Genomic DNA, 288,358 nt, shown 5'->3' with positions numbered 1-288,358 from the left:
GACTAAAAGACCTTCCAAAGGCATTTGATGGGAGTTGAGCATCCAAAAAGACTGTGGCTCCTGTGAGGAGCAGGGTCCTGCTGCCACTTAAATACAGAAGCCCCTGGTAACAGGCCATGCATGGCTCCTGGCCCTTTTCTCCAAACATAAGCTTTTGCTTTCTTTGTTAACAGTCCTTTATCCCTGACAAAACAAAAACTATGTACTAATTAGTGTGGCTTATGGAAAACTTATCTCTTAATGCATAAAAAAAGAATTGCCCCATTCTGAAGAGTGAATCTTCTCAAAAAGCCCCAAGCCATGGATGGGTTTTACAGCAGGTCAGTTTTGGAAAACCTCTTTCAAAACAAACTACAGCAAGGACCATGACAGTAACGCAACAGCAACCTTAATACACTCTCCACTCTTCTCTTCCTTACCCAAAGAACACCTGGTACAGGTCCATCTGGCAAACACATAGACCCTAGGAATTGCTCTGACTATGTAACTGCATTCCTACTTAAATGTCTTCAAATTGTCATGGCTAAACATAAGTATAGGAGCTTTGCACAACAGGTGATCATTTTGACCAATGTAATAACATAAACCTAAAATCTTTACACCTAACCATAACAATTATCATGTTTTATTTAAGCCAGTTCAAAGGTTAGGAAAGAAGTCAGTGAGGAAAATTTCCTTTCTTTTTAAAAACATCCTGTTATGGTATTCTATTTGATATCAAAAGTCCCCAAACAGTGTCCTCACATATCTGTAAATTAAAAGAAAATGTAAATTACAGTGCCCATAAAATGAGGAGAAACAGTGAAAGCTGTTGAAATATCTTAGCACTGAGAATGAATCTCTTCCCAGAAATCAATTCTGGGATGCATAAGGGGCATCAGGCTATCGTAGCTCGTATGTCTGTTGTATCTCTAACTGAAGCAGGGCTTTACAGCCTCTTATCAAGGTTTTCAGTTTAACTCATCATCATCCAGAGACCTTGAATCATATGACTAGCTACCTGCTCTCCACAGTTCCTTCCCTTAAATATGAAAACTAGGATGGTAGGTATAATTAGTCATTCCAGGTTGGTAGGATATGCCAGGCAGATGTTTGCAAACATTATTCAAACAGCCCAGAATCAAACCATCCACAAAAATTAATGGAAGAAAGGTCCATTTCTATTAACCTTAAAAATATGCATAAAAATGTTCATGGCACATGCTAAGTTTTAGGGGCTCTTAAGGCTTCCTCTCTTCAATTCCAAAAGTCAGGGGAAAATGGACTCTTTCAAGGACATGAAGTTAAGGATGGAGCTTTTAGGCAGAGGAGTAAAGTGATAATAAATAGAACTGATCTGGGAGAAAATGTGTCTCCTCTTTGAACTCTTACCTCTTTTCTAAAGTTCTCTCTTGGCTCACTTTATCACAGGCAGCTGGTATTGTGAAAGGAGCCAAGGAAGACTCCCACTTAGAGAGAGGCCCTTGCATGGCTAACCAGAACAGAACAGGGCCTGGGGCAAAAAGAATCTAACAGCCTAATCACTGCTACCCTAGTCCAGGCTTTACACTAGTAAGTCAGAAGACATCCTGAGACTCTCTCACAGCCCAGCCCAGTTCACAAAAGACATTTGGCAGTGATTTGGGCCCATATCCCTCTTTTGTAACAAAATAATTATTGTTCTAGAATGTCCTTTAACAGATACAGCTGTAATTACAGATGCAGTTGGAGATATAGCTATATCTTTAAAAGCTCCCTTTTTGTTTGTTTGTTTGATTTAGAGACACTCTCTTTCACCTCTACAAAACATTCTGATTAGTGTTCACCACTACTATACCCTCTCCAGAAAGTCGGAAAACTTCTGTTCTCACCTATTAAGTCATATACATACCAAAGCCTACTCTGTTTATTCTCTAACCCATTTATACCTTATACAATGAATTTCATTAAATATAGTCTAAGCTGAGTAAAAATTAGTGCAAAAAGAGAGGAAGTTGTTTCAGTAAAAATTAGGTCAGATGACTTGAAAAGTCTAAACTAAATCATTTTAAAACACTATTGAATTAAACTGGTACAAAAACAACCGTGAAATATTGATGGAAAAATCATAAAAATCTTGGAAATCCTGTACTCAGATTGCTTCACAGTATATAAACTGGTGCTCTGCATTAAGAAAACAAAACTGCAAATTCTAGGTCACGTTTTATTGGTATTCCCTATGCATGAAAGATAAAATGGAATTCTAACCAGAAGATTCATACTCAAAGAAAAGGCTTTGTCCCTACATAAAAGACTGGCAGATAAAATAACATTAAGTTTAAATAGATGTGCATTATTTTTAAGATTTTATCATTTTCTACTTGGAATTTCATTTTTATTAACAAATTATTTCATAGATAAGGTTTTACTGTATCTCTAAATCTATGCATCTATATACATATTATAGCTATATCTCTGAGACCTAACTGACGTAAGGATAGCACAGTAAACATCCATAACAAGATTTGCCTTTAACCACGTGTAGCAGACATGAAGATGTGTTGCTCAGATCCCTCTTCAAAAAAGTGCTCTAAGTTCAGGGGGAAAAGAAAAGTTGTTAGCTGACAGCCTTCAGCAGATAGCTCTTCAGGGTCTGTCTCAGCTTTAGAACCAAGGTCAATACTTCTCAAGGTGACCCTCAACTAATGACTGATAAAGAGTGTGGTACAAGAGCCTAAGCATTTTGGTCTAATGCAGAATTACTCCAAATGATGACTTTTGTAATAGAACTCCCCAATGGGCTGGCAGAAACTTAACAGGTCCATAATACATTCCAATGACTCATCCTGCCCAATCCTGCTTCCTTCCTTTTCCTTTCACAGATGTTAAATCCAAATAAGCCTTTTGCACTCCTAAATATATCATGAAGTATGCTTCCTGGAAAACCAAACCAGCACACTATACAATGACACAACTAACACAGAATATTTCACACATACACACAGTGGCTTAATCTGTGCCAGGTGTTTTCAACATTTATGAACCCATCACTGGAAAAAGTCACTTAAGTGACAATGAGTTCATGACAATAAAGAAACAATGTGAGAAGGAATGACTTCCCACAAAAGCAGAGTTAAGGTCTAGCAAATATGCCTTGGATGCCTACTTCAATGGACTGCCAGGCATCCAGAGCTAATATTCAAATTGTATTGAATACTGTGTACCATGACCCACCAGAAGATTTATAGGAAACAAGCCAGATTTTCTACCCAAGTGCAAAGTATCAGTTTCACATATTCCATGAGAGTGACCTTCAACAATTTCTCCCAAGTTGAGGTAGGACAGTTATAGCAGGACTGACTGAGATCCTGATCAATACTTAACAACATAAGTTTGGCCAAACTGTGCCAGCCAATCTGATATACCTTTAAGCTCCTGTGTGATATAAATGGTGTCTGGTAGCTGCTCAATAGTACTTTTCTCTTTTCCCTGTCAATTCTGGATATTAATGATTCAATATAAGTTTAAATCTGTGCATCACGACCCCAGAACAGAAAGAAATGAGACTCAACCATGGGAAAGAGGGTGCTTCAGCTTTGCCAAGGATTAACTCAGACGTGGTTATTGAGAGGAAAAGACAGTATACACATTCTGATTTACTTTCCTCTTTCTCCTGGGCCTCTTCACACCTTGGCCAGGAAAAAGCCAAAAAGCAGAACTCAGCAATTTATGTAGCACTATGGAATTGACTGAAGGCAGGCATGATATATTAGTATAGCATAGGGCCTCCAGATTGAAGGAGAATCTGGCTTCTCCTATACAAAGAATAGCTTGGATTGCCAAAGAAATTAAATTTGAGGCTTAAAGAATGTACATGTAAAATATCCATCAATGATACTAAACTCCTTAAGTGGTAAATCTCCTAGTCTGTGAGGCTTGGGTGCATGCATTATACCCAAGAGATATCTTTTGGAACTAGATAATCAGTTATTTCCAACCAAACTTCTTTACCTCAAAACCTCATACTGAGATTAAAATTTAAAACAAAAATTGAGACAAGGACTTCCTACCGTTACAGTAATCACCAAAAAAGGAGATATTCAAGAAACTGGATAAGGGTGTTTCACGATTTATGATTTCACTTGTTAACTGTATGACATTTTTAAAGTCCTAAAACAAATGGTCCTCTGTACATAATTTGAGTCCATCATTGTAAAATCTATTTAAAAGAAACTAAAATCAGGTAGAACCTATATTTATATCAAAGCAAGAACAATAATTTGGGGGAGTATCTGAGACTCTGTCAGAATAATTAATAACAAAGTCCCTCCAACTTCTGGTCACTGTATGATTCTAAAGTCATATCCAGATTCTTAGATGTTTGTTATAATAGTACCCCAAATCCAGTACCAAAACCTATATTCGTCATCTATGGCTGTGTAACAAACTACCCCTTACTTAGTAGCTTAAACAACCAACATTTATGATCTCATCATCTTTATGAATCAGTTATTCAGGAGCAGCTTAGCTGGGGGGATCTGCCCCAGTGCCTCTCATGAGGTTGTACTTCAGATGTTGGCTGAGGATGTAGTAATCTGAAGCTCAGACTGGGCTGGGGGATCCACTTCCAAAATAGCTCATTCACATGAGTCTTAGCAAGAGACTTCAGTTCTTCACTAGTTCTCAGAAAGAGGTCCCAGTTCCTCCCTACAAGGGCTGCCCCATACAGTTTCTTGAGTGTCTTCACAATGTGGCAGCCCACTGGCTTTCCCCCGAGGGAGTAATCCAGAAAAAGAGAACCAAGGAGGGAGTCTTTTAGTCTTGAAAGTTACACACCATCAATTCTATTTTAGCTACTCATTAAAAGTGAATCACTAAGGACAGCCTATTCTTTCTTTGAGGGGTGGTGAGGAATTAAGCTTTATCTCTTGAAGGCAGGCATATCAAGTACCTTGTGAACATACTTTAAAACCACTCCAGGGGTGTATTAGGCTTAGAACAGCAACTTACTAATCATTCTTTAGTGGTTTCATCCCTTTCTTGACCAAGAAGTCAGTATCAGATATCAAGATAACCAGAAAATAAAGACAGGGCTCTCCCAGACCATCTCCAAGTTCAACATATCCTTACTCAAAAACATAATTAAGATATTACTACACCCCAATTTAGAATGGCTAAATTTTTTAATGAAATATTGAAAATACCAAGTGTTTGAAAGGATGCAGAGCAATGGTAATTCCCATGTATTGCTGGTATGAATGCAAAATAGCATAGCCACTAATGAAAATAGTCTGGCAGTTTCTTATAAAGTTAAACATGCCTTTACCATATGACCCAGCAATGCTACTTCTAGATAGTGAAATGAAAATTTATGTCCACATGAAAACTTGTATGTAGGTTATATTAGTCAGGGTTCTCCAGAGAAACAGAACCAACAGAATGTGTATACATATATAGGAAGAGATTTATTACAAAGAATTGGTGCACAAGATTATAGAAGCTAGCAAGGTCCAAAACCTGCAGTGTGGGCCAGCAGGTTAGAGACCCAGGAGAGTTGACAGTCTAGTTGGAGTCCAAAGGTCATTCGATTTAGAACCAGGAAAAAGCCAATGCTGCAGATGAACTCCAAAGGCAATCTGCTGGAGAATTCTTTCTTGTGGGGAACAAGAATGAAGGCCAGTCTTTTTGTTCTAATCAAATCTTCAAGTGTTTGGATGAGGCCCATGCATATTAAGGAGAGTAATCTGCTTTACTCAAAGTCCACCGATTATAAATGTTAATTTCATCCAAAATAACCCTCACAGAAATACTCAGAATAATGGTTGACCAAATATGTGGGTACTCTGTTGCCCAGTCAAGTTGACACCTAAAATTAATCACCATGTGGGTATTTACAGCAGCTTTATTTATAATCTCCAAAATCTAGAAACAATCCAAATATCCTTCAACTGGTGAATAAATAAACTGTGATATATCTATACAATGGGATACCATTCACCAATATGAATGAATTACTGATACACACAACAACATGAATGAGTCTCAAACACATTATGCTAAGTGAACGAAGCTAACTCAAAAATCTGTATACTATGTGATTGAATTTATATGACTTTCTGGAAAAAACAAACATTAAAATCAGGGGAAGAGTTAACTACAAAGGGGAATAGAAAAATTTTAGGAGGTACTGGAACAGTTCTGTATCTTGATGACAGTGGTGTTACATGATTATATGTGTTTGTCAAAACTCACAGAGCTATGTACTAACTAAAATTTACATTCATAATTTACTGAATGTAAATTGTACCTAAAATATATGAGGAAGTTGAATCAGCCACTTTACTACTCATATATAAGGAACTGTGTCATGTACACTTTAAAACTCCCATCCAGAGCTATAGTAAGTAACAACTATGGACAAATACTAAACATCAACCAATTATTATTCTTTCTTATCTCTACATCTCACCCAAACGGCCTCTTCCCAACTACTTATGTGGGAATCCTCATTGGTTACATGAAGCATCATCGAACATCCTCTAGGCCTCTGCTTAGTTTACAAAAAATCCAAGGCAATCACTTCTAATCAGTCCTCAATTAAGGAAATTAAAAAAAGCACACACGACAGCAACCAAAGAGTCAAAAACTTCATTCACCATTCAAAGACAGGGGAAGATTTGCCTCAAAAATGGCTACTCCTAGCTCCTGAAAATTAATCACAGCTGTTGATGAAAACTAGTCCAACTCCACAGGAAAGCCACAAAATTGGAAACCTAAAAACAGCAGTATGTCTCCCTGAACAACTTTTAATCATGATCCCTGAAGAACTCAAGGCCAAAGCTAACATACCATTCACCTCAGCTAAAACCTCATCATGGTGTACATACACCACACCACTCTGGCATCTTCCAGAGGCAGTGGTCACACTTGTCCCTAATAAACCACTAAGTAGTTCACATTGAGGGATAGAATCTAATAATACAAACTCAAAAATGCCAATGGAAAGGGAAAAATATATCCACACAAATAAACTGTAAGTGATTATACATCAGCAAAGAAAAAAGGAGTTGCCAGCAATTGTTTTAGCCCAAGACAGTGTGGCTGGAAACTTGGATATAGCAGTGGTGTGAAATAAAGAAAGATGACAGTTCTCTTTCTTGTGACAGCCTTCTCTCCAGCTTCCTCACCAAGATTTTTAAACTAAAACTTCATGTCAGATTTCCTTATCAATCCATCTCTAGAATTCCCTCTCAAGACTAGATGACCAACCCATATGGGAGCTTCATATCTTGTAGAGGCTCAGTGACCTTCATCATGCTTGTCTCTCCTAATATTTCTTTAAAGTTTAGTGCAGATATTTCAATAATGTGTTTCTGATTTTTGATACAAGAATTTCTTTTCTAGTCATATCTAAATAGTGACCCACTGCCTCATTTGAGCTGATTCATAAAATGTCTCCATTTTTGTCACTATCTTCTTCAAGCTTTCTCTGGCCTGGGACCTTGTGCTGCCTAAATAGAAGAATCTAGTTAATTAGAGTGTTATATACTCATATAGTCTTTATAGAAACTGTATCACTGCAATAAGATAATCAAATATAATTACTGGATCAGGAGAGTAAGATTCCAACCTTTATACAAATGAGCATTTTAACACTCTTTGACATGTTTTCAAAACCAGTGTCTCAAAGAAACACACTATGGAAATAGCGTCTACTCAGTATTTTTAATGAATTTTATTGAAGAATAATTTCCATACAATAAAATTCGCTAACTTTAAGGGTATAAATCAATGTTTTTACAAATGTATACAGTCATATAATAGCCACCAAAATCAAGATACAGAACGTTTCCATGACCTCAAAAACATTTCCTCATGCCTCTTTGCAGTCAGATCCCCTTCCCACTGGCTCATCACCGCACAATCCCTAATCTTCTCTATGTCACTATAGTTTTTCCTTTGTAAAATGTCATATAAATAAAATCACACATTGCCTAGTCTTTTGTACCTGTTTCCTATCATACAGCAGAATATTTCTGAAATTTATGTTGTTGTGTGTATCACTGATTTTTTAAATTTTATTGTTGAGTAGTATTCAATTGTATAGATATATCAGAATTTATATATCCATTCACCAGTTGATTGATATTTGGATTATTTCCCGTTTGGGGATGTTATAAATAAAGTAGCTAGAGATGTTCACAAAAGAGCTTTGTCACTCATACTTCTTTTTATTTCTCTTGGGTAAGTATCTAGGAAAGGAATTAGCAGATCATATGATAACTATTTAGCTTTTCTAAATTTAGTCACTCTAGTGGGTGGGTAATGGCATTTAACTGCAGTCTCACATTTCTCATAACTAATAATGTTCACAATATTTCCATTGCATAACTGCCCCGATACAGCTTTTTGGTAAAGTGTCTGTCTAAATATTTGCCCATTTATTAGTAAGAGTTTTTTGTCTTCTTGAATGGAAAAAATTTGAACATATTATGTTTCACATCCTCTCTTAGATATATATATATATATATATTGACTATTTTCTCAAGTCTATGCCTTGCATCTTCACTTTCTTAAGTCTCTTTTCAATAAGCAAATTTTTTCTTATTTTGATGAAGTCCAATTTACCAAAGTTTTATTTTATGGTTCCTCCATTTTGTGACCTCTCAAAAAAATCTTTGCCTAACATTATTTCACAAAGACTTTCTCCAATATTTTTTCTAGAACATTTACAGTTTAAGTTCTTATATTGAAATTTCTGATCCACTCTGAATAAAAAAAATTTTAATGGGTTAAAGTAAAAATCATATAAAGGTTTGGTTTTTGTAAACACATACCAAATTATTTTCTTTAACATTTTTTATTGATTTATAATCATTTTACAATGTTGTGTCAAATTCCAGTGTTCAGCACAATTTTTCAGTCATTCATGGACATATACACACTCATTGTCACATTTTTTTCTCTGTGAGTTATCATAACATTTTGTGTATATTTCCCTGTGCTATACAGTGTAATCTTCTTTATCTATACCAAATTATTTTAACACCTTTTTTTTAGATAGAATATTCATTCATTAAGTTACCTTGGCATATATATATATATATGGGTCTATTTCTGGACTATTTATTCTGTTTGACTCATCCACAGATCTGTCCTTAAACAAATACTGTACTGTTTTAATTATTACAGTTTCATAGTTAAGTCTTTAAATTAGGTAGTATAAGTCCTCTAACTTTGATTTTCTTTTCCATTATATTTTGGTCACGTAAGATCCTCGTATTTCCATATTTATATCAGAATCAGATTGTCAGATTCTATATAAAAAATAACCTTTTATAATTTTTATTGGGATTACACGGAATAATAAATCAACTTGAGAAGAAATAACACTTTTTATTATAGTCTTCTGATTACATGAGGAGAGTATCTCTTTCTTTATTTAGATGGTCTTCAATTGGTCTCAGTAGTATTTTGCAATTTTTGGTACACAGACATTGTACATATTTTTATACATTTATTTTTAATTACTTTAGGTTTTTATGCTATTGTAAATGGCACTTTGATGTTTATTCCCTATTTCTAATTATTCACTGCTAATCTAGAAACACAAAAGATTTTCATAAATTGGCATCTTGACTTGTGATCTTTTTGGACACAAATATTAGTCCTGCAAGTTTTTTTTAAATAAATTCTGTATGTTTTCTCCATAGACAGCTAAACTGTCTCCAAAGAAAGACAGCTAAACTGTCTCCAAAGAAAGACAGCTGTATTTCTTTCTTTCCAGTCCATATGCTATTTATTTCTAATAACAATGTGGATCTCCAGTAACAACGGGGAATAGTAACAGTAGGAGACGACATACTTGCCTTATTTCTCATTTAAGACAAAAGCATTTGATCTCTCAAAATCACATATAAAACTAGTTATAATTTTTAGTATATGCCCTTTATCAAGTTGATGAAGTTTCCTTCTATTTTTATTTTGTTTAGAGTTTGTAAAATGAATGGGTGTTGAATTTTGCAAATATTTTTTCAGCAGCTATTAAGATCATATATACAAAATATAAATATTTATTTACTCACCATGATAAACCACAATTACTTCCTTGGGATAAAGACCTCTTAGTCATGATGTACTGATTTTTTTATATTTTGTTGGATCCAATTTGCTAAAAATTTTTAATGGATTTTTACATCTATCTTCATATAGCATATTGGTCTATCATTTCCTTTTCTAGTGATATCTTCATCTGGTACTATTATCAGAGTAATGTAAGCCTCATAAAATAAATTGAGAAATCCTTTCACTTCTACTTTCTAGAGGAGTTTGTATACGTTAAATATTATTTGTATCTTAAGGGCTTGGTAAAATTCACCAAAGAAGTTACCTGGGTATGGTATTTTCCTTAAAGAAAGTCTTTTAAATATAAATTCAAGTTATTTTTTTATTTTTGAGAAAATTTGGGAGTTTAATCTTTCAAGAAATATGCCTATTTCATCTCTATATTGCAGAATGCATGGCATAAAGTTTCTGGTTCATCACGTCACCTTCTTATCCATTTAATACCTATAATGTTGGTAAGGATGCCTCATCTTACACTCCTGATATTCTTTTTTTTTTTAATCTGTGTCTTTTTTTAAACTGATCAGCCTGACTAAAGAATTACCAATTTTATTAACATTCACATTTTAATAACAACATTTGGTTTTCTTAATGTTCTCTAGTGTTTGTTTTATATTTGAGTTTTGCTATTTTCACAATTATTTTGCTTTTTATTTTATGTTTAATTTGTTCTTGTTTTTCCAGCTTTTTTTAAAGAGAGCAGTTTAAATAACTGACTTTAAAAAATGACTCTATTTTTTAATACAAGTATTTAAAAATAAAAATTTCTCTCTAAGGAATATTATGACTTCTTCCCACAAACGTTGGAAGACTGTAATTTTAATTCATTTCAAAATATTTTCTAATACAACATGTCCATTCTTTCTGGGCTCATGAGTTATGTAGCTCTGTATTATTCGACTGATAAATATTTGAAGATATTCTAGATATCTTTCTGGCATTCATTTCTAGTTTAATTCTGCTATGGTTAGAGAACATATTTAAAATTTATTGAGACTTTCTTTATAGCCCAGAACATGATCTATCTTCATAAATGTTCTGTGTATATTGAAAAAATACATATTCTGTTGTCATTGGTAGGATGTTTTATAATGTCAATTAAGTCAAGTTGGTTTTTAACATTTCTAAAGTTTTCTTTAATCTTACTGATTTTGTCTACTTGTTCTTCACATTACTATGCGACAGTCATCAATATATCTGACTGTAATTGTGAATTTGTCTATTTTCTTTTTTAATCATTTATCATTTTTTCTTCATGTGTTCTGAAGCTCTATTACTAGGTATAAAGACATTTACTTTGAATTGTAATTTGATGATCCTTTGTCATTATGAAATGAAAATCTACATTATACTTGGTAATATTCCTTGCTCTGAGTCAATATTAATAATAATATGGTCATGAAATTTTAGGCCATTTTTCTTAAAATGTTGTTTGTTCCCATCTCTCCTCTCTTTCTGGGATTCCAATGACACATATGTGAAACCGTCTGGTATTACCCACAGCTCACTGAATCTCTGTATATTATATTTCTCTAGTCTCCCTTTTGGGACATTTTTATTGCTCTATGTGCAAACTCATTGATCTTTATTCCCAAGATCAGATATTGAATGCGTTTTGTAAAGAAATTACTGAGTAGGAAAGTAACACAGCAAAAGCATTTCTGCAAATGACTATAACATAACCAGAATATACAGAATTTTTAGGAAGGAATAACTCCAGAAAGATCCAAGAGATCAATACAGGAATCTGGATACAAAGAGATCAAAGGATAGACTTGGATTGTGGAACAGAGAATTGAAATAAAAAAGAAGTGTAAAGTAAATATTTCAAAGGGGAATTTATAAAATTTAGTAGAGTATATAAAAGTACCAAAAAGAGTAATAAATAAAAATTAATTGTTTCAAGGCTTAGTGACCAGAAAAATGATGGTATCACTTGGGAGACATACACACAGCTTAGGTGAAGAGAGCAATGAAATTGATTTTAGACTAATTATAGGAGACGATACAAGTATAAGCATCCTGGAAGAAACTGAGTTTAAATAAGCAAAGCTCGAAGGACATTTTATAATGATTAAAGGAGTGATACAAGATGAGGATATTATACTCATTAATATATATGCACCCAATATAGGAGTACCTAAGTACATAAAACAATTACTAACAGAGATGAAGAGGGATATTGATGGGAATACAATCACAGTTGGAGATTTTAACACCGCATTAACATCACTAGACAGATCTTCCAGACAGAAAATAAATAAGGCAACAGAAAAATTAAATAATACAATAGAAAAATTGATTTGGTGGTATTTTCAGGGCATTACACCTCCCAAAAATAGGATATACATTCTTTTCAAGTGCATATGGAACATTTTCCAGGATTGATCATGTACTTGGGCACAAAAGAAACCTCAGCATTTTTAAGAAGACAGAAATTATCTCAAGCATCTTTACTGACCACAATGCCATGAAACTAGAAATCAACAACAAAGAAACAAAGGAGAACAAAAGGCAGGCATGGAGATAAAACAATATCTTATTAAAAAACCACTGGGTCAATGAGGAAATCAAAGCTGAAATTTAAAAAATGCCTTGAGACAAATGAAAATGAAAGCACAACCACACAAAATTTATGGGACACAGCAAAGGCAGTGCTAAGAGGGAAGTTTATAGCGATACATGCCTTCCTCAAAAAAGAAGAACAATCTCAAGTAAACAATTTAACCCACCAGCTGAATGAACTAGAAAAAGAAGAACAAAAATCCCCAGAAGGCAGCAGAAGGAAGGAAATTATAAAGATTAGGGAGGAAATAAATAAAATACAGGGTAAAAAGACCATAGAAAATAATCAATCTGGTTTTTTGAAAAAGTAAATAAAATCAACAAACCTCTGGCCAAACTCATAAAGAAGAAAAAAGAGACAGCACAAATTAGCAAAATAAGAAAGGATAATGGAGAAATTACAACAAATAAAACAAAAATACAGAATATCATACGAGAATATTATGAAAAACTATACGGAACCAAACTGGATAACCTAGAGGAGATGGACAAGTTTCTGGAAACATACTGTCCACCAAGATTGAATCAAGAAGAAACTGACCACTTGAACAAACCGATCACTAGAAGTGAAATCAAAATAGCAATAAAAAACCTCCCTACAAATAAAAGTCCGGGACCGGACAGCTTCACTGGGGAATTCTACCAAACACACAAAGAAGAACTCATACCAGTCCTTCTCAAACTCTTCCAGAAGATTGAAAAGGAGGGAATACCCCCAAACTCATTCTATGAAGCCACCATCACCCTGATACCAAAACCAGGCAAAGACACTACCAAAAAAGAGAATTATAGGCCAATGTCATTGATGAACATAGACACCAAAATCCTCACCAAAATATTAGCAAATAGAATCCAACAACACATAAAAAAGATTATACATCATGACCAACTGGGGTTCATCCTAGGGACACAAGGGTGGTTCAACATAGACGAATCAATCAATGTACTACATCACATCAACTAGAGAAAGGACAAAAACCACATGATCATCTCAATAGATGCAGAAAAAGCATTTCATAAAATTCAACACCCATTTATAATAAAAACTCTCACCAAAGTGGGTATAGAGGGAACATATCTCAACACAATAAAAGCTATATATGACAAGCCTACAGCCAGCATAGTACTCAACGGTGAAAAACTCAAAAGCTTCCCACTAAAATCTGGGAAAGACAAGGATGCTATCACCACTCCTATTCAACATAGTCTTGGAAGTCCTAGCCACAGCAATCAGACAAGAGAGAGAAATAAAAGGGATCCAAATTGGAAAAGAAGAGGTAAAAGTGTCACTATATGCTGACAACATGTTACTATAGAAAACGCTAAACAGTCCACACAAAAAATACTAGAGCTGATTGAATAATTCAGCAAGGTAGCAGGTTGCAAGATTAATGTTCAAAAATAAGTGGCATTTCTTTACACTACTGATGAATCAATAGAAAAAGAAAATAAACAATCCCCTTTAAAATAGCACCCAAAGTAATAAAATACCTAGAATACATCTAACCAAGGAGGTGAAAGAATTATACACAGAAAACTATAAACCACTGGTGAAGGAAATTGAAGAAGACTTTAAAAAATGGAAAGATATCCCATGCTCTTGCATTGGAAGAATCAATATTGTTAAAATGGTCACACTGCCCAAGGCAATCTACAGATTTCATGCAATCCCTATCAAATTACTCAGGACATATTTCACAGAACTAGAACAAAGTATAATAAAATTTATATGGAACCATCAAAGACCTAGAATTGCCAAAGCATTACTGAAGAGAAACAAAGAGGCTGGAGGAATAACTCTCCCAGACTTAAGGCAATGCTATAGAGCTACAGTCATCAAGACAGCATGGTATTGGTACAAAAAGACATATAGACCAATGGGACAGAATAGAGAGCCCAGAAATGAACCCACAAACTTTTGGTCAACTAATCTTCGACAAAGGAGGCAAGAATATACAATGGAATAAAGACAGTCTCTTCAGCAAATGGTGTTGGGAAAATTGGACAGCAGCAAGTAAAACAGTGAAGCTAGAACACTCCCTTACACCATACACAAAAATAAACTCAAGATGGATCAAATACTTAAACATAAGACAAGATACAATAAACCTCCTAGAGGAAAATATAGGCAGAACATTATCTGACATACATCTCAAAAATGTTCTCCTAGAATAAATAAAAGCAAGAATAAACAAATAGGACCTAATGAAACTTACAAGCTTCTGCACAGCAAAGGAAACCATGAGTAAAACAAAAAGACAACCTACGGAATGGGAGAAAATTTTTGCAAATGAAACCGACAAAGGCTTGATCTCCAGAATATATAAGCAGCTCATATGACTTAATAAGAAAAAAATAAACAACCCAATCCAAAAATGGGCAGAAGACCTAAACAAGCAATTCTCCAACGAAGAAATACAAATGATCAACAGGCACATGAAAAAAAGTTCAATATCCCTAATTATCAGAGAAACGAAAATCAAAACTATAATGAGGTATCACCTCACACCAATTAGAATGGCCATCATTCAAAAATCCACAAATGACACATGCTGGAGAGGCTGTGGAGAAAAGGGAACCCTCCTACACTGCTGGTGGGGATGCAGTTTGGTGCAGCCACTGTGAAAAACAGTATGGAGATTCCTCAAAAGACTAGGAATAGACTTACCATATGACCCACTCATCTCAGTCCTGGGCATATATCCAGAAGGAACCCTACTTCAAAATGACACCTGCATCCCAATGTTCACAGCAGCACTATTTACAATAGTCAAGACATGCAGACAGCCTAAATGTCCATCAACAGATGACTGGATAAAGAAGAGGTGGTATATTTATACAATGAAATACTATTCAGCCATAAAAACTCACAACATAACGCCATTTGCAGCAACATGGATGCTCCTGGAGAATGTCATTCTAAGTGAAGTAAGCCAGAAAGAGAAAGAAAAATACCATATGAGATCGCCCATATGTGGAATCAAAAAAAAAAAAAAAGAACATAAATACAAAACAGAAACAGACTCACAGACATAGAATACAGACTTGTGGTTGCCAGGAGGGCAGAGGGTGGGAAGGGATAGACTGGGATTTCAAAATTTTAGAATAGATAAACAAGATTATACTGTATAGCACAGGGAAATATACACAAGATCTTATGGTAGCTCATAGAGAAAAAAATGTGACAGTGAATATATATATGTTCATGGATAACTAAAAACTTGTGCTCTACACTGGAATTTGACACAACATTGTAAAATGATTATAAATCAATAAAAAATGATTAAAAAAAGAAAAATACCATATGAGATCGCTCACATGTGGAATCTAAAACAAACAAACAAACAAACAAAGCATAAATACAAAACAGAAATAGACTCACAGACGTAGAATATAAACTTGTGGCTGCCAAGGGGGCGGGGGGTGGAAAGAGATAGTCTGGGATTTCAAAATTGTATAATAGATAATCAAGATTATACTGTATAGCACAGGGAAATATATACAAGATCTTATGGTAGCTCACAGAGAAAAAAATGTGATAATGAATATATATATGTTCATGTATAACTGAAAAATTGTGCTCTACACTGGAATTTGACACAACGTCATAAAATGATTATAAATCAATAAAAAATGTTAAATAAATAAATAAAATGTTTAAAAGGTCAAAATAAATAAATAAGTAAATAAATCTCATGTGAAAAGTCAACCCTAAAGATACTTACATTTAGTCATAATTAGCATAGTTAAACAAAAAAAAAGGATCAATTATCTATGCAAGAAATTATAGTAATGAGAAAAGCAAAGCAGGCCAAGGGACTCTAATCATAGTTAGAAAATGAGAGAATAAAATGTAAAAAGCAACAGAAATAAAGGAACAGTTCAAGAGATAAAGGGAAGATAGCATAGCTTAAAGTCATAAAAGCCAGCAGAAAAGTGATTAAAGGACAGGACCGGGAGTTTCAATATCACAAACTTCTGCAGAAATTTAAAGAAAAAATAAGAACTGAGAAAATGACATCTTCATGATACTCAAGGTGGACAAAGTCAAAGTAATAGTAAAAATTCTTTAATCAGTTATTAAGAAAGGAAGCAGTAGCAATAGTGTCAGGCTGGGAGAAATTTACTTACAGGTCTCTGAAGTGCTCCACCATTCTATGACAAGCAATTGAGAAGCAACAATTTCTAACCAGACACAAGTATGCAGACCTGTAACTACCTGTAAAATATTTAGATTACAAAAAGGGGTTACACTGAAGTGCCATAAAAGATATGCTTTAAATCAGAGTGCTTTAACATTCACATTTTCACAAAAAAGTCTACCTTTAAAACATCATCACTAAGTATAATAAACAAAACTTCTGACTCTTAACTTAGCTTGAGTTTACACAAAGTTTACAAACATTAAAGTAAAGTTACAATTAGAACAGGACTACAGGTAGTCTCCAAAATTTAAGATCAAAGTAACAGGGTATCCAAAAAATAAAATTCACATTTTTCCTTTAACCATTTGTAAATGTATTTCAAATCTAACTGTATAACTCTGTTCAGTCCTCTCTGTGGTCTATTAAATGCAGCATGTTAAGCAACAGGAAGTAAGATGAATTCCTTGGTAACTAGTATCCACAACTCCACACCTCATATAGTTTTCTTCAACCATCCTTCTTTTACTTTTATGGCAAACCAATACTCCCAGCATATCTGGATTTGAAGAATCTGAAAAAATATGTCCCAAATCAATTGTTCAAGAGTTTGGAGAAAGTTCCTTTTAAAACTCATGCGCAAGCACTATTTACAATAGCCAAGACATGGAAACAATCTAAATATTCATGATGGATGACTGGATAAAACAGCTGTAGTATATTTATACAATAGAATACTATTTAGCCATAAAAAATAATAAAATAATGCCATTTGCAGCAACTTGGATGGACCTGGGGATTGTCATACTAAGTGAAGTAAGCCAGAAAGAGAAGGAAAAATAAAATATGGTATCACTTATATGAGGAATCTCAAAAAAGGACACAAATGAACTTATTTACAAACCAGAAACAGACTCACAGACATACACAACAAACTTATATGGTTTCCAGTGGGGAAAGGGAAGGGTGGAGGGATAAAATGGGAGTCTGGGATTTGCAGATACTACTATACATAAAATAGATAAACAACAAGGTCCTACTGAATAGCACAGGAAACTATATTCAATACCTTGTAAAAGTGTATAATGAAAAAGAAAATAAAAAGGAAGGGGGGGGGGTATAGCTCAAGTGGTAAAGCTAATGCTTAGTGTGCAAAATGTCCTGGGTTCAAATCCCAGTACCTCCTCTAAAAAAAAAAAAATAAGTTAATTAACCTTGTTACCTCCCCCAAAATAAATAAATAAATATAAACTGTACAAAAGAAAATAAAAAGGAATATATTATCTGTATATATATAGAGAGAGAACTGAACCACTGTTGTACACCAGAAATTAACACATTGTAATTCGATTATACTTTAATTTTTAAATTTTTCAAAAAATAAAATAAAACTCATGCACAATAACTAAGTTAACTAGTGTCCTGATTTTTTATTTAAAGTCAGATACTTTTAGTGGTAAACTATTAAGTGATGTCACAAACTTTTGAAATTACACAATTGTTTTCTCCACCACTGGAGTCTGTTGCAAGTTTATATGGAAATAATAAAAAACTAAAAAAACTTATCATCTGGCATGAAATTGATTATAGTTAGACAAAAGTTGGACAGCCTTAATATAACCAATCCAAAGGGGAAAAAAAAAAACAACATTTTCAGTTCCTACTTCATGGTTTCCTATCCTGCCTATTCCTATAAACAACACCATGCTTCATAATGTATGGTTGGGTACATTAAAAATTCAAATTCTATTCAAAGTAGAAGCCTATTAGAAATAATAAAGTTTAAGAAGATACAAGGCCAGAAAAAAATAACCAATTTTATTCCAAACAGCAACAAATAATTAAAATATTTATTACCAAAATAGCTACTATATCAGAAGTAGCTTTGTCTGAAAGTACAGAAAATAAAATTATAGTTACTTAAACAAAATGAAGGTTTATTTTTCCCATATGGCAAGAAACCTGGAGATAAGCAGTCACTTGATTCAGCTGCTCTACAATGTCAGTGAGTACCTAAGGGCTTTTTCCATCCATCTAACTGCTATGTTCTTTATATTTATGTTCTACCATTTCTTTTTCACAAAATACTTGAAATAGCTCTAAGCACCGAGACTTCATACCTGCATCACAAGCAGAAAGAACAGGGAAAAGATATCATCAGTAACACACCCGTCTTTTGCCAGAAAAAAAGAAAGTACCCTTCATAAGACTTCCTAAGTGTCACTAGCCAGAACTATGGTCACCTCAAGCTGCAGAGGAGGTTAAAAATTGCTACTATATTAGCCAATACACAATGTATGCACAGACTCTTCTTAAAAACTCATCAAAATATATATGGTACCTAGGAATAAAATTTAATAAAAGATATGCAAGAACCTAAAAGAGAAAATGATGACAATTTATTCAAAGACATAAACAGAGACTTAAATACATGGAAAGATATATTCAGGAGCGGAAAGAATCAACACTGTAAAAGTAGCAATTATCCCCTAGTTAACCTATGAATCAATTCCTTGATGGAATTCCAATCAAGATCTCAATTTTTTATAGAAATGCAAAGCTTATCGTAAGTTTTACCAACTTTAATTATATCTGGTCATATCTAGAGATGGATAAAGGCGGAAAGGGTAGAAAAATGTGTGTTTACCTGTACCCATACTATTTCATTTCTCTAAAAAGATAACTACTTTGAACATGTATCAGAAGTAAGAAGTAGATTTGTGTTAAGCCATGTGATTTAGGAGTTCTTTGTTAATTCAGCATAACTAGTTCATTTGACTTACATAGAGAGAAAGATAAACAATACAGGTAAGTAAATTATGAACTGAAATTAAAATGGAAAAGAAAGTACAGCCCAACTTCTGTATGAAACAAATATGAATGCACCTATAAAATGGAAAACAAAGTACACAGGTAAGCACATCATACATTAAACTTTACCCAAATATTCCCATTTTTACGATACTCTAATCTTCACTACAATGAAATTTCTGCTATTAAATGTTTAACCCTGATAAAAGGCAACATGCAATCACCAAATGAGGTTAGAAATACTCATGACTAATAAGTCAGAAATATAAGATCTTATTGGAAGCAAGATGGACACAGTAAGCAGGACCCAGTGCAGCGCAGAAGAATCCGAAGTTCATCTTCCCTTGGGGATGGGCTGAGTAATAGCAGCAACAGATACAGTATGTGCACTGATTCTGAGAAACTGAGTGCTTGCTAAGACATCACTTTCACCACCCCAAGAAAACCTACACTAACCATTCCTTTACTCCTATTTGTCCTCCCCTACAAATAAATGAGTAAGTAAGTAAGTAAGTAAGTAAGTAAGTAAATAAATAAATAAGCAATCAAGCAAGCTAGCTAGCTCTTTTGATTCTTGTATTAAACACCATCAGCAAGACCACTTCCACATCTAGGGAAGAAAGCAGAATCAGTTCCCAGGAGGTTCTTGAACAACATCTCTGCCTCTTGCTTTCCAATAACACCCATTTATCCACATTCTATCTACTAACTCAGAACCTTAAATGAGTGGCTTTGATGTAAATTTAGTCTAAGGACAAAAATAAATCCATTTTTCTCACATTATCTTTGAGATGATCTTTTAAGTTTTAGGTGATGTAGTCGACTAGTGAAACTGAAAAGAGAAATGAACTAAGTATGAAAAAGCCCTATGACACAAAGTAAGTAAATCAAGAGCAAAGACTGGGATAGAATCAGATCACAAGTCACCTGAAAGAGTACAGAGAAGCAAAGAGGCAAGCACAGGGAGAAAAGGTCCCAGCAGTGGATGAGCCCTGGCAAAGGAGCAAAGAAACACATGGGACAGTTCTGTATGACTGCACTGCTTGACAAATCCTATAATACATTTGCACTTGGTAGTAATCAAATCACTGAACATGTAAGCAACAATTAGTTCATTCCTCTCTGTCTAACATAATGATGAAAAAAGAAATATACATATTGTGGATGAGGGTGCAGAAGATGGACACTCCCATATACTATAAATAAGAGCATTCATTGGTATAATCACTTTTGGGTTATGGACCAAATTTAAAATCTTATACATTCTCACCTTAAAATTCTACTTACATGAGTTTATTTTTGGAAATAACAGCACAGATTACAAAATAATTTACAAAGAAAAAAATTATATACAGCCTTAACCAGCCAACAAGATGACATATTAAATCATGAAACATCCATACAGTACAATTTCTGAAATGACTGAAAATACATAATAGAAGACTATTGAAGAATGAAAATATATCCATGATATTTTTATTAAGAACGGCAGGTTATAAAATAGCATATATAGTATAATCCCAATTTTGTAAAATGTACACACATACATGTTCATACCCAAACATGTGAGCACACATCCATAATAACTGAATAATACACCCTTTTGCAAAAGTCACCTACCTCTGGATCACAGGCATCTTGGCAATTTCATTTGGCCTTTTCTTCAGAGTAGAACACAGCAAGGTTCCTAAGGAACATGCTAAATAAAAAAGTTCTATGTCACTGGTTTGTGTTTGCTGAGTGAACTAGTCTAGCTGAAAGGAAGAGTCGCAATGCTTAGGGCAACAGAGGACATCCCACTGGAACGGTTTGGGCTGTAGCTTGTGAAGGAAGAAAGAGAGATAGGGCAGATAGCAAGAGAAACAAGGGAAAGAGAACAAAGATGATAGAGTATTTTAAGAAGTTCCGCATTGTGGTCTGTGACTAAATTGCTCTTCTGTCATATCATGAGAATTTCAGTAAATGCTGCAGCACTTGACAATACTTCTAGAGTGGGCTTTGTGGTAGGGTTTGAGGAAAATTTTGTTTATTGGATTTATTGACTTGTTTTGATCGAGGTTTTTAGAGATGTGACAAAACGCTAAACAGGAAAGTCCAGTGGTATTGGTGATGCCCAACAACAGATACCAGGAACTAAATCACTAGGAGAGTCAGGTTCAAGGTAAGAAATTCAACTCAGTTCGGCATAAGGACAGAACTTCCACACTACAGAACTGCAGTACTAATCAGGAGCCCACTCTCTGGGGTGTACAGAAAACACAACAGGCCAAATATTTTAGGATGGGCTTTTACAAAGAAAACCAAATCATTTGGGCACAGAAGTACCTAAAACAGAGAACAACATTTTATAAGAACATTAGCCAATTAGTTATTTGAACAGCTCTCATTAAACTCCTCTGAGTAATACAAAGACTATATCTAGAATGTAAATTAGCACTAAGCCTAAAATTGAAGGAGGGTGTTGTAGTAGCAGATGTAGAAAAACATGAATTTTGGAAGCCAGGCAAACAATTACACTTCTCATTTACCATGAATTTCTAAAGCCAAAAAACTTTGTTCAAAGGTCAAAGTCCTTTCAAAAATAAACTTTGGTATTAAAAATAAGTAAACTGCCAATTATTTCAACATTCTGAAGTGCTCCTGCATTTTAATACTAACCAGAAGAGCATTTCTATCTGTAAAAGTAATAAGACTTTACTTTGTGCCCCACCCCCATCAATACAGACATCTGAAATAAAGGACTTGGGGAGGTAACCTGAGCTTCATAAAGACTCGAGATATGACTGCAGACATTACAAGAACTTTCCTACAGAAAAAGAGAAAAAGTAAAGATTGGTTTTGCTATTAAAGATAACACTTCACCAATAATCTTATCCTTGTTTTATCTAAAGAGTTCACCAAAGAAAACATGGAAAAAAGAAAAATACTCAGTGTCTTGTTGACATTAATTCAAAAGACACTTATGTCCCACATTCTGCAACTTCCAGTTTGAGCCTTGATTTCCTGGGTAATCTACAACTGAGAAAATGCATGTAAACCTACTACAATGACATTTCAGTTGGATGTCATTATGCCTGAGCATTAAAAGAGAATAAAGAAGCTCATAAGTCTTAAATTTTCCCATATTTAAATGACAGTATGGCCCTTTGCATGTGATAGTGTAATAAAATACATGCTCTATATTCTGCAACAGCGTCTATAAGACATACTACTTGCAAGTGTAAACTGCAAGATTAGGAGTTAAACCCTAAATTCATCGAGATCTTAGCCTGACAATGAAAAATTGACAGTGATCAAGAGGCATGAAAGAGAAATTAAGATGACAGTGAAGACTCTAGAATAATGCTTAAGAAAGTGCTTAACACTGGCACTGGCCAAAAAGGTCACCATGTTGCTATACAGATGCATCTACGATGTAATTCACTTTGTGAAGTCATAGATAAGCTCCATATTACCCAAAGGGGGAGTTGTACAGCTGAAGAGAGAAGGAACTCGGTATTACTCATCACTGTAAACCCAATCCTGACACCAAGTAAGTGTTCAATAAATGTACTGAGGAAATTAATTAATGCAAAAATGAACAGGTCAGGCTCTGAGCAGATATTGAGTAAAATGTAAAAGGGAACAATATGAATAGGAAGCCTATCCTGCAACGTAATTGAAGGGTACTTGTTTAGACATCAAAACCCTCTCTAACAGAAAAGTACATCCCTCTGCCCAGAAGCCCCAGCAGCACACACCTTGAGTACTTCGGTCCTGGTTTAGATTCCAGAAGAGCAATGGCTCTTATGCGGCCTAAGCTGGACACTGGCAAGAGAATGGGTGAAGCTAGAATCCACTCAAGAGAACATGACAACAGTAAGAGTAGCTACCACTTACTAAATGTTTACCATGTGACAGGTACCATACTAACCACTTTCCAGGCTTTACTTACTCCTCACAAAATACTTTGAGATGTGTATCATTATTCTCATTTTACAGATGAGGAAACTAAAAGCCACAGAGTTAAAGCTGCTTATCCAATGTCACATAGCTAATAAAAAAAATGAATCTAGGATTTGAAAAAGGTCTGTCTAATCACAAAGATATTTCTATCACAACACCTTCTGGAATGATAGAGTAGCTCCTAGTTTTTGGAGGTTCCAAGAGTCTAATTACATTCAATCCCTTCAAGTTTATCCTAACCCTCAAAACCAGTTTGGTATAGCAGAGTCACGATGACCACCCTGGAACAGAATTCCCTGTGACACTTCCAGACTTTTTTAACAAACACATTTCACTATGCATGAGATGTCCTTTATAGCTAATTGACATCTTTGTAATCTGGAGAGAAACTGAATAGGAGAAAAGAAAAAAAAGTGTGAGGAAAAGGAGGAGTAGGTAGGGAGAGGAATTAAGAAAAATAACAAAAAGGCAAGGGTACAAAGGGAAAGGGAAAAACAGAGGCTGAGACAGACACCAGATTATTATTTGAAAGCTGTTACAATGCTAAATGAAACCTGGGACTCCAGGGTCTTTGAGAAGTAAGTGTGAAGAAATGAGAGACTTCTGCCAATAGACCCAATAAAAATAAGCAGTTACAACAGTGCAGCCCATTGTTTAAATCTTCTTTAGCCTACTTACTAAATTTAAACACGACATCCAGTTTCAAAAATTCTTTCCACTGTTTTATTTGTTTTTTTTTTAATGCAGGTTGAAGTTGGAACTTTCTCTGTTCCTTTTCTCCATCTTTCAAATAAGTTCTAATAACAGATTTTCTCAGATCCCTGCATCACCAAGACTCGCAATGCATACACATGTCCAACTATGTTTCTAAGGATCTTTGGACTATTTTTCTGGTGATCTCTTTACGGTTTTATTTTGCCCTGTCATTACTACTTTTACCTGAAGAAAGCTGGATTTAAGTAGTTCATCTAGTGGTACTCATGTTTTTTCCAGTGAAATTAAACAACTATGCTTTAACTCCAAAACCAAGGCTTCGGCATCACATTAGTTTGATGCAGTTTTACTTTTTACCTTCAAATTACTTTAATCAACCGTTTCCCTCTCCAGCTCGTAACAAGCGGTTAGTCATGTCAACAACACTACCCTGGTGCCATACTGGATTTCCTCACCACTCATCCTCTGCCACAACCACTGTCACATTGCGCAGCATTAAAGTTGTATGTACCATTCACTAGGTGCCAGGCACCAGGCAAGGCCATTCCACAATCATGGACAAACTCCATAATTTTCTCCTCTGATGTATCCAGGCTAAAGAGTATTTTCTGAAAGAGTTCAGAAACTAGGTCAATTTTTTCTACCATATAGTCATACTACTCAATCTGAGCTGGACTCTTAAGTTTGTTCAGAAATTCATCCTCTCATCAGTATGTATAAATATCTGTTCAGCCTCTCCACATGCCAAGCCCAATTCTAGGCACTGGAACTATGATGAATAAATCAATCAGATGCAACCCCCAACATCATGAGGTTTACAATTTCTAAGAAAGACAAAAGTATAATATCAACTAATGGTAAATGTCATAAAGAAGCAGAGATCCATCTAAATTTGGTTCCCCAACACATTTCCTTTAGCGGATCTTCCAATTCCTTTTCACTTTTCTCATATCTGCAATCCTAGGTATACACTCCCTTAAATCTCTGTAGATTACCTTTTCTCCAATTGTATAGATAAGATACAGGCTAGACATCATTTATACTCTTGGCTCCTCTACAGCTCAAAATATCTCGGTACCTTCACTGCTATATCAGGGAAAATGCTGTTAGTTGCAAGTTAAAATAAATCCAACTCAAGCTGGTTTATACAATAAAAGGAATTCATTGATTTATGTAACTGAAAATTCTAGAAGTAACCAGGCTTTGGGCACACGGTAAAAGATTCAGTTCTTGTGATCTCTATTCTGCCCTTTTCCATATTTAAACTTCATGTCAAACTGCCTTCCTCTAAATGAAAGACAGCTGCCAGCAGAGGGCTTCCTCATTCACATCCTGGGAGTTAAAGTGAGTCACTTTTAAAGCATCATAAAAATCCTAAACTCTGGCTAAACTATCACTGAAACAATTACCAGGAAATGCCTTGGGGACGATTGGATTGAGTCCGAGTTTATCAGAGGAGCAAAGCAGGGAGGATTACACTGATTTGCTTAGGCCAGTCAGGAACAACCTCAAAGCTGGGGTCAAGTCCACTAACCTACATGGCTAGGGCATGGTGGCATGAATAACGAGACCACCACATGTTCCTTTATTTATTCTTTCCTCCACTGTATGTTCCTGAAGCAGTAGCATACTTCCTCCTTAAGATAATTTGAATTTTGGTATGACCACTGTTCTAAAAAATTACACAAAATAAATCTGAAATTAAGATATACATAAGAGTAATTCAAATAAATGTTTAAATTGCTGCTATATTTAATTGTGTAGCCAAATTACTTTTCTACTGCCTACTTTGATTAGCTGATGAGTCCTATACACTTTTTTCAGGTGTATTTATTCTGTATATGCTGCATCTCTTACCGTATCTGTATCCAATGACTGTTAAAATAACACTAACTCAAGAAAGGCAAAGTAACCAAGGCATTAGAGATCAATATCTAGGTCACCCTACCAGGAAAAAAACACAGACTAGCTAATGTTTTGGACAAAAGAAAGGGAAATTTAAACTGGATAGTGGAGGAGAGACATTCTGAGTATCAATTATGTCCTTGAGACCAGCCTCAGTAGCAAGAACTACAGAGCTTGTTTCACTAATCATATTGACTCAAGACTTTTAGATGATAACAAGTGGCCTTTGCTTTGACGAAGACACTAAAGTGACTGAAACTGTACCTTTCCTTATAAAGGATAAATAAAAACACCATGTTCTCCCAAAAATGGAGGCCCTATATTACACTGTGGGAGCTAACTATCATGGGAGAATACATGTAGATCTATATCAGATAAAATTTATAGACAATCTCAGGTAAGCCAAGCTCCCAGGATTTGAGATGCTTGCTCAATTAGGTTTTCTTATACTTCCAACAAGCTCTGTTATTAAAAAAATTAGTAAGGAATATGAAATTTTTTAAAGTTGCCCCATTTAACATTTAGCATCTATCTTTCACATGACATAACAGTAATAAAGGAATCAGAACAAAATAACCAGTTAATTAGACTTAACTCTAATATTATCATGCACACATTAAATCATTCTTCATTATTATGAGAAATTTTGGGATATTATACTGACTCTGATCATCATCTATGAACATCTACAAATAATAAACATCACCTATCAAGGTCTTAGCAAAGCATATGAGTGACAATTAAACTAACAGTGACTTACAGGGATTGAATACTGGATGTCAGAAATTTTCATGAATAAGCTTTTTCTTTTTTACTTCAAGAGAACACAGTGAGAGATTGTACACATACATTCCCTCAAAATGAAGCTGATTTCTTTCCCAGGAACAAAAAATATCTCAAGCATAATGGCCCACTGGGGTCCAATGCAGTAGAAGAAATGCACTGATAGACACAGAACATAACATATTTGTTCCCATTCCAGCTATTTGCTACTAGGCAGTTACAAATTCAGTACACTTTTACAGTTTCCCATCACTACTAAAAGAACATTTATCTTTTCTGTCTTTACCAGGTCTAGCTATAAGCTTCCTATGTGGCTACTCTACAGTTTCTTAAACTCAAGTAGTAGAACTGTATGTTTACCTGTAAAATGTTACTGTGGAATCAGAAAATGTATAATGATTACTTTCGGTGATTTATTCATCAGGGTAAAATTTTCATTATTACACTAAATCTAATTTTCAAAACTAGTTGCATAAAACTAAAGTTATTTTTACCTTCAATCTATTTGAAGCACTGTGCTATCCTCTATGCATAGTTTTTACTTTTATCTTAAAGAGAGCAGCACTTTTTGAGAGGGGAATCAAGATGGCAGAGCAGGAAGATATGGAGTTCACCTCTCCCCATGAACACATCAAAAAAACATTTACACGTAGAACAACTCTCATGGAAAACTAACTGGAAATCAACAGAACTCCTACACAACCAAAGCTGCAAGAAAGATCTCTACAAAACTAAACAGGATGGGAACAAAGGGCATCAGGTAGAGACAGATTCCCTTAAGAGGGATCTGTAAGGAAGAAAAGGTCAAAATGAATGGATTCTTGTCCTGGGAAGTGCGCAAGTATACCCACAATCTGAGCATCCCAGTCCTGGGGACCTGCATGCAGGAGACAAGCCCCCTTACCTGCCAGGAAATCCACTGAGACAAATAGAAGGGCTGGGTAAGTCTAGCCTTTATTCACAAGGAGTGCACATGTCCTGGTTTGCTAACAATTAGGAAGCAGAACCTTGCCTTGGTGACTATCGCCCTGCTACACTTCCCAACCCAAAGAGGCAAATGCCCCATCTCTGCACTCCACTCCACAGCCTGGCACACGATCAGGGCAAAGATCTGGTCTAGCCATTTATAACAAACCCATAGCCAACATAATACTCAATGATGAAAAGCTGAAAGCCTTCCCACTAAATTCAGGAACAAGACAAGGATGCCCGTTTCACTGCTTCTATTCAACAGAGTATTGGAAGTCCTAGTCAAAGCAATCAGATAAGAAAAAGAAATAAAAGGTATCCATATTGGAAGGAAAGAGGTATAACTGTCACCATTTGCAGATGGCATGATTCTCTTTATAGAGAACCCTAAAGTCTCCACATAAAAACTATTAGAACTAGTAATAGAATTCAGCAAGGCAGCAGGAAACAAGATTAATATACTGAAATCTGTTGCATTTCTTTACACTACTAATGAAATACCAGAATGAGAAAGTTAAAAAAAAAATTTAAATCACCATAAAAGAAAAAAAAATAAAACTAAGAATAAACTTAACCAAGGAAGTGAAAGTCTTATATGCTGAAAACTATAAATCACTGATAAAGGAAATCAAACGTCGTTCAAAGAAATGGAAAGATATCCCATGTTCTTGAATTGGAAGAATTAATACTGTTAAAATGGCCATACTACCCAAAGCAATCTACAGATATAATGCAATCCCTATCAAAATACCCACATTATTTTTCACCGAACTAGAACAAATAACCCTGAAATTTACATGGAACCACAAAAAATCTAAAATTGTCAAAGCAATCCTGAAAGAAAAGAACAAAGCTGCACAGGGAACTATATTCATTGTCTTATAGTAACTTATGGTGGAAAAGAATATGAAAATGAATATATGTATGCTCATGTATGACTGAAGTATTACACCGTACAGCAGAAATCGACACAACATTGTAAACTGAGTATACTTTAATAAAAATATATAAAAACATTTTTAAAAAAGCTGATGTATAACTCTTCCAGACTTCACAGTATACTACATAGCTACAATAATCAAAACAGCATGGCACTGGCACAAAGACAAATAGATCAATGGAACAGAATAGAGAGCTCAAAAATAAAATCACACACCTACAATCAATTAATCTATAGCAAAGGAGGCAAGAATATACAATGGAGAAAAGACAGTCTCTTCAACAAGTGGTGCTGGGAAAGCTGGACAACTGCATGTAAATCAATGAAATTATAACACTCCCTCACAGCATACACAAAAATAAACTCAAAATGGTTTAAAAATCTAAATTTAAGACATGGTTGTCCCATTCTTAAGGGAATCTGTCTCTACCTGATGCCCTTTGTTCCCATCCTAAAGAGAACACAGGCAAACCATTCTTTGACATAAGTTGCAGCAGTATTTTCTTAGATCAGTTTCCCAAGGCAAAAGAAATAAGAGCAAAAATAAATAAATGGGACCTAATCAAACTTAAAACTTCTGCATAGCAAAGGAAACCATAACCAAAACAAAAAGACAAACTACAGAATGGGAGAAAATACTTTCAAATGATGCGACCTACAAGGGTAACGTTAATATCCAAAATATACAAACAGCTCATACAACTCAATATTGAAAAAACCCAATCAAAAAATGGGCAGAAGACTTGAATAGGCATTTTTCCAAAGGAGAAATACAGATGGCCAATAGTCACGTGAAAACATGCTCAACATCACTAGTTATTAGAGAAATGCAAATCAAAACCATAATGAGGTATCAATTTACACCAGACGGAATATCTATCACCAAAAAGTCTACAAGTAATAAATGCTGGAGAGAGTGTGGAGAAAAGGGAACCCTCCTACACTGCTGATGGGAATGTAAACTGGTGCAGTCACTATGGAAAACAGCATGGAAGTTCCTTAAAAAACTAAAAACAGAACTACCATATGATCCAGCATTCCCACTCCTGGTTATACAACTGGAAAAAATGAAAATTCTAATTGGAAAAGATACATGCACCCCAATGTTCACAGCAGCACCATTTACAATAGCCGAGACACGGAAACAACCCAAATGCCCATCAACAGGTGACTGGACTGAGAAGATATTGGAGACAGATAGAATAGATAGACAAATGTACATATATATACACACATACAAATGCACACACACATATATATACATATGCATATACATATACATATTCAGCCATAAAAAAGAATGAAATACTGTCATTTGCAGCAACACAGATAGACCTAGAGAATATTATACTTAATGAATTAAGTCAGATAAAAAATACTATATAGGACATATGTGGAATCAAAAAATAATACAATCAAATCTATATACAAAACACAAACAAACTCAGAGACATGGAAAACAAACATATTAACAAAGAGGAGAGGGAGGGAAAGAAGGACAAATTAGGAGTATGGGACTAACAGATACAAACTACTACACAAAAATAGATAAGCAACAAGGATTTACTGTATAGCACAGGGAATTATAATTCTATAACCTATTATATTGTAATAGGTTACCCAATAACCTATTATATTGTAATAACCTATAATGGAATATAATCTGAATAAGTATATATAAATGAATCACTTCGCAGTACACCTGAAACTAATACAACATTGCATACCAACTATACTTCAATTAAAAAAAGAATAAAGGAGAGCGTAGACCTTTTCAAACTAGAATAAATTCAAATCTTTCTGCCTGCCAGCTTCTGTAACTATGATCCTCAATATCTGATAATTATTTTAATCAGGCAATATTCTCCCAGATCATTCTTATGATCTATTCAGTCTCTTTGATCTACTTCCTATGGCTATTCCCCAGCAAGAAGTCCAAGGCCCATCATGTGGCCCATAATCTCCTCTCTGCTCCAAATCAATCACAATCCTGACTGCAGGGTAAAGTGAACCCAGACTCTTCAGGAAGACAGATTTTCCAGGCAAAAGTAGAATTTAGGGCTGCCATCAAGACAGCAGCACTAATAAATCCCTCAGAGGTAGCTTTAAATGTCTACCCTTTAAATTTATACAAATATCATAGTGAAAACTTGCTTTGGGAGGGGCTGATGAAGGCAAAAGTTAAGAATAATTGGGTTTTTTTTTTCCAGAGCACTGAACCCTCCTCTGTGGAACCGTACCAGAAAGGCCACAGCAACTCATACAAAGCACCTTATGTTTCCCTTTCCATCTTACAAATAAAATTCCTAAGAGAGGATCTCTTGACTCTCATTTAAAACTTAAGACTAGATGTGTCATTATTACCTTTCTTATGTGAGCTTTCTTTTCAAATACAATACGACGTGTAAAGTTAAAAGCTTTGCTCCTATTAGATGTACCAAAAGTATGCAGAAGTAAAGTAAGGGAGAACGGTGGTCGTAAGTTACTTTTCCCACACAACACTTAGATTTTGCCATGGGATGTTACCTTTACCCTTGAACAAAGGTACAGTGATTGTCAACGACAATCACTCTGGCTCCCCTAGATCTGAAGCCTTGAATAAAGTGTCTCAAAGATGGACAATTTTTGGTTTCCATCCCAACACTGAGAGGAGCACCCTAACGTGGGTGTGCTTTCTTCCTTGCCCTAGATCTCCAGGGTTACTCTGTTTCCTGTACTTTAACATCCTTCAATTCTAAATCCATAGTTGTCTAATAAATTTCTTTTATTTTTTACTGTTTGCCAGAGATTCTTCCTATTGCAACTAAAAAGTTAAACTTACAGAAGCAGAAAATATGGACGCAAAATAGTCCTTACTAGTTGCCTAAAATCACTCTATGTGGGCAATGACCTGTGCCATCTTCGCAGCAGGCTGCCTCTAATTTAGATTTTGGAAAAACAATAAGCATGAACTTGTGTTTCATTTCCAGTTAAAGTTCTCCCTTACACATGGCCTGAATTCTCCTTGGTGTTATTTTCTGCCTCTGACCTTAGCAGGATAGATACTGAGCTATATGACATTAATTAGATTTTTTTTTTCATTTTAATTGAAATGAGAATTAGTTTGTTAGGAAAATCACTGACTCTTTATGATAATATCCCAAATGTCCAACAGCAATATTAATAAAATAATTTAAGAGTAACAGTGACCCAAGGAGGTAAAACAGAAATCAGAAGTGTCAAGAAAAAGGCTAAAGGAAATTTGTTTGTTTTAAGCAAAAGAAAATTTAAGAATGCATGATGGTTATCTTTAAATATGTGTAGAGCTACCATGTAGAAAGGTCAAAACTCAGAGTTAAAGGTGAATGCTATGGGGTGCATATTTAGTTCAGTGTGAGAATTGCCTTTCAACTACAATTTCTCAAAAAAGGAACTAGCCATAGGGTTAAACAGAAAGTTTTCCACCTCTGGAAATGTTTAGGAAGAGGCATAAACAACATCTGTATGGAAAGCTAGATGATTCAACTCTCAGATCCTATAGTTCTATGCACTTCAAACTGAAATTTCAGTTACTCCACTTCATACTCACAGAATACTACTATCTATTATCTATTACAACTGAAATATTTTTCATGCAGAGGGCAATTTTATGTATAAAAGGAAGCAAAGGAACTCCTGAAAGTTACCCCTAAAATATTGTACAGTTTGCCTTTTTTTAATTTCCTTTTTAGAATTGTCCTCCTTGTATTCATACCTTATATGTTAGACATAAATAATTTTTTCTATATGTTTTATAAAACAAGTCACCATTTTCAAAGAGAAAAAAGCCACTTAAGACAAACCAGTAGCAGATGTACTTATATTTTGAGTTGGTTAATCTAAGACAGCCTCATCTCAGAGAAACAAGAGCAGTTTATTGGCTAAAGTTTTCATATTAACCTGAAGCAAATTTCTCACCCATCTTTCCAACTGTGGAAGATCTTAGCTTATGCACCTATAGTATTTAAGAAGGCTGGCAGGCACATGCAAGTTTTCTAAGAAGGGGCTTCCAGATCAGTGGCTGATGAAATAATATATGTAAGTCTCTGCATTCCATGGACAGTACAGGCACAGTAAAAAATTGTTTTATAACAACAGTTTAACTTGTTACAATGTCACAATATTTCTCTATTCATATCACAAAAGGCCTCCTGCTGTAATTTGCCTATAGAATCAATGCTAACTCTATAGAACTCATTACAATAGCAAAGGAGACAAATATTGGCAAGTCCAGGCAGCCACACTTAACATGTCAGTCCTAAACTAATCGTTCTGTTCCCTTGCCTCTTCCTACCAATTTTTAACATTTTAATAACTAAAAATATCCCTCAAAACCGAGTAACCATTAAGAAAACTTTAGCATTGTACCTACATATATATATCAAATATATCCCTGTATCACATAAACAGATTATGAAACTTTGCAAAGAAGCAGACTGAAATAAACTCATCACAAATATGAAAGAAACTTTTGCCTCCATGTTACCTCAAAAAGGGTCATATTCACAACTGACTTAGGGAATTTAACTCATTAGCTTTAACAATTAGAAATTAATTGCCCTGGGGAGTTGAAGGTAGCCTGAATGCACGAATGTTATGAATCCTTTCTTTCATCAATGAAATTCAGATTTAATATTCAATATTCCAGCATGAGACCAGTCATTTAAAGATTATTTATATACTTAAACAGAAACCAACATACAGATATCACTCCTTTGTCTTTATGCAGAGTTTCAACTGTTACCTGGTAACTTGAAAATATATAAAACATATGCTCACTAGGAAATTCTTCAAAATTAATCTTTAAGCTTTTTGAAATGTCTGTTGTTATGTTGCCTATATACCATAAAACTATTTTCAAAGAACTTGACAAAGAAAAGAATGACAAAGTTGGAAAATCACTTAGCCTACTAAATGCTTCACTACATTTCAAGATCGCTAAATTCTGGACAGACTAGAAGAAAAAAGGAACTAGGTGTCTACTGCACTAAAAATAAATGGCATAGACTTCTTTTCCTCTTATAGATTTAAAATCCACAGCCTAGTCACAACACAGTCTCGAAGGAGACAGAATGCGAGGAAGCAATTCAGCAGACCTTGGAACTCCAAGCAGGCACCTTATAATCTGCTCTAAATTGAAAATAAACAGCTAAGAACATCATGGGAGGGTCCCTGTCAGACTGCTTCTGGAGTACTATGTTTAGTTCTCAATACTGTTTAGTATTTAACAGTAGTATTATGTTCTTCTTAAATAGTAAGCAATATTTAAGAATATCAACAAACCAGAATATATTCAGAGGTAAGTGATTAGGTGGAAAGTCATTTGAAACTATGTCAAGAGGAACAGCTGAAGGAAATAAGACTGTTTAGTTTGAAGTACGAATAAATAGCCATGATAAATATTTTCAATTCTGAAGGCTTTTCATGGGTAAGAGGGTTTAGAATTTTATGTATGTTAAGAAGTTACAGAAATACAAGTTAAGCTAAGTAAGAGGAAAAAATTTTAAAAAGCAGAAATGTTTGAAGACAAAACTGGCTACCACACAAAGCTAGTAGACCTTCTACTGCAGGAACTATTCTGGTGTAGGCTGGATAATTATTTGGCAGAAATGTAAGAGAGGGAATTCAAGCAACTGGTTGGTTAATACCTGAACTATATGAGTTTCAAAGCACTTTTCCAGTATTAAAATTCTAAATTCTAAAATAGAAATACCACAGTCTCAGTGCTTTCACCATCTTCCTTTAAAAGAAATCTCCAAGAAATCCCCACTGTTCGTTTGGAGTACCTACTACTGTATGCCTGGTAGAAAAGAAGACTTGACTTAAACCTGGTGAAAGATCACAGAAATTTGAAAAATGACAGAGTGAAAGTGTTCCATAAAGATCAGCATGCATGTGTGCATGCACAAACACACACACACACACACACACAAATTCACTTCCAAGCCTAAATTAGAATTAAGAAAAGTCTTGAACAGAAGCATAGAGAATTAGCATACTAAATCTCAAATGTAAATATTTTGTTTATAAACTACAAATGTGTGGTTAGCTAACTCGAGGCAGCATTAAGGTAAACATGACTAGACAAATGACTAGAAACAGGATAATGTTACTAAAGCAGAACTACTTGAGTTTTTCCAAATTTCATATCAAATGAACCCTGGAAATGTTCTGTATTGTTTGACATTTTTACAAATAAATATCATAATAAAAACATTACTATATTCACTGAAGAAATATGTGGGGGTTTTAAAATATTCCTTCAAATTACTTGATACTCTTCCATATAGAGGTGGGGTCAATGTCTCCTTTCCTTGATTCTAGGCTCTGTGATTGACAGACCAACAGAATACATCAGAAGTAATGCAGTGCCAGTTTCCACACCAGGCTTTAAAAAAATTGGCAGCTTCCACTTCCCAACTCTTGGGACACTGTCTCTTGGAACTTGGCCACCATTCTGTGAAGAAGTTCAAGTACCCAACAGAGAGGCCCACATGGAAAGGAACCAAGGTGCCTGGTCCTCAGCTCCAACTGAGCTCTCTGCCAGCTTGAGTCCAAGCCATGTAAATGAGTCATCTTGGAAACAATCCTTCAGCCCCCCAATCAAGCCACCCCAGCTAATACTTTGTGGAGCAAACATGAACCTTCCCCACTGACCCCTGCAAATTTGAAGGCTAAATAAATATCACTGTTCTTTTTTAAGCACCTGAGTTTGAGGGTGAGTTGTTATACAACAATAGATAACCAGCATCAAAACCAAAACTAGCACTGGCCACGTGCAACTTACTTTGAAATTTTCTTTTTTAAGCTTCTACTGCTCTCTAATACGTAGAATGCTGATTTCCCAAATCTTCTTGTAACTCTATCTACTGGATCTCTTTTACTGAATATTACATATACAGAGTGTAATATGGGGTATACTTTTCAAAAGATCTAAATGAATTAATTATAATTTTTATCTGAGAACTTAACAGCACTCTTTGAGGTCATTACAGATATTGTAAAATCAATTACAAAAGTAAATACAATAATCATCACACCTGGGGGACATGGGAGTTCGGGGACAGAGAACATAAATACTTACTCATATCAGAATCATCCAGAAGAGTATTTTGAACTAGAAGGGATTCTATATATCACTCAGTCCATGCCATGACATTTAATTCTATATTCATAAAATAAATGAGCAACAGAAACAGGTCTCAAACACACTTCCCTTCGTGTGTTTTCACAAAACACAGATGCCCTTGAAAATAAAACTAAATACAAATTAATATAGAGGATATAGAGGTAAAACATATAAAAATTTCTTAGAGCTACAGCAGCAATCCTCATAATTTATACATTTCCTATGGGTAGCTGCTCTTTGCTGAGTACTATACATTACAGAATAGAAGGTACATCATTTCTGCTCCACAAATGTTCATATTATAAAGTCACATATCTTAAACAACTCGAGAACTACAGTGGCAGCTGGTGGCAGGGAGGGGTTGTCCAAAGTAAGGGAAGAGTTAGAATAGTACTAGATTTGTCAAGAGGGTCTTCATGGCACATGTGTAATACATTAATGAGACCAAGTCACTAAAGCAAAAGGACTACAGTAGAAAGAAGGCAGAACCTATAATGGATATCCATTTACTGGAGCTAGAAAACAGAATATTCTTAAATGTCTGTTGAATTATTTAGATTTGCTCCAAACAACAAGGCATCACCATAGCAATTTAAAATTCTGCAGCCTCTTCCACCACAGTCTCTTTTGTTTCCTCTCCATGAAATAATCTTCCTTTTTTTGCCCTGATGACTCCTATTCATCCTGCAAGATCCAGCTTAAAGGCCTGTAAATCTTCCTTAATCCCAGGTCATATCCACCTATCTAGAAGCTCTTTTTTTTTACAATACTTTTACAGCATTTCCCACTTTACGCTATTAATTTGCTTAATACTGTCTTCTTACTCTCTGCTGTATGAAGTTCATGTTCTCTTTCTTATTCCTATAACAATGTCAGACATGACAGAGACATAGTAAAATTTAAGATTAATGATGTCAAATTAAGGATCAAGTTTGTCTTATGTTCTTCTATGCTCAGAGATGACAGCCAAATTTAATACAACATGCAAAATAAAATCAATCCAATAAAACTACCCTCAAAACACTCAAAATGCTAAATAATTATGCCCTCCCTTAAGGGAACTTCATTACTCATTATGAGTCTGGCATTCGCCAAAAATTTCACAGGCATAAATCGCCCTGAACCCAAACAATAGATAAAGTTTAACTACAGGTAGACAAAGTTTGGAAATTAACATCTTAGAATAATTTCTAAGTACATTTAATGTAAATATAACTACTTTTCATCATATCTTACCATAAAGAGGTAAGTTACAGTTATCACTGTCAGTACCATGCTCCATCTTTATAATCTACTTCCATTTCAATGCCAAATGTGAGGAAGATGACTTAAGATTTCCCTGAAAACACAAGCTCCATTCAGCTTCAGACAAACTAGACCATGGGGGACTCATTCAGAAATCACAGTCAGTGCTAAATCAAGAAATAAAAGTAAAGAATCACTTTATATGACACTTTGAAACATTGTAAAAGGGAGAGTCATGAAACTACCCATTTATAATATTTGAGGTAGAATTTCAGCTCCTGGTAGGCTTCAGAAAACTTAAATAAATTTATATACAGATTTAAAATAATTTTTTTTGTTCAGCTTGTATTCTATTTTAAACTCTGTAGAATTTATCACAATGAAAAAAAGAAAGAAAAAGTCCAAACCCCACATTGTTAAGGGGAAGAACACTGTTTCTTTGGGTAGAAATCTATTATCATTCTTTAAAATTTGTATTTTCAGTAAGTTTCCATAAAATACATAAGATACAAATAATAGTTCTTTCATAAAGTAAATAGGAAAATCTGACAAAGAATTTATTATTCATTCAATAATTAAATGAATCATTGCTGATCACATACTTTAAGCAACAGATACTGAGTCAAAACTGATTTATGCTCTCCTCTAGGAACGATCAAACAATTATTATTCAGTAGGGTAAGTGCTATAACATCAGTGTGTACTCAGGGCAAATGCACAAAAAAAGTTAACTACCTGGGAAAGTTGGGAAAAGCATTAAAGGAAATGTTCATCTTAAAGGATTCAGAGCAGTTTAGATAGCAGGAATAGCATGTGCAAAATAAAAACAAAAAACAGGAAGCACAAAAGAGAAAAGTGTGTTCAATAAATAGTTACAGCTTAACATGGCTAATGACTATAGATTAGGGAGGGAAGTGGCAGGAAGTGGGCTACTAAGGTAAGAGGCCTGACTGCCTAAGGCTTTGCACACTTTGCAAAGAACTTTACCTTCCAGTCAGTAAAAACCCATGAAGGTTTGGAGTGCTTGTGGGGAGGAATAACATCATAAAATTTACATTAAGAAAAATAATTCTAGACTCAGCATGAAAAACAGGCTGGAAAGAGTAAAACTAGCGGCAGGAAAATTAAGTAGGCCAATGAAAAATGAAGATGAAAATGATCAAGATATAATCAAGGCAGAAGATGGACAGTAAGGAACAGATATTAGAGTCCCAAGGTAGAATCAGTAGAACTCGATGACTAGGAGGGTGAGGCAGAGAGGAGTCTACAGTAACTCTAGGATTTCCACCTTAAGGACTAAATGAATAGTGATGACATTAATTAAAATAGAGAAATCAAGAAATGAATCCTGTCTGAAGGAGAAGAGATTTAAAAAATTCAATTTTATTTGTACTGGTTTTGATTTCAATCTTGGGCATTCAGGAAATATAGGTCTGGAGCTCAGAATAAATGTCTGGAATGAAATTACAGATTTGGGAGCCAATACAGAAATCAGAAAGCTAAATGAAATTATGTGCATAGTGAGAAAGAAGCCAAGGTAAACTAAGAAGACTAGACAACCAGGAGAAAAAAAATGATAAGTGTTTTGGGGGCAAGGAACAACAACGTTTTTAATCAGGAAGTGTCTAGTGCAAGGTAATATGGAAACCTGAGTATCCGGAGAACTTACAGGGTAGATTGATCAGAACTCTGTTTAGAGGAGGAGCTGAGAAGTCTCCTTGGGGGACAGGGAGAGGGTATAATATCATTATCCTTAAGAAAGAGACTAGAGGCATGAAGTTTGGTTTAAGAATAATGGATTGATAATTTTCAACAAGAATGCCAAGACATTCCAATGGGGAAAGAACAGTCTTTCAATAAATGATTCTAGAACAAACTGGATTTTTACATGTCAGAGAATGAGGGTGAACTCCTTCCTCACACCATACATAAAAATTAACTCAGAAGGTATTATAGACCTAAATGTAAGAACTAAAACTACAAATCTGTTAGAAGAAAACATAGATGAAAATCTTTGTGACCTTGGGTTAGGCAAAGTCTTCTGGGATATGACATCAAAAGCAAAAGCAACAACAATACACATACACACACACATACATACATACATACATATACATATATATATACATACATACATACTGGACTTCATAAAAAATTAAAAGCCTTTTTACTTCAAAGGATACCGTAAAGAAAGTGGAAATGCAATTCACAGACAGGAGAAAATATTTGCAAGCCATATATCTGATAAGAGACTTGTATTTAGCATTTATAAAGAATTTGTACAACTCAATAATTAAAAAACAAATAACCCAACTAAGAATTGGACAAAGGTCCTGAATAGGTATTTCTCTAAAAAACGTATAGAAGTGTCCAGCAAATACATGAAAAGATTCCCAACATCATTAGCCATCAGTGAAAGGCAAATTAAAACCACAATGAGACATCACTTCATATCCACTCAGATGCCTATAAAAAAAAGGCACACAATAACAAGTACTGATGAAAATGTGAAGAAAATGAAACCTTTATGTGATGCTAGTGGGAATGTAAAATCAAGCAACCACTTTGTAAAACTGTCTGGCAGTTTCTCAGAATGTTAAACACAAAGTTGCCATGTGACTCAGCAATTTCATTCCTAGGTATATTATCAAGGGAATTTCAAACGTATGTCCACACAAAAACTTATAACTTATGTACAAATGTTTATAGCAACATTATTCATAATAACTGAAAAATGAAAACAACCAAAATGTTATCAATTTATGAATGGATAAGTAACAATGGAATGTTATTCAGCAATAAAAAAGAATGAAATATTGACACATACAACAACACAGATGAACCTTGAGAATATCATCCTAAGTGAAAAAAAAAGTCACTAAAGAACATATTTTGTATAATTCCATTTATATGAAATGTCCAAAACAGGCAAATCTTGCTTAAGGTTGGGAGTTAGGGAGAAATGGACAATGATGACTAATAGGTTTAAGATTTCATTTTGGGATGCTGAAATGATCTAAAATCAATTACTGTAATAGTTGTAAAACTCCGTGAGTATACAAAACACTACTGAAAGATACATTTTAAATAGCTGACGTGTGGTATGTGACTTACATCTCAATGAAGCTGTTGTTTTTTTTTTAATGAATAATGATTCAGGATTGTTCCCAGGTTCAGTCTCTAAGTATTCATGTGCAGTTTCATAAAAATTTACATAAATATTGAAGGTCTAAACAATTAAATAACACTGATATCAGCACTTACATAGGGACCATAAAAAACAACAAGCTGCTTTGGCAAGTTACAGCATCGAATTACCACAGTGACAATGACATTGGACACTGGGAAATAGCAGGCTGAAGTACAGGCCTCTTTGGCAGGCAGCAAGGGTGGTTATATCCTCCTCCAGCACCTGTAACATAACTGCTTGGTTCTTAGCTGTAGCATAAAAGGAGAAAAATTGCAGATACCACAAGGCAGCCAAGAATTGTTCAACAGTACACACAGGAAGCACTTCTCCCAGAATGATTTTGATGGAATTTTAGATGTACCTGGGTTTCATAAGATTGGGCAGAAATACTAATTTGTGACTGTCACTTTAACAGTGTTCTAACCCCTGCATCTAAAAGCTCTCAGGCCAAACTGGACTGGATCAACACCGGTTATAGAGAAGACAAGTCGGATGAGATGAGAAGAAACTCTTTAGGTTGAGAAATTAAGAGTTCATTATTAACCATAGCAAAAGCACTTTTAAAGGACTGGTGAAAACAGAGCCACCTTGTTCTGTAAAATGAATACAGGGTACGCAAGTAGAAACAACAATTACAAACAGGTTTTCTCAACAAGTTTGGCAGTACCCCACTCTCCACTGTTCAGTCCTTCTATTTAATCTTCGTTTTCTTACTTGCCTTTCTGCATAGGAGATTGCAAATGGATTTATTCAGATTAAGTTCAGAGTATGACTGAAATTTCCAACTATCATTCTAATCCCTTTAAAAAACTTACCCACAGTTATAGGCCTCAAAATTCTTATGCTAAATAATTAACAGGAGTAAAGATAAATATACATAATTCTTAACTATTAAATACTACATATTTATAAATTCTGCTTCTCTTTTTAGTGTATTTTCAGTCCTATACTTAAGTATAAGTATGTAATACTCATTCCTTTCTCCATCTGTTTCTAAGAGATTTCCACTTTTCTTAACTTTTAATTTTCCTTTTCAGCACTCCTTTCTCCTATTTTCTATCCCAGTTTCAAGTTTGGAATATAGCTGCCTCGATCAGTCAACTTTTATAGATTATCAGGATAGACTATTGATTTACTTGGCTTTATCCAAGCTGTTATCTAAATTATATCTAAAAGATGGCACATTCTAAGATAAAAGTTTTAGTCTCAGGAGAGAATCCAAGAACAAACCCAATATTTCTCTTTATAAAAAAGGACATCAAAATTCAAGATATAATCAAGTAGGAGCATTTGAAATAAAATAGAACACATCATGCTCTCCTGTACAAAAACCCAGGTAATTCTTACTGTGCCCCTCTGTTGACACCATACTTCAAGAAATGGCAGAGGGGAGAAAGTCCAACTAAAGGTAACTGAAATGACTAAAAAGATTAAGAGGCTGATAAAACACTGAGAAACTGAATTCCAATCCAAAAAGGTGAAGTATGAAGAGACACTTGTGTTAAATGTGTTTTCAGGATAAAGGAAGTTACATGGGCAAGAGGAATGGGTATAACTTAACTGCATCTTGAGAGAAGAGTTGCCATACTGTGGTGAGATGAAAGAATTTATTCCTGACACAGTCAGGAGCATATTTTAGGCAAATTCAGGGCTGATTTTCCCATGACTCCTTAATTTTATACCTAATCCACCATGATCTCCCTTCCTGAATTTATTACAGTAATTCTCAGGACCACTCATTTGTTCTCATTATGCAATGCCATGCTAGCATTTTTTTCCTAGATGTTGTCTCCCTAATTGTAACAGTAGACTCTTAAATCGGGGGATTCCACGTTTTCTTTGTTTTCCACATGTCAGTAAGTATAATACTTTACCAACTTGTTAATATTACAAACAAACAGCAAGATTGAATGTAGATTCATTATGTTCAACACTACAACTAATAAGTGTTCCTCTGGCACAGAAACAAGTAATTTGGGGATAAGTGAGAGAAAAATTCACTTGGTAAGTAGTAAACATTACAGGAATTGGTAAAGATCAAAAATATAGTTAATTTCAAGAAAGGTTTAAGTCAATTAAGTGAATGATAACTTAAAAATGAAAAATTTATAGATGTTTGCAATATATCTCCATTCTTTAAAAACTGTCAGAAAAACTCACTGCTACATTGTCTGACAGACTTATTGACTAACTGTATTTGAGATACATAAAAGAGTAAAAATTAATGAATAAATGGCTTGAGACAAAATCATGAGTTTGTCATTGTTCCCTTCCTATCTCCCTCATCTTTAGGGACTCCAGTAGTTGCCAGTGCCTTGGCCAATCCCCAGCTACAGACGTATCACTTGCATGAGCCAACCCTCTGGGTCAATCCTCCTTTTTTCATCAAACTTTTCGTCCTTGAATCATTCCAATGAATAATTCCAAGTAAATGCAGCAAAATCCATTCTCCTGGATACTGTGGATAATTCAAATTAAAGGTAGCAAATATCCATTCTCATAAAGAATTATCTATTTCAAAGTGGTTGGAGGCCAAAATCATTGTTTCTAGGCTTTCCCAAGAGTATAGTCTTTCTAAGATTAGACAGAGTCATGCTAATAGTTCTGCAGTGGAAGCAGACCAGCATTTCTTGTTTTGAGTGGACAAATAACACATTTTTATATATACCTATGTCCACATTCATAATAAACCCCAGTAGTGAAACAAAATGTCAAAACTTTAATTCTAACAAAAAAAAAAAGTTTAACTTTCTTTCACAGTCCCTCCATTCTTTAATTTTTTCTCACCTCAGTCCCCAAGTCACAAAAATTCACACATCTCTTCCTTATAACCACCATTCTGCTTCCACAGGTTCTGTGAGTTTTGGCTACTTTAACTTACAACTATGTTCATAATAAGCTGGAGAAAATTATATTTAAATTAGGATTCAGAACATTAAAAACAAAGAAGGACTAATGGGCATCAGTATCGCAAATCAATGTATTACACATGCATGACCAAAAATCCACTGAAGAAAACAGAAATATGCCATCTCCATAAACACTGACTCATGACCCTAAGAAAATACAAACAGTGGTAAGAAAGAAGACTTTAAATAGAAATCCTTATTTGTGTCCTTTTCCTTGCCTCAAAATAATTTGCATAGAAAATAAACAAAAGACGATGAGTCAAAACAAAATAGACTAAAAAGATGAGGAGCTTTCAAATGGATAGTTCTATAGTATTCAATGAGGAAGCAATAAAATTAATAATGAATTTGGATGCTTTCATAGATTTAAGAGTCAGTCTGGGCAAGAGAATGTGAGTTATTATAAAAGCATTTTTGCTAAGGGTTCAACATTTTGGAGCAAGCTTGGTGGCCAAGTTTGGCGACACAGCATCAGTATCATAAAACTGTAGAGTACTTGGAAAGCAGTATGTTACACTGGAGATCACTACATTGGTTTGGCAGACTTGAATATTTTTATTAGGAAATATTTCCATTGCAACAGCAAATGGGATATTAAAAAGATCAGATCCAATTTTTAGGATGTTTATGATTAATATGTTGCATGACATTTCCTGTGACAGGGAATTGTGAACCATGGGAATTGTGAACCATGTGTGCAATGTGTATACACGGATATGTGAAGTAAAGCACACCAAGTACATTTCTGCTAGCCAAGTGCCCGTCTGTATGCACAGCACCAGTTCTGTAAAAATGCAGAACAGCAGTATGGAAGGACAAAGCGAAAAGCTCATTAAGCCTAAAGGTGGTGATGATCACACCAACTCATCATATTTACCTACTAAATTTCTTCCAGAAGGATTCATGGATGTGGGGGAGGGGAAGAGAGAGGGGGAGAGAGAGAGAGAGGGAGAAGGAGGAGGAGGAGAACAAAGGAGAGAGAAGAGGAGAAGGGAGAAGGGAGGAAGGAAGGAAGAGAGGAGGCAATAAAATACTGAGGATGTTATGCAATCAGTGTATTTTTCAGGTACATTTAAACATACATACATACATACGCAAAAAATATATATGTTTGTGTGTGCGGAGACAGAGTGACCAAGAGAAAATGCACAAAAGAGATCTAACTGTATATGAAACATTAATTTTCATATATACATGTCTAAGATCATGACAAATTATGGACAATAAGAGTCATATGGCCTATATTTGGAGGTCACCACTAAGTATTCTTCTAGTCGACGTGTTACATGGAATAAAAATGACTTTATAAATCTAATTCATAACAAGTAAAAGTCCTAATATTGCTTAATTGATTTATTTGATGTTAGTAAGAGAAATCGTGTATGGTACAACGGTTTACCATGGAGTAAACTATATATTTAAAACATCTACTTCAGGACTCTATATGTAACATTAATTAGCCCTCCTAGTTTTAGAGATTACCATGTGGATTCATGCTTAAACAGAGGTTTAGCTTGTCAGCACATACAGCTTTCCTGATAAAGAAATGGAATCAGTATGACAAATCTGTGACTTTGAATTCATTTTCATGTTAAGAGAACATGCTGCCTTAATTAAAGTGAGGAAACATTATGATGAGACAAAAACAGCGTAACAAGGAAGAAGGTTCAATTTAGATACAAATCTTTCAATAAGACAACTAGAATAAATGAAAAAAAAAAGGGAATGAACCAGAAAACTGTTTACCATTCTTCTCGTTTTCCTGAAACTATCTTTTTTTAACATTTTTATTGATTTATAATCATTTTACAATGTTGTGTCAAATTCCAGAGTTCAGCACAATTTTTCAGTCATACATGGACATATACACACTCATTGTCACATTTTTTTCTCTGTGAGCTACCATAACATTTTGTGTATATTTCCCTGTGCTATACAGTATAATCTTGTTTATCTATTCTACAATTTTGAAATCCCAGTCTATCCCTTCCCACCCTCCGCCCCTCTGGCAACCACAAGTCTGTGTTCTCTGTCTATGAGAATGTCATTCTAAGTGAAGTAAGACAGAAAGAGAAAGAAAAATACCAGATGAGATCGCTCATATGTGGAATCTAAACAAACAAAAAACAAAAAACAAACAAACAAAAACAAAGCATAAATACAGGATTGAAACTATCTTAATGGTATCTTGACAGAAGAAAATTTCTGCTAATGAAATAACTAAGAATGAGAGCCAAGCTACTCTATGAAATGCAAAGAAAATTAAACATCTTTTATCAAAAAACACAAATAAGCTGAACTTTTCACAATAAAAATATATAGTTTCATCTCTTTAGAAAGGTCAAGTCATTATACTTAACCACTTGTCACTTCTGAGTGTACAGGAAGATGTTATGAACCAAAGACTCCTCTCTCCAGAAAAAATTCAGTAAATCTGGACAGTATGTAGGCCTTTTGGAGGTCCGTGAGCCTGTGCATCTTTACAGGGGAGAGAATCAGAACCAGTCAAGATTCTTTGCCTCATTACTTCAGTCTTAAACTAATCTATGAAATCAACGCATACATTTGAAGATATTTTGAGTTGTGGAAATTATGTTTTGAGTACTTAAAGAGGCAAATGAATTTTTCCCATTTTGCCTAGTTTAGATTAAAGCTACTGGCATCATAATTAAATATCAGTAAATGTAATTATATTTTAGTGCATTTTTACCAGAATTTCCTCAAATAATTGTGTTTATGGAATTTGGCAGGTTGGCATATTCTCCTTTCCAACCCTCTTTCTACCCCCAGCATGCTGAGCAGATCTGATATACAAAAACCAAGTTCCAAGAACTTCAAGCACACAGTTCCATTAATTCAGTGTCTGTACTGTACATAAAGCTGGCAAATATTTTTCCCTTCATGCAACTAAGTATGTGACATTGTAGTGTCAGTCTCAACTTAGGACTAACATATGGAGTTGCCTTTCCTTCATCCATCTTCAGTTCTAGGACATACTGATGATCAGCCTTCTAAACTACAAAATCTATGCCTTAGTCAAAAGCACCCTCAAATGGAGCAGATCCATCTTGCTTAATACAGAACACTTTGAAACTCCTATGGGAGGTAGGGGAGAATATGCAGGAGAGAGGGTAACATCAGCTTTCTACCACAACCGCTATCTCTCTCATAATGACATTTTCTTTTTTGAAGTGAGTATTACATACACTGATACACCCAGATCTTAAGTACATAATTCAATAAATTTTGAAAAAAGTATAGGCCCATGTAACCAACACCCCAATCAAAATTTAGAACATGCACATCAAGCCCAGAAAGTTTGCATGGAACCATTCTAGTCTCTCCCGTGCCCCCACAGGCAACCACTGTTCTGATTTCTAACACCATATATTAATCTGACCATTCATGAACTGCATGTGAATGCATACAGAATTTAGTTCTCTGTATGTTTGGCTTTTTCTCTTCAAAACAATTGTTCTGAGATTCATGCATACAGTTTTATGTAATCATAGTTTGCTCTATCTTTTTGTCTCTCAGTGGATTTCCCACATGTATTTGGTATTCTGCAGTTGTTGGGTAGGAAGAAAATGCCCACGGAGAAGCGAATTAAAGAGAAAGAGGAGAGAGCAAGAGTGAGAGGGAAAAGAGAGGAAAGAAGAGGTGAGGAGCCTGTCATACTAATGCTAAAGTGGCAGACAGAAAAATAAAGTTTATAAGGAGAATATGGCAGCACTCGGAGAGGTAGAGAAGAATCTGAAATAGGAAACAATTTTAGAGAATGGGTAAGTGTTGTAATATGCTATAAACAGAGCAAGGAAAGTAAGGACTGAAAAGTACCCACTGTAGTTAGCGATTCCACAGGTACGAGAAACTTTGGTGTGAGCAATTTCAATAGTCAGGTGAAGGTGAAAGACAAACAATCATTGATCCATGCAGTAGTAAATGGGACATAATAGTTTAGACAATCTTTTGCAAGGAAATAAAGAAGGGAAACTGACACAATAGCTAAATGGAAAACCAAAGTAGAAAGAGAAATTTCTAACATAGGTGAGTATATATAGTTGAAGGGTGGGACCCTATAATCTAGGATTGATGGAGCAAGACCCCAGAAAGGGTAGCAATCTCAGCTGGGAAGAGGTAAGGAGCAAGGAATGAAGCTGACAATTGTTGATAGTATGCTGGATTCCACGCACTTGCTCATTCATATAAATGCATTATCTTATTTAATCAACCCCATCAAATGGTTACTATCCTCAACTTGCACATGAGGACACTTTTTAGACTATAAATAATTCAACCATTGTTCCTCAGCTAGGAAGTTGCAGGACCATGTTTCAAACTTTGTCTGTACAGTGCCAAAACACATGGTTTACACTGCACTGTCCCTTCCTCCAAAACGGGAGAAAAACATCCAGATAGACAAATGTGAAAGTGGTGAATATGGGAGTGTGAACCTCTGATCACCACAATTTTCTCTGATGAAATTACTGACAGTGTTTGGACTGTTGATGGAAAGGGATCTTCAGGGGACTCATGAAATCTGGAACAGTGCTTCTAATTTTCTGAGTTCAGACCAGAGGCAGGGCTCATTTAAAACGGAGCTAAGGAGAGAAACAGAAGAATTTGTAGAGATTCCAAACCTTATCATTTCAAGATATCTCCCCCTTGCATTAAGAAACTAAGATGAAAAAGGGAGACTACCCTGTACTAGATACCTCAATAATATTTGAAAATAGGACGGCTGTCATAGAGAAATGATGCTTGAAGGAAGACTGCCGTGGGAGAAGAAAGGGCTAGTGATCCCATCACGAAATACTATTTAAGCAACATTCAATAGGTAAATTAGGGACTTGGTTAGGTAATTTAGGTGCATCTTAAAGAGCTCCAGAGCTACCTGAGAGTGAACAGCCCAGTGAGAAGTAGAGTTAAATTTGTGTGAGATACTCCCAGTGGTTGCCCTCTCTCTTACTAGCAGAGGAAGGAACTTGGATGTGACCAGGGGAGTTGAGTAACTGATCTATTAAAGTTTAGCTTCCCTACTTATATTGCTAGGCTAGTAAGTGATGGGGTGCCTACAGAGATTAGGGGAAGAAAAGATAAGGAGAAGATAAAATATATATACTCAGCAATCTCTGCATCTTGGACATTTGTGTGCGAAAATAGCTCTGCTTTCAACAAATAACAAACTATGGAAAATACTATAATAAGTGCATTCGACTCTAACAGCTTAGTACTAAAATTGTCGGCTCTCTCAGCACGTCAGAGTGATTGGTAAAGCAGGAAATCTGCTTTAATTGGGAAAGCTAATATCCACTTTGTGCTACAAGTAAGACATAGGCAGAAAATGCTCTATGATCACAATCAATTCAGAGCTCTTCTATAATGACAAATTGGGAGAAAGAGGCCAGATTCTATGTGGATAAATGCAGATGCCAAAATCTAACAAGCTGCAAAGTTTGAGCTATGTTAATGTGGAACTATGTTAATACAGACAGGCAAGTGATTGTCTGGAACAGTGGCAGCCCTAATTTTGATATGCAAGGGACTTAAAAGACTGAATCTGGAATCCTGAAATGGAATTTATATTAGAAACACACTGTAGTTAGATGATATGTTTACGTAGGGTGGCTTTTTGGTCACTGGAATTAAGAAGAGTGAAGCCCCTTTCCAAACCACCTTTGAATACCACCATAAAACTGGAAATGATATTAGCAAAATACTACTATCTAGTAAAAATAATGGGCATCAACTTTTAATCATCAACATACACTTCCCCTACTCAACAAAAGAAAGGTTTCAGGCCTCAAGACCCAAATACTGACTTCATCACTTTTCTGAGACAGAATCTAGGAGATACTTACATTATTGAGTATTAAGTGGTCTACTACATGATATGCTTGAAACTCACATTAGAGCTACACACAATATGGGCCAATATATGCAAATGGCTAATTGTCAAGCCTCCAGGGAAAGAGATTCCCACTTTGAACCCCATGGTGATATTTCAGCAACCCTATTAGAAAGAACAATTATTTCATAATTCCCATGTTTAAGAACAAGTATGATTTTTCCCTGTGATGTTGTCTAAAACCTATTAACTTGTCAGTGTCCCCACTAGGATTAATTCATCAGTAGCATTGAATTAAGAAGCATTTGTATCCATTGTTTTGCTAACATCTTGTTGTTATTCCACGTGATTCAAAGAGTAGTAGTAATAGAAACCTGTATAACATACGAAATATCAGAGACTCACAATATCAATGGTGGTTGCCAAGGCCCAAGTGAGTTAATGCTCCAGGGACCAGAATCAAATCTCAGCTATTAAGCATCCCTGAAAATTGGTGTGGAGCCAGTTCAAAATGGCCCCAACGATCCAACCTCCCTGTATTCACACTGTGTGTAGTCCCCTCCCACACTTCACCAGGCTGGCCTGTGACACCAGTGGAATACTACAGAAGTGCAAGTGGGATACTTCCAAGGCTAGATCATAAAAGACAGCAGGGTGTCTGCCCTGGTCTTTCTTGGATCACTCACTCTAAAGGAAATAGGTATCAATGTCTTGAAAACACTCAAGCAGTCCTATGGTAAGGTCTCCATAGAAAGGAATTGAGGTCTCCCACCAACAAACAACTCAGACTTAAAAGCCATGTGAATGAATCACCTTGAAAGCAGATCCTCCACCTCTAGTCAAGTTTTTAAATGACAGTAGCCTGGGCTAATATCTCAATACCTCCTCATTGGAGACATCTGAGCTAGAACTGCTCCATTAAGTGCTCCCAAATTCCTGACCCAGAGAAACTGTGAGAGTGAAAAAAAAAATCTTTATTATTGTCTTAAGCCATTTTATTTTATGGCAACTTGTTACACAGTAATAATAACTAATACAAGTGAGTTTTATCCTTTCCACCCTTACCACCCTAGTCTGAGTTAAGTGATTCATCTCTGTGTTTCCCCAATGTCCCATGTTCATATCTACTGTGTCATTTATCATCTGCTATTGAAAATGTTTGCTTATCTGCTTCCTCTTTGATACATTGTACCAAGTCAGCAACTGAATGCCAGGGAAGACAAATGTTGATGAACCAGCAGAGACAAGTAAAACCGGATACTTCAGGCTGGTCACAGTTTCAGGAGCAGTCTCACTCAGCAATAACCTTTTCAGATAAGAGTCACAGATGCTAATCCAAAAACAAATTCAATTTGAACTCAGTGGAAAAGTACCTAGCACTTAAAAATGGGCTCAAAATAAGGTTAACTGAACACTTATTGGACAAATGAAATAAGTTGATCTCAGAAGGTTTTTTACATTCACTTCAGACAGCAATATTTGTAGAAGGGCATCATTCTAAAATGAAGCATAATATACAGAATGTTTACATTTCACCAAAATACACGTTTATTAAAAACAACCATTATTCAGAAGGGCAGCTACCCACCATAGCAGTAGTATCATTAAGCATCTGTCTACTGCACTATCATGTCCCCAAAATCACGCATGGATTCCTGATGCAGAATAGGGGCAGAGTAAAGATTTGTGGAAAGACTCAAAAAACCTGGAAATATTTTCAGTTTCCCTCACTAAGCTTCTTCCACATGACTGAAATGCAACTATAACCAGGCTTCCAGAACAACCACCAGGCTAATTCCATGAGCAGTATAGCATCAGGTCTGGGCCTGAGGATTTTCATTTATACATTCCTGATCACAGCTCTATCTGAATGTCCAATCTAGCATCAACCAAATATCATCCTGTCTATTATCACACCTTGGTTTGAGAATCTAGGAGATATATGATTTGCAATAGGCAAAAGCAGGTTTTACATTTCTCAAAATTGATCCTCTTTCCAAGGGGCCATGTGAAACCCTCAGGCACCTCTGAGTCTGACTCCAGCCATCCAGACAAGATGTATCTGACATAGGGAAGCCCAGTGCCACCTCAGTGCCATCCCCTGGCACTTCTCCAAGAATCAGACACACCCAAAGCAAGATGTGAAAGGAAACATTTCAAATGACAGTTTCATTCAACTACCTCTGAATCCCTCGTTGGTGACTGATAAATCACAACATAAGTGATTCTTTTTAATTTCCAGACTGCTAAGGAGTCCTGTTCATTTCTCTCTATGGTAACTAGTCTAGTCTCACCAGCAATCGAAAAAATCTGCACAAAATAATGTTTTTCCATCATCCAGAGCTGTTGCAATGTTGAGAACCATAAATACTGAATATGTGCACTTAGTTCCCAAATCCGTAATAATACTATTGTGCCAAATTCTCATTCTATGCACTGCTCTCAAAATTCCCCCTGAGTATGGAATAAAATGAGAATCTAGTCTGATACTCTGTTTCAGACATGAAGACTTTTACCTAAGGATTTCAAAGCATGCTATAAATGAGGTTAAATGATTTGTTGAAGGCTACTCAACAAATCAGCAGATTACATCCAAATAACTTAGCTCTAAATTCCACTTTTTTTCCAAAGTACAGTTATCTGGGATTTGTTGTAGTGGCACTAGAATTGCATGATGTACTCACAGATCAATAATTCGTTCTTATCCACTCTTATTAAAAGAATGACCACACGATATTACCCCTCCCCCAAAAACAAATTCAAAAGTTCCTTTTCAGCAAAAAGGCAACAGAATTAGTCTAAACCTACTACTGAGCAAATATAATCTTGCTTCATATAAAATTGACAAGAATATGTTACAAGAGAAAAGTTAAGTCTTCAACATGAAATTGGATCTAAATGGACCTCCTTCCTTCCATCCTGAGTATGTGAGTCCATTATACTCATAAATATGGCTGTTTGGTCCTCTCAGTTGCCTTGAAACACAACTGACAGATGTAATTTGAAATCACTATCAATAAAACCTGGAGCCATATTTTAGACACATGAAACTTTATGTATTATTTCTCATATCTAAGAAAGAATTCTCTATTTTACTCATTCCATATAATTTTCCCCAAAATAATGACTTTAAGCATGAGTTATACTTAGTCTTTGAAAACACAAAGTTGTTACCAATCTGAAGCGGTAACTCTTCCAGATTTTAGATTATAATTTCAAAAGTTATTCTCTAACAAAGAGAATTATAGAGCCAGCTGATTACAAAGATTTGGATCATCTGGTAAGACTTGTGTCCAAAAGAACAGATTGCAACTCTGAACATCTAAGCTCAAAATAAAAAGTCATTCTGGTCGTCCCTGAAATTTAAGCCTTCAAATCAACCTATTCAAAAAGAACCTAGTCAATGTGCTTGATCAAAATGCCCAGATTAATTTGGTAACAATAGGCAAGAAAGCCCTAGAATAAGATAAATACAATTTCTAAGTACTGCAACTTCTTGAATTTTCCTACAGTCTCACATTCAATCAACAATCTATATTAATTAATTTTTCAATTATAAAAAAATAGGGAGTATATATTCAAGTATAAATGAATTTTAATCATCTGGATATTCCCCAGTAGATGAAAGATGTACTCTATACATACACCTGAGATATAATTATTATTGACAGTAAATACAGTAAGTCTTTCTTGGATAATTTTGAGGATTTGATACATATTCTAATGGGAATATAAAAATGTTAGTGCTAATGTTACTTACATCTATGATGTGTAACATTAAATTAGCAGTAGATAATGTGTTTGGTTCCCAAATGTTCTCAAGTGTACATTTAAAAAACAGTATAAAAACACAATAGCAAAATTGAAATAAAAAGATGAATAGAAAATGTGATGATACCCTGACAGAACACTACAACCAATTCTTACAAAGCTAACCAGCTTTGAAAAGCATCCGGGAATTCAAGAGAAATGTATAGTTTTCAACTAGAATGATTCAAGTCATTCACTCTTTATAGTGTGGTCTCCCCAAGCTACAGTGAGTTCATGAAACCTAAAACCAAGTTTTCCACCGGAGCACTTTTTTCAAAAAGAAATTTAAAAGCAACAACAAAAACAAAAACTTTAGCATATTTTTCATCCAAAAACAAAGTTTCCATTTTTTGTATCTGTATCAATTAGCTTTTGCTTGCATACAAAATTACCCCAAAACTCAATGGCTTGAAATAACATTTTTATTTCTTATGATTCTAAGGGTTGGCTGAGCAGACCTTCTGGTCTATACCAGCTTGGCTGGCACTGAGCAATCTACAATAGCTCACTCACATGTCTGAGGGTTGGCAGGCTTGTTGACCTAGGGAAACCATAGCTAGGAGAGCTTGTCTCTATTTTGTGTGTCTCAGGATGGTAGAGAACAGCAAGATAGAGTAAGCTCCAGCATGCAAGCACTCTTCAAACACCTGCTTGAATCAAATTTCCTAGCATTCAGTTAACCAAGGTAAGTTATGTTATTAAACCTAGAGTAAAGGGCAGAGAAAATAGACTCCATTTTTTATATATTTGTGTCTTCTTTTTTCAACTAACCACAGTATCTTCAACTTTATATCAAAAGCCTTGTTTAGGATTTAAGACATAGGGAAATTTTTCTTAATTCCAATGTTAACGTTGCTTCTCCACTTCTGAATTGATGCTGTAATCTTTCTTCCTGTTTTACGGTCTTCATTTCTTTTCTTTCTCTCCCAACCTTCCCCAGAATATCAAATAAAGAGAGAAGCTAACAAGGTAATGGAAAATACCGAGATTAATGAGAGAAAAGACAGGACTATTATGAAATCCTTTATTTTATATTTCAAGCCAAAAGAAAAACCATCTTAAAATTTCTAATTTGCTTTATATCCCATGGATGTGACCCTAGTACAGGTCTGGTGTTCAGAAAAAACAATACTAATAATGATACTAGTAGCTGAAATTGACAAAACAGAACAAATTTGAGATCTAGGGTGGGCAAATTACTTTTACGTCAAATAATGAAAAGTGGGTGTTTTCTTAACATTGCAAAAAAATATATGTTATCCCTAATATGGAAGAGTAAGGTAATCCAATTTTTTAAAAAACACTATTCAGAAGCAATAATTCAAAAGCTAATGCCAAACATAATTCAGCTTGCTCTGCTAATATTATTTGAGTAATGAAAACCTAGTTTTCAGAAAAAACATCTAATATGGCGGCAGCCATTTTGTTTAACACAATCTGAACAAGAACACTTCATCATGGGTAAGTCACAAGAAAGAGTTTCATTACCATCTAATGGCAATTAAATAACCACTAACATCGTTGGTAGGAAATGTCTTTCATCACCATTTCAGATTTCATGAAATAGCAGGAAACGTGATTTTGTTATTGTAGTGGTAATGCAGTTAGGGTGTGTAACAGTCTCATAAAAGTAAAAACAGAGTTTGAGATTTAATGACAATCACCATCACTTTTTTGTTTGAGACAAAGTAACTATATGCATTTGATCAAACCTCCAACCAGACTTGTAAGGCATCTTTTTCTTGTCAGTGAAACCAGTTTACTCCGTCATAGAATTGATTATTCCAACCTAATAATAAATGCAGTCAGCAGTGTGATTTAAAGTAGAATTGTGCATGTGGAAGTAAGAATAACACATACATTTTTCTACTGGTATCTTAAGATAATCACATTTCTTACTTTTGCCTTTAAACCCACTCCTAAACTTTTTCTTTTATTTGGTCAATATATAATAGAATCTTCATGAAATGCTTTTACCTTGCATTTACCAAAATGCAAAATAACATATAATTTTGTGATATTTCATTTAATTCAGTAATTGTTTCCATATTTTTTGGCTCTCTCTGGTTAGTGTCAAACTGTTTCGATTATTAGCTGATGAAAATGAGGAAATTTTTTTCCCCTCAAGAAAGTATTCAGCTTTCATTTAATAAATGTTATTTCCTCTGATATCACGGCTTGCAAGCACTTCTTAACCATTTAATTCATGTGCTTCACATTTCTGACTTTACTACAAAATAATCCTATGTGGAAGTTTATCTCTACTCCCAAAGGAAATTTTATCCACTGGCAGCTATGGTATCCTTCAGAATGTAAAGAAAAGAAGACCACCATGATTGCACAAAATATTAAGGGGCTTTTATTCTCTTAAAAATGTAAAAATCCATAGACAAAGGAGTGGATGGTATATTGTAATTACTCTTCTTAAACTGTGGCAGGGTAAAACAATTAGCCAATCTTAAAATAAAAATTTCCTTATGCCAAAAAATCAAATAAGATAAATATGACTAGAAATATTTTATAATCTTGTTTATTTATTTATTTATACTCAGTTTTGTTGATAAGTTTAGAGTAGAAAGCATGGAAAATTTTATATCTCCTGTAGGCTTCAAACACCTTGGAAGGCTAATCAGTGTTTGAAGTTTTTTTAAACTTCTACAGAAGCAAGATCCAGATTGTAATTTACAAAGGTTCTCAATGCAGAAAGGAAAATGGCCAAGAAGATATCTCAAATCTCATCTAGCTTAAAATTTGGCTCTCAAGTGTCCTGTTACGGAACCACCTTTTTATGCATCTACCCCCAGCAATTAACCTTTTACTCCCTTTCCTCCTTCCTTTACCTCAAAAGCTAATAGCACTTAAAATCAATTTCAAATGAAGACTCAAAGGAGATTACAACAATCCCAACTTCCTGATTATGAAGAAGCTCACTCACATATATACACACACTTTGCTGAGAGCACAGGCCACTGTCACTCACTCTCAGAAAAATCCATTCCTATCATCCAATTTATGCCTGTTCTAGCCTAGAAAAGACAGTATTTAGACTCATGGCTGTTTCCATAGTAATCTTTGAGTTTTTGACAGATCATTTTTCCTGGTTTTTTCTGCAAAGCAGTTCTAGAATTCTGAAGTCAGTACTGCCACCACCTGAATTCTAGGGAATCCTTTGACCTGAGAAGTCCCAGGGTCAGAGGAGTCAGTCAAGTCTCATGGAAGTCAAAAATCTACTTCTCACAAATTTGAATAGCTTAGGAGCAGTCATGAATATTAGGGCAAATTCCAGGGGTATCCACCTCAGAAGCATATTCCATCAGGAGAAGCCAAGGAAAAGGGCTAGTAGAGGAAAATTAAAGGTTCTTACTCCTTACGTTAGAATGAGTTCTAACATTAAACTCCACCTACTTACATAATTTTTAGGTATAAGAAATGCCAGTTGGATATATATTACATGTTTTAATTCCATCATGAGCTATATGTTGAATGAATTCCACTGTTAACATAGAGAAATATGGTAAAATGGAATCATAAAAAGTTTCATCTCTTTCCACCTATCTTATTTTCAATACAAAGGGGAAAATAAATATCATTATGGGGAAAGAAATGATGAGAAAGAACAAGAAAAAGAAAACTTTGATATGTAAAGAATAAAGAAAACACTAAAGCACTAAATGACTTCTAAAAAAGCCTTGTCTGAAAGTAAAATCCAGAGTCAGAAAATCAAGCCCAAAATTTTAAAATAATTCTTAAGTTAAGGTACCTTCATATTTTCCTAATATTTGTGTGCACTCTGAAAGGGGAGTTAAATATTGTGATTTTTCAATGCTGTTTTGCTAGTGTTTTGATCCAAAGAGTTCAATTTACTGAACTTCCCCTGAAAAGTATGTGCTGTCCCTACTTTCCTGAGCACAATTTGGTGTATGTGAGGACCTGGAAGGGATTATAAAAAAAAACACAAGATGTAGTTCTCTTCTGGCTATTATTATTTGGCACTAGAACTTGAGCCTGAAAGGTTTGTTTCTGTAAAGTTCAAAACACATCTTGTGTGCACTATGTAATTATCATATTATATGTTACATTTTTTACCTCCTTGAGGGAAATCTGCTCTTCTAGTTTTGGATCCCAGATGGCATAATTCCCTAGGTCTACTTTGTGTGTGTGTGTTTGTGTGTGTGCGCGTGCACGCGCGCGCACATGTGTGAATAAATACATCTTAAGAGCATACATGTGATAGACGTGACAGTCTTCCATACAAGCCCTCTTGGCTCTCAATTAGGACATGTCAAAAGTCATATTGCTTGGCCCTCAGCAGGCTTGATATTCATGTCCAAACTTCTGTCTTTAATATTCACATAATCTTCAGCCAGTTTCTTGTAGCTTCCCTTATTGGGCCAGATGGCAATGCTACCACCTAGTGGAGCTTGCCTATCCTTGACTGAGCTGTTGTAATCTAACCCGATCAAGAAAATTCCCATTTGTGGTTAGGTAAGTGGCCTTTTCCCAAGAACTTCCTTTGTAAAAATACTCCTCCCCATGGCAATGACCAACTTTGGTCTACTTGCAAAAAAAATATGCAGGGTACAACATAAAAACAATACAGATCAAGTAAATATAGTAATTATTTCTATTCATTTTCAGTTTAAAAAAGTTTCTAACTTAGCTTTTATCAGTACTCCTTGCTAGCATTTGTTGAACACTTAACTGCATTCTAGGTGCTTTGTAAACATCGCTAATTCTCACAGCAAACCTACAAGATAGGTGGTGTTACCATTTGCTTTACCAAAGAAGAAAATAAGCCTCCAAGAGCTATATGCATAAGTAACTCAAATTAGAGACACTTCCATTTCTGTGCACATGAAGATTAAATATGTACGTCTACAGCTGCATTTAAGTACTTTGTTTGCTAGGTGTTAATAAGTTATAGCTAGGATCTTCTTTACAATTAGCCAGCTCACCAAATTATTTCAGCAGTTGACCAGGATGCTTGCTTTACAAGCATCTTCCTTTGCAGAAAAAAAAAAGTATATAAAAACAAAATTAATTAACTGCTCTCTCTTAAAAAGCCTGAGTCTATTCAAGGATGCAGCAGGAGGGCTGCTTGAGAGACTCTTCCGAAAGAGAAAACACTTAATCTAGTTCTTTCATAGAATTTCCTGAGGGGAAGGTAAACCTCCCAGTCTCCCTGAACATCAAAACTTCAGCTGAAAATGAGCTAATCTTTCAATCAGCTCCACTGAGCTCTCTGGCAGGAGGCAGAGGAAGCTTGGATAGTCACAGTCTGTTGTGAGACTATGGGATTTTCTTTCTTAGTGCTATTATTTTGGCACCTTTCACAAGCAATAAATCCTTTAAAGCCTAACAAGTAACTGTAAAGAGGTTGAAACTAAAGCTGCTATAGTTGCAAAGCCCTTAATGTGTCACTGGAGTAAACCATCATGTTCACTGTTCTGAACAGAAATGTCCTTTAATACTAGGGGGTTATATTTTACCACCTGCTATATACCTGGCCCTGTGTCAGGAACATATATACATACATATGCACACTCAAAATCTAATTCCTGTCTCAAGAAATGTAAGATAACAACGAAGAGGCTAAATGTTTACAAGTAATAATCACTAGTTTCTAGGGAAACTTTCCTAGCATATTACAAGGAATAAGCTCGTAGTTGGGACATTACAAAACTGTCAAATAGAAATATAGTTAAAAATTTTATATGGGTTATGGTCCCTTCAGAAAATAGAATTCTCCCCAAATGGTTCAAATGAAGAGATGCTAATGAAGAAACTAACAACAAAGATGTGGGGAAAACCAAGCTAACTAACAAAGGATGATGAGGCATCTGGAAATTCAACCACAGGAAAGTATTACCATTCCTAGAGCTGACTGGACAAGAGGAGGAAATGGTGTTAAAGGAGCCGAGTAAGAGCTGAAGCGGCAGGAGGGTCTGTCCAACAGGAGCTGAACCACGGAGGAGTACATCTACATATAGGAGAAACAGCTACAAGGAAGCAGGGAGGAAGCAAAGGAAAGACACCCACACCCCTCTTTCCTTTTATGTATCCACGTCCTCTCAGGGCCTCCTCTGGCTAAACCCAAATGAAGTCAGATGTAAAGGGAGCCCAAATAATGCTGATTACAGTCAGGATAGAAAGTAAAGTGGGAGGGAAGACAAATACAAAATATTAGCATATATGTTGATGTATCTATATTATTATCATTATATTAATAAGCAGTAAACACAAAAGATTCACTATGTCAGGCACTGTTCTAAGGATCCTACATATATTAAATTGTTTAATCCTCACAGTGACCTTATGAATTAGGACTATTATTATCCCCATTTACAAACAAAGAAATTGAGGTACAGGGAGGTTAAGTAACTTGTCCAAGGTCACATTGCTAGTACATGGTAAAGCTCAGCTTGGAACCTAGGTGATGTGGCTCCAGAGCTCACAGCCTTAAACATCATGTTCCACTGCCTACCCTATAAAAACCCCCTCTCCACAACAGCACCCCCAGAGTAGGATCTCTGGATATGAAATCAACAAAGTAAAATCAAATTTGATGTCTCAGATTTCACCAAATATTTCTTGTTAATGAACACACAGAGTAATTGTCTGGGCATATACACTCCGCTACAATACAAATAAAGAAAATTAGGTATCATTCTGATTGCCTTTAATTCCCATAGATGTAGGAGTCCCTGGAGGGGTTGTGGGAAAATAATCAGAAAATACTCCATCGCAAAGGAGAAAACCAGTGGCGGAAAGGAAAAAGACATGATTTAAAGCCTGAAGAGAGAAGTTATTTTCACAAAGAGCAACTACTGGTATTGCTTTGCCTTTGGTTCAAGCTGAACCTGGAGAAATGTTGACATTCCTGAACAAGTAAAATTGTAAGGCTCCTCAGAGATGTTTCTTCTCGGAGGCAGAAGAAAACTGATTAGCCATTTAACCTGAGGTAGGTACTCAACTCGAGTTTAAAAGGAAGCAGGCATAAAGAAGGATTTATTCAAACAAGTCTGCAATAGTCACTAGATTGTTATTGCAACTCATCATATCCTTCCTGAAAAATATGGAAGAAATGCTAAGCCTTCCCTAGTCCATAATAAATCACTTAGAAGCTGCCACTCCCAGGCTAATTCCTCCGGTCCACTCCCTACCTCTCCCTTCCCCCCCCTCATATTTTTCATCTCTCATATTTCCAGTCCCAATTTAAGGAAATGAGAAGAAAATGGGAGTAAAAGTAGACCATTTTTGCCTCTGTTGTCGCCCTAAATATCTAAGAAGAGCATGACTCTCCTGCTCTTGCTCAAAATTTCTGCATTAGAAACCACAATTGACAAGCATGCACCAGAAAGGCATATCATTTTGGCTTTGTACTTAAAAGAAGTAGATGGTCACTTAAAAAGATGTAAGTTTTAAGAAAGATCAGAAAACTCTTATACAGAGTTTGTCTCCCACTATCCTGAACCAAGCCATCAAATTCTTGAATATTTATTTCTCTGGATTTTCAGTAAAAATATTAGCTTAAATGTATATGTTTAACAGATTTCAAAGCACATTAGAAGCATCACCTATTTGATCTTCATAACAAACTATGATTTACGCAACTTGTTTATCTCTGTTCATGTCACCACGGTTTATGGCAGTTAGTAAGGTGGGTCTCTGACAATTTGAAAACTAAGTAATGCAAAGACTACAGTGTGGAAAGGGAGAAAAGGAGTCACTTCACAGTGGAGAAATCTGACAAGCACTACTTCAGTCGAGCTAAAAAAGTTAACATTAAGTATGATAAGAAATGTTAATACTATATACTTTTTAAAGTTATGAAAATAGTACTTTATCTCTGTAGTTTTCCTCTCCAAAACTCATAAACCTAGTCTAAACATGAGAAAAAATAATCAGACAAATCCCAAGGGACGGACATGCTACAAAATCCCTGACCAGTACTTCTCAACATTGTCAAGGTCATCAAAAACAAGGAAAGTCTGAGAAACTGTCATGGCCAAGAATTGAGATGACTAAATGTAATGCAGTATCCCTGATGGGATCTTGAAACAGAAGAAAGACATTAGGTGAAAAATAAGAAAATGAGAATAAGTTTAATATAGTTAGTAGTAGTATTTCAATATTGGTTCATTAATTGCAACAAACATACTGTACTAATATGGTAATAATAAGGTTAAGACAGTATAGAGTATATGGGAACTCTCTGTACTAGCTTCACAATTTTTCTGTAAATCTAAAACTGTTCTACAAAATAAAGTTTATTTTAAAAAATGAAATAAGGTACTGCATAGAAAATTTTTTGTAAACCATGGTATAGTATTAGCATGATGATGCTGGTAATGATTGGAGCTATGCTCTGATGACAGTCTGGCAGTAGCTGGAAAGTGGATTAGTGAAGTATTCACAAAGGATTTTCCTTTTTCTCAAATTTCTCAAATTTCTAGTAAAATATTAAAGAGTTCGGTTTTTTGCAAATTACAAATTTTCAGACCTGTATCTTCGGAAAGTAGTTCTATTTATCATCAGATAGATTTCAGAAATTATTAAATAATTCCTTAATCATTCTGCAAATCACTTTTTTTAAGTACACATCATGTGCAGAGTACTGTCCTACATACTGGAAAACAAAGGCTCACAAAGGTTAGTCAAGCTCCCAGCCTTCAAGGGGTGACCCTGTCAAAGAGAAAAGTAAAACTAGTATTTACTGAGGCCTATTGTAAAACAAGAACTTTACCTACACTGCCTCATTTAATCCTCACAGAAATCTTCTAGGAAATCATTCATTATCGCCCCAGAGCAATGTGCTCCCATAGCATCGAATTCTTAACCCTATTCTGGTGCTTATCACACAGTAAAGCAATAGCTTACATACTGTCCACACCCCCAGCTAGACTGTCAAGTCATGGAGTATAAGAACTTGTTCGCTGTTGTAGCTCCAACATAAAGCATATTACCTGCCCATAACTGGTCACGTGAATGAACGGGATTTAGTCGAGACTCTCTCAGTTGCAAGTGATAGAAACATAAAACAAAAAATAATTTATCATTTCACGGAACCGAAAAGACTAAGGGAAACTTCTGGTGCTCTGGCTTCATGTGGATTTTCTTCTGTCTCAACAGTCCTGATCTCTCCCCATACCTACTTAGTTATCCTGTGAGAGGAGAAGGACTTAGAAGGTTGGTGTATTTAGGAGAGGGTACTTCTTAGCTCAGCCTCTTCTCCCTGGCTAAGAGATCTGCGACCCTACCTAACTATAAGAAGAGTATTCTGGTCCGCTTTCTACCATGTGCTAAGATTACCATGCAACATTAGGCTCAATAAATCCAACTCAGGAGAGAATACGAGGAAGTCCACTATACCTGCACATGTAAACTATGTTCACTAATCTAGCTTTTATTAGTATTACAGCTGCTATTTTGATTTATATGTCTAACTCTGTTGCTAGCACTCAGTTGGTTCCAAACTTGAAGGGGGAAAAATGGGGAGCTGTTCATTAGCCCCTATAGTCCCACTAGAAAAATACAGGAGTTCTGGATCTCAGGTGTCACTGACTTCAGGATCTCAGATCATGCCATAAGAATTCAGACTCTCCATCTCTCAATTCAGTTTTTCTCTGCATTGTTTTCACTCTTAGGTGGGCTTTCTTCAGTGTGATGGCACCTGGTAGTTTCAGGGTTCTAACTCAAGCTTAGCAACTGGGGAAAGTAGGCTGCTTCTTCCCAATTATTTCAACAAAATTCCTGAAATTTACTCTGTTTTGAGTAATTTAGGTCCTGTATCTATCGTTGGACCACTCACCGTGACAGAGAATCAAAAAGCACTGATTAGCCAGGCCTGGGTCACATGCAGCTAAAAGTGGAGTCAGCACCTTTTGAATTTCACGTACTTAGAGTGGGGAGGAATGGTATTATGTGAATAAGGTGAGGAGGCTGAAGCAAAAGAACAGAAGTCTACCAGAGCTATTATTAACTCCTCTTTACATAAAAGAAAAAGGAGGGTGCATAGCTTGTATAGGGAAGATACAGAATTCAGAATTACATATGTTTGACTCCAAGTCTGTGTGCTCTCCTTTACATCAAAGATGACTCCCTAAGCTTCCACCAACAAATCTCACCACTCTTACAAATGATCTAGCTGTCAAGAAGTGGTGGAAACTCTTTAAAAGATTCTAGATCATACTGGTGGAAGAGAGCTTACTGGATTACTGTGCAGGATACTAAGAATCACTCCTGCTGAATATCTAATAGGGCGACACCTTAATTCATTTCTGGACCAGCTCTGCTCCAAGTTAAAAGACATCATCTTACTTAAGCAGACATCATCAACTGCTTAATATTTACCTGTTCCTTGCCCCTTTTTTCACCATTTCTGCTAATACTTGCTAGGAACTCTACGCAATGGGCCCACTATAAGAACTGTACTTTTTTATGAAATTCAACTTACTCTCTAGTCCACTTGATAACAGAAAACTTAAACTCACTGACTGAAGTTAAATTCAGGTAATTTGGTACTCTCTCAGTCAAATCAGAGTAAATTCAATTTAGGGTTCTCTCCCCAAACCCATTCAAGTTCTAGTTGGCTTAGTATCATAGCATCAGGGAAAGGAACCTGCCCCTCAGTCCATGCTGACTTCTGTTGATATGCACCTTATTCCATCTGACTCATGGAAGGCACCGCATCTCCGTGCTGGCATCTACTGAGCGATAGCCACTATCTATGCTGCTCCCCAGTGGCGGTCCCCTGTTACAAACACAAGGCCCCTCCACAACTGCCTGCTTTCAGGGCCACATCTACACCACTTTTGGCTGTATGGGGAAAGATTTAGATACTTCTCACACCACATATGAGCACAAGAGATTCTCCATAAGACCCTTCTCCTAGCAACTCTGTGTCGTTCCAGCTACTCTGTAGCTCCATGGATAAGGACCATGGCATGTCTGGGCAACCAGGCAGGGAAAGGGGCACATAACCCCCTCTCCTCTGAGTTCACCTAACCCCGGGGCAAAGACTGTCACTGGAGTAGGTGTAGGAAAAAGCACAGGACTTCTTGCCTGAGACCTCCACCAGTGTCTGATGCCATTCCTTTCCAATTCTTTCTCCACAGACCAAGGAATTCTTATCAAGTCTAGGAAAGGAACAACATTCTTCTTACATTATTATGAGTTCTTGCTAATCTTCCAATCCTTTCTTTCAAATACTGTTTCCACCAGAGTTTTAAACTTAGAAAGTGGGATCAACTGGTTTGTTTTCAATTGTTCTGCCAGGCTTTCCTTCTCTGAAATAGGGAGCTCAGGCTGCCTGAAATGGAGATAAAGGCCATTTTTGAAAAAAAGAATTACTAAAAATGAAAACACAGTTGTTAATGTCAAAATTTTCTGCATGACGTAATTTGGACCAAGTTGAATGAATTTTTGTATTTGAGGTACTAAGACCTGGGCTGCAAATGTGTAGATTGCAGATGGGAAAAGACAGCTTTCTCAAGTTAAATAGACTGAGTACTTGCTTTCAGAGTCACCTGACAAACTTCTTCACAGACATTTCACAATAATCTTTGGGCTATCCTAAGAAATGACTTTTCTTAGTAATTAACTAACTTATAAGACCTATGTAGTCTACTCTAGCTGAGTCCTTGAGTGCATGTATGGTTACCTTGGCAAGAAAAGAGAACACACCTCTTGCTTAGCAATCAGAGACTTTTATAACGAACATCACTTTATCATGGACTTTATAACTCAAAACACAGCAAGGATCCAGAGGATATCATATGGACAGAAGTTTCCAATTTCCCCTGCCACCATGAAATCACTCTCAGACTCCATACTGAAAAAAAAAGCACAGGAAGGGGACAGAAATCTGAGGGGCCATGAGTTTAATTAAAAAAAAAAAAGACACTAAGCCATCAAAAAGAGACTAAACCAGACAAGAGTAAAAAATTGTAAATTGCAAAGCATAAAGGTTATTTTTGTCTTAACTACCCAGTAAGACTGTCAGCAATGGAAAAAAGCAAAGATGCTATACCTTCCTTGCACTTCTAAGTGCAATGAGAGTGACTGCTGCTCTGCTAGCCAATCCTCTAAAATCAATCTTTCCAACAGTAGTACATAGCAAAACAGAATGAGGCAAGACAGTAATAACTGCTCTAAGGTAGCAAATCACAGTATCCCAAATCAACTGTCATAAGAGTTTGTACTTTGTTCACTATTTTGGCTGAGTTGTGGATATTGAGGTGATTAAAAAAAAGAGGAAAACACTGGAAGGATGAAGGAAGAGAGGGAGGTCGTGAAAAAGGAATAGAGAAGGGAAGAATGTATAGAGGAAGGGAGGAAGGGATGGAGAGAAAGAAAGAAAACGAAGGGGGAAAGAGCAACAAAAATGACTTGTGTTGTACATAATAACTCTGTGGTAAAATCATATCCTCAACAAGTTATGAGTGAAATCAAAGGTGATGATAGTGCCAGACTGTTCAAATAAATAATGCTTCAAAAATCTCACTTCAGTATATCCCCAGTGAATTCAGAGCAATCAGAACATTTTTTTCTTAAGTTTTCTTATCTTTACCTATCCTCCTGGTTTGAGTCTCTTCTCCAGAAGAACCTGAAAATTCTCTATGCTGCAAGTATAAAATTGCCTATTTATAAAATTTTATAAAATGCTGATTTTAAAAAGTGAATGAATGAAATAAATAAGGAAGAAAGAGAGAGAGGGGGGAAAGGAGCATAAAGCAAATGAAAGCCCTTGCACATCAACACATGAATGATTTTTATTAATGTCTCTGTATCTTCATGCACTAACTAACTAAAACCCAGATACACTTACCAACTGATGTTCTGAGCTATTGGTTATAGCTGTAAAAGATACAATCCTCTTAGCAGAGGTGTAACCCATTTACCAGACTACACTGTAAATGAGCCTTCTTTCCTCCCAGGCTCCCTGGAAAAGATGTAATGGCAACTCCAGTCACTTTAATTGTTCCACAAATGCCTTCAAGGAGATTTGAGAAGACCCAAAAGCCCACAAAGCTTACTGACTTATACAAAGAATGTAAAAGAAGTGTTATTTTCAATTCCAATTTCTTAATTTTTTTTATCATTTTCCCCAGCACAGAACAGTCTTTGTGCCCATGGATCTCCCTAAATGTTTATGTCCCAAAGGACACAGAGGTGTGGAAAATGTGACACATGTTCCTAATAAATTCATATTACAAGACATGGCCTTGAAAATGAAAAGCAAATGAAATCCCTCTTTCCTCTAAATTTTCTTTCATGTCAAAGGTTAGTCTTGCTTATTCAACAACTTAGACTTCAGCATTTGAAAAATAATGAGTCTATCTAAGTGGTATTCAACAGCTAAGATTTAAAAACATGAACAGAAAATCTTTAGAAAACTCAGGGTTAGCATTTAGAGAGGAATTCACAGTTTTACTAATCCAGAAATAAATTATTGCAAAGTGAGTAACTGATACAACATGCTCATTTGCTAACTCCCCCATAACCCACAAGAAAGTTTAAGAATGAGGACGTTTGGACATAAACTGCCTCACCAACTATTAGAACACACTAAAATCTTGAGTATTCATCCTGTAAAACTGCCAAGAATGTAACAATCAAAAAATAAATTCATCTCTTTTCTAGGAAAAGTATAAAATATATATTTATTTTAAGCCAACAACAAATTCCTACCATAGATTACTCACTGATATTCAGAACAAAAATTTTTGTAATAAATTTATTATTTGTTCTTTCCCCCCAATACTTGCAGGTGAATGAGAGCAAACTCTGAAAGGCCACCAAAAATTAAGCTTTAAATTGCAGATACCTTGCATATCAGTCATACCTCATTCTGTTCTGGAAAAGATTAGGACTTTGTATTTAGCTTGCACATGAAACCATTACAAAGTCGTGAGTGAAAATAGGAAGGTCACAAAACTTACCTGCCAAAATGCACTTAAGCAGTCTGTTAATATAGAGTGTCTCATCTACTCTGTAAATTCTTGGTCTGTATTAGGGTAAAAATAATAGCTAACATGTAATGAGTGCCTACTATGTGCCAGGGACTATTTAAAGTAACAAGAAAAATTAACTCAAGTAATATTCATAGCAATTATTCCATTTTCTGAAAGAAAAACTAACATCAATTGGGAATATGAGAAAATGAAAACACTGATTTGTATGGATGGCTGGATCATGAATTAACATTTTCTTTCATTATGATTGCCATTAGTGTTATTCACATAGTAAATACAAACATGTAAGTTTTCTTAGACCTCTTCCAAACACAATTTCCCACCTGGAAAATGAGGATGATAATAATAATACCTTCCTCATAAAGCTCTGCATTAGTTTTACATACTGCAAAAATCTCTCCAAAACACCACCTGTATTCAAATAACTTTCAACTGCGTATTGGATCTAATTAAACTTCTTAGCTGGCCTTGCAAGTCATTCTTTTTTATCCACTACTTCTCTGTACAACCCTCCATCCCAGTCGGGCCACATTACACCTCAATCATTCCCAGCTGCCTGTCTTAACTCATATACCCTTCCCACCACCTTACAAATACACTCATCACTTCTCTCTGCTAACCATGCCTTCCCCATTCTTCATCTTCCAGATCACATTTCCCTATCTCTTTGTAAGTCTTCCCCCTCCTATGTGGTACTAACTGGCATGTGCAGAATACCTATGATGTGCTTGGCACTTTTTGTATATTACTTAATTCTTGAGGGGTTTTTTTTCCTTTTTCTTCTGTTTTTATTGAAGTATAGTTGATGTACAATATTATATAAGTTACAGGTGTATAATATAGTGATTTACAATTTTTAAAGGTTATATCTCATTTAGAATTATTATAAAATACTGGCTACACAGTACAGTATATCCTTATTTTATGCATAACAGTTTATACCTCTTAATCCCCTACCCCTATATTGTCCCTCCCTCCTTCCCTCTCCCCCACTGGTAATGAGTAGTTTATTCCCCATATCTATGAGTCTGCTTCTTTTTTGTTATATTCATTAGTTTGTTGTATTTTTTAGACTCCACATGTAAGTGATATCATACAGTATTTGTCTTTCTCTGTCTGACTTACTTCACTTAGTATAATACCCTCCAAGTCCATCCATGTTCCCAAATGGCAAATTTTCATTCTTTTTTATGGCTGAGTAGTATTCTGTTGTGTTATTTAATTCTTTCAATAATTCTGGAGATAGTTAACAGTACCCTATTAGATATATGAGGATTAGAGAGACTGATTTATCTAGAGTGGTAGAGCCAGGATTCACACTCAGTTATGCAGATCCGTCCTACACTTAAGAGCTTGTACCACACAAATAAATCTTTAAAGTTATATTTTCTTATAATGTTCTCTAACTGCTTAATATATATGAAATCCATGTGACACCCTCCCTCCAAGTCCCTTGAGGTCCAGTCCTCATGCAGGGCATACCATAATGCTTAGTTAATACTACTGACTTGAACTGGCAGACAAGGAAGGCCTCAAAAGTGATAATGAAGTTCCCATAAAAAGGTTGCTATTTAAATATTAAATAATTCCAAACTTTCCTAGAAGGACTGTGAACTACCAGATGCTTCAGACAACCTAGGAGAAGCTTTAGGAAAGCATCATCATGGAGAAACACTCAGTAGGTGTTTGCAGATGATGATGAGAAACTCTTAAGGGAATTGAACCTTTGACAGAATGGAGTAGAAGTGTCAAAGATCAGAGTTGTCCTTCAAAACTTCAAGCATCCAAACATTTAAACTTCCAAAGAGTATGTCTTAACAAGAAGTTGGAAAGATTAAATAGAGTGATTCCTTCGATCACTTTCATGTTCTAAAGCATTTCCTTTTCTTTGACCCTAGAGGTCCATGTTAGCTGAAGCAGTTTTAGAAGACAACTAAATTGGACCATTTCACTACCATGAAGTAAATTCTGACACAATTCTTTATCCTCTGTCCTGAGGCTGGGATCCCAAGGAAAAGAGATGGAGCAATGTCTGGACATGTCTCAGTAACCACTCACCCAGCTCTTACTCTGGCACTACCAGGAAATATCCAGCCAAATACACTGAGTTGCTGTCTTGTGTCCCTCCCATAACAGGCACTACACCTGTATTTACAGAACTTCAAGCCTTGCCATAGTGCCCTGGTGATAGAGCTAATGCCCAATAAGCTTACAGCTACAGAGCTATCAGGAGAAAACAAACCTTTGATAGCAGTGGGTTTCAACCTTAGCCTGTGGCTAATGGCCATTAATGCTAAAGGAAAACTCCTATCCAACACCTTTTTAAGCACCGTTCTTGGTAATCTTTAAACAGTAACCATTTCCATCACCATGGCTCTTAAAGCTTCTTAATAATTAGTCCTTTAGAAACTGTGGACAAACTGGCAGTTAAAAGCTCCTAGCTCCTCACTGCAGTCCTGCTCAGTGGCGTGTATGAGTCTCTTTGTGACTTTCATTCAGGGCATGTGGCAGCTGGAGCATAGCTGACCCCATCTTTCAACAGGCTCATTCGCCTGGTTTTTAGGAGTCAGAGACAACACTCCAGCTGCCAGTTCCATGCCCAATGACAGGGTGAAGGATCTTTTCCACAGAAAGTCAAGTAGCCTTTAACATAAACAGCTCAAATCACTGGCTTATTCTTTCTACTCTCTTACCCTCTCGTGTGCCAACGGACCTCCCTCAGCTTTGTAATACCTTCTGTTACCAACACAATTAAGGCCACTGCCATGCACCCACCCCCAACACCCTTATGTGTAGAGAATATTAATGTATCAAAACTTAAGCCACCAAAGAAAAGGGGTATGATAACTTACTGTGAAAATTTGTTCACTTAACTGCTCATTCTCTCAAGAACTAGTTTAAACTCTGCTTAAAAATTAATAAAACATTATTACCTCCCTAAGCATCCATGCACACTTACATACAACACTGTATCAGCCAAGAATGTATTTACTTTGGGTAATTTTTTTAAGGAATTGCTAGAGTATCATATGAAACGTCCCCCAAATATAAATACATATGTATATTTGTATTATGTAGATAGTTGTATATAGATACATAACCACAGTATTTAAATGTATATATTTATATATCTGTTTATTTATATTTTGAATTTTATATAGTATGTATATTCATTTATTTGATTACACTAATGTTACATAACATATACATACATAAAATATGTATTTTTATGTATGTATTTTGCATAAAATATACTAATATAAATATATAGTAACACAAATATTTCAAATAGCATATTTATATAGAGAATTTACTTTATATATAAATATGAACGTTTCCTAAAATATAAATATATACACCTTCACCCTAAACAAAACCTTGTGAGAGTCATTCAAGTCCACAGTGAAATTTCTTCCACTCCTTATTTTATTTTTTGTGTTTATGTTATGAATGGGGAAGGGGTGACAAAAACAGAATCACCGTATCTAATGAAGTCTGGCTCTGCTATCAGGTCAAATAAAAAATCAGGAGATCTATGACCTTGAGGTATTTTCATCGTTAAAAGGAACTCTGTCATTTTCAAGAGGATGATAAAGGGGTTATAAACAAAAGTTTCACTCCTAAATATGAAGAAAAATAACTTTTTTGGGATTTCAAAGGTCAATATAATCCAAAGTCAAGACTAAAACTGGACAGAGAAAAAGTTAAATAAAGCTAAGACAATGATAAGATTTATTCCCAGATACAGAGATAACTATCATGAAATAACAGAGTCTCAATCACTGGGATAGGGTTGTTCATCGGTTTCAAAAAAAAAACCATACACGTGCATATCTAACTCATAAAGAATTCATGAATAGGGAGGAGGTACAAATGTAAGTTCTGATTCATTTATTTTTGTTTACTGCACACTCAACTAATGTCAAAGAAGGATCTGAGGCAGAATTCTGTTCTGAACTATCAAAGACTCCACGAGGGAAAGGTGGCAGCACCAGCAGAAGGAATGTTAACGTGGCTGCTGGTTTCCCTGCCCTTCCCCAGACCAGGCTCTTTCACATGAGGTTGGCGCTGCCCTCCCACATTCCCCTGATTCAAAGAAAACTAAATAAATATGTATTTTACTACTTGGCAATATGTGTGACTTTTTAAAAGCCATTCCATCAAACACTGAAAGTAAATAATTGTGTGGTTTATGTATACAACTTGCATTGTTTATGGCAAGTATAACAGAAAAAAGGCAGAAAACGGTTAAATATTTGATTCTGGCATTTCTAAGTAGTGTCTGATATAATAGTTAACTGCATTTTAAGAATATAAACTACCTCAGCAAATTCTATTCCCCCCAGGAACTGCCAAAACTGCATTCTGCAAATACTAAAAAGAAGAAAACTTTTGCCAAATACAAAGATGGTATCTATAAGTGAAAGAGTTAAGAAAATGATGAGCTCTGTAATAGATTTTCTTTTCATTCATATTTATATGTTGTAAAATATCTTAGTAGCTCAGATGGATGCATTCAATACCTTATACTTTGAAAGCAATTTATGAACTTCACTAAAAAACATTTACTATCAATGCCACAGAGCTTTTCCCAAACAATTTTTACCATAAAATTGTTCCATCACATACTCATTAATATCTTACAAAATACTAACATCCCCAGAGCATAGCTTAGAAATCAGTTATACGGAATGTAATAATGTATTATCCAACAGTATGGGTAACAGAAATATATACATGTGCTAAAGAAAGGAAGCAAGGTATTTACAGATAGAGAATGCTCCTCAAATACCATACTCAGTAGTCCTGACTCTTACTGTCCCCTACCTCCCCATCCAGTCTTATTCAGTTTCTGTACCGTTTTGAAAACCTTTTTCTATTTTTCCTAATTTTGATTCTCCAAAAAAGTTCATGACTATTTGAATCAACCTTACTCAGATTTTTATTTACAGATAAAAGAAAATCCAAATATAACTAAACAAAACTACATTGAACTTGTATAAATAGTAATATAAATAAATGTATTACTAAAATGACAAAAATATATTAATTGAAACAAGATGTTCCCCCTTTTCAGGAACACTACAGTTTTAGCTAAAGTAAATATGACAGAGAAAAGCTAGAATATGTATAAAATAATGCTGAAAGGATACAAATAAACTGATAATAAATGGTTGCTTCTAGGGAAGAAAACTAGAGGATTTTTTACTGTATACTCTTTTGTTGTGTTTGAAGTTTTTATCATATATATTGTTGAGTTTTCAAAAAAATAGAAATATATATTAAATTAAAATTCTTGTAAACAGTAAAGATGTTAAGAATCCATATAGCAAACATAAGATGGTGGGGTTTGCCATCTGCCTCATACATGGGAATTTCCTATTTAGTTAAAAGACTGAGCATGAAAATTATTTCTTTAAATCTTACAATTGACAAGAAATATTAAGACCTCCAGAGAAAAAAACAATTAAATAGCTATCCAAAGCAAACATAAAGCTCATGATGGTGGGTTATACTTGATTTAAACATCTGACTCTTTATACAATATCAGTAAATCCTTAGTAATATGTGGACTCAAATAAACATCTAAGAAATTAAAATTATTGAATTCGCAGTCAGTGGCTAATAAAAAGGCATTTCAAGGCCCAGGAACATTAAGCTTCCTGGGCCTTGACATCATGACACAAACAGAAAATCCTGAGGGAAAGAGAGAATGATTCAGACCTAAAACTTCAGGAGAATATGGTTATATAGTACTGAAAAAATTATAAGAAAACTTTATATACTAAGACATTCATTAGCTTTGTAGTACGATGAGAAAAAATGGAAATAACCTAAATGCACATTAATACAGAACTGTGGAGTTACAGAACATCCCCTCAATTAGCATTATGAATTTTCATCTTAAAAACTATGGAACAGCATAGAAATTATTATTATCTAATGAAATCGTAATATAAATTGCATATATTCCATTATCAAAAATATGTTTCTGTGCAGTATTTGTGGTCCTCAACTGCTGCAGCTCCAAGAGCACAGAGAGGAAGAAGCTGAAGACTAAGACTCCTGATGTTCAATCATACACATACAGAACACACAGCATACAAACACACACACACTCATCCTCTCTGCCACATCACCTGAGCTACTGCCACCTCTTTGGGACTCAGCATGGGAATGTACACATGTATCTGCCATATGAAAAAGATACTTTCTAAATATTGTCACTTTCCTCAGCCTTGAGGAAATTCCCTCAAATAACCCAGAACCTTCCAGGATTACAACCCTTCTACCTATCTCAACTCAAGATTCCATCTCCTCCCCTTTCGGAAGCATAATCTCAAGCTTCATCCTCTTCATTGGACCTAAAATTCTGAAACACAAAAGATTTTGACATCCTCTCTGCCAGCTGATAAGGAATAATGTTAGCAATGAGACAGAGAAGTTAGGAAGGGGAACTAGTTTAGTTGAAGGAAATATAATTCATTTGTTCATTCATCCAAGAAAAATGCACTTCCTGCATAGTATACACCAAATGTGGAGCACACAGAAGCAAACAAAATAAACACAGTTCTCAATTTTATCTGGGGCAATTAATGCTGAGTCTAATTTGGACACAATGAATCTGAGTTATGGCTAGGAAAACCTAATGGATCAACTTGTAGACAGATAGAAACATGGCTTTCCAAAAAGTGCAGACAAGACTCTCCACAGGGTTAGTTTTGGATTCTAAGCAGATACAAACTGAACACAGAGGATTTAAAGGGACTGAGTAATTGAGTGTTTCACTGAAAATACAATGCAGGCTTGGTAGAATGGGCAATAAGATGTCAATTCCACAAATTTTAGAGACCTCAGAGGTAGAAGTTTACTTCTGATGAATGATTAAGAATAGAATATAGTCACACTAGATCAATGTTGGAAGAGTGGAGACAGGAGTTGAAGGCCTCAGAGAGAGCCAGGACTATTAAGTTAGAAGAGTGGAAAAACATCATTTTCATTAGCCAAAGATTTTTCAACACAGGAGCAATTTAAATCAACAAAAGAGGCTTTGGGATAAATTTTAATAATATCTCTACATATAATCACTCTGAAGGAGGAAAGCTTTAAAGAGGTTGACATGCCTTAAGAGACCTGAGAGGAGAAAATTTCCATGAAAACAAACAAAAAAATGGCCTGGAGATGAGCTGAAAAAAAAAAACACTTAAAAACTGTAAAAGCTAAGTACATGACTCACAAAAAACATATTTTAGGGGGAAAAAAGGAAAATGTGAAAAAAAAAAAAACCAAAAAAGGTACAGCTTCAAAGAGCACTGGAAAACTCAGGGAAAAAAATGGAGGTGAGGAAGAAAAGAAACAGCTAATAACCATATCCAATTTGGCTCTAATAATGATGTCAAGGATTATTACTAAAACAATAAATACCATCAAGATACAAATACTTTATAGCCACTAGTGACCTAATCCTCCTTTCTCTCATTTATACTGCAACTATAAACAATAAACTACACATTTGGAGAACATGAAATAATTAAATTAAAAAGACTCCTTTGGGAGGTAACATTGGATAATACTGCTTCATCCACAAAAAAATACAGCAATGAATGAGAATGAGACATTCAAAAGAATAAAGAACTCCAAATTCTCTACAATGATAGAGAAAATGTGGTTAATGTTACCATGGTATTTAGATTAGCGTAACTGGGCAATGGATACTTTTTCAGCAAATCTAATGTTTTTAATAGTATTTCAACATTTCTTCTCTGACATCAGGTTTTTAAATTACTAAATTCCAAAGTCAATCAGAGACAATTTAGTAATTATGTAATTTATTAACTTGGGGGTGGGAGAGGAAAGTTTAGTGTTTCATTTTGAAACTTCCCTTCTTTTAAAAGAGCTACAATGAATTGAATCTGGTGAAGTTTTCCATATTTTTATGAGAACAAAATGCTATTAAGGCCTACAAACAAAATGTATTTTTATTAAAATGACTAATGCTTAGTGAAAAGTTCAAAAGCTGGAAAAGCAGCACTAAAAAGGATTTTAAAAGCAACAGTTCAGCTCACTCAGTTACTGGAAAAGTCATTTTCAAAGTTAACCTTCAGGGGCTAGGCAGCAGCTGGAAAAGCAGCTTATTTCATTACATAGTTCGTAAATGTCATGCACTATTCTTGAAAAAGTCAAAATATGTTACCCTTAAAGACTTCAAATGACTCTATAAGAGCAGATAAGATATACAATAGATATAACACAAAATACATATATTAAAAGATTTCTCTCAATCAGATACAATGTATGATTACTGGCTGCCTCCTGGATTCAAAAACATAAATAAGTCAAAGGTTATAAAAAAACTTTTTTTAATAATTGAAGAAATTTGAATAAAGAATATACTAAATTAATCTTAATTTGAAGTTAAATTTCTTTGGTTTAACAATGTTTTATATTTAAGAAGGAAGATATCCTTGTTCTTTAAAGATTCATGTTGAAGTATTTGGTGATAAGATGTCTATAACTTACTTTCATCTGTATGTTGTGTGTATGTTTTGTGTGTGTGTACATACAGAGATAAAGCAAGTGTCTCAATAATTTTTAAAAGTGATAAATCTAAATATAGTGTATATGGGCATTCACTGCACTATTATTTTTGTATTATTCCAATTTTCCTATAGGTTTTTAACTTTTATAAGTGAATAGCTGGGGAGGAAGGCAAGATATCTCAAGCCAACACTGTTAGAAAATAGAATCTGTACAGAAACACAAGGCAGAACTAAATAGGAAAATATCACCATAAAAACAAATTTATTTAGCATCTAAATACACATGGTACACTGTACCAGGTGTTCTAACAAAAAAATAACGTAGTCTCTGGCTTTTAGGAACACATAATCTAAGGCCAACATTGTTGATAAACATAAAGAACACTTAAATTGAAGAAAGAACAGTTATGTAAATGTAAACAATAAGGAAAGTATATGTCTTAATCATCACTACTTTTCTGACCACACACACAAAAAAAGCTGCCCAAATCTGGCAACGCTCATTCCAACCTTTATGACTTTAACTGGCCTCACAGGATATAGAAAATTTAACAAGTATCATTTTCTCATTCAAGAATGGGAGTGACCATTAAGAACATTATAACAGAGTATTCTGTGTTAAATTACAAATTTGCCCTCTTCCCAACAACCCCTGCTTTCCTTCATGAGTCAGTCCAAACATTCTTTCTTAGGAGCATTTTCTGATTGACTTAAACTGAGCTAAGACAAAGATAACAGTAATATCTTATTATTATTACAGTATATAATTTTTCCAATCCACACTGACTGAGCATTTGCTAGGTGCTTGAGATACAAGAATTAATAAGATACTTGCTATGCCATCGACAAGTCCCTAGCCTGGTACTGGAGACACCCATGCAAAGAAATAACTATGTATACTGCCGGGAGCAGGGAGAAATTTCCTCCTAACCCATTCTGAATTCTTTTGACTGGTCTAATAATTAAATTGACACAAGACAGATTAATAGGAGAAAAAAGTTTGATCTGTATGTCAAGAGTCTCCTAGAAACAGGACACCCAGAGTAACCAAAGAAGGCTGTTCATATATTATTTTTGGACAAAGAAACAATTATTTGTGAAGATTTAACAAAACAAAGGGGCTTGTACTTGGGGTAGTAAACTGATGAAGTAACAAAGTTTGCTTGTACAGCTTAGCCTTGAATTCCCTAACTCTGGTGATAAGGATGCTTTCTATACTGCTAGTATAGAAAGGATACCTTCAAGTGGGAGATTTATTTCCTGCTTTCATGGAGAAAGAGTATTTTTAATATGATTTTTCCCCCACCATCCATCTGCCAAATAACTGCAATTCAAAATAATCAATATGCCACGGTGGCATATCTTAGGGTGGCCTGCCCTGAGATCCAACAATATCATCTATTATCATGCCATCGACGAAGCTGTTCACACCAGAAACCTCAGATTCCTTTTATGATTCTTTTCTTTTGTCCACTGACATTTAGGCCATTGGCAAAGTGACTCTATCAAGACAAACATATCCTGAATGCATCCTTTTCTTTCCACTGTTACTCTAGTCCAGAACTAGCTTCTTTCACCTATATTGCTCCTAAGAAACATAATTTGTCTCCCATAAATGGTCTTCCCCTCTTGACTCTTTACAATCTGTTTTCCACACAGGAGCCAGAGTAATCTTTTAAAACATAAAACAGATCATGTCCGTCCCTTGCTTAAACCCTTCAAATGGTTTCATCTGGAACAAAATTCAAATTCTTTACCATGGCTGCCTGCCAAGTTCCATAAAATCTGGACCTGTCTGTATCTGTATTTCTGGCTTAATCTCCTAATCTCCCTCTCACACAGTACACTTTAGCCATACTGGCTTTCTGCATATTCCTCAAATATATCAGCTTTTTACATTTCCTCTTACGCTTTCACATGAGTCATTTCTCTGTGCCTAAACTGCTATGAATATTTGAGTGGCTAGCTCATTATTGTCACGCAGGTCCCAATTAAAATGTTACTTCTCAGCAAGGTCTTTACCTATGACTCACTCTAAAAATAGCCATCTGCCTTCTTTCTTCATTTCACCCTGTTTTAGTATCATTGTAACACTGATCACTACTTGACCTTATCTTATTTAAACTTTTATTGGCTGTCTCCCTCTTCTAAATCAAGCCTTCTCAGAAGAAATTACTACTGCTCTTTCAGAAATAAAAAAGAATTATAATGGAGTACTATGAGCAACTGTACACCAAAAAATTAATAATTTAGATGAAATGGATGAATTCCTAGAAAGATAAAAACTACTAAAACTGAATCAAGAAAAAACAGAAAACCAGAATAAGCCCACAAAAATTAGAAACTGAATTATTAATTTTAAAAATTCCCAAAAATAAAAGACCATGGCCAGTTGGCTTCACTAGGGAGTTCTACCAAAAATTTAAGAAGAATTACTAGAGAGTTGAGATCAAGATGACAAATCAGGAAGATTCTGAGTTCATTTCATTCCAAAGGCACACAAAAAATATAACTACTTAGAGAGTAACTACCTTTGCAGTGACCTACAGAACAGAAGAAAAGATTTTCCACAACAAAAGATCTAAAAAAGGAGCCACAACAAGGTGAGTAGGAGGGGCAGAGATGCAGCCCAGTCAGGACCCATACTCTTGGTATGGTAATCCACAAGCTGAAGGGATATCACAACCACACCAGTCTTCTCAAGCAGCAAGGGGTCCAAGCCCCATTCACCCTCCCTACACCATGGGTTCTGCCCTGGGAAGGCGAGCCTCCAAAATATCTGGTTTTGAAAACCAGCTGGGCTCGCACTCAGGAGAGTCAGAGAGCGGTAAATAACTGAGACTTCACCCTTAACAGACGTGTGCAAAAACACACTCACTTTGAGTCCCAGCAGATATAGCATTTGAAAGCTGGGTCAGACCTAGGTCAGACGCAGTTGCTAATTTGGAAAGCCTCATGGAGAAATTGGAGGCAGGTGGAACACCCCCCTAGAGACTGAGATGCTGGTAGCATCCATTTTGTGATCTCATTCTACCATGCTGACATGCATGCTGGTGGGCCTTCCCTGGGGGTCTAGCATTGGGGGTCTGCCCCACCAACAAGCATGCCTGAACAGTCACATGATGGTGAGGCTCACAACCACCCAAACCAGGGTCTTGCCCCACTCAAGAGTGCATCTACAGCAGTCACACAAAGCAAGTCCTCACAGCCCAGTCAGGGGCCAGCCTTGCCTACCAATGTGCTTGCAGCAGTTAGCCCCACCAAAAAAGAAGGATGCACACAGCCCATAGAGGGTACACTCCTAGAGAATTTGGCTCTGGTTGCCAAAGGGGAGCATGCTAGTAGACCCCACATCTCCAACATAAAGCCACTTCTCCAATACCAGAAGATATAACAAACATACCTAATACATAGAAATAAACAGAGAATTAGGCAAAATGAAGAGACAAAGGAAAATTGTCCAAACAAAAGGAAAAGGGAAAACCTCAGAAAAATAACTAAATGAAACGGATAAGCAATCTACCTGACAAAGAGCTCAAGCTAATGATCATAAAGATGCTCACCAAACTTGAGAGAAAAATGAATGAGCACAGTGATAACTTCAATGAAGAGTTATTAAATATAAAAAAGAACTAATCAGACCTGAAGAATACAATAACTAATATAAAAGATACACTAGAGGGAATAAACAGTAGATTAGATTATACAGAACAATGGATCTACAATATGGAAGACAGAGTATTGGAAATCACTGAAGCTGAATAGAAAAAAGAAAAGAAAATTTTTTAAAAATGAGGTTAATGTAAGAGACCTCTGGGGCAACCACATGTGTACTGATACTTGTATTATGGGCGTCCCAGAAGGATAGAAGAGAGAGAAAGGAGCAGAGAACTTATTTGAAGAAATAATAGCTGAATACTTCCCTAACCTGGGAAAGAAAACAGACATCCAGATCCACGAAGCACAGAGAATCCTAAACAAGATGAACCCAAAAGGTCCACAATGAGACACATTATACTTAAAACATCAAAAAATAAAGATAAAGAGAGAATTTTAAAAGTAGCAAGAGAAAAGCAAGTAGTTATATTCAAGGGAATTACCATAAGACTATAAGCTGACTTTTTCGCAGAAACTTTGCAGACCAGAAAAAAGTAGCATGATATAGCCAGTGTGCTGAAAAGGGAAAATCCTACAACCAGTAATACTCTATCTGGCAAAGTTATTACTCAGAAGTGAAAGAGAAATAAAAAATTGTATGGCAAGCAAAAACCAAAAGAATTCACCACCACTAAACTGACTAAACATTAAAAATTACAGGAAATGTTTAAAGGACTTCTCTAAGCAAAAAAGTAAAGGCCATAATCAGATAAGAAAAACACGAAAGAAAAAAACTCACAGGTAAAGGAAGACATATAGTAAAGATAGTGGATCAACCACCTATAAAGCTAAAAGTTAAAACATAAAAGTAGTAAGATCATCTATACCCACAGTAAGTAGCTCAGAGCCACACAAAATAAAAAGATGTAAAATATGACATCAAAAACAATAAATACGGGAGGAGTAAAAATGCAGGGCTTTTAGAAGGCATCCAAATTTAAGAGATCATCAATTTAAAATAGACAGCTATATACACAGATTGTTATATATGAACCTCATGGTAACAAAACAACCAAAAACCTGTAATAGATACCAAAACATAAAAATAAAAAGCAATCTAAACATAATACTAAAGAGAGTCATCAAGTCACAAGAGAAGAGAGCAAGAGAAGAAGAAAAGAATAAAAAAGAACTACAAAAATAACCAGAAAACAATTAACAAAATGGCAATAAGTACATGACCATCTACAATTACTTTAAATGTAAATGGTCTAAATGCTCCCATCAAAAGACATAGGATAGTTGAATGAATAAAAAAATAAGACCCATATATACGCTGCCTACAAGGGACTCACTTCAGGTCTAAAGACAATCCAAGACTAAAAGTTAAGGGATAGAAAAGATAATCCATGCAAATGGAAACAAAAATAAAATTGGGGAAGCAATACTTATATCAGACAAAACTGATTTTAGAGACTTCAACAAGATACAAAGAAAGGCATTACATGATAATAAAGAGATCAATCCAACAAGAGAGTATAACAATTGTAAATATCTATGTACCCAACATAGGGGCATATAAATATATAAAGTAAATACCAACAGACATAAAGGGAGAAACAGATGGTAATACAATTATGAAAGGGGAATTTAACACCCAATTTACATCAATTGTTATATCATCTAGACAGAAAATCAGTAAGGAAACATTGGTCTTAAACAACATATCATACCAGATGAACTTAATATATATGGAATATTTCATCCAAAAGCTATAGAACATGCACTCTTTTTCAAATGCACATGAAATATACTCCAAGATAAATCACATGCTAGGCCATAAAACAAGTCTCAATAAATTAAAGAAGACTGAAATTATATCAAGCATTTTTCCAACCACAATGGCATGAAACTTACTAGATACTTATAAACAGAAAAATAGAAAAACAAAAACATATGGAAGATAAACAACATGCTACTAAACAACCAGTAGGTTACCAATGAAATCAAAGAATAAATAAAAAAAACCTGAGAAATAAAAATGGAAACACTCCACACCAAAATCTATGGGATAAAACAAAAGCAGTTCTAAGAACAAAGTTTATACTGATATAACTTTCCCTCAAGAAAGGAGAAATATCTCAAATAAACAATCTAACATTATACCTAAAGGAACCAGAGAAAGAAGAACAAAGACCAAAGCTGGTAGAAGAAGGAAAATAATAAAAATCAGAGCATAAATAAATCAAAGAGACATGCAAAAAAACAAAAAAAAATCAATGAAACTAAGAGCTGGTTCTTTGAAGGGTTAAACAAAATTGATAACCTTTAACTTGATTCATCAAGAAAAAGAGAGGACCCAAATAAATAAAATCAGAAACAGAAAAGGAGAAGTTACAACAAACACCACAGAAATCCAACAATCAGAAGAGGTAACTACAGAGAATACATACCAACAAACTGGACAACCTAAAAAACTAGACAAAATCCTACAAATATATAATCTTCCAAGACTGAATCAGGAAGAAATAGAAAATCTGAACAGACCTGTTACTAATAGTAAAATTGAAACTGTAATCAAAAATTTGCCAAGAAAAAAGAATCTAGGACCAGATGACTTCACAGGTGAATTCTAAAAAACATTTGAAGAAGAGCTAATATCTATCTTCCTCAAACTATTCCAAAAAAGCACAGAGGAAGTATCACCTTCAATTCTTTCCACCAACATTACTCTAATACCAAAATCATACAAAGACAATACAAAGAAAGAAAATAACAGGTCAGTATCCCTGATGAACACAGATGTAAAAATCCTCAACAAAATACTAGAAAATTGAATTCAATAATACATTAAAAGGAGCATATACCATGATCAAGTAAAATTTATCCCAGGGATGCAAGGATGATTCAATATACAAAAATCAATCAATGTGATATACCACAATAATAAGATAAAAGATAAAAACTATATGATCATCTCATCGGATGTAAAAAAAAAAAAAAAGCATTTGACCAAATCTGATATCAATTTATGAAGAATATTCTCAACAAAGTGGGTATAGAGGGAACACACATCAACATAATAAAAACCAAATATGATGAACTCGCAGCTAACATCATACTGAACTCTGAAAAACAGAAAGCTTTTCCTTTAACATGAGGAACAAAACAAGGATGCATACTCCACTTTTATTCAATATAGTACTGAAAGTTCTAGCCACAGCAATCAGGCAAGAAAAAGACAAAGGCATTCAAACTGGAAAAGAAGAGGTAAACTGCCACTATTTGAAGATGACATGATACCAATTTTAGAAAACCCTAAAGCCTCCACCAAAAAAACACTAGAACTAATAAATGAATTCAGTAAAGTTACATGATACAAAATTAATATACAGAAATCTGTTGCTTTTCTACATGGTAATAACAAACTAACAGAAATGGAAGTCAAGAAAATACTCCCATTTACAACTGTATCAAAAAGAATAAAATACCTAGGAAAAAATTTAACTATGGAGATGAAAGACCTGTACTCTGAAAACTATAAAACACTAATAAAACATGTTGAAAACAACACAAATAAATAGAAAGATATATCATGCTCATGAATTAGAAAAAATAATATTGTTTAAAATGTCCATACTACCCAAAGTAATCTACAAGTTTAGTGCAATGCAATCCTTATCAAAATATCAATGGAATTTTTCAAAGAACTAGAACAAACCATCCTATAATTTGTATGGAACCTTGAAAGACCCTGATTGGCCAATGCAATCTGGAAAAATAAAAAAGAACAAAGCTGAAGGTATTATGCTCCATGATTTCAAAATATACTACAAATTTGATTACTACATTTAGTAATCAAAACATTATGGCACTGATAGAAAAAAACAAACACATAGATCAATGTTAACAGAATAGAGAACGCAGAAATAAACCCATGTTTATACAGTCAATTAATCTACAACAAAATGGGCAACAATATAAAAAAAGGGAAAGACCGTCTCTTCATTAAAAGGTAATGGGAAAACTGGACAGATACATACAAAGAATCAAACTGGACCAACACTCTTCCACCATATCTAAAAATAAACACAAAACAGATTAAAGACATAAATTTAAGACTTGAAATTATATAACTCCTAGGAGAAAACATAGGCAGTAAACTCTCTGACATCAGTCTTCGCAATATCTTTTTGGATCTGTCTCCTCAGATCCAAGGAAAATAAAAAGAAAAATGAACAAATGAAACAATATCAAATCAAAAAGCTTTTTGCACAGCAAAGGAAACCATCAACAAAATGAAAAAGCCATCTAGTTTTCATTTTGGAGAAGGTATTTTTAAATGATACATCTGATAAGAGGTTAATATCTAAAATATCTAAAATACACAAAAACTCATACAACTCAATATCAAAAAAAAGAAATCCAATTAAAAAATGGACAGAGGACCTGAACAGATATTTTTTCAAGGAAGACATATGGATGGCCAACAGATAAATGAATTATCACTAATTATAATTACCACTAATTATCAGAGAAATTAATTTAAAACCACAATGACATATCACTTCACACCTGTCAGAATGGCTCTTATCAAAAAAAAAATGTTGTCTTGTTGATGAGGTTGTGGAGAAAAAGAAACCCTTATAACACTATTGATGGGAATGTAAATTAGTGCAGCCACTATGGAAAACAGCATGGAGGTTCTTCAAAACAATTAGAAATAAAACTACCATATGATTCCATAATTCCAATTCTGGGTATTTTTCTGAAGAATACAAAAAACTAACTCAAAAAGATATACGTGCCCCTATGTTTACTGCAACATTATTTACAATAGCCAAGATATGGAAGCAACGTAAGTGGCTATCAATAGACGAGTAGATAAAGAAAATGTGTGTGTGTGTGTGTGTGTGTGTGTACATACATACATACATATATATACATGTGTGTATGTGTTTATAGATACATAATGGAATATTAGCCATAAAAGTGAAATCTCGCTATTTGCAATAAAATGGATGTATCTAGAGGGTATTATGCTAAGTGAAATAAGTCACACAGAGATAAACACCGAATGATTTCACTTATATGTGGTATCTAAAAAATAAAACAGAAATAGACTCACAGATACAGAAAAGAAATGGGTAGTTCCCAGGGGGGAAGTGAGCAGGAGAGTGAATGAAATAGGTGAAGAGGAGTAAGAGATACAAACTTCTAGTCATATAATAAGTAAGTCATGGGGACATAATGTGCATTATAGGGAATATAGTCAACAATAGTGTAATAACTTTGAATGGTGACAGATGGTTACTAGACTTACCATGGTGATCGTATTCTTTTTCTTTTGTAGGGGGCACAGGTAATCAGGTGTATGTATGAATGTACGTATGTCTTTTTAGTTTTTTTTTTTTTTTTAATGGAGGCTTTTAATTTTTTCTTCAATGGCGGTACTCAGGATTGAACCCAGGACCTTGCGTATGCTAAGCACACACTCTGTCACTGAGCTATACCCTCCCCACCGGTAATCATATTCTTGATGTACATAAATGCTGAGACACTGTGTTGTATACCTGAACCTAACATAATATTGTATGTCAAATCTACTTCAATAAAAAATAATACAGTAGTATTAACATTAGTACTTAATGCAAAATTAATACTTCACACACTTTCACAAAATAGAAGAGGAGGGAACAGTTCCCAGTTCAATCTATGAGGCTACTATTTCTGTGATACCAAAAGCAGAAAGACCTCACAAGAAAACTGAAGATCAGTATCTCTTATAGATGCAAAAATCCTCAACAATATACTAGGAAACCTAATTCATTAGCATATAAAAAAGATTATACACCATGACCAATTAATGTATTAAACTGTATCAACAGAATAATGGACAAAAACCACATAATTGTCTCAATTAATGCAGAAAAGGAATTCCACAAAATTCAACATTCCTTCATGATAAAAATACTCAATAAACAAGGAATAGAGGAGAACTTCTTCAACCTGATAAAGGTCATCTTGGGAAACTCCACAGCTAGCTTCATACATCATTGTTAAAGACTCAATGCTTTTCTCTTAAGATCAGGAACAAGACAAGGATATCTGCTCTCAACACTTCTATTAAAAATTGTATTGGACCCAATGGAATACTACTCAGCCATAAAAACAACAACATAATGCCATTTGCAGCAACATGGTTGCTCCTGGAGAATGTCATTCTAAGCGAAGTAAGCCAGAAACAGAAAGAAAAATACCATATGAGATCGCTTATATGTGTAATCTAAAACAAAAACAAAACAAAACACAAGCATAAATACAGAACATAAATAGACTCATAGACATAGAATACAGACTTGTGGTTGCCAAGGGTGCAGAGGGTGGGAAGGGATAGACTGAGATTTCAAAATTGTAGAATAGATAAACAAGATTACACTGTATAGCACAGGGAAATATACACAAAATGTTATGATAACTCACAGAGAAAAAAATGTGACAATGAGTGTGTATATGTCCATGAATGACTGAAAAATTGTGCTGAACACTGGAATTTGACACAACATTGTAAAGTGATTATAAATCAATAAAAAATGTTAAAAAAATTGTAGAATAGATAAACAAGATTATACTGTATAGCACAGGGAAACATAAACAAAACGTTATGGTAGCTCACAGAGAAAAAAATGTGACAATGAGTGTGTATATGTCCAGGTATGACTGAAAAATTGTGCTAAACACTGGAATTTGACACAAAATTGTAAAATGATTATAAATCAATAAAAATGTTTAAAAAATTGTATTGGACCAAGAGCACAAAATATCATTCCATTTCTTTGTATCATCTTCAATTTCCTTCAATGTTTTAGTTTTCAGAGTATAGGTAACCTCCTTGGTTAAGTTTATTTCTATGTATTTTGTTGTTTTTGATGCAATGGAAATGTCTATGCCAGTTATAAAATTCTGGTTTTTGTAGTGAAAAAAAAAAGTGAAGGAGAGGCCACAAATGGGAAAATATCCTTCTTTCTTACAGGTGAGTTGTATTCCATTATTTATATATGCTGCATCTTTTTTATTCATTCATCTATTGACATGCACTTAGGATGTGTCCATATCTTGGCAATTAAAAATAATGTTGCTGTTAATAGCAAGGTTTATGTATCTTTTTGAATTAATTCTTATCTTGTGGTTAGCTTTATTCCTTTGATAACTATTTAAGTTTAAAAAGCGAAAGCTCTTATTGTTCTTAGAAACAATGAACAGTACATGTACGTAAATTTTAAAAAATATGTGCAGTATATAGTATGTATGTATTTACATGCAATCAATCAAACTGTAACAATTCTACCTAATAAAACTGAAAAATAAAAAAATTGTATTGGAGGGTCTATCTAGAGCAATTAGGCAAGATAAACTAAAAGGCATCTAGAAAGGAAAGAAGAATGTATACCTATTTCTACTTGTGTATAATGATTTTTTGTATACAGAAAACCCTAAAGAACCTACTAAAAACCTATTAGAACTAATAGACAAGTTCAACAATGTTATAGCATATAAGACCAATATACAATAATCACTTGAATTTCTATACACTAGGAATGAACAATCTAAAAATAAAGTTAAGAAAATTCAATTTATGTAGCATCAAAATGAATAGAATACTTAGGAAAAAATTTAACAACAAAAGGCACAAAGTTTATACTCTAAAAAGTATAAATTATTGAAAGAAATTTAAGAAAGTAAGTAGAGAGACCCAAGTAAGCGTTTAGTAGACTTAATATTGTTAAGATGGCAAGACCTACAGATTCAACACAATCCTTACAAAATCCCAACTGACTTTTTGGCAGCAATTGACAAGTTAATCCTAAAGTTCATATGGAATTTTAAATGACTCAGAATATCCAAAGCAATCCTGGAAAAGAATAACAAAGTAGGACTCCCAGTTTCAACGCTTACTACAAAGCTACAGTAATCAAGACAGTATGATACTGGCATGAGGCTACACATATAGATTAAAAGAATAGAATTGAAACTCCAGAAATAAACTCTTTTGTTTACAGCAAACTGATTTTTTATTAAGTGTGCAAAGGCAATTCTATAAGGAAAGAACAGTCTTTTCAACAAATGGTAATGAGACAACAGAACATACATTATGCAAGAAGAAATTAAATTGAATGCTTTCACATAGCACACAAAAATTAACTCAAAATGGATCGCAGACCTAAATGAAAGAGCTAAAACTATAAAACTCTTAGGAAAAAATATGAGTACATCTTCGAGACATTGGATTTGGCAATGGTTTCTTTTTTTATATGATACCAAAAGCATAAGCAACAAAAGGAAAAATATGTAAGTTAGACTTCATCGAAATTAAAAACTCGTTTGCTACAAAAGATCACATCCATACAGTAAAAAAATATTCCAGACTGGGAGAAAATATTTGCAAATCATGTATGTGGTAAGGGACTTGTATCTAGAATTGTAAAGAACTCTTAGGACTCAAAAATAAAAGGATAAATAACAAAATCTAAAAATGTGCAAAGTATCTTTATAAACATTGTTCAAAAAAATTGTAGAAATGGCCGTTATTAGTCATGATTAGCCATCAGGGCCACTTCACAGCCACTAGGATGACTGAAATCAAAGAGATAGTAACAACTGTTGTTGAAGATATTATATTGCCACTCCCATCTGCAGGTCAGCTGATTGTTAAAACTCTGTACTTGATTTAAATTATAAAATAGATGTGAATCAAGCATTTTTCAGGAAATATATTCTGAAATTTATTGTTGTGTCATACCCACAACTTAGTAGAGAGAAATAATATCTATGGAGGACTATCTGAAGAAAATGTCATGCATCCGTTATTCTTGCCCATGCCTAGACACTACCCAAGACCAAAGGAATCAGAATTTTGGAGGGTGGGCCTAGGTATCTGTGTTTTACAAAAGCATGAAAAGGGATTCTTATTAGACATATTCCATTCTAAAAGTTACTCTTGGATTAAATACCAGACCACCATAAAACTGAGTATCCAAATGCATTACATTAGATTCTACCATACACACATCATAGAATTTATTTTCTGGAATAATAATTTAAATTAATGTCAAGCTATCCTGATGATTTTATTTAGATCCCTATGAAGTTTCTCAGTGTATTTATCATAAATATGATGCTAAAGACATTTGTATTTACCATAACTCACAGTGTCCTCCCTATGAAGTCTCTTGAGTGAGGTTTCATTCTGACCTCACTACCAAAATAATCAAAATAAAGCTCTCCTGAACTATTTTTATGTCATGAATACTGTGAATCATATAACTGGTCTTGTGTTCTGCTTTGGGTTGGCTATTATATAGCCTGGAGCCAAAAGTTGTTTCCATCCCTAGTAGAAGTACAGTATCTCTCAGTCAAAGCTTTGTGTACTAACCTTATCTTTGACCTCATCTTAACTTTTTCATCAAGCAATAAAGCAATGACTCTGAACTATTCCAGTACCTTCAAGGTTCCATAAAAATTAGTTTCCATGTTTTGTCATGACATTGGAAAACACTGGGAAGCATAGCTTTAAGGTGTCAGTGCTGTATAACAGTCTGTGATAAAGTGGGAGAAAATATTTCCTTTAACTTACAAGAAAAAGGGATCGTCCTGCCGATATCCATAATGTTGCACAAAGTTTTCTATGAACTGCTCTTTCTCTTTCTATGTCTGCATCAACCCACACTCTCCACTATATGCAGATATGAAATACTGGGCAAGAAGGAAAATCCAAGTAGAAGATACCATTCAAAAAATTAGGATCTCCATTTTACTCAAATGACCAGAGATGTTTGCCAGGAGGCTTCTTAGTGTCTCTGTAAATAAATTTCTGGTAATACTTTTGAATCACCTCACCAGGCATGTCTAGAGCTCAGTTAGACTCTAGTTAAGACCTATTCTCCCCTGGTTTCTATATATTACACACTCAGGCAATAAAAATAAATTATCTAATTTAATCCTTACAACAATCCCAATCAAAAGGAATTATCATCCCATTTTACAGATGAGGAAACTGAGTTTCACAGAAGTAAAGACTTTTCTGATACCTAAATTTGGAAACAATTCAATGGGTATACACTGTCTTCAGATCACATACTCTTTGAATCTGGGATGCTTTCAGGTCTTTCAATCATTATTACTTTAATCATTGTGCCATCAACTGCCACTCTAGCATGTCCATCCAACACATAATTCCTTAATTATATATATGCACCAACAATAAATACACAGAGTTCACTCTGGTTCATTTTTAAGATTTTTCACTGCACTGGAAATAAAGAACTTATGGGTTTGTTAAGTCTCTTAAAACTATAGACTCAAAAAGAAAAGAAAAAAAAAACCTATAGACTCCCAAAACTAAGCTACCAATACAAAAATCAAAAATTCAAATTCAGGACCATTAAGAAAACTCTTTCAAAAAGGACCCTATTACCTTTTTATGTTGTAATGCAGGAGCTATTTTTATTTATTTATCTATTTGTTGATTTATCAAGGTACATACTCTACAGAACACATTTTTGGTGGCAAGAGAATGGAAAGATGATTAAAATGACCCCATTCTCACGCAGCTCACAATTCAGTGAATATGTTAGATAGTATCTGTTGTCTATGGGCAAGGACAAAGGAGCCCACTAGTCTCTCTCTCACTATCTCTGACAGTACTTTGCTCCTTTTAGCCTCTGATGGTTAATTTTACATGTCAATTTGACTGAGCCACGGAGGTGACCAATATTTAGTCAAATACTATTCTATGTGTGTCTGTGAGGGGTTTTCTGAATGAAATTAACATTTGAATCAGTACACTGAGTAAAGCAGAGTGCCCTCCCTAGTGTAGGAGGGCCATATCCAATCCATTGAAGGCCTAAATAGAACAAAAAGCATTGAGTAAAACAGAAGTTCTTCCAGCATGACTGCTTAAGCTGGAATATCAGGGGTTTTTCCTGCCTTCAGACTCAAAATGAAACCAGCTCTTCCTGGGTTTTAGCCTGCTGGCTCTCAGACTAGAACACATTGACTCTCCTGGTTCTCACACCTTCAATATTGGACTGGAAGTAGACATTGGCTCTTCTGGGTCTCCAGTTTGCCAACTACAGATCTTAGAACTTGTCAACCTCCAGTCACATCAGTCAATTCCTTTACACATTCACAGACACACCCACCCACCCACCCACACACACACACACACACACCGAGTTGACCTTTGAATAGTGTAGGGGTTAGGGGCACCAATCCTTGCCTCCCCCAATCAAAAATCAACATGTAACTTTTCCACTGGCCCTCCATATCCAAGGTTTCACATCCAAGGTTCGATCAACTGCAGAGCATGTTGTACTGTAACACATATTTACTGAAAAAAAAAAAAAACCCAAGCATAAGTGGACCCTCCCAGCTCAAACCCAGATGGTTCAAAGGTCAACTATATACATTGTATTGGTTTTGTTTTTCTGGAAATCCTAACCTAGTCTCCAACAAGATGAGCAACTCATCTATGAAAGATCTGATATCTAGTTCATTTTATTAGTGTTCAGGTTCTTGAAGAAGGGTGGGGTGGGTGCCATTACTACTGTCCAAAACTGAAGAGTCCCTATGTAATAAACACATTACCTTCATAGAATGGTAGTGAAGACTTCTAGTGCTACCACAACACTAGATTTATATACAGTGATCTTCTAATACTAATATGAACAAAAAGGCCCTGTCCCATTGGGAAGAGGAAGGAGACTAAATATTTCATTTTCATCTAACCATAAAGAGGTAGATTCATTCCTAAATTATGTTTAAAATATAAAATTAATATCATATCACCAAACTAGGATATCTCATTTGTTGTATTAAGTTGAATATACTTGAGAAACAATTAGGAGGTGAAACTTACACACTAAAATAATAGCTGAAAAAGTCAACTGTGGTGGTGGTTTCATTGGTGTATACATCTATCAAATTTCATCAAATTGTACATCTGAAACCTATGTAGTTTATTGTATAGGAATCATACCATAAGAAAGGTGTTGAAAAAAGAAAAAGCCAATATGAAAAGGCTACATACTGTATGATTCCAACTACATGACACTCTGAAAAAGGCAAAGCTTTTTTACTGCTGGAGATAATAAAAAGACCAGTGGTTGCCAAGGTTTCAGGGTAAGAGAGGAAGGGATAAATAGGTGAAAGACAAGGGATTTTTAGGGCAGTGAAACTACTCTGTATAATACTGTAATGGTAGATCCATGCCATTATAGATTTGTGAAAATCCATACCATGTACAACACAAAGAGTGAGCCTTAATGTAAACTATGGAACTTTAGTTAATAATAATGTATCAATATTGGTTCATCAATTATTACAAATGTACCACACTAATGCAAGATGTTCACAATAGGGGAAATTGGGTTAGGGTAGGGAAGGTGTGAGAGTATGCAAGAATTCTATACTTTGTGCTCAATTTTTCTGTAAACCTAAAATTGCTCTAAATGAAGCCTATTAATTAAAAAAATTAAAAATCGGATAGGCTTTTGGTAAGAATAGGGCTTTCTGGTAAGTGGCAGAGCATTTAAAACTTGGGGCATATAGCAGCATGTATTTGGCTACCAACTTGAGGTTTTTTGTTTTTATCATTATACATTTGGTTTTTAACTATTGTGACTGTTGTGACAGAAGCAGATCAGCTGAGGCCTCAGGAGCTGCTACATGGATTCCCACTGCAGTCCATGGTACCTTGTCTATACTAAGTGGCTGGCCATCCATCAAGCCAGTACCATAAGGTTAAGTGACTTTGGTCAAAGAGGCCTTAGACCAATGGTGGGGATACAGAGAATAGGGGTTGCAGCTTGATCCTGAACTACACAGGTAAGGCTTAAATATGTTGGAGTGGGATAAAAACTTAGAAATCAGGAGGCAGAATAATATTTGCTTCTTTTAACCACAAGAGTTCTGTTTGAGAACACTAGTGAGGGTCTAGCTTTACACTGTTAGAAAATTACTATAAAAACAAATGTCTCAACTAGATATCCAACCAACACCAACATGGCCCTGACCAGTAGACTCTCCCTAAAAGGTAGGTTTCACAGCATAAGACTGGCACAAGATTGAAAATGCCCCATTTCAGGCACGGAAGCTCTGTCACTAGGCAGAGCCTAAAGATGTCAGAACATGGAACTCAAAGGGGATTTGGAAATTAAGATGCTTTGATAGTGCATTAAAAGGTTTTGGCTGAGTTGAAAAAAAAATACCTCAGGTGGGACTTGGTATTTAGGGCTGCCAGCATTGCAATTTTTAAACTTAGCAAGAAAGCGAAAAGGCCTCTGCAGCACTCCCTAAGGATGAGAAGATGTGCACGGGTACTTCTCTCCTCCAGATACAGGGAATCCATGCTGTCAAAATTAACCTCTTGAGAAGGAGTTTCTCCCAGTCAAGTTTAAACTCAATGGTCAAGGATACTAGATGTCCAGCTCCACTGGTATCTGGGTGAAAGTAAAACAAGATTCTCTCTTTGTTCGTTCAATTCTTTAGTTACAATGCCCAGATACCTTCACTCTGTGCCTCCACCAATGGGCTCCTGTGCCCTCTGGCTTCTGACCGACTCAGTCATTTGGAAGTGACAGCAGGAGACTGGAGGAAAGGAAGAGAATGATGTTGGGAAACATGCTCCCTAGGCTCTTTCCCTGCCTTGGTCAAGATGTCTTCTCCCACAACCCTTTTCCTTTCAGGGTTCCAATTAATCTCTCCCTTCCCTCTCCAGGTCTAGGAGTGGTAACAGCCTCCCAGTTACCCACCGTGGGGTATACACTATTTTCTGTTGCTTCTCACCACCCACAACTGTATTAAATTCCCCTCAAGTCATCCCAGGAGAGGTGTGCTACCTGTTTCCTCCAGGGCCCCTAGCTGATAAAGACACCACTGAATTTCCGGCATGGACCTTTAGAAACACTAAATACGAGGCTTTAGGGAACAGAATTTTGCCTGAGATAGCTGTTCTCAGGACTTAGGATCAACCTGAGTGAGGAACCAGTGATGGGATAATGTTAGATGGCCTGTTAGCCCTTTAGAATCTTTTTTAAAAATAAGTTTTATCATCTATTTGATTCAGAATAAATACAAACTCTAAGACCTTGAAGAATTTCTAAACTATGTCAGACAATATTCCAGGTCATTTTTTATGGGAACTAGACTAGGGTGTAATGTTTCTGTTTTGTGTACAGAGGAGTTCTGAAGTCCATTTAAATAATGTGTGGTTCTGACCCATTTCAGAGCCTGCTAGGAGCAAAATCTATATTGCCATCAGTAGCTCAAAGAGAAGCCACAAGAAGCAACAAGTTGCACTGAGGGCGTAGTCTCAGGAAGATGTAGCAGGAATGCTGTTCTCTTCCTCACCCCCATGGAGCAAAAAACCCAACAGGACCAGTTCAGGGTATCTCTAGGGAGCTTTATTTGAACAATTCTTCATTATATGGGATGTTCTATGCATTACAGGATATCTTGCATCCTTGACCCCCCACCACCACTAAATGCCATCAGTACTTTGTGATCATTGTTATAACAAAACTTCCCTAGGGGATGATAACCATTCTGGTTTAGAACTCCTGGGTTAAAAGGACAAAAATCTCAAAAAAAAAAAAAAAAACATTTCCCTGCTCTTCATGTTTCCTTCCAATGTGAAAGAAACCCCATTAAAGTAACATTCTTGGGCTCTTGCCAAAACTTTTCTCCCCACTTCCCAAGAGAAGCACACAGACTTACTGAATTAAAATGTTAAGAAGAATAAAATGGCATGTTCAACTCATTTCCCCTTCCCTTTCTCTTGGAAACAGAATGACTGCAGAAAGCAAACATTTAATGCTACATCCCCACACTGAAGGTTGTATGGGGCAGCCCCGACCCTGCCAGGTAATGCCTGCCTAGTCCTGTGCTGTTTGGAACTGGTTGGGGAAGGCTGCCTAGCTCCGTTTTGAAAAGAAGCCCATTGTTACCACAGCTAAACTTTGGTCTTCCACATTAGCTTTATGAAACATAAAGATGGCATTTTGATCTCCCATCTTCCCTACTTCATTTCTCAGTTCACTCAAAACATTAAAAGAAAAGAGGGGTGTTATTTACTGAACCTCCTCAAACCCACACTTCTGCCTATTAATTTAAATCTTCTACTAATCTACATTTCTTTTCCCTTCTGTAACAAAACTTTTCACCATCTAAATCAAGCCCACATTTTTTAAAAGCCTAGTCTTCTCAACCTCTCCCACTAATATGGAAAGTCTACAGTGGCTAAGAAAATAGAGACATTTCGAAATTGTTTGGTATTAAAAAGCTTTGGGAAACACAAACAGCAAGTGCTTAATTCACAATTTTTCTTAATTCACAATTTTTCTAAAAACACTTATTCTTTCTTAAAATTCTTAAATCAGGTTGACCTTCTTCTCAAGAATCTTCAGTAAAATAGTTTTATCACCAAGACTTTGGAAAACTACACAGATTAAAAAATTCATTGTTAAAGAGTTTATCATCTCTCATTCCTTTATTAATACTACTCATTGCCAGAAATATTTTCCACAAAGATATCACAATTCAAGTCTTTTGAGCTACTCAATTGTTCAACTATTTGGGGTTTTGAAGGAAAATAACAGACAGCATTTTTTCAGCCACTTTTTCCTCTTAATCGCTAAACATGTATACTTTAAGAGAAATTTAATCCAGCTTCTTCTGGTTTTTTTCATTTAAATCATTAAAATGTTATTTTTTAAAAGTCATTTGTTGTCCAAGAGGCTTTTTAAATTAGCTTCTTTGCTTAAAAATCCAAATTGGCCATAAGAATATGAGCTCTGATGCCAAAAGATTCAGGTTTGGAACAAAAGTGTGAGCCCCAAGTTGGAAATCAGTTTTAAATGCCGGCTATGACCTAAGAGGACCATGTGAACTCCTTCCCCAACTCACTGAGCCTTCTGTGGAAGCAAACATTACAGCTGAGGTTACCAAAAGGTCTTCAAAATAAATCCTGCATTCAGTAATCAATCAGAGCTTCTGGAAATTCTAATTTATGGCCTTAATTGTTACGTTTATGCTAATCACATGTGATTTTTTCTCTACATTGTTTAAAAGGGAAAATGCTTTCAACTAAAGTTTAATTAATAAAATAATGAAATGTATTAACTTTTTTTAATGTTTACTCTTTTCATCCTTCAAAACTAAGAAAAATCCCTTCAATTAGAAAAGAATCTGTCTCCCTTGAGTAACACCATTATTTGAGGTCATTTTGCCTCCTGCTATCCACTAGGAAAAAAATTCATTTCCTCCAAAGTACCATTACCACTGGTGGTAAATTTTCACACACTTTTGTTGCTGCATCATAAACTAGGAGAGAGCACATACTTCTAAATATAAAACAAAGTACCACACTGCCATGCAGCACTGATGGAGATTTAAAAAACTCCTGGAAAAATTTTTCTTCTTTGCTCACTGGTTAGAAAAAATACTAAAGTTTAACTTTCTTTCTGCACAAGTTTCTTGGCCTTTCTAATAAGAATAGATTATTAACTTCTTTATTACTGACTTTTTTGTGTTAGAAAGATATATAACTCACATTTGCCTACCTTCTCCTTTAAAACAATCAATCTGGAAATATATTTCTACAAATTGTGAAGATTACAGAGAAATGAAAGCAATGATTTTCAAAGATATCAAGACTGTTTTCTTGTTTATGTCTTAACATACAAACAACTGGAAGAGACAGTTCAAAGAAATAACAGATGGAGAACGAAGTCCACAAGTCCAGACTACAGATGCAGCTTAGTTAAGGAATATATTACCAGTTTTCAGAATGCTGGGTTTTTGTGAAATAAGAAAAAAAGCATTCAAAATAATCTAGTGTTCCACATTATCAGCATTTAACAATTCTAGTTCTAGCTTCCCAATTTAAAATATGATGTCAAAGATAAGATTATACTGTATAGCACAGGGAAATATATACAAGATCTTATGGTAGCTCACAGAGAAAAAAATGTGACAATGAATATATATACATATGTTCATGTATAAGTGAAAAATTGTGTTCTACAGTGGAATTTGACACAACATTGTAAAATGATTATAAATCAATAAAAAATTTTAAAAATAAAATAAAATATGATGTCAAGATGTCTTTAAGTATGCTTAGATGACTTTTATGCATACCTATCTAATTACTTCCTGAGGGATTAATCTTTCAAAAGTCATCAGACAATTCTCTATCACATTGTAGTACCTTAACAGTTCACCAAATCAATGCATTACACTGCCAACCTATAAACCATTATTTCTCAAATGATAAATTATACATCAATTATTCACTGGAAATTTGTTTATAACAATATCTTAACAAATGATGGTCAGTAGTGGCACCAAAAGTAAGATACATAAACTTACCTCACTGAAAATTCTACAGTAGCATTTGTAAGTTTCAAATTTTATTATTATTAAATTTTTAAGCATTACAAAGTTACCCTTATTTACTGCTGAAATTTATGCTTTTAAATTGTTCCTTTGTTGCTTCCCTTTAATTCCCTATACAAGACTCATAGTCCTAAATATAAATTATACAATATATAGGAAAACAATTACTGATTAATTATAGCAAAAAGTAATAATTTTCAGAGTTCCTCAAGTACTTATTAAGCTGTTTGCATAGCCCAATGCTGACATTTGTAGAAAATGTTATTCAATAAAGAAACTGTAAGATTCTCCTTCTTTTACATGAGCAGTGGCTCATGTAAAGGCCAGCAGACTGTATTAATGTGTTTACTTTGTGAATCTGCTACAAAAAGGACTATCTGACAATTCCAAACAAGGATCATTATACACTGTGAAAAAATAAATCACACAAAAAAGAAGCAACTATTTTAGACATCATTCATACAAATGAAAAAAAATGTTATAGTTTATATTTTAATATCATGGTCCATATTTAAAAGGTATCATTTTAATCTGAGAAGTACTAGAATGTTTCAAACATTGGAATTTTAGAAAGAATAAAATTGTACATTCATAACACATCCTCACAAACCAAGTAAAAGGAAACAAAATCACTGATAAAGAGCCAGACATATCATAAGAAGTGTCATGTCTCAGCTATTCTATTTACTATAAAGCATGAATAGTGTATTACCTACCTGTCTCATTTAAATTAACAACATTTCTCTGACAGTAAATTCTATGGATTTTTTAAGGAGTTTTCCATTCCTTTTAGACTTCATCCATTTGCTTCATGAACTAACCCAGGAAATAATTATTATTCTTCCATTTGCATTTTTTTAACTTTCTTATCAATGCTTTTGTTTTCTCATAACCAAAATGCACAGAATTCTTGCTTTGTGTTTGTAGGGTATTCAATAATCCCACTCAACACTTGGCATCACTCACCCCAACCTATCTTTACTAAGGCAGTAATCCCTTTCCTCAGAGGTGCTGCATCATTCTGACAATCTAGGCACTAGTTTGATTTCCTTCGCCAACACGACAAAGCAGAGAACGCTCTGCACTGCCTCACAAGCACCAGTCCAGTGAGACCAGGAGCTCAGCTCTCTCGTGGTACAATACCATTGTGAGAAAATAAAAAGGTCCATGTAATAATGTTTAGATTTTACAGATTCTCTATGAATTTTAATACTAAGAATCTCATTTAGAAGAAAATAAAAAGTAATTCAAAGAAACAACCAATTATCTTTTCCTATTAGGCTCTTGAGTTCACAATAGGCTACTCTAGAAAGTCTTCTTGACTGATTTTCCAAATCATGATAAAAGTGATATCCACTAATAGGTCTAAACAAAATGCATATTTCCAAGAAGCCAGATAAGAAAAATACACAAGATAGTTCATTTTTTTTCTGGATGTAACTATAAGAAAGGTTGGTTGAGTAACATTAAACTTGGCTCAATCATGTGATGGTCTCAGTTTGGGATAGAATTGAATTTATAATGTATGACAGCAGCGAAGTTGTAATGCACAATTATATAATTTATTTGAACAGTTGCTTCCTATATGTAAAGTAACATATTGCCCAGTTGCATTTTGGTTAAGATTAATCCTACCATTATTCAGGGTAAAACAATTTTGTTGAAAACTGGAAATCCCGCAGAAAACATCTCTAAGTCTCTCTGATGAGTCCTGACATTGTTTCTTTTTATCTTGGAATACTATACAGCTGCATCCTCCTTTGTAAATGTTCCTGACCTACATTTAGCACATAGTAATTGTCTGGGAAAACATAACTATGTCTCACATATTTTACAGATGAGATAACTACTGAGGCCATTCAGCCAGATTTCCATGAGCAAACAAAAAATACAATAAAATAAAACTCAGAAATGAGGAAAAGATAGAAGAAAACAACATATCCTTGTTGGTATATTCCTTTCTAAACATTTAATATTATAAGGAAAACATAGTTTGAAGCAAATGGGTCTTTTTCTTTCTAATTTTATATCTCAGCTGATACCAAAGTAGAACTCCTACATATTTTAGTATCTATATAATTTATAAATATAAATACATAATATTTATGTAATTTAATAATATTCCCTCCCAGTTAAGTTATACTCCACAAGCATTTTATGGGCTGTGGAACAGTCTTACTCATAACCTTAACATTTTAGAACAAGTTGATGGATAAGCAATGTATTTTCTATATTGATGCATAAATGATCTAGACCCCAGGATATATCTTCAAAGTTTGAAAATTTACACTGTCCAGTAAAAATCTGTCATTATCACCCTTTGAAAAGGTCCTGAAATTGTAACTATCTATGGCCAAATATCATTTTCTGAAACCCATCCCCCAAGCGTGGATTTATGAATCCCACAGTTGGACAAAGGGAAATTATTCAAGGTAAAGTTTTCCAAATAGGCAGTTATCCAACAGACTGGAGCCAAGACAATTCTCTGGAGGTAATTGCACAGGTTCAACTACAGCTGTGTGGGAAGTATGGACACCAATCAGCTCTGTAAAGAGTTTGAGTGTCTCCGGGAAGAACAAACTGGGAAGACTGTTTTTGTGTCCTAGGCTATTGGCTGACATAAAGTGAGGAGGAGACCTAAAACATTTGCATATCCATAGTATTTCTATCTCTAATTATATGGTTTACGTTATATAATATTACAATTATAGTATCATAACCTTTTTTGCAACTCTAGAGTATTCAAACAGGAAACCAAATAGTAGAAACGTAAGACTGGAAACACAATGCAACAATATCAGACACTTTCATGTAGTTACTGCAAAGAAAAATAAGTCTTTAATGTGCAATCTAGCTATATGTAAGCAATCTCATTTGATCCTCTGGATAGCCCAAGAGGTAAGTAGAGAAATTACTATGATCCTTTCATAGACGAGGAAATTAAAGCTCAGAAAGGTTGATATATATTCAAAGGTACCCAGCTAGTAAATAAGGACTAAGGATTTAAACCAGGTATTCTTTTTTGAGAACCAGTGCTCTCTTCACACATGCCTGTTAGGGCAAGCTCTAGCTGAAAGAATGGAAAGTAGGCACTGTTTCTGCATAATTAGGAACACACACAAAAAAGGTCTTCCTCTCTATCTCCCTCAAAATTCCTACCATCTCCACTACCACTGCTTTACCCTACTTGATAAGTAGCACTGTTCTCTACTAAGTCTTATTTTTGGATGAAAGCATTAATGAGAGTTTTTAACATTTTAAGGTAATATTCCTTAATATGAATTACTTATTTTCATCAGATATCTTTTTTATTCCTCAGAATAAGAGAGACAGAACTGGCAATGTCTTCAAGATAAAGCAAAAAAACTGGTGGCATAAAACACAGAAAGTCATGGATGCCAAAACTGAAAATATTTACTAGTGTTGGCCCATTTGAAAAATCATACAATGAGAAGTATCTAAACATACTCCACTTTCCAGATGCCTTTGAAATCCAACCACAATTTAGCAGAAAGTTCTTATAGAATGAAATCAGCTATTTATGCCCACGTTACCATGTATTTTGAGTCCACCACTTAACCAGAGCAAATGTATTATGTTTATTTAACATCTGTCTTTTGAATTTCACTGTGTGCCATATATTGTTATAAAATTCTGGGGTTGAAAGTACAACTAAGATAATATCCTTGCATTCAAGAAACCTGTAATGAAGCAAGGTAGACAAATAACATCTGTGATTATATCCTTTGTAAACTCAATTTGTTGAATGACAAGAGAAAATTAACCTGACACCGTCGATGATCCCTCAGTGAAGCTCTCTCCTCCATTTGCTTATAAGTCTGGGTGCTTTCCCCCATTAACTGTCAGCTTCCCCTCAGATACTTTGTGGGTTCCTTGTTGTTCTGCTCATCTCTTAAATGCCAGTGTTCCTCAGTAATCTATCTAGTTCCTCTCTTCTCCCGCAATACAGCCTCTCCCTGGGTTCTCTCATATTTATAAGTTGATGACCCCCAGTCACTGTTTCCTTCATCTGACACCAGTCCTATATATCTACCTGCTTACCAGATATCTCCATTGTGGATGTTTTAGATATTTCATTCCCAAAATGGCTCTACTTTCTCAATTCCCTAGCCAGTGATTGGCAGTATCACCCAAATAGGACCTCAAACCCACGTATTAGCTTTTTTTATCCCAAAATTTCACTCACTTAATACATTTGATTAAAAGTAACTTCATTCATTTATTTATTCATCCAGTCATGTGTTAAGTGTCTATTTGGAACCATGTAGTTTGCCAGACACTAGGGTGCCATGCTGACCTAATCACTGTCCTTACAGAGCTCATAGTCTAATCCACAGATAAATAAATAGGTAAATATAATACACTGTTATAAATGCCATGATGGCATAGACACAAGGTGCCCTAAGACACACCTGGACTTGAGGTAGGGGTGGGGAACAGAAAGGAGGCTTTCTAAAGGAAGACAGATCTAAGATGAAATCCAGAAAATGAGCAAGAGTTAGATAAGTAGGAGTGGGAAGAAAAGACCATGTGCAAAATCATGAAATCCAGAGAATATATCACTGGAAAATGAATGGAAAAAACTTCCGTATGTCTAGGGCTTAGAATAAAAAAGGTTAAGTGATAAATGCTGAGTGTCAAGAAGCAGACAGAGCCCATGCTTAAAAGTTTAGGTTTAGGCTATAAGAACAACAAGTCACTGAGGGATTTTAAATAGGTGAATAATAGGTGCATTTGAATATATCCAAAGAGGGAAAGAGTAAGGCATGGAGATGAATACAAGGCTCTTGCATTAATCCAGATGACAGCTAGATGTCAACTTAACCTAGGAAAATAGCAACACAGATAAAAGTTGGCAGATCAGAGAAAGAAGCCTTTTAAAAGGTGGAACAAACAGGATCTAATTATCTTTAGATATGGAACATAAAGGAGAACGACGAGTCAACAACGATGTTCCAGTTTCTCCTTTGAATAACTGGATGATATTTAACAAGACTGGAAACAACAGAGGATAAGCAGTCTTGTGGGAAGAGATGATAAGATGTGTTGTCTTGAAATACTTATAGATAGCCAAGTGAAAACATCTAACAGACAATTGGATATATTGGTCTAGCGTTCGAAGATGACTGCTGAGAATCCACTGCCTGGGAATCATCAGCATATAGCTGGTATTTTAAGCCACGAGAACAGATGATCTAGTAAAAGAACTTCAGAATAAAATGGGAGAAGGCTGCAGGAGAGACTCCTTTGGGAAAGAGTCCTGCAAAGAGGCATAAGAAAAAAAACACCCAAAAACAAAAAAAAGAAAGTGTGTCAAGGTCAGAAGTGTCAAATATCATAAAGAGGCCAAATAACATAAGGATTGAGGCATGTCTCTTGGCTTTAGCAAAGTCACTAGTGACTTTGGAGAGAAAAGTTTCAGCCAGGCCAACAAACTAATGGAGGAGTGATGGTAGATGCCAGATCTCAGTGAGTTAGGGAAGGAACAGGTGAGGCAACAAGGGTAAGCAATTCTTTCAAGATGTCTGGCTGCAATGGAGTGAAAAGAGATCAAGAGAATCTAGAAGTGAATGAGAGATCTAAGTATGGTGTGTTTACAAAATGGGAGAAACTTCTACCATATTTAAATTCTGACAGAATGTATTAGGAGGAGAAAGGGAGTAATTCATTGAGCAAGGTCCCTGAGAAGATGGTTCCTAAGAACGTGGTAGGGGATGAGATCCAGAGCTCAGGTAGAGGGATAATACTCAAGAAAGGATACTTTCTGAAATATAACAGGAGGACATGAGTAAAAGATGGGTATAGTGTAAATTTTCTTTGACACATGTGTATCTGTTAAGAGAGAAGTAGTTGGAGGATGGCATAAGTGCCTGAAGTCCAAAGAGAATGGAAAAGTTTTTAAAGAACTATTGTGTAGAACTAAAAAAGTATAATAAAAAGATTGCCAAGCCATGTAAAATGTAAGGAAGTTTAGGGAACTATTTAAGAGTGGATGAGATGATGAACTAGAGAAATTAAAGAGGATGAGGTAGACACAGGAAAGGCAGGAAGTGACCCATAAAAAGACAAGCACTAGAGGTCCACATAAGGGGAAAAATATAGGAAATAATGAAGGATAAGAAGTGGTAAGAAGGTTTATTACTTCTGGGAAGAAATGTTAGGTTATGATAAAGTCCAGCATGTGACCATGGAAAAGAATGAAGAAGTGAAAAGAAAAGTGAAGTTGTCTGTTTTCTGGAGCCAAGTAAATAAAAGAAGGAGATGGTGAACTGTCTGTAGACAGGAACACTGTAGTCCCCTAAGATGACACAACTGAAAGAGAAAAGAACACAATGAGCCAGAAAAGTGAGTCTAAAGGGCCTCAAATGCCACACTCAAATAAGAATTATATCTAATGTTTTAATTTGTTCTAGACTTAAACATACTGTATTGGATACCAAGCCTAAGTTTGTAATTCAAAGTAAAACAATTCCTCCTCTCAAAATCTATTTAAAGTCTCTTGAACTAGGTTAAAAAACAAACAAACAAACAAAAAAAAAACCCTAGATCTTGGGGGAAAAAATCCAGACTATATTGGCTATTTCACCAATGGATATAAGTATCTGGAGGTGGTGGGGGGTCCTGAATATATGTGAAAATATTATTTCCAGTTGTCATTTTGTTAAATATTTCCAAGTAGCATTCTCATTTTTATAAAACTGTTATTTTTCACCAAGCACAATAAACGACCTTGCAAAAAGAAGTTTGGCTAAAATTGTTTAAATAATTCTCACTTCACACTAACATTGATCAAAGAACCCAGAATTTATGTTTTTATTTAGGACTGTTTTTTGCTGCAAGTAATAGAAAACCCGACTAACAGCAGCTAGAATAAAAAGGGGGTTATTTTTCTCAAACAAAAAAGAGATAAAGAAGCCAGTGCTGGTACAAATTTTCGAAGATCCAGGCCCCTTCTCTCCTACCTCACTACACTTGGCACATTGGCTTGTTGCAAAATTGCTTCCACAGCTTTGCTCATCCTTCATTCAAGGCAGGAAGAAGAAAGAGAGGAGCACTACACAGCTATATTTGTCCTTTCATCTAAGAAAACAAAAAGCTTTCCCTGAAGCCTCTGCAGCTAACTTCCCTCAGGTCTCTGTGCCCCAAAAGGGATCACAAGGCTACAATTAGCTATGCAGAAATCTGGGAAGTAGGGGCAGAAATACCATGATTAGCTCTGACCGGTAGTTCCCAACCAGTGGTTCTCCCCCAGGCCCTAGGGAATGTTTTATCATGTGTCAGGACATTTTGATTATCACAATGATGAGAAGGAGACCAATGCCATGACTGGCATCTAGTGCCTAGAGGTAAGAGATGCCAAAAACACTGAAATGTTAGGAACAATCCCCTACAATGGACATATGCACTGCCCAAAACACCAAAATGCTTCCACTAAGAAACACTGACTCAGATCAGTTGTGACAAGTCACTGAATTGGGCACATTGCTACTACAAACAAAAGCTGTGCTCCGTTAGCAAAAAATGTGGAGAGTGGGGACAGGGAGGAGGATGAGATGAATATTGGGCACAATTGACAGTGTCTGCAGCAACTTCTGGTGCTCACAATTATTTTAATTTTTCATTATGGAAAAATTCCAACATATACAAAGTAAAAAGAACAGTGAATTCCCATGTACCCATCATTCAGCTTCAACAGTTATCAACATTCTTCCATTTGTTTCACCTTTCCCAGTTTGTTTGTTTTTTTAATTTTAGTTATTGATCAAGGTTTCCAAGCAAGTTAAAAATAAGAGAAAGCTTAATTGGATAACCAGGAGAGATACTGTCACTTATATCTAATTTAAATCTAATTGTTTTTACATGTTCTACTACTAACAAAGCAAACTAAATTAAAAGAATAACTTCAGTTGGAGGCATATAAAATTTAAGTGAAAGTATCTGGTGAATCCAATTGTACATGAAAGGGGAAAATGCCTTTATTATTCGCAATGCTCCTGACTTCTAAGAAGAGGGGAGTCACAATGAAGTTCCTCTGTCGGCTGATTAGGTCATTGAGTGAGAAGGTAAAAAAAAAATCAGAGAATCCAAAAGAACTGTAATTACAATCCTTAAAAAAAAAAGGATTGATGTGAAGAGAAAAATCTAAGCGGGAAAAGAAGCTAAGACTCACTACATGTAGCTTAGAAGCTGTTGGGGTGAAGTTGTGAGGTAGTGAGGAAATGTAATATGGATTGCACCAGAAAAAGAACTCTGGAAAATTAACAAGGGGATATGTACTAAGTTTTGCATATATATGTAGTATATATTGTTCTCCTCTCTCCATGAAATCTTCAAAAAATTTCTATTTTTCATTAATGCATTATAGAATTGGATATATATGGGGGAAGCCTTGAAGAGTTGAGTCTTGCTTTAAAACAGTCTTCCCAGAAGGATACTACCACATTAAAATTATATTTATATGTACATTAAAATTATATTTATATGTGTTAGAGATATTTTAAAAGTATATCTTACTTTTCCCTTAATTGTCACACAAGTAATATAGTAAAATATATATACTTAGCATATAGAATAACAACATATAGGAAATAAAGTCTACTGAAACACTACCTCCAGTAATGAGCAATATAAGCATTTCATTGATTTTTTTATGCAAATATATATTTTTAAATGTTTACCAAAAATGGGAGCATGTTAACATATATAGTTTATAATCTGTGAAAAGTTATTTCTTACAGAACAGTAGTGTTCCATTCACACAACAGGGAGGAATTAATATCCATGTTTAAAATTTTTGAGATTTCTCCAAGTGTGAAGTTTCCCTACCGCCATGCAGAAAGAAGGGGCTTTACATTGTTAAATAGCTCGTTAAAGAAAACCTATTTATTTATAACTAATGTGCATTTCTAAAATAATATCAAGAGTAGAAATTAGCCCCTTAAATAAGTGTCATTAGCACTGATGGAATGTTTGTTCAGAGACACAACAAAACATCAAACCCGATCTTTCAGTGTTTTTGTTTTGCTTTGTTTTTTCAGTAGTTGCATGTATTAGATTGCTGCCAAAACAATTATACCCATTTTTGCATTTTTAGACCCACAATGTCATAGAATCCTGATATTCCAATCCATACATTTGAGCTATAAAAAGAAAAAAACAGGAGGGGAAAAATTATTCCTTTGGGGAAATCATGGATGAAATAATACATATGAATGTAGGTAAAGAAGATATATGGTGAGAGATAAGTGAGAACCAAGTATAAAAATAAAGTATTTTCTGAAATAGGAGGTGGGGATTCGCTATACAAATACCACTACCTATTCAACCAAGATTAATTCTAGGCGAGTCATTAACTTCTTACATATTCTTAATCTTGAAGTTATAAAAAATAAACTAATCCATAGTTATTAAATAATTTGTGACTCTGAGGAAACTATTGCAAATTCTGCAGTTTACCTAGACTATATATAAGGGATCATTCAGGTATCATTTGTGGTATGCCAGATACTGTCCTAGATACAATTTAGTGAAAACGGTTTCCTGCCTCAAGGAATTCAGACTCTAGAGAAGACTAATATGTAAACAACTAAGTGAATAAACTTTTATAGTGGAAATAATAGAAGTATATAAAGAATCAAGTATACCCAGAGATCATGAAACAACTTCTTAAATGAGTCTTAAAAGGAGAATATGGATTCCACAATTGGGCAGGGAAAAATGGGCATTCCGAGCTAAGTAAAGAGATGAAATAAAAAGCAAAGAAGTATGATATAACATGATGCTTTACAGGATCTTCAAGTAATCCTATGACTAAAGCATAGAATGCAAGGAAGATTATGGTACAAGATGATACAACAGAGAGGCAGGGTGCAGCTAACGGAGAGCCACATTGACACATTTGTATCATGTCATACAGTTATGAAGCCACTGTAGCATTTTTAATTGACAAGTAACACGATCAGATCTTAGAAAGATTTAGCTGGTAGCAGTATTGAGGATGAAATGGAGACATATCAACCAAGATAAGGGAAATCAACTAAAGTAGTCCAGGTCAAGTGACAATATGCTGAACTTCTCTTTGGAGTAGCAAGAATGGAAAACAGGTAGATTTATATAAGTGATGTCAATAAGATGTTAACAAAGGAGAATCAGTTGGACTGTTACTAAACCTGGCCTTAGTTCAGACCCAGCTCTCCCACCTACCAGCTGTATGACCTTAACTAATTAACATGATTCTCAACTCAGATTTCTCCTTGACTCTAAAATAAAAATAATTCCTAATTCACAGAGTTGTTGTGAGAATTCAGTAAATCATTGAAATATATTGAATGCCCATCATAGTGTTAAATCAGTTATTTTTATCATCATCATCATCATCATCAAAGAAATGAATGTAAAGTTAGTCCCAAGGTTCCTATGTTTGTTATGTGAAGATGAATATTTACTTACAGATGTAAAATAAAATGTTCCTATTACCCAGGAAATTACAAGGGACATAGGAGGTCTGTGTCAGGAGGCAAGGATAAAGACCAGATATAAGAACAAAAGATGCTCCTGTCAAATTAAAGCATTTCCTGAGTTCTGTAAGTCATTCTAACAAATTATCCCACCTGAGGAAGCAGTCATGAGAACATCCAATATACAGATGGCAGGTCAGAAGTATGGATGGCAACCTGAGACTTGCTACTGGCATCTGAAGTGGGGGCAGTCTTACGAAACTGAGCCCTTAATCTGTAGGGTCTGTGCTAACTCTCAGTAGTTAGTGTCAGAATTTAACTAAATTGCAGGACACCCAGTTGGTGTCAGAGAATTGGACAACTGGTTGTTCAGTGAAGGGAAAAGTTGTTAGTAAAGACAGTTTAGAAAAGAGAATAGCTAATGCAAATGCTGAGTATCAAACAGAAGTTTCAAGGGCTTTAGGATATTTTCTATTTGCACAGTTAATCCCTAATAGTTATATGGTCTCCAAATGATATATTCTACAAAAATGACTCCTTTCATTCAACTCCCCTTTTTCACATTATTATGATATAATTTTTTGCAGAGTTTTTTCTACATATGGTTCTTTGTATTTACAATACATTGCAGAATTATTTCCATTGAATCCTATGATCAATATTATACATAGAACAGCCTCTTTTTTTTTCTAATTTCTTCTCATTACCCAGCTAGCATCATAAATAGAAGGTCATATCTTTGTACGGGAGAGCCTGTAGACAAAGCATACTTTTATTCCATGTTTGACAGACATAACAATGTATCTATTCTGCAATCATGTTTAGTACTGAATTCAGGTGAAATACATATTCTTTTTCCCTAATATATAAAACTTAAATTGGCACAGCCAGAGGCTATCTATCCTGAGTCTTCTCAGCCTAAGCTGAGTTAATTCTCTTCCAGTTCTTTTTATCCAGTGCTCTCAGCCTGGGTACCATGGCTCTAAATTCCTAATTGCTACAAAATAATTTTCTTCTCTTCAGCTAAGCCTGGTAATATACCTCGAACAGATGACCTCAAGAATATGATTGGTAAAATGTAAAAGCTCAGTCTGAGAATAATTTTACATATTTTAAATGACCCTAATAGAAATCACAACAGCACCTTCACCCTTGCAAGGGCAGTAAAAAAGACAATAATAATATGCCTAAGCTTAAAACAATATATCTAAAATGAACTGTTTCCTTCTTGTTAAAGTTATCTTTCCATCTTCATACATCCCCAGCAAATAATCACTGTTCAAGATTTCAAACCCAAAATTATTTCCCTTTAATTTTAGAGAAATGACCAGATTTGGATTCTGCTGGGTTTGTTATGGGAAGGGTGTACTTTAAGACGGGGGGAAAGGGAAAGATGTTTCCTTTTTCAGTGCCTGCTTTATTCTTCAGAGTAATTTCAAAATCTTCTTATAACATCTTTATTTAAATAATCAAATCCTAAAGCCTGGTCTCTTTAAGTTTTAACATATAAAAGTAATTGGAGCTCTTCTTGAATAATTACCACTAAAACTGACTAGTCATTTATTCTAGGCAGATTTTCTCACATAGATTAAGGTCATGGTAGAAAATAAAGTTACATCTATAAAAACCACACCAAGATTAGAAGACAGCAACTACAGATACACATGCCAGTTGCAGCTAAAGAGAGTAGAGCTGCAACTGCCTTAAGTTAAAGAAGTCAAAAAACCCAAATTTTCCAAAAATATAGTAAAAATAAACTTTCAGCTTGTAGAGGGAACCTCCTCCTGCATATAGGTGAAGAAAGAGGAGTACTCAGAGGAACATGTTCCTACAGTCTTGGGCATTTTCTATAGTCATAATGTTTTAATCACAACTAAGTCACCCTCACTCTCCTTTCTATCAAGAACATTTATTTATGACCTGGTTGGATGATTGGAGAGTACAGTTCATGGTGGTTCTGGACATTTTTTTCTAATAATGAGATAGAAAGGAAGGAGACAGGGCACAACCTTTGAAAGAACGACACAGCCATTGAGGATACAACAAAAACTGTGTAGAACCTATTAGGTCCAAGAAGGTGAAAGATTCAACTTCCCATAGACCTTGAGCCTCTTTAGACACTCATTATAATACATTAGCGTGCTAAATGGCACACCCACAGGCACCATAACAGTTCTAAGGCAGCCCATAAAAGGCCAAAAAGTGAGCAGTGCCCCAATTCCTAGTAATCCCCACACCTTTCCCAAAATGATTGGAATGATCTTCCCACTTGTTCACATATGAAATTATCCAACCCATAAAAACTAACTCAAAGCCCCAACTCGCAAAGCTCTTCCTTCTGAGATGCTCTGCATTGCCCATGGAACGTGTATCTCCTAGAGCCGCTCGCCTTCTGAGACCGCAGCACTCTATGGAGCGTTTATCTCCCTGAAGAAACCTGCTTTCACTTTACTATGGCTTGCTCTTGAATTCCTTCCTGCACAAGCCAAAGGGCCCTGACTTTGCGGGGCACATCCCAGGGACTCGCCCGAGACCTAGGACATGACCATCCTCTTACATTCCCTTTTCCTGCAATAAATAGTAAGACTGCTCATATTAATTAGTCCTCAAAATTATTCTCAATATATGGAATTACAGGCCAGTCTACCCCTTCCTAATTCCAATTCGATTTATGAATGAGGCACTGAGTCATAAATGGAGAATATGTCAAGGCAACAGTCTCTCTGAATACTTAATGGTAGCTACATTATTCAAAAAGGCTTCCCAAAATACAGGCATGACTGAAAAAGAGGAAGCCTGATGCACCCAGGAGAGGTATAAAGCAGACAGTTGTGGCAGTAAAGGGGCCAGAAGTAACATTTGAGAAAAGGGAGGAGGAAGGTGAAGAGTACAATCAAGTTAAAGCCATTGAATATTTGAAAATTTGAGAAAACGTTCAACATACAGCATTAAGTATAAAAACTAAGACAGGAAATTGTATATACACCATGACCTTTTTGATATAATTGTGTATTTTCTCGAAGAAAACATTATCAAAAAAGATACTGAGGATTTTTTTTTTTGCTAGATTAATGTTGTTCCCCTTTTTCATTCCACTTTTCTATATTTTTAATACAAACTGTGCTTTGTGAGATTGTAAAAGTACACGCTACACTCACGTGTTTCAGGAAAATGTGGCTCCTTTCTTTTCCGTATCGCTGACATCATGCGGCCCTCAAGTTCACTCAGTGGAGCTGGGAAGTAAACCAGTCCATTAAGGTTACTGCTTTTCTTCTGGTTGCTAAATACACAATTCCAGGGTAGAACTGTACCCTTCGGGTAAGCAAGGCCTCTCTAGGTAATGGCAGACTGTCACAGGGCTTCCCTCCCCTTGCGTTCTCCCAGGTGGTCATGCGAGGGTCAGCAGAAACACACTCCGTCAAGCCGGCCGGCAAACTCACTTGCTACCTGCGGCCTGGGTCTCTGTCTGAGGGAACCCACTGAGGACGCAGCTGGGCTCACCGAGCATTCGGACCCCGTAGGGGTCCCCCGAGGGCAATGAGCAACTTCTGCCGCGTCTGCCATCAGCCAGGAATTGCCCAGAATTGACCCGCGGCTCCCAGGCTGCCCCGTGCCACACAACATGCACCGGCACGCACGGGCACGCACAGGCACGCACTGCCACGCACAGGCACGCACAGGCACGCATTGCCACGCACAGGCACGCACAGACACGCACTGCCACGCACAGGCACGCACAGCTGCCGAGAAGCACCGCCTCCGCCAGTGGCTCTCTTTGCACAGCCCCGCGTAGCGTCGCTGCCGTTCTCCTTGCCTCTCCTTCTCTCTCCCTTAAAAGAGGCGACTTGCACAGCGCTGTCGTGGTCCTTGAGTCTCACACATACCTGTCACTCCCTTTGAGACACAATGAGGTACTTGCTGCGTCCCATGCCCGCCGTCAGGTTTCCTGGTCATGCGGCCGAGATTCCCCCACTCCTTAGCACCGCTTCCCCTCGCGGAGTAAATCCCGACACGCGTGTCGGACCGTTGGCTTCCTCAGCCCCTGCCTGACTTTGTGTCTACGTGACCTGATTTAGACTTCCCTTAACAACCATCTTCCTCTTTCCAAGGCAGCAGCTCCCCCTTTTTAGGAACCATAATGGTGGAATGGCTGCAGGGAACCTTTCATTTGTGGGTGGAGGGGGGGTGGGGAAACAAGAGTTTTTATATACAAAATACTCCGTGACGTATTTTCTACTTCTATAATCCCATCCCCAAAATATTGTTTTTAAAGTGTAATGAAGGGAATCCTAGGGTCATTCTGGAAGTCAGACTGCCAGGTAATTCTCAATTACTGCCCATAAGATAACCTTCCTGGAAATACTTTCAATACATTTTGAGTACGCAAAGAACATGTTGCCGATCCTGCCCAGGCCAAGAAAGCACGGTGGAACCTGGATGGGCCCTATAATGTATGTGAAGTGCTTAGCCTGCCATGTATATTGGTATCCAGTGTTAGCTATGATTACCATGCTGCAAAGAGGGGGCAGAAACAGATTTGAGCAGAGTGCCACAGTAGGAAAAGTACATGTTTAAAGTAGCAAGCCCCGTATCCACATGGACCCGTAAAAAGCTAAACTGGCCACTAATTCGTGCCCAATTTCAAATGCCACCCTAGACCGGCAAACAAAGGACATGCAACACATACTCCTTTTTTTTTTTTTAATCTCACTTTCCATAAAGGAAACTGTAATATTGATCCTGGGGGAAAGACTTGCCACCATTACTTAAAAGTTTCTGCCTTATAATGAAAGGAGTGAACCATATACTGATACATGATTTGAACCCAAGCTACATATAGTGAGATGCCGTATTACATGATTTGGCTATTTTTAGAAACTCACTCTAGAAATGAAAAAATAAGCAAATACACAATTGGAGATATGTAGAAATAGAATCCTACAGCTTGTTGGACTGAGAGGAGGAAAGGGAGTGGAGGGGCCAGAGACATGGAGAGAAAGAGTTTTGCTAACATAAACTCTGAATTGAGGGGGTGAGGGGGATATAGAGGGGATGGGGCAGATGAACTCTTGTGAAAGTGAGTTTGGTTAGGAAACATAAGGAAATAAGTCGGAACTGATTTTGATAGATTATCTTCCAGATAGAAATAGTAGAGCCTTTCTTTTCATTTTTTAAGTATATTTTAAATATGGTATTAATATTTTATATTTAGTATAATATTAAGAGCCTTTCTTTTTGTTTTTTAAAGGAAAACCTAGCATATGGTTGTTGAAGACTACAAGACCATTCCTCGTTTAAGCCAAGTCCACTTAATAAGGTCAGAACAAACTCAAACTTAATGATTTGTAGATTTTTTTAATAAACAGCGTACTTTAAGATGACAAACATATAATGGAAAAATTTGGTAAATCACTTGCAAGTTTATCAGATTAAAACCAGCAACTACTACTATTTCAAGTGTTCTTCGGTTTTTATGTTATGTGACTGGAAATCATAGTTTAAATTGTTAACAAAGTTGGTAATTGATGTACTACTACTCAGCATGTAGTCCTTTAGGAGGGTTATAGATTTTGAAGGTCAAAGCAATGCTGCTAACTAATTGTTATAATCTTAGGCTTGGAGTAGGAAACACCATGGTGTGTGGGAAAGAGCTTTCTCTTCAGCACACTATTTAAAGAAATAAAAATAAAGATGTCACTGAAGCTATTTCAGATCAATTCTAAAGTATCTACTAAAGGCCCAGGTCACTGGGTTGGGTGGGGTATATTATATAATGGCTAACAGGGCTTTAAAGTCACTACAATGTAAATTTTTATTTCACAAATATTGGTTTATGACATGTGGTACTCAAGTAACACTCACAGCTACAACTGTAACATAAAATATTCTAGAGGGAAAAAAGATTGAAAAGCCTCAAGATCAGAACAGTATCTTAAACCAAAAGGAAGCTAGGTCAAAACATACCATTTTCACATGAAAGATCATAAAACTTGGATTTTCCTGTAACTGAAAAAGGTAATCTCCTGATCAGCTCGTACACATTCTTATATCGATGTTTATGCGCCTCTCAGACTCTTCATGTTTGGCTACACTTTTCTGGATGCCAGCAAAAATCTTCCCTGAAATCAAAAATACCCCGGGGTAGAATTTCTTTTCCCAACAGTACAACTTGAAAACTTAAAGAGTCACAGTGCCCTCTAGTGACCTATTTTTAAGACCTGTTTTTATTTCAATCTCAGAGAACAAAAGTTTAAGTGAATCTTGTACACTTAACGAGAGTTTTTCCCATAAATGTTTATAAATGACAATTTCTGAGGGAGGGAAGGTAACAATCAGCACAGAGCACACTGAAGAATGACTCCTTTTTTGTTCTTCCACTGCTCCCACAGTTACATTGTATCTGGAGGGCAAAAAAGGCTTAACTCCAATCAATCCTGTGAAACAAGGGCCATTAAAATGTACAGATGTAAAATTCTTATCTAGAATTGTGATAAGGACAAGTTTGTGGAGTTGTGGATCTGTATTTCAGTCCCAGATCTATCTATCAATTCCTGACAATGAGACCTGTGCAAAGGAACTTGATCTAGCTGCACCTCACTTTTCTTCATCTGTAAGTGAATAAGGTTGACAGTGTTGGAGAGGATGCAGGAAAATGAACCCCAAACACTTCTAGTGAGAGCATTAGTGCTTCAGCCCTTCTGGAGGGAAAACTGGCAGTAACTCTCAAACTAACAGGAATTTTCTAAATTTGTTGCCAGTAACTCTCAAAAATCAGGAGTTTCTGAATGTACATTGCCTTAGTGCCAGAATAATGGCTAATATTTAACTCTTACTCTGTTCCACACACTAAGTGTTTTAAGTATATTTGCTCATTTATTCCTCACAAAAAATCCTATGCATTAGTACTATAATTAACTCCATTTAAATATTAGGAAATGGAGACACTAAAAGTTGCCCAAGTTTACACAACTAGTAATTGGCAAAGCCTGGATACAAACCCAGGCATATGATTCAGCATCCACACTGCTAACTAACCATTATGCTATACTTCCAGAGCTTCCTCTTCTGGGAATTTATCCTAAGAAAATAATCAAGAATATGTATGACTTTTCAATCAGGATGTTAATCTCAGCATCATTTACAATAAAGGGGGAAGAAAGGCAAATAACCTAAATTACCATTAAAATGATTATGTTCAAGCCAAACCATTGACTGTGTAACCTTGAAGAACATCTAATGACGTGGAGAATGTATCCTCATATATTAAGTGAAAATAGCAGGTTAGAAACATACATGTGTATATACATAAATATGTATAGTGTGCTCCAATTTTTAAAAATACATATTCAAGAAAAAGGAAGGAAAATTTTACAAGTGTAAATAATAATTATGTCTAGTTGGTGAGTTTAGGGCGTAGTGATTTTTAGTTTCTTTTTCTATACCCATTTTCTAAATGTTTTAAATTAACTCTAAAAATACTTTATTTTTTATAAGGGGTTCAAGCCAAATGTGCTGTAAGATACTTTCTAGCTCTAAATTTCTATTATTTTGAACGTGATAAATAGAGATTAGTCAAGGAATTTTAGAACTAGGAGGAGGAAAAAAAAAAACTATTACCATCTCTCCAGCAGTTTCCCAATCTGTTTGATCCTCAGAATCACCTGGGGAAATCAAAGTACACACTCCCTGCCATCTTCTTTCCCTGATCCAAATCACCTGAGGATGATTCTTGTGATTTAGCAGGGTGGGGAACTACTAATTTACTCCCATTGTATCTTTTCAGTCCTCTCACTAGCCATAAAATAGCATTCTTATAAACCAAAAGCAGACTAGAGCCATCATATACCATTGGTTATTATAAGCAATCCAGTTAATATTGATATTGACAAATTTTAATTTCAGGTTAAATTTCCTAATTTTCTTGAGGAAAAGTGCATCATAAGATAAACAACAAATTTACTAATTAAAAAAATTTTATACTTAGAAATAATAAAAGTTACACCCACTAACACTGAGCAGAGAGAATGTATTCTTACCTATATTCATTGCAAATAGCTTGTCCACATTTCTCAACTACATGCTTATTTAAAGGAACTAAGACACAAAATCAGACCATCCCCCACCCTGAAAAAACATATTTGATACTGTGGAGGGAAGGGGCAGTTCAGTTAATGTAGAAGAAATTTTTTTAACATTTTTTATTGATTTATAATCATTTTACAATGTTGTGTCAAATTTCAGTGTAGAGCACAATTTTTCAGTTATACATGAACATATATATAATTCATTGTCACATTTTTTTCTCTGTGAGCTACCATAAGATCTTGTATGTATTTCCCTGTGCTATATAATATAATCTTGTTTATCTGTTCTACATTTTGAAATCCCAGTCTATCCCTTCCCACCCCCTACACCGTTAGCAACCACAAGTTTGTATTCTATGTCTGAGTCTGTTTCTGTCTTGTGTTTATGTTTTGTTTGTTTGTTTGTTTTTAGATTCCACATATTAGCGATCTCATATGGTATTTTTCTTTCTCTTTCTGGCTTACTTCACTTAGAATGACATTCTCCATAAACATCTACATTGCTGCAAATGACATTATGTTGTCAGTTTTTATGGCTGAATAGTATTCCATTGTATAACTATACCACATCTTCTTTATCCAGTCATCTGTTGATGGACATTTAGGCTGTTTCCATGTCTTGGCTATTGTAAATAGTGCTTCTATGAACATTGGGGTGCAGGTGTCATTTTGAAGTGGGTTCCTTCTGGATATATGCCCAGTAGCAGGATTCCTGGGTCATATAGTAAGTCTATTCCTAGTCTTTAGAGGAATCTCCATACTGTTTTCTACAATGCAGAAGAAATTTTGTTTTAATCAAAACATTGTCCAAACGTTCTCAATAGTCTTAGTTGCACAGAGTAAGGAAAAGACATTCTGCACACAGTGAGAGCATTTATGAAGAGAGAAGGAAAGACTTACAGAATCTCCCATGAAAAGTTTAAGTATTTGTCACCATTTTAAAGCTACTTGGCATATTTTTAGAGCAGCAATTTTTATTTGTGGTATAGTAACCTAAGTGAGTCGCAAATTAACTGTACAGAAAGAGATAAAGTTACACTAACTCTCAGGAGAGGCATGTCACCAGAGTCTATCTTATCCAAGTCACAGACTTAGTTGCATGGTATACGCATGTCATTTTGCCTGAAGACATCTACCACAAGGTGTACCTCAGCAGAAAACAGGGGGCAGAGTACTGATCTAAAAATCGATAGGTAAATAGAACTGAAAGGTAAGATGGTTCATCTCTCATTCCTAACATTCAAAAGAAAGTATCTCCTGATGTAGCAGTCTTGACAAAAGAAAACAAAAAGCATACATATGCACACTCACAAAACATTTAAAAATAAAAACCAGGACCAAGGTTGAATTAAAAAAAACTCTATGAAAATAGTTTGGCAAAAGCAGGCATCGTGGTGACATGAATTGTGGGTAGCGTGTGCTGCTGGCTTGATTGCTTCCGTGACTTGTCAGATAACACCTACCCCAAGTTCTAACTGCAGACTCTGCTTCAATTCCCTTACCTGAGTTTTCACTCTGCTTTCTCACAGTCCTGGAAAATGTTCTACTCAAGGCAGCAAGTACACACACAGCCCAGATGAACTATAATTAAGGTGGCAAGAGACCAAGAAAAAGAGCAGGCAGTGTTAGTTCAATTGTTTCCTTTGCACGGGCAGCAGATGGACTCAAGGTCTAATAACCCTTTTGTACTTCAGCTAAGGCTGACAATATATCATTATGCTCAGATGGGAGCAAGAAGAAGGTGCCTAGCAACTTGGACTTGGAATGCCTGGGCTTTTGTCAATTTACGTCATAATCTTAATATTAAACAGGCTTGCTCTCATTTGCCAGTCATCACCTCATTTTATGTTTTTCAAACACAAGAAGATTAAATAGTCTTTCCTGAAAGTACTTTAGCCCCTTAGATATAGAACAGTAGTAGTATTTAGGAGTCTCCCCTTATAAATGTGTACATAAAACTGCCATGAGCCTTGATGGAAATTATATCAGCAAGTTGGGGGGCCTACCATGGGTAATATTTTCATTAGCCACAGTATTCACATAACCCAGGCTCTTTTTGGAATTCAGTAAGCTACCACGGACTATTTTTTTGGACCCCATTACCCTTGTGTTCTTGTGCTTTATGTATATAAGAAGTCATTAGAACTTCTATTTCAATAATAATAATAATAAAAATAAAAATAATAATAAAAATAAGGGGAGAGGGTATAGCTCAAGTGGTAGATTGTATGCTTAGCAAGCATGAGGTCCAAGATTCAATCCCCAGTACCTCCATTTAAAAAAAAAAGAAGAGGAAGTTCTATTTCTATTTAGTTTTATCTTTTCTCTTTGAATCTCTGTGTTTTATAATGCAAATGAAATGTGTGCATTTTGGACTGTGTGCTCAAAAACATTTTAGATGACTAGATCATGGTGTGTGCTCAATTAATAGTTGATGAAGGACAATAAGAAGGAAAGAATGAAGAAAGGAGGGAGATCTGAGAATGAATGAAAATCACCAAACTATCAATGGACCACATGCCCCTCTCACAACTCAGTGCAGGAAGAAAATTCTGTTAGTAACGTATGACAGGGAGGACAAAAATCACCATTTCTCTCTAATATCCTGCTATGACGTCTAATGTCAATCCAGGAGGAAGACAGAGCTTATTAAGCTTTCATTTTACTCTTTGGTGAAGAAGAGACATATTGGGAAAAATTAATTTCTATCAGGAAACCCAGAAATATTAGTTCGGGATTTAAATAAATACCCAATCCTAAGGTCCCAGGTAAATAATTTAACATACAGCTCGCATTCTCCTAAATTTCTCACTGCAGATGCCAGTGCAAAAAAAGAGATCATTATATAGACAATGAGTCTAAATTATCACTGAACTCTTACAAATCTTTTTTTCAACAAAAAGATGGAAAAAAATGTTGCAAATATAATTATCATTAATTATGATGAAAAACATACAATCATGTATGTTATTCATAAGTGGACCCATCCTCCCCAATAGCCATGGACATTTGGAGTCTGAAGTAACTTCAAGGAGGAGAAAGTACGGAGATTTTTATGGACCACATAGTTCTCATCAGCTCAGGAGAAAGAGGAAATGTCCTAGTCCAAACCTGACTTGGAAGAGGAAACTTTTCCCAACATTTTGTAGATGAATGTTTGTCTAATATAATATCTTCTCCATTCTTCTCCCAGTACTGAACTCTCCTGCCATATGACAACCTCTGCTGAGAAAAGTTGTGTCCATCTCATCCTTATCTTATCCCTATCATCCTATGGTATATAACCATATACTTGGAAGATCTCAAGTTAAGTAAATGTTACAAAGGACCATAAAATAGTACGGAGAATAAAAATGTGAGAAAAGCAATTAGTAAAAAAATTAATGGAGGCAACGGAGAAACAAAAAGAAAGTCATTGTAGCCAGGCCATTTAGGGCTTCTCTCTTGAGTAAATAATGTCATATTCCTGTTTTAAACACAAAGAAGATTTTTTTTTTACTTTTGTTTTGAAGTGTAGTCAGTTTACAATTTCTGGTGTACAGCCCAATGCTTCAGTCATACGTGAATATACATATTTGTTTTCCTATTAAGAAGAATTTTTTTCTTCCTTATCTTTTACACCCATTCCAAATCTGTTGAAATATTATTGGACCTTTTCAAGATGGGTATTAAACTTCCACAAGATCTAATATTTTAGAATTCCTTATGTAGAGGGATAAAAGAAGCCAAAAATTCTTCTCCAGGGTCCTAATTTCAGTTGGACAGCTAACTTCCTGCAGAACCTTGAGAATGTATTATAACCTTTCCAGGTCAAGGCCGTGACTTTCTCATTGGTGAAATGGAGCTAAATTATCTTTTTACACTTTCCTTATAAATTATTTTGAAATCCAAAAATCACTGGGAAGTTTTAAAACATTGTGTTACTTTTTTTTCCTCCAAAGATAAAAAGGGATCATCCCTCCAATGAGGGGAGGACACGACATCTTCAGGATTAAGTCATTTTAGATGCTTACATGTACAACATTCTTAAAAAGGAGCCTCAAACTTTCAGCTCTGGATGACCTCTCACAATTGAGCCACTGTTTCGATACATTCTTATAATGCCAAGGTTTTAGAAAAGAGGGTAAAAATACCTTCTTTGGGCAATTTGTGTGCAAATGGAACAGCTTGTTAAAGATTCCCTCAATGAGAATGTGTAAACACTGGTCTTGGCCACAAAGAAACAATTTCCTGGGGCAAACTTCATGGTCTGATTTCCCAGAACTACCCTGGAAACTGAGCAGAAGGAGACGCCTTATACTGCTTTGTCTGTAGCCACAAAATATACACATAGGGTCCCACCCAGCCTGAATTTAACCCTGTGCACCCCAGAGAGAACAAAAATAATAACAGAACTTCCATAATGAGGCCATTGTACTATAAAAATAGTATCTGCACTATCTACACATGAAAGCCAATATAATTATGGTCCAGGAAGCTAAGTTCCTTCAGAGTGGAAATGTGAACAGGTACCCTGTGATAATATTTTCTAGGAAAGAAACCATTCAAGATTACCTCTGCTCCTCTCAGCGATATTTAGTTTAAATCCGACCTAGGGTGGAGGAGGAGAGCACTTGCTATTTTACTCCGTTTAGAGTATTTAATGGATCTAAGTTAATATTTACAAGAAAACATCTTACTGTCAAATGTTAATTTTTTTAATTGTCGTTATTATAATTGTCAATCTACCAGAAGAAGGTTTAGAACAAGTCACTCAGACTTACTCTATTATCCTATGGTTAGCTACATCTCTGCTACCATGTTATGTCCAAAATCAGGCTTACCAATGTCTTTGTATCCTACTCCCATCCCATCAAATAAGTTTACTGCCAAGATCAGCCACTTCTGTTAGCTGATTGGAAACTATAGTGTCAGCATCGACCACTCTCTTTCCTTCTCTCTGAATACTCAACTGATCAACATCCTTTTAAGTATTTCCTAGAAGTGACTGTCTGCTGCTGCCATGGTCCAGGCCTTTAGCATCCTGCTCTGATTGCCTCTCACCTTGCCTTTCTACCATTGCTTCTCAACACTAGATGCACTTTAGAATTTGAGAAACACCCTAAACCTTTCATACAAATATCCCTAACTTCTTATTGTTTGCCTGCTTCACTCAAAATAATGAGAGCTTTTAGTGTGCATGTGGAATTTTTAAAATAATTTTTAAATGGGAGTATTCTATAGTGATATTTATATTCATGCTATCAAAGGACACACAAGTATTTCTGATCTCTCAGTGTAAAATTCCTGTGCCATTTACTTTGTAGGAAAAATTGTTCTCTGCTATAACTGAGTTAGAAATAGTTATTGCTATTATATGATGTGATTGAAAGAGCACAGGACTAGAGATTTGCATTTTAGTTCTGATTCTTGGTTTTTATTCTGCTGAGCTGCACTTTTAATTTTTTTAGTGAGCATAATCATATTTTCCCTACATACCTCACAGAATTATTGTCAGGATTAAATGAGATAATATGTATGAAAAAGTATGAATAACTATAAATTCCAAATGCCCTCCTCTTCAGCATACTTTATTTCTAGATAGACTGTAAACCCTTAGATTAACTCTAGTTTAAGTAAATATTGAAAATTAAGCATTATTCTACAAAGAAGAAAAAGCATTTTTCAACAGTTCTTATCTCTGTAATCATGTATGCTTGAGGCTGTGCACCAGAGGCAGCCCTCTCTGCTTAAAGGAAGTATAAGTCAGAGTATGTGGAAGCCCTCTCAGGCTCCCAACACTTTCTCCCTCATCTGTAAATACTCCCCACTGTCCTTGGCAAACCATCCCCAAACCTGCAAATAATTCTTGCTCCCTAATTTCAAAGACAAGAAGAAGCGACAAAAGCAACAGGTAAACCGCCAGCCATGTCTTGCTTCCGCTTAAGTTCCTCAGGCCTGATTCTCCTCCAAGTCCCCCTGTAAAGAGGGCTAGAGGGAGATAGAGGAGAAGCTGCTACTGAGAGACAGGGTGTTTACATCTGGGGAGGGCGCCTCCTCATTGGTTTGCTGATGATAAGAGAGAGTGTATCTAAACGTAAAAAAATAACAGGATGGCATTGAATGAATGCGAGGGGAAGGTAGAAGGCCAAGACGACTTTCACCCTAAAACCACACAGCAGACACTCGAATCTAAATCTGCCTTGGATCCTAGGTCCCCACTTAAAGATTAATCTAGACTATCTCCTGATTCAGGGGCCAAAAGAATATTCAGGTCAACTGAAGTGATTTATAATCATATCCCAATATACCAGATAAATCCTAGTTAAGTTCATATCCCATGGGATCTTAACCCAAAAGCAAACAAATAACAACAACAAACTCTTCTCATAAAACAGAAGTGACTCATATCAAACCTCCTTATCCTAGATGTTTAGAAACACGGGCAAGTTTTAACAACCCAATACATGTTTCTGAATATGAATTTAGAGGATTCTTCAGTTAAACTGTTTATAGACACAGTATTCATTTACCTTCTTATTCAATTGAGAAATTATTTATTGATTATGTAAAGGTAAATTGGCAAAATACATTTCTTCTAAGAGCTTACAGTATAGTATTATGTTTCTCAATCATTTGGAGTTACTGAATCATTCGAAACCTGGTGAAAAATAGAGCTGCTTTTACCAGAAATACACAATACTTGTAAAATTTGCATCAGTGTGAAAGGTTGAAGACTACTTGATGCTTATTAAGAACTCTTAATGTTGAAAGAAAAATAGGTATGAATATAATACAAAATAATATAGTATTAAAGCAATAAGATCTGCTCTAAGAGCTTAGACCAAGGAGCATTTATTTGGGTGTAAAATGCTCAGGTAAGGATTCATGATAGAGGACACTTTGGGGCTAGTCCTTAAAGGATGAATAGGGCTTTGCCAGACAGGGATGGGGTAAGGAAACAGCGTTTAAGTCTATAGGAGTAACATAAACAACAGTAGGGGATCACATAAATGTATGCATATTAGGTATTTACAAACAAGAAAAAATTTTAAATTCCACTAGAAAACTTAGATTTCATCCTACATATAATGCCAAGTCATTAATGTTTTTTAAATAAGAGAGAGATCGTCAGAATGGTGCATTAGCAGGATTATCCTAGTGACAGTAAGGGATGAATTGGTGTGGATTAAGATTAAAGATAGAGAGAAGGTTGTTGCAGTGGTATAAGGAAGTAGTAAATGAGTCAGTGGAAGTAAGGCTCATGTAACTAATGACACTTAAGAGATAGAACCAAGTAAAACTGGCCATTGATTAAAATGTGGAGGGTACAGCAGAATGAGGAATTAGAGGTGATTACAAAGATACCTCTTTCAAAAATGTTAGGAAACCCAGGAAATGAAGTGCATTTTGAGTGGAAGATCAGCTTGTTTAGGGCAGATTGAGTTTGAGCTATTAATTGTCCCTGAAAATAAAAGATTTTGCTTATGATTCTATCCATTAGAATACTAATTGAATTAATAACTACAATATTAAAATAAAAGAGACTCAAACAAAATCTTAAGACCCCATGAGGAAATCGTTCAACTGTCCAAGAGAAATTTCAATCCTTATTCAAATAGGTATGAATTCAGTGACTCATTTGCAACTCATATCACATCTCCAAATCCCAGCCTCTTTAATTTCAGACTTTGCAACATAAAAAGACCAATCCACAGTGTATGAAAACAGAAGGTGTGCCAGTACTCAGCAATAAGCAGAAATAAGCAATGTTGCCAAACTTATCAAAAACACTGATTTCTTCTAAAGAGAAAGAATCTCATCAAGAGTTTAGGCAACAGTTACCTGACAACAGCAGGCACTAGAACTTTTATCAGAAACCAGCTTCCTGTCTCAGACTCAGCCCTCTCAGAATAGACTGAGATCTAAGTGAGACCCAAGACATCATCTAATGCAACCTTCCTTGAATAAACAAACAAGCTAATGTCCAGGGATATTAAGGAAGTCACTTTAGTAATAAACAACCAAACTAGAACTTTTGTCTCCTGACTCCTATTTCAGGTGTGCTTTCCTCAGCCCCATATTTTCAAATGTTTCTCTGAGTCATGAGTTAAACCAGTGGATTTGGAGTTAACCTATGTCTCACAGAGCAGACCTCGGGAGAATACTGAGTTGCCATGCTGATGGATTATCAGGGTTGCTTCCAGCTGTTTGGGCAGAACCACTCAAACAGCTGCCTGAGATGAGGGATGAGTGAGTACACACATGTGTACTTAGTGAGGAAATGGTTAGAAAGGGGAAATCGTTTCTTCATAGATGCCCTCCATCCTCCCAGTGGCTGCTGAGAGATCTGGTATCAAAGGATTCTGTGTCCTCCACCCTCCAGCCTGCCCTCTCTCACTGAGCCTCATACCCCCAAGTTAGCTACCCCAATTCCTTACTTGAAAAAATGCTAGTGCTTAAAAATTATTGCTCTGTGGAATAGAGAAACAATGTAATGAAAATGGTCTTTGAACTTCAGAGTCTGGGAAGCTACAGTGAAAGAGCCTGTTAACTACACTGGTACAGGAGCAGAAACCAAACGCTTTATCAAAAACGGTTGGAAAATTAGACTCTCAGGGAGCAGGACCCAGGAATCTGTTCAGAAAATTCCACAGGACTCTTAATATTCAGCAAGTTTAGGAATCTCCAGTATAACATGTATTTAAATTGTTTTTGCTGAGGTTACATTTTCAGTGTTCCATTTCAGTAGCTAATCTAAAACTCATACACAGAAAAAAAAAAAAGCAACACAAAACTGCTGGAGATTGAATGTGACAATGCAAGTACTAGAACTAGAAGGTTTTGAAGATTTCATCCAACATCCTGTTTCTCATATGGAAGGATGCCTCATGCATTGCAGAAATTTCCCAATGTTGCACGTTCACGGAAAGGAAAATTAAGTGTACTGGTTGTTTTCTTCTTTTTCTTTAGATTACTGATAGAGAATAAAATTCAAAAAAGGGTATCAATTTCAACTGAATTCCTAAAGAAGAGAAAAACAACTATATGTAGACAAAATTTGATAACCAGTTTACCCTCCATATGCTAAATCATTAACTTGTTCTCTGCTTAGGCACCAAACAAAGATTTATGTGCCCCAAAATACTCAACTCACTTGACACTTTACATAAGAAAAAACAGCAGGCCTCTCCCTTAGTGAGACTGCTCCATGGCTATTTATAAATGGAGTAGAATAACAAATCATTAGGACATGTTCGAGAGGGGAAAAAAACATGACTAACTACAGTTATTATATTTCATGTGTGTCAGTCTACTATCTCAGCATTTATAGAGCCCACAGGAGGAATTTTTTGATAGTTCTTTTCAGTTAAAACCAGCTGGTAAAATTTATAGCTTTTCTGGTTCACAGAAAACTATGTGGGTTGTTGGGCTTCTAGGAAGTAGAGAATAAATGATATTACCAAGAAATATTACTTTTCAACGTATTTTATGCTGGCTCTATATCACAGTCAAACTTCAGTGTTTCTCCAGGACCTTCTAAAATCCCAGAAAAAGAAATAATATTGGAAAATTAGATTAGTCTTACAGAATGAATATCCTCAAGGGAGAAACAGTTTACTGCGTTAGATGAAGTTTCTTTTTTAAAAAAAGTCAGATTGTACCTGCATGCAAATGTTCCTTAAAACATTAAACTAATTATTAGCTAAGGCAAAGCCTACTCAGCAAGATTTGTTATATCTTGCTGTACGTCAGCACTAAATATTACCTATTATAAGGAATATTTTCTGCATAAAGTAGACAGCAAGAAAATGTAGAGAAAATGGGGCTTTTTTTCGATTGACACACTAGGGAGAGCATAGAATAAGTTTTAGAATATTTGGGGTGCATTGAATTTAAAATTATTGAGATGAGAAGAAGATTGTTACAGCATGAGTGTGTCAAGCATAAGAGAATATTATAGTGGATTGTCAGTGCTCTGTTTCTTAACCTGACTGGTAACTTTGTGAAACCCAGTGAACTGTATTTTTTTTTTATACTTTTAGGTATATTTGTTACATTTCAGTTTAAATAAAAGTTAAACAAAAGAGAACATAATGTCTCAACCATTCATTAATCTCTGATCCCTCTTGAAAACACATTAAAATTACACTGAAGAGATCTTTTTTAGAATATGAAAATGAATATACGTATGTATATGCATGACTGGGACATTGTGCTGTACACCAGAAATTGACACATTGTAACTGACAGTACTTCAATTAAAAAAATAATAACACTTTTTCTTTAAAAAGAAAAGATCTTTTTTAAGTTCCATACCTACAGAGCAAAAAGAACAGGAGAGGATAAAGTAGAAAGATATTAACTACATATTGGAAAGTGGGAAGTACATGGACTTGTAATAATTGACTTAGAAGATAAGAGAAAACTAAATTCTTGCAGAAAAATGAGTTTCAAACCTTGAAGAACCATAAAAAATCTCAGGAATTGGGTCTACCAGGTACCTCTGAAGTTCAGGTCCTGGTGGGACTGAAAAATAGAAAGATTGGTTATTCATCTCTGTAAGAAGCAGTTAAACCGTTAGATATCCTTCATCACCCCAACAAAAGACTAAGAAGGTTGCACCTTAGAAATTTTGGACTAGGAGTCTTTGGGCATGGCTGGGGGCAGCATTGCCATAGTGAGTGAAGTTCTAGATACTAAATAGATCCTCAACCCCCTCTTCAAACTCAAAACTTGACTCTTGGAATGCTGACAGTGAGCCTTATAATCCTAGGCAAGAGGATAAAGGATTTCTACCTGGGGAAACTAACCATGAATAAAGAAAAAATCCATGTATTCAGAGTTGACTGTGATCAGCAAGCTCCCAACAGAGAAAGCAGTCAGTCAACACACCCTCCAGACACACACTTAAACACATACACACATCACCCCACCACACACACACACACACACACACACACACACACACATACGCTGAGCTTTCAGTCAACTCTAATATCTCATTCTTAATTATGGACAGGCAAAACTTACAGATATCAGAAGAAAAATCTTCCATACAATGGAATACAATTCAGCAATAGAAGTAAACTATTGTTATCTGTAACCACATGAATGACTCTCATATGGTAAGTGGAAGAAGTCAGACAAAAAAAGACTAATGCTGTATGATTCAATTATGTAAAGTTCCTGAAATTGCAAGGCAATCTACATGACAAAATGTTTGTCAGTGGTTGCCTATCAGGTGATTGGCAGTATGGAGAGATTATAAAGGGACACAAGGATACTTTTGAGGCTGATGGGTATGATCATTATCTTGAGTGCGGTGATGGTTTCATGGAAGTAAACACATGTCAAATCGTATCAAATTTCCTAGTTTAATGTGTACCTTATTGTATTGTATATTATACCTCTGTGAAGCTGTTATTAAAAGTTATAAATAAAATAAAATAAAATAAAATAAAATAAAATGTAATTATAGATATGAGTAATATTTACATAATCATAATAATGTAAACACTGAGTAAGACATGGTTTTTTAAGAGGCTGGAGGCTGGGATATTTAATTTGCATTTTTCTGATTTCTATTTCAGTTTTGTACCTCTTCGTATACTGATTGGTTATTGGGGATTTTTCCTTCTGTGGATTGCTTATTCATGCTCTTTGACAGTTTGGTTGGTTTCCCTGTGTTATCCTTCCTGATTTGCAGGAGTTCCTTATATGTTCTAGATATTAATCCCTTTTGGGTTACATGTGCTGCAAACATCTTCTCTCAGGCTGGCCCTGTCAGTTAACTTTCTCTAACTCTTTCCTCTTCTTTGCAGGACACTTAACTTTCTTTATCCAAAACAGTGGGCAGATAACAACTTCAGCTGACTTTACGTGTCTTTATGTGACTTTACATGATATCCTGGAATTTAATTTTCTGGACAAATTACAAAATAACTTAAAGGAATCCTCTGTATTATAAAATCAGTGAATTTGCTTGAGGAATAAGTTTGCCCCAGCCAGAGAAATCTAAACATAACTTGAGAAAATAACAGGCTGTGTAAAGTGGTGATAAGAGAAATAATGTGTCTTGTTAAACTTAGTCCAACTTCACCTCCCCAAACTTCTCCACATTCACTTCTTTGTTTTTGAGGAAGTAAAGTGCAGCGGTAAACCTTTCATATGATGGACAGGATTTCAAATCCCAGAGCCTCTATTTCCCATGTAAAATGGAGTTGCTAATATTTACCTCACAGGCTGTTTTGAGAATGAATTATGATAGTGTAAGTGCTTAATTAGCACAGTAGCTGGACCATAGTTAGCACTCAGTAAGTGGTAGCCATTAAATTACCGTTCCCCAGCCCATTCTCCCTTTCAACCTAGCAAAAATCCTTCTACTTATCTTTTAAAGCCAAATTCAAAAGACATTTCCATAAAGTCATCCCCAAATCAGTGCTAGCTGACTCTAGTACACCGCTGCTTAACCTCAATTTCACCCCCAAAATATTCATCACTCTAAAACATTCATTACTCTCTTTTCTGTGGTCTCAAGTGCATTATTCATTTTACTTACATGCATGTAAGAATACTGTGATGAGCTCAAAAGATGACTATTTCCCACAATAAAATGTGAGCTCCCTGAAGCTAGGAATAATTATCTCTGTCACTCATTTTTAACACAGTGAAGGGTTTCCTTCGTAAATACAGCTAACTACTAGGCTAAACAGGTTATATAGATGTAAATGATAAAGGGAACAAAGTGAAGAGAAACAGTATTTTGACCTATCATAAAGAAAACTATCTTTTAAAATCACAGAAGTAGGAGGGAGGAGAAGGAAGAGGAAGGAAGGAAAGGAGGGGTTGGAGACAAAAGGTAATGAAGAAGAATCCTATAGAAGATTTGGAATATAAGAATATCCTACTATATTACCCCTTTTCAAAGTAGTTCAACCATACACACCATATGAATTTCTCCAGTAGAGTTTATTTAAATTGCTATGTTTAAATCAATGTGTATCTATTATGGATTAAAGACACAGTGTCACTACCTTCATTTTTAATTTTTTGTAAAAGAAAGTTGTATCTGTTTTCTCAGCAAGTTATTGTGAAAGCTCGAATGGTGAGAAACTTTACCAATGTATGGAAATTTTCACTTCTAGGTGAAAATTAAGTGCTTACTTAAAGTGATTGTTATGGGCCCCCCAGCCTGTTAACACTCAACTTTCTTAAAAGGGGCGTGATATATTTCAGTACTTGTAGTGTGAAAGCCAAAGCCCCTTGCCATTCTTTGTTAATGATGCTTTAATAAAGAAATCATCGTGTAATTGATTGTTTAGTTCAACGTTCCCCCGTGCCCAGGAGTCTGATTCGGCATTAGCCATCCAGGAATCTGCATTTTTTAAAATTGAAGTATAATCGGTTTACAATTGTGTTATTTTCTGGTGTACAGCCTAGTGATTCCATTATACATATATATTCCTTTTCATATTTTTCATTATAGGCTGTTACAAGGTATTGAATATAGTTCCCTGTGCTATACTGATTCAACATTTAAGTAAAATAAGGTTTAATCTTTAAGCAGACAGTTTTTATTTTTGTTTATTTTATTTCTGAAGTAAAATAAGACATTACATACCTGAATAATGTTTACCGTACTCCCTGGTGGTAAATTTTTTTTTTAATTAAACGTGACTACTTATGACTTTATACATTATTCTTGTCTTTTGAATATGTTCTAGTTATCTATTTCTTTAAAAAATCACTGCAAATTGGATTGTCTTAACAACAGTCATCTTATTATTTCCACTGGTTTCTGTGGGTCAAGAATTTAGGGAAGGCTCATAGGGTGGTTCTGGCTTGGGGCCTCTCATGAATTTCATGTGTTATATGATGCTTTCGAACTTTCTTACAGAGAATATTCTAGCCCTGTCTATCCCATGGGTCTGTGTTCCTTTTTAAAGTTGAGAACAGCTTGCTATCTGAAAAGACTACTCTGAATCCTTTGCATTTTCTATGAGTTTCATTCAAAATGGATTAATTTGTTCACTAGTTCATCACCTTCCTCTTTTATTGTATTATGAGCAGCAAGAAAAAGTCAGATCATTGAGTTCATTAGGCACACAGTCTCTGTTCCACATTCACGCAGACAAGAATTGTGCTAAATTTTCTGCCAATACATACGGGGGTCCCCTTTCTCCAACTTCCACTTATGTTCTTTTCATTTTGCTTTAAGCCTTCATAGACAGTATTCTTGAGGCCCTTCTGCTAACACTCTTCTCAAGTTTCTTCCAGCTTTCACTAACATCCTCACTAGGTGCTTCTGGATTTTACTATCTCTTCCTAAAGGATTCTGTCCACTTTAGGTTTTTTGTTATGTCAGCACTCCATTTGTGTATCAAATTCTGCTCCAATTATCTATTGCTACATGGTAAATCACCCCAAAATGTACTTGCTTAAAACAACAACAATCATTGTATTATCTTTTGTGATTTCTGTGGCTCAGAAATTCAGAAAGGAATCAGTTTTTGATTCTGGCTGAGTCACTCATTTGTAGTCACACAAATGTAGTTCCTCTATGTGCTTTTTCCATGTAGGCTAATTTCGGCTCCCTCACAGCACAGCAGTATCGGGGGATGGGGTTAGCTTCCATGGTCTGACTTTTCCAGAGCAGTCATCCCAAGAGAACCAAATAGAAGCTTATGGCCTGGCCTGTTCTTTGCTAATATCGTAAGTCATGCAAAGTCACCTCAACTGGATTCTGTTTGTGAAGCAATTACAATCCTACCCAAATTCAGATTGAGGGAGCTAATTAGACTCCATCTTTTTATGGGTGAATCGCAAGGTTCTTAAAGTATACCTGGTATGGGTGTTATTTTGCACCCATTTTTCAAAAATACAATCTGCTACATAGTAATACTTTTAGACTTCATTCCACATGGTTTCTTTTTCTAGCTAGTTTTAAGTGAGGAGCAAAACACACCATCAGCCATTAGAACAGGAACCCAGTTGAGGTGGGAGGGAAGGGGCCATCATTTAACACTAGGTAACCATGGTGTTTTGTTTTTTAACCATAACTTCATAATCATAATCCTCACTAGTATACGAAATTAGTTTTTCAGTGTATACTTTGAAGGAACCCATGCTTCTTTTTTCTTGAAAATGTCTGTTAATAAATATGATTATTTTGTTATTCTTCTGTAAAATGCTAGACTATGTTGCTTTTGTGCAGCCTTAATTCCTCTACAATGAATGGTGTAAAATATTAAACACCTGTTTCTTCACTCATTTTTCATACATATAGCAATATATATAAATCTTTCTTTTAAATAGCTTTATCAATACGCCAAATAACAACAATACTCATATTTGATTGGCAGGTTTAAAAGTCATTTTTTTAAACATTTTTTGCATTGATCAAATCGTCTAGTGAAAATTATTATTTTTCACTATTGGAAAGAAATCAAAACTCTTTTCAATTTAACTTTATCCCCTTGAATGATATGTTACCTGCTGGAAACTTAAGATTGATTATATTTTCAGTGATTCCAACACCCCCATGTGTCAGTATGTATTGCCATCGCATAATTAGGAGAAAGACAAATATATGAAAATAAATTTAATAAGCCATTTAATACATTTGATACCATATATATACATGTACATAACTCACGCCTGCTTTGAAGAGTTATTAATAAAATGATACTGTAGCCCCTAGAAAGAGGGACCAGTCCATCACACGTGGTGTGGTTTGTGAGTCTGGCTATTTGGGGAAGCAGGCCTTCTTAACTCACTCCTGTTATCGACACAACGCCCCATTTGCGTTTACAGCTGAGAGACAAATATAATCAGACAGTGTGAGTATCTCTTGTCTCTGTGACTAAAGTGACCTTTTCTGGAACTGAATATACTCTGGATTTTTTTGAACAGTCCAATTCTAATTTTTGTGTCTCATGAGTATGTTTATATATGTCTTCATTGCTGATGGAAAAAGTAGTCCCATATGTACAGGTCTTCTGTGCTAACATCTCTAACAAGTCCTATACCAACACATAAACATCAATCGAGGTGAAAATACAACGTGGCAGCCTTGAATTGAAAACAGCATGGACGTTGGAGTCAAAAAGACCAGTGTTCAAATCCCTACTGGCTCACATATTATCTCTGGAATCTTCAGCGAATTCCTTCTCTCTGAGCCTTTGTTACCTTGGTTGTAGTAATGGTTTCACAGGTGTTTGAGTATGTTCAAATCCATCAAACTGTATGCATTAAATATGTGCAGCTCTTTGTATACTAATAATATTTCAATAAAGCTGTTTAATAATTAATATATGGTATAATATACCTACCTCAAAAAGTAAATTGGGGAATCTATGCAAGGCTATAAAGTGCATGATCCATGAGTAGTCTGGAAGCTGTTTTTTAGTAGTAAAGGTTTAGCTTTATTTACTTGGGTAATTACAGGGTTCTAAGAAATGTCAAGAGAAAAGAGGAAGAAGTGGAAGTATAATTGGACAAGAGAGAGGGTCTTTTCTTAAAATAATTTTGCTTTCCTTCAAAAGCAATAGAATGTATTTCCTGAGAAACAGAGACTGCTAAGGCAGGCTAACTAAGGGAGAATTTTAGCTTTAGCTCTTTGACAACAAGGCCTGGATTCCAACTCCAACCTTTGTACAGCTGACTAGTTAGGGTTCATACCCATTCTAATGCAAACACATGAAAACAATTAAACAGCTAAATTCCAGCCTGGCTTCTCAATACTATGGCTTATTTAGCTCTTAGCAGGGGATGTTACTGTGGCCAAAAAACCTGGTTTACCACAGAGTGATTTCTGCAGAGAATGTAAAATCATATCAGCAGGTTTGTTACAAATCACATTTTGGCAGTAGAATAAAGCTTGAATATTCAATTGGCAGTGTGTATGTGTACCTCCTGTATGACCACGTCTACTCTAGAAGATTAAAGTGGAAGATTAAAAATAGCCTTGATAATTTGGACAAGAGGAACAATAATAAAACCTCCTATTAATTCATGGAGAAAAATGCTGATGGTTCTAATATTTGAATTATATTAACTCAAATAATTTGAACACCCAGTTCTCACTTATATTTACAGATAAGTTTATCAATATATTTAAAGGAAATTGCCTAACTTTCCACTTCTTTCATCTTGTTTGATACAGCTCAATATTATGGAATTGGCAGAATTAAAATCTTCCAAAGACACCATTTACCAGTCTGAAGCCTACACGCGTAAATCCAGCTAAAAATACAGGTAGAATAATTTCATTTCTTTTTTTGTTTAGTTTTTACATTTGGTTGGCTTCCTCATTTTTTTCTTTCTTAATTTTTTAGTTTTTTATTGAAGTATAGTTTAATTTTTATAAACCAAGGTAGAATCCTTTTTAAAAGATACAGTAGTTGTAGAATCTCTAGATAATCAAAATGGCAATTTATTTTTAATCATATAAAAATTATGCACTTCATATCCAGCTGTCATGGAGCAATTGAGAAATTACTTTGAGGTTAAGCTTAAGTATGAATAAGTAATATAATAATATATCCTAAAGTTTTATGTCATATGTGTGATTTTTTTTATTCATTCTAAAAATACCTGTGTGATGTGGATAAAGGCAGTTTGTCTCCAGGCTATGAAAATAATTACTGAATAAAAACAGAAATGAAAGGAATAAAATATTACAAATGTTTAGAAAATCAGTAAGGACATATTCCAAAACCTTCATATTAAAAATGAGAGAGAGAGAATCTTTGCTTTGGAAATCTCAGATTACAACCATTCAGCATATTCAAACTCATGAAGACCACTGTGTGTTGATTCCATATTTTTCATGTCATGATCTTCTCAGGTAAGTTAGCCTCAAATGATTATATTCTTTTCTAAAATAAATAATTTCCTATATTCTTAGAGCTAGCACTTGCTAAGGAGAGAAGAATGAATGAGTAAGTGAAAGAATTCCACAATATCTATAAACATCAGGGTCTTCAAAATGGAAATGAAGAAAAAGAAATTTAGTCTCTCTCTCCAAGTTAGTAACCTGAAAATCAATCTTTGCTCATAAAATAGTACCACAGAATCCGTTTCCAGGAACTTTATATAAATCATTTTTTTTCTTGTGAGTAGAGTCTTGCTTCTGTGTTCTATCATCATATAAGTCACCAATCCATTAGGCTTCATAAGCTTATCCATGACCGTTGTATGAGAAGTTAGACCTTTTTATGGAAATTTTTTGTGTTATAACATATATAACAAAATTTGCTATTTTAACCATTATTACATATAAAATTTAGTGGCATTAACTGCATATACAGTGTTGTGCAACCAACATCACTATCTGTTTGATTTACACAGAGGAGTATAAGAAGAGCCAAGATTTTTCTTAGAAAGCAATTCTGCAGGAATCAGTGCTGAATGTTAATGTTATTCCTTCATTGTCCAAGGCTCTCGAAGCTCCACTTTCTGGGTTAATGACTTACCTAAGTACATGTTAGGTATCTGCAAATTTGGAACATCATGCTTTCCAAACATACCAAACTTCACTACCAGTTTCAATTAAAAGGGATTTCAAGAGTGTGAAGTATTGGATAATCTAAAGTTGGTGTGAATCAGAGGTCATAACAGTTATCTCCAACAAGCCTTCTTTCTCTATAGGAAGAAAATCATGATAAAAGATACAGAAAGTAAAATATTCCTTTTTCTCAAAAAACTAATTTTTTTGTTAGAAGATAAAGATGATCTTCTATTCAGGCAAGGAAACTGGTTAGATTTTCTCTCTTTTTTTTTTTTCAAGAAAATGTCAAATTTACCTTTTGCTCTTTTTTTTCTCTTTTGGTTGATTTCTAAGTATACGGATCTGCTCTTAATTAAGAACACAGAACACATGAACTTAAGTTCCTTTCCAGAAAATGGAGCCTCAGATTGGCTACTGTCCAATTTTTATCAAAAGCTAAGCAGCAAAAAAAAAAAAAAAAAAAAAAAAAAAAAAATATATATATATATATATATATATATATATATATATATATATATATATAGCATTACTGAAAGGACATACAATCCATTCATTCCATGAGAAGTTTTTAATTTTATTCTTGTGTGTCAAGATAATATTTGAAGATATTAAACCAAAGTTTCCATCATCCCACAACCAGTTTTCCAGCACTCTGTTTCAACACTGAGGCAACAGCAATAGCTTTCTATGTGAGCTGCTCCTGGACTAGAGCATATACAGAAAGAAAATAGAGTCAAATTCTTGGCTGTTGAGTTCACAAGTAGACTCTTGTAAATCTATGGCATGTTCTGACTCTCGATGTCACTAGCAATATGAATGAAATAAAAGGGTGTTTTGAATTAAATATATATATATTTTATATATATATATATATACATATATATATATATATATATGTATATCACCTTCCCTTAAAATATCAAAATCCAGAACCTAGTATATATACCATGAATATAGAGTAAGGAAGCATGTTTGATAATATAAAATCAAATTTTGGCCCCCAAAGTGATAAAAATCCAGCAAAAGGGAGGAAGAAAAAGATCAGAGAGTATGTAGCCAGGTGTTAGATCCTAACGGGTACATGAGAAAGGACCCCAGTACTCTGCTCCCCAGTCATAGTTGAATCTAGAAGCTAAGCCTGCTCAGTATACTGTGCTGCTGTAGAACTCTGTGGAAGACTGTTGACTCTTTGAAGCTCCTGCCCTAGAAGCTTACAGCAAAGCTGTGGTGGGCCAGCCTGGGGCTGCTGTTGGTTCGTAGGCCGGGCAGTTGGAAAAGAGAGCTGGAAGAGAAATGAGGAAGCAGGAGGATAAGCTGAAAACTGCTGGCATCTTGGCATCTGTCTTCACTGCCTCTGACCAATAATAGCTTTCCAAGTATAATGGATGCTGCTTTCACTTCTGCCTCCTAGACCTCCTGCAGCTTCCCTTATGGCCAATTAGAACCTGCCAGTGAAGCATAGTTTACAGCATAGCAAGTCCACAATGGAAGAATCTAGTGTAAGATTACTGAGGGTCAAAGTGAGAGTAAAAGGCTGGGTTAAGCAAGGATACACATGAAAAGGAAGAAAGAAAGCATTCCAGTGGTTGGAGGAGGGGGAAGCAAAGAGAAAGAAAGCATTCCAGATGAAGCAACAGAATGACCAAAGGCACAAAGGTGGAATAAACATAGTGTGTCTTCTGGTGTCTTCTGGCCCTCCACTCCGTGGCAAAGAGTGACCTAGATGTGATGTCTCCTGACCTTCTACCAATGGCAGGAAGTACTTTCCTCCTGCAAAAGCAAAGATTGAGCAGGAAGCACACTGGACTGACCAAATGATAGGCCAGATAAAATATTGCTCTCTGTCCCATGGGTCCACCATTCTCCATTCACCACCTAGGCTTGGTCCAGTCAACCTGGAGTCTTATGAGAAATAATAAACAAATGCTGGGTTTCGTTAAAGGGCTTTTTTTTTTTTTAGAGAAATTTCAGATTTACAGCAAAATTGAGAGGATGACACAGAGATTCCCATATACCCTTTGGCCCCCCACATGCATTGCCTCCCCGATTATCAGCATCTCTCACCAGAGTGGTACATTTGTCATAACTGATGAACCTGCCTTGACACATTATAATCACCCTAAATCCATAGTTTACATTAAGATTCTCTCTTGCTGTTGTGCCTTCTATGGGTTTAGACAATGTATAATGACATATATCCTTCATATAATATCATACAGAGTATTTTCACAGCCCTAAAAATCCTCTGTGCTCTGCCTGTTCATCCCCGCCACCATCAGCGCGCGCACACACACACACACGCACACTCTCCTGGCAGCAGCTGATCTTTTTGTTGTCTCCCTAGTTTTGCCTTTTCCAGAATGTCATACAGTTGGAATCACATAGTAAGTAGCCTTTTCAGATTGGCTTCTTTCACTTAGTAATACGCATTTGTTTCCTCCATGACTTTTCATGGCTTGATAATTCATTTCTTTTTAGCGCTGAATAATATTCTGTTGTCTGGATGTACCCAAGATGTGTTTATCTATTTACCTACTGGAGGACATATTGATTGCTTCCAAGTGTTGGCAGTTATGAATAAAGCTGCTATAAACATCCTTATGCAGGTTTATGTGTGGACATAAAATTTAAACTCCTTTGATTAAATAAATACCAAGGAGCATGATTGCTGGATCACATGGTAAGAGTATGTTTAGTTTTATAAGAAACTGCCAAACTGCCTTCTAAAGTGGTTGTAGCATTTTGCATTCCCACCAGCGGTGAGTGAGAGTTCCTGTTGTTCCACATTCAAATCAGCATTTGGTGTTGCCAGTGTTCTGGATTTTGGCCGTTCTAAACGGTGTCTAGTGGTATCTCGTTGTTTTAATTTGCATTTCCCTCATGACATAGGATGTGAAACCATTTTTCGTATGCTGTTTGCCATCTATTTGCCATGTGTCTGCTTGGGTCTTTGGCCCGTTTGTAAAACAGGTTGTTTGCTTTCTTATTGTTGAGTTTTAAGAGTTCTTGTATGTTTTGTATAGCAGTCCTTTATCAGATGTGTCTTTTGCAAATATTTTCTTCCACTTTATAGCTTGTCTTCTAATTCTCTTATTGTCTGTCACAGAGCAGAAATTTTTTAATTTTAATGAAGTCCAGCTTATCAACTCTTTTTTTTCACAGATCACATCTTTGTTGTATAACAAATGCTGTTTTAAGCCACTGCATTTTTTGAGTGGTATGTTGTACACAGTAGTTAACTCATACTCACCTCAAAATCCATGACTAAACACCCTGAATTCATCAACTTTATCGCTGTGAAAAATATACTTCCCCTTTCTTATTTTCTATTTTGTTTATCCAGTTATCTAAGTGTAAAATCTAGGAGTCATCTTTCTGCCTTCCCACTCTTCATTTATCTTATTCTGTAGGAAAAAGAGAGCTGCTGAAAGATTTTAAGTGGGGGAGGAAACAAACAGATTTTTACTGTAGAAAGATCTATACTGGCAGTTTTCAAAGTGTGGCCCAAGAAGCCCTTGGGTCCTCAAGACCATTTCAGAAGGTTTTCAAGTTCAAAAATATTTTCATAATAATATTTATTGTTCACTCTTACTTTTTATGATTGTACACTGGAGGCTTACTGAGGCTATGTGACATCACAACAGACTGAATGTAGAAATAGATATATGAAACAGACTCACAGACATAGAATACAGACTTGTGTTTGCCAGGGGGCAGAGGGGTGGGAAGGGATAAACTAGGAGTTCGAGATTTATAGATGCTGACTGGTATTTGTAAAATAGGTAAATAAGTTATTACTGTATAGCACGGGGAAATATACTCAATATCTTGTTGTAGCTCATGGTGAAAAAGAATATGAAAATGAATATATGTATATTCATATATGACTGAAAAATGGTGCTGTACACCAGAAATTGACACAACATTGTAAACCGACTATAACTCAATAAAAAAATATATATATGAACATAAAAAAAGAAATAGATAAGCAAATCCATCTTCTACTAAATCAAACATGATAGTCCTGCAAAAAAATAAAAAGCAATGCCACTCTTCTCACTAAATTTTATCTTGTAAAATATATTTTTCATAAAAATGTGTTATTTATGTTAACATGTAATGTAATTATTTTTATCTTTAAATTTTTAATTTAATTTTAAAGTTCCTCAGTGTTAATTTTCAGTATATTAAGTATTTCTGTCACCCACATAAGCAAAAGCTTTTTGGGGTCCTCAATAATTTTTGAGAGCATAAAGGAGCCTTGAGATCAAAAAAAAAAAAACTACTTATCTAGACTATAGGCAATATGGTAGATGTTTTCGAAAAGTGCCAGATTATTAGCAAGAAGGTAAGTAAGAAGCCAGTTGGATACTTTCAAAGTGAAAGCTGTGCTAACATAAACAATAGCAATGTAGATGGGCAGGAAGAGATGGAGTAAAAGAGGTGTTAAGGAGGTAGAATCAAGAGGCCATAAGAGTTAAAAGTATTTGTGGAGGATAAAGGAATGGGGAGACTCTAGGATCACTCCTGGGTTTCTGGCTTAGGAAACCACCCACTGAAAAACTACAGCTTATTTTTAAAGTCCAAGGTCTTCTCCTCTGTGAAGCCTTTATTGACCTACCCAAGTTTGGTGTCACACAATGGCCTAAAATCTAACTCCAGTCTTATACCTGCCCCACTGATTACAGTCATTTGTCTGAATGCCTGTACCTGCTACTGGACTTGAGTTTCCTGAAGCTAGAGATAATGTCTTACTCACTTATGTCCTCGGTGCCTCCACAGTGCCTGCCATGTATAATAGGCACTCAACAGATGTCAGATGAGTGTATTATAGGTACAAAAATGATTGATTCATCCCTACCCTTTCTACTTACCAAAAAGTGTCTTGTCTTGGTCCACTAGCTTCCCTACCACTTTGACCCATTAAAATGAGTTCAGTTTTGCCAGAAGTTCCCGGATTTTGAGAAAGAGAGGACAAACTGGAAAGGCAAAAAGAGAAGACCAAGAAAAAGTAAGAGACAGAGAGGCAGGTTTGGGAGAGAAATATTGGGGACTTAGCATAAACAGAGGCAGCAGGAATGCGAAGGGACATGAGAGAACAAGGAAGAAGATAGAAGGCTTCTAGAAGGAGTTCTAAGGGTTCATAACTAAGGGTTATGAACTTGTCATTGACTTAATATTCTTAAGGAGGCCCAAATAAATGTGGGAATTACTTTGTAATTACTTTTGGTTGCTAGACTGTTTCTTTAATGTAGTACTGTGCCAAAACTAGGCCATATGGGGCTTAGGAATTTATTTGGATTATAAATGAAGCATTCATGCATGAACCAATTTAACATGAGATATTTTCCACTGAAAGACTTATGTTTCATAGTACTTTGTGTGAATTTTTGTTAAGCACGTACAGAGTCTTCGGTTTCAACCTAAGCTGTTGCCTCTGCTAGGATTCAGACATGTCTGGGCATGTCTGATGAGGTAGTGGTAGCCCACAAGTGTCTATTAACACAAATTGATCTGCCGAGGGGTGCAGAGCGGCTGCAAGGAATAGGACTTTTCAAGGCACACTGTGGGAGACATCTGAGATTTGAAGGGAACAACATGGTGGCTATCATCCTCAGGACTCAGAGACTCATGTTTGAGCTCTAAGGAGAGAGAGATGCTATCAGCAAAAACCAGGGGGGAAACATGTTTTCCCAAAGGACCTTAAGAGACACCATCTAAGACCCTCTTTGTGTGCCTGCTGACAAAATATATTGTGTGTGGAACACAGCTTGTTCCTGGACCTGGGTCAATTGCAGGACATGCAACTCTACGTGGTCCCTGAAGCTTGCAGCTTTGGGAGCTTCAGAAGTATAGTGACAGGAGGCAGCAACTGCTCGCAGATATTTCCTTAGGTAGAAGACATCATTGAGCAGAAGGGCTATCTACAAGTGCATAGGAGATGCCCCTTAAAGATACCCTAAAAATATACTTGGCAGGGAGTTTTCAGGAGGCCAAGGTTCTCACAAGTCAATAAAATTTGAGTTGTTAGAGTTAATGTGACCTCATCTGTACCCACCAGTTTCTAACACAAACCATGTGATGACACAAGCCTAGCACCACACTCTGTTAAAGAATGAATATTTGTTGCATTGATAAATGGATCTCTTATTTTATTTAGTAATAAATCCTACTTCATTTCAGAAAAGATTTGAGGCAGCTGTCTAGTTTATTATACAATGAGTTGCAGACTAAAGCTATTCAGTTGAAACATTTTTTTTTCTAAAATCTAAGTGACATCATGATCAAAAGTCTTATTTTTTAAGCATTTGTTCACATGTGCTGTTGCACTGAGGCCCTTCACCGAGAAAGCCTCACAAACATGACCCATGTTCTTTGGAATTCTGCAGTCTGAACTAGGTCAAGAATTCATTTCAGGAAGGGAATGATAAGATTAAAAGTTTCTATTTATAAAGAATGAGGAAAAAGGAAAACAAATGAGAAAAAGGAAAAATTAGCAGTCTGGGACAGAGCAATATGTCCTATCATGAATGTTATATAGAACCCATGGATTTGTTTTCTTTTACAAAGGGACTGTGTGGAAACCTTTGTCTCCCTTTACATTGCCTGTTACCACCATTTTGCATTTTTATAGCATATGCACCCAAAAGGCTCACAAATCTTCTCTTAAAAGTTGTTGTGTGGTAGAGGATAAGGGCTATTTTTGTTTTATTGATAGTGAATCCTTGCTAATCTTTCAAAGAATGGTTTACTCCCACAGATGCCTTTGGGATTCATTGATAACTGAGTGAGAATGTTCCAGAGACAGAGTGACCTGCAAAGAACTATATTATAATCTTAAAAAAAAAAATTTAAAAAGGGATCAAAATTAGCCTTCAAAAGTCCAAAAATATGAAATATCATGGTTCCTTTTCTGTTTTTCCTTCTGCACAGGTAGTTTTTAACTTTCTCCCAAGAAACAATTATTTTTCACTTCTAAGAAACCCAACATAAAACAAAGAAATTCTAAAAAGCTATTGGTTTCACTTTTTCTTTAGAATTCCTGTACACCCTTGTAAAAAATTCATCTGACTCCAGTGCCAGCAAAAAGAATCTGAAATTTGATCTTCTTCTAGTAGTAAATTAAATAAAGATTTTTAGACACCAGTCAAATTTCATACTACTTCACAGATGTTGCAATGAAAAAGGCAAAACCTGTTATGATTTCCAATTAGTAAACTACTCCTTTCCATTGCTGGGCTTGAAGCTAAACACAGGTACCATGATACATGTGGCGCTACAGAGATTTAGGCCATGTTCAGACATTACACAGGTGTCCTTCATAAATGTCAGAGACAAAATCGACAATTCCTTAGAGATTGGAGTTTTCAGGGCTAAAGCTCTAGACACATTCATCACAGAAGCAGGCAGGATGCCATTGCCCCAAAGCAGAGCCAAGCCATGCGTGCTTAGTTACATTAAGATCTTGCAGCACATTGAGTAATCAGGGGCCCTAAAATGGAAACCCAAGCATTAGAGTAGAAAAGTCATCATGGGAAGTAAAATCACAGGCATTCAGTTTCAACTTGTGGAAGCTTATGGTAGAATTGCAGTCATTTTCTCTGGACTTTCTACAGCAAAAGGAAATCAAATTATTCCAGGAGGAAAATATGCTGCGGTTTTCTTTTCCGAGGAAAACACAGTTTGCTCTCTCCTATTATGTTTGACTGAGGTCAGAATTGACATTGTTGCCAGTGTGTCTGCTATTAAAAGTCTTGAAAAAGCCTTTAAATAATGGCAAGTTAAAATGCAGAGCAGACAGAGAAAATCCCAAAGGTTTTATTTTTGAAGCTAATATGAATCATTCATTTATTTCAGTAGCTTGAAACATTTATGTATAAACACACTCAGAAAAATTAGTGATACTATACATAACATGAGTCATTTAAAACCTCATCTTCTTTCATGAGAAAGTCCAGTCTTTAACCTGGCTCAGTCTGAGTAAATGTTTCATTATTTAAGAGTTCATTCTATATTTTAATGGTAAATCTGCAGCTTAGCTTCATTCTGAATGTTATTTCACCTAAAGTTTTAGCTTCCTCTGAAGCATTTAGGAATTTTTCTTTAAAGACATTTATTAAGAAAAGCCAATAGAAAAAAAAACCCAAACTGAAAAAAAAAAAAAGCCAATAGAATTCAGGAAGTTTATCCTAACCCAAGCATACAATTCTTAGAGAATTCCAGGACAGTAATTAGTGATAGTTTAGGTTAAGCAGCTATAATAAAGACAACCGAAACTGAGTGGTTCAAACAAATGGAATTTTATTTCTCTTCTATGAAACAATTCAGATATAGATGAGTAGTCCACAAAACTACCCAGGACCCAAATCTTTGTACGTTTTCATTCTGCATCCCCTGACATAATCATACTAGCCAAATGATTAAAACTGAGTCACCAGCAGTTGAGTGTTCCAGCCAAGAGGAATGGGGAAAAATAGAAAGTAGAGGGCAGGCAACTTCCTTTTAAAGAAGCAAGACACAAGCTGCCTACATCACTTTTGCTCACATTCTGCTGGCAAAAAATTATTCACACAGCTACAACTGCTAGTCAAAGAAGCTAGAAGATGTAGTGCTTAGCTAGAAAGCTATGTGCCTAGCTAAAATTCAGAGATTCTCTTCCTAAGACGAAAAAGAGAATGGATACTAGGGGGCAATTGTAGCCTCTGCCACAGACAGTGTATCCTGAAGTGCATTAAGGAAAAACTAGTTCCATGAAATGTCAACAGGCTTACCAAAAAACAAGTTCTTTATAGCTGGACTTAATACACTAATGGTTAAACTCTATGAGGAAGGAATAGCTTTACTACAATTCCTAGACTGATTTGACCATGGGTCCTGTTTTTCAAAGGTCAACTCAGAGCTAATATGAGGTGGAATGCATTTTGGGAAGCACTACTCTGGAATACTACATTTAAATTCAATTAACTCTGGCTACATAGCAAAATTTGCCCAAGAGGAAAATGAAAACAGTGGCATATTCACATGCTATACTCTTTGAAAGAACTGAATATACCTAAATACTGCATATTTGAATTCTTACAGTGAGCTCCTTGTGAAGATTAGTTTGTGAAACTATCTTGTTTTTCCTTTAAAAGAGGGGAAAAGAATTTCTTTATGAAAGACAAAATAAATGCATATGATAGACATCCTACGTAATGGAGTGTCCAAAGGGTTAACAGTCTAGCCCAGGCTGAATCAGTAAGTATAAGACCAAGTTCATAAGACCACAAATCAAGTGGTTTAACAAATGGAATATTAATTGAACATTGTTTATGATACCAGATCAATGTCCTTTAACACACAAAGCTACAGGTCAGGGTCCAGTTAATTGGAACCCTTGTATCACCTTGTATACATGGGACTGGGGTACAAGGTGAGGCAATGGAGGCTACACAGGCCGAGAAAACAGCCTAAGACTGTTTTCTGTTCAACAGTTCACTGTTCAATTATCAACAAAGTCATCACCGGTGCTTACTTTTCTTATCTTTAAGGAAAGTCAAGTGTCTAGCATACTCTAAGGCCATTATACAAAGAGTTACTACCTAATTTTGCCATCGGGGGAATGGATTTCTATATTTGTTCAGTTCACATTGCCTATATCAATGGTTCATTTCTCTTTGAAAGAGCACTGCTAAAATTGTGGTGAAAAGGACTTTGGAACCCACCAGACCTGAGTTCAAATCCTGACTTCAGCACTTCCCAGCTATGAGACTTCAAATAAGCTATCTGACATGAGCCTAAGTCTCCCTGTCTATAATATAAAGACTATAATATCTACCTCATAAAATTTTTGTGACAATAAAATAGGAAGTAGTATGTAGAGTACCTAGCACAATGGCTGCCACATAATAGAGGTCCTCAAATTATAAATTGTTTTTCATTCTTACCACTCTTCCCCAGAATAGTGATTAAACCATGGATAATAAAGAGATACATACCTAAGTTTAAGGCCTTGCTCTGCCTCTTAGTAGCTACGTACCATGAACCAGTTTTTTTAATCCCTCCAGGTCCCTGTTTCCTTATCTAAAAGCCAATAATAATAGTACTTACTTTATTGGATTATTAAGGATAAAATATAATATTAAGACGTTGATCCAGTGGCAGGCATATATTGTATTTCATCAAACCTAAGACTTCACCAACCTTAAGATACATCCTGATTTTAGAGACATGCAAATATGGAAGAAAAATATGTGCATCTTGTTGATAAAATGTGGTAGTAAGCACTTAATACATATTAATTGTTGTTATATATAATTTATTGTTAAGGAGACTTGCTTGAGACCAAGGTAAAACTTACAGAGATTGAAAAGATCAACAACTTTAGTCCTAGAGAGCTAAGTGAAATCAGGAGAGCTAACATTATGGCCACAATATAGCATGATTAACACAATCATAAAGCCATATCTGTGGTGTGGATATACTAGAGAAGAAACCACAGTAAACTCTGGCCTAGGATTATGGGGCAGGAGATGAAGGTGATGAAGATGGAAAGAAAAAGTTTCACAAAGAATTGATTCATAAACATGGTTTTGAAGAATGAACAGAATGTTTAACAGCTAGGAATGGACATCCCAGACAGAGGAGAAAGCAACTGAAAAATGACGAGTGTTGAGGGAACACGAGATAGCTCAGCAGTACTGGCTTGCAAATCGCTTTCATGTTGGAAAAGAGCGTTCACAGGAATCCACATGGCCTGCAAAGATAAGCCCTCTTCATTCCCTGAAGGGATGGCTTCCAAGTAGAGGAATTTAAATCCATTCAGAGGAGAAACATAAAATAAATGTGCGTAATCGCCTAACCCTGTAGGATAATATAAAAAAGATGAGAGAAGTCTCTAGGGCAAGAAGAAAAATAGACTTGCAGATCCTATTTCCTAAAGAAAAGTATGTACTAATCAAAGAACAAAAGATGACAAATTTGAGTGTCCACGTTTCCAAGAGACTTGTTTCAAACAAGTCTACTTGCAAATAGATCATTCTTTAAAAAAAACAAAAACACCATTAAGCACATTTCATTTACATTCTAAATTTTAAATTTTACTTTATTATCAGTACAATGATCCCATCTTGCTGGTCCCAAATCACGTTGAGTTTTATTCTAGTTCTTATGCTAATATCAGTTTCTAAATAACAGCAATTGGATTTTGTACATATTCTGAGGTATTACATCTTTTTCAAATGTGTGGAAGATGTAATACCAAATTTTTGGAATCAGTAGACAACCAAATTTTGATCCAAAAATTCCCATCAGAAAGATCACTATAAGAAGAACATATTATTCTTACATTAAAAAACTAATAACCCTCATTGAGCTATTCAATGTATAGGACATGGAACCAACCTCCTTGAGTTTCTGCTGCACTCTTGAAATATTACACCTTGAGTCTTTCGTATATACCTTTTCCTGACCACTTTGCATATATAATGAAAATTCTGGAGGGCTAAGCAGAAAATGGAAAATATTGATTTTACCCATGTTGACAAATGCTGTTAACTTTTGAGTACCTCGGTTGACACTGTATGAAAAAGGGATATTCTGAGATTCTCCCTCAGATGCTGCCAAGGACCACAGCAGGCATAAAACCCTGCTGCCACGAAGCATATATGGAGTATGTCAAACAATAAAAACTAAAAGCAACAAACCATGGGAATAAACCCCAGATTAGGGGATTTATTCTCTACCTACAGGGTGATCCTTCCTGTAGAGATGGTATTTGAGCAGCTACCAATGGAGTCCCTTGACCCCAAGTTACTGACACCAGTGGTTTTACAGAAGCAGTGTCAGGGTTTGAATCTACCTGGCTGTTCCTCTCATCCTTTCTCCCCAACTTTGAACTATAAGTACCCAGAGGGACCAACCCTATTTTAAACTGCTCTTGACTATCAAAATCTTAGCTGAAGCTCACTGATGAATCACTGTGAAAAAGAGTGAGACTCAGCCAGATCAGAAAGGAAGAAGAGGAAAGACCGTTCGCCCAGAGCTGGCCAATGCTCACGGGCTTTCTACTCTAGACTTTTGCTGATACCATGACTTGTCTGAAGGCATTCTCAAAGTAATCTTTCTCCATTTAAAAAGCAACATCTCCCCTTTGGTTCCCTAATCCCCAATCTCTGGTTGAGTTTTTCTGCTTTAGTTCTGTTTTCTTCTCTGAAAGAATTTCCCCAAGTTCCCAACACCTTTCTTGGTTATGTTTAGGTTTCTGCAGCAATCAGTTGGGGACAACATATAATGATTTACAGCTTTGCGGCTTTCTTTACAGACTATTTTAAGACAGAGAGGGAGATTTTCATGTCACAGAATTGAGCTGTTACAGAAATAGAACAAGGGAAAGAATTTAACACCTTTCATTATACCCTTGCAGTTTTCCCTCCCTGTGCTTGGGGTGAGCAGTCTCCTTGGTTCTCCTCCCCTTGGGGTCATGACAGCTCTGAATCTGAGGCTTGGGCAGGCTGAAGGGGCAAGAAAGTAAGGATGCGACTGGACAGAAGGAATTAGCAGAGAATCAGTAATAACTAACTTTCCCTGTTCCCCCAGCCACTCTTTGTCTTCTGAGAGGCTTAGAAAAAATGTTTCTAGAAACAATTGTTGCTCTTTCAAAGCAGGGGGGAAAAGAGAAAAAAAGAAAGAAAGAAAATATCTTAAGAAGGAGAGGAAGGAAAGAATAAACCATTCATGAGTGTCTACCACATGCCAGGAAACCTGCTAGGAATTGTCATTAGCGTTAATTCACATCACCTACAGCCTAAATTCATTTAAGGTGGTAGTCATTATTTCCTTTGCCTATGCTGGTGAGAAAACATACTAAGAAAGATTGTGTGACTTACTCAAGGTCAAACAACTGGTAAGAGGCAGCTAGCTTGAAACTGATTTATGGACACCAAAATACCTTAAGGAAAGAGTTTTCAGTGTTATGTCACTATAAATATTCTGTTGCTGCATAGCAAATGCCTACAAAGTTAGCAGCTTAAAACAACACCCATTTATTCTCTCAGTTATGTAAGTCAGAAGTTGTAGAGCTATTCAAATGGATTCTCTGCTCTGGGTATCACATTCAAGCTGTTAACCTGGCTGAGTTCTCATCTCTCATCTGGAGGTTTTGGGAAGAATACAGTTCCGGGCACATTCCAGCTATTGGCCAAATTCAGCTCCTCACAGTTTTAAGACTGAGGTTCCCATTTTCTTGCTGGCTGCTGGTCAAGGGTCATCTCAGCTCCTAGAAGTTACCCTCAGGTCCTGAACACTTGGCTCTACATCTTCAAGCCACCAATGGGGAATCTCCCTTGCATGTAAGAACTTTGACATCTACTTGCTTCTTTTTCCATTTCCCAGCTTTCCCAGAGCTGAAATATATGTGGTAACCTCACTTGGCTCTCTGTTCCAAGAGAAATTGCATCCATCTGGGGTCAGTAGCCCAGTCTTGTCCCAGGGCCAGCCCCCTAGTGTACTTTATGGGGCCAGGCAGATCAAACCTCTTTGTTTGACTACAACTGATGTTATCTCCTTGTACCTTCTGGATTCAAAGAGTCAGCCAGCCCTGGCTTCTCTCCCCAAGCTCCATGGTTCCATGTCCCCGGTTTTCCATGAGGAAGAGGATTAACCTCTATAGTTCACAATGCCAGTCATCTTTCATCTTCTCTCAAAATGTCTTTTCTCTTTTTTCCTTCCTCCTCATAAAGATAAATTCAAGCATTCTTATCTCACTCTTCTCAACCAGTACTAAATTTAGAGATCATCTCTATAGAGCATTGCTACAGAACAGCTGTATTAAGTGCATAATATATGATTTTAAGATTAAAGGCTTTGGAGTTCTACAAATTCTAGTCAAAACATTATTAAATATTAAACAAGTCATATTAATTTTGTTTAGAGAAATTTATAAAAACATTGCAGAACCTTTTAAAGTAGCTAAAAATCAACTCCCTTTCCTCCTCCCTCTGCTGGGGTGTTGTAAAATTAATGCCACCCAAAAAGTAAACATTTGTTTTTTGCCTTATTTTTGTTCATGTAGATTTTCACTTCCAAATTTTTTAAAAGAAAACATTTGGAGAATAATATCACTAATCATTTTCCACATGTAAATATTCATTGTGATTCATGTTCAGTTATCATCTTAATAGCCACTGAATGTGGAATTAGCACAAGGCTTTATGAAATGGATTAAAGCAATGGCAGAACATGCAAGGGACAACAAAAAAGAAATCAGGTGAAAGGAGGTGGAGAGGGAAGAGGAGACAAGAGCCATGAAAAAGAGTTAAAAACAGAACATTAACATGCCATAGAAAAGAGCAAAGATATCAGAATCATTATGCCTTGTTGGATCAGGCAGTTTTAGTATCTTCTATGTATCTAGAGACAAGTTGCAAATAAACAGAATTATACAACTATCTGTCAAAGCTTTAAGAAATCCACATATTAAGCCATATTAAGGTCATTGGTCTAAGTCCCATGGTTTTGACCTGAGGATCTAAGAGTAAATGCAATTAAAGGGAATTTCAGAGTCTGTAGTCAATGTAGAGCTGCCTGTTTGGATTTATATCCATACATAGGTAACAGTATTATTCTAAAGAGTAGAAAATTGTACTTTTTTAGGCCAAAAAAAAAGCCTGTGTGGTCTACTTACATACTAATGTGATTATGGTTCCTGAAGAATGAAAATTACACCAGATCAGTATTATCCTTTCAACAGCACTTTTGTCCTGAGTATTAGCAGAAGGAGCTAAAAGTATGGACATTTTCTTTAATATTTTCCTTTCTTTTTCCAGTCATTCACAGGCTTCTCATTTCTCACAAGCCTCCCAGGTCATTTTGATGTAGTTTTTTGATGTAGGTTTCCTCGGGCCTCTGTAACAAAATACTACAGACTGGGTGGCTTAAACAGCAGACATTTATTTCCTCACAATTCTGGAGGCCAGAAGTCCAAGATCAAGGGAGGGTTGGTTTCTTCTGAGGACCTTTCTCTTTGGCTTGTCCATGGCTGTCGATCTTCTCCCTGTGTCTTTACAGAGTCTGTTGTGTGTCTGTATCCTAACCTCCTCTTCTCATAAGGACACCAGCCATCTTGAGTTAGGGGGAACCCTAATGACTTCATTTTACCTCCGTTACCTCTTTGAAGACCTAATCTCCAAATAGAATCACATTCTGAGGTACTAGGGGTTAGGACTTCAACATATGGATTGGGCTGGGGACACAATTCCACCCATAACAGTGGTCTTTGAGAAACTTCGCTCTGAAAAGGAATTCTTATCTGTGGAAATGTCATCTTAATCAACGATTGTTGCCCTTTTTAAGTTTTTCACGAGTGAAAAGCCTGAAAGAAGAATTTCAAAACCAGCAACTGGACAAGCAAAACCTTACTTCTGTCCTGAAATTTCATCTTCTGTTTGTGACTTTCTCACATTAATTGTGACTCTACCACTATGCCATCCATGAAGTAAACACATTGCTGTTTCCCTTTTGTTTGTTTAAAATTTGCTTAATGTGCTTCCTTTAATAAGGGGGTAATAAAAAGTCGGGAAAATGTGGAAATAATACTATAAGCTTAGGCGAGCTCTAAGACAGCGTAACCAATGGTCTCCTGAAACTAGTATTTAAATCCTGCCTCTGCCACTCACATAATGCTAGGTTGCCTACTATTCAGCTCACTATGAACCTTAGTTTCTTAATCTGTATAATAGGAACAGTATTTTCTCTGTGGAGGCTTTGTCTGAAAGGAAAACCCAAACCTGGTGGGTGTGAGATTGGCACACTTCTGCCCCCGTTGGCCAGTTTTGGAAGTATGTGGGCAGTGGGAAGGGCAAAAACAAAACGTGGGAACTGTGAAACATAATCCATGAGATGCCTTCCTTGTAAGGCACACTAGCTTTTTAATTGTTAATTTTCTTGCTTCCTCAGTACTCTCTCTCCTTGTACTCTCAGTAGTCCAAAACAAACAATGCCAGGAAATTTCAGGAGTCATTCAGTTACCCCAGAGGAATTGCAGTTATTTTTTTATCTTTATTTTTCCTTCTCCTATAAATCACAAGGATTTGTGGCAAATATCTTTCTGTCATTAATGAGGCCTTTTTTATTTGTGATAAAATGCACATAGAATTTACCATCTTAACCTTTTTAAAAGCACAGTTCAATGGCACATTGTTGAGCTACCTGAAAAGAAAATAACTTTAGTTTTCCTAATTTAAAAAATAATTATGATAATTGTAAATAGTTCAGAGGGATGTTAAAAATCAAAGTAAAAAGTTATCCCAAATTCTACCCTCAGGAAAAAAAAATCATTTTTTATTTTGACAAACAGCTGCCCTGAATGTCTAACCTAAACATTAGCTGCAGTCCCCATGACTGGTGAGAACTACATATATTTTGGCACTGACCCTAAGTGCACTGCTTCTCCACCTCCATTCTGTGTGTTTCTGCATAGTGTCCAAGCTGGCCACTGCTCTACCCCTTCACTATGCAAAATACTTCCAATTGAGTGAAGGGTGTATGTATAGCAGAAATTACCAATGCCTAAGACAACAGTGGAGGCAGCAGAGAAAAGCAATCAGTGTGAAATTTCATCTTATACATCCTGTTCTTTTAAAGAAAAAGTCCCTAAGCCATTACTACTCCAAAGAAATTTTCACATACTACCATTTAGCCTCTGTGAAGCCCCCTTGCATTTCCCCTCCTGACTCTCTGGCTAGCTTCTAATCCCAACATTTCTTTCAATTTCTTATGCAGAAGAGTTCAGCTTTCTCTTTATGCCTTCCGTGCCCATCACAGCTACACCAAGGGAGCCTCATCTTCACAAGGAAACATACCGACCTAGCACAGATGATTATCAGATTTCCCAACATGATTCATTAAATATATTTTCTTTAATAGATTTAGTGACAGCTTTATCATATCTTAAATTTCTGTATACAAGTCCATATATGAATTCTGCTTCATTAATTCATATAGCTACTATTACATCAGACTATTTTAACTGCAAAATTTTCATAATATATTTTATTATTTTTTAAATTTTGTTTTATTGAGTTACAGTCATAATATATTTTAATATGCGATTGATCAAGTATCCCCTCATTAAATATCCTGTATATTCTCATGTATTTCTTCTTTCAGCTAAAATCTAATTTTGTCAAGTTTTACCCCAAATGCATTTATTTTTTAATCATTTGGGGGGGCGCTAATTAGGTTTATTTATTTATTTTTAATGGAGATACTGGGGATTGAACTCAGGACCTCATGCATGCTAAGCACGTGCTCTACAACTGAGCTATGTATCCTGCCCCCCATCCATAGTGCATTTTTAATTTTTTATTTATATTTAATGAAATTGTATATTATTTTTACATCACTGTGTCTTCCTATTCAAAAAAAGCTTACATATTAACATATGGAAATTAATAGCTTTTATACACACAGCCAATAACCACTTAGAGATGTAAGGGTAGAAAAAAGTCCATTTACAATAGCAACAAAAAGATTAAAATACTTGGGAAAATTTAGCAAGAAATATGCAAAATTTTTTTTAGAAAAACTTTGAAACACTCCTGAAAGACATAAAGTAAAGCTGAATAAAGGAAAAGTCTTCCCTTGTTCTTGGATAGGAAGACCCAGCATCTTAAAGATGTCAGTTGCCCCTAAGCTGATTCATGAATTTAATGCAATCTCTTAATATAAATACCAACACACTTTTAATGGAACTAGACTAGACAATTGATACTTAAACTTCATGTGGAAAAATAAACATATAAGAATAGGCAGAGAACCACTGAAAAAGAAAAGCTATGATAGAGGGAGTGGTGACTAACCCTACCACATATTAAAACACCATAAACCTCTATAATTAGAACAATGTGGTATCGATGTATCAGTAGACTAGTAAAATGGAATAGAAATTTACATAATGGACTCAAGTACATATTAAACTTGAGTATGTAATTAAAGTGGTATTCCAAGTCGCTACAGAAAAAAATAGACTTGTTTCGTAAACGGGATTGAAACAGCTGTTTGGCCATTTGGAAAAATAGACAAAGTTAGATCCATACCTTGCAGTACACACACACACACTCATATACATATATCTTCCAAAGGAGAACAAAGCTAAATGTAAAAAATAAAATGACTCAATTACTAAAAGAAGACATGGTTGAATTCCTCACTGATTCAGTGTAGGAAACAATGTTCTAACCATAAATAAAAATCCAGAAGCAATTTTTAAAAGATTGATACATTTGACTCCACAATAATTAACAACTTCATTTGAAAAATAAAGGTCAAAGACAAATGACAAACAGAAAAAATATTCACAACATAGATCATAGATAAAAGGCTAGTATCCGTAATATATGAAGAACTCCTAAAAACTGAGGGTTAAGGGATCATAAACATAACAGAAAAATGGATAAAGATGTTCATCCTCACTAATGACAAGAGAAACGCAAATTAAAACAAACACTCTCTTGGCAAAGCTTAGAGAAACGTTCGTTCTCATATACCGCTGGTAGGAAAGGAAACATAGCAGTTAAAACAAGAACATAATAGATGAGGGGAGAAGCCCAGTGTTGATCCCTAGTGATAAAGATGAATAAGACACACTCCCTGTCCTTGTATGCATAGTCTCTGTCCCCTGTCTTTGAGAAGAAAACAGTGCAGTAGTTAGACACATAAAGTATAATTTTAATGAACTGTGCTAAGTGCCAGAATGTCATAAGAACAAAGAGGGCACTTAACAGACTAGAAGGGAAGGACTTCCTGAAGGAAGTGATGCCTAAACTAGTACAGGTGAGCCAGGAGAGGAGGAAAGGGAAGAGCAAGTGCAAAGAGCTTACACTTCATCACATCAGCAAGACAGGGCCGTTCTGGTGTCTCAGGAAAAGTGGTAGCACTTAATTCCACAGCAGATAAAATCCTACCCATGGGACCAGCATACCAGATGGCCAGCAGGCCGTGTTTCCTTGACAGTACAAGTTGGTCTCTTTAAATGTGAGCGGATATATTCAATCAGGGGACAGTGAAGTCTGGCTTGCCTGGGGGTCATTTGGGTTTTTACAATCTGATCGTTCTTTATTGATATTAAAGTTTCCTTCCCAGAGTATAATCTGATTCCCAAACTCCTGGAGAACACCTCACCACAGAGTCCAACTCAAGGTACATAAATGGTCAGGTGTGTGCATTTCAAGCACATATATCATTCTCTCTGTAATGTACATAACAGCTTGTAGAGAGCAGTGATTGCTGAATATGGAAGCCAGGTAGTAGATTACAGAAATGGTCTAGCAGAGAAGTGATGAGGGTCTAACTAGGGCAATCATGATGGGGGTGGGAAGGAGGGGCCGGAGTTACCTGAAGTCACAGTTTTTCTCCCCCACACAGAGAAATTCCCTTTTTCATTATAAGTTTGAAGCCTGAAAATGTCTTACTCTAGCAGTAAATAAACATAATCAAAATATCACACATAGAATAGGATGGCTTTCATTTTTATATTTCAATTCAGCATTTGAGCACTGGTTTAGTATTTTTATACAAAGAAAAATGACATATTAGTGACAATATTCATTGAAGAATTTACCTGGCACCATAACTGTACAGACATCATATCATTCTTAGGATTATAACAATGAAAACACATTCACGAAAGTGGCAGAAATAAAAATAATGATCAGATTTCTCATTATGAATGAGCCTCATGAAATAAAATTAGCCACTTCTCCAAAAATGACACTTAGTACTTGGTGCAGAGGAGCTGGAAGAGCACAGAGCATTACAGAGAAAAATCGAGCTCTTTTATGTTTGTTTTCTGTCAACTGTTTTAATTTTCCAAAGTTATTTTTCTCTTTTTTCTTTCTTATTTCTTTTTCTTAAATGTAATCTGTCAACATTGCTTATCACAATAAACATTAATTGCTTTATATTAATAGACTGCTTAAATTAGTACCTTTAGTTCTTTTTAGGTGATAGTCCTCTCTTTTGCACTGTTTCCAACCTACTTCATAACTCTGTGTGTGTACATATATAGGTATACATATGCATATATATGTACATATATAATTTACAGTATGTTTTGCAGTACACCTTCTGTTATTACATAATATGGGCACATCACAAAAAAAGACCATTTTTTTCTATGAATGTTTGTCTAGCAGCTAGGAAATGATCTTTGCAAATTTATCACTTGCTGTTGAGTTATAGAATCAATAGTAAGGTTGAGATTGCAGCAGCATTACCTAACTTCAATAGCGAAGAACTGTCTCACACGTGTGAGATGAGAATCTGATTAAACTTACAAAAGTTTTCCTTTTAGAAGTGATGTACATTTTTAAAATTTAGGTATCTGGTATTTTATGACTTGCTTGAGAATTACTTAAAATCTTATACCACACAGGCCTTTAAGAGCGTTTGCCTCTTACCTAATGCCATCTGGTGTAGATCAGCTTATTATATATAGCATCATCTCCAAAGAATTCTCTATATTATTTATAAATATTATAATATGGGTTGTAATAAGTTATGAAAAAATGCAAACACATCTGGAGGTCATTTAACAAAAATCAATAAACCCTTTATGGTCTGAGCTGTTATTCATATGTTAATCTGATTGGCTCACCAAACATTTCCATTGTTTCGCTAAACATTGCTAGTTTGTCCAAACATGTCTCAGAGTCGATCAAAAGACTCAGTAGCTACATAAAGCACTAATTAAGTTTTTCAGAACACTATTCCTTAGAAAGCTGTAATCCTCTTACACTGGTGAATATTTGAACAATAGAAGTGTGAACATAGAAATCAGGGCAACGGAAATGTGAACACTTCAAACTACGCAGGCAAAAGGAAACACCATGGTAGAGGATTAGAACTCTTATCATCTAGGCAGCCTGTATAAGCGAAACTACTCATTAAAGATTGCTTTGCCCAAGTTTTCTAAATCATTACTTCAAACCTCAAATCCCTTTGTCTGTACCAATGTAACTATCAGAGATTCCCATAAAAAGAGTCCCTTGCACATTTTCAAACCACCAAAACCTCAATCACACATATTTATAACCCTAATGGACTTACCCTTACAAAATTCCTATTGATTTCAGCAGGACACATCCATTCCCCAGAGTACAGTCAGCTTTTCTCATCTACTTTAATGAGAAAACATTCTATTAATAAAGCAGGTGGCAACCATTACAAATGTCTTATTAAATATTAAATAGTGGGGGATTTCTCTGAGCCAAGGAACATAAATAGGCAATATCCATTATGTATCCTGTACTGGCAAAGTCGCTCTTTTATAAACTCTCACCAGAATTGAGTGGTTTGACATCTCACCCTAAAAGACAGGAAGGTCACTGTTTCTGAAAGCCTGCCTTGTGCCAAGCACAGTACGAGACACATTATATACATTATGATTTTACTGACAAGTAACTGAGGTTCTTACAGGTCATAATAAATTACCTACTAAAGGACACATAATTATAAAAGGTCAGACCGACTCCAAAGCCCAAGTCCTTCCCACTTTACCTCACTGTGCACAACCCTAACTAGGGGTACAGAACACAAAAATGTAAAGGCATTCTAAATTAACTCATATGTCAGCCCAACTGTACAGAGAGAACATAGCTTCACTTTGAAGTTAGTATGATTTTTCTCATAAGCCCCCAACCTCTGGGTAATAGGGGGAAAAAACCACTGGACACAAAATCTGGTTTAAACCTTAGTCCACTCTAGTAGCTTGAACTGTGTCCGCAGGTAGCCTCTAGTGGATCCTCCTCACCATACTCTCTCTGCCATAGAGCAGCAAGGCTCATGTTCTAGATGGCCAGAGAAGTGGCACTGGCTCTGCTCCACAGATAGAGTGCTTTGAATTTGTTCCTTGATATGCTAAAGGGGAAGAATACAGGATTTTAGAAAACCCTTTCTTGTCTAATAGCCTGGCTTGCAAAACTATGGTCTTGGAGAAAATTTGAATCCAGGAGCTAAATTTCTTCACCTTCTTTCTGTCCCCACCCAAAATGGGATTCCTGGACCAGCCAGAGCTAAGGTTACGTATTCAGAAAGGCAGAAGAGGAAAGCATGTTAATAAATTTCAAACTGATTTTGCCAATTAATGACTTAATAAGAGAAAAACAAACAACCCAATCCAAAAATGGGCAGAAGACCTAAACAAGCAATTCTCCAATGAAGAAATACAAATGATCAATAGGCACATGAAAAAAATGCTCAATATCACTAATTATCAAAGAAATGAAAGTCAAAACTACAATGAGATATCACCTCACACCAGTCAGAAAGGCCATCATTCAAAAATCCACAAATGACAAATGCTGAACAGGCTGTGGAGAAAAGGGAACCCTCCTACACTGCTGGTGGGAATGCAGTTTGGTGCAGCCACTGTGGAAAACAGCATGGACATTCCTCTGAGAATCAAAAGACTAGGAATAGACTTACCATATGACCCAGGAATCCCGCTCCTGGGCATATATCCAGAAGGAACCCTACTTCAAAAAGACACCTGCACCCCAATGTTCATAGCAGCACTATTTATAATAGCCAAGACATGGAGACAGCCTAAATGTCAATCAACAGATGACTGGATACAGAAGAGGTGGTATATTTACTCAATGGAATACTATTCAGCCATAAAAACTGACAACATAACGCCATTTGCAGCAACATGGATGTTCCTGGAGAATGTCATTCTAAGTGAAGTAAGCCAAAAAGAGAAAAATACCATATGAGATCACTCATATGTGTAATAAAAAAAAAAGAACATAAATACAAAACAGAAACAGACTCAGACATAGAATACAAACTTGTGGTTGCCAAGGGGGCAGGGGGTCAGAAGGGACAGACTGGGATTTCAAAATGTAGAATAGATAAGCAAGATTATACTGTATAGCACAGGGAAATATAGACAAGATCTTGTGGTAGCTCACAGCAAAAGACAATGTGACAATGAATATATGTATGTTCATGTATGACTGAAAAATTATGCTCTATGTTGGAATTTGACACAACATTGTAAAATGACTATAACTCAATAAAAAAGGTTAAAAATAATAATAATAATTTTGCAAATCATACAAGCATGGGTGGATGTGGCTAGTACAATAGAAACTCAATTTTGTGAAATTATCTTTCATTTGAAAATATAAACTTTTTGTCATGAGTATATCATCATATGTACTATGGAAATAAACAGTGGATAATAACTTGTTGCATAATCTTTTAAAAAGGTTTTCCCCTTCAATTTTTAATTAAAATGTTTAACTATTAAATGAAGAATCAAGTCACAAAATAAATTACATATATATATATAATTTTCCTCACACTCCACTCCCTTGAGGTAGCAGAAGTAATGTAAGCACCCTAGTGTGTATTTTTCCACACCTGCATCCACACTTATACAAATATATAAAGACACGCAAAGATACAAATAGGGATTTTTGTATCATTATATAAATATACACATTACTCTTCAACTTACTTTTCTCATTTAACAGTCGCTAAAACCGAATTCTTAAGTTGGTTAAAACGAAGTCCCTCACAAATAGTAATGGGCACATGTCAAGATTTCATTTGACTCATTAATGAGAAAATAAGCAGAATGACTATATTGATTCAATTTGGATAGGATAAACTTAGGCTTATATAAACCAAAAAAGGAAATGCCATAAGTAAAACTGCTAGATTAAATGTAAAATTGGACATTGCCCTACAGGGAAATATAATCATAACCTTTGGAGTTATCTCCTTTACTATACAGGAAGAAAAAAAACATCATACCTTATTAGATTTCTACAAGTTAACCTTTAACTTTCACTGAGCTGTAAAATGCCTGGGCCCTAAAAAGTTCTAAACATTATCAGGCCAAGTCTCTCTTCCTTGAGAGAGAGCTCGATGACCCTCACACTGGCTTGTTAGAAAATGCTATAGCAGGATATTAAGATCATGTAATCATCTTTTTTGCCTTATTTACAAGATTTGGAAAATTCTTCCTAAACATAATAGATCATGGATATCCCTCTGGAGATATATATCTCCCTTCAATTCACTTTTTAATAAATGTATTATCAACCCGTAATATAAATGTTCTACAAATAAGCCAACATTCTCCCTACTGATGGACATACAGGTTTCTTCCTCAACATTCTGGCCACTACTAATAATGCTATTTTAATATCTTTGTATATATGTTCTTTCATAGTGATGTGCCTATTTCTAAGACAGAATTCCCAAAGCAGAGGCATCAAAATTTTAAATATATAGATAATTTAGTTTAATAGCTATTGCCACACTCTTTTTTATGAGTTTTGACAGTTTGGAACTTGTCCTGTGAATATTTTTTATCCTTGCTAAGTCAAAATAATCCTAACAAGATTGAAAAATCCTAACTGATACCCTTCTGTCTGTGTTATCACTCGAAAAGATAACAAGTAAGTTCATGCCAAGAACTTAATGACAATGACTACTGAAACTATGAATCAAAAAAAATAAATAAGCATATACATCTTTATTCATTCACAGTAAGATGTTACTTTTTAAAATTTGCTTCTCTTGGTGATTCTAATTCATTATATTTGGTACTACTTGGCACTGTTGGTTTATAAATAAATAGTATGCCTTTTATTAATCTATAATGACTACCTTGTTTCTTGTCTAGTTCAAGAAAATCCTGGAGTAATCAGTCTGTGCTCTCATTGTTTCCAGAACACGTGGATCAATGAATATGCAATGGCAAGAAAAATGCCATATTCTTCACCAGGCTTTTAAAGTCTAATATGAAGCATTTGTTAATTTTTTTTGGCAGGGGGTAGGTAATTAGGTTTATCTATTTCTTTGATATTCCAGTGGAGGTACTGGGGATTGAACCCAGGACCTCGTGCATGCTAAGCATGTGCTCTACCACTTGGGCTATACCCTACCCACCCCTCCTTAAGCATTTGTTAATATAGAAATAATTAAATATGTTATCTCCTTCACTATGATTAAATCCCTCGCTATGATTAAATATGTTATAAACTGATTAAATATATTATGGTACATCCATATTCTGTAATACTATGCAGTCATTCCTTCACCTGTAATGTGCTGATCCAGCCTTTGTGTGCTGATCCAGCCTTTGTGTGCCAGGACTGTTTCAAACACTTGAAAATATAAAAGTACTTGAAAACACACCCAATTATAGTTGAGAGAACTGAGTCTGTTTCTGTTTTGTTATGTTTATTTGTTTTGTTTTTTAGATTCCACATGTAAGTGAAATCATATAGTATTTTGTCTTTGTAGGATTTATTTCACTTAGCATAATACCCTCCAGTTTCATCCATGTTGTTGCAAATGGCAAGATTTCCTTCTTTTTCTGGCTGAATAATATTCCATTGTGGCTGATAATTATAGCGTCTTTTAGAGCCTAATTGAGAAAAATCAGGGAAGAAGAGATTGGGTCAGGGACATATGTCTTTGCAACTCTCTCCACTTAACTTCTACACTTTCTACAACCAAGCAGTTCTGTTCTCATCTATCCCTCGCCCTAAATACGTAGCAGTAATTATTGCATTTATAAGTCTACATTTTTTTTGATTACACATTAGTTTGACCTTCAAAACTGTAATTCCTCAAGGCCAGAATTTGGGGTTTTTTTCCTACACACTCACTATGTTAAGTGGTATATTCCTTGAGCACTCACTAAATACTTGGTGATTGAACATCTGATGAGGCTAGCTCTGATTTCAAGGGATGGCTTCCAAACTGAAAAAATAAAATTTCTGCCAGCACAGTGGTAACACCCTGCCTAAATAAACAGAAGTGATTTGCATTGCTTTACTCCTATGATTTATTCTGGTTTTGATTTTTTTTAATCAGCATACCACTTCAAAAACATTGTTAGTGTGGCTCAGTGCAAATAACTCCAGTAGGAGATGGTAGCCTCCCTCTATGAAAACCAGCCCAGCACTAAATCCTTTTTTTCCCCAGGTCCCAGTTAGATCCAAGATCAACCCAGAGTGATACAAGCCATAGATACAAGCCAAACACAATGCCCTTCCCTCAAGAATTTTTCCTGACTGTGCTTTTTACTGTTAAAAGATAAACTGAGGTGTATTAAAATTTTTTTCTTTGAGCAAAAATCGAATCAAATCAGGCAGCACCAAACCAGAAGTGGTTAGGAGCATTCCATCAACAAGAGCTCTGGGGAGAGACTTCTACAAAGAAAAGGCAGAGGCAAAGTAAGGAAAGTATTGATTGGCTATAGCTTAAAGCCTATTTGGCTATTTGTGATTGGTTTTCTTTAGGTTTCAATTTCATAACCTTAAGGCATTTACAGGCTTAGATTTTTGTTTGTTTATATAGGCTGCCACAGCATTAAAGCCACCTCAGTCTAATGGCCTCCTTATTTAATTAATTTAACATTATCTTTGTTGTGTGGCTTTCAGAGAAGACCCCTGAATAACTGAATGGAAGGTCTAATTGTAGGGTAACTGATCAGTAGTAGTCTTGAATGACTTTTTTACAAACCCTCACCAGATTATGAGGTATTAGTCTGTAGGTTACAATAACTTCCTCAGTTCTTATGAATATTGAATATGAGTTTGAGCGAAATTTGTCCTATGAGTAGCTTATATACTATGTTTACAACCGTAAATCTGTACTGAGCTGTTAAGGAGTGATTCTCCTCCTACTTTGCTACATGTATGATATTGTCATTTTACATTTACAGTGGGAATAATCAAGATTCAGGTATGCCTTGCAAACTGAAGGAATAATAAAGGAAAACATTAAGAAATAAAGTAGCTAAATATAGAAAGCCCACTAGATGAGAGGTGTTGAATATCCAATAAAGATATCCATGTGGACATGTGAGCTAATTATTCTTGGCACTGTCACACTCTCATCTCTTACTTCTGACTTCCTCTACTACCTTCTCTCTTCAAGTTGACAGAAACTATTTCCCTCTATCTAAGCTACATTTGTCCAATTTTTAGAGTGGTCAACACATACAGGAACCCAATTTAAAATCCTGGGCAGATGAATACTATGGAGTAGTGCAATCCATTAGTGCCCTTTCTTCCCAAATCCTCAGTCAGGTTCTATCGCTGTGTGCCCATGACCTGACCTCCAGCTGCAACTATCTGCAAATCTTTGCCTGAGGTCTTTCTCACACAGCAGAAGGGGAGTGCAGGGAACTAACAGCCCCTGGAAGAAGTCTCTCTCCAATGATGAATGACAATTGATGCATAAATACCCAGTTCTTTTGCCCTTTGGGATGAGAGCACTGTGAAATGTATGTTCTACATTAGCTCTCAGTGCTCTCCGGTGGGATGAAGCTCTAGTTTTCCAAAGTGGTAACTTGCCTTTATTGGCTGCCTTCCCATCCATATTTCACATCTTCATTTCCTTACTGATGTTTACTTGGATTACCTCTCAAATAAACTAATTGCACTCAGATCTTTGTTTCAGGGTCTGCTGCTGAGTGAACACAAATCAAGACATATGGCAATAATAATAGTTATCATTTGTTCAGCATATGCCATGTGAGAGACACTGTTCTAAGGGCTTTATGTATGAAGCCATTTAAATGTCACTCAGTTGGATAGGTAGTTACTATTACCATTATCCCCAGTGTACAGATGGGGAAACTGGAGCACAAAGATGTTAAATACCTATCGTTTGAACCTAGTCAGCATCAGAGCATGTGCACCTATACTGTACTGTGCTGCTCACTGCCTCAAATGGGCCTTTGAGGAATAAGTTAAATTAAAATGAGAAAGCAATAAAATCAGAAATCTAGAAGTCACAACAATTAATTCATAAGTTCTAAGAGACTGACAGAGGAAGAACCAGCAGACTGGCTACTTATTGAATAAGAGGTAAAGAAGAAGAGAGGAGCAAAACCTAATGCAATGACAGAGGAGGTATGTCCCCTAAATAAAAATAGCACTGGCTCTGGAAGATTAAAGATGGCTGCAAATGTTTTGCTACTCCTCCTAAGATGTGGAGGCTCATTTCCCTCTCCCTTGAACCTGGACTGGCCTTAGTGACTTGCTTAATCAATAGAATACATGGGAAGTGCTAAGTCTAAGAAGTCTTGCAGTTCTGCCTGAGTCTTTTAGGATGCTCTTCTCTGGAAACCCTGTGCAGACCATGTAAGAAGTCTGACTAGCCTGAGGCTGCCATGCTGGAGAGTTACTCCGATTGACACTGTCAGCTGAGCACAACTTACCAGCCATCACTGAGAAGTCCCCAGCCATTTTGGACCCTCCAAACCTATAGTGTACAAATCTGTCCCAGGTGCAGACAATAAAAGGGGTACATTACATGTACAGAATTTTAAAACAATAATAAAATAAACAAAAAGTTGATCTGCTTTTAATTATTAACATGAGCTACCACTTCTAAAAGATACAGTTACAAAACTTTAATACTTGAAAAAATTTTCTGCTGGCCTAATTTCTAAATTGCTACAGTTACTGTTTAGTTTTAATAATATACATGTAAACTTCAAATTAGCCTATTTATGCTACTTATCCTTTAATAAACATTGTATTCTGCATGAACATTAATGTGGAGAACTCCTAGTTATACAGTCAACCTCCAATACATCTAGGCTCAGCAAAACATGTTTATTTCAAGCTCTCTAAAAAGGGAAAAACATCAGTTCTTCACCTGTGTAGGGAAAAACCCAGTTCTTCCTTAGCGTGTGTTTCTTCCTTGTGTATCCTCTCGACTGCTTTCCAGAATACTTCACTTCTGACACTTCTGGTCAGCAAATGTGTACAGGTTTTTCCCCACAAGAAATTCTCCATACCAGCTGGGTGTTTTACAACTTAATTCTGACACTATCCACCCAGAAATAACATCAGATCCCATGTATTAGGGGTTCAGTCCTACAAGACTGCTCCCCCAACAAACATACACACACACTTCAGATGCCAGTCACAAGCCCACATTATCACCAAGCTTCCAACTAGCCAACTATAGATCAGAGGTCCCAGTTACCCCCTCACTGGGTTCAACTAATTTGCTAGAGTGTCTCACAGAACTCAGGGAGATGCTTGCTTACATTTACCATTCTATTAAAGGATTTGATAAAGGATACAGATGAACAGCCAGGATGAAGAGTTGGATAAGGCAGATCTAGGAGGGTCCCAAGCACAGGAGCTTCTGTCCCTGTGGAGTTGGGTGCGTCACTCTCCTGGTGCAGATGTGTTCACCAATGTTGAAGCTCCCAAACCTTCTACTACTGGGACTTTATGAAGGCTTCCTAACATAGGCATGATCAGTTATTAACTCCATTCTAGCCCTTCTGCCCTCTCATATGGATGGAGGGAAAAATTCTAAACCTCTTAATCATGGCTTGCTCTTTCTGCTGACTAACCCCCATCTAGGAGCCACCCAGGAGCCCGCCCAGAGTTGCCTCATTAAAACAGGAGTTGCTCCTAGTGCTCTTATTACTTGGGATATTACAGGGGTTTTAGGACCCTGTGGTCAGAGATGAATCGAAGACCAAACTTCAAGACAAGTGGTGCTCCTTGTGTTATCACTCAGGAATTTATAAGGGTTTTAGGAGATCTCTGCAGGGAACTGGGGGCAGTAACATATATATTTTTTTAACTCTCTCTTTGTGGGTTTTGTAGAGTTGTGTGTTCTCCAATCCCTTGGGGACTACATATTTCTGCATTTAGATGATAGACTCGAATAAACATTGAATGATAGCACAGTAGTTGCAAAAACAAAGAAACAGAATTTACATTCCTTCAATTCCATCATTCTATCTGACTGTTTGGAGTTTTATTTTTATTCAAAAAATTCTGAAACTGGGAAACAAGGTGCAAATTGCAAAGTATAATATTGTTAATGTTTGGTAAATGCAAATTTTAGTCCATACATGAAACATTGGCTGAATTTAAATAGTATCTCTATGTAAAATCTGTTCTTTTATTTTAATTGTTAATTGTTTTAAACCTAAAGAACAAATCAAGAAAATAAGGTGTTTTATCAATAGTACAATTTAGTAATTGCCTAAATTGTATCATTTTCAAACTTCTAAGCTTTTGTAAAATTCATTTATTAATTATTGGACAATTATTTACCTAAAATATTATTATATAAGACTATACCCAAAAGTTCAAGCTAGGTAAATTAGACTGAAAAGCTATTGAATAAATAGTTGTGCTTTTTCCCTGTTTTTTTTACTGTAGTATCTGTTTTATATTCTTTTTGGAAAAAGTGGTATGATTACTTATACAAAATTCAAGAAAAGAAGTTTTCATTGTCTTTTCTTTTGTGGACTTTATTATTAGTTTGATTTCATGATATTACTGAAAATAAGAGAATACTAAGATGACCTGTTCTGTGCATCATGTGCACAGACATGTCAGACCAGCTCAGGAAGCAGTTGAATATCACCAAGTGACCAACATGAACACCATGTATAAAAGAAGAATCAACTAGCCAAGCCCTAAGTAAATCTCAAAGTCATAAGATATAATAAGAGTCATTGTTCCCACCCACTGAGCTTTGGGGTGGCTTAAGATAATGGCAAAAGATAACTAAAATATTTACAAAGCTGAAAAAGTAGGAGGTTTGTAAGAGGCTTCACATTACATAAAGCGTTTCACATGGATGTGGGTTTTTTCATGCAAAGCTTGAGTTTATTTAATTATTTAAATGTCATATATAATGCTAATAAGCAGCAGTTCTCAACTGACAAAGTTCCCTGACTGATTCTGATAAACTCACTCCCCAAACCACCACATTCCAACATCCTTGAGAACTACCGAGGTAAAGGAAAGCACTCACTAATGAATTGAAATGTATCATAATCTGAGAGTTTTGAGGGATCTGGATTTAATTACTTGCACCTATCATGTGGCCAGCACTGAGACATAAGAATGGGCAAGACAAGTCCCTGTCCTCATGGAGCTTGTATTCTGGTAAACTGTGATAATGAGTTTGCTTATGGATGTATTTTATTTCAGAGATCACTGGCATATTCAAGTGGCAGTTTACAGTAGACATCCAGAAATAAAATTAACTACTAGCAGACTAAAATGAAGGTTCAGATTGTGAAATGATGCAGATTTTGGTCTATGTTTTACTCAGTGATAACACTTAAGTGAAATTTTTAACTGTATGGCTCCTTATTAACTGAAAGTCCAACATAAGCATCAGCTACACCTGGATTCAGATGCTCAAAAAATCAGAAGGTTACTCTCCTTTTCTGTCCCTTCCAGCTGCTTTTCCTAGTGTTAACTTCTTTCCCAGGTAGGCAGCAGCCATGGCTGAGGACAGCTGTTGGTTTATGGCATTCAGAGTCCACACAGTACTTGGCACAGAGTAGGCACTCAATAAGGATTTGTTAAATGATTGAATCTCAATTACGATCCCAGATTTTAAAAAGTGGCCCTCCCTCCCCCAGCATCCATATGAAAATACCAGATAAACTCTGATTAGTCCTGTTCTGACAATGTGTCCATACCTGGGCCAATCACTATACACAAAAAGATGGGTTTTCCTAATCTGATTCATATGTAAACAGATTAGAAGTCATCACTGTAATCCTTTGGCATGGGAAAAAGGCAGTTCTTAAAAGGTAAATATACCTAGCAAACTGATGAGAGATATTCCCTACAGTATGAAGGAGAAAAATCCAGTGGCCCCAAGAATAGATTTAAAAAAAAAAAATACTCACAATAAAAGGCTAGTAAAAGAAAGGGTCAAAAAGTAAGGAATAAACCAAAAAGTAAGTAATATTCTAGGAAGTAAGGAATAGAGATGGTTTCAACTAGCACAAGAGAACTCAACAAAGCCTAATCTAACACTAAGGGAGAAAAAGAACCAAGTGAAAATCCCAAAATAGTGTGACTTGCTAGATATTTTAGAAATATATAATGAACATCTACTATGTGCCAATTCTGTGCTAGGGACTAGAAATGTATTGGTCTCTTCTTGTGGTTTATGGTCTCTTTGGGGATATACAGAAGCAACCTGGCAGATACAGGATGAGAGCTCTGTCTATGGAAGGCACTTGTGGCAGGAAGCACAGGACCACTGCCACAGAGCCTACAGTGTATTCTTTCAGACATTCACTCTTGACTCTTGATCCATAAAACCAACCAATCAATAATCAAAAGAGTACATGAAAATAGAAATAAAATACAAGTGTTACGTTATATTTCTACTAGTGTAAAACTGTCCTAAACTGCTATGGATGGCCATTACTATGTATCCATCTGATATAAACATGGAAAGTGGCTTACAAACTGCTTTTATCAACTCCATGGTCCCAAGGATATGTTTACAGTCACATACATATCCCAAAATATTATGAGGTTGCCCAAAAGATGTACTTTTATATTTTAACTATAAGCAGTGTGAGGTTCTCTGAATATTAGAATTAATGTAGCATGGTTAATAAAATCTCTAAGAAATCAAAGACATAAATAAGTGGAGGGTAGGCTGTGTCCATGTATTAGAAGACTCAACATAGCAGAGATGTTAGTTCTCCCCAAATTGATTTATGGATGTAATGCAAATCCTACTGAAATCCCACCAAGGTTTTTTATACACACAGACAAGCTTGTTCTAAAATTTATATGGAAAGGCACAGAGCCTAGACCAGCTAAAGCATCTTGAAAAACAGTAATAAAGTGGGAGGAATCGTTGTACCCAGTGTTAAAGTTTACTGTATAACTATGGTAATCAAGACAGTGTGGTATTGGCAGAGAGATAGAATCATAAATCTATGGGAGAGAGGAGAGAAGCCAGAAATAAACCCACACAAATATGCAGAGCTGATTTTGACAAAGGTGCAAAATTAATTCAAAGGAAGAAAGATGGTGTTTTAAGCAAACAGTGCTGAAGCAATTGGACATCCGTATGCACAAAAGTGAACTTAGACCCAAATGCACAACGTCCACAAAAATTAAAGCAAAATGGATCATACACTTAAATGTAAAACCTAAAACTATAAAACTCTAGAAAATAAAAATGTAGGAGAAAATCTTTATGATCTAGGGTGAGTCAAGGAGTTTTTAGACTTGACACCAAAAGCACAATCCATGAAAGATTAAATTGATAAATAGCTACAGACCATGTGAAAAGGATGAAAGGACAAGCAACAGGCTGGGAGAACGTATCTGCAAACCACGTATCTGAAGAAGGACGTGTATCTAGACTATATGAAAAACTCTCAAAACTCAATGATATAAAAAATACAATTAGAAAATGGGCAAAAGACATGAAAATACATTTCATTGAAGGAGATACGCAGATGGATAAGCACATGAGAAGATGTTCCACATCATTAAGCATTAGGGAAATGCAAATTATAACAATAAGATAGTCTACACAACTATCAGGATGGCAGAAACAAAAAAATAGTGACAAAACTAAATGCTGACAAGGACTCATAGAAACTGGATCATTCCTACATTTTTGGAAGGAATGTAAAATGGTACAGACACTCTGGAAAACAGTTTAGCAGTTTCTTTAAAAACTAGACATGCAACTATGTGACGTAGTGTGTACTCTTGGGCATTTATCAGGGAGAAATGAAAACTTATGTTCATAGAAAAATTTGTACATGGATATTTATAGCAGCTTTGTTTGTAAAAGCCCAAAACTGAAAACCACCCAGATGTCTTTCAACAGATGAATGTTTAAACATTCATACTGTGAAATACTACTCAGCAATAAAAAGGAATGAACTATTAGCACACACAGCAATGGATGAATCTCCAAGGAATTATGCTGAGAAAAAAAAGTTAATCCTCAAAGATTATATACTGTATGATCCAGTTTATATAACATTCTTAAAACAACAACATTTTAGAAATGGTTGTCAAAGATTAGGAATGGGGGAGGCAGATGTTCTAACAGGGCAACACAAGGGATCCTTGAGTTAACAGAACTATTTTTAAAAATGTTTATCTTTAGTATGGATACACAAACCTACATATGTGATAGTAAATTATATACATAAATTCAAATATAAACAGGTACATGCAAGTGAAAGTAAATTGGAATAGGTCTGTGGATTACTTGTAATACTATACTATAGTTTTGCAAGATGTTGCCATTAGGGAAAACTGGGCAAAGGATACACAGCATCTCTCTGTATTATTTCTTACAACTGCATCTGCATCTTCAATTATTTCAAAATAAGAAGCTTAATTTTAAAAAATTATCTCTACATTTTAGTCATCAAAATAATGCAATCCACTGATACTAACTCTTAACCCAAAAGAGCTCTCATGAAGTTGGGGCAAGGATCCCAGGTCTCACTTTGTCCAGCCCTGGTTGCTGCATTATGCAGCATTATGTTATATGATTACAATCAAAAGAATTAGAATCACCTTGGTTGGACTGTATGTTGCCAAGTGGGGAGCACGAGGAACAGAAGGGCAAAAGAAACAGTAGCATCTTCTCCTAAGAGAAGCCTGTGTTTGCTAGCTCACAAATGATCCACAAGCAAGTCAAAAATTAAAGACAGAATAGGTGGGTGTCTGCAGCCTATTCACAAAAGAAAGAGAAAGAAACCAACCCAGAAGAAAGCAATCAGTTGTGTTGTTCACCACAATGAAAAGCCATCACTGGTTTGAATGACCTGGGCCAGGAAACTGTTGCTCCTGCTGCCCATGCAGCCAACTTGGATAAACAAAGAATGAAGGAGAATCCTGCTGTCTCTTAAGAAAATAGTGCAATTCCCTCTTTAGCACAATGCCAACAAAACCACCATTTTACAGATAAAGGAACCTGCAGGCAGAAGTGGAAAGTGAATTGCCAGCATCTGAGAGTTAGCAAACGACAAAGCCAGGATTCAAAACCAAGTTTTCCATTTCCAAAGCCAGTATTCCTTCCAAGACTAGCTATACCATGGCTGCTATGGCTATAGACAGTCTTTGGCTAATAATTATACAGAGCATTTCAACTGGCAGAAGAGTTGTGTGGTTAAATTGAACATTCTCACCTTTCATCATGTAGATTTTGAATATTAATTTGAAGAGATAAACCTTTTGAGTTCATATGTAGAAAAATTTTGTTGCATGTGAATATTTCATTTTATTAATAACATATTAAATGCTTTCACGTACACTTGATCCTCACACAATCCTATAAAATAGGTAGGTCTGGACTTGTTATAACCGTTTATTAAAATGAGAAAATTGGGGCTCAGTGAGGCTAAGTGGCTTGCCAAAGATGACATCGTTTTATGTTAGAGGTGAAGCTGGAACAAGAACACATTTTCTATCTGCTGGTTTCTTACACCTCTTTTTCTATGTTATTAATTTTCTTTTACACACAATAGGATATATATTATAATCAACCACCCAGCTTAAGAACCTGAGCCTTATCATTAATCTTGAAGCTTCTGTGTTCTCCTCCCCAAGGGCCATTGAGTTTCACAAGTCCAGAGATCATCATTCACATAGAATAAAGTGGAAAGGGTGCCCTCTGGAGTTGTGCACCTGGCAACCCTGCCCCCATCTCGTCTCTCTCCTCAACCTTGAACTATGTTTATCATTATCTTACTTTTCTTCATATTTCACCACATATCTTTATTACTCTAAAAGTATATTGTTTAATTTTGCCTGATTTTTATATTTTTACACAGATTCATACTGCACCTAGTCCTCTATAACTTGTTCTTTCACTTTGTGTTTCGTATGTGTCGATGTGAGTGGCTGTATGTCATTCATTTTCCACTGTTCTGTAGTGTTCCACAATATGAATGCCACAGTTTCTCTAGTCGTCTGCCATTGAAACTTTGCATTGCTTCCAGCTTGGGGCTATCATAAATAATGCAGCTGTGACAATTCTTGACCATGTCTCTTGGTCTACAAGTGCAAGAGTTTCTCCAAGGTGTTTAGGTAGGAGTCTAATTGCCATCTTGTAGATTCACACATCTTCAACATTACTAGATTATTTCAAATTATCTTCCAAGATTTTGTACCAGTTTATATTTCAGTAATCAATGTATAAGAGTCTCTGCTTTATCTACATCCTCAGCAACCCTTGGCATTATATATTTTATTTTTGCCACTATAATATATAAAACAGTTCTCCATTGTACCTCATTGTGGTTCTGTTTGCATTTCTGTGATTACTTGGAGTTCAGCATCTTTTTATAGTTTTGGTTGTTTCTGTTTCTTCTTCTGGACACCTTGTTATGTCACTGACTCATTCTCCTATTGGATGACTTGCCCTTTATCCATCTTTTAAAAGGAATTAGTATATTTTAGGCAACATTTCTTTGTCAGTTATGTATGTTGCAGATTTCTTCTTTCAAGTTGAATCTCTTCTTTAAGATGTCTTTTGTTAAGCATATCTTAATTTTAATACAAGAATTATAATCAATCTTTTTCTTTATGGGTTAATATTGTAATTTGTAATATGGTGAAAGATCATTAAACATAACACTGAATAATCTATGTATTATTATACTTTTTATACACTACTGGATTTGTAAGAATCTGTTTAGAATTTTTATATCCCTGTTTAATGAGTAAAACTGGTCTGCAGTTTTCCTTTTCCCTACTCTTTGGTTTTTGACATCAAAATTGTACTATCATTGTAAAATGAGTTAGTATATAAAATAACTTTTTTAAGACTGAAATTATGCCTTCCTTTTGCTAGATCTCCAAAAAAACAAAAACAAAAACAAAAACAAAACCTCTCTGGCCTGGTACTTTCTTTGTGGAAAGATATATAACTACTGATTCAGTTTTTTTTTTTTTTACTGGTTATAGATTCATGTTTCTAATACTATTTAAGTCATTTAGGGTAAACATTTTTCTGGGAATTCATCCAGTTCATTTTTAGATTTATCAGCATGAAGTTGTTTGTAACTTTTTCTTACCTTTTTAATCTCTGCTGTATTTGATCCTCTTTTCATTCCTTATTTTACTTGTGACCTTTCTCTTCTTGCTATAAATCTTTTTTATAATTTTACTAGTATTTCAGAGTCAATTTTTGACTTCTTGATTTTCTTTATTGTACCTTATTTTTAATTTTATTAATTTCCCTCTTATCTTTATTGTTTCCCTCCTATTACTTTATTTATGTTTATTCTCCTGTACTTTTTCTAATTTCCAAAGTGACCTGAAGAGGTCAAAATTTATAAATCTCTTCTTTGATACGATAGCGTAAGTATTTAAGGCTGTAAGTTTCCCCATGTTCTCTCTTATTCTAGACCAAACTTTTCTCATTTCTAATATGATTTCTTTTTTACCAATGAACATTAGAGTATTTTTTAAATTTCCAAGTGTAAGGGGTTTATTTAGTTATCTTACTATTTCATTGCCTTATTGATTTCTAATGTAATTGACTTAAGGTCAAAAAACATGATCTATATGATACTGATTTCTTGAGTTCTTACTCTGTGACCCAGAATATAGTCAATTTTTATGAGCTGAGAAGATTCATGAGCTTGAGAAGAATGTATATACACCAGTTGTAGAGTTCCATTTTCTGAATATATCCATTAGATTTAGATTTTTAATTCTGTTATTAAGTATTCTATATCTTAACTGGAATTTTTTGTTGGCTTAATCTGTAAATTACTGAGAGCACTACTAAAATTTCCCATGGTAATAAATGATATTTACTAATTTGGTAAGTGGTAGATACATGGTAAATATAATATATAAGTTTATATTTTCAGTTCTATTAATTTTTGCTTCATATACTCAAAGTTATATTATTAGGTATATTTAAGCTTGGGATGATAAATTATTTGTGTCCTAATCTTTTTTTACTGTTTAAACATAAAGTCTGTTTTGTCCAGTATTAATATGCTACACCAACTTTCATTTCATACATATTTCCTTATCTTTTCCTACCCTTTTACCTTCAGTCTTTGGTATCCTTTCGCTCTCAGTGTCTGTGCATGTGTGTGTGTGTGTTATCCAGTCTGACAGTGTTTGCTTTTAACTGGAGCATTTAGCTAATTTATTTTTATTGCAAACACACATGTAATTATTGAAAACATATATATTTGGATTTATTTCTTGTTTTGTGCTTTTATTTTATCCTTTTTCTATGTTCCTTTTTCCCCCTCTTGTGTTCTTTTGGATTAACTGATGCTTTCCTTTTTGGATTAATTGCCTTCTTTCCTTTATTCTCCTCTAATATCTGGGAATTTATATACTCTATTTCTACTTTCCCTCTGCCTCCCCAGAAACTTAAAATACATATTTAATCTGACAGAATTTGAAGTTAAACAATATATACTGTCAACCAAACAATACATAGAATTTGGTGTACTTTAAACACAGTGATCACCATTGCATCCTCCACTTAAGTAATACTTTATTGCTCAATAGAAAAAACTAGACCAGAGCAAAGAGGATCAGGAATGCTAGGAAGAATAGGGTAGGCTGCAGTTTTAAATATAGAGGTCAGTTTAGGCCTCTTTGAGAAGATATTTAAGCAAAGATGTAAAAGAGATGGTGTTAGCATGCAGAGTCTGGAGCAACAACATTTCAGCAAAAGGCTCAGCAAGTGTAAAAGCCCTAAGGAAGGAACAAAGTTGGAGAGTTCTAGGCACAGCAAGGAGGTCAAGTGTGGCTGGAGTGGAGTGAGCTAGGGGAGAGTACCCAGAGACAAAGTCAGACAGAGAGGGTTGCCTCAGTGTGGGCAACCTTTTTAATGCCATGTGGCTTTTACTCAGAGTAATATGTGAAGTCTTTGGAGGGTTTTGAGCAGAGAAGTGTCATAAGTTGACTTTTAGTTTAAAAAGCCTCTCCCTTAATTTAAATACCAAGACACTAGAGAATATTACTCAAAAACAGTATTTTATTTCTATGTATACATGCACATACAAATGTATCTTACTTGAATAAAAGGAAATAAGGAAATCACATGGGATGGTTTTAAATGTTTGTGTTTAATGATAATTAAAGCTTTTAAATTTGAGTTTTCAGTAGAAAAATAAAAGTATAGATAATCAGGAAGAAAATTATGCCCTAATTACCCAAAGAGCTCCATACTGCTCTATATGTAAATATAAAATACACATAAAATCTGCTTTGTACCTTAACAATGTACCATGAAATCTTTTCATCCAAACAAATACATATCTTAAATAGTTTTTTCATGACTAGATGATATTCCATTTAATGAATGAACTATAATTTTTTCCAGCTTTATTGAAATTTAATTAACATGTAACATTATATAAATTTAAGGTATACAACATGTTAAATTGATACACTTACACATTGTGAAAGGATTACCACCTAGCATTAGTTAACACCTCTATTACCTCACATAATTACCATTTCCTTTTTGTGATGGGAACATTTAATATTTATTCTCTTAGCAACTTTCAAATATATAATATAGTGTTTACTATAATCACCATGTTGTACATTAGCTTCCCAAAACTTACTCATCTTATAATTTAAAGTTTATACTGTTTGATTAAAATCTCTCCATTTCCTTCATCTCCCAGACCCAGTAACCATTATTCTACTGTGTTTCTGTAAGTCTGGCTTTTTTGAATTCCATGTATAAGTGATATTGTACAGCATTCGACTTTCTCTGTCTGAATTATTTCACTTAGCATAATGCTCTCAAGGTCCATCCATGCTGTTACAAATGGCAGAATTTCCTTCTTTGTTATGACTGAGTAAATATTTCAGTGTGTGTGTATCACACCTTCTTTATCCATTCATTCATTGATGAAAACATGGGTTATTTCTATATCTTGGTTATTGTGACTAATGCTGCAATGAACATGGGAATGCAGATATCTCTTTATGACCTGATTTCACCTTTGGATATATACCCAGAATTGGTATTACTGGATCATATGGTTGTTCTATTTTCAGGGTTTTTTTGGGGGGGGGGCGGGGGGGAGCGTCCATACTATTTTCCATAGTGGCTCCACCAATTTACATTCCTACATAGTATACACTTTTTCTTTTCTCTTTACATCCCTGCCAGTATTTGTAATCTCTTGTCTTTTTTACGATAGCCATTTTATCAGATGGGAGGTGATTTTTCAGTTTGGTTTTGATTTGCATTTTCCTGATGACTAGTGGTGTTGAGCATCTTTTCCTCAATCTGTTGGCTATTTCTGTCTTCTTGGCAAAAAGTCTCTAAAATACCTGTGCCCATTTTTTAATCAGATTTTTTCAGTTTTTGCTGTCGAGTTGTATGAATTCTTATATATTTTGTAAATTAACCCTTTATCAGATATATGATTTGCAGTTATTTTCTCCTATTCCAGTAAAAAAGAGCAAGAGAAGAAACAGACAAAGAAGAATAAACATCAAAACAACAGAAAACAGAAAATGGTGCTGGAGACGAGTAGTTTAATAACCAAACTTTTATTCATTTTAATTACATTTTAAGCTGCTTTTGTCTTTGGAAGCTTTTAAAAAGAAAACTGAATTAGGTCTACTTCAATGTCCACCTGTAAGAAAGGAGATTTTTTTTTGTTATTTAACTTGTCTTTTTTTGTTATCCAAATGAGTATGTTTTAATGTATAGTTCTGTTTGTATTATTTCAGATGATTCAGATATCAAAAGACATTCTTCCACTAAATTACCTTTGTAATATGAAAGTGTATTAGTACAAAGTAATTTTGTAGGTTTCCTTTTCGTTTTGTTGATGGTTTCCTTTGCTGTATAGAGGATTTATAGTTTGATGTAGTACCACCTATTAAGTTTTGCTTTTGTTGCTTGTACTTTTGGTGTCATATCCAAAAAATTATTGTCAAAATCAATGTCAAGAAAATTTTCCCCTATGTTTTCTTCTAGTTTTATGGTTTCAGATTTAAGTCTTCAATCCATTTCAAGTTAATTTTTGTGAGTGGTGCATGGCAGGAGTCCAGTTTCATGCTTCTGTATGTGGTTTGACAGTTTTCTCAGCACCATTTATTGAAGAGACTGTCCTTTCCCTATTGAATAATCTTGGCTCTCTTGTCAAATATTAGTTGACTGTATATGAAACGGTTTATTTCTAGGCTTTCAAATCTGTTCCACTAGTCTGTGTGTCTGTTTTTATGTCAGTACCACACTGTTTTGATTACTATAGTTTTTTAGTATAGTTTGAAATCAGGAAGTGTGATTCTTCCCTCTTTGTTCTTTCTCAGGATTGCTTTGGCTCTTGAGGGTCTTTTGTGTTTTCATACAAATTTTTAGGATGGTTTTTCTATTTGACTTTTAATAGAGATTGTATTGAATCTACAGATAACTTTGTATCATGTGGATATTTTAACAGTATTAATACTTCCAATCCATGAGCATGGAATATCTTTCCATTTATGTGTGTCTTCTTCAGTTTCTTTCAGTTTTCAGTTTACAGATCTTTCACTTCCTTGGTTAAATTTATTCCTAAGTATTTTATTTGCTTTGATGCTATTGTGAATGAGACTGTTTTCTTTATTTTCAGATGATTATTATTAGTTTATAGAATCACAACTAATTTTATATTTTGATTTTTTTAACCTGCAACTTTAATGTATTAGTTGATTAGTTCTAACAGTTTTTGATAGTCTTTCAGATTTTCTATATATATAAAATCATACCATCTGCAAACAAATACAATTTTATTTCTTCCTTTTTGATTTGTGTGGTTTTTATTTATTTTTCTTGCCTGATGGCTCTGGCTAGGATTTCCAGTGTTGTGTTGAATAGAAATGGTGAGAGTGGGCACCCTTGTCTTGTTCCCAATCTTACAGAAAAAGCTTTCAACCTTTCACCATAGAGTATACTGTTAGTTATGACTGTGTCATATGTGGCCTTTTTTATGTAGAGGGATGTTTCTTCTATACTAAACTTGTTGAGTTTTTATCATGCAAGCGTGCTGTATTGTATTAGATGTTTCTTCTGCATCTATTGAGATGATCATATTATTTTTACCTTTCATTCTATTAATGTATATCACATTAATTGACTTGCATATGTTGAACCATCCTTGCATCCCAGGGATAAATCCCACGTGATAATGGTGTACGATCCTTTTATGTGCTGTTGAATTCAGTTTTCTAGTATTTTATTGAGAATTTTTGCATCTTTACTCATCAGGGATATTGGCTTGTGATTTTCTTTTCTTACAGTGTTCTCATCTGGCTTTGGTATCAGGGTAATGCTGGCCTCTTAAAATGAGTTTGGAAGTTTTCTCTCCTTTTCAGTTCTTTGGAAGAGTTTGACAGGAATTGGTGTTAATTCTTTAAATGTTTGGTAGAATTCACTAGTGAAATCATTGGATTTAGGGGAGAGGGAGCTTTTCTTTGCTGAGAGGTTTTTTATTACAGATTCAATCTCCCTACTCATTATTAGTTTGTTCAAATTTTCTATTTCTTCATGATTCAGATGTGGCAGAATAAATTTTCTAGGAATTTACCCATTTGTTTTAGGTTGTGCAATTTGTTGGCTTATAATTTGTTCATCATAGTCTCAAGATCCTTTGGATTTCTGTGTTATCAGTTGTAATATCTCCTCTTTCATTTCTGATTTTTTGAGTCTTCTCTCTTTTTTCCTTAATTCTTAATCAACCTAACTAAATTGCTGATTTTGTATATCTTTAGAAAACAATTCGTCATTTTATTTAGCCTTTCTAATTTTTTTTGTCTTTATTTTATTTATATCTGTTGTGATCTTTGTTGTTACCTTCTTTCTGTTAATTTTGGGCTTAGTTCTTGTTTTTCTAGTTCCTTGAGATGTAAAGTTAGGTTGTTTATTTGAGATCTTTTTTTGTTTCTTATGAGGCATTTATTGTCAAAAACTTCCTTCTTAGAATGCTTTTGATGCATCCCATAAATTTTCATATGTTTTGTTTCTATTTTTGTTTCTTAAGATATTTTTAAATTTCTCTTTTGATCTCTTCTCTGATCCAATGGTTGTTTGACAGTGTGTTGCTTAATTTTCATAGATTTATGAATTTTCCAGCTTTCCTTCTGTTATTGATTTCTCATTTCATACCATTGTGATTGAAAAAGATACTTAGTATAATTTTATTCTTAAATTTCTTAAAATTTATTTTACGGCCTATTGTGTGATTTATCCATCCCTTCACTGAGTCTGTGTGTTCTTAAAGCTGAAGTGATCTCCGGCAGGCAATATATAGTTGGATTCTGGTTTTCATCCATCCAGTCACTCTAAGCTGTTTGATTGGAGAACTTAATCAATTTACATTAAAGTAATTATTGATAGGTAAGGATTTATTAATGGCATCTTATTTATTGTTTTCTGACTGTTTTATAGTTTCTCTCTGTTCCTTTCTCCTTCTCTTTCTCTCTCCCCTTGCATTTTGGTGGTGTTATGTTTAGATTCCTTTCTCATTTTCTTTTGTGTATTTACTATAAGTTTTATCCTGGTGGTTACTGTGAGGTTCACATATAACATCCTGTGTTAATAGCAGTCTGTTTTTAGGTTGGGAGCAACTTAAATTTGAAGACATTCCAAAGCTTTATGATTTTACTATCCTCCCTCTTATACTATTGATGACAAATTTTACATTTTTTAATTTTACGTATCTCTTAACTAATTATTATAATTTTAGTTGGCATTACTACTTTTGTCTTTTAAACCTCATGCTTGCTTTATAAGTGATTGATCCACTTATTTTTATTATATATTTACCTTTCCAGTGAGATTTTTACTTTTGTGTGTTTTCTTATTATCTTATTATTAATTAGTGCCATTTCTTTTTAGCTTAAGGAAATCCCTTTAACATTTCTTGTAGTGCTGCTTTAGTGGTGATAAACTCCTTTAGCTTTTGCTTCTGTCAGAAACTCTTAATCTCTCCTTCAGTTCTTAATGATAACCTTGCTGGGTAAAGAATTCTTGGTTGGAGTTGGAAGTTGTTTTCCTTTTAGCTCTTTGAATATGTCATGCCTCTCCCTTCTGACTTGTAAGGTTTCTTCTGATAAATCTGCTAGTGGGCTTATAAGGGGTTGCCTTTAAGTTACAAGCTTCTTTTCTCTTGCTGCTTTTAAGAGTATCTCTCTGTTTTTTATTTTTTTACAGTTGTATTTTAATGTGTCTTGGAAAGGATCTCTTTAAGTTGATTTGGTTTGGTGATCTATGAGCTTCATGAACTAGGATACCCCAGTCTCTCCCCAGATTCAGGAAGTTCTCAGCTACTCTTTCTTTAAATAATCTTTCTGCACTCTTCTCCCTCTCTTCTTTTTCTGGAACTACAATAATTCACATGGTGGTTCTTTTGATGATATCCCATAGATCACATAGGCTTTCTTCATTCTTTTTTTGTTGCTGTTTTCCTCTGACTGGAAGATTTCAAAATTCTTGCCTTCTATCTCAGATTCTTTCTTCTGCTTGACCCTTTCTGATGTACATGTTCCCTATTGCATTTTTCAATTCTTTCATTGTATTCTTCAGCTCTGGAATTTCTGTTTGTTTTTTTTTTATAATTTCTGTCTCTTTGTTAAGCTTCTTATTTTGTTCACATATTGTTTTCCTGGTTTTATTGAATTTCCTTTCTGTGTTTTCTTATAGCTTATTGAGTTTTGTTAAAACCATTTTGAATCCTCTAATGGGTAAATCACAGATCTCCATGTCTTCAGGGTTGGTACTGGAAGGCTATTGTGATCCTTTGGTGATGTCTTACTTCCTTAGTTTATTCATGTTCCTTGAAGTTTTGCATTGCTATCTTCACATTTAAAATTGTAGTCACACCCTCCAGTCTTTACTGTCTTTGGGAGCAAAATACCTTCTCTCAGCCCTGTTAGTGAATCTGAGGCTTTCTCAGGCCTTCTGTGGATACACTTGCTCAAAGCTTCTTACTCTCTCTGTGGCAGAATACTTAAGCTTATATGCCTGTTCTCAAGCCTGAAATGTACCATGCCAGGTACTGACAGCCTTCTTTTCCCCCCTAAAGTTAGCACTAAAGCTCAAATCTGTTGTATCTCCCTGGACCACAGACTTGGGCCAGATTTCTGCACATGTTCAGTAACTATCTGCCAAAACTTGCTGTCATCACCACTGTTGCATGTGCACACAATGATCCAGCCACAGGATTGGGGGTGTGTCGGGGTGAGGCATGCTGAGTGCTGAAGGTGCCCACGGGCCAGCTGTGGGATCTGTGGATGAGGTGTTCCCAGTAGAGGTGTTCCCAGTGGCTCATGGGAGGGCTTCTTGATGGAATCTGTGACCATTAGTAGGCTCTGCATCCCTTTAATACCCTCCAAGAGTCCTGTCTGTTTCTCCCAGCCTCTTTTTGCCTCCCAGTTGTGCATCTCACAATTCAGTACCTTGATGGAACTAGAGAGAAACAAGCCTCTTTGGCTGGTACTGGATCCCTCAGCTCCCACAAAGGCACTTTTGTTTATGGGTGGATGCCAAATTATTGTTCGGGCAGGAGGACAAGAATGAAGGACATCTTATTCTGCCACAATGCTGACATCACTCTCATAATTTATATTTAAAACATTTTAATTCCTTTATATATTCCCCTATACATTTAAGTTGTTTACTATTTTTTGCTATTATAAACAACTCTTCAATGAACAATTTTACATTTACAAATTTGCTTAATTTTTCCATTACTTTCTGAGTATAGATGTCTAGATGTGGTATTGCTAAGTCGATTTGCTAATTTTCAAAATTCCTAACTCTTTGGAATCTAATTACTCATTTGACTTTCTGAAAAGTGACTGAGTGTATTCTTTTGACATACCCCCACCCTGTTGGTCAATAAATTCAAGTATTACCCAAGCTGCATAGTGACAAAAGTATTTAGCCAGGTGTGGACAGAGAAAGAACAAGCCAACTATCCCAAATCCTTTGGGATGTGTGCATAATGGTCTTCTCCCACAAGGAAAACAAAACAGAGACACAACAAAAACTCAAAGAAAACTGTGGAAGGCTATAACTTGCTATTCTTTGGTTTCAGCATTTCTGATGATTATTATGTCATTTGCAAATGATGGTCCAGGTTATTCTGTTCAGATAACACATATTTCTCTTCTCCATTATTGTTAGTCTTTTATGTCTTCCTTCTGAATGTTCTTTAAAATGTTATCTCTGGAGAAAAGAAAAGAATTAAAAACAAGGAAGAATTTCTGGCAGAACAGTATGGTCTGCACCATTAAATGTGCTCTGTCTTCTGTCTTTCCTCCAGTTTCTCCCCTAGTTAATAACTCTTTGAAAAAAATGTTAGAATTATTTTCCTTAATCTCTGTGTAGTTTAATTTGGAAAATTCCTAGACCAACATCCAAAATAATTTAGGGCAAGTGAAAAGGGTGAAGCTGACCTTGACCAAAATTCAAGGAATCACTTATGGTTGGTTCGGTTAGAGGACCCGGTGATCTGAAGTCAGGGCTGTGGCAGCAGGAGCAACTAAGAGGAAAAGGTTTCAACACCCCTTCACCTGCCAGAGTGGTCCAGGACTTGCTGGTCAGAGTAGGAGGGTGGTGTTCAAAGAGTAGGGTGGCATCCTGAAAATGACACCACACTCGGAATATAACAGTTTGGTTTGTAGTTTAATACCCAACTATTCCAACTATCAGCTTGGAACACATTAGCACTTAGCAATAGAGTATAGCAGTCAAAAGCCCAGACTTTGGAGTCAAGCAATGGAAAAAAGGTTTTGTTCCAAAACTCAAGAAGTCTGGATGCTGGAATTTTTTAGTGTCTAAAAGTAAAATGTTACTCTTCAAAGAGCTTCTGTTTAAAGCAACCTTGCTGCCAGTCAAGAGGAAGATTGCCTCTGCCTTTGAATCATGGCTCTAATCTTGTCTAATTACTTACTTCTCTCAGCCTGGATGTCCTCATCTTAAAAATGGGGATAATAATGCCTACCCCACAGGATTGTTGTGAGAATTAAATGTATACAGCACTCATCACAGTGCTTGACACAGACTGCTAAAGCTTTGTCTATATTATTATGAACACATATTCTTTCTAAATCATGATTGACTCATCTATGGAATATGATATTTCTTGATGATTCCTACAGTTTCTTCTAACTCAATTCTAATTCAAATATCTTACATTTAAAATACTATGCAAGCTAAAATCTGCACCTATATTTATGATTTAATCACAGTGCTTTAGATTTTAAAATATATGTTGTTCATCAGCAGAGTTAAATGCATGTCACCGTAACTAACAACCAAGACCTCAAATTCCATTTAACTCAGTGACAAGCAGTGCATGCACACTCAGACACAATATTTAGTCCCCTGTCTCTACCTCTGTGAACTCCTTTCCTACAATGCTGTCTCTCCCAGTCCTGCCCAGCCTCAGTTGTCTCCTTGATATTCCAGTGAACATACACTGCACAATGCCAAGTTAGGGTCTTTACACTTGCTGTTCCCTCTTCCTGGGATGTCCTTCCCCTAAATATTTGCGTGGTTTGCTCCCTCACTTCATGTAAGTCTCCTATGAGAAAGGCTTGCCCTAACCACAACCCCTCTCACTATTAGTCTCCATCCCCACACCCTCGATATTTGTTACCTCATATATTACATATCATTTGTTCTTGTGCATGCCTCTCACTATGAAGTATGCTCTGTGAAGGGAAAGGTTCTGTTCCTGTCCTTAACTGGATTCCCAGAGTCTGGAAGTATGCCTAACACACAGTAGGAGTTCAGTAAACATTTGACAGAAGGAAAGAAAGGGGGAGGGAGGGAGGGAGGAAGGGCCCATGAAGAGTGGGCAGAGGAATAAAAGGGTAATTTGTTATTCCCTTCTAAAAAATGTGTACAATCTATTAGGAGCCTTAATTACTTGAACTGACAGGAACGTTTTTCCCCCCTTTTCCCCCCAACTTTATTGAGAAGGAATATTTTTAGTTTAGGTATATGTTGACTGGTTGTAGAAAGAGTAGGAGGAGAGAGGGTTTTAGGCTGGACCAAAATTTACTCAGTTGACTGGTGAAGATTCCTGACTCTAGAGGTCCTGTGCCCAGCTATGGAGTTAAGCGGAGAAAAACGTGTGCTGTGACCTTTTGGGGATGTGGAAGCCCATCTCCACACTGCCCGCCTGGAGTCCTGCTGCCTTCTTCCCCTTAAAGGGGCTGCTTGCTCCTCTTTGAACAGAAATCTTGGGGGGAAAAGCAAATTGTAATGTATCTTCTTAGTCTTACTCACCTTGAGATAAATGAAAGTAGGGACTAACCAATATCACAGAAATACAATCACTTTTGCCTTTATTCACAATAAAATTTTCTGGGTTTTTTTCTTCAGTCTTAAGTAGACAACCAGGAATTGAGTTTATTTTGCTCTAACAGTCAAAGCAAATATAAATTTACCTTAAAGTCCAAGGAAAATTTGTAAAGAGAACTCTTTTCAAATATGCTCCCAAATGAAGAACTGACTTTATTCTGTCCCTGCTGGCATGAGGAGGCATCAGAATCTGGCAGAAAGACCTTTTTTCAAAGAATTCCTAGCACTATGTCTGGCCCCAGGGCTCTTGCCTCTTTCTATATCATTTCTGCTGATTATTCCAACAAAGAACAAGAGTTCTTCATGTTGAAGACAAAACAACAAAAAAAGCAGTCATAGGAGGAAGGCTTATGTTTACACACATTCTCATATTTCTCATTGTCATTTTGTCAATGACAAATACAATGGCTCATTTCATCAACCCTTCACTGAATATCAGTATGTCCTAAGTTTGGGGCTAGATACCAGAAGCAATAAATACATCTGAATCAGTCCCTGCTCTTGGGAAGTTTTCAGCCTAGGAGGGGAAATAGAAGAGTGTGGTAATCCAGGGAAGTAAAGAGTAGTGGAGAGTGGTCAGTAGGATTGTAAAGAGATGGCATGTCATGCATGCAAGGGCATGTGGGGATCCTTCATTCAGTCAACATTTATTGAACACTTACTTACAAGATATTGTTATATACCACATGTTATCAGTTTTTGTTTCAAAAATCTTGAGTTCCACTCATACTGTTTTCTGCATCTCACGTACAAACAAGCTCATTTGCCTTTTTTTACACAATACCTTACAGATTCCTTTCACATGCCAGATACATACCTAAAAAGTTTCATGCACATTTTTTAAAGTTATATGAATTTTAAGGACTATTTTTAATGACTGTTTGTATGATTATAACAGTAATACACTATAAAATGTCTAGAAAGTACAGAAAAAATATATAACAATAATTTCACCACCCATGTATAATCTCTGTTAATAATTTGTTGTATTACACGCACACATACACACATGTGCACACACATACACACTTATACAAACCTACACTTTAAACATAGTTGGGATTATACAGAGTATATAGTTTTGTACTATGCATTTCTCATTTAAAGATGAAATATAAAGTATCCTAAAGGGGCAGACAACCTTTCCATGTGATCATGTCTGCAATTACATATTTAATCTGCTTCAAGGAATTCTTTGTCACTTCTTTTTTTTTTCGTTGAGTTATAGTCAGTTTACAGTGTTGTGTCAATCCTTTGTCACTTCTAACAAAGTAAAATATGCGTTTAGTAAGTGATCTGTTATAACTCTGAATTTTTCTGCAGAAGGTTTTATTAAAGCAGAATACATTTGTACAATTAAGTTAGCCTGAAGACTTCTTTTTTTAATTTGCAATGAAGAATCCATACAAATCTGAGACCTGTATTTTTTTTCTGCCTTTCTTTTTTTTTTTCCTGCCTTTCTTAAAAGGGCACCAAGTAAAGTATATATTCCTGCTCTAATTTATGATAGTGACTGTAGCACAAAAATTTAGATATCTTTAATTAAAACTTTACAAATTTATTGGCAAAAAATTTAGAAGATCATCTGGCTTAATAGAAATAAAATATCCTTGCTCCAGCATATTTTGAAAATTCAGAACAATCATTTTTGGAACATTACTCTTTCCTATTATAAAAAGTAATGCACATTTCTCAGAGATAATTTGAAAAATATAAATGTAGAAAAAGAACAATTAGCAATAGTGTTACCACCCCAAGATATATTTTCTGACATTTTGCTAAATATCCATTTTCTCAAAAGTTATAATCACATATTTTGTCTCCTGATTTTTTTTAATTGTGAAAGTTTAGAAAATCCTCCCTATAATTTAAAAATATCACTTTGATAACATGCTATCCCTCATATAAATATTATAATTTAATTAGTGTCTTACATTTCCAGGCTTTTTAGTGAAAGTAAACAAATTTGTGCAAAAAGCTTTTCTATATTTAGGTTTACTTCTCTGGGTTAATCTTTTTTAATATGTCAACCTGACTAGCCTACAATCCCCAGTTATCCAATCAAATACTAATCTAGGCGGTGTTGTGAAGGCATTTTATAGATGTGATTAAAATTGTAATCAGTTGATTTTAAGTAAAGGAAATTATCCTAGATAATCTGGGTTGACCTCTCTCAATAAGTTGAAAGGCCTTAAATGCACAGCTGAGGCTTCCCTGGAGAAGAAATTTCTTCTGTAAACTACAGCTTCAGCTCGTGCATCCCCAAAAGTCCTATCCTGCCCTTCCTGACAACCTGCCATTGCTGATAGCCTGTCCTGCAGTGTTCATACTTGCCCAGTCAACCCCCACCACCCAGAAGCCAGTTCCTTGAAATAAATCTCTTAATATATATCTTTTACTAATTCTGCTTCTCTGGATGAAACCTGCCAGAAATAGTTACATTCACAGAAGTATACATACTAAGTCAAAAGTTTTAAAAGTCCACAGTACATTACTGTGGCTTTTTTCTTATAACTTTCTCCATGATTTTTAACATATTTAGATGATGTCCTGCTTGCCAACTAACCTTACACAGCTTAAAACTGAGCAAGTAGCTGGAATCATGTTTGACTGAAGACGTGTTTTATAGCTAAGCTAAGAAAAACTACACTCAGAATCAGCCAGATTGGTGGCGTTTGTTCAACTTGTGTTCTAAACAAAGTGTGATCAAGACTTGGTCCAGATCCTTCCCCAAAAGAGTTGGTATTTGTTCAGAGTGTCTCAGCTAACACCTCATTATCCAGGCAACATAAGGATTTCTATGATACCACTCTCTCCATTGGACTGATTTTTTAAATGGATTGTTTCTATTTATAGTGTAATATCAAACCTGTACCTAGCAAAAAGATTTCACACACACCTAAGTGCTCATATACACATACACCACCCCAGACACATTTCACCTTTTAAATATTCCTTATTCATCTTGTCTAATATAGTTCCTATGGTTTTTCAATTATTCTTTACTATCTCTCTTTAGACATCATCTAATTTTATATATTAAGAATTGTTTAAATGACTTTAGATTAATAAGAAAATGCTATAACAATTAAAAATAATGGCACACTGATGAAGAGTATGTAAACTGATAACTTATAAAGTCATGTGTATTATTCTTAATCTGGAAAGTTGAACAGGATAATATAACAAAAACTTAATCAGTTTATTGTTTTTTCATAGAGTACATAATTGGCTTCATATTTAGATCAGGTATGCTATTGCATATTGCCTATAGTACCTAAGGACAATTATAGATTTGAGGTTAAGGCTCTTAAAAGTCTAACTATTAAAGATTGACCTCAGATAAATAACGGAACTATTCATAGGGCGCCTTCTGTCTTCTGTGAATGGTTCTGCGCATTTGAAATCATTACAAAATGAGTAAGATTCTCCATCTACATAAAATAATGAGCAAGATGAGAAATAACCTGCCAGGAGATGGTTTATAAATGTGGTTCTTTCAGAATTGGAGCTTAGATAGCCTAAGGCTGGACAGAATTGAAGAAACTTAAGTGTCTTACCAAGTTAGAGATGCCTGGGGTGCACACAGATAACATTGTGTAACTGGCAGTTAGAAATTTAGACCTGGGCTGCAAAAGTAAGGTCAAAAGAAATGTGATTATTTATAACATGTCCACATAAAGTAAAGTGGACATGTTTTAGTGTTCGAGTCCCCAAAGTCATGATCTGCAAACATCGGCAAATGTGCTGAATGAATGAATTCATCTTTTTTCCCTCTGATAAGCAGTTCGAGTTGCAAATAATAGTTGGTATAGAAATCCCTTACCACTGAGGATGCTTTCCACTAAGTTCTCCCCATTCTGACACACTTTGTCATCTACATGGATTCTGGAAAAAAAAGAATCAGAGGAGGAAACTTTGGAAAGAGGATGTCCTGTAAAATTAGTTCCATTTGGTGAAGAATGTCACTAGTTCCAGAGCTTGACAAAATTCCTTAGGATCATCTGATTGCTCATATTCATGCTATAATCATCTAGGTCTGATCTCAACTTGACCTAGAACATTTTTCTGTTGAGAATAAGGTAACCAGTCAATACCAGAATTTCTGCTCTCTCAGAAGTTAACATTCTTCAGTATAAATAGCTTTCTACTTATAACTTTGATTGAAATCTAGAGGTTTCACAAGCTCCCCACAGGTGAAGTAAGGAACTCAATATGCACTTGAGGGCTAGGCCCTGGACCTGTGGAAAGATGGGAACTTCATCTTATTCACGCACATATCCCCATGATAGGTGCTCAATAACTAATGAAGGAATGAAGGAATGAAGGAAAGGCGGGAAGGAGGGGAGACTTGTGATGACCTTTGAATTCTGGCAGCATTTCAATGTCTTTCAATAGCTTACAGTTCTCTGTCTCCTTCTCAGCAGCAGCAAAATGCCACATTTACCAGTTGATAAATATATCACCATTAAATATTATACAAAATAGCTGTATATTAAGTCGGACAGTGGGAGAAAGAGAGGGAGAAACTGTTTCAGGACCAAGAAATAAAAGTTACTACTCCAGTATTCGAGTCAGAATTCTTTATGCAAGCACACTTAAAAAGTGAGAATCAATAGCAAAACCAGTTATATTGCACTTGAATCATCATATAATTTATAAAAATATCCACTTTATTATGTTGAACAGATAGTCAAAATTAAGTTTCAAGCAATAAGAAACTAATCTTGTGTGAGATAAACATATAACTCATCTTCAGAATGGTTGTACATTTGAAATGGAGCAATAAGGAAATGACTGAAAGCCACACACAACTAAACACCGTTCTCTAATAAAGCAACTTTGTACATGGAAATAAGTGGACAATCTGTATGGGGACCTGGGATTTATGTAATTTCCCAAGTTTTAAAAATAAGTAATATATTTTAATGGCCAATATTTTTAAAATCCCAGATGCTATTTTGATGATAAAAATGGATTCCAGATCACACCACTAACATATAGTATGTGTGTTACAAGGATTAATTTAATTGAAGTATTATCCCCCTGATGGTTCTGATTTACATACAGACTTTTAGCTAAAAGTTGCACAGAACATTAAATACTCATTGACCTTAAAGAATAATTCACTAAGTGTATGGATTTTGCATAATAAATTATCATAAGTGAATCAACAGGAAAACAAATCAAGTAGCATATGGTTAAATACTCTGGCTTCTGTTTATTCCATTTTCCAAATAAATGAAATCTCATTTCTTTGTCAGTATCTATTTTTAATTTGTTAACTATTTCTTTCAAAACTTATTATTTACTTATTTTATTCACTTTTGATTGTCCAAATATAGAATTTATTTTATATACATTATTCTATATAGGACATTTTTCTATACACAGTCTCTAAATTCACTTGTTAAAAATTAAAATAATTGGAGAAGAAAAAGAATAAAAGTATTTCAAAAACCTAAAAAAATTAAAAGCTGTATTAAGGGCACTCAAATTTCAATGACAACTAAAGTCTGAACTAATAGGACATGTTATTTATGAATAATGCAGTTTTTTGAATGATAGTTTTTTTAATTGAAAAATTCTCAAAAATCCCTTAGAACTTTTCTAAATCTGATTCTTTATTCCTCAGGTGTCAAGATGTCTGCTACAGATTTTAGCTCCAAAGCTTTCCTAGTTTTAGGCTATACTAAGAGTTTCATTTTTCATCCTGGCTCTGCTACTTACTCACTGTCTGACTTTAGGCTATTCAGTGCCTCAGTTTTCTCATTTATGAAATGGAAATAGCAACTCCTACCTCATAGGGTGGTTGTGAGGATGTGAAGAAGCGTATTCATAAAATGCCTAGCACAGGGCTTGGCCCACTGTAAGCAGCCAGTACATGGTGGCAGCTGCGGTGAGGGTGGAGTTGATGGTGGTGTTGGCTGTTGATTGCCCATGCAAGAAAGCATAGAAGGTCTTTCCTGGGCTTCACTAATTGAATGTGGGAGTAGGCTTTCAGTGGTGGTTTGCTGGCGCCGGCTTGGTCTGGCTTGGAGTGTCCATTGTTAAATATTCATTAATTTTTTGAGGTTGGCAGTTGTGGAAGCATCTACACCATGGAAACTGGCAAATTCTACACCAGGGTTTCCTGCCTCTCTCTGTACTTCCCCAGCAAGTTTGCCTGCACATCACCAGCTCTCAGCCTTGTTTTATGGAGTTTATTTATTAAAAAACTTCCCTAACCTCAGATTGTTCTAATGGCTACAGATTTCAATAGATCCTTTATTGTACATGATTTAAGCTTAATTTGTGGGTTGCCACAAGGGAAAACTAAAGGTAAACCCTGCTTTTCAATATTCTGCTCTGCTGCTTCAGGCTGCTCTTCGTTTCTCAAAGTCTTTACTCTCTATTTCATGATTTTCTGTACCAGGAATCTATAGGTTGGCACTCAAGGAAGCAGAAGGGAAAAGAAAAAATAAACAAAAAAACCCTCTGCAACAATTTTTTTCAGCCTGTATCTCTATACACATATACTATGGCAAAGACAATACTTTGTGTACATCAAACTATTTGCATTTTCCTCCTGGACACACAGGAAGGTTACAAGTCCCAGCCCTCTGGTATCAGGGTGGGCCCACATGACTAGTTCTTGCCTAAGGAATGTGAGTAAAAGTGATGTATGCCACTTCTAAATCTGGTCCTTAAAGTTCTCACACATCTTTCTCTCTCCCTCAATCTCTCCCTCTCTGTCTCTCTCTGTTTCCCCAGGTACTAGCCTGGGCATAAGGACTCCAAAATGGCAGATTCATACAAAAATAGCTTAGATAATTGATGCACCTCTGAGAAAGAGAGTTGTCCAAAAAGGCTGCCTGAGTTGTCCCCAACACGAGTGAAAATAAACCTACACTGTGCTTTGTCACTGAGAGCTCAAAGACATCTTATTACAACAAAAACAAACTCATAAATATTATCGTCCCTCCCTGTTTTTATACAAAGTCTTCAAAAAGAGGGGGAGGGCAGGAGGCGTATATTCAGGGAGGCTCACACTAGTGATTTTTCTGTTCTCTATACTTGGCTTTTGTTTTAAGAACGTTCAGTAGAATAAGTTTAATGCATAGTTTATTGTAGACAAATCTAGGAGAATAAAAGTAGGAATTATTTCAAAGTCTTGAAATACACTGTTTTTGAAGGAAATGTGGAGCTAAATACCTTTTATAAGATCCTTTCAGTTTTAGTAAGTCAAGCAGTGTTTTTGTTAATTAAACATTGTATATATTAGACTAAAACAACATTTAGATAAATAAAATATGTACTATTGGAATATCTTATGAGCTATGTTTACATGTTAGGTGATATTAACATAGACCCTGGTATAATGGATAGGTCAAGTGCCTTTAAACTCATTTTGTATAGTTTATTAAAAATGCATTATGAATTTCTGAAGAAGTTATTTAACTGAGAATCAGAAAAATCGCATCTTAATCTCTGCTTTGCCATTCACCTGCTATTAAAAACTTCAAAAGTCATTTACCCTCTCTGAATCTCAGTTCTTCATCTAATAAACTGAGAAAGTTTGAAATAGATGATTCTGTGTGACCCTTCTTAACCTCAAAAAGCTATATAACCAATAGTATATTTATGTCACCAAACTCAGGTTTGGCTGCTCATTGCTCAAAAGCCAGTAAGTGAGGGGTGAGTGTTGGTAGAAAGTTTCTTTACTCAGAAAAGCCAATAATCTGTTGTTAGTGTAAAGAAACGCAGCTGATTTTTCTGTTAATCTTGTATTTTGCTACCTTGTCGAATCCTTTTATCAGCTCTAGTAGTTTTTGTGTGGAGCTTTTAGGATATTCTGTATACAGTATCATGTCATCCATGTATAGTGACAGTTTTACCTCTTATCTTCCAATTTGGATCCATTTTACTTCTTTTTCTTGCCTGATTGCTGTGGCTAAGACTTCCAAGACTATGTTGAATAGAAGTGGTAAGAGTGGGCATCCTTGTCTTGTTCCAGATTTTAGAGGGAAGCCTTTTAGAGGGAAGTTTTCCACCATTGAGTACTATGCTGGCTGTGGGTTTATCATAAATAGTGTTTATTATGTTGAGATATCTTCCCTCTATACCCACTTTGGTAAGAGTTTTTATCATAAATGGGTGTTGAATTTTATCAAATGCTTTTTCTGCATCTATTGAAATGATTCATGTGGTTTTTGGCTTTTCTTTTGTGGATGTGGTGTATCACATTGATTGATTTGTGTATGTTGAACCATCCTTGTGTCCCTGGGATGAATCCAACTTGATCATGGTGTATGATCTTTTTTATGTGCTGTTGGATTCTGTTTGCTAATATTTTGTTGAGGATCTTTGTATCTATGTTCATGAGTGATATTGGCCTGTAATTTTCTTTTGTGGTAGTGTCTTTGTCTGGTTTTGGTATCAGGGTGATGGCTTCATAGAATGAGTTTGGGAGTATTCCCTCCTTTTCAATCTTTTGGAAGAGTTTGAGAAGGACCCGTATGAGTAAAGTTGAAAAATCTATTCTTACAGTTCTGTAATTTTTCCCTTATGTGACATAATTTTCTCTCACTTTTCCCTTTCTTGTTTCTCAGATGCTCAGATATTCTCCCACCTTCTGATGTACCCAGCCACTATTCATCAACTTAGACTGTCATTTCTCAAGAAAGCACTAAAACAAAAAGGGAGGGGAAAAATCACAAAATGAGTCATCCCCATTTTTACAGATGAAAACACTGAGCTGAAAAATATCAAAGTCAGAATCCAAACCCCCAAAAGACAACTTCCTGCAGTTAAACAGCACTTTATACTTTTTAAAGGATTTCATATGTATTATTTCAATTTACTTAACTTTCATTAGATTCTTCCTTGATCTGAAAAAGTGGGTTTCTAAAGGCAGGGGTGGGATATGTTAAGATTCTTGTTTATGATACTTGGATTAAACTTTTTTCACATATAAATATAAAAATTAAGGGTAAAAATACTAAGAAAATGTTTGTTTTCTTGAATTTTATTAAGCCATGCAGTTTTATAAAGTTACTTGTTTATAAAATTGTTGGTATGATTTTACATATTGTGGTCTTAAATCAAGCAAATAAATATTTAGCCATGTGTCCAGTCTAAAATAAACCTCTCCAGATGAAACTGAGGTTAAAAGAAATTGTTGCTTATTTCAGTCATCTCCATAATAAAACTTTGTGAGGATTTGTAATTAGTCAAAAATTATTTGAGCACATTTTGCTGTGGTATGGAGGATGTGCCCAATTAAAAGAGGTGAATTTGTAAATGAGTATGTTAAATTGTATAGGGAGAAAGAGAATAGGTAAGTATAATAAAAAAGATTGAAGTGGAAATAAAAGTGGGGTAATTTCAGTGATATTTTATAATAAAATGGCAACTGGGTAATATTTAGTTTCATTTAACTCATTTATGTTACTGCTACATGATAATTTATTTTTGTATTTTAAAATTCCTCATGCATTTAAAAGGTAAGTTTAAAGTTATGTCAGTTTTGTTTTTCTACACTAGAAATTCTAAAACCTTGATATTTTGTATTATTTGTTGATACAATATTTAAAAGTATATGTTATATGTTAAGAGAAATTAAATCGCATTAAAAATTATTTAAAGATTTGTTTATATTATAGCCTCAGTGTATATTGGGTATTCTTGTGCCCTGCAGCCCACTCATCCATTTTTTGTTTATTTTTTATAGTATTAGTATTCAGTGATATGCCAACATATTTTAGGAAATGAAAACTTTCATATTTTATTTCTCAAGCATATGAACAAATTGCATTGGAAAGTCTAAAAACAAAGTACACAAATGTGTTTGAATAGAGCAATGAATGCCCTCTAGTGTTTCTTGCTAGAATATCAGTTTTAATGATGGAAAATTGAATATGTAAATTATATTTTCATAACTATTTAAAAAGTAAGCTCATAAACAGTAGACTCTGAATGTGTCTATTTTAAATGTTACCAAAAAATGGAGTAACAAGGCATTTGGTTAAATATTGTTTTCCTAAATAATAGATATTATTGTTATGTATACACAAAGGTGATAGAAATCAGAGCTGTTAAGAGTTTTTCAAATATGGGGTAGCTGACACCCCTGAAACACACATCTGTCTTCTTAGTAGTACCTTTCTAGCAAACTCCAAACTAAAGCAGTTACAGGAAGCATTCTTCAAGCATCGATATACAAGTAATTTGTCCCTAAAACCACACTTGTTCCCTGTCTGTTGATATGCATGTGCAGAGCTTCTCTCTCTGGAAGATGAACTATTATTTCCATGGGCATCTTCTGCCTCTGTTCAAGTCCCCCATTGGTAGTAGCCATGGTGAAAACAGAAAGCAGTAAAGGAACACAATTTAGCTGGATGTATCAAAACTGTGATTTTCCATTTGCTTCCCTTAACTTTATACAGTGGCAATCATACCGAGAATAAAAAATGCCAGTGCCTCGATGGTCAAGAACCAGTGCCTGGTCTATCTAATGCAGCACTTGCTTAGCGAGAAGCAAGGATATTTAAAAGCATGTTGGTGAGTATATGACTTAACATATTACTGTGTTATCATCTCAGGAACTATGGGAAATGATTATAATTATCCTAAACAGAAAAAAATGCATTGGAAAATATTTGAGTTGAATACATCAAGTAGTGGATATTTGTTATTTTTTTCCTTGCCCAGTATCCTTTCACTTTCTTTTAGGGCACCACCCTTCTCCTAGTGCATTGAACTGGTATTGCATGGAGGGTATTTTACCTACTCAAGACCGAGGGGTGAGCACACAGTGCAACCTTGGGCAGACTTTGAGGAATATGAATCTTGCGCAGAGTGAAGAAAGGTTGAAAAGTTGTTCCCTAGATCCCCAGAGCTGCCTGTTCCTGCACATCCCAAGGCATAGTATTCAACTTTTCCTTGGAATCTGTGTGGGATACTAGTTATTTTAGTATTTTCTTTCTTTGCTTAAGGTAACCAGAAAAGGGTGCCGAACTGAACTACTTTATAACAGCAATGTTACACTTACCACATTTGCAGTTGCATAAAACATGAAGAACAAAGTTAAATTATGTTGTGTTTTAATTATAAATGAATAATTTGTGGACAATATTTCTATAATAGAATACCACTGTCAGCTTTAGAGTAGAATTTGCAGAGATAAGTTATATCATTAATGTACTTTCATAAAAACCTCCAAAAGAGCACAATTTTTAAAAGTACTAGAGCAAAAATATTTTTTACTGCTCTCATTTACAGATAAATAAAAATGTTTTCTTACATGCTTTACTTTCATTGTCAAGTAGGTATAAATAGGTCTTCCTTCCACCAAGACCACCCAGAATTTTACTTCTCTATTCATCCAAATCTTTCATTCAGTTTAAATTTACACTCACTTTTGTTTCCGTTTTTAATCTTTCAAAGGGTAGTTAAATGATAAAATCTTTTTCTTTATTATTAAATAATTTACATATGTTATGTGAAAGATACAAAGTAAGATAAGGCCAACTTTGTTTATGTAAAAGTTTTATTTAAGAAATGTCTTAGCATGAACTATGAAATCCATTGCTCCTGTAAAAGGTCAGAGCACCCATTTGCCTTCTTTAACAGGTAATTTCATTTGAAATACAATTAAACAATGACAATATAACCTTAATATGCTATATACTTTAGTTAATAGTAAGTTTTTATGTGGATTATTTCATTTAATCCTAATGATTGTGTGAAAGAGTCAAAGATTTGTACTCACATCCTAACAGATAAGGAAGCTGAGGCTAAAAGAGGGTAAGTGGCTTACCCAAGGTCTTGAAGGTAACGAAGCCAACTCAAATGCAGATATTCTGTCTTCCAGGCTATGGTTCTTTCCACTATACCACACTATAAAGTAGTGTGAAGTTTTATTTTCCTGGAGTTGTATTACCTCTTAGTGTAAGTATCACTGAGATAGAAGTAAACCAAGAACATGGCTGTGGCACAAGACCCCTGGGCAGTTTCCAGGACTTGTAAGTTACTGCTGCTTACTACCTTGCTATCAGGAACTGCAAAGTGTCTTTTGCTCCACTGCATTGATTACTCTCTAGAATAGTCCAATAATGTACGTCCCATTTCAATGATAAAGCCAAACAAATCTGAATCTACATTTGAATCATCACCAGTACTTAATATTGAAATGTAATACTAAAGTAAATTTATTGTGTGTGTACAAAGATGACACTAAAGCCCCTCCTTCCATACATTAAAAAAAAATCTATGGAGATATTTTTCTAGAAGAGGCATTGGATTTGCCTTGATTCATCATCATCTTGCCCAAATGCCCCTTTGACTGGTACAAACATAAGATGGTTAACTAACTTAGGAGTCCAACCTCTGGCCATGAAGCATCAAAGAGCCAAGTGGCCTCACAGGACACATGACCTTTTTCACACATGCACTATTTAGCCAAGCCAGGAGAGACCCAGGCGTGAGTTTAGGATGTCAAAATCTAATTTAATAAGTAAGAACCAGATATTAGAAAAGAAGACTGATGTCTCCTCTTTTGCATTTTCCATGAAACTTCCTGAACGTATACTGTGTTAGTCTGGAATCTCTAAGAAGTAGAATCTCTACCAAGACAGAATTAAAAATGCAAAGATTCTATTAGAAAGAAATGCCTGTGTAAAAAGAAATAGGGAGATGTTGGGAAAGATTGGGGCAGCCGACAGACTGATCCAAGTCTAATCTGCAAGAATGAGAGGCTGAGAGACAAAATGAATGAAACCATCTAAGACTGTTATGTGATCTACGGAAGGATTGGCAGAACCGTGGTGAAGGCTTGGAGTCAAACTGGACCAACAAAGGAGTCCCACTGTCTCCCAGGACTGGGTCGTACTCAGTACATCAGTCACTGGTGGGAGCTGCCAATGGAAGGAGTGGCCTGGGGACAAACGAAGGGGTGGACAAATTTCAAAGCACAGTAGCTGTGGCCTCCAGTCTCTGTGGAGCATTCTTACTGCTCCACAGCATAGTATGAAGGAAAGGTGTAGTAGAGAAACTTTTCTAAAACCCTTTAAAACATTAAAGAGGTTTGTTTTATCAGAAATGCATTAGTTATTTCATTGAAGAACCAATTCCACGTAATTTGGGCACAGTATCAATAGCATTACTATAAACACAAGAGAATACTGAGAAGAGCATTCTGAATTACACTTTTTAGAAAATGAATAATTCTAAGTCATCAAATAAAAATTATTCAGTAGTTTTGTTCAACACCAGGTGGAGCTCTTTTGCTTTTTAAAACAGGGAAAGAGAATTTTTTTTTCTTAATTTAACACAGGTTTAGGCTGATTATTTCATAACTCTTTTAAGTCATTTTTTGAAATCATTTGAGTGCTTTCACACCATATTTGTCACCATTGTAAACCTGATATTTTTTTCAAATACAACAAACTAGATCAAACTGTGATGTTAACAAAATAAAAACACCAAGACTAAAAATATTGTTACATCTCTAAAATAAAGTGGTAAATAGTACCACTGTACATGTCTACATTCTTCCAAAGGAAAAAGCTAAGACCCTAATTTAAATCTCATAGACATTTTTTCCTTCTTTAAAAAAATTTTTTTAATTGAAGTACAGTCAGTTACAATGTGTCAATTTCTGGTGCAAAGCACAATGTCCTAATCATGCATATACATACATGTATCTGTTTTCAAATACTTTTTCATTAAAGGCTATTTCAAGATATTGAACATAGTTCCCTGTGCTTGTTTTTTTTTAATCAATTTTTATATATAGTGGCTAACATTTGCAAATATCAAACTTCCAAATTTATCCCTTCCCACTCCCTTTCCCTGGTAACCATAAGGCTGTTATGTCTGCAAGTCTTGTTTCTGTTTTGTAGATGAGTTCATAGTATCCTTTTTTTCTTTTTTCTTTTTTTTTTTTAGATTCCACATATGAGTGATATCATATGGTACTTTTCTTTCTCTTTCTGGCTTACTTCACTTAGAATGACAATCTCTAGGTCCAACCATGTTGCTGTAAATGGCATTATTTTATTCTTTTTTATGGCTGAGTAGTATTCCATTGTGTACATATACCACAGCTTCTTTATCCAGTCATCTGTTGATGGACATTTAGGTTGCTTCCATATCTTGGCTATTGTATATAGCGCTGCTATGAACTTTGGGGTGCATGTATCTTTTTGAATTAGAGTTCACTCTGGACATATGCCCAGGAGTGAGATTGCTGGATGGTAAATCTATTTTTAGTTTTTTGAGGAATCTGTATACTATTTTCCGTAATGACTGCACCAAACTACATTTCCACCAGCAGTGTAGGAGGGTCCCATTTTCTCCACACCCTCTCTAGCAGTTATTGTTTGTGGACTTTTAAATGATGGCCATTCTGACTAGTGTAAGGTGATATCTCATTGTAGTTTTGATTTGCATTTCTCTGGTAAGTAGTGATATTGAGCATTTTTTCATGTGCTTATTAGCCATTTGTATGTCTTCATTGGAGAATTGCTTGTTTAAGTCTTCTGCCCATTTTTGGATTGGGTTGTTTGTTATTTTGTTATTAAGTTGTATGAGCTGTTTATATATTCTGGAAATTAAAGCTTTGTCAGTCGCATCATTTGCAAATATTTTCTCCTATTCCGTAGGTTGTCGTTTTGTTTTGCTTATAGTTTCCTTTGCTGTGCAAAAGCTTATAAGTTTAATTAGGTCCCATTTGTTTATTTTTATCTCTTATTTCTATTGCCTGGGTAGACTGTTTTAGAACATTGCTAAGATTTATGTCAGAGAATGTTTTGCCTATGTTTTCTTCTAGGAGATTTCTTGTGTCTTGTCTTATATTTAAATCTTTAAACCAGAGTCAGTTATTAAACAAATCAACAACTACACAAAATGCTCTCCCAAGTCTCTAATTTGCTCTATAATCATTCTCTTTTAATCCAAAATACCTTCTCTATAGGAAAGATATTGTTTTGAAACAGGTCTTGGTTATCAAGATAAAGTATAATGCTTTTAACAACTTTTTTATGCCAATTTTCAAAAGAAGCTAAAGGATTAAATTAACAATATTTATAATGTAGACATACTTTTTCACAAGCAAACTGTGGCAGTAGGAGGCATTATATATTCTGTGCCTCTGCTTCAGAGTTCTTTCATTCTCATTGCAAAGAAACAGATACAGATACAAATAAATGAATTGTTGTAATCAAAAAACACTCTTAAAAAATAGGGTTGACATACCATTAGAGGAATATATTTAATGAAATGGTTTGTATACCTTTCTGTTCTTTCATTCATTCAAGAAATACTTACAGAGAGCTCTGTTTTTTGCTGAAGAGATAGGAATAGTTAAGGAAAACACTGCTTACCACTCCTGGAGCTTGAGAATTCAGAAAGCATACAATGAAACAGAAGATTATAATTTAGGAAATACAGAGGACCGTGGGAGCATACAGCAAGGAAACCTAATGGCTCACCTAATCTAGGAGATAGAGATGATCCTCCCAAAGAATTAATTTGTAAGCTGAGTCTCTGCAATAGGAGACAATGAGGCATAAAACAGAAATTATGGTGTTTAAGGTGAAGAAAAAGTTTTTAAAAAGAACTGCGTTGAGATAGAGTAGGTCAAATTCTAGAAAGTAAAAATATTTCAACATAGCTAAAACATAGGGTTCTAGACGAAGGGAGAAAACTGAGATCAGGAGAGATTTTTAACAACCAGAAAGTAGATCTTTAGACTGAATTAAGAAATTTGAGTGTTATCGAAGAACAATGCGAAGTAGAAATCAACGTTCTGAGTTAAAAATTTAAAGGATGTGATAACCAGTCTAAGAAATGTTTGGCGTTTAAAGCAGAAATATGTTGGATGAGTCATTAATATCCCCACCAAAATAAACCACTTAGACATGATAATTTCAGCTTTTCTCATCCATTAGAATAACAATAACACAGGCTCAATTCATATAATTACCGTTGACTTCAATGACTTTGAAAAGTTATACTGCCTTTTAGATTCTCTCTTTTTCTTCTTGGTATAATTATGTTTATACCCAAGACACCCTAATTAAATTCGCTGTTAAAGTGACATTTCAATGTTACAGTTTCAGAAAAAGACAGTCATCAATTTACTCAATATATTTCTGGGCAGGAAATTTCAAATAGGGCAAATTTGAATTGAGCTCCAAGATTAGATGATTCAAGATGCTTGGCTGAGCAGACCTATCTATGCCAAGAGATCTACGCTCAGCTGTTTATGGTGCGCATGGGCTATCTCCATGTATTTCAGAGCACTGTGATGTTTACCTTTTATTTTGCCCTAAACATATATTTATGTGCTAGAACCTTCTTCTTAAGTGCAAAATAATCATGAGCCTCCTTAACGTTAAAAACGGAAAAAGATCATAGGGAAAGAGGAATGAACCTTGCAAAGAGTGACCCCTTTGCACCTCCTCCACCACCCGCTACCAAATCATCTCTTTCTCCTTTGAATATAAGAAACCCTCATTATGTTACATTTCACGTACAATCTAAATTTACTTACTTTCAGATTGTTGTTTATTATCATTTATATCATTCAATAGATCTATCTTTTTCTATCTGTGAAAAGTGTTTGGTTATCTTGGGTTGAAACAGAACACATTGTCATGTACCCAGTAAAATTCACAGAAATATTTTTGAATTTATGGCATGTTTTTAATTTGATAGTATGGTTTTCAGTAATAAAGTAATGTCACCAATCAAGGAATAGGTGTTCGTCAAATGACAGAGTTGAAACCAAACATTTGAGACATGTCAACAAATACAAATAGGCCTCCACAAAATAAGAAATTGTAACAGGGAAATAACCATTAAAACAGGATTTTTTTAAGTCATAAGAGATTACTTTGTAAATAAAGAACTGCATAATTTCCCAGGAAAATGCAATTTACCAAATTGATCCCAGTAAAGATAGTAAGCTTAAAACAATGTATAGAAAAAAACAGTAAAAGTTGTTAAGGAACTACTCCACATGACAGCACCAAGTGCAGATGGTTTCACAGGCAAATTTTACCATATATATTGTTCTAGTGCACAAGAAAAAGAAGCAAATATCCCAAATTCTTTTTACAAAGCAAGTATAACATTGATATCTATACACGATAAACATGGGGGAAAAAAACTACAGACCAATCTTACTTATGAATTTTAATGCAAAAATCCTAAATAAAATATGAGCACAGAATCCAGAATCACAGTAAGAAAATAATACACTGTGGTAAAATTAGATTTCCTCTAGTATTGTAAGAATAATTCAATATTAGGAAATGCATTATTGTAATTTACTATAGTAATGTAACTAAGGACAAAACTTGTAATTATCTCTATTAATGCTGAAAAAATCTTTGACAAAAATTTACACCCATTCCTGATATGGGCTATTATAGGCTGAGTTGTGTCCCCTCAAAATTCATATGTTGAAGCCCTAACCCTCAGGAGTGTATTTGGAAGTGGGGCTTTTAAAGAGATAATTAAATTAAAATGGATCATTAGGGTGGGCCCTAATCTACTATATCTTTATAAAAGGAGAATATTCTTTCATTTTGTTTATTTATTTATTTGTTTGGTTGGTTGGTTTTTTTAACCATTTTTTAAATTTAAGTATAGTCAGTTTACAGTGTTGTGTCAATTTCTGGTGTGCAGCATAATGTTTCAGTCATACATAACACACACACACACACATATATATACTCCTCTTCATATTCTTTTCCATTATAGGTTACTATAAGATATTGACTATAGTTGCCTGTGCTCTACAGTATAAACTTGTTGTTTATCTGTTTTATATATAGTAGTTGGTATCTGTAAAGAGAGGAGAGTGTTCTTATATGAAAGAGGAGATGAGGACACAGACACATAGAAAGGATAACGACCTTGTGAGGACACAGGGAGAAGGCGGCCTTCTACAAGCCAAGGAGGAAGGCCTCAAAAGATGCCACACCTGCCAATATCTTGCTCTCAGACTTCTAGTGTGAGAAAATTAATTTCTGTTGTTTAAGCCATCCAGTCTGTGGTATTTTGTTATGAGAGCCCTAACAAACTAATATACCCCACCCCACCCCCCACAGATAAATATAGTATGGTTTTGCACAACTCAGTCTTAAAACCAGCACCTATTGAGCAAAGCAACATTTAAAGGCATTCCCACACAGACTAGCAACAGAACAAGGATGCCCACAATCTCCACTACCATTTAACATTGTATTGCAATAAAAATTAGACAATAGAAAACAAGCAGACATACTACTCAGAAAAAAAAAGAAGAAAGACAATTTATATATGCAGATAATATGATAGTATACCTACTAGTTCAGGAGAATCACTAATAAAGCTAATCTAAACAAGAAAGGTATTCAATAATATAGCAGGATATAAAGTTAACATAGAAAAGTCAATAGCCTTTATATAATCAAACAGTAGCCAATTAAAATAGCATCCTTCCTTTGTTCCAGGTCTTGTGGGAATCACTCTGGTATTTCTCTTTAAGTAAGATGGTGGCTTTAAGACTGAAATGTGTAAAATCATATCTATTTATTTTAGAGGTAGGAAGACCAGGAATGAGGGTAAATTTTTGCTGAAGCCTTTTCAAGCCTTAATGCAATGGGAAACTCCAATTATAAAAGCAATTAAAAATATATATATATATATATAAAATATCTAGGAATAAACTTATATAAGGAGAACTTTTAAACACTCCTAAAGAACATAAAAAATAGACCTGAACTAATAGAAAGACCTATCCTTCTACTGGATAAGATAAATAAGATGATTCAACATAATAAACATACTGGTTCTCCCCAAGTCAATATATAAATGTAGTGTGAGCCCAATAAAAATACCCAAAGTTTTCTTTCACTTTTTAGCACTAGGATATTTGATACTAAAGCTCATATGGAAAATAAACATGCAAGAATAGCTAGGAAACCCTGAAAACTAAGGAAAGAATGGCCCTACCAGAAATTGAAATATGGTAGAAACTCTAGAATGAAAAGAAAATGGTGCTAGTGACAGCAAGACCAGTGGAACAGAACAGAAATTCCAGAAATAGACCCAAGTACACATGGTAATTACTATGTTACTCTAACAAAGGTGGCATTTCAAAACACTAGATGAGAAACACTAGACACGTCAAACACTAGATGGAAAGGATAAGATTTTTAATAAATGGTGTCCTGGATAATCATTTTTGGAAGAAGATAAAATTAGATCCACACTCCTCACCATACACCAGAGTAAAAGTCCAAATGGATGAAGGACCAATCAAATGTACAAAGATAGAAACCATACAAGTATTAGGAAAATATAGGTAAATTCCTTTATAATCTAAGCATGGGGAAAGCTTTCTCAAAATGACTTGAAATCCAGTTGCAAGGAATGAAATTGTTAAAAAAAATTGCATAAAGAGAAAAATCTTTTGTATGAATAAAAAACACCATTAGCACAAAGGATAAATGATAAACTAGAAAATATTTGAACAGATATCACATGAAAAGGGCTATTCTAACATGTAAAAAAGTCATAAAAACTAAGGGGAAAAAAGTCCCCATCATGGGGACCATGGCCATAATGGAGTAGCAAAGACTAATCTCTTATCTTACACAACTGAAAAACCACACAAAACACATAAAAGAATGGTTTCCAGACACTGGATCACAGGCAGCATGGCATGATCTCTGAGAGAAGCAAAACAAGTGAATTCATGCCTTTGATGGCCTCAGCTTACTGCCCGGAGAGAGTTTCCAGGCCACAGCAAAGGGAGGAAGAACACAAATAAAGCCAGGCTGTCTCCATTGGGTTGAGGAGACCAAGTTAGAGTTTGGGGAGGCTATGGTGAGGCAGAGTACCAGAGAGGAGAAATATGCTTGGAGAGGAAAGGGCTGTGAGCTAGAGAACTCCAGAGATTCCTCTTGAGTCTTCAACTAAGCAGTGGTAACAACATTCATGTGAAGAAGCCTTCTGAGGCCAGAGAAAGAACCACTGGAAAGGAGTAGATGGAGCAAACCTCGGAGTTTACACAGCACTGGGAATAGTTTATTTCCTTCCAGCCAAAGTGGAGAAACTTCAAAATAAATGGAAAATCTGGTAGAATACGAATCTGTAATGACGGAAAGGAGATCGGTGCTTGCCTAGGGGTGGGAGTGAGGGAGGAAAAAGAGATGGATTACAGAAGATGCAAGGAAGCCTTGAGGGTAGCAGTATGTCATTATATATGTTAAAGCCCAAAGACTGTGTATTTTAAATGTGCGCAGTTTATCATATGTTGATTATACCTCAATATAAAACTGTAAGGGAAAAAACTTTTTTCAAAAATTAAGAGGGAGAGGGGAGGGCATAGTTCAGTGCCTAGCATGTACGAGGTTCTGGGTTCAATCTCCAGTAGCTTCATTAAAAGAAGTAAATAAATAAAACTAATTACCTCCCCCAAAATAAAATTTTAAAAAAAATTAATAGGGAGTTAAAAGAGACTAATAGAAATTAATAGAAAAAATGGGAAGACAGGAGCAGACAGTTTTAAAAAAAGATAAATAGTCTTTAAACACATGAAAAGATGAATAATTTCGTTTATAATAAGAGAAATGCAAAATATTGATGCCACATTTTACCTCTTATATTGACAAAAACTCAGGAGCTTTTCATTACACACTTGAAGCTACAGAGAAACAAGCATTCTCAAACATTCCTGGCAGTTGGTAGGACAAACTGGTATAATCCACTCAGTGGAGACTGGCAATATCTGTACATGCATTTACTCTTTGTTCCACCATTCTCACTTCCAGGAATTTACCCTGAAGATATACCTAGAAACAAAAGTTTATACAATGTGACGTTACTAGTAGTAGCAAAATATGAAGAACAGTCTAAATGACCATCCATAGAAGCCTTGTTAAATAAATTATTGAACATCCACACAACTGAGTATTATGTAGCTCCAAAGTTCAATTTTAATAAAACAAATGAACCTAACTGTATACAGAACTGATTCTATAATCACAGAAAAAGAGAATTAATTAAAGTATCTTTAAAGTACTGTAATCTGACATACTCTAAGGGAAAAACAACTGCAAACAAATATTGAACTTCAATTACAAGACTTGGCTTTGATAGTGAACTTAGCATAATAATTCTATATTTAGTTAAAATTTATATGAATTATAGGCGCAAGCAAAAGAATGAATATATTGCTATTTCGGAAGAAGAGAGATGTAACATGGAGAAGGGGAAGAAGAGGAAGAACTCTGGGGCATTGTTTTGGAATAGGAGATATTAGTATATCAACCCATGTTTTTTAAGAAATATATTTTCTAGTTCTCTCTATTGGAAGGGCATAGAAGCAATGACACACTAGTATCGGTGAACACACCTACTTCCCAGTGTCAAAAACTGTACAGGGTCTGAGATTTTATCTGGCTTGCAGTCTAACAACCTAGCCTGCCAGTTTCATGAATGCTAGCAGAACACAAGGAACTCCCGAATCAGCAACAAAGAAGTTTATTACTCACAGAAATATCAGTGACCAGAGTGTCATTGTTCATGCCAGCTCCTCAACCCAGTAATCAAGGGCAACATTAAAAGGGCCAGGTGATGTCTGGATGTGCCATGGGTTCTGTTACAGAAGGACCCTGAACTTAGGGAGTCTAAATCTTGCAGAGTGGGAAAGCTGACATTTGCCCAGAGGGAGACATTATTACACCAGATGGTAAACAAACCTGTCCTTGGGTCCAGAGGGAGACATTATCTCTATCTTCTAAAGCTGTTCACTATACAAACATCCTTGAAAAGACAGTCCAGAACAAAGGGCAGTTACTGGGTCACTCACAATGTACAGAAGCATGAGAGAATCAGCACCTAGATCTAAGTGTCTAAATACCATTCCCCACTTAAAAAAAAATCTCCTTTGATAAATGGCTGATTATAAATTTGGAGCAGGGAAAGTACACATGAGTCTGGAATATCTTACTGTCTCAGAAAACAAGGGAATCCTTAAAAATTGATGAAGACATTCAGAAGAGCCAGAACAATTTTAGCATCAAAAAAAGAATAATTATGGAATGGACTATAACACATTAAGTATAAAAAGAATCCACAAGACCACAGTAATCCTTTAAAAAGGTGGTAGAGGGGCCTCGTCTTTACAAAAGAATGCCAGCTAATAAGTGAAGAAGCAGTGCAAGAATGAGAAAATAAATATGGATCATCTATGAATACCAAAACTCTTGGTTAAAAAGTTGTTGAGTAATGCAACCTTTACATCAATCCAAAAATTGTTTATTGATTATAAGTGGAAAGAGTTACTTTCACAGTGGAGAAAGCTGACAAACTCCACCTTAACCAAGTGGTTAAGCTATACGTCATCAATGATCAGGCAAACTGACATTATGTCGTGCACTGAAAGCAACGGCATATATGTAGCATTTGTGTCACAATGTTCAATCTGAATTCAGTCATGAGGAAACTGAGATAAATCCAAATGTAGACCATTCTACAAAACAACTGACTTGAACTCTCCATAAATGTCAAGTCAAGCCCTTCAGCTGCCCCCAAAAAAGACTGGTAGTATGTTCAAGATAAAAAATTAAAGAGACATGACAGCTAAATGCAACAAATAATTGTTGGTTGGCTCTTGTTTTTTTCCTTAGAAAGCTATTAAGATATTATTGAACAATTTGAAAATTTGAAAATATGGGCCATTTACTAGGTAATACTGATGTATCAGTAAGATTAAGGATAATGGTATTGTGGTTGTATTTTTAAATGTCCTAAAATATTAAGACTAAAGCAACATGCATCTGCAAATTATTTTCAAATGACTTGGAAAAACAGAGTATGAATGTAGAAAAATGCTAACTGATTAATTTTAAGTGAAGGGCATATAAGTGTTCATTGTACTGGTCTTCCAACTTCTCTGTAGGTTTGAGATTTTTCAGAATTAAAAAAAATCAAGAAATAATACATCACATTCCCTGGCCATTCTTTACAAACTGTAATCCTTATGGACTTTCAACCCACCATGTTTACTATCATATAAAGTGCTTCTTTGGAAACATTTGTTGGTTTCCTTATAATCTGAATATAAAGTATCATCAAAAACTGTGCTTGGAATGCTGCTATGAGAGCACCATGTCTTTGACCTAATGTTGATAGTAGCTGTATTTTGTATCCAATATCAACATTTTGTTTAAAATCTTGAATTTCTAGACTATACACATTGAGATTATATCTTAATTGACTCAGGTCCCTCTCCTGGCTCTATGTGTAACTGATACTCATAGATAAATCTAATTTGGATCAATTTCCCATGTATTTTCCACCACTAAAATTAAATATGCTTTGTTTTTATCTATTCATATAATTATCAAGATCTTCTTATAGTTTATCCCAAAGTAATTAGAATTCCCCCAAATAGTTTAGCAACAAGTGATAGCTTCAAATATAAAGATGTCATTGTCCATGCCTGCTTTCCATTATTTGTAAGTTGCTAAACTTGTCTAGCCGTAGCTTTGGTCTTGGAGGCCCATACTGTTCACAATTATCTTCCCAGAGACTTTTTGTTTTATGTTTCTATTCTTTCTATACTATTCTTTACACCTTTTAAATAGTCTGTCCCTCTCATCACTTTGTCCCATTGTAACAATGGGAAATTTCATGAAAGGCTTTTTGAATGATAAAACAGATTATGTACCATTTCTGTATGCCCTCATTCATATATATCCCCCCAAATAAATATGAGCCAGATGTAATAACCTTAAATAAGTTGTGCTGTCTTCCCCTCATGGAAAACATCTGCTTAAGCGTTCTAAATTCCATGTGGTCCACTGAGATCAGAAGACTGGCACTCTGTGCAGCCATTGCCTTATTTCCTCTTAGGTTTTATCTCATTTCCTTAATTCTCATTTATGTGGCTACATCATCATTATTTTTTATGTTTGTTTTTTTTACCACTTCTCTATGTCATTATTTATATTTAAACCATGAGAGACTAAAAGATACTGAACAAAAGCATAGGGATTTTGTAGCACTTCTGTCTATTCTGCACATTCTTATGGTTCACCTCACTTTCATCTGTGTGATGTCCTGAAAGGTTCAATGAAGGGTGGTGCAGTCCATGATGAAACAGCAGCACTACTAGCAGCTCACACAATCACACAGAACCCAAGAGTGTTTATAACATGTTCCTGTATTCTATGACTGAGTTGTATCTTCCACCTCAAAAAGTTAGGGTTGTTACCAGTGGTCTCTATGCCACTTAATTAATCCAAGCTCCCGAAGAAGGGAGCCAAGTAAACAAGTTGGTGGAAAATAGAACCCTTCCCACCTATTTGGTCTAAGGATTTACATACATAAAGGACTTGGATCCAGGCAAATAAAACTTCATCCACCTATCTACCTATCTCTCTTTCTTTGTCTCTTTCTTTCTTTCTCTTTCTTTCTTTCTTTCTTTCTTTCTTTCTTTCTTTCTTTCTTTCTTTCTTTCTTTCTTTCTTTCTTTCTTTCTCTTTCTTTCTTTCTCTCTCTCTTTCTTTCTTTCTCTTTCTTTCTTTCTTTCTTTCTTTCTTTCTTTCTTTCTTTCTTTCTTTCTTTCTTTCTTTCTTCCTTCCTTCCTTCCTTCCTTCCTTCCTTCCTTCCTTCCTTCCTTCCTTCCTTCCTTTCTTTCTTCCTATCTATCTATCCATCCATCCATCCATCACTTCACACATTTATTAAATGTAGGATGAAAAAGCCTGAGTGTAGGTTAAGTGACCTGGGAAATGACAAGAGTGTATCAATAGGACATCAGATCATTGGGGTATAGATGCTCCTGTTAAGTGCCAGTGGGACAGAAGTGGGAACATTCTGAGACAGGGCAGAGCCAGGTGGGTCAGAGCTGACAGCCAATTCCTAATAAAGTGACCAGGATCCCTAGTTTTACGGTAAGTTGAAGATCAAACAAGATGTCCCCACTGGTTAGGACAACAGAACAGGAACCAAGTGATAGAGGGCTTTAAAAGCATTTTTTAATGATAACACAATAGTACGCATTTAAGAGTACTCATTAAATTGTTGTTATGATAAATGATATGCATGATAAAAAGTCAGGAATGCTAAATTGTTATAACCTTGCCATTGCACCCCCTCAGTGTCTGGAAGAGCATACAAACAGGTATAGATCATTAGTAGAAAAGAACACAATCTTATCAGAATTCAATCATGAGTATACTTAGAATCCAGCCAGTATGAAACATTTATTTACTATCTACATTACATAGGCTAGTGTAGACTCAGAAGTCCTATTTCTCTTCCTTAATCTTCTCAGCCTTCCCTCCCACCTTGCATTTATTCCAACCTGCCCCTGCTAGGGATTCCATCGTTCTGGTGTCTTATGGACAAGGCCGTTTAAGGTCTATTTTTGGCTCCATTTTCTAGGACAATGATGGATCCTCAAATTCTTCCTAAAGGAGCAGCTTACTCAACAAACAAAGCTCTCCAGATTGTTGATAGTAACTTCGGTCTATCTTTATGATAAACATCCCCTCCTAAATGATGAGAAACTGAAAGAAAACTGAAGAAAGCTTATCTGTCTAGGTGGAGAGTAAAGACTAGATCAAGATACTTCTATAATTTTTAAAATCTAGACAGCCTATATATGTATTGTCCTGGGAGGTAGAAGGACAAAATTATGTCTGATGTGTTAAGGGCAGACAATTATTAAGACTCCACTCATGCTTTCACCCATGTTGTCTTTTTCCTAAGGCAGAGTCCACAAATGGTCACCACTTTAGATCTGCAAGGGCAGAGCAATGCTGGCATGAACAACTGAAGCAACTGGAAATGTTAGAGAAGGAAAAGGTTTTTGGAAATTCTCCAAACACTCGCATTCCACTTCATTTCTCTGTTCAGTACTGGATTCCACTGTGCAATATCCTTGGCAGGAATCCTGAAACCTCTTTTGATAAATTCCTCCTATGACGGACAGTGTTGTCACACTAGTAAGTCTTCTTTTATATTGTGTTAAGTGCTGTGATCCACCACTCCAATCCCTCTTCTCTCTGCACCCTCCCTGTCCCTTTTAGGAGGGAGGCATCCCTTCCCAATCCTGCTAGGAATATTGACAGTGGAGGCTTTCAGTTGAGTCCAGAAACTGTCCTCGGCTAAAGAGAGTCACTTTGCCACACCTCTTTTCTAGGTTGAACTGATAAGAGGATACAAAGGCCTGTCCCTCTTGCCTCAACTCAGGACAACTCTGCAGATCATCCCATGTCAAGCCCATGGGATTGGAAGAGGCCTTTGCTGAGACTGCATTACATTTCAGCTTTTTACTCTGCCCAACCCTGCTTCCTTCACTCTCCCCACACTTGTTGATCCCAACAGCACTTCCTGATAGACTTCCTACATAGAAATTTCCATCTCAGACTCAGTTTCCCAAGGCACCCAACATGCAATATAAAGTATAAATCTTCCTTCATATAAAAAAGTCTACTTGTCCTAATTCTAACCTCAGAAACTGTACTGGATAAAACAATCTCTGTTCCACATGATGGCCTTTTAGACATTTGAAGGCAGTTATTATGTGCCTGGGGGTGAAAGTGCCAATCTTGATAGAGTTTGTGAGAAGGGAGAGGCACCAGACAATGTAATATGGCTTTACGGCCAGAAGAGTGTGGTATCTTGGAAACCATGCCTGCATTAGAGCTGCCAAGAGATACTCCCACCCACAGGACCAACTGGTTCCATAAACAGTTTCCCATAACCAACCTTGAAAACACTCTGTGTTAGTTTTCTATTATGCAAACAGTCCTGTATGGAAAATTCCCACAAACTTAGTGGCCTTAAATAACCCCCACTTATTAGCTCGGCCATACTATAGGTCACAAGTCCAGGAGGGCTCGACTAGATTCTCTGCTTAGGATCTCACAAGGTAAAAATCCGTGTTTCAGCTGGGCTGATATATTACCTGAAGGGTCTGTGAACAACCTCTCCTGAGCTTGTTCAGGTTGTTGGCAAAATTTAGTTTTTTACAGTTGTAGGACTGAGTTATCCATTTCCTTGCAGGCTGTCAGTTATGGACCACTTTCTGGTTTTAGAGGCTCTTCTCCCACAGCCCTCTCCATCTCCAAATCAGTGATGTCCTCAACAGTTCTTCTCATGCACATCTCTCTAACTTCCTCCTCTGCTATCAGCCAGAGAAAGGTTTTTGCTTTCAAGGGCAAACAAGTAGCTATAGATATATCTCACTTTAAGAAAATATGACACATGTAAAATCCAGAATTATGAAAACATAATTGAATAGTGATCTATAATACTATGGACTTTTCACAAAATTTAAAGTCAGAAGGAAACGTTATCTAATCCTTTCAAACAAAAGATAAATGGTAAAAACTTAAAGTAGTAATTACCTGAAATAGTTACAAAATAACTTCTGTATATAAAAGACTTATAATGGGCTTTCTTTAAAAAGCAGGATACCCATGTATCCTTAAATGACACAAAAGGCTGCAAAACTATTTATGTATATCTGAGAATGGAAATCTAAAATAGATGATAATTGAAAAATTTTGTATGCAGAATGCCAACTTCAAATTATTCTTTTTACATACTTAAATTTGAATATATCTTGATTCTAAAAGTAATATGTACTTGTTATTTTACATTTTGAAAAAATACAGAAAAGCATAAAGGAGTAAAATTAAAATCACTCAATTTTACTTCCAGATGCAATCATTTTTAAGATTCGGTGAATATTCATCCAATCAATTTCCTAACTGAAAGCTGTTAAGCATTCTATTTAAATTTCCTTTTAATAAATACATGTTAGTTCACTGTATTAATGGACTTGAACCAACTTAAGCATTACATTAACTTTGGATATTTATACTTTTTAAATACTTGCTATGACAACATACTGTGATGAACATCATGATCTTAACTTTTTTATCATTTCCTTGGGGTTAATTTCTGAATCAAAAGAATTGAACATTTTCAGATTCTTGAAACTTTTGGACTCAAGGACACCAGGCAGAGTGTAGGGCAGAGATGAGATCCTCCTTATTCACCTGCTTCATCCACTTGGCTCCCAGACCACTGGCAGCCAGGGTTCAAGAAACTGAGTCAAGAGAAAAGTTATACAGATAATGTCATTAGAAAATCCTACAATGAATAGTCAAGTCCCATATAATAACCCTACATCTTAAAATTAATCCATTACTGTTTATAATATACCTGTAATATATAATCAGTAGTACCCTATAACTCAAACTACACTTTCCAGTCTCTTCTCTATTTATCCACCATTATAGTATCGTACAGAATACTTTTCACTGCCGTAAAAATCCTCTATGCTCTGCCTCTTCATTCCCTCCTCAAGCAATCACCAATCTTTTTACTGTCTCCATAGTGTTGCCTTTTCCAGAGTGCCATGTAGTTGGAATTACAAAATGTGTTGCCTTTTCAGATTGGCTTCTTTCACTTGTTTCCTCCATGTCTTTTCATGGACAGCTCATTTGTTTTTAGCACTAAATAATATTCCATTGTCTGGATTTATTTATCCATTCACCTACTGAAGGACATCTTGGTTGCTTCCCGGATTTGGCAATTATGAAAAAACCTTCTATAGACATCCTTGTGCAGGCTTTCGTGTGAACATAAGTTTCAACTCATTTGGTAAATACCACAGAACATGATTGCTGGATTTTATGGTAAAAGTCTGTTTAATTTTGTACAAAACTGCACAACTGTTTTCCAAAGTGGCTTTACCATTTTGTATTCCCACCAGTGATGAGTAAGCACTCCTGTTGCTCCACATCCTCAGCAGCATGGTGTTGCCAGTGTTTTGGATTTCAGCCATTCCAATAGGTGTGTAGTCTACGGCCATACCATCCTAAACCTGCCTGATTCCGTCTAACAGGTGTGTAGTGAAATCTCATTGTTGTGTTAATTGGCAATTCCCTAATGACATATGATATGGGCATCTTTTCATATCTTGTTTGCTATCTGAATATCTTCTTCAGTGAGGTGTTCAGGTCTCTTGCCCATTTTGAAAAATCAAGCTGTTCCTTTTCTTACTGTTGACTTTCAGGAGTTCTTTGTATATTTTTTTGGTTACCTTTTGCAAATATTTCCCCCGAGGCTGTGGCTTGTTTTCTTATTATCTTGACACCATCTTTGCAGAGGAGTTTTTTATTTTAGTGAAGTCCAGTTTATCAATTATTTCTCTCATACGTTGTGCTTTTTGGTGTCCTATTTAAAAGGTCATCATCCTTTAAAATGGTTAAAATGGTGAACTTTATGTTACACGAATTTTACCACAATAAAAAACTAAGACAAAAATAAAAGTCATCACCATACCCAAGGTCATCTAGATTTTCTCCTGTGTAATATAGTCTAGCTTCAAGTATATTTTTAAAGCAAATAGAGCCCCCAAAGAGAATAAAGGGTCCACACTTGGCAGGTCAGCCACCACTTTTTATTTATCGTTTTATCTCCAAAGACTGATATTCAGCTTGGCACACAGCAGATAATCAATAAGTATATGTTTACCTGGATAGGTGAATGTAAACGGCTTCTTTAGTCAGAATTTAAACTCCCACCGATAATGGGCACCCAGCTCACCTCTCTTACTCAGTTTTCGGCCTGCCCGGGAGCAGCTGGGGCTTCGGAGTCCCTTCAGTGCCTCCCCCAGGCCACAGATGTTCGTGGCCCGCCAAGCTGCATGCAGGTGGTGACTTCCTCTGCGGGGGGTGGTGCCCGGACACCAGCGTCCCTCGCCTGGGACAGCCTTGCTGTCCGGGAAGGAAGAGGGAAGAGCACTAGGTGGCGAAAGAGCGCAGCCCGGGCGGCCCGGCTGGAGGCGCTCGACGGCAAGCCCCGGGCGCCAGGGATCCTCCTGTCCTGGGTGCTCGGACAACTTAGAGAGGCGAGGGGCCCCAGACGTGGAAAAGGGGCACTCCGGACTTGGCCCGCCCCGGCAGGGTGGCGGCCGACAGACCGCCCACCTGCCCGGGTCCTCCGGCGCCAAGGTGGCCGCGCCGCCAGCCGCAGGGCTCCAAGATCCGCGCGGCTTAGCCGGAGGGTGAAGGAAAGAAAGAGCCGTGGCTGACACCGCCGCCCTTCAGTCCCAGGTTTTTGCGCGACGGAAACGGGCAGCCTTTTCCTCCAGCTCTCGGTTTCCCGGGGGCGACTCGAGCCGTGCTCGAAGCGGACGGCGCCGCGAGCGCCGGGGGTGAGACCTCGCGGTCTCCCGCGCCTGTTACCTATTGTACGCCTCTGCAGCGAGTCTCAAGTGGGCATGTTTCAGGTGGGCAGGTCCAGCATCCCCAAACCTGCCCCCCGGAACCTGGAGGATCTGGACTCTGTGCAGCGCGTCCTCTTACACAGGTCAGTGCTGGGCCGGGGGCTCAGGGTAAGACCGCCCTCCGTTCCCGAGGACGATGGCGAGGGGAGGGGCAACCTTTCTTTCCGGGGTTTTGAGGGACGAGTCTCTTTTGGGATTCGCCTTGGTGCGATGCTTGCCGCGGAAGGGGAGTTGGGACCTGCACTCCACCCTTTTCAGAATCGGATGCTCGGGATTTGCCGGGTCTCGCCGCTGGGAGTCGGACCCCGCGTGGGACCGGGTTACCCACCCCACTTAAGAAAACACCACTTTCTAAAGAAGCGAAAAACAATTAAGCAAAACTGTTCTCTAAACACGTTTAGACTCTCTCTAGGAAAAAGAGCTGAGAGTTTGTTTGGACTTCGGTTGTGATTGGAATTAGAAGCAGCCACTTTTTAACAAATCTAAATTCTCCCCCGCAAACACCCTCCCCACACGCACGCGTGAGCGTCCACATAACTACACAAAAGAAATTTGAGTTCCTCTAGGAAGGATGAGAATCCCAACTTTCTGTAAACTGCTAATGTATTAATTTCCTTTGTCCAACCTTATACTTTATCTAAAATAGACTAACAAATATTAACTCGCATGGTAACGGTGATAGGTTTGTGGAAGAGAAAGAAGTTAAGAACCCACATGGAGAACAAGTTCTCTTTCCATTTTAAGGTTAGGAGAGGATGGCTGAAGTGCCAGGCAGCTAATGCTGCTTTAACTCTAGGACAGCCTGGCTTTCCTAAGACATATTATGGGGAAACCTCTTTTAGAAATATATCAAAAGTATCTCTTCAATACGTTTGTGGTGAGAAAGAGTAAGTGGCTCTTAGTAAATATCTGTCAGGGGGAGGCTTATGTGAGTTCTCTCATCTGTAAACGTTTCAAGTGACCCTTTTAAGTCCTCGTACAAAACCATATGAGCTGTAGAAATCCTGTCCTGTTGGAAGTGTGAGTAAAAAAGAAAGACACTGTAAGAGGAAGAAATCGAGTCTCTTCGATTTAAAAGCTGTTTTCTGAAACCTGCAATTTTCCACAGTTGGTTTCCTTCCCCTCTCCCCTCAAGAGAGCCTCTGCCATATACAATAAAATATTAACAAATGAGCAGCTAAAAGGGGATTCTGCTAAATTCCCAGACAGCTCTCCCTGCATTTGATAGAATTACAGTCCAGGAGTAATCCCCCAAAGTATTAACTAGAAACTCATTCACAGCATGACTTTGATAAAGTCAGGAAGGGTTTTTGTTTTAAATGCTTAAAACCCTGGTGCAACAGAATTTCTTCATGTTTTAAATGTCAAGTGCCAAAAAATTCCAAACTGATTAACACTACAGGGTTTCAGATCCAAAGCATAAACCTGTCTAAATGAACCAGGGCAAAAGAATATATTTAAACTATAGCCATCAAGAAGGCTAAGGTGATTATTTCGGAAGTAAGTAGTGGAGTGTTTCTGGAATAAACCTGCTCAATATATGAAAAGCTACTTTATCTGAATTACAAATAACTGCTCCCACATGCTATAGGAACCAATGGAATCTGAAACTCAAGTGTCTTTGTCAGTATGATGGCTAACAATTCTCTGTTTTTAAGAAAATCTTTTTGCTTTTGCAATGCATTATTTTTATTAGTGGTTATTTACTATTTAATGTTTTCAAATACTTGTTTAAAATTTTGAGATATCTATAGAGGTTTCTCTTGCACTTAATGAAGATAGATTTTTCACACAAGTTCATATTTAATCAAATGTCTTTTACTTATGTATATAAAGATTTGTTCTGACATAATATAATAGAAATTAGAGAAATCAGATAGCCTTAAATTACACTCATCTACTCATCATAGTTCTCAGGCTGTAGACCAGTGCATGGCTTATTTTTTTAAATCAGTTTTACAAATTTTTTATGTTTTTCCTTTAAAACGTCCCTTATAAGATATCTACAAAATTTTGACAATTGCACTAAAGAGACCAGTAGCCTTGAGCCATAGAAAATGTATAAACAAGAGAAAATAGTCTGTTTTTATTTTTACATCTTATTTTAAAGATAACTCTTCTGAGTATTTTTTTATTTACTTGTGTATCTTCTGTTGTAAATATGGTTTTCAAAATGTGAAGCATTAAATTGCTGTGCTTTTGAAAAAGATACTTCAGCCAAACCAAAATTGAAGCAAAGTTGCAAACTATTCTCTGCATGAAGTATTAGCTTCAAAATACGTCAATACTAAAATAAAAATAGCACAGCAAAAAAATTCAGCTGCCTGCTTTTTAATAAAAAGTTACATGTAGGTTGTCCAAGTCAGGGAAAAGCTTCAGTATTGCATTTCTCAGTTACTTTTACTTAAGTAAATTAACAAATATATGTGTCATCTTGATTTTAAGAAGTACCCAAATAATCATATTAGCACTCAATAGAATTTTGCAAAGATTCTTAAAAAATTTATGCACATGGCTACTCATTCCCTTGGAGTCCTATTTCTGTTGCATAGTACATAGTTGTGGGACTTGGCAAAATTTTGCTTGTCTATATTTTCCTGTTCTTTCTGTAGTATAAAGGGATAATACCCACTTCACAGGGTGGTGATGTGAATTTCAGATGATATTTAAGTGCTCTATAAAACTAAAGTTCTGTTAAATAGGAAGGATTATGTTTACAGGGGTTTTAAAAAAATTAAAAGCAAGCACAAAAAGATAGCTATTCCTAAATGTTCTGAGAAAATTAAGCTAAGTGACTTTTGCCCACAGCCTCAAGGCTAATGTATGGTTCTGGTCCAGGCTAGAGTGCTGGCGTTTTGATACTACCTAAGCCAGCAGAGAAAGTGAGCTAAAGTTGAGTCTCTGAAAATGTTTGATGACCTGAATTTCATACTTTTGTCCACAGCAAAATTAGCATATTTAAAATACTCAAACATGGAAAACTCTCAGAAGGAAGAATATGCCCCGTTAGATAATATTCCTGATGAATAAATAAAATATCCTTTTAAACTCAAAAAGTAAAAACCAAAATAAATAATAAAATCAAAGCTTTTAAGAATATAGCATATATCATACACAGCTCTATTTCTTAAAGTGTAAGGTATTAGATTACAAAGGTTAGCTCATTTGTTTCTTGGCAACACTGCATAGTAGGCAGGGATTATAATTGCTGTCTTCAGAAGAAATTAATTTCCCATATTCTCTTGGTTATTAATGCCAGAATCAGGATGAGAACCTGGCTCCTCTGACTGAGGCATGCATGGGGTATCAGCCATTTTCATAGTCGTTATCAAATTACTGTAGAGTTTGACAATACAGTGATTTTTTTTTTTTAGGTGCTACTGAAGTCACTTAACACTCACTTATAAACTACAGTTTTTGTAAATTTCATGTGTGCTTTTTGTTTCTGCTGTTTTCTTCATCAGCGGATTGTCAGGCATCAACCGTTTCTGCGGCCGGTGTATTTCTGTTTAAGGAGGCCTCCCTCCTTCTGGTTGGCAGCTACCGATCTGAGAACAGTTCACCAAATTCGTTAGAATTTGTAAATGAAAATATAAAATGAGAATAAGTAGGAGTGAATGAATTGGGTTTGGGGTTTAAGCTTTGTGCCATCTACTTTGGCTACTTCTATGTTTACTTCTGGAGTCTCATCTGTATTCCATTATTGTTCAAATGGAGAATGCATGATTTTAGAACAAGTAAATTCCATACATTTTTACAGGTAATTCAATTTTTATGTAGGAAAATGAGAGTTTTCTTTTTATTTAAGAGAGTTTTCAATCATAATGCAATTCCACAAACATAAGATTGCCCAAATGTTATTTTATATTATAGGTCTATCCCAAATTTGAAAAATTCCACATTATGAAGGCTGAATTTTCAAAATGCTATTTTGCTCAATCTACCAAATTATTTTTGATTTAAAAAATGATTGTGGTTGTCAGTATTACCACATAATACATGAATTATTACCACATTCACAATTAAGGTGATATTAATTAGTTCCTAACAAAACTCCATTACATGAATTTTTTACCTTGCAATTAAAAATTTTTAATGGACGTGACCTCCCGTGGCCCTGTTTTCATTGAGTTCTCATTGCTAGCTTATATTACTACTTAGGAAAGAGCTCTTGAACCTGCTAAAGATACTAAATATTTAATTATGTCCTTATCTGTTGTATTTTATGTCAGAATTGTATTGTTGGCCTAATTGAGATGGTAATCAATGGAAATAAGGACCTGATGACTCGTATATATTAAGCTAAACTTATTTGGGCCTCAGAAGATGGCTGGCCATTTGTGTAGTGGAAAATAGAAAATAAGAATATACCCCAGTCTAAATCTTTTAAGTCTTCCTGCAACTGATAATTATGAAACAAAGACGATGCTCTTATAAAGGCCCTGAAAAATGTCATGTCTTCTAGGAGTTTGTCATTTGGTAGCAAAGATAGACACATTCCTAAATAACTTAGATACTGCAGCCTGATAATTAATTATAATAGAACTTTATGGGATGTGTTATGAGGGAAAGGTAGAAAGAGGAATTCTTACTAAGGTAGGAAAAGAGTCTGGGAAGGCTTCTTGGAAAACATACTACTTGAACTGGATCTTAAAGGAAAATGTATTTTGGATAAGTAGCATTCCACAGTGAAAGAACTGTATGAGTAAATGATCTATAGAATAGCTAATTTTTGTTTTGACACTTTACATCTTAAGTATATTATATGCATTAACTCATCGAATTCCAAATAGTCTTGTGAAATAGGTACCCATATCCAAAGTTACAGGTAGGAGAAGTGAAGCTTGGAGAGGTGTTTGCTCAAGATTATATACCATGGGTTCTGGAGCAGGGAGAAGTCTGTCTGCCAGGCTCAAAACCAGGAGGTGGAGTGGGTCCCATCCTCCTTGGGAAATGGTCAGTGGGCCAGTAAATATAAAGCATAGAATCGAGGGAAGGCTATGGGCAGTGTTTCCCGAGTCTGCCTTTAACCTAAGGATCACTTGGGGTAACTTGTTCAAAATGGAGATTCAGGCTCTTCCCCTGGAGATTCTGAGCCTCTTGAAGTGGGGCAGGGCCCTAAATCTGTGTGGTTAACAAGCACATCAGGTAAGACAGTTTGATCAGCAAGTTGGACACATTTAATTAACTTGATTAATGTATAGCAAGAAATAAGGCCTCTAACTCCTAATTGGTGTTCAATTGCTAGTAGAATTGGAAATTTTTTTGAAAGAGTTTGGATTTTATTCTATGTTTAATGGGGTGACATTCAGACTTATGAGCAGGTTATAAAATTATTAGATGTTTACAGAAAAAATGAAATGTTATTTATAGTAAGAAAATGTGGTATTTTGTTAAAATTTAATGTGTCCTTTTTTATTTTACTTCCAATAAGGTGCTTTTAAAATGAGGAAAGGCTAACTTTATTAAAGAGGTGCCTAAAGCATTTTTTAATTTTAGAGTGCATTTTTAGGTAATTTTTAACATTCGAGATTGTCATGAGAATTAAGTATGTATGTTTAAACATGAAACATATTATAATTATTATACTGATTCTGCCTTTTAAAATAATATTGTTTCTCTGATTTTAAAAGTAATACTTTTTTTAATAGAGGTACTGAGGATTGAACCCAGGACCTTGCTCTGCCACTGAGCTATATCCACCTCCCTGTAATACTTTTTTTTTTTTGGACCTCAGTACTGATAGAAATATTTGTTTCTCTTCCTTCCTGGCTCCACTCTTTTGGGGCTTCAGACCCCATTACTTCTTACATCATGTTTAGCTGGCAAGGTTGCCTTCTACCTACCAGAGAAAATATACACCACCACAGGATTACTGCCTCAGCTTCCTGACTGAAACTAGCAAGTCAGCATCTACACCTGCACCCTCCTGTGGGTACTAGCTTTAGGGAAGCGGTGTTGAGCAAGGTCATCTCCCTTCATCTGTTCCCTGGGTGCCATTCCCTCCTGCCACCTCAAGAACCTCCTTTGCCCATTATCCCTTTATGAATTAGTCCCCTGTTCTCCAATTCGAGTGGTATGCAGTCCTCATTACAGGAAAGACTCTTACAGATCTCTAGAGATGACAGACTTGTTAAATTATAATTTTAAATAAACAGGTATAAACTTTGTGCTTTATAGTTCTTACATAAGATAAAAACAATTTTATAAACTAATGCAAATAAACTGTAAAATAAAATTCAATAGCTGGTTTACAACTATAAAAAAGCAAATTTAGAAATTAAAAAAGAAATTTATACAAATAAAACCATAAAACTTAGAATATTCAGATATACATAGTTTAATGTGACAAATGAAACTAAATTGCAGCTTTAAAGTTTAAATATTTGACTGCTACTGCCCAGGTTCTTTTGAGTTCTCCATACATATACCGCTCTGGGCCACTCATCCCCCACTACTCCTCTCTGTTTGGAACATAATATCCCACAATAACAAATTAAGACTGCCTCTAAGAAATTTGCTGTGGCCCTACATGCCCTAGTTTGTTTTCCTTTGGGTATTCCAATGGAACTCTAATTTATCATAATACTATCACTATACGTTATAAATTGACCATTTGTCTTTCAGTCTCTGCTGTCTAACCATACAGTTTCAAGTTGAATCCCCAGCACCCATCCATTGAGATCAGAAAATAATTATACCTTTTTTACCTGCTATAATAAGAACAATTTACCCATGCATTATTCTTTGAAAGCATTTCTATTAACATCATAATACTCATCATACTTTATATATAAAGATGTATTAAACTTTTCCCCTATTGAACATTTGGATTGCTTTCAGCTTTTCACATTTACAAATTTTATCAATTTTTTTTGCATCCCTTATTTTTTTAGAAAAGATCTCTAATAGTTGAATTACTGGGTCCTGAGAAAGAAATATAATCTAGTGGTTAATGACTTAGTTCGATTCTTGGTTGGCTTTGTTGTCTGCTAGCCCCGTGACCATTAAGATGAATAACTTCTCTAAGCTTCAGTTTCCTTATTTCAGTATAGGGATATTTATTTCATATATATTCATATACATATGAACAAGTAATTGGAGCAAAGGCTAAATCTCAATAATGCTAGCTATTATTTTGTACTTACAAAAATATTTAATGTAGGTATTTGTATTTGACAGGTAAAATTTACCTGTTTACACTTCCAATTTAAGTGAAGAGAACACTTCATCAAAGTATAAAATTTTGAGTTAGAAAATCTCAAAACTACAATGAGGTATCACCTCACAGCAGTCAGAAATGCCATCATTCAAAAATCCAAAAATGACAAATGCTGGAGAGGCTGTGGAGAAAGGGGAACCCTCCTACACTGCTGGTGGGAATGCAGTTTGGTGCAGCCACTATGGAAAACAGTGTGGAGATTCCTCAAAAGACTAGGAATAGACTTACCATATGACCCAGGAATCCCACTCCTGGGCTTGTATCCAGAAGGAAATCTACTTCAGGATGACACCTGCACTCCACTGTTCATAGCAGCACTATTTACAATAGCCAAAACATGGAAACAGCCTAAATGTCCATCAACAGGTGACTGGATAAAGAAGAGGTGGTATATTTATACAATGGAATACTACTCAGCCATAAAACCCAACAACATAATGCCATTTGCAGCAACATGGATGCTCCTGGAGAATGTCATTCTAAGTGAAGTAAGCCAGAAAGAGAAAGAAAAATACCATATGAGATCGCTCATATGTGTAATCTAAAAAACAAAAACAAACAAACAAACAAAAACAAAGCATAAATACAGGACAGAAATAGACTCATGGACAGAGAATACAGACTTGTGGTTACCAGTGGGGTAGAGGGTGGGAAGGGATAGACTGGGATTTCAAAATTGTAGAATAGATAAACAAGATTACACTGTATAGCACAGGGAAATATACACAAAATGTTATGATAAATCACAGAGAAAAAAATGTGACAATGAGTGTGTATATGTCCATGAATGACTGAAAAATTGTGCTGAACACTGGAATTTGACACAACATTGTAAAATGATTATAAATCAATAAAAAATGTTAAAAAAAAAAATGAACACGCAGTTGATTTCACAATATTGCCACCAGTTTGAAGCACCCCTCTACGACATCTGCTTGGGAGAACTGTGAAAACGTTTGCAATTACAAAATAAGAAAACCAAAGAAACAATGGCGCGTATTTATATTAACTCCTAGAAGGCATTGCTTAAAACCATGCATTCTATGCACGAATGAAGAGGTTGAGGGTCGTTTCCTTTACCTCGAGGGAAACACAGGCGGAGCGCATCTAAGGTTTTGGACAGCCGTTCCGCGTAGAAACAAAAGTGCACAGCGCGAGGGAAAAAAAAAAGAAAAAACCCAGGGGGATTCCGCCTGTTAATAAATTACGCTGTTCTAAAGGAGTGTGTTTAGGAGTGCGTAACTGGTTTAAGTTTTAGCTACTTCCATTCCGCTCTCCTAGAAATTTAAGTTCATTGGCTCTTTTCAGTCACCTTGGTTCTCTCGGAGACGCTTCCCTGTCTCCCTGGCAACCAGAGCCGCCACCAATTGCAGCTAAGGATTGGTCGTCACGTGGCCGCTACCACTTCCCGAGCGGAGGCAACATGGCGGCCCCGGTAAGCCGCTGCTGCGAGGTTTGAATCACTCCACTTGTGGCTGCTGCATCCCTGATGATGGCTTCTCCCGCGTTATGTGGTTCACGTCAGAACCCAGAGAAGCTCCCTGGAGACCCTTCTTCACAAGAAGAAGATGAGGATTGTGATCTTGAAGATCGGGTCAGCGACTCGGGTTCATACTCCTCTACGAGTACCGATTATGAGTAAGGTTCCCGAAGAGGGACAATTCAATCCATCCCTTCTGTCCCAAGAGTGTACACGTGGGCTGGGGGGTACTTCGAGAGTGTTGGCGTGGTAGGGATTGAGTGTTTGAGGTTCTTTAATAAGTGAGGTTTGTTTGCACCACGTTTCAGTTGTGTGATATTGGGAGCCGAAATAACTGCCATTCTTTGATACTGTAGGTTTTTTGTGGTTCTGAGATGAGGAGGCTCTCTTCTTTGTGGTGGATTCTGTAATATATGAGAGAGTATCTGTTGCAGTGTTCATAAAATTCTGTTCTATCGCAGCATCTTCTTTGGTGTCGTGATCTTTGTGACTTCAACCTCGTTAGTATTTAGAGTGAAGGGAAACCTACCACGTTTTATAAGTCAACTGTTTAAATTATGTGATTTTTTATCCTGTTGTAAAAATGAATAGGTATATAAAATAATATCCGTCCTCGTCTCACCATGGAGAACAACCTCTCAGCATTTTGTGGGGTATTTCTGTTGTATTTTCCTATACATCCACATGATTTCCTTGTTTTATGTCATGATGTAATTTTAAACTACATAAGATCTAAGTGTTATTTTCTACGTTCTTATCCTTAAAAATAATGAAAAAATTAATTTGATTCACAATACCCAATTATACTTCAGTTTTGGAGCAATTTATCCCTTACTGCTATGGATGAAGAACTTTTTAGAAAAGTCAATTAGTGGTAGTTTGAAATGACTAGTGGTGAAATGGTCCTGGTGCCAAACATCAATCAGCAACTGCCATAGTCATTTTTAGGATGACATTTTATGAGTATTTAGGAATAAAAGATATAAGTATTTAATGTATATTTGGGAGTATCAGTTACTTGGCAATTATTTTCAGCCATAGGTAAAATTGTCTTTAAAAGCATGGGGGGAGAACCACCACTAATGACTGCTTAAATATACTCTGGAGGCTTAATGAGGACAGATTATATTCTGGAAGACTTGTACAAATTTGAGGATATTGAATAGTTTGTACAGTCTTCTACTGTAGTCATTTAAAAAGTAATTACAAAATTCATGGCTATCAAGCAAGACTACTAGAAGGGAGAATGGATTATGTGGAACCTTCTTTGGTCAGGCTCTGAGAGGCATAGACAGTGTGAGACTCAGACTCTTGGTTTCTTTCTATCTTAGAATTCCACACTTAGCCCACAGAAAAATCTATAATTTCCCTGTGGTCACACAGCTGAGTGTTGTCAGTGCAGGAATTTAAGAGACTTGATTTCAAATGGGGCACCCTGATTTTGGTGAAGATAAATGAGCTACCCCCGTTTACTAAGAAAGGGGCAAACTGAGGACTTTGTGTTAGACAACTTGTTATCTCAGGGGTGAGTACAGCTCAGTGGCAGAACTTGTGCATGGCATGCACAAGGTTTGGGTTCAATCCCCAGTGCCACCGTTTAAAAAAACACAAAACTTGTTTTTTCAGAGCATCTTGTGATTCAGAATACATGTATATACATATTATATTATAGTTTTTTTTAAATGGTCATTAAACTTACTGTGTCAGTCATTCACTAATCACTACATATTCCATTATCTTTATCTTCCTAATAATAAAAATACAGTAAATCTTTATTGTAAACTGTTTTGCTGCTCTATATTTCTGTCTTCCCAAGATTCAGGTTTTATGACTGTCGCTTCTTGGTCTGTAAGACAGGAGCGTTGACTTGCCGAGCTGGCCGAGTAGGTTTCTGTTCTGTTCTTTCCTTATGATATTTACTTCCCTGAGCTGCAAAGTCACCAATGCAAGTGGTAGCCTTCCCAGCTTGGACAGGACACTGGAACATGTAGATCAAAGGTATAGGGATGTGAACCTAATCTTTCTCATGAAAACTAAGAGATACGAATTGCCCATTGTCTTTCACTGCCCGCATGGAGGTAATTAAGGAAGTTACGCTACTTGTTGGTTCACATAAAGTATCCTGAATTTTCAGTGTTGTAGTTGGTTAATTTTTTGCATATTTTCTCTGGAAATTACCATTGTTTCTTGCATGCTTTGTAACTGATAACCAGTTTGAGCTGCATGTGATTGTCAATATAGAATTAATAAGTGGATTGTTTTTGAGATAAAATTTCTTTAGGCTACATTGTGATGAAGTACTTTCAATAGGTTTGTTTAAGACATGATGTAAGAGGAAATTTTTAGATTAGTACAGTGCATCTTGACCTGGCACATTGGCAATGCCTGAGGAAGCTGCATGTGTTGGATTGAGGGAACCAGTGACTAGTTTCAATATTGAAATAATATAAACCATATGTTTGCTTGCAATAATGCCACATCTCTGCTTTGCTTTACAATATTCAACTCATTGAAGCAACATCGATTAGTTCATGTTGGCCAGAATTATCAATCTTATGGCTTAGATATAATTTTTAAAATTGAAGTATAGTTGATTTACAATATTGTGTTAACTTCGAGTGTACAGCAAGGTGATTTAGTTTTATATATATATATTCTATTATTTTCCATTAGGATTTTGGATTTTTTTTGTTGTTAGCTTTAAAACCTTGACTGTTGAAGAGAAAAAGGGATACTTTTAAAAGAGGATTTAGCTGTAAGAAGCTAAGGAACTTCCTTCTTAGAAGACTGGAGGAAAATGGAAATATGTCCTTTAAATTTTTTCAGGAATTTATTAACACCTTTATTGCAGTATAATTGAAATACACTAAACTGTACATATTTAAAGTGTACAGTTCACTAAGCTGCCGTGTATTCATCTGTCAAGATAATAAACATATCCATTTAATCCCAAAGTGTCCCCATGTGCCTCCCTAATATTACTCATGCCTTACAACCACTTATTTGCTTTCTGTCATGATAGATGAGTTTGTATTTTCTAGAATTTTATAAAAAATCGAATCAGTATGGACTCTTTTTTGTCTGACCTCTTTTACTCAGCATAATTATTTTGAGATTCATTCATGCTATTGCCTATATGTAGTTCATCCCTTTTTATTTCTGAATAGGATATCATTGTGCTGATATATCAAAATTTGTCTTTTTGGGGGGTTTCAATGTAGAAATGTACTACGTGAAGAATCAAAATATTTCATTCAAAGTCATGATTCAGTATATTAATATACCATTTAGTATATTTCCCTTTTCTCTGCTACTCTGAACCCTGACTTCTTTTCTCTTTTAATTTTCTTTTATGAACTTATACAAATTAAAAAGTCAAATAGTATATAACTAGGTTTATGATGAGAAATGGTAATTCTCTGCTAGCATCTCTCTGTACTCCCAGCTCAGTGTGTTTGAGAATTCATTATCTGCCTTGTTTCTCCCCTAGTGTTGCCCATCTCTTCTTCTGACATCACTCTCTTCTTACTCAGGTCTTCAAATATAGTAAGTCTCCAGTCCTTTTGACTTCCTCTTCTGATGTCCACTCCCCTGACTGTTTCCCCCTTCTCAGGGATACTGCCTTACTCAGAGGGCTTGCCTCCCCCTTACACCAGTAGAGTAGCCTCCACACTGGCCTGGGTGCCTCTGATTTCTCCCATCCTCAGTCTTTCTTCCATACAACTGCCAGAGTTTGTTTTCTAAAACACAGGTCTAAAACATTTTTTTCTAAAAGAACCTACTTGAAAAAGATATAATGTGGCAATTCGGATCAGAAATAGAATTAAACACAGGCTTGCCTATTTCCAACAAAGCTAACTACAATGAAGCAGATAGCCACATGCTTAACCAGGTCATCCTTGTGATCAGGAGAAGGCTGAGATTAAAAAACTAGCAACTGATATTTCATTTTTGATCTCTGGTGACTGTATTGGTCGAAGAATTCAATCCCCTTCAATTACAATGGAATGTCTTTATAAGATAGCCTGAAATAACTTTTGAAAATGAGACTGATTCTGTTAGCACATTTGCAAATCAAAATAATTTTTTCAACAGATTATTATGAGAGGCATCCTGGTGCAGTGTAATGAGTACTGGATTAAGAGGAAGGGTCAGACAACCTGCGCTCTATTCTTCCCTCCCGCTAACCATGTGGCCTTAGATGTGTCGCATAATTTCTGTGAGCATTTCATATATTAAAATGAGGATAAAAATACTCATTCAGTTCTGAGTTTTGCTGATTGAGAGAATGTTTGCTTAAATCTTAGGAACAGGAAAATCATGAGCATGTAGTTGATGACACGGGATTGACAGGAAGACAAAGATGTTAAAAGTGACGTGTATTTATTTGATTTGAAAGAGGGTTAATCCAAAGTGAATTTCATTTTCTCTATTTTTTCCAGCTTATATTGAAATATAATTGACAAATAAAAGTTGTACATGCAATTTGATATATGCGTACAGTAGTAGATTCTCCAAGAGGAATGTAAATATCCTTTTACAAGTTTATTTTGCTTGCCTGAAAGTGTTAACATTTTAATGTCATCAAGACTTCTCTTGTTTTGAGGGACTCAGAATTAGAGGAACTCTTGGTTATAACGTACCATTGTATAAGATGTCTCTAAGTAACACGTTTTCACATCTTTGTCAGAGGCTTCACTACTTTCTCCATCTTCAGGATGGAGACAGCTATATTCTGAGGGGCCGTGGAGGTAAAGAGAAAACTAAAGTCTGAGTATGTAAATGTTTCTACCTCTTTGGAAATGGAATCTTTGTATAGATGACCTAGGAAAGATACACTTTTCTTTAACATGAAAACTGTCTTCCTGGTACTGGGAAGCTTTATGAGCCTTCATATGTTTTGAGTTTTATTTCAAAATTTAAAATATTAGGGTAATTGTGTCAGGGCAGTGGAACTGCTCTGTATGATACTATTGTGGTGCATTTGTCCAAACCCATAGATTGTATACAGAGCAAACCATAATGTAAATTTTGGGTTTGGGATGATAATGATGTGTCCAATATAGGTCCATTGATTGTAACAAATATACCACCCTGGTGGGAGATGTTGATAATGGAGGAGGCTGTATATGTGGTATATGGGAAATCTATCTTCCCTTCAATTTTGCTGTGAACCTAAAACTGATCTTTTTTAAAAAAAGCCTAGTAAATCATTTTTCTAGTCAAAAGCTTGATGGCTTTCCAAATAAACTCCAGATTCCTTAGGATGCTTTTTAATAGCTCCTTTAGACCTATCCCTAGCCTTTCTGATCTCATCTTTGATGGTCTTTTTTTAAGCCACCAGTATTCCTACTTGTCTCACCTCTGGATGCTGTTTTAAAAACAGCCTAGACTGAATGGCTTATAAACAATAGAAATTTATTTTTTTTTCAGGAGGCTGGAAGTCCAAGATCAGAGTACCAGCATAGTCAGGTTCTGGTGAGGTCTCTCTTCCAGGTTACAGGCTATAAGTTCTCATTATATTCTCACATAGCAGAGAGGAGAAGCAAGTTCCTTGTGACACTTATAAGGGCACTAATCCCATTCGTAAGGGTTCCACCCTTGTGATGTCATCTAATTCTAATTACTTCCCAAGGGCCCCACCTCCTAATACCATCACATTGGGTGCTAGTGTTTCAACATATAAATTCTGGGGGAACATAAACATTCAGTGTATAACATTGCTACACTGAAATGTCCATTCTCATTCCTACCATGTTCTTGCACACCTACATTTATATGTACTTTGTTCTCTTTGTTTAAAACACCTTTTCTTCCTAGCTCTACTTGTCACAGTCATTCAAGGTCCCATTTAAAGTGCCACCTTCTCCTAGAACCTTATTTGATTCCTCTTAGACTTAATCTCTCCAAACTCCCCCCTTCTATAGCAGTTTTTATTCCTCACTTTTGGAACTTGCATTTCACCAAGGTGATGAGCTCTCTGTCCACCTGACATCTTTAAAAGCACAATAAATCCCTATCTGAAAATGATTTGCTGGTCTGTGATTTCAGTTCTACCAAGGTTAGACTGTATCCTTAACTGTGAAGTGTAGCCATGCCCCGTTTAGCTGGAGGACTGGGGTAGGGGACAGGCTCATTAGCATAATTCCAGTGGAGATGTGAAAATTTATTTCATGCGGTGAGTACGCAGTCAGTAGTTCACTGGCTGATCCCTTCCTATTCTCTGACATGGTTCACGTTTGTCCCAGTGGGGACTGTAGCTCGTCCAGAAGGAGCATCATCTGCCCATCCCAGGTTCCCCACCTCCTCAAGCTGCTGTAACAGCTGGCATAGGCTTGAACTATTAAAATCATGGTTTTCTTTTATAAAATAATCAAAAGACTTCAGGAATGAAAATTAGATATTGCTGGTGAACAGAGCACAGAAGTGAAAACACAAAAAAAGCATTAGACAGATCAGTACTTACTAAAGGAGCCCTAGTTAGAATCCTTGATAATCTGTCATGCTGTTTTTATTGTGCATGTTTTTTCTCTGTGCCTAGAATTGTCCTGCTGTATTTATTAGCACTATGCAACTGGGTAACTACATGTGTTGGCTACTTTGGTAAACCACATAGTGCTTTCCCCACTAAGAAGGGGGAAAAATGTATAATGTAACAGGTAGTAGCAGTAGTAGCAAAAGTCTCTTTTCCTTAAGGAAATGTACCATGAGGGCTGGCTATTTCGTAATGTTTTTCTTATGGTGGCCAAGGAAATCTTGATACTATTTCATTTGATGAAAAATGCTGACATTAATAAAACTAAGATCTGAGATATTTGATAACTTAGAAGAAGAAAAAAGATTTAGTGAAAAAAAAAAACAAAGATTTAGTATCAATATAGAATTCTTGAATACATCAGTAATTGAGAAACTTACCAGTATTATTTGAAGTTCATTTTCTTTAATATATTTATGTCACAGCTTATGTAAGAGAACTTGAACTTGCTTATTTGCAAATTAGCAAGTTTTTCTTTGGGAAGAAGGACTCTACTCATCTTTACTGCATCAGTTAGGGCCTTGAAACCAATTAAAGTGCCGTTAGACTTTGAGGGTAGACTATAAGTAAATAGTTATTCCTGTTTAGAACAAAGTACAATAAACAACTTGTAAGAATCTCATTGAAAGACATTTACACAATGACAACTTTGCAGCTTGTACTGTAGGACCTCAGAAAAGAAATGAATATTTATATTAATATTGATTAATGTGACTCATGTATTACAGAAATCTGAATTAAAACTGCTAGATTTAATTCATTTAAAAATATAAACCTTTTATTTTGGAATAAGTTTAGATTTACAGAAAAGTTGCAAAGATAATGCAGAGAGTTCCTGTATATCCTTCACCCAGTTTTCCCCAGATGTTAACATCTTACACAAATACAGTGCACTAATGAAAACTAAGGAATTCATATTAGTACAGTACCATCAACAAAACTCCAGACGTTTCTCAGATTTCACCATTCCTCTACTTATGTCCTGTTTCTGTTCTAGGATCTAGTCCAGGATATCATATTGCATTTAGTCTCCTCTGGTCTGTGACAGTTTCTCAGTCCTTCCTTGTTTTTCATAACCTCAGTCACTTGGCTAAGATGGTATCTGCCAGGTTTCTTCACTGTGAAGCTGCTATTTTTCACTTTACATACTGTTCTTTGGAAGCACGTCGCTAAGTCCAGTCCACACTAAACAGGAGGAAAGATTACGCTCCATCTCCTGGAGTGGGGAGAATCTACATATAGTATTAATTTCATTATTAATGAATACTTGCCATGAGAAGTTGGGATTTTTGTTTTATTGTTGTTTTAATAAACTCCCTTCATTCTAATAGAACTTATTTCAGAATGCAGTCTTTCCAACTCTGTTAAACTTTCTGACACATTGATCAGTTGTGCTCTTGATGTTTATCTAAATAGGAATTAATCACCTGTAGTAGGGATAAGGAATCCTCCTGGGAATTCTGAACTGTGGCTTTGAAGGCAGCATCTCCTTTTGGTTCTTAGGTCACCGGCACTTAGCTTGGAACCTAGCAAATAGAGGTCACTGGAGAAATCTTCCTTTATTGCCACGGGTTGGAAAAATTCAGAAGTATAAGAGCTGTGTCTCATAAAGGTGTAAGTTTCTCCACAGTTCTGACTCTGCAGGGTGAGAGGAAGGGACCTGTCATTTATTTGGCATTTACCTTGCCAGGCACATTGTTTTATTTGCTGTTGATAACAGCCCTGTGAGGTAGCTATAATCCATTTTCTAGATGAGGAAAACAAAAACTTAAAAAAGTGAAGTCTCAATAGAACAGAGTTTGAACCAAGGTCTGTGACTTCTCAAGTTCATTTCCTTTTTATTATATGGTTTGCCGCCTTTTACAGACTCCCACATTCATTTATTTGTCTTTATTCCTATCTCTTATCTCCCTTCTTTTAATTTCTTCCTCTTTTTTTAAAAAAGATTTCTTCCACTTAAAGTGAAATATTTTTAAATCTAGAGGTTAAGAAAATGGGTCTCTTTCATTGCTGGTGGAAATGTGAGTTGGTATAGTCTTTGGGTAAAGATATATATATATATATGTATCTTTATTAAATACTGATTTCTGCAGGTACAGATAGGTATGGTCAAAACAATTGATACATGATGAATCATCCACAGGAATCGATGCTAAAAGTGCCTAAAATGATGCCACACACTGGGAATCAGCAAGTGCCTAAGAAATGCTAGTTTTGATATCTGGGAATAGTTATTTTTTTAACCATTTATAGAGAGTTGAAAATTCTTATATATTATTTTATTTATATAAATATTATCACCCACGGACCAGGGCAGTGGTTAGTTTCAGATTGACTGATAGAACAGTGCGTTTCTGGGGGTGTTAATTTTCACATTTTGGCTTTTAAGTTAAAAGAACCAGAGTTGCTCACAAACACTGCAGAAAACTGAAAATGTCTTCTGACTGAATGATTAGAACACAAATTATACCCTTTCATGCCAGGATATTACAGCTCATGTTTCTGAAAAATCTCTCTCTACATGTTAGTTTTTCCACTGTGACCAATTTTGCTCTAAAGAATAGCAGCTTGAAAGGTAAGCTGTTCATAGCATTTAACAGGCTAGAGTTTGTAGTTAGGTTTGTTACCTTAAGATGAGTATTTTTGTTTTTTAATACTGTTTCAATCATTTTTTTACTTGAAGTATAGTCAGTTTACAATGTATGTTTCAATCATTTTAATAGCAATATTTTTGTTTTTTTCAATGGCCTGCTTCCCAGTTAAAACTTTTTACAATCATATGATGAATTATGTAATATGTAGTTTACTCTTCCTACCACAATTATTCATTAAAAGGAATTTTATGGAAATAATAGGCTACAGTAGTGATTACTATTAACTGTGATTATAAACTAGTTGTTTTCAGCAAAGGTTTTAGTTCATGGTGAGTTAATGCTTTTTTTTTTTTTGAAAATTTATTGTATACACAAAGTCTCTTAATGCTGGTAGACTTTAGTTTTTGTTTTAACATGTCAGCCATGCTGAATAATTATGGAAAGAGGATGTTTTTCTGTACAGTTTCTGAATGTCTTATGTCTCTGGATATAATTGCATAATCAACTACTAATGTAAATTATTGTCCAGTGAAATTGTCTAAAGTGAACAATAATCACACAGGGGCTAAATTAGATTTAAAAACAAAACAGAACCTTAGATTCTAGCAGGGGGCCATTTCTCTTTTTTTATTTGTTTTCTTTTCTATCTGTATGCCATCTTGATCCCTTCTCCAACCTCCGTTCTTCAAGGCTGTATAGAAAATAATGTTGATGCTTACAATACGTTAGAAACAGTAAGGAGACTTTGAAATAATCAAAGAATTTTCGCCCTTCCCATATCCATGTTCCCCATACTCCCACACCTCCTGCTGGAAAGACATAACTGTTTTTCTTATGTTTGACTGCTATTTAGATTATCTTTTCTCTTTTTTTATAGTGACCTTGAGCCTGAATGGCTGGACAGTGTTCAGAAAAATGGAGAGCTGTTTTATCTGGAGTTGAGTGAGGGTGAGGAAGAAGGCCTCCTTCCTGAGACACCTACTGTGAACCATGTCAGGTTCAGTGAAAATGAGATTATTATTGAAGAAGATGATTACAAAGAAGGAAAAAAATATGAACCCAAACTCAAGCGGTTCACTAAGATTTTAAAAAGTAAAAAACTTTTACCCAAGCGCAATAATAAAAAAAATAGCAATGACAGTGGACCAGTATCCATCCTAAAGCATCAGTCCAATCAGAAAACAGGAGTTGTCGTCCAACAGCGGTACAAAGACGTGAATGTTTATGTAAACCCTAAAAAGCTAACCATCACCAAAGCCAAAGAGCAACTCAAGCTTCTGGAAGTCCTAGTTGGGATTATCCATCAGACCAAGTGGAGCTGGAGAAGAACTGGAAAGCATGGCGGTGGAGAGAGGCTCGTGGTCCATGGCCTGCTGCCAGGAGGCTCTGCTATGAAGAGTGGTCAGATATTAATCGGTAAGTAAGTGCTGCTGGTGAGCATTAGTCCTTGTTTGGGGGGATTAATGACTGATGATGCCTCGTGAGGAAAGTGATCAAAACAGAAATATACCCAGACTCTCAACAAATTAAGGACTACTTTACATTTGGGACAACAGTGTAATTGTAAGGATGGTGTACTACAAGGTACAGTGTTCTTAAGACAAACACTTTAGTGTGTTGAATATACGTGTGTGCCTCGTTTAGGCCAGGGAACAGCTTAAGTAATTTTTGAGATTTTATATAATTTTGTTTCATCTTGGTTGTACTTGCTGACAAGAAAAAGAAAATGAGTTGATTGTGACAAGAAAAAGAAAATAAGTTGACAGTGATAATTTAGGTTTGAATGACGTATATTCAATAACATGATATAAAAATATGTAATTTATGAATAAAAATACTTTAAAATTGTATGTTTGCACTTGAGTACACTAAGTTTTTGGAGTGGTTTTAAACTATTTCCTTTGGCATATTTAGCAACAGTGGTGTTGTACATAAATTTCCTCTTAAGGGTGTTTGTCATAAAATATCTCACCAATTTTGAGGGGAAAATAATAAATTCACAAGTTACTTTGAATATATGTTAAGATGAGCATTTTGTGTTGCTGATACATTTTAAGCTGTTGGATATGTTTGAGTTAGTAGCAACTTTAGTACTTAAAGATAGATTAGTCAAAGATGAGAATATATTACTAATGAAACTTAAAGGTATTAACAGTTCTCAAAGCTGGCAGTCTCAAGTTGACCCAGCCTAAAACATTTTGATAAAAACTTTTATAGATACTTTAGAAGCATTTAAAAATATTTCTTACTTTAAGTCCAAATTTTGTTTGTTTATTGATTCAACAAATAATTTTTTGAGCATCCACGAAGTACCAGGAATACAAAGATGACTCTGATGATCCAGTTTCTTCTCTTAAGGAGCTCATACAATGGTGGAAAAGGTGGGTCAGAAATCAGCGGTTTCCCACAGTGTGATAAGTGCTGTGATAGGGGTTTGCAAGGAGGAATCCTGCAGGAAGGGCATCCGTGCAAAGTGTGTGCTCCAAACGGTTGCAACAAGATCCCACATTCTCTCCTTACAATGTAATGTTGATACTCCTCCCAGGCAGAGTTATGGTCTATGTGTCTCTGTGTCCCTCCCCCAACCGCTGCCTTGAGTCTGGGTGGGCTTGTGACTACAGCTTAAGTGGTTCTGTGTGACTGAAGTGAGCTCATAAAAAGTGGTGCAGCTCCTGCCTGTCACCATGCCGGCAGGAAGGCCTGGCCACGTGACGAGGCCATGAGTAGTGATCTGGCCGAGACCCCAGCCTCCCTGCAGCAAAGGCCACCAGACATGAGTGAAGACGCCTTCCAGGTAAATCCAGCCCCAACCACCGTTTGGCTGTGACTGCAAGACGAGCCCTGAGTGAGAACCTCAGCTGAGCCCTGTCAACCCCAGAACTGGGGGAGAGAATAAACGGTTGTTGTTTGTTTGTTTTCTTTTTTTTTATAATTGAGATATAATTAACATAACATTTGCTTAGTTTCAGGTATACAACATAATGATTTTACATTGTGTATATAGCGACATCGTCATCACAGTAGGTCTAGTTAACATCCATCTCCACACATGGCTACGAACGATGGTTGTTTTAAGCTGCTGAGCTTTTTGGGAGATTGATTGTGCAGCAGTGGATACCTGCAACGGGAGCGAGCGTGTACTTACATCCTCTCAGTCCTCAGCTTCCTTTTTTGTAAAATGATGGAACTGGACTGAAATATCTCCAGTGTTTGTTCTTTTAGTTCTGTCAAAGCAGGCCAGAATTCCTGCTTATGAAATCCTGCCTGGTTGTTGCCAACCACGATAATTTTAGGATCCCACATGCTGGGATACTCCAGCTTAAGGCATTCTCTTTATGCTTACCTGGGGCCTCTGCCTGGAATGCCTATTTGGGCTGAGTTATAGCCAAGTCTCTAAAATTCTTTTTACCCTTTTCTCTTGAAACCTTGTGGAGAGATGGTTATGACCTATGAAACTCTTTAGTCCATATTTCCTCTCCCCTGATACTCCAGTCTGAGTATCCAGCTGAGCCTTTTAGGACTGCCGGTTACCTCTAGGCATGATCTCTGCACCATCTGTAATGGGAGAAAGGAGAACGAACCAGAGAGGAAGAGACTCCCAAAACACTACTAAAATAACTTAAAGATACACAAGGTGCTAGAGTCTACTTTTTAACCTGAGTGCAATAGTGACATGGGTATGTTCGCTTTGCGATAATTCATTGTATTGTACTCCTACAATTTGTGCACTTCCCTGCATATGTTAAATAGCAGTAAAAAATTAGAAAATGAGGCTCATTCCAAGTTTGTAATGGAAAAGTTTATAATTTACTAATAAGTAGAAAAGGAAATTTGTCAGAACAAATTGACCATTTTATCTTTGGTACATAGCAAAATGCTTGGCTCATACTAAATCCTCAAAAAGCATTTACTGAGTGAATGAATAAACTATGTAAAAAGAAAATATGCAGGGACCACAGTTAGAAGTTAATATAAATACAGCAAAATGCTAATAGTGTTGGGTAAGTGTTGAAGCATTATGGGTGATTATTTTCTCTACTCATTCAAGATTTTAATTTGATGATTATGTTCTGTATTTTTTAAATTATATACTTTGGGGATAAAGAATGGATGATTTTCATGTCATGTTGGGTTTGCTAATCCCACAAGATGCTCCTGTGATATAATTTCTGACGTGCCTCTTTCATAGTGACATTTTGCACTACAGTCACCCCACAGGCAGGCGTATCATGAAAACTTTGTCCTGGTCAGTGCAGTTTGCTCAGGATGACCTCTGCCATTGTCTGGCTGGAGGATGACCCACCATTGACTTAAGTCCCTTGGTACAGTGAGACTGGTTCCTCTTCCTTCTTTCTTTTCACAACAGCAGATTCTATTCTGATTCTTCTTTGCTGGGTTCCTGGGAGTTTTGCTACCTTTTTTGGTGCCATTTTTGCTGTTCCTGCTGCCAGGGGCTTGCATGTTTGTTTTTATATTCTGTTTTTGTGTTTTTCTTAAAGTTTAATAGCTGATAGCTCATGGACTACCTGTTGCCAGCCCCTGTCTTGGTCTAGAGCAAATGTTAGTACCCCTTTTTTCCACATCCTAAAAACTGCACATCACCTCAGTGATTTATTTTTTCTTCAAGTGTACCCATTTAAATGTTGGTCATTTTCACTAGGTATTTTTTGAGGATTGGAAAGGATAGGGTTAGAGAAATTACACATTAATGTTCTAAACACTTACACCCCTGAACACTATTTCTGGGAAACAATAAAGTTTTTATTTCAAAGTCTTTTTGTGTTAGCTTCTAATGTTCTCACCTGTGATCACTGAATAAATTTATTTTGTATAACACCTGTGCTAAGTTTCTCTTTTAATTAAAATTTTTTGAAGTATTTTTTAGTTTACTTTTTAAAAAATCTTTTTAATTGAGGTATAACTCCATTCATAACATGCACACATCGTAAGTGTATACTCAGTAAATTTTGACATATGTATATAACTGTGTAACTACCACCCAGGTCAAGATACAGAATGTTTTCAGTACCCAGAACACTCCACATCAGTCCCCGTTCCCAAAGGGTATCTTCCAAAAGTCAGAAGTTTTCTATCAATAAAAGTTGTTGAACTTCATGTAAATGGGTATATGGTATGGAAGTATGTGGTGTGTATTCTCTTGTTTCTGTTTTCTTTAGCTTATAATCTATGAGAAATAGCCATGTTGTCACTACGTAGCATTCTGTTGCATGAATATATGCTGTTTATTTTTCCATCCCACTGTTGATAGACATTTGGGTTGTTCCTAGTGAAAACAGTTGAAATGCTCTTTTGAAAAGACAGATTTGGTTTTTATGAACGCATAATGTATGGTTTTGTTCTCTAATAATTTGCAGACTGTTATTTGGTACACATTTTTATTGTCTTCTGTAATAGTTGTAAAATTTCAATATTCTTAATGAAAGTAACTCTGCTTGTTTGTCTTTCCTCTCTCACCATCACTTTTTTCCCCACATTTTTATCTGTGGTACTTGATCCACCAGTAAAGGAATGACTGAAGCAGTGAGTTCACTGGAAAGACAGACTTAGAGTTTTTAGGCCTTTGTTGAGGGCTTCTGGTGCAGTTATTTCCCTCTACAGATGAGCACCTGAAGAATTGCGTGACTTACCCGAGAGCAGCCAGCCAGTGATAAAGCTGGGACCCATGTGTTGTGAATTCCACACAGAGAGCTTTCACTTGCCATGTTGCTCACTTGGATGGGCAGGGAAAGTACCAAAAGATTTCTCTTTAATGAGAAAGAAAATAAATGGCTTAATCCTTTCAAAATGTAATTTGGAAACCATTATTAAGTTACAGCAGTGTAGTTACTGTTTACCCCAGTGAGTCCATTTTGAGACATTTATCCTAAAGAAATAACCTAAAACACATCTGCAGACCACAGCCAGCAGGTCAAGTCAGGCCCACCACCTGTTCTTACACAGTCTGCAAACTGAGAATGGTTTTAACCAGTTATAGTGGTTAAAAAAATAAAAATAAATAGAGTGATATTTTATGATATATGAAAATTATATGAAGTTCAAATATCAGTGTCCATAAATAAAATTTTATTAGAGCACAGCCACATTCATGCATTTATTGCTGCTCTCAAGCTACAGTGCCAGAGTTGAGTTGCGACAAAGACCATGTGGCCTGCAGAGCCTAAACTATTTGCTAATCTGATCTTTACAGAAAAAGCTTTTTGCCTCCAGATGTAAAAAGAGGAAGCACTATGTGCATGAAAACATGTATTGAAGCATTTTTTTAGTAAAAATAAAAAGGAAAAAGTATGAAAATGTACAGTTATTCAAGTTGTAATTAAATAAATTGATGTTATTTGACAATTAAAATTATAATTCTAAGAACTATATACCAGCATAAAAATTCTTCCTATTTGAGAAGTTTAAAAGGACAGAAATCCTCAATGTCTCATTTGTGTCAACAGAGGTAAAGACTAAAGATAATTTGCAAAAACAATCAGGGCTATAGTGCTGGGGTCATTGATAATTTTTACAACATTTCTGTAGTATTATTTTCTATTTAATGACAAATAAAAGCCTTACACTAGTTTCTTATCCAACATCTTTAGAGAATGTGATATTTTACTTAATATTCTAAATGATAGTTAAAATATATGAGCTACCATTATTCAAGGACTTCAAGAATGGTAGTTTGGGAAGGACCTTAATTTTGTCTACTTTAGTGTTTGTATATTATAGATGAGAGGTTGATATTGAAGTTTAAAAAATAGAATAATTTTTATTCTTTGAAAACTTAAGAAGTCAGTAAATACACTAACTTGAATGTATAAAATGGCAGTATGTAACTGTGTTTCAAAAACCAGATTCTTTCCCCTCTGAAGTGAAATTCAGCTTAATTTAAATGATCAAATTAAATTCACAATCTGATCCCATGCCACTGCCTCATCCGTATTTCCCAGTCCTTCTGTACATAAATACCCGCTTCTAACAAGCCTGATTTATTTTCCTTATGACCTCTCAATGTACCTTGTACATCTGTTCTTTAGCATTCATTGACTCTCATTTGGTGCTTAGACAAGGTTGCTTTATATTGTTAAGCAGGTGTATTAATTTTCTATTGCTGCTGTGACAAATTACCACAAACTTAGTGATTTAAAACAGCACAAGTTTGTTATCTTGTAGTTCTGGATGTCAGAAGTCTTAAATGTGTTTTTCTGCACTAAAATCAAAGTGTCTACAAAGCTGCATTCCTTCTAGAGGCTACAGGGGAGAACCCGTTTCCTTGGCCAGCTTCTAGAGGCCACCTACATTCCTTGCCATGTGGTAGCTTCCTCCATCTTTAAAGCCAGCAGCATAGCATCTTCAAGTCTCTTTCTCCTGCCTCCTTCCTATAATAACCCTGTGATCACATTGGGCTCACTTGGATAATCTCCCAGTCTCAAGATCCTTAATTTGACTACATCTGCAAAGTTCCTTTACCCATGTAAAGTAACACATTCACAGACTTCAGAGGTTAGGCTGTGGGCATTTTTGGAGGACAGTTCTTCTGCCTACTACAGTGTGTGTGTTTTGTAAAATGTGAGTTTTAATTTTTTTTAATATATGCTTATTGTAGACCATTTCGAAAATGTAATTAAACAAAAAATATAAAAAGCCCAATTACCCAAAGGCAGCATTTTGATATGTATCCTTTCTTTTTCCTACATTTATGTGTAATAATTTTATTTCAAAATTTCTTAAACTGTATATCCTTTGTGTATAGCATATTCATTTCATATATGGAAGAGTAAGCAAACTTTACATATATATTTTCATAGTATTTGGTGCCTTATGTAGGAGCCCTTCAGTACATATTTATTGTTTGATATTAAGTAGATGCTGAGAAACTGATGAGTTTTCTCAAATTCACTTTACGCTGAAGAGTTGATTTAAACATTGTGATAAATTGATTCCTTTCTTTATGTTTTATTTGATTCTTGAATTTATCTCTTTATACATTTTCCCCCTTATTTCTACCCATCCATAATCCCAAGGTAATTTCTTATTCAACGATTCAAACCAATTCATGCAGTTCATTTCCTTTCAGCCTTTGAAGTGGGACTATGCATACTAATGACTCCCATACACTTGTTGAAAAGAACTTTCCTGGAGTGCAGGCTGCCCACTGCAGTGATGTGATGTCCAGGAAGCCTGCCATCTCTGAGTCGCTTCACAGAGATCCTCAGAAAAACCTGAGGAAAGCAAATATCTGGGGAATGAGAAGTGGATATAATACTTCTTTCGTAGAAAGAGACAATTTTCTACTAAACATTTAAAACTATTATGTATATACTGCACTTGTTCTAAAATTTATTTTCGTATCTTTTGTGATGATACATGTCTCCTATTTTTAGTGGTTTGTTGGACATGATGCTTTCAGATGATAGTTCAGTTAACACTAAACTACAGAACTGTATTTGTTAGGGTTTGGAGGGAAAAAAAAAGTCATGTGGGACATTATCTAATGGAGTTTTAGTTTAAAGGAACAAGTTTTAAAATGGTTTCACTATGTTGGTGTCGTGAGGATAGCATAATCTACTGACGGCAGACCCCATGGTTAGACTGATCTAAGTGGTTTTGTTTTACATCGGTGCTCCTATATTTTGTTTGTCATTCTTACCTGAGAGCAGACAGCTAGGCAAAGATGAAGAGACTGTCTAAAAATACTTTTTACATCTTTCTTACTATGCTCCTTGAGAGAGGTTCAAATTAAGTCTAATGTGTACAGCATAATGATTTGCCTTATACGTCATGAAATGATTACCACAGTATGTTTCGTGAACATTTATCATTTCATATTGATATGAAATTAAATAAATAGAAAAAATTACCGTGTGATGAGAACTCAGGATTTATTCTCTTAACAATTTTGATACATAATGTACAGCAGTGATAATTATATTTATATTGTATGGTACATTCCTAGTACTTTCTTTTTTTAAACAAATGTTGGCTATTTATCTATTTATTACTTTTTTTTAAATGGAGATCGTGGGGATTGAACCCAGGACCTCGTGCATGCTAAGCACATACTCTACCACTAAGCTACATGCAGTACTTATTTATGTTATAACTGGGGGTTTGTACCTTTTTGACCAACTTCATCCAATTCTTCCATCTCCCTACCACCTGTGGCAACCACAAATCTGATATCTTTTTCTATGAGTTTGTTTTTGAAGTACAATTGGCTTACAACACCGTGTTAGTTCCTATTACACACCACAGAGCTATAACTATATATACATTTCTTACTTTTAAGAAGAACTACTGGATTGGTCAACCTGCTGCAATAGCGGACCATCGTGTGTGGCTTGGTGGAACTCTCACCTGCAGAACTCTCAACTGAATACCATCTCTTGAGCCTCTAAACCTAGTGTAGGCCATGCAAGCTTTCATGAGCATGGCCTAAGAAACTCCTCCTGCTCATTCCTCACTTAATCCCTTTCCCATGTGATCAAGTATAAAGGTGAGCAAGGAAAGAAGGGAGAGGGAGGAACAGCAGTAGCCAGAGTAACGCCAATTTCTTCTGTTCCCCAACCTTCATTCCCACAGGGCATGAGGAAGAGGGCCAGGTGACACCTCTATACATAGTGGGTTGCATTAAAGGAGAAGAACTTTGAGCTTAGGGAGCATGAATCTTTTATAAAGAACAATTATTAACAGTAAGATATTGAGGGAGACACTATCCTTATTGTACTGTTTACATTTGCCCTGGAGGGAGACATTGTCTTGTCCAAAACTGTTCACCATACAAGCATCCTTGAAAAGATAATACAGAACAAAGACTTTCAGGGCCTGGGCTTGTGTGGTGTACAGAAACGTGAGAGACCAATGGAGTATTGTCTACCAACACTGTTTTATCTATATATATGTTTATTATCTTAAACTCCACGTGGGTAGAGATTTTTGTCTGTTTTGTTCAATTCTGGATCTGCCGTGCCTAGAGCAGTGCCTAGCATACAGTAGGTGCTCAATAAGTATTTGTTGGGTGAATTAATGAATAGATGAGTATGAATTATTTAATCAATTTCCTAATGATATATTTAGGAATGATGAGAAAAAATAACCTTGGTATGTGCATATTTCTATTAATATAGCTCACTGGTGTTTAGATACTACCTTTATGTTGTGAAAGTAAATTTCCATTTTAACAGTGATCTTTATTATATTAAAGCCACTAAATTTGATAATATACACATTTAAAGAGAAGCCATGGAAAAGGAGATATATACTAAAACATGTTATGGGTTTTGATGTGGTTGGGGACTTTTGAAACAAAGAGCTGTGTGTAGACACAGATCAGCAATAGCAGTGAATACCCAGCTTATTGAGTTATGATGTACCACATGGATTTAATTAAAATTTCAGCTGCATTTTTTCACTATGGGTCTAAGTGGTTAGATTCAATTTTGTTAAGTGCAGGACTTGGTTTACGCTACAAATTTTCCATTTGTCCCTTGGGTTTATGTAATTCTCCTAGTTGTACCAAAAATGAAAATATTCGTCCCTTTAAATATTCATAGGTTATATTTAGTTGTGGTGCAATGTTGGGCTGCATTTAATTTAAGAAAGAGTGGAGTGGGAAGTTCGCTCTGCCACTACTGAGCTTTACAACCTTGGACAAGTCCCCGAATGTCTGTACCATATTTTCCGTTCTACTTTGAGGAGATCAGAATAGATGCTTTTTTAATGTTCCCATTCTAGATCTTTTTCTGTTTTGGATATTCACGCATTTATCGTTCATTATGATTCTGTTTTCAGGTGATGTCCTTGTTGCTGTGAACGATGTAGATGTGACCTCTGAGAACATAGAGAGAGTTCTGTCTTGCATTCCTGGACCTATGCAGGTGTGGACATTGTTTTTCTGTGTTTTATGATGAATTATATGAAATAAGTATATCGTGCTATTTTTTTTTTTTATTCTGAAGGTAGTCATGTATAATGGGTAAGTTATACTTACACTCTTGGATAATTTTCAAATGCTTGTTAACGTTTTTAGCTTTTGGAGATTGTTCCAAAGAGAGAGAGAAATATCTACAAATATCGAGTCATGCAGGAACAAGAACAATACTAAAAATATATATAATGACCAACTTTGCATTATAAGTACCATATGTGCTGATGAGAGTCCAATTCCTAGAAAAGTCATTTAAGACAGTCATGGAATTTTCTATTCTCTTAAACTCTAGTTTCTATAAAGTTTTTTAATGTAGTTTTAAACTACATTTTAAAAACTATTCTATTTTGTTGAGTTTTTTCGTTACCTAGTTTAGCCTCACTGCTGAGCTTTTGTTTAGCTACTTAATGAATTATTTTTCATTCCTTCTAGGTAAAAATAAATCTCTTTCTTCAGTTACACTCTAAGCATTGACATTTTGTATTACTGATGACATTTTTTAGGTCATTAGATGTAGTCTTAAAATGCTGTACTTCCTATTTGTGAATGTGCTGCTCCTGTTAACATCAGGAATTGGCTTTCTCTCTTTGAAGAGGTGTGGAGGATGATACGCTTTTGCTGGCTAGAGACTCCGTCAGGCGGTGAGAGGATGAAACAGTTTTTGGATTGATGAGGATGAAAAACAGAAGGCTTGATAAATCAGAATCTTATCTGTATCTGATAGGAGATTCTGAAATAATAGGTCCCATGATGATAATTCTTGTTTTCTGAGAAACAAGGTTTCTCTTATGTTCACTTCCTTCTCCCAATACACAGACACACAGACACAGACACACACACAGACACACACACGCACACACGCACACACACACACAGATGCTCAGTAACCTTAGCTAGCGTTGGAAATGCCAAATGATAGTGCTAGAATAATTGGGGCAACTGGCAACCAGCAATGCCTAGGCGTGGATAGAGAGATGGAGATGGAGACGGGGTGGTGTTTGAAATAATAGCAGTCTGGTGACACCAGGCCTAGTGCCGGAGTAGGGTGTGCTGTTACCCCTTCAGCTGCTAGAGGAAAGGGAGCAAGAAGCGGGGCAAAGATACTGGGGCACCTCAGGGGGCTCAGACGGCAGCTACTTACCATTCAGTAATGAAGAATTACAGTGTTTTAACAACTGAAACAGCCTCCCCCATGTACACTGGCTGCACCTCAGCCCTGAGTCAGGGCTCCTCCTTTCTCGCCCATGTCAGTTGCAGGTGTACTGCCGGAGTTCAGCCACATCCTTTCTGTCTGCAAAAAAAGAGTTACGTTTCCAGTGGAGTTACATTATATGTATATTTAATTAACATTTGCAAATTCAGCTATGCACACTTGGCGGAAAAAAGAGGAGAAAGAAATAATGATTTAAATATTTTGGCCCAATTTCACCCACCATTTCCATGTCCTCATTGAGCATGAAATAGGTGTTGTGTATCTGCTGTTTGCCTAGTCGCCTTACAGCTGCATTAAGTGTGCTTCTATGTTCAAACAAATGTGTATGTGTATATACAAGACATATATATATAAAATATATATATGTTTTCATGTATATGTATGTGTGTGTGTGTATATATATACATATATATATAACAGCATGACTGTTAAGTGCCTATTCTTAGAGCTTGTGCCAAAATGAGGAAACAGCAATTTGTCTCAAAGATGGAAGAAAAACTGTTGCAAGTTGGAATTATCATATTGAGAGAGTATGTTGCACTCCAGCATGGCTTTGTCTTCTTACTATAATTTCAAGGGGATTTTTACTATATACAAGTTGAGAATTAGGAAGGGAATTAGTGGCTGTGCCAGGAAGCGTTTTGGTGCTTTGCTGATACCATTTCCTTTGATAGTTTCGTTTATTCCTCATAACCATCTGTAGGAGTCTGATCATTTGTGTTCCTATTTTACACAAGAAGAAAAAGAATCTAAGAGAGAGTTAATGATCTGTCCATGGTTGCAGAATTAATAACTCAAAGAACTGGAGCTGATATGATCCTTCCGTTTCACACACATGGGGGGGCACCTTTGTGTCTGCATCCCCTTCCTCTTGCTGGGCCAGAACTAACTGCAGCAGACTTGTGTCAGAAAAAGTTGTTTTACCTCGTTTGTATCTGTTGCACTTCAAACAGTTATTCAAGCAATAAGAGGAATGCGGATTTATCAAGAATACCTTAGGAGATATAATTTGGAAATACCCAACAGTAACATTTTTAACTTATACTCAGAGTATAAAAATAGCCTGAAATGCTTTTTGTCATCCAACAGAAGATGCCCTGGGACAGTGTGTAATGTGGTGGAAAGGTCACTGAGGAGGAGGAGGGCAGATCTTTATTTCAAACCTCTCACTGAGCAAGTTTCCAAACTCTCCTGGGTTTCAGTTTTCTCAGAGGGGATTTGAGAGAATAAATCTCAGAGCCCCATTCCAACATTACAGTTCTGTGTTTGAATTTTAAATAAGTTCTGTTATAAATAGGTTGAGAACACCAGAGTGAAATCCCAAGGCATAGCCTATGTACTAGGTGAGGCACAAGGAACCCAAATCATTTCCTTTAAAGCCAGGTTTTAACGTTCTGCAAAACAGTTGTCTTAGATTCTTCAAAAATGTTAATATCATGAAAGAAAAAAGGGTTAGGAAACTATTTTAGACTAAGCCAGGCTGAACTGACGTACAAGCAAATGCAGTGACTAATCCTGAACTGATCCTGCACTGCAGTGGGGAGCAGCTGTATTGAGACAGTTGGGGAAATTTGAATATGGACTTTATTACAGATTAGTATTGTGTTTAGTATCAAAATTCCTAAGTGTCACAATTATATTTGCTTGTGTATCCTTAGGAGACATGTGCTAAAATATGTAGTGATGAAGTTTTCAAATAGCTGCAAATCATGATCAAGTGGTGTGGGCCAAAAATTTTTTTTTTCATTCAAATACAGTTGGTTGCAATGTATCAATCTCTGGTGTACAGCATAATGTCAGGCAAAACAATCTTTTAAATACACAGAGATGGTGAGAATGGTAGGAGAGGGGAGAAGAGGTGGGGAAGCAAATGTGACAAAACAGTAACTATGGGTGAGGAATTGGTGAAGAATACAGCTGGGGGAGGAATATACAGGTTATCAGTCTTCTTCTTGTGATTTTCTTTAGGTTTAAAATTTTTTAATAAAAAGTTGTGGGTTTAAAAAGAAAGTTTTTAGAAATTCAAATGACAAGAATGAAGGTACAGGTACTCTTCTAATTTTTGACTTTTGTGACCTTGGTCTGCTGCCACAGCTCTGTGCACTCATTTATTCAAAAAGCATGTAATCATACAGGTAGAGCACCATCCCCTCCCTGAGCCTGATCAGGGGGTCGGGTCCAAACATTGCAGGTGACCAGGACTGATTGCATTGAGCACTGTGCCACAGCCAGTTTTCCTCGAGCTTTGGAGGAAACCAACTCCTTTTCTGGGAGATCAATCTGCAGAATGTTAACCTTAGACCCATACCTTCTAAGTACTTCTTAGGCCTAAAAGAAGAAGAAAAGGCATCTTAAAGGAGATGATACTTGTGTAGAATGTTTTAATGTTTATTATTTCCTTGTTCCACAAAAATGATACTCATATATACTGTGGAAAAATTAGGAAGTCGACTGGTAAATTTTTTTTAAAGTATTTGTAACTTTTTTTTTTTAATTTTCAGAGCCCAGAAATAACTAGCTCTTTCAGTATTTTAAAGTGGAGAACCGAGGTGATCAGATTTTCATTTTAGTAATATATTTAGACGTGACTGGAGGTTGGGAAACCAGGTAGTTGGTTTTAGTCCAGAAGAGAGGGGGTGAAGACCTCAGCAAAGGCCTTGGCTGTGGAGATGGAGGAGAAGGAGTAGATTTGATTTAAAGTATGTGGGAAGCGAAGAGGATAGCACTTCCTACAGGAGAGAGCGGAGTCCAAGATGCTTTCCAGGTTCTGTCTTCAGCGGTCCTGTGAGATTGCCCAGGAGAGGAGGATCAAGGAGAGAGAATTTGCTGAGCAGAGTAGACTCAATTCCTTCAGAATTTTGGCTAAGGAATATTCAAAGCATCTGCCAGGCAAAAGAGAAAGGATCAGGCTTGCAGAGAGCAGCAGAGATATTGTGAGAGAGATGGTGCAGACCATGAGGCAGAGGTGAGAGTCTGGTCTGGCTCTGGAGCTGCTTCAAACCTTGACAGTCTCCCTAGGTCCCATGTGTGAAGAGGAAGACATGGTAGCTAATGAGGAGAGAGAGGGTTGGTTGGTTTGGCAGGGGCTGGAGAGACATTGCTTGTTGCATGGGATGGGTTGGAGATAGAAGTAGAGGGAGCAACAAGATTTTGGAAGTGGTAATTTATACAGAGCATTTCCTTGGACCTGAGGGAAGCCACGTCATCTCTTTAACTGGGAGGGAAGGAGGAAAGAAAGGATGGGCAAACCGCACAAACAAGAAAACATTTTGAGGGAGACAGGAGGTGATGAAACTTGTCACAGGTTAATGTCCATGGAGGAACAACAGAAGACCCTTTTTATGAGAAGCTTCATGTAAACTCAAACGGAAAAACCCTTTTTACAAGAAGCTTCATATAAACTATCTTAGATGTTTCTTAATTAAAGATTTTTCATATAGAACCCATTAACATCCTTAATATTTACATATACCAACCCCTTTAAAAAAATAGCACTCAACTCTTAATTTAGTTATCTATCTCACCCTTTTATCATTTTATCAAAGCAACCAGATTTCCTGACATTTATAACTGCTTAACATGTAAGCCTTTCAAAATGTCTTGCTAAAGAGTAATTATCTTTGCATTAAATCAGAAGAATGGTGGCTAAGATAGTTCCTTAAGGAATGTTAATGGATGGTTCTGTGGTGTATTTGTTTGAGTTCTTGTCCTGGTGAGGGGAAAAGGTTGTGTTGCACCGCAGACAAGAAATGCTGTTTGTTTGCCAAATGTAACATTAAAGTTCGTTTTCCAGTGTGTCCTTCTTCACTAGGCAGAGCAAACCAATCTTAAAATTTAGGTTTCTGTTGCCACCTAAGGTAAAATTGGTAAATTTTTCAGTCTACCAGCTCATTTCCTTTTGCCATTTTTGGTGAGTCCTACCCTATCTTTTGACCTCCCCAACCACAAAAATCTCAGCTGAAAAGAGATGCACTCCCTGTTCGGAGGCATGTTTCTTTCTGCAAGGACCCGTCTTTCTCCTTGTTCCACATCTAGGGTGCATGGCTCTCATGGACGCATAGCCGACCCAGCCTGCCTCTGTGACACCTGCTTCCCTAGGATGTCACTCATCTCGTGCTTCCTACCATAAGATTTCTCACCCTCCCCTCCATTCACATACCTAGCTCCTCCCCAGAGCCCGGTGCCAGGGGAACAGTCTTCAAAGCTCCCTTCTCTACTGGTACAAAGTCTGCACTCAGGATTTTCCCAGATTCTAAAGATTTCTCACATTTCCAAGGAAACCACCAAAGACTCCCATATATTTTATTTGGACCCTTCCAAGTCCTCATTCTCGGATAAAAGAACCCCCTGACCACCAAGCCATTTATTGCATCAGATCTTTTTTCAAGAATTTAATATATTTATGCTTATGTTTCTGTTTTTATCTGTGTATACATAGGTTGAGCATTACCCACTAGAACAGATGCCACCCTTAGAACGTAGTCTTTCAGGCCATATAATGCTTACATGTTGCCTATTTGGGTCAAAATCTCACACGAAATTTTGTTTTTCACATCTCTCTAAGATCATTTCTGAGACAGTGTCTCTTCAGCTCTTCCTCACCTTATCCTTATATTAATTTTCCTCAGATAACTCTTGATTGTTCCCATATAGGGTCTCTAAGTTGTTTTATATATTTTTGTTCAGCTTTCTTAATTTTTTCCCTCTGAATATACTAATTTTCTACTCAGCCTTTTTAAGTATTGTATTCTAATACTGAGGGCCCATTTTTCAGCATAAGGTGTGCAGAAAACATTAGAAATTTAGTAAAGGTTGAGATTTTCCATTTGGAATATTAAATGTTTTGTGAAAAAAACATGATCATTGGACTTAGAAAAATTTCATGAGGAACTCCCTTTACTCTCTAGTTGTGACCTGGTTCATCTTAACTCTAAATATATACATATTAATGAATGTAGACCCCATGTCTCTTCTACTTTTTAATAAAATAAAATCTGAAACTTGTTTTAGAAAATATATTTATGTAACTTAATTTACTTTAGGTAGACAAAGATAACTTACTGCCTCTGAAATGCCAGACAGCTACAGATAAGCGAAATTGAATACAGCCATAAATAGTCACTCCCTGCCAATCAAAAAAAAAAAAGAATATCTAGATATTTTTCCTTTTGAAAGGTTTTATTCAGTCAGGATAGATTTATTTTATAGTACAACACTAACAATAGCTGGGTGAGCTGATGGGATTATGAATGAATTTTTAAAAATAATATACTTAACATTTTTGCTAAAAATATATAAATATGTAAAACTCATTCTTAAAAAGAGTGACAGTGATATGTTTGGTGCTTATCATATATTTAAAGTTGGCCTTAAAAATGGTACCTCTCAATAAATTATTAAAATAGGGATTGTTCATCACTGTCTTGATAATAATTTTTAAATGTTTTCTCAAAATGCAACTTACTGCATATAAACAATTTTATCTGCTTTTAAATATTGAAAAGATTTCTTTTTTTGCTCAGTTTTATTGAGGTATGATTGGTAAAAACTGTACATGTTTAAGTTATACAGTGTGATGATTTAATATACATTTATTCTTTATTCTTGATCAAGCATGAATTTATTTTTTGATTTAAAATTTAATCTAATTTTAAAAATCATTGCACTTTAAAGTCTAAATTTAAAATTTTATGTATTGTTACAATTAGAATGTCCCATTTTACTCATCTGTATTCTGATAAGGTCTTAAACATTAGAAATATTTTGTGTCTGTATAGCTTATGATGATGTCCTTGCTACACAAAACTGTATTTAGTGAAAACTTCTTTTAGTCAAGATACACACTGGTGCGCCTTTGAATTTTTTTTTTTTTTTAACAGAGGTACTGGGGATTGAACCCTGGACCTTGTGCATGCTAACCATGCATTCCACCTATTTCCCTCCCCCGCCCCATACACTAGTGCTTCTTTGAAATGAGCAAGCTATCTTTGGCCAGCTGGCATCTAGACACATATCTCCATTTGCAAGAAAGGTAATTGAGAAGTAGAAGCTACCTTTCAACAACTGGAAAATGGCCACATTCTGGGCTCTTAACAATCTTGTTTGACATCAGGCCATGAAATTAAAACCATCTTGATAAAACTGATAATCTTCATAGGACAATGATCCAAGATCCAGCATGTGGACAGTTTTTTTTTTACTCTTCTTAGCCTTTATTCTAAATGATCACAAAGAATGTCTAAGAGAAGAATATTTGAGTATCACCTCACTTGAAAGGAGAGCTAATTCTGGTTGTATGAGATTGATTTTAATCTTGAGTCTCTTCCTTCTACCTTCGCCAGATGAGTTAGTGCTGTTGGCATTTATAATATAATGTTGCTATTTATTACACTATCAGATCATACTAATTTTTTCCCCATGGCATTTCTTGTATTTCCTGTCAATACTTAGAATACAGTGATTAAGCTTAAATTAATGAACTTATTACAGAGAATTATACATTCCTACTCTATAAGCATTTGTAATCATATGTGCCAGACATTGTCCTAGGAGCTGGATATACAAATATAAACAGAGTACACAGTCCCTGCCATCAAGGAGCCCAATGCTCTAGGATGACTTTTATGCATACTATGCATACCTGGGTGCACATGTGCACATACAGATCCTTCTTTGTGAAAACTGCAGCTGACTTTCCATCATTGAAAAATCAACCTTTTAATTTTTTAAAGGTGAAACTGACATTTGAAAATGCATATGCTGTGAAAAAGGACACAACTCAACCAAGACAGAAAAAGGCACAGTCAAACACTAGTGATTTGGTAAGACTTCTCTGGGGAGAAGACGTTGAAGGTATCCAGCAGAATATCTTAAACTCTCCTCACATCATCATGTATCTCACACTACAGCTTGACTCAGAAGCATCAAAGGAAGAGGTGAGTGTCTTCTTGACCGTGCAAAGGAAAGAAGTAAGGACTTTTCGTAGTTTTCCAAGTGAATGATAAGCACTTTCCTCAGTCATTCTGTGTCTTTATTGTTTTTGTATGTCTCTTACACACAACAATCTTCAAATTGACAAGCTCAGTGAGTCCATTTATAGAGATGACTGAAATAACTGAATTTGTTTCCTCTACTTTAAAAATTTCTTTTTGAACTGCTTTTTCCATGATAGTTTTAACCCATGTATTATTATTATTCTTGCTGTAGATGCTTCTATCTTTTTAGGGATTACTCTTAAAATTTTATCATGATATTTGTCTTAACAGATTCTAAAGTAAAACACTGTCTTAACCCCCTTTGAAAATAATTCAAGACCCTTAGTATACCTTAACTCCATTTCTCTCCTCTTCACCTACATGCCATTTGTCATCAATATTTTAGTGCTGTCATTTTTTAAAATTCTGTAAATTGGGCATAATTATTACTAATAGTACTACTTATTATTATAATACTTTATATGTTATAAAATATACAAAGTATATATCATAAAGTGTATATTTTATATCATTGCATACAGTTGAATCGTCTTTAAATTTACATGTATGCTTACAATTTTTTCACTATTCTTACATCTCAGACTGTCCTCATTCGATCATTTTTCTTCTTCTTAAAACATATATGTAAGTCGTTTTTTAGTAAAAATAAGATAAAAAATTACTTTTGTTGTTACTTATCTGATGATGTCTTTTTCACCCTTTTTGAAATGTAGCTTTATAATGTTACATTGTGAGACTAGGCCAGTCGCTATGACAAACAATCCTGTCTCAGTGGCTTAACATAACAAAAGGTTATTTCCCATTTCAATGTCTGTGTTCCTGGTCAATTGGCTCAGTGATGTGAGTCCTTGATCCCGTGGTTCCATTATTCTCAAGGGTTTCAGAGTCCTCTCTGGGATCTTTTGCATCTAGTTGTCCGGTGAGGGAAGAGAGAAAGCATGCACTATCACAAGGGACATTTCAGAGACTTGGCTTAAAAGTAGGAACATCACTCTGTTCATGTTCCAGTGCCTGGAACTAGCTATATGGTCTCTCCCAATGCAAGGAGGTGAGAAATGTCGTCTTCCTGTGTGGCTAGAAAGAAAATGAAGTCAACACATGGCATTGCTTATGCCAACTAGGTAGAAAGTTGTTTTCTCTAATCTGTTTGCAGATAGTATTTCTTTGTCTTCTGACTTCCATAATTGCTGTTACTGAGTCTACTGTCAGTCATTCCTTTTTAAGGAATCTTCTATTTTCTTTGTTCAGGTTCTTGCTTCTGCTCTGTCCAAACTGTCTTTTAACCTCTCCATGGTGTTTTTTGGTTTAAACAGTCATATTTTTATTTTTAGAAGTTCCTGAAAAGTTTTTAACTAATCTACATGCAAATCTGCTGTGCTAGTCCTGATCGTCTCTTGTTGCTCGCTTGTCTTAGTGATTCTATACTTTATTTCTCTAAGCACTTCATACATAGCTCTTCTCTATTCTACATCTTCCCATTCCAGTATCTCTAAGGCCTGGTGGAGACTCTGGCTTGTGGTGCTTGCCTTCTTACATCCTTGGGTATCGAGTGAACTTACTGCTTGATTTTATCTTTGTGAGTCCCGTGGTTCTAAGTGGGGAATGCCTTCTTCCAAAGAGAATTTGCCACTTCTGCTTGTCACGGAGCTAGGGCACTTCAGCCTTACTTGAGGGTCTGGGTTTAACACAGCCTTACTTAGGGGTCCTAGGCTTAGCTCACCTACCTAACCACTAGCCCAGTGCTCAGTGTCATGACTGAAGCTATTGTAGGTATCAGCCCTCAAGACCACTTGCCTGTCCTTCTGCCCACTAACCACTCCCTGCTGAGGGCCAGCTTGCCTTGCAGTGCTACGGAAGGGAGTTGGAAGGATACGGAAATGATGTCCCTGGAAACCTCTCTACTTCTATATCCTGCAATTCAACAAGTATATTTTGGCCATGAATCTTGTAGTTTTACAGCACAAAGTTCTCTCAAAGCATCTAGTTTATCATGATGCTTTGAGCAGAAGTGAGATCTGAAAAGTTTTACTTAACATACATTTCTTTGCTTTTGAAATCCTTGCAGCCTATGTTCTCAATGCCAAAGCCATTTAATCCAAAGGATGTATTTCCTTGGATTGCTTCTTCATAGATCAAAATTTAGTCAGTAACTGACATGGAAAAGAAAGGATTTACTTATATATATTTTTGTAATTTTCTGTGTTCTGAAAAAAGACGTGGGGACCTAGAGTTGATAATTGTAATTTCTTGCACGTATTACTAGTCCTTTATGTCTTTAAAACAAATGAGAAATTTAACCATTTATTATATAAGACACACAGCACATTTCTGGGATAGCACCCTGAGTCTGTCTAGGACGTCTTGGAGTAGGATAGCACTGAGGCCTTTTGTCACCCTTACCTTTCTTTCCATGGGAAACTGTGTAGATGTTTCTCAGATGAACAGGTTTCTGTCTGTTGACAGCCCTGTATCAACATTGTAGTTAGGAGAGCCTTTTTATTCTTATTGTACAGAGTGGAAACTGCTGCAAATGCAGGCTGCCAACAAGGGCTTAAAAATACAGCTAATTAAATGGGTTAGGAACTGTGCAGCTTGCCAGGGCTTGAATAGTGAGGCTTTCCAGGCTGGTCACTGCAGAGCTTGGAATAGACTCTCTCAAATGACCTCTGTACTGGTATTACTTGTTCTACAATTAAATGTCATAGGGTCATTTTGTTTCCATGTGACTTACATATTTAATAACTGCTTGTTTCCTTCAAGTTACAAGATTTGGAAATTTCAAAAAATGAATCAAAGAGTAAGTGGTGTTTGTTTAAAGTGGTGTTTGGTATTTGGCTAAATACAGTAAGTTTATCTGCCAGTTAAGGTTTAAATTTATTAAGTAGACATAACAGATCTTAACTGATCTTTGACTTAATTTTTAACGATAAAATGTTTTGTAACTGTTTTTACACTAGAAGTATTGCCAGAAGGTTTGAGTTGTTGGAGGCAGAGAATTTGGCCAGCATATTGCATAGCAATTTTCATATATTCAATGTGCTTAATAAGAATAAAAAACAGATGTATCCAGATAATAATAAATATCATTTTTTCTTTTTGCCCTAACGTAAAAGTTGCCAAGACATGGACTCCAAGTCACATAATTATTTCTTGTAAAGAGAGACCAAAGCAAAGTGTAGAACACTCTTTAGAGAGAGAACCAGGGAAAAGATACACTATTTTAAGAGTTTGGGCTTTCAATAATGACTATATTAATATTAATGCATATTGTCATTAAACAGTGTAACTGGAAGTTACTTTGAATTCTCTGTGATTTCTATCTAGAATTTTTATTTTGCCTGCTTTTAATTTGCCTTGTGAGAAAAATAGCATGTGGCTTTAAGTAACAGCAAAAAAGTGATGTGCAGAATGATTCATCCCTTTGTGTAAAAGTTCTAGCAGTGTACTTCCTGATTTTGAAATTTATTTTATTTTGTAAAACCTATTTATTTCCTGGGAACATGCTCTTCTTGAAAATAGAAAACTATTAAGCATTTTGTGAATTACCTTATAGGTTTAATAATTTCCGTAATTTAAAATGTCTTCTCTTTCAAAGTTTGGATTCAGATTATTTTGTGTTGGGCAAACACTTTCAACTTTAAACTGAAGATTTTATAGTATCATAATAATTCTTTCTTCCTATCTGCAGTAGTTTAATTTTGTACTCTCGCTTTGTGAGTTTAACTGCAGTCTTGCCTTGTGCTTAAATAAGATTTAATGGTTTCATCAAAGATGAAGATTTTTTAGAAGTTAGTAATGAAAGTAATTAAATTTAAAGACTCCTAAAAGTTACATGTGGTGTCTGTGTAGATATGTAACCATAGGAGATAAGAATATCTGTATAATGAAATATAATAAAATACTAGCATTTGAATTTATTGTAAAAGAGATTAAAGTTTGAAACATTGTTTGAAATTAGTTGTAATTATTTCAACTAATCAGTGTCCTACTCTGTATATATAGCCTGGCCAATCTGACAGTCTCTAACTTGTTTTGTGGTATTTTAAATAGTAGGTAATGTGTTAAAATTCCAGGCATACTTATCTCATGTTTGAATAAAACTCCAAGGGAAACCGAAAGGATGCATTTTCTTGTTCTTTTCTTAATTGAAGGTCTGAACTTGCCATGAAAACAATAGTGATTGGAAAATTTGGTAGGGATTGACATTTCTGTTTCTTTTCGTTTAACAGCAGGAAATCCTTTATCATTATCCAGTATCTGATGCATCTCAGAAACTTAAAAGTGTGAGAGGAATATTTCTCACACTCTGTGACATGTTGGAAAATGTAACTGGGACACAAGTTACTAGGTAATAATTGATTTTTATTTAGCTTTAATTCTCTGCCTTTCAAGTTCTTTACATTGGTTCTGACAAAGAAAATACCAAGGCAGGTATCTATTATACAAATGTATTTGTAGCTGTAATGTAAATATCTATGTGGCAGATATGATATCTGCAGATATTTTGTTTCTCATGTAAGTTATTTCTTTCTAGTCTTCTGTTTAAAGTGTAGGTTCTCAGTACATCTGCAAAGCTGAGTGTTTTAGTACACTTTAAACAGCAAAGTTGGACTAATGACCTGTACTTTAGAATTTCTTCATGCAGGTGATATCACTGAAGCATAGCATTTAATGAGTCTGGGCTTTTACACGTTTTTATCTTGATTATTAACTTGCTAGACAATACCTTTGTGGTTGCTAAAAATGACTGAACACTGAATTTTTCATATACTTCAGAATATTCTGTTCTTAAAACAATGATAGGAAAACACACAATACTCATACACTTTAGTCAGTATCATCTGTGCAAGTTCACTCAGTGATGGATAAGTAAACTGATATCAAATAACTTTTTGAAAGCTTAAGTACATCATAGAGTCAATTATAGAGCCTTGTATCCCATTCCACATTGACTTATCAGGCCCTGTCTTTGAAATGTCCATAGTTAACTTACGAAAGGAGAGGGCTCAAACTCTTGTGTTTTGTTTTTGCTTTTTTTCATAAAATAAATCTGTAGATGATAAACCATTTTTCTTCCTTAATAGTGCAACAGTTTTAGACTTTACCAAAAAAAGTTTACCTTTTTTAGAACCCCTTAATACTGATAAAATATCAAGTTGGATTTTCTAGGCTTAACTTTTCTTTTCCCATCTTCTGGTTAAAATGACTCCTCTAGGATTTTAAAAAATAGGATCTGCAAGACAACAGGAAAAAGAATTTCTTTGTTTTTCTAAATGAAAGTGATGTTTAACACTGGGACTTTATTAATACAGTATATATAGAAAAGATTGTTTTATTTCAGGATACTAGAAACTGAGGGTCCATTTAGTGTATAAATGCATTCATAGAAACATGTCATAGGCCTCCTTTTATTTTTTTAAATAGCTTTATTGAGATATAGTTTATGTATCATACAATTCACCTATTTAAAGTATATGATTCAGTGGTTTTTGTATATTCACAGATATGTGCAACCATCACCAGAGTCAATTTTACAGAATTTTTATCCTCTCAGAGGGAAACCCTGCACCTTTTAGCTATCAATCCACCTACCCCACCCCAAGGCCTAAGCAACCACTCGTCTACTTTCTCTCTGTAGATTTCCCTCTTCTGGACATTTCAGAAGAATGAAATCATACTATGTCACTATTTGTAACTAGCTTCTTTCACTTAGCATAAAGTTTTCAAGGTGCAGGCCTCATTTTTAATCTTATTAATAGTAAAATTTGTTTTAAGTTTCTCCATGTGGATTTTATTTTATTTTTCTCAAAAGTACAGATATTTTACTTGATATTTAGATTTTATTAGATAAGATATGGGTTAAACATGTGGAAAACAGTAAATGTGTGTAGGAAGACTTTTTTGTGAAAGAATCAATGCAAAAATAAATATTATGTCAGGGATTCCTTAGCAGTGTGTGTCCTTTGTTGCATGTTTTAAAACTACAGTGAAATTAATTATGACTACAAATGAGTCTAATATTTGTCTATGCATTTTTAAACTTTATAAAGGCAAAAGTAATAACCCTTTCGAAAAAAATCTGTTTAGCAATTCATATTTAAAATCCCACACATTTATCTACTGCAGTATAAAAGTTAACACTATATCCTAAGAACTCAACAAATAAAGACTGACGGATGTATTTTAATTTCAACAAAGAATGTTTTTATTTTATCTTCTTCCCACCACCTCCCCACACTGTAAGAAAGAATCATTCTCTATGTTTCCATAGTTGACTATTGTATATCTCTTTAGAATGCATTCAATTTGTTTTCCAGCTTCATCGAAATATAATTGAAGTACAGGAAACTGCACACATATAAGTGTATAATTTGATCATTTTTGACATTGGAATACACTCAGACCATCACCACCATGAATATACCTATCACTTAAAGTGTTTCCTTGAGAATACGTTTAAATCTGACATATTTCAGTTACTTCTTTATGTATCTGTGTCCCATACTAAATGATCATCTTGTAGGCTGGAACCACATCTTTGTTTCTTTGTAATCTCTTTTAGTAAACATGTTTATAGGTAGACAATCAGAAAAGATTTGTTAAATTAACACACTGGGATGGAAGCTTTCTTTTGAAAAAATGTTATATATATTCAGTTAATGTTAGCAAAAGATTTTCACCACTTTTTTGCTGTAATGGGTCTACTTTTGTTTGAACCAGAGTTTTGTGGGGTTTTTTAAAATATGTATTTCAGGTTTTTGTTGTACAATTTCTTGCCTTTTCTTTGTGGCAGTTAGGTGTATGCCAAGAAATTTGCTTATTAACATGCAGTTCTTAACTCATACCATATGTACTCTTTTATGAATGACTGTTTATAATTTTATGACATTTAAAGATATTCTAATTTCATTTTGATTCCATTTTTTCTTAGCTCATCCCTTCTTTTAAATGGGAAACAAATTCATGTGGCTTATTGGAAAGAATCTGACAAGTTGTTGTTAATTGGCCTGCCTGCTGAGGAGTAAGTTGGGATTTTTGTTTACTTTAAGCTCATTTCTAAAATACTGCTAACAAAATCTCATGTATTAAAATTATGACATTTCTGTCAAAAGGCAAAACCAAGCAGTTTTGCAATTTAAAGATCTGTTGCACTAGTACAGTAGCTCCCTGTCCTTTTGGTGTGGACAGTGCAGAAAGGTGCCAGAAAGGCCCAGCTAGACCAGTTAGTAAAGGTGGGAGCCATCAATACACTTTGGTCTGAGATGTGGCCAGTACAGAGTTCTGCTCAAACTTTTGATCGTATGATTTGGATTTTGCCTGTTTACAGTTTTTTACTTTGGCAATTTTGTAGAATTAAGTTAGCAAAAAGGTGTTTTGCCCTAACCACCTCTGAAACACCTTTGACCAAATAATGAATACTTAACTCTAAAATGACTTCTCTAGTGGTACATCTTATATTATCATGGTCCTTCTTAACTTTTTTGCAATTATTTAGAAATACATCTTACTCTAATAGTTAGAGGTAAAAGCAGGGATGACATTTGTATATATTTGTTAGAACTGAGTTACTAAATCCAGCCCACACTCAAGGAGAGGGTAGTAAGCTCCACATTTTGAGGGGAGGAGTTTCAAACAATTTGTGGACATGTTTTAACACCACAAGCAGGAACTTCAAAGGGTGTAGTGGAAAATTTCAAAATGTTTTACGTTTTGAAGGGGTCTTTAATTTTGAACAGATCATGAATGTGGCATTCAGAAATTGTAATGTGGGGGAATAATGGTGCTGTGACATATATGGATGACAGCTCTCTTTAACCAGCCAATGTGCATTTTTCTGTCTAAAAGGGCAATGTAATAAACCCTGCCAGGAGACTGCCCTATACCAATGGGTTGGAATATGAAAAACTGAGTTATTTTGAAAGTATGGGTTTATAAGAATTCGAGAATGTCCAGAATGAGACACTTTAGAGTGTCATGGCAGGGTAAAACAGCTGCCTTTAGACTTTTGTAGTAGCTCAAAATGCAAAAGAAAAGGCACAAAAAATACAATGGTAAGATAGTGGTAGGACGGCGGTTAGAGAGCAGAGAGGAGGGCCCAGCTAAGGAACTGAGCAGAGGCTGCTCCATCACATTCTGATGCCAGCCTCTGATGCCACCAGCTAAATGAGTTAGGCAGATAGAGACAGTTTCCTGTAGAGGTTTTACCCTGAAGCCAAAAATAGAACTGTCACTGCTAAGCTCCAGATTGAGGTTGTGCTGGATAGGGAAAGCTCTAGCCAATTTCTTTATTACGTGGGTGGGGGTGGGGAGGGGAGTAATTCCTATCCTAGAGAACTTCGTTTGGTAAGTTAGAGTGAATTTGAAGATCCACCTCCTCCTCTTCCTGAGCTTCAAGTCAGAAACAGCCCTAGCCACCTCTTTACCCAGCTCTCTTACTGCTCGTGTTAACCACTCTGTACCAGATTCTTTCCCTCATTCCATCTGTTTTACATAACCATGAACAGTAGGTATTATGAGTCTCACTTGTTCAGACTGGGAAATAGAGTATTGCGAGATTAAGCACAAGTACCCCCTCCATGTCATTCACGTGTCCATGTATCTCCAACATTGTGTGTGTGGTTTATAATTGAACTGGTGGCCCTGGGATTTTCCCCACATCTGTCTCAGTGCCAAAGCCTGTGCGTTTCCCTCTTCACCACTGCCTTTTACAAGTGAGAAAAGTACTGTCCCCCTGGAAGATAGGGTGGGGCTTATACCCCAGGAACATGTGTTTCCAGCAGGGAGAGCATCCTCCTGTGATGGCTGCAGTGAACAGCGGGAATCTAAGCAGAAGACACCGTGAGGTAGTGGAGACGGGAACTTGGTAGCTAAGGAGATGGATGCGCCCTAGCAGGTTCTACTGCCTGTGTGTCCTTGCACAAATTACTTCACTTCTTGAACCTCAGTTTACCCATTGGTATAATGGGAATGATAAGACCTGCTTTGTAGAGTTTTACAAAGCTTCAAGGAGAAAGTGTTAAATCCATTTCTTCTTTCTTTCCTTTCTTCTGCTTTCTTTCCTTTCTCTTGCACTTAGGGATACCTTTTTGTCACAAGAGTTGGAGATTCCGTTGAGATCTGGGTAATACTGGAAAGTGTCAAGAATGTAGCATTTCTTTCTATGGGGCCTAGGTACTGCACCAACTACTTTATTTGCATTAATTTTATTTAATCCTCAAAATGAGCCTGAGAAGGGCTTAGTGATTTTGGTTCCCTTTTACACATAAAGGAAATTGAATCCTAAAGGGGGTTAAGTGATCTCCATACAGACGTGAATAGTCAATATGATGATTACTTGTGAATCCCGTGAAAATCTCTACTTGACCCATGCTAGAACCCCAGATCTAGACATCAAAGTCTTTAATTTGTAATACAGCCTTCCTAGCAACCATTTTACACAGCTATACTCGCAGTTAACACACACCATTTTCACATTCATTACACATAAAATGTAAAGATGAACAGCTTCTTTTATGTCATGTATTGTTTGATTATGTTATAAATGAACAGGTGTATTTTTGCTTTTTTCAGAGTTCCTCTTCCTCAGCTAAGGAATATGATACAAAATATTGCCCAAACCTTAAAATTTATGTATGGTTCTTTAGATAGGTAAGTACTTCTTTGAGTTGAATCTCAAGTTTTAAGTATATGCTTCTAAATCACCTTTTGCAGTTAATAGTGTTCTTTGGTTGGCAAGTTAGTTGTTTGGGGTTTTTTTCTTCTTCTTTTTCTTATTATTTTCTCATCCTTCAAACTGGCTTTTATTTTACAGCTCTAGGCAGTTTTTCATTTGATACATTGCTTTTTCTTTTTTGGTCTCATATGTTACTTTTGTGAAATAGTGATGTGACCACCATTATATTCTGATTTGATATATTTCTGTAGGGGCAAATATAAGAGAATTTCTTCAGAACAGATACAGAAAAGAGTAAGAAGACTTTAAATACATTTTTTTGTGATTATAAGACTGACTGTTGTCAAGTTCACTATCCTACAATGTGATACTTTTTCCTTAAAGATTTTTTTAGTAAAACAATGTATGCACTATGAAAATAAATAAAAGACACAGTGGAGAAGGTAATCAACTATTTAGTTTTATGTATATCCTTCCATGTATTTTCTATACACTATGGATATACATACTCTTTTTTTTTTTTACACATGTGGGCTCATATTATGCATATTTTTCTGCTTCTTTCTTTTCTAACCTTGCAGTATGTGATGCATCTTTCTTGATCTGAAGGAGGAAATTTGAGGTAACCGTTTAACATTTGAACATGTAAAATTATGTAAGATAGATTTTTCTCTTTGTGGGATTTTTGTAAGTCCCAGTACTTCAGAGGGCTAAAATGATACCTTTGCTTTCAAAGCCTTAAGAGTATATCAATATAAAAATCCGAATTCAGTTTATACATTTTTCCAAGCCATAGTGGTATCAGCTATATGTTTATCTAGAGTGGATCTTTGTTGTCACTGTCCTCAAAGCTGCCTAAAGGAATTTTCTGTGATTGTGCCATCTGGGAAAATTGTCTAGTTTGCAGTGTTTTTCTCCAGGAGCCTCTTAGGAGACACCTCTCTCTGAAATGCAATTACTTAAGAGAATTTTCCAAATGTGTGAACTACAAAATATTGGGCAGCAACATTCAGTGCTTTTACCTTTTACTAATAAGGAAATTTTTAACCAATGAAGAATAAGGATACGGTTATAAACTACCTCCTTAAATTTATACTAAATAAGCAAACCTTGCTATATTTTGCCTTATTGAAGCTTTCTATTTTCATTTAAAAAGAAAAGAGATAATCAAAGATTAAATTCCTTCAGTGATTTCCATGCATGAAGACAAGCAATTGAAATTGTTCTGCAAATTCCAATGGAGTAGGCTGTGGGCAGAATTTCATGTTGAAATTTAGCTCCCATTGATTTGGAAGTATCTCCAAACTGACACCAAATTTAAGTAGTTTCTTCTTGTTCAAGTGAGAATTTGAAAGACAAATTAAGATAATAAATGTGAAGATCCAATGAGTACTTAAAACCAAGAAGCAGTATGGATCCAAGGTACTGTCAATTGTCATTTTGCAGTAATTTTTTATCACAAGTTTTTTTCTGATTATGAAAGATATCAAAGGCCCATTATAAAAAATTATGAAAAGACTAAAAAGCCCAAAAGCCTATATTGCCTTTTTCAAGTTTTAAGCTGGTTAGTTCCCTGTGAGCCACACACAAAAAAACTGACTATACATTAATAAAGTTTAGTGTTGTGATCAAATTAAAGATACAGATTGCCTTCATTGTTGCTGGCTAATCCACCAGCAAATCCTAAGCAGCCTGTCTTCAAAACATACCTCAAATCTATGCACTTCTCTCCATCTGCACTATTACCTTGTCCAGCCACTGCCCTCTGTCGCTACTGTAGTAACTTCCTAACTGGTTTCCTTGCCTCCATTCCTGCCTATCTAATTTCCAAAGTTAGAGTGATCTTTCTACATTGTTACCTGGCTCCTGCATACCTTTCTGATCTCAGATCTCAAACCACACTGCCCCTGTGTACTGTTCTGCAGGCACCCTGGCCAAACTTGTTTCCACCCTGGGCTTTTGCACTCTGACCTCTTCCTGGACCATTTTGACATCAGGATCTCAGCTGAAATGCCCCATTCTCAGAGACTCTCCTGTAACCATTTGATCTAAAATAGCTGACCAGTCACCTCATCCACGCACATGGTCCTGATCTCTGCATAGTGCTTTGGACAAGTTCATGTTTTTACTTTTTGTTCATTTGTTGTCATTCTCCAGTAGAATGTGAGCTTCATGGGAGCAGAGACCTTGTCTTTTGTCTTGATATTTTTACTGCAGTAAAAATTACCTCCAGCAATGAGAATAGTGCCTGGAACATAGTAGCACTCAAGTAATTGGCTGAATGAATCAGTGAATATTATCCTGATGTATTAATGGTATATATACCCTTTATTGTGTTATCCAGTGGGCTGTTCCAATGAGCGGTTGTAGACAATGCTGTATTACTTTCACATGGCTAAAGACAAGTAGTTGTTTTTTTTTTTTTTAAGTTCTTAAACAGTTATGCCTTCATTAGTGAAGAGGGGAGGAAATAACTTAGGCTAATTATGTGTTTACTGTATACCAGTAAGTAATAAGCATAAGTACTTAAACTTAACTATGTACTAGTTACTTTGCTTGTGAGTTAGACAGTATTATCCCTATTTGGAAACAAAAGTTCAGAGAAAGGTTAGATGATTTTCCCTAGAGATCTACCTAGTAAAAAAAGCAGCGATAAGCATCAAAGCCAGATCTGTTCTATTACAAACCTCAAAATCTCTTTATTATACTATGTTACCTGGAAGATATTGGGAGTTGTAAATGGTTGAGAGATGGTCAAAGGTAAAAGCAACTTATTTTTTGCAGAAAGGGTGCTTCAGCCATTCTGTTATACCACTTGTGTTATCCCTGTGGTTCTTCCATGGTACCATCTACTCAAAGGTTTTAGGGTAAAAAAAAAAATAGGTTTTAGGGTAAAAAATATCAATGCGGTGAATTTCTTAACATGCTCCATCAGTAACATTACAGTGGTAATTCCTGTTTAGGGAGAAGGAGTGGAAAGAGAGCCTGTGTTGTGGGGAGAGATCCAGTCCCCTTAGGAGCACACAAGAAAGAGATGACCACCATTTCAGTATGTTGTTCTGACTTTACGGCTCTTCTTTCTTCAGTGCCTTTTGCCAGGTTGAGAATGTTCCTCGTTTGGATCATTTTTTCGACTTGTTCTTCCAAAGAGCACTTCAGCCTGCTAAGCTACATTCTAGTGCCAGTCCCAGTGCACAGCAGTATGATGCTTTCAGTGCCGTGCTTGTAGACAATCTCCCTGGAGTTCGGTGGCTCACACTTCCACAGGAAATCAAGGTAATCTTAGGTGTCATAAATAAGAATCAGAACCAGTTGCCTTGTAATTCTTTATCTTTTTTTTTCTTTAGGTTTTTTGTTATTTTGAGGATTGTGGGAAAGAGTTAAAGGGGCAATTGGCTGATAAAAGTAGGAGGGTCCAGTGCAGTGGACTTTTTCTTTCTAAATAAAAATTATCTCTCTCATCTTACTCTAACATTTAAGCTTTGTCCAAACTTGAAATACTTCTCAGAAATCATAATTATATGACGTGTCCTACTTCTAAATTTTGTGATTTTCATTTTTACAGTGGAAGGTCATCCAGTTAGGTTTATGTTTCTATATAATTAAAGGTAGATGGACTGGGATTTCAAAATGTAGACTAGATAAACAAGATTATATTGTATAGCACAGAGAAACATATACAAGATCTTATGGTAGCTCACAGCAAAAAAAAATGTGACAATGAATATATGTATGTTCATGTATAACTGAAAAATTGTACTCTACACTGGAATTTGACACAGCATTGTAAAATGACTATAACGCAATTAAAAAAAAGTTTAAAAAAAAGGTAGATGGAATGCCTGGGTAACAATATTCTTAAGTAAAATACAAACTCCATTAATAATAGAAAAATCTGTTTTACATGAACATATATAATTAGCTTTGCCTTGTCCCATAGATAGCTTAACAAAGGTAAGACTTCATAACAGTTAAGTATTATCAATGTGATTTTAGTCGTTCCTGTAGATCCAAAATATCTTTACTGCTGAATGATTGGAAAGATCATTTCAGACGTTTTCATCAACAGTAATCTATTTAGCCACAGTGTTTGTATTAGTATTAAATGAGGCACTATGCCACAGCCAGTTCCCAACCATGGAGAAACCCAGGCTATATTATAGTAAAATCCCAATGCAAGATTCTGCTCTTCATGAAATTCTACCATGTCTGATCAAATAAATACCTTTTGACAGCTTAGTAATAATTTAAACTGATATATTATCCACGTTGTTCGATTTCCTCATCTGTAAAATGGGGACCATAATTGTACCTACTTCATAGAGAAGTGATGAGTTATTACAATAAAGTGCTTAGAATCATGCCTGGCATGTTGTAGCTATAGCTGTAGTTGTGAGAGTATTATTGTACAATGATTATTAGGAAGGGGTTGAGGTTGTTAGAGCATGTGTGAAGGAAACTTCACCTTCAGGTCTTCTTATTTTGTCCTTGCCTTTGTCACTTGCCCACTGCTGCATCTTTTGTACCTCAGGCCAGTAATGATCATTTTCTTAGGTCATAGAAAAACTAAAAAGTGTGAAATATGTAATTCTACTGCCATCAGCGTTTTCATAAGAAATTATATGGGTTCAAAATAGAAAGTAATTAGATAACCTTACTTTTAAGAAGGAAAGACCCTGGTTCCAATAATTCTGTCTTATGCCCATTCCAGGGCCTTTTTTCTGCTGAAAGACACAAGGCAGATTTTGTGGGTCAGAGGTGCCATGTCATGAGCCTCCCAGTCTGGTCTTGCAGTTGCCCAAGTTCTTTCTCCTGTCTTCGAATCTCTTCACCAAAGAACCCTCTTCCCTCAAAATATGCAATCTCTTCTACGAGAGTAGAGGCATTTAATGTTTTTAGGGGCAATGTCTTTCGACTTTGGATATGTTAAGATCAAATATGTCTCCCTTCTAAGAACTTTAGGACATCTTAACATATAGCCTGTTTTGGTCTTTCAAATTCCATGTGAAGACTACCTCTTGTATTCAGATCTCTCTGATTGGCTTTTTTTTTTTTTCTAAATTTACCATATATTTGATAAAAAGGACTGTATGCTTTTATTTATTTCAACCTAAAATAATATCAAACTGAGACGTCACTGTGTGAATTCTGGTGTATATATTTTTTAATCTGTTGCCTCAAATCATAGCTATTGCTTAAGTCTGACACTCTTGTAGGGAGATCAGTCTTCATTGTGCCAGGCACTCAGAATTGTGCTCTGCTTTGGGAATCTGGAAAAGTCCTCTGGATGCTCAGTGTTTAGTTGGGTAGGTGGAATTAAAACACAGGAAACAATAAGGGTACAGCATAAGCATTTTCTATATTTTGTAGTCTGGGTAAGAGAATCAAGAAGGATGTTTTGGAAAGAGATCAATACTGTCTGATAAAGTGATCTAAAAGTTTCTGATGACTGTAAAGTTTGAAAAACATAATAACCCTTGAAGTTTTTGTTTTTGTTTTATCAGCAAACTCAAAGAGCTTACTTTCTTTTTCCCTTTGAGATTTCTTACTGTGTTAAAAATAATAGGGTTTATTGAATATATATCTTCTAATGAAAAAATATTAAGGAATTTTATGCCTTAAGAAATCTAGTTAAAAACGTGTGTGTGTGTGTGTGTGTGTGGTAACTTGTGCCTGATAAATTTTAGTTGGAAATAGTTATTTTTAACTAGGAAAAAACATACTGTTCTGAGTTTAGTAGACAATGAAGTCTCACTTCAGTTTTCTTTCCCAAGTGTTTGAGAATTTCCTTATTTTGTTTTTTGGTCAGAATTTTTTAAAAAAATGATTTTTCCTAAGGTATGCTGGAATAATTAAGAGAAAAGAAATTTTACCTTTTAATATGAAGAAACAATCAAAGCAACCTTGTATATTAGCCTATAGACTTTAGTGGCAAGAACCTGTTAAACATTAACATTTCTGAGGTCAGAAATCACAAGTGGGTAATTTTCTTTTTGTCCTGTAGTTTTTCACAAGGGAAACTGTAGCCACAAAGAGGAGAACATGAAGTATTTGCTAGATGCAGAAAAATGTAGGTCACAAATGAGTAATAAGTCATACTGGGTGAAAAGCATTGAAAGGCATAACTAATGTTTCCAAAGCTTTTGTCATCTCAGTAAGACGCAGTTTGTGAAACAGTCCTGCAGAGAGTGCCTTGGCCTTTAAAAAAAAAAAAGGATCATTTTTCACAAATACCATATATGCTATAAGCTTCAACTGTCGATAATTTTCAATTTTTAAATATGCATTACAGATTAAACTGAAGATTAAATTTATTCTGTTTTTAAATTTTGAATGCTTCAGGGAGGGACAAATACATGAAAGAGTTCAGACAATTTCCATAGAAACAAAAGCTAAATCCAAAGTAAGAGATTTTTCTAATAACTCTGTAGGGTAGTTAAACCGTGCCAGATTCCAGGGGAACACTTGCCTTCATGTTTTAATCCATGAATAAAGATTAACAGTCTTTTTATACAAAACATAAGAGAGAGATGGGAAGAATGTTGATATTTTCCAAGACTCCCACTGTTGAGAAATATATAGGAAACAGAACAATAAAAACAAGTCAAAGTAGATTGGTTACATTAGGATTTTTTTTTCTCTTAAGATTTTTAATAGATTAAATTTTTTTCTATTTATTTATTTATTTATTTATTTTTAAATTGAAGTACAGTCAGTTACAATGTGTCAGTTTCTGGTGTACAGCACAATGTTCCAGTCATGCATATACATACATATATTTGTTTTCATATTCTTGGTTAAAAAAGTTTCTAACTTAGAACTGGAAAGCAGTTTTTTAACCTCATAAATTAGTTTGCGTTGAATAAAGAGGGAAGCCCATTTTGAAATAATTGAGATTAAACTGAAAAATGCCCATATGTGAAATAAATTAATTTTTTGTAATTGCAAAGCTTGAAAACAAGATCTTCCGTTTGGGGACATCTCTTAAATAACACAAAGGAGAAAGAGATATTTATTTAATTCTTCAAGTAATTATTAAGCACATTTATATGGCCGTTACTAAAAAGTAAGTAATATGAGTTAAATGTATTATTCTTTTTTTTTTCCCCACATAGATGGAATTAGATACAGCACTGAGTGACTTGGAGGCAGCAGATTTTGCAGAACTGGTAAGAGAAGCAGTGGATTTTAGGAAAGTTTCAATATTAATTTCTTATTTTGTAAATCAGTCATTATTCTAAATATTTTCCAAGGCAGCATGTAATAATCTTGAAATATGTAACATTAGGTGTCTATTGAAATGGACAAAATCCATTTTGCTGCCTTAAGATTTTCTATTCAGTTAAAAATATTTGTTACATAATATATATATGTAATGACTAATTACATGAGTATCCTTAAAAACTGGGCTTTGAGAGAAAGGACATACATGTAATACTGATTATATTAAGTAAAAGCACTGTAGACCTGAATTTAAGTTGGGAGTATGGTTTTTAATCTTTTAAAACATGAGTTTTTTTCTTTTAAACCACGAGTTTATAATGTTACTAAAGAAAAAAAGAAACTTTTTGGTCAGCTTTGAGGAATGCTAAGGAACCAGTTCATTACTGTGGAAACTGGTGATTAAGGAGAAAGAATCAAATATTTATCTGCCTTTCCTATCTGAACCATACCTCAGGGTTGCCAAATAGAGAGGAGGGGGAGTTTCTCTTTGTGGAAGTGGTCTACCTAATATATTAAGAAAGAATGTCAGAATTGGAATATCATTTTATAATCCCTCACCGAGTTAATGGATCTAAGCAGTGATCATCAGTAACTGTTAACATCACAAAAGAAAAGACAGCAAGATAGTATGTGGTTCCTAAAGGGGAACACACAAACCCCCTATGAAGTATACTTGATCCTGCCTCAAGATCTAACTACCAATTTACTGGAAATGCCAGGAGGAAAGGGACATGTTAAAATATCCCATTTGAGGGAGGAAGATTGCAATCAGCAAAATCCAGACTGGGAAACACACAGGACAGTTTCTTCAACAAATAAATTAGAAGGCGGCTGAGGAGAGGTTGAGAGAGAACCTCTCAGTTACAAGAGGCTTAATAAACATATCAACCAGTTTCAATATGGACCTTACTTGGGTCCAGATTCAAACAAACAAAATTTTAAAAACATCTATGAGGCAATCAAGGAATTGATAACTGGCTATTAGGTGAGAATAATCCTATAGATACGGTCATGGTATTATGGTTATATATTTTGTTAAAGTCCTGTTTTAGAGATACATTCTGAACTATTTACAGATGAAATGCCAAAACATCTGAGATTGACTCTGAAATAATTCAGTAGGGAGAGGGGAGAAGGAGAAGGGGATATAGATGAAACAAGATTAGCTTCAGGTCATTGTGGAAGCTGGGAGTATGGGTACATAGGAGCTAATTATACTACTCAATTTTTGTATATGCTAAAATTTTCAGTAATGAAGTCTTTACAAAGTAAATGATTGATTTTTGAACAGAAGATTATGTTGGTATTTAAGTCCAAAGTTGAAACAAACATTGAAAGATGTAGTTACTGCATTTCTCCTGACTGGAGTGGATATTCTTAACAGGTGGTAACTGCGTATAGCAAATTAAAACACACATGCTGCTTACATTCTGCAAATTCACGTTTCCAAATATTTTAAAATATCATTATAACTGTATTTGAATGTTTTGCTCATGCTCTTTTCCTTCTTGCCAGTCTTATTACCTGTTATCTGTGTAGGAAATTTTAACTTAAAGTATACTCAACCTGTGTTTCACAGAGTAGAATATATCATACTCCCTTAGTTAACATGCTTTGAAAACGTGGCTTAGTGTATTTTTCTATGCTACCGAGAGGAAAATCAATAATTTATTAATAAATTTTACTCTAAATAATTCCCCCCAAAAAGCAAATGGTAAGTTAGGAAGTAGAAGCAGTGAGGCTAGATTGTCATTCTTTAGAAGACTGCTGGTGAAAGTGGAAAGAGAACGTTAGATTGAAGGGGTGGCCTAGTCTTAACTAAGATCCTGAGCAAATGGAAGGGTATTTTGTTTTAAAAATACTGGAAATTTAAGCAAGGTGAACTCTTCTTAGGTCATACATTTTTTTCATTGATGGAGAACGTTAAGATAGATATCAATCATTCGGGGCAGTTTAGATCTAAAATATTTAAATATCTGGGTTTTAGGAACTTATATCCAGTAGGTTTAATTAAAACTCTAATTCCTGCTTTCATCACTTTAATGAGCACAGAAAGTAACTATGGTTAGAAAAAGATCTATTGGGATTCTTTGGATACAACATCAAAACACAATCCATAAAAGAAAACAAGTTGACAAATAGAGACTATAAAATGATGCAGTTACTTTGGAAAACAGTTTGGCAGTTTCTTAATTACCTAAATATACACCTACCATATGATTCTACCTTTGTATTCCTATCTAATTTCCTAAGAGAAATAAAAGCTATGTCAATACAAAGACCTGTCCACATGGTTTTACCTTTTCTGGAATGCCATATAAGTTGAATCATATGGGAGATAATTTTGGGGATCTGCCTTCTCTTTTTAATTAGGAAATTAAAATATTTATTGTTATACAAATACTATTGAAAAATACAAAATAAAAATAAATCTGGCATTTTGCTTGACAACTCATACATCAAAGCCAGCTCTGTTCTCAGAGTTAACCCATTGTTATCTGTTGATGAATATTCTTGGTAACTTTGTGTTTATGATCATACATTGAAGTAATTTTGTCTGACAATGTTCAATGTAGATGACACTTTCATACTAGTAAAAGTATAAACTGATGCAACCTTTCGGAAAAGCAATCTGGCAATATTCATTAAAAAGTTATACACTGATCTAGGAATTCAACCTCCAGAAACTTACCAACTAAGGAAAATATCAGAGATGAACACAAAATTTTTTTGATAAGAATGTTCTGTACAACATTATTTATATTCTGAAAAATTACTAGAAACAAATTAAAATACCACATTATGGATGTTAAATAATACAGCCATTAAAAATTATGTTTAGAAAACTGTCTATTGACATGGAAAAATGTTCAGGGTCATTTTATGTGGAAAAAGCAGAGTACAAAACTATACACATGAAACAGATTGCCCACACCTATAAGGATGGCTACCATTAAACAAACAGACAAAAAATAAGACAGAAAACACCAGGTGTTGGCAAGGATGTACAAAAATGGGAACTCCCTGTGCACTCTTGGTAGGAATGCGAAATAGCACAAGGCGGCCCCAAAAAATCACAACCAGAATGACCACATGATCCAACAACTCCATATAGTCAAAAGCATTAAAAGCAGAATCTTGAAGACATATTTGCACACTCACATTCGTAGCAGCATCATTCACAACAGCCAAAAGGAGAAAGCATCCCCAGCGTCCACCAACACAGGAATGAACAACAAAAAATCGTGGTTAAAACATAAAATGGGACATGACTCAGTCTCCAAAAGGAAGTAAATTCTGACATATGCCTCAATATGGATGAACCTGGAGACACTATAGCAAGTGAACCAAGCCTGTCACAAAAAGACAAAATAGTACACAATTCCACCTATAGGAGATGCCTAAAGTAGTCAAATTCTTAAAGACAGAAAGTAGAAGAGTGGACACCAGGGGCTGGGGGTAGGGGAGAAGTGGAGCGTAATTTTTTAAAGGATACTGAGTTTTGGTTTTGCAAGAGGAAAAGAGTTCTGGAGATTGGTTTTACAACAATGTGAATGTACTTAACACTACTGAGCTGTACACTTAAACATGATTAAGATGGTAAATTTTATATTATGTGTATTTGACCACAGTTAAAAATTTTAATTATTGTAATTTTTAAAAGCTTACCTATAATGAAGCAAATCAGAGAGCTTCCATGCCCTCCAGAAGCTTCCAATGAATTTATTAATTCCTCATTCTTAAATATGGGCACAGTAGAGCATTACAAGGAATTTCTTTGACATAAAAGCAGTCAGAACGTGAAAAAGGATGGGCCTGACTTCTTTCACTTAGCATTTGAGATTTCTTCATGTAATCGTGTGTATCAGCAGTTCCATCCTTTTTGTTGTTGACTAGTATTCCATTGTATGACGGTATCACAGTGTTCACCCATTCCCCAGTTGAGGGATATTTAGATTATTTCCAGTTTTCAATTTTCCTTAGGTTTCACTGTATTTTTTTATTATAAGATTAATGCATGCATATTGGGTAAGAATGCAAGCATGGTTATTAAAAACAAATGTCCTCCTTCCTCATCCATCTCCTCCAATTCCATCCTGTTATATCAGCTCTTACAGTTTAGAACCTATTCTTCCAGACCCTTTTCTATACACTTACGTACTCCAATACAAAACAACACGTATGTATACATGTACATGTCTATCATTGGAGGTGCTATTTTTAACAAAACTTAGATGATAGTGAATATTTTGTTCTACAGTAGCATTCTTTGCTGAACAATATATTCTGAAACCTTTTGTGCTTGCTTATATATATATTCATTCATTCATTCATTCATTCATTTACTCTTAATGGAGGTATTGGGGATTGAACCCAGGACCTCCTGCATGCTAGGCATGCATTCTCCCATGAGCTATACCCTCCCCCCTTAACTAGATTTTTTAGATCATTTTTTACATTTATATATATATATATACACACAAAATACATAGATATATAAAATATATAGACATATAGAGAGATCTATATATATATACATCTCCACTGTGTTCTTTCCCCTAGTCTGAGGATTACTATGACATGAGGCGGCTGTATACAATTGTGGGGTCTTCTCTATTTTACAAGGTAAGCTGAAGCTTGAAAATTTTTTTCTTTCTTTAAAATTTTTTATTGAAGTGTAGCTGATTTACAATGCTAGCTTCAGGTGTACAGCAAAGTGATTCAGTTATACGTGTACATACATATATATTTTATTTCCAGATTCTTTTCCATTATATGCTATTATAAGAAATTGAATATAGTTCCCTGTGCTATATAGTAGGTCCTGAAGCTTGAAATTTTTATAAATGTCCAACTGCTATATGAACAGACCTAAATTAAATTTTCTCAAACTCTTACAAATATGAAAAATAAATTTATCTTTTTCTCTTAATGTAGTTACCATAAGGTTTAGACTTGAAAACAAGACTTGTACCTACATATTTACAAATACAATAAATATTTCTGGTTTCATTATATCTTAAGACATTTACAAATGTGTAAAAGAGAAACAATACTCAAAGAACAAAGTGTTTATGAGAGAAAAGTAATACTGTGATGATTTAGTTTTGCAGTCATTTGTCTCTTTTCTTATCTTCAGAAAGTAACCATATATCTTTTTAGAAAATATTCTAACATCAATTAGTTGACTTCCGGGTAAAAGCAAATTAAGTGTCAAGTGAATTTAAGTATTTTAATTTTTTAAAAGGTTGTTAAACACAGTATAAAACATATCTAAAAAAGAATCAGACAATACAGAACTGTATGTAGTGAAAAGTATACTTCCCACCTCCTTTCCTGCTTCTCCACCTTTCATCTTCAGGTCAGTTCTTTCCTAATTTTGCCATATTCTCAGGCTAATATTACTCACAGGTGATCTTGCTTTATGCTAAAGTCCACCTGTTATAGACTTAAGTTATCATGAATATTTGATCTCTAGTTAAAAATATGTTTATTTTTTCTATGTCTTCACTTATTCCATTTGAAACTGGAATATTTTAAGCCAACTGAAGAAGCACCTATAAAACTCTCAGAAATGTATTATGGGATGACTGCTTTATATCACTAGTTGACTTTTATTCTCTGTGGTTAAATTCAAGGGTTACTTGATATGCAGTCATTTGCCTAAGGATGATCTTATTGATATTGCTGTATACTGTCGCCACCACTGCCTGCTGCCTTTAGCAGCAAAACAGAGAATCGGTCAGTTGGTAATATGGAGAGAAGTGTTTCCCCTCTATCACCTCCAACCTTCTTCAGCCTCAAACACTGAAGTCTTCCAGGAACCTGAAGGGAGATATTTTTTGCTAATTGTTGGCTTGGTAAGTTTACCTTAGTTTCTTTCTTGGGTTTGTTTTTCGTTTGCTTGTTTTCATCATTTACTGCCTAAATAAATACACAAACAGAAATGATAATTTAAAATTATGAGTATGTCAAATACTAGTATTCCAGAAAGTGTTACATGCCCTTCTTTCTTTTTTTTTTTTTGCATCCATTTAATACTCATAGAGAAATATTAATGAAACCCAAGATAAGATTTTTAGCAGGTTATTATGATCTTTTGTTCCCATTTCTATAAAATTAGAACTTTTATACTCTGGTTTGTTTTGGGAAATAGAGACATGAAAAGAATATAGAATCAGAAACAACAAATATGTGATTGTGAATGAAGGGACTATCAATGATTGAGGCTCTTTGAAAGCTACCTTAGGGAATTCATGTGTCAAAAGTAGCAGCTGATGGTATATCGGGATAAGGCAAAGTGAGATTAGATGTCAAGGGTGATCAAAAGCATTGCAATAACTAAGAAGGGGGGTAGTTTTTAATAAGCATCACGTGGTTATGCCATATGCTCATGTCTTTAGAATTCATAAATTTATACATGCATGTTACATACAAACTTTTTAATGTGGCTAAATCTATATTATTAATTGTTTTTGTATAGAGACATTACATGTTATGTGTACTATTGGAAGCTGGAGGCTGTGCGTCCAAAGCTATTGGGAATCCTGGACCAGACTGTATATACGTGGATCAGGTCAAAACAACTCTTCACCAGTTGGAAGGGGTAGATTCCCGCATAAATGAACGGCTAGCCTTTTCTCCAGGCCCCTGTTTGTCTTGTGCTGATTGGTTCCTTGCTGGATCACATGAAAAATTAGATAATTTGACAACTTCACCCATCCTCAATAGGCTGCAAGGCACCTCCAAAGTAGCAACCTCTCCAACGTGCAGAAGAACTCTTTTTGGTGACTTTTCCTTAAAGACACGTAAGCCCAGTCCTTCCCGAAGTGGAGGATCTGACAATGGTTGTGAAGGTGGAGAAGGTGCTGGCTTGAGCCCCCACACTACACTGGACACAGTCCAGAAGCAAAGAGAATCTCAGGGATCTGATGGTTCAGAAGAAAGTGGGGCCTTGCTTAAGGTGTGTGTTCCTTCAAGTGTGTACATTCTGGGAGCTAAGCTGTCTCTCCAGTCCTTATTTTGTAATTACAGAATAATTTTTAATAGCAGATCATTCTTCATTTAAACTAGTGGTTGTTTTAGTCACTATTGACAAACTGATGATTTAGGATCAAAAAGAGAAAGAAATACCAAGTGATAAAACATTAGCTAGAATGCGCTTAACAGCGCATATACTTAACAGTAATTACAAGTAGGGAAACTCTAATCTTGCTTTCTGTGTTCATCTCTTTTTTCTCTATTCACAGTGATAACAAAGAACATCCTATTTCTGGGGCATTTGGGGACTGATCTGACTAAATAGCAAAGAAAATGTTCAGCAGAAACAAAAATAAAATCAAGAACTTAAAATAAGTTATATCTATACATATATGAATATTTGTCCTATTTTTCCCATAGATGAGTATTTTTTTATCTGCAACTGTGAAAGTCTGCTCTCCATACTCAAGAATCCAACATGTGACAAATAAAACAAAGAAAATTTTCTTTTTTTAGATTATTGTTTTTCCATGTTTTTTTCCCATGAAAATACCATAACATATCCAAATGACTATTAGAGTAATCACCCTAGTAGACTTTGTACTTATTCTAGTGATGCTGCTCTTTCAAAACATTTTTGAAACTTAATTTGGGTGAATGAAGGTGATGCCAGACAAAGTGTGAAGGATTCTGAGAAGGGGTACAAATAAAATAGGAGATTCTAAGTATTGTGTCATAGATGACCATAGATTTGGTCTCCTAATTCCAAAAAATAGAGCACTCTTGGAGCCCTAAGTGGGTGTATTTAGGAAGTATTCACATTGGTGGTACTCATAATCCCAGTCTATGAAATTGATAGGAAATACAGTCTAAGAGGATGTGGATAGACTTAAGGAGCTCTTAAAAGAAACTGTATTAGTCTCTAAGATCCAGCCATTCAATAAATATTGATTGAACACCTACTGTGTACCAAGGGCCATGCTACACAAAGGAGATAAAAAGATGAATAAGATATAGCTCTTGCCTTTGAGAGGTGCAGTCTAGAGAAGGAGACAAGTATGCATACATATAAATTCTAACAAAACTTGATAATGGCTTCATTATGGTGCTGGTAGGAGTTTACAGGGAGAACTGTCATGTCCTCCCATGACATGGCCCTGGGGTCACTTCTAGCAAAGGATAAGCCAAGAGGTACAAGTTAGCATTGAAAATATTTAAAGGAAACATTGCAAATAGTAAGTAGTTCTCTCAGAAGGATTTTTAGTTTTTACATTACTTCTGCTGATTCCATTCTTAGATAAAAACTGATTTACTTAATGATACTTTTCAGATCACTAAAAAGAAGTCTACCCTTCCAAATCCATTTCATTTGGGGAACTTGAAAAAGGACCTTTCAGAAAAAGAACTGGAAATATATAACACAATGAAGTAAGAAACTTCCCTATATTTTAATTTTTCATTTAGCTTTGTGTCTTCAAGGAAATTTTACAGTGAAAAAGTATGATTCCATACCAAATTGAGATTTTATTCAACAAGTGTAATTATGGTATCTCTTATATATGAAAGGTAATTGCTATGCTGTTTTCCTGTTTTTCATTACACATATAGGAAACATACTCCGTAAGAAATAAGAAACATACAAAGTAATACTTCAAAATGTGAAAGTCCCCATTTATCTTTCTTCCATAGGTGACTTCCCTTTTGTAAGTCTAGTTTTTAACTTAGTTTGCTATTTTAGACTCCAGTGGATGCTGTGGTTGCTGCAATACTCCTTAGCCCCAGGTACTCATTCACAGTGCTTGAGAGTGATGGCTGCTAATGGCTCATAGCTGAGTCCCTCCCTTGGCCTTGTCCTACTTGAAAGTTAATTGACTCAACCAAGGTTACAACCTCTCCCTGGGAGTAGTGCATACCTAATGACTAATAGTAAAAGTGTGATATAAACCAGTGTGGTATTAGGTATTATCCTAATCTGTAAGTACATATTTTTATAAAATAAAAGTATGTAATATACTAAAAACAATAATATACAGAAAACATTTCATTCAGTAACCAAGTCCTATCCATTCTGTATTCTGATAATTCTTGAAACCATTCAGCCCCTAATGATCCTACCCTAGTTCAGGCTCCCGTTCTCTCACCTGGTTGTATTGCAACTGGCTGCCAACTTCCAGCCTACCCTGAATCCATTCTCTGCTGTAGGAGTGACCTTTCTGAAGAACAAATCTGACTTAATCTGCTTAAAAAACAAAACCAAACAAGTATTTGTCTTCCCATTGGGTATTGCTTGTCTGATGATTTTTATACTTTCAGTTTATATACTGAGTAAGTTAATATACATGGTGTGAATTTATGGTTTTCAAGTACCAGACCTAAGCCAGAAAGAGAAAGAAAAATACCATATGGTATCATGCATATGCAGAATCTAAAAAAAAGAAAAAAAGAGGACACTAATGAACTCATCTACAAAACAGAAACAGATTTGCAGACATAGTAAACTATCTTATGGTTACTAGGGGAGAGGAGGTGGGAAGGGATAAATTTGGGAGTTTGAGATTTGCAAATGTTAGCCACTATATATAAAAATAGATTTTAAACAGATTTCTTCTATATAGCACAGGGAACTATATTCAATACCTTGTTATAATCTTTAATGAAAAAGTATATGAAAACGAATATATGTATGTATATGCATGACTGGGACATTGTGCTGTACGTCAGAAATCGACATATTGTAACGGATTGTATTTCGATTAAAAAAAAAAAAAACAAGAACCAGACCTGCTCATTGTGTTTTGGGGTTGTTTTGAGAGAAAATTAAAGAGGTTAACACAAATGTTATTCTAAACTTCCCTAAACAGGAATCTTATTAATAGTTCTTTTTTAAAAAATCATTTCTGTTCTGTACCTTTTCTTGAATTTGAAAACCTCGAGTTTAAAATGTATGTTTTAAATTATTTTCTTTTTTGAATAATTATAATTTTTTCATCTTGAGTATTTTTTACTTGATTGAAAAAACATCAGGCACTAGTTGTTAATGAGCCAGCCATCCTATGGAAAAGTCTGAGAAAAATTTGTAGATGATCTCCTTCTCTGCCTATTCCTTGTCTCTAAAGAGAACTAAGACTTAGAAGTCAGTGATAAGAAGTTATTCTGATCTTGCTGCCTAATTAGTTTAAAAGCATTTTGACTAGCATGGATAATCGAAGTGGTATTTAGGCTAAGAGCTGAAATAGGCCTTTGCTTTGCCTCTGTGCTGTGGCTGGAAAAAAAAATCAACTGAATGAATTTTTTTAATAGACATTAGAATGAGAATGGGACAGCTTGAGTGCTTGAGATGTGGATGGGGAATTGCTCTTCAGGTATTTAAAGACTGCCAATCAGGAAAGAGCAAGGGGTAGCCGAATAGGCTTCAGAGTAACCTAAGCTCTGATACTTAGCTAGGTGACCTCAGACAAGGTAATTTAAGTCCTCTGAAAATTGATACCCTCATGGTTAAAATGAGGACAGTAACATTTAATATCTTACAGGATCATTATAAGAATTAAAACTAAGGTAATTTAAAGCACCTACGTTGGCACATAGAGGGCATTCGGTATATGATAGCTACTATTTCATTGTTGTTATCATTGCTGTCCTCTAGCTTTTCTTACTACTGGTGGAAATAAGCAGTATTTGTAGGTTCTGCTGGCCCATCGGAGATCCCAATAAGGGAAGAAAGGATGGAGAAAAAGAATGGAGAAGTGAGAATAGTAAGAGAACACAGAATACAATGATAAGAAATAGTAGAATGCTACTAGTCATTGCCATGGTAATCTAGACTACTAACCCAGCTTTGCAGTTGGTAATAATAATTTTATTTTTCTTTAGGATGATCATTTTGACAGTTATGGTAAAAGACTTAAATGCTACTAACTAAAATGTTTAGTTTGTTTGAAGGTGTTTTTATATGTGGTCCACCCTAGACTGATACCTTGTTTATGGCTTGTAGATATCTGGGTCAGACATGGGCTAAGCTATTCATTACCAACCATGGAAAAATAGAGGTTTAGCCAGTTTGGGTTGTTTAGCAAAGGGACGATTAAGTTACTTGCAAATGAATTGGTGTTTGTTTATCCTTGCATAACATGTAGAATTTGCTTCAATTAAGGGAATTGATAATAACCCTAGCCTGTATTTCAGATAAGAAGGAAGAAGGAATTAAATGTTTGGCCTAGTTTCCCTTCCCTAATTATACTCCTAATATTGTAGTTTAAAACTTTTTAGAAGTCCACAAAATTCAAAATGAAGAAACTTTTTTAAGTTTACTTAAATATCTTTTTCTTTTTTTGTTTTTTCTTTCCAAGATTGACATCTGGTCCTGAGAACACACTTTTCCACTATGTTGCCTTAGAAACAGTGCAAGGGATCTTTATTACTCCTACCCATGAAGAAGTGGCACAGTTGGGTGGCTCTATCCACCCTCAGCTAATGAAGAATTTCCATCAGTGTTGTCTCACCATTCGTGCAATTTTCCAACAGACGTTGGTTGAAGAGGTAGGGCACTCCCTAAATATTCTGTCTAAACTCTTTAATCAGTATGTCCCCCAATCACTGTTTTCATTTAATTTTTTTTTACCAGTCACCCAGTCTAACTTGAATGATAAGATTATACTCACAGTACTTAACTTCAAAGCTTTATTTCATAATTCTGAATTTGATGTCCCAGATTACTATTTCAGGAAATGGTTGACCTGTGTTTTTCCATAGCAAATTTGAATATAGTTGTTTGTAATGTAAATGTGCCTCCCATATTTGATATCTGTAACTCAACTATTACTTGGAAAGTTGTCACTACCTGTGGGTGACTGATAATTCTTTAAGTATTCAACCAGCAGTACAAGGTATTTTGGAACATAATTGGACACGTACAGCAGTAGACACAGAACTGTAGTATAATGTTGGTTGCTTGCTTGCTTCTCGATCCAGGACAAAGTTTCATTTAATATTGTACCTTCTAGATAAGCTGTAATGTTGTATACAATTAAAATAGCAATTGTTTTAATAGCATGGAAAGTGAATGTTGATTTCTTGAAAAGGATAAACATACAGAAGTCTATTTGTGACTGGTGAAACATCATATAGCCCCCCTCCCAAAAAATACTCCCTGAAGATGACTGTAATGTATCTAGCAATACATGTGCTAAGGATGCTAAATTTGTGAAGAACTTAGATTCAAAGGTGGAAGAACACTGGGTTGGGAATAAGGAATCCCGGACTGAGCCTCAACTCTTCCTCCTTCACCAGCTATAAAGTGAATGAGCTGAATTATATCATCTCTTAGGACTCATTCAGCAGTAAAATTCTGTGTCCTCCTTCGAGCTATCAGAAATTGGTATTCAGCAAAATGTGGTTTGGCCACATATCCTTACGTGCTTTGTGTTCTGAGGCTCCTCCGTTCCATTTTAACATACTGAAAGATTCTATAAGGTACATTTCACTAACTTATTCAGTAGTATTTAGTAATATAAATTAGCCTTCCCCATATTGTTTAAATATTGAGGTACATACTATGCACTAAATACGATTTTAGATGCTGGGATACAGCAGTGAACAGATCTCTCTCCTCATGAAGCCGATATTCTAATAGGGGAGGCTACTGAATAGCAAGGAGTGTAATATATCAGGTAGGTTAAGTTTCAAGAGGAATGATAAAATGGGAAGGATGAGAGGTGGAAGCTATTATTTTGAAAGATCCCTCTGATTGTATCAAGTAATATTTGAACAGAGAATTGAATGAAGTGAGGGACCGAGCCATGTGGCAAATCCACAGGCAGAGTTTCCAGACATAACAAATAGCAAGTACAAAGCCACAGAGGGAGGAGTGGCAGCAAGAGCACCGGAGCAGACTGGGTGGGGAGGAGAGTGCTAGGAGTTGAGACCGTAAAAGTAGCAGGGCCAGATCATGCGTAAGGACATGCTTAAGGACTGTGGCCCTTGTTCTGAAGAGGATAGGAGGTTCTCAGAGCACAGCAGGGACATACATCACCCTTAGTTTTGAAAGGATCACTTAGGCTACTGTGGAAGAGAACAGGTTCGCAGGGTAACAAGGGTGGAGGCAGGGACCAGTTAGGAGCTATAGAAATTCTCAAAGCAAGAAATGACAGTGGATTCTGGATTCTGGATATATTTTGAAGGATGAGCCAAAAGGGTTTGCTGATGACTTAGATGAAGATCTTGAGAGAAAGAGAAGACTGGAGGATCACGCCACTGGCCTGAGTCTTACAGAAAGTCTTTATATTCCAAATGAGTCACTGGTTTGTTAATGATTTAATCAGTGGGAAACTGAGAATGCTTCAGAGGAAGAGACAATACAGCTTTAAGTATAGGTGTTTTTAAGTTTATTACATTTCATCTATTCATTTAGTAACTGATTATTCATTCATTCATTAAGCACCTACTAAGTACAAAGCACTGCTGTTTTCAAAAAATACAAAGATGAATAGCATATTGTCTCTGACTTGGAAAAAAATTATTATAATGTCCTGGGGAAGATAAACCTATAAATTACTAATATATTATAAATATTAATAATGTAGGGCTGTGAAATAAATGTTACCTTGGAGAGTCAAGTGACACTTTATCCATGAAGTCTCTTTTAGGAGATGATACTTAAAGCAAGTACAAGGAAGAGTAGAAATTTTCCTGCAGATAAGAAGAAGAATCATTGCAGGCACTTAAAAGTATTAGGATCAACAATTCAAATCTATATATGAAAACATTTTAAAGTCAACATTATTAATACCAGTTAATACTAATAATATCTATTAAATTACAGAAAAAGAAAGCACTAAATGGTGGAGATCATTCAGGTTCTACAAATTCAGTGTCTTCTCTTAAGCCTGTGAAAGAACATGGTGTGTTGTTTGAATGCTCACCTGAAAACTGGACTGATCAGAGAAAAGCACCACCAGTTATGGCTTACTGGGTAGTAGGGTAAGTAGAAAAAAGTATTTAAAAGTTTTAGAAAAGTGTTAAAGAGGATAAGGATTTTAAGTTGTAGACATGGAATTATTAGCCTGACTATAATATTTTAATGTATTTTAGAATTTTATTTTATTTACTAAGTTATCTCCTTTAAATTCTTCCCAAGTCTTTTTCTATCTAAAAAAAAAAACCCACAAAACTTATTTGGTTATCTTACAAAATTGTATTTGTAATACACTGACAGGAAATGAAATGATTATACACTTTTATGGCTGTTTCCTTCCCTCTGACCCTACTTCTTTTCTTCCCTCTCTCATTTCCTCCCCACTTCCATTCCCCTCTCCTCTTCCACCCCCCAACCAACTACAAGACCCTGCCCTACCTGGCCCCTTCCCATCTCTGTTTCTACCCACTGTCACTCTCCCCCTTATCCACTGTGCCTTGCCACATTGGCACCAGTCAAATCCTGCTCCTGCCATTCCTTCTGTGTAAGATGTTCTACTTCTTAACCTTTGCATATCTGGCTCCTTGATATTCAGACCAGTGCTAACATGTCATCTCTTGTCAAACAGACAATCCATAATCCATTTGTTTATGGTCTTTCTCCCCTTCACTATAATTTCAGCTTTGGGAAGTCAGGAATTTAATGTCTCGTCCACCACTGGCACCTGCAACAGCACCTGGCACAGTCACTTGATAAACATGTTAGGATTTAAATGGAGCTGTGCTTGGCAAAACGTGGTGGTGGGTAGTGAATTGGCAAATGCAAAGATAAAGACACAGTCATTGCATCTAATGGTCTTACATCTAGCAGAAGAAATACAAAACATGCTAAAATATCTATTTATGGATATATAATCTGTGGGGAGATAGAGAGAAAGAGATACACAGAAAGCAAGCTTGCTATACATAATAAATTAGGCAATTCAACCAAATGCTCTGGGAATTTTGAGGAGAGGGGTGGAATCTAAGCTGGTATTACAAAGAAAGGCTTAGGGATTCCATTTGATCTGGTTTAGAAAATGAATTAGATTTGGATAGAGCATTCTGGGAAAAGGATGGGATGAATAAAGATCCAAACAAAGGAAATCATAAGGCATGGCAGTGAATACACTGGTTTGCAGGACGATAGAGGAATGGCATATACAATGATGAAGTGAAAGATCAAGCTAAAAAGCTAAGTTAAGACCATTGCAGACAGCCTTCAACTCCTAACTAAGGAATTGAATTCTGAGGGAAATATTGAGCCACTGAAGGTTGAGATGGGATAGAGAATTGGTGGAAGGAGCGCAGAGTTAGGTGGGGCTAATGTTATTGGACACCCACCATGTACTGCTAAATTGCATGACAAACACTTTACAAATGACATCCAAAGTAGTAATTCCCATGTGCTGGTCCATGGAATTTAGAATCACCCAAGTCACTTATTAAAATCAGAGATGCCTGCACCTCACCTGAGACCTCCTGAACCAGAATTTACGAGAGTGGGACTCCGTGTTTTTAGTAAGCCTCCTTGTGATTCTGATGTGTAACCAACCAAGCTTGGGAGCATCAGCATGTTCTCAACTCAGTGTAGTGTGATCAGAACTGTGCTATTGGAAGATTAAGCTGGGAGCCCCAAATGGAATGGTGTGGACGCAAGATTGAACAGAGATAAGAGACGAGTTAAGCACACATGAACATGTGCAGTAGAGCCTTAACTACATTCACAATTGGAATTGATAGAATCAATAAGTGTTGAATTATGAGGCTGATCGATGTAGAATAGAGAAATTTAAGGAAGTCAGGCAGAACTACTCCTGATTTAAATAGTTTGATTTGTATACATTAGCAATTGATTGAATAGATTAAAAATTTAACTCTCTTAAGATTAATCTTTAGATTAGTGGTTTTTTAATTTACTACTGATTCTTTTAGAAACAAAAACAAAATTAAATTAAATAAATTGAAGACTTGTGGGTTTTTTTGTTTTGGGGATTTCTGAAATGAGTGTGTTCTTTTCCTCTACAGGAGACTCTTTCTTCACCCCAAACCTCAAGAACTTTACGTCTGTTTTCATGACTCAGTCACAGAAATTGCCATTGAAATGGCTTTTAAATTATTCTTTGGATTAACCTTGTAGCTGTGTTTTCTTGATGCACAACAAAACTGTGCACAGACTATCAAGCAGTATTAGAATTGCTGAAATCTACTCACAAAGAGAGAAGGTTTAACTTCTTTTCACTATTCAATACTGAACATAATATTATTAAAGACTAAGATGATATGCTGCTGGATTTGATGCACTAAATCTTATCGTGAGACTTTTGAAGAAGATACTTGATCAAAATATGAAGAAGGGATCATTAACTTATTTCCATTTTGGTATATAACATTAATTTATTTCCTAGTTTGAAATAATGTGACATGTTTTATGTAAAATTAATATAGGAATGTTTATCTTGGAGAAAATACACAGTTCAAAAAATATACAGTTCACTGTGTATTTTTCTCAAGACTAATACTGATATCTGGCAGAACAATCATGAAATTGAGAGGAAACCAGGTTTTGTAACTAATTAGTGATGTGACTATGAACAAGTTTTTGTACCTCTCTGAGATGAGAGTTTTCATGTACAAATGAGATGATTCCTTTGAGGTGTCTGGAGTCCCTCTTAAGTAAAATGTAATTTTTTCTCTCTTGCCTGTAGGTCAGTACCTAAATTTGTAATGTCCAAGTACTGATTTCTTCTGAGACTTTTTCTTAGATACTTTTCTTTAGCTTAAGTGTTTCAGGATGCCTCACTGGGAGGAATAGAGGAGTGAAAAATTAAACTTATTTTTTAATTTATTTGATTTTCTTTACTCTTTCAGGTCAGCTCTATTTTGACTAGGATATATTTTTCAAACTATTTGTCCATAAACTTTCATTGTTTTTCTCTTTGTTGAAATATATTCAGGTATATACACATACATTTTATACAAGTTCATTAATTTTAGGAAAGTTATATGTAAATCTTTTTTTAAAACCTAAACTAGTCATGTTAAAAACACTGAAAACGTTGACTAAAGAAATCCTATGGTTACTTCTTTTGTTAAATACTAATTTTTGCCTTACAAATATGGATCATTATATATTGAGTTTTCTCAAAGGGGGGACACTTTAATGAAGAATAGTTTACTTGACCTTGAGTAAGGAAAGAAAACTAATGGGATGAGAATTTTCTTCGGCTGTCAGAATTTGGTGGACTGACAGAAAGGAAGAACTTAATTTTTAATTGACACACAGTGGATTCTCCCGAAGTCTCAGATGCCCCCAAGGCTTTATAATACTGGGTTCTTCTTCAGGGCATAAGCTTTGGAAGGCAAATTATGCCAGCACATCTAAAGTCAGCTTCTGCATTTCCCCTACCTCAGACATGAGCCCTCCAGCTTAGTCAGAACTCACAGCAAAACGTAGTGGGTGTACCATTTGAAACATTTGGTCTTATAAGAAACACTATTATCCGTCTTCCATCAGTTTAAGAGATTTTCACCCAGGCGTTTAAGATGCAGAGCATTATACTTGTGTCATTAGTGTCTTATGGGCCTTAATTTTGGCATTCAAAACAGGGCAAGAAACTTTGATTCTTGAAATATAGAAAATGGATTGAAATATCTTCCCCTTAAGATTAAAATATTGGTCAAATGGTAGACTCTTTACTACTGTCTTAGAACTACCTGTGTACATATATGGGTATTAAGAACACTCTTGTTTAAAAGTATTAGGAAATGCCTTAAATTTCTTGATATATCCCCCAAACACAATGAGCTATTTTTTAATACTGAGAATTACTCTTCAATGGACTTTATTGATCACCTCCAGATTTTCAGGCAGACTGAACTAAGCCTTGGGGTTCTATCATCTTTTTCTCTTTCATTTAATGAAATTTTGATGTGTTAAACCGCTTTCCTGGTGTTAAAGAAACATGAGACCACCATATATTAACAAATAAAAAGACAAAGCAGACTACTGATCTTAATACAGGCAAAGTCATTTGCTATATTGTAGATATGCACTGTAATGTCCATCTTGCAGAGATACTGCATATTTAAGAAATAAAAACAAACATTATCTTGGTTTATATCTCTAAATGGATATCAAAGTAAGCAGCATAAGTAAACTTAGCTGCCTGTTTTTCCATATAGGTTCAGATTCGAATCTGAAAGTCGATCAATCTGACTGTTGGATAGTAAGTGCCTGTCACTTTATTAAATAAAGGAGGGCAAAGAATGCTTTAGCAGATACAGAAACTTTCTTAAGTTGGATTTTATTAGCATCCCAGCAAATGCTCTTTTTCACCAGACTAATGCAAAAGACTGTATGTCTTACCACTAGCATATATTTTTAGCACCCCCAAATTACATTTTAGATTCTAACTCCTACCCCAATTTTCTCTTTCTCTTTCTTTCGTTTCTTTTTGTCAGATTAGAGAAGGGAGTGTTTCTTGTTTGTGCCAAGGGACCCCTGAGGATGATGCATACTCACAAGAGAGTAAATTTGCAGTGCCTGCTTTTTTATATTTCTAATACAAATGGGAAAAGCTATGAAACCAATTTACTAGGTTTGTCTACTTTGAACATTCTTGAAAATAATATTGTGAATAATTATTTGTTGTCTGTGTGACTTCTGTCTAAATAGTGCCTGGCACATGTTATGTGCTGTAAAAGGGTTAGCTACTGCTACTACTACCACCATTTTTTATTATTAAATATCCATTGGTTGAAAACCATGAAGTCAGCTAAATCATACTGGCTACTGTACAAAATGTTGGAAAGCTAAGAAAAAGTATTCAGCACTAAACACTTTTAAAACAAGGATTTATACTTTGGATATTTTAATATATATTATTAAATGTTACTAAAACTTCAACCTCTACACTAAACTGCGTGGAAATAATTTAATTTTGCAGAGTTGTACTTCTATATTCTATATAATTAAAGCTATTTTTATACTCTATTAATAGTTTTTAATAAAGATGGTTTAGAGGTTTGTTTGCAGTTGTGTTGCCTTTTTGTCCATTTGTCCAACAAACATTTATTGAATTTCTACTCTCTGCCAAACACTGTTCTGAAGGCCAGGATACAGCACAAAAGAGCTAAAACTTCCTGCCTTCGCAGAGTTTATGTTCTAGCAAGAGAGGCAGACCACAAATAAGACAAGTAAGTAAAATATGTTGATAAAAGCTAAGAGAAAAAAAGATGAAGCAAGAAAATGGGATATGAAGTGTGGAAGACAAGGTGGCCCAGGAAAGTGTTGCTGAGGTGACCTCAGATCTAAAGAAAGTGAGGAAGCTAACCAGGCGGACTCCTCAGGAAAGAAGAGTGAACACTGCAAAGGCCCTGAGACTCTACTTTTAATACTGACTTGTAAATCGCCAGAACTTTTTTGTTCCCTAAATCAGTAAATCAAATCCAGTGCAGCAAATTAAAATAAACATTTTCAGCTCAATATATTGAAAAGAGCTGATTCAGAGGACTTAATAGAGGTTAAAAAAAAAAGCTACACTTCTAAGTACTTTTACTTTTGCCATCTTCCATCAATGAATACATGTCAGAAATAAGCTGGAAGATTTCATAAAGGAGTATGTTATAAACACTGTTAACTATGGAGTCAAATGTGGGTGGAGGGGGGAAAGGAAGGCAAGAAAGATCATGGAGAGAAAATTGCCCTGGGGAGAAGCAAAACACTTGTTTTTCTGTCTTCTGAGATATTTATGTTCCCTATGACCAGAGATTGTTCCTTTGACCCTTCTTGGCACCTTAAAAAGACAGTCTTAGCTGGAGTGTAACTCAGGTAATTTCTCCCTTAATTTTCTTCCTGAGACCTTCAAATTACCTTAAAAGAGAAAAACTTTTCATATTTCAGATTTTTGCACATAAAATGCCAATGTTTTGAATTTGTGGTGGATTTTACTAAGGATTTTAAAGTCAGTGCAATGAGAAGACTTTAAATTTTTCTAGGAATAATGATTAATTCAACTGCTTCAGAAAAATTAATCTGGCAGCAGCATGTCAAATGGTGAGAAGGCCTAAGAAACCAGTTGAGTCGAACAAGCTGCTACAGAAAGGAAGGTAGCACCATACATGGTACCAGAAGGACTTGCCAACCAGTTTTATGTGAGATAATCAAAATTTTAACAAACTTCCTGCTCTGGAATCCTTCTGGCTTAAATATTTGTTTGTTTGCTTTTTTTTTATGAGTGACAAGTAGTATTAAGAGTGTTGAAACACACTTGATAAAAAATTTGAATCTATAAGTTCAAAAAAGCCAGTAACTCATCTCACGTTTTGTAGATGTGTTTCAAGACTGCAGATCCTACAGAGTAAGAAATAATAAGATGGAATCTTCCTTTATGAGAAACCATCAAACAAGATATACAGAGGAATCAGAAATGTATCAGATGCTACTATGGAGGGATCTCCAGGATATATAAAGTGAAAAGAGCAAGTTGGAAGAAAACAGAGCAGACATGTACAGCATAGATGTGCACCTAGTAAGTGTTTTTGCCAAAAGAACTAAAACCTCACTCTCACAGGCTTCTGATGAGTTCTCAAAGTGGTTTGGGGGACCATGGGGTCACCAAGATCCTTTCAGGGACTCCATAAGGTCAAAACTTTTATAATACTAACACATTTTGGCTATTTCATTCATTCTCTCTTTAGTGAGTGTATAGTGCAGTTTTCCAGCAGTTACATGATGTGTGATATTACAGCAAATGGAGTGCAAAAGCTGTTGTGTAAATCCCACTGTCTTTTACTAAGCCAGATAAAGAGATTTTCAAAAATACATTAGAAAGCTATTCTTCTCACTTTTTTGTTGGAAAAATAATTATTTTTTAGTTTAAAACGTTACTTATGAAGGAGTTCATTATTATTTTACATGAATTAACATTTTTAAAATGTTTCAATGTTTGAAATGGTTAATATCAATATATATAACACAAAAACAGAAGATTCTTTGTGGCTTTCAATAGTATGTAAGAGTGAAAAGGTTTGTTCTGTTCTAGACTATGTCACTGGTTCTCAACCCTGCACATGAAAATTACCTGGGGAATTTAAACACCGACGCCAGGCCTCACTTCTAGAGATTCTGATTTAACAGTCTGGGCACAAGCCAAGTATTAAACAGAACAAAACACCCCTCCCTCATCTCATTTGACTGTGCAGTCTGGATTGAGAATCACTGCTCCAGATAGAATTACCAATTTAAATAAAATACAGGAGAAAGAAGAATATGTCGTATAATGTTAAAGGGCTGAAATGAGTAAAACCAGACAGTAAGACAGTGACTAGACAAAAGACCCCTGCTAAATTATAGGGGCAGAAATTAAAGTGATTTCTAATAGAAGGTGGAAGGGTTACTCCGGGAACTAAAACTAAACTGGGTTAATTCCACACGGTTGGTTTACTACTCCGTCCCAGTTTTGGCTGTTAAATATCCTTACATAGAATTGGCTCTCCCGGGTTCCTTACCGCACCTTCCAGGGTCAGAACCCACTGCCTTACACCGCTGCCCGCGCAGAGACTACCCAGCACTAACACTTCCCCAGACAGCGCCGCGCGGAGGAGTCGCGTGTCGGGAGTCACGTATCTGGCGCCAGGTGGCGGCAGGCGGTTAGAGGCGCCTGCGCAGCTCCACTCCCCTTGGCGCGCTGTTCTCCCAGCGTCCTGTGCGCCGCTTTCCCGCCAGGACGACGCTGAAGCGTTTTCAGCTTCCGTTCGTCGTCTCTCCCGCACTCGTTGTGGGCTGCTGCTGCCTGTTTTTACGTCCGTCGACCCACCATGCAGCGTGATCTTCAGAAGAAGAAGCAGGAGAAGAAGGCGGAAAAGCGGCTCTTTGACACCGGGTCCTTCGGGAAGGACCTGCTGGCAGGCGGGGTGGCGGCGGCTGTGTCCAAGACGACGGTGGCGCCCATCGAGCGGGTGAAGCTGCTGCTGCAGGTGCAGGCGTCGTCCAAGCAGATCAGCCCCGAGGCGCAGTACAAAGGCATGATCGACTGCCTGGTGCGGATTCCTCATGAGCAAGGTGAGTACGGGAGGCCGCCCGCCGCGCCAGCCTCTCTCCAAGCCGGGTCCCTGTCCCTGAAAACGGAGTGGCCGGGAGGGGACGACTGCGAGCGCCACGGCCGTGTGTGTCGGTGGTTAAGTTGGTTTCTTCGGCTTCGATAGTTCGATTTCCTAACCAGTGTAAGAGGCTCTGCTTTCTCACGTCCGAGAAGGCCCACACGTGACCAGTCCTTAGGCAGGGGAGACCGCCATCTTCTCTTTCTAAATTTCTCCTTTGCAGCAGGATTTACACCTCGGTGCACCGTCTCGCTCTGGAGGAAAGTAGTTGACCTCCCAGAATTGAGGGGGGTGCCATTAGGCACTTGGCTGTACGTTAATAGGTGCTTTACGTTGCTTTAATATTTGTTGAAATAATACGTTTAAGAGAAGCAT

General features: G+C 35.7%; 2 protein-coding genes and 1 long non-coding RNA gene across 7 annotated transcripts in view; 2 read left to right on the top strand and 1 right to left on the bottom strand.

Annotated features, from left to right (window-relative positions):
• Positions 1-110,814: 110,814 nt before the first annotated feature.
• On the top strand, positions 110,815-282,174 carry INTU (inturned planar cell polarity protein). 5 transcript variants are annotated; one of them, XM_072937772.1, is made up of 19 exons: positions 110,815-110,965; positions 112,303-112,371; positions 132,285-132,376; positions 192,212-192,326; positions 230,791-231,329; positions 240,711-240,796; positions 248,791-248,994; positions 253,284-253,402; positions 255,986-256,075; positions 258,604-258,702; positions 261,814-262,003; positions 265,843-265,896; positions 270,515-270,577; positions 271,591-271,812; positions 272,436-272,915; positions 274,263-274,360; positions 277,279-277,468; positions 279,750-279,907; positions 281,909-282,174. In XM_072937772.1, exons 4-19 carry the CDS (start codon positions 192,250-192,252, stop codon positions 282,018-282,020), a joined length of 2,781 nt encoding a protein of 926 aa, XP_072793873.1. In that variant the 5' UTR covers positions 110,815-110,965; positions 112,303-112,371; positions 132,285-132,376; positions 192,212-192,249; the 3' UTR covers positions 282,021-282,174. The 5 variants fall into 5 exon arrangements, with proteins under 5 accessions (XP_072793873.1, XP_006212282.1, XP_072793866.1 ...); XM_006212220.4 differs by lacking the exons at positions 110,815-110,965; positions 112,303-112,371; positions 132,285-132,376; positions 192,212-192,326 and adding an exon at positions 220,712-220,942 and having other exon boundaries at positions 258,625-258,702; XM_072937765.1 differs by lacking the exons at positions 110,815-110,965; positions 112,303-112,371; positions 132,285-132,376; positions 192,212-192,326 and adding an exon at positions 220,727-220,942.
• Positions 214,398-220,295, bottom strand: LOC140685709 (uncharacterized). The gene is made up of 2 exons (XR_012059063.1): positions 219,533-220,295; positions 214,398-215,630 (listed from the first exon to the last, which is right to left on the bottom strand). It is a non-coding gene; the product is annotated as an uncharacterized lncRNA (long non-coding RNA).
• A 5,351-nt stretch (positions 282,175-287,525) lies between the features above and the next one.
• SLC25A31 (solute carrier family 25 member 31) overlaps positions 287,526-288,358 on the top strand; it is a 23,233-nt gene continuing 22,400 nt past the window's right edge. Inside the window, exon 1 of the mRNA XM_006212221.4 lies at positions 287,526-287,945. Within this exon, the coding sequence (XP_006212283.1) occupies positions 287,702-287,945 (244 nt within the window). The 5' untranslated portion in view covers positions 287,526-287,701. The remainder of the gene's footprint in view (positions 287,946-288,358) is intronic.

This window comes from Vicugna pacos, chromosome 2, assembly GCF_048564905.1.
Source record: "Vicugna pacos chromosome 2, VicPac4, whole genome shotgun sequence".
NCBI lineage: Eukaryota > Metazoa > Chordata > Mammalia > Artiodactyla > Camelidae > Vicugna > Vicugna pacos.
This window is presented reverse-complemented; position numbering and strand designations above follow the sequence as displayed.

Excerpts from the sequence above, each read along its gene's own strand:
- INTU (XM_072937765.1), top strand. The coding sequence starts at position 220,794 with ATGATGGCTTCTCCCGCGTTATGTGGTTCACGTCAGAACCCAGAGAAG. Across the intron at positions 270,578-271,590 it reads GGTCTTCTCTATTTTACAAG|GGTTACTTGATATGCAGTCA; the intron begins GTAAGCTGAAGC and ends GTTAAATTCAAG. Across the intron at positions 274,361-277,278 it reads GAAATATATAACACAATGAA|ATTGACATCTGGTCCTGAGA; the intron begins GTAAGAAACTTC and ends TTTCTTTCCAAG.